This window comes from Bufo bufo, chromosome 1 (assembly GCF_905171765.1).
Source record: "Bufo bufo chromosome 1, aBufBuf1.1, whole genome shotgun sequence".
Classification (NCBI taxonomy): Eukaryota; Metazoa; Chordata; class Amphibia; order Anura; family Bufonidae; genus Bufo; species Bufo bufo.
The window spans coordinates 636,752,739-636,985,134 of record NC_053389.1 but is presented as its reverse complement, the minus strand read 5'-3'; the positions used below and the strand labels follow the sequence as shown (position 1 = coordinate 636,985,134).

At 44.1% G+C, this 232,396-nt stretch overlaps 3 protein-coding genes across 4 annotated transcripts; all 3 read right to left on the bottom strand.

Moving 5' to 3' along the window:
- Positions 1–27,361: 27,361 nt before the first annotated feature.
- Positions 27,362–79,684, bottom strand: ADAL (adenosine deaminase like). Its single transcript, XM_040415767.1, has 10 exons — positions 79,564–79,684; positions 75,588–75,718; positions 74,426–74,486; positions 69,582–69,666; positions 53,214–53,295; positions 52,294–52,420; positions 43,961–44,041; positions 41,364–41,490; positions 36,305–36,405; positions 27,362–27,760 (listed from the first exon to the last, which is right to left on the bottom strand). The coding sequence occupies exons 1-10, from the start codon at positions 79,609–79,611 to the stop codon at positions 27,560–27,562; spliced, it is 1,044 nt and encodes a 347-aa protein (XP_040271701.1). The 5' UTR covers positions 79,612–79,684; the 3' UTR covers positions 27,362–27,559.
- Positions 79,685–82,455: 2,771 nt separating this feature from the next.
- On the bottom strand, positions 82,456–109,001 carry TM2D3 (TM2 domain containing 3). The gene is made up of 6 exons (XM_040413862.1): positions 108,878–109,001; positions 106,426–106,518; positions 100,874–101,031; positions 98,208–98,388; positions 90,562–90,637; positions 82,456–84,056 (listed from the first exon to the last, which is right to left on the bottom strand). The coding sequence occupies exons 1-6, from the start codon at positions 108,963–108,965 to the stop codon at positions 83,891–83,893; spliced, it is 762 nt and encodes a 253-aa protein (XP_040269796.1). The 5' UTR covers positions 108,966–109,001; the 3' UTR covers positions 82,456–83,890.
- A 9,449-nt stretch (positions 109,002–118,450) lies between these two features.
- LOC120985747 (threonine--tRNA ligase 2, cytoplasmic-like) lies at positions 118,451–203,768 on the bottom strand. Of its 2 annotated transcripts, none has more exons than XM_040413860.1 (25): positions 203,683–203,768; positions 202,052–202,098; positions 201,587–201,931; positions 180,285–180,347; positions 177,885–178,052; positions 177,614–177,790; positions 162,049–162,130; positions 160,607–160,653; positions 155,111–155,301; positions 153,991–154,114; positions 152,872–152,993; positions 150,686–150,803; positions 147,910–147,974; positions 145,896–145,974; positions 143,915–144,061; positions 142,892–142,990; positions 141,892–142,058; positions 139,384–139,546; positions 138,870–139,007; positions 138,711–138,788; positions 138,498–138,598; positions 137,047–137,151; positions 136,476–136,548; positions 133,371–133,485; positions 118,451–118,695 (listed from the first exon to the last, which is right to left on the bottom strand). In XM_040413860.1, the coding sequence occupies exons 3-25, from the start codon at positions 201,857–201,859 to the stop codon at positions 118,547–118,549; spliced, it is 2,844 nt and encodes a 947-aa protein (XP_040269794.1). In that variant the 5' UTR covers positions 201,860–201,931; positions 202,052–202,098; positions 203,683–203,768; the 3' UTR covers positions 118,451–118,546. The 2 variants fall into 2 exon arrangements, with proteins under 2 accessions (XP_040269794.1, XP_040269795.1); XM_040413861.1 differs by having other exon boundaries at positions 202,052–202,140; positions 203,683–203,767.
- Between the last annotated feature and the right edge of the window lie 28,628 nt (positions 203,769–232,396).

The following is a 232,396-nucleotide window of genomic DNA, read 5'->3' as shown; positions in this document are numbered from 1 at the left end:
GTTGTGTCTGATTTAAGATATGGAGCAGGGGACTTAGGAGGTGAAGAGAGCGTTCGTTCCAGCCTCCGGATAAAACAATGGAATCCTTTATTGAGAAAGTCCTAAAATCCAGGTATGCCAAACATAGTACACAGAAAAAAAAACACACCTCCCTTAGGGCTCATGCACACGACAAAAAATACGGATGACATCGTGTGCATTCCGTATTTAGCGGAACAGAACAGCTGGCCCTTCATAGAACTGTACTATCCTAGTCTGTAATGCGGACAATAATAGGACTTGTTCTATTTTGCGGAACGGAAATGGAATGCAAACGGAGTAAAATTTTTAATTTTTTTTTGCAAACAAAACAAAACTGAACTGACACTGAAAGAAAATACGTTCGTGTGCATGAGACCTTAGTCTTAGTCTGTACTATGGGTTTGGCATACCTGGATTTTATGACCATTTCTCAATAAAGGATTCCATTGTTTTTTCCCCTCACCCATGACGGCACCCTGTGCGACTCAGGACCTCCCATCAGGACAGGAAACCTGAGAAGATAAAAAGGACACACCTCCACACAACACCAGTTCAGGTTTCCTGTCCTCCGGATGGGAGATCCTGAGAAGCAGCACTGCTGAAGACGTACCTCCAAGACACCGGAGCTGGGGAAGGTCTGTGGCTGAGTGCCGTGGGAAGTCCTATCCCTGGGGAGCGGTAGTTCTGTGGCCGTGCCGGAAGCCGCTCCCCATAAGTCTGCCTGCGCTTGCCCTCTCTCCGGCCCTGCGGGGAGCCGCTGTGGCCGTGTCCAGGCGGCTCCCCATGCTCTTCCTCGCTCTGCCCAGTTCCAAGATGGCGCCCGCGCGTCCGTGCGCTTATGCGCATGCGCGGGGCCGTCTCCTGGAGATGACGTCGGGGGGGGCGGGGCTTAGCCCGTGCAGGACCCGGAAGTAGAGGCCGGAGCGCGTCCTTTAAAATACAAATACGGCGGCAGGTTCAGGCAGCCAGCTGGGGCACAATTTGGATGTGCCACGTAGCGATCCTGGGCAATCATGTCGGAGCCTACAGAAGGACGCGCTGAACCCCAGGAACCCTTGAGGCCTGCAAGTCCGGTACCGGTCTGAGGATGGGGAAAAAAGGAAAAGCTTCAGGGTGAGAGCGTTCCTTTTTATTCTAATATGGTGTTTCTTATGATTGTTTTTAGATCCCTAAACCACCTAAAAAATCATCTTCTAAGACAAGACACAAGGAATGTGCGGAGTGTAAAGTGCCCCTATCTGCATCTTATCAGAAGGCGTTATGCTCAGCGTGTATAGATAATCTGGTAGCAGAGCAATCCCAGACCCTTACTAAATCCATGAAATCTATTATTAAGGCGTCCTTTAAAGCATTCAGTAAGAGCCGTGCCAGGTCCCCAGATAAACCAGGAAAGGATACAGAGTACGACAGTATTGAGTTGGACTCTTCCGAAGATGGCGGAGAATCCGGACAACTATTGTCTAGTGATTCGGACTCCTCGGATGAAGATTATTCAGGGAGATCCTTCTTTTCCCCAGAGGACACGCAGCCGTTATTAAAAGCGGTCAGAGCAACCATGCAATTAGAAGAAGTTAAGCAGACCAGATCAGTTGCGGACCAGGCCTTTCAGGCATTAGGCCCTAAAAAACATCGGGTCTTCCCTATTCATGATAACATGCAAGCGATCATCAATAGAGAATGGAAGAATCCTGATAGAAAGTTTTTCTTACCCTCCTCGGTGAAAAGGAAATATCCTTATGAAGAGAAAGTTTCCTCCAGCTGGGATAGGGCTCCTACGGTAGATGCTCCAGTCGCTAAGATAGCTAAGAGATCTGCCCTCCCCTTTGATGATCTGGGTTGCCTGTCGGACCCATTAGATAAGAAAGCAGATATATACCTTAAACGGGCATGGGAAACTTCCGCTACTTGTCTTAGACCCGCAGTGGCAGCCACTTGGGTATCCCGGTCCTTAAGATTGTGGATTGAACAGCTAGAGAAACATCTGAGGGAAAAAAAAAGCCCAGGGAGGAAATCTTAGCTTCTCTTCCCACCTTTGCTAAAGCGGCAGATTTTTTAACGGATGCTTCTACGGATGTTATGCGCTTTGCTGCCAAGTCCTCAGCTATGACAAATGCGGCTAGAAGAGCCATTTGGCTTAGGTCATGGAAGGGTGACCAGGGGTCTAAGGCCAGGCTGTGTGCCCTTCCGTGTGAGGGTGATAGATTGTTTGGATCCTCCCTGGATGACATCTTGGAGAAGGCATCTGACAAGAAAAAAGGGTTTCCTGTCCCTCAAAAACCCCCCTTTTTTCGTAAACCCCAGCAGGGCTTTAGAAAACAGAGGGGTAAGCCCTATGATAGGAAGGAAAGGGATAGATTTCCAAGAAAAACTAGCGGTTTCCTGTTTAAATCCCAGGATAACAAACCAAAAGACAAGCAATGACGCCAGACTCCAGGTTGGGGGGAGACTCTCTGCCTTTCTCCCGGCTTGGGCGAACGTCACCCAAAACAAGTGGGTTTTGGGGGGGATAGCGGAGGGATTCAGGTTGGAGTTCCGCTCCTATCCCCAAGTCTTTTTCACCCACACTCCAACTCCAAAGGATCCTCTAAAATCCACAGTTCTGGAGAGAGAGGTTCAGTTATTGTTGGACAAAGGAGTGGTTTGCCAGGTCCCGGGGAGGGAGGAGGGCAGGGGGTTTTACTCCCTGTGAAGGACTTTTATGCAATTGCCTATATGCTTCAGTTTGATTCTCTCCCTGCTATTTTGAGGACTATATTGTTCGGTTCCAAGTGTCAAGAATGAATGTATTCGTGTACTGGACAATGATGTTGAGATTATGTTTGTATGTGGGATAGAAAGTACTTGTGTGAAATTGTTAAGAATTGTAAATGTTCTGGCCAGCAGATAATTGAGCTGTGTGTATTGGTAAAACTCAATTGTCTAGCCTGGCCCAGAGGAGGAGTTTTAGGATAATTGAGCTGTGTGTATTCTTAAAACTCAATTATCTAGCCTGGCCCAGAGGAGGAGTTTTTGCTGCATAAATTGTGAGTTCTGTGTACCAGTAAATCAGTCTTGTTCCAGCATTAAGTTGACTCATGTGTGGATTATTCGGCGATTCCAGGGATATTCCTACTCGTGGAATATTGGGTGATTTTCTTTTATGGGAAGAAGGGAATGCTTGACGAGGATATTTTCTACTACCGTCACAATTGGTTGGCAGCAGCGGGATTTTCCCTTCTACTTTCCTTTACACCAGGATTCCAAGCAGACACTGGGAACAGTGAATGGAAGGCTGGTACACCCTGCTTAAAAGAAATACACTGAAAGAACTACTGGAAGTCCGTGGAAGGATTGCTAGCAACAAAACCAAGCGGGTCATTATAGCAGAAATTAATGGAGCTAGACCAGGAGAACTTGGTTGCAGCAACGCCAGCAGTACAAGAGATGGGGACACCAGTGATTCAGGAGGAGGAATCACCAGCCAACAAGGCAATGAGAGAGAAGCTAGCATGGTTCGGTCCGAACCCAACGGCGGATGTGGTGCTGAAAGTGATGAACCTGTTAGCGGAGGAGGCTAAACAAATAAGAGACGCAGAGCTACAGTTAAAATTGTCAGCAGTCCAACGAGCAGCCGCACATTCTCCAAACAGTGAGTACAGCACAGCAGACACAAGGAAGATTCCGTTTAGCGCTTTTAAAGCTTTTGATGAAAAAGACTGTGACATTGATAATTACCTGGCAGATTTTGAGCGACAATGTAACCTGCACCGAATAGATAGAGGAGAGTGGGTCGCAGTATTGTCAGGCAAACTGTCAGGCAAAGCTTCTGATGCTTTCCGGACCGTGCCAGAGCAGGAGATCCATAGCTACGCCAGGGTTAAAGAAGTGCTCCTGGCTCGTTATGCAGTAACCCCAGAGTCCTACCGACAAAAGTTCAGGGACTCACGCAAAACCACGAAAGACTCTTACGTGGAATGGGCATGCCAGTTATCCCTGTCGGCCTCTAACTGGGTCAACAGCAGCCAGGCCACCTCCGCAGAGGACATTTTACAACTAATGCTCCTGGAACAATTTTACAATCACATCCAGACGGATGTCAAAGACTGGGTGAGAGATCGCAGGCCCATGACTCTACCAGAGGCCGCTAAGTTGGCGGATGAATATGCGGATACTCGCCAGACGAACCCGGTCACACCACGGGTACAACCTCCACGACCAACGGTGCCCTCACACCCACCAGCCGCTAGATACCAACCTCCTAACAGACCGGTGACATCTAGCCCTCGCTATCCACGCCAGGAGGACAATGAACAACGCTGCTTCCGGTGCAAACAGCTGGGTCACTACAAGCAGAATTGCCCCATGGACAACAACACCAGGTCAAATTGGTCTCGACCTGGGTACCGCCCACCAGCAGCAGCCCATTGTGTAGACTCGGCTTGGGATCCCCAGGAACTGGGTCAGGAAGAACCATTGGGCACCCTTTACGAAGCCCTCATGGTACAATCTGTTATTACGGACAACAGGAAACACCATTGTCAGCTGGTCATGGTTAACGGAAAAACCGCCCGGGGATTAAGAGACAGTGGGGCAACCATCACGTTGGTACAAAGACACCTTATTAAGGCATCAGAGAAACCGGGGAAATCAATTGCTGTGAGAGTGGCAGGGGGGGCAGTATACCGTATTCCTACTGCACAGGTACACCTAGACTGGGGTGCGGGAGCTGGCAATGTTCATGTGGGCGTCATGAAAGACTTACCTTCTGAAGTCATCCTGGGCAACGACATTGGCCCCCTGACTTCGGCGTTCGCCTCTACCCCCGCTCAGGAGGCCCACGCAGTAACCACCAGAGCACAAAGTCGCGCTGCCGAGAGCCATCCGCTTCCTACTGAGACCCAGGTAAGCCAACCCAACCTATCCTTGACTGTAGAACCCCTACCCTGGGACACCCCAGAGGATTTTGGGCGGGAGGTGACCGGAGACCCTTCCCTCAGAAAGTATCGAGAGAAAGCCAGGAGGGGCCAAGGGGGGTTAGAGAAGGAGCAATTTATCTGGGAGGAAGGCCGCTTGTACAGGCTCACCGAGACCCGGGGTAATACACCAGGGCCTAAGCAAAAACGCCAGCTGGTAGTTCCCCGGAAATACCGCCAGGAGTTATTGAGGATTGGGCACGACGTACCCTTGGCAGGCCATTTGGGAATACGCAAGACAGGGTATCGGATAACCCAGAACTTCTTCTGGCCTGGGGTGTCCGACGACGTCAGGGCGTATTGTCAAACGTGCGAGGTATGCCAACGTATAGGTAAAAAGGGAGACCACCCAAAGGCTAAACTAGTTTCCATGCCCATTATTGAAGAACCGTTCACAAGGGTAGCCGTGGACATTATAGGGCCCCTGGCCCAACCTAGCCGTTCCGGCAAGCGGTATATACTCACCATAGTAGACTACGCCACCCGTTACCCCGAAGCGGTAGCTCTCTCTAACATACAGGCTGAGACCGTAGCAGAGGCCCTAGTTAAAGTATTTTCCCGAGTAGGCTTTCCCAAGGAGGTTCTGTCCGACCAAGGTACCCAATTTACGGCCGAGGTAACCCAGCAGATATGGAAAACCTGTGGAGTTAAATCCCTGACTAGCTCCCCATACCATCCCCAGACTAACGGCCTGTGCGAGCGCTTCAACGGAACGCTAAAGCAAATGTTGAAGTCGTTCACGGGGGCATACAAGGATTGGGAGCGATTCCTGCCACACCTTCTCTTTGCCTACCGAGAGGTACCGCAGGAATCGACCGGATTCTCACCCTTCGAACTTCTCTATGGGAGGCGGGTGAGGGGGCCCTTAGATCTCATCAAGGATCACTGGGAGGGGCAGACAGAGATTGAGGGGACCCCGGTTGTACCTTATGTCCTGGAGCTGAGGGACCGCATGGAGGAATTAGCCCAGACAGTGCGAGAGAACCTCCGGGCGGCCCAACAGCGCCAGAGGGTATGGTATGACCGACGGGCTAGGCACCGGAGCTTTCAGATAGGCCAAAAGGTCATGGTATTAAGGCCGGTCCGAACAGACAAGCTCCAGGCCGCCTGGCAGGGCCCCTATAAAGTTATAGGACAGATATGCGACACTACCTACACGATAGCCAGCTGCGAGGATGAAGATGTGAAACGAACCTTTCACATCAACATGCTCAAGGCCTATCAGGAACGGGCAGAGGAGGTAGCCGCTATCTGTGCACCAGCAGGAGAAGACACAGAGACCCTACCCCTTCCCGACCTATTGGGCAGTAACGAAGGGATGACCCAGATAAAGAAAGTCCAGCTAGGTGAACAGCTGGAGCCGCAAGAGCGGGATCAAGCTGTCCGCTTACTAGAAACAAAACAGGCCACATTCTCTCAGGAGCCTGGATACACACTCCTAGCCATACACAAGGTAGAGACTCCAGGACAGGCACCCCTGAGACAGCCTCCCTACCGTATCCCCGAAGCAGTCCGGGAAGGGATGCGGAAGGAGATAGATGAGATGCTTCGGCTAGGCGTAATCGAACCCTCAGAAAGTCCTTGGGCCTCGCCGGTAGTCTTAGTGCCAAAGAAGGATGGGACAACCCGCTTCTGTGTAGATTACCGGCGCCTCAATGACAAGACAGTTACAGACGCCTATCCGATGCCACGGATGGACGAGCTGCTTGACCGTATCTCTGCAGGGAAGTATCTGACCACAATAGACCTATGCAAGGGATATTGGCAGATTCCCCTAGCAGAAGATGCCATACCCAAGTCGGCCTTCATCACCCCGTTCGGCCTATACCAATTCCGGGTTATGCCGTTCGGGATGAAGAACGCCCCGGCCACCTTCCAACGGATGGTGGATCAGTTACTTAGGGGTCTCCAGAGCTTTGCATGCGCTTACCTGGATGACATCGCCATCCACAGCGATACCTGGGAAGCGCACCTAGAGCACATAGGGGTAGTATTAGATAGGATCAGGGGGGCCGGGCTGACCCTGAAACCCGACAAATGTCACTTGGGTATGGCGGAGGTACAATATTTGGGCCACCGAGTAGGATGTGGTAAGCAACGGCCGGAGCCGGCTAAGATCGAGGCCGTTGCCAATTGGCCCACTCCCCACACCAAGACACAAGTCATGGCTTTCTTAGGCACAGCCGGCTATTACAGACGCTTTGTACCCGACTATAGTGCCCTGGCCAAACCCCTGACCGACTTGACCAAAAAGAAGCTACCCAGACAAGTCCTGTGGTCCCCGGAATGCGAGGTGGCTTTCCAAGCACTAAAGACTGCTCTGGTTAATGCTCCGGTGTTGGTTACCCCAGATCCTAACAAAAGATTTATTGTCCATACAGACGCTTCAATGTTTGGACTGGGGGCAGTACTAAGCCAGATCGGGGAGGATGGAGGAGAGCACCCGGTGGCATACCTGAGTCGGAAGCTGTTGCCAAGGGAGGTCAGTTATGCCACCATTGAAAAAGAGTGTTTGGCCTTGGTATGGGCACTCAAAAAGCTCACACCTTACCTTTATGGCCGGGCGTTCACTCTCATCACCGATCACAACCCCTTGGTGTGGCTTAACCGGGTTTCAGGGGATAACGCCCGTTTGCTACGCTGGAGCTTGGCCTTACAGCCCTATGACTTTACGATTCATTATCGCCCAGGCAAGCAAAACGGGAATGCCGATGGATTGTCACGCCAAACGGATTTAACCTCGGACTAAAAGCTCTGAACCCGTCAACCCTACTGGACCAGGAAAGGTCCAACCGAGTTGCCGGAGCAGGGAGAAAAAGGGGGGCCATTGTGAAGGACTTTTATGCAATTGCCTATATGCTTCAGTTTGATTCTCTCCCTGCTATTTTGAGGACTATATTGTTCGGTTCCAAGTGTCAAGAATGAATGTATTCGTGTACTGGACAATGATGTTGAGATTATGTTTGTATGTGGGATAGAAAGTACTTGTGTGAAATTGTTAAGAATTGTAAATGTTCTGGCCAGCAGATAATTGAGCTGTGTGTATTGGTAAAACTCAATTGTCTAGCCTGGCCCAGAGGAGGAGTTTTAGGATAATTGAGCTGTGTGTATTCTTAAAACTCAATTATCTAGCCTGGCCCAGAGGAGGAGTTTTTGCTGCATAAATTGTGAGTTCTGTGTACCAGTAAATCAGTCTTGTTCCAGCATTAAGTTGACTCATGTGTGGATTATTCGGCGATTCCAGGGATATTCCTACTCGTGGAATATTGGGTGATTTTCTTTTATGGGAAGAAGGGAATGCTTGACGAGGATATTTTCTACTACCGTCACACTCCCCACTCTTTTTAATAAAGAAACCCAATGGTTCCTTTCGTATGATTCTGAACCTAAAGCGTCTAAACAAATTCCTGAGATACAAAAAATTCCGGATGGAAACTATAAAGACAACTTTAGACCTGTTATACCAGGGTTGCTGGATGGCAAGTATAGACCTAGAGGATGCCTATTATCACGTCCCAATTCACTCTTCCTCCCAAAAGTATTTAAGGACGGCTGTCCAAGTACGGGGCCAACTTCTGCACCTACAATACAGGGCACTGCCGTTTGGGGTCTCTCAAGCCCCGAGAATTTTCACCAAGGTCGTGTCGGAGATGGTGGCATTCCTTCGATCATCTGGGATAGTAGTAGTACCATATCTGGACGACTTTTTGTTCATAGCCCAAACAAGGGAGCAGTTACAAGCAGAGCTCGCCCTGGTGTGCTCTCTGTTGAAGGATCTGGGGTGGAAAATGAATCAAGAAAAATCTTGTCTAACCCCTTCTCAAGTTTGCACCTTTTTAGGAATGCAGCTAGATTCTACGGCTCAGAAGACATTCCTCCCTCAGAAGAAAGTGTCCTCGACAATAGAGCATGTTTGGTTCCTTTTCCGGTCCTTCCAATGTTCCATCAGGGAAGCGATGGCAGTACTGGGGCACCTGACGGCTACAATTCCAGCCGTACCATTCGCTCAGATCCACACGAGACCGTTACAGTCAGATATCTTGAAGATTTGGAATGGTCTTCCACAAACACTAGAGAGAAAATTTCATCTTTCCTCCAGAGCAAGGTACTCCCTTCTGTGGTGGACGTCCGAGAAGAACCTCTCGATAGGAATGCCTTGGTCCTTCATAGAACCCATGCTGATAACGACAGACGCCAGTCCGTGGGGCTGGGGAGCTCATTCAGAAGGAAAATACTGGCAGGGAAGATGGGATTTAAAAACCCGGGTCTGCACGTCAAATTACAAGGAGCTCAAGGCGGTAGAAAGAGTACTAAAGGTGGCAGTTCCAGAGGTCTCCAACAGAAAGTTGGTATTTTACTCGGACAATTCAACAACAGTGGCCTATATAAATCATCAAGGCGGGACAAAAGTACCATCCCTAATCTTCCTCTGCCAGGAAATTTTCAAAATAGCGGAAGACAGGAACCTGGTCTTATCCGCAATACACTTGAAAGGGAAAGAGAACACGGTGGCCGATTTTCTAAGTCGAGTAGAACTCAGGCAGGCAGAGTGGAGTCTGAACGAGGAAGTTTTTTCCCAGATTGTAACAATGTTTGGGACCCCAACTATAGATCTCTTTGCCACCCGGAAGAACAGGAAGACAAAGAGGTTCTTCTCCCTAGATTACACAGAGAATCCTACAGCGGTAGACAGTCTGGCTCAGGATTGGAGCCAGGAACTCGGCTATGCCTTCCCACCTATTTCCCTAATCCCGCAGGTTCTGAAAAAAGTACGGACGGAGGGAGCCACCATAATCATGATAGCCCCAAAGTGGCCCAAGAGAATCTGGTACCCCACCCTCTTAAGTCTAGCCAGGGGCCCTCCCTGGGTGATCCCTCCGAGGGAGGATCTACTCTCCCAGGGGCCTGTATGGCATCCCAATCCGGGGATTCTTCAGTTGGCAGTATGGAGATTGACAGGGACATCTGGTTGAAGAGAGGGCTTTCTAGCAAAGTTGTTTCCACCCTTCTAGGTAGCAAAAAAGCGTCAACAGCTAGGAAGTATAATAGGGTGTGGAATGTCTTTTCTTCCTTTTTGGGTTCTAGCCCTGATCCATTTAGTCCTCCTGAAATCCCTAAGGTTTTGGACTTTCTACAAGCAGGGTTAGACAAAGGGCTCAAGGCCTCCACCTTAAAAGTTCAGGTGTCGGCCTTGAGCTACTTTTTTGACTTCCAATTAGCAAACCACCCGTGGGTCAAGCGTTTCCTTTCTGCCGCTGCCAGAATCTGTCCTTCCGTTAGACCTCTTTCCCCTCCTTGGGACCTAAATAGGGTCTTGACGGCCCTAACCGATAGACCCTTTGAACCCTTACTAGAGGTTCCCATTGACATCTTATCCATTAAGATGGCTTTCCTCCTGGCTATTACCTCGGCTAGGAGGATATCGGAGATCCAGGCCTTCTCGGCATTTCCGCCCTATACGATCATCCAGGATGACCAGATAGTTATTAGGCCCTTGCCTTCTTTTCTTCCCAAGGTTGTCTCCGATTTTCATAGGAGCCAAGACATTGTGTTGCCTTCCTTTTTTCCTAACCCCTCCAATAGCTTGGAGGAAAAGTTTCATTGCTTGGATGTCAAGAGTTGCTTGTTAGTCTACTTAGATGTTACGGCTCCTTGGAGAAAGGACGAGAACCTCCTGATTCAGTTTTTAGGAGGAAATAGGGGGAAAAAAGCATCCCGAGGGGTTATTGCTAGATGGGTGAAGAAGGCCATAGCTAGAGCTTATATTTCCCTGGGTCTCCCCCCCCCCTTCAGGTTTTGGGGCCCATTCTACGAGGGCGGTGTCTACTTCGTGGGCTGAGAAAGCTGATGTATCGTTAGCCCAGATTTGCAGGGCGGCTACCTGGAGCTCCCCGCATACTTTTCTTAAACATTACAGATTACAGCTCCATTCTGATGCTTCCTTTGGAGAGAAAGTCCTTCAGGCTGTGGCCCCCCCCTAGGTTCTACTTATAGTTTATCTCGCACAGGGTGCCGTCATGGGTGAGGGGAAAACAACATTGCTTACCGGTAATCGTTTTTCTCGATACCCATGACGGCACCCGATATTTCCCTTCCCAAGCAGATATATATATATTTGTTGATGGCTTTTTGCCAGGTCTATATGACGTAATATAGATAAAAAAAATAAAAAAAAAGGGGGTTTTTAACCCTTTGTCACTTCTCTCCGGAGAACAATTTATTTCTTCTACTGGTGTTGTGTGGAGGTGTGTCCTTTTTATCTTCTCAGGTTTCCTGTCCTGATGGGAGGTCCTGAGTCGCACAGGGTGCCGTCATGGGTATCGAGAAAAACGATTACCGGTAAGCAATGTTGTTATCTGTAGGCTGGAATGAACTTTCTCTTCAGTTTGCATTTGTTGGAGTGCCATGCTTTTCCGTGCCCTGGACCTCTGTATTGGAGCTGGCCGTGATTCTGTTTGCTTAGGAGGTGAGGTGCGGGCCACAGAAGTTGAATTCAGGAGAGCATGTGCAGTCGCTGGCTGGGTACATGAGTACCTGATTCTCACAGCGTTAATTACCACTGACATCTCATTATGTATCCGGCTAGCGGCAGAGAGGAGGACTTGGGTGGCCCCCTAGGCATCGGCCCACCGACAAATTTCCCTGTAGTACCTATAGCCAATCTGCCCCTGGCTGGTGCGATGGCGTTACCTGTGGCTAGCCTTCAGATTCTTGCTGACATTATGTAGTCTCTTCCAAAGTGATAGCTGGAATCCCATTGTCATTGGAAAAATCACTTATCTTGAAACGTGTATATTTTTATTCACCATGATGAATATCTGTTATGGGGAACCTATTTGTACATCCGGTTTGCTTGCTTTGATGTTGGATCTCCCACCAGGATTGTATGAAAAAATCCATACATCAGGCATGGTCCCCTAAAGTTGTCTGTTCTTCTCCCAGGACATAACCGGTTTATTATTGGAGTGTTCTAGCATGTTGGGGTGTGATTACTCTGGGCTGCTTTTTATATGCAGTATTTTAATAGTTTACAGTAATCAATGTTTACAGTAAAAGTAGTCCTAACTTGTGTCCCAATAAATTCACATGAATTTCTGTTATCTCCAGTCCTTGATGGGTCAATATAATTATACCAGAAATGTGCAGAGCCCAGTACTATAAGCATCCCTGGAGATTTAATTCTAGCAAATTCAGGAATGAGGAAAAGTTGTGTTTTTTATTTTTTTACTTTAGCAGAATTTACACCTCCATTCTACAACAAAACCCTGCACGATACACGCAGTGTAAGAAACTTGCACAAATGCACATTTCCAAATCCACAGCAGAACCTGTTTTTATGCAATACAAACTTTAATATTCAAAAGCAGATTTTGGCTGCATGCACACGACCGTTGTGTTTTGCGGCCCGCAAATTGTGTATCCGCAAAACACTGATGGCATCCGTGTGCGTTCCGCAATTTTCAGAACGGCACGGACAGCCATTAATATAACTGCCTATTCTTGTCCGCAAAACGGACCAGAATAGGACAGGTTATTTATTTATTTTTTGCTGTCCGCATCTTTTGCGGTCCCATTGAAGTGAATGGGTCCGCATCCAAGCCGCTAAAACTGCGGCTCAGATGCGGACCAAAACAACGTTCATGTGCATGAGGCCTTTCAGAATAGCTCCGCTCCATGTTTTGTGCTGTTTTTGAATTTTAAACTTGGGTTTATTTTTTATTTTTTTTTGTATAGGTATGTTGGTAAACAGAAAAACGGGGGTTTTTGAAAAGACTCGGCTCTTGATGACCCACCCTCAGGATAGGTCACTATCTGATCAGTGGGGGTATGACACCAGGCACCCCCAACTCTGTGTGCCATGGCGGTTTCCTAGGCATGTGATATTACATCCATTGGTCACATGACCTTAAGGTGAATATGATTGACCTGCTATACCATGCACAGCCACTATATAATGTGTGTTTCTTGGATGAGCTGGTTGGAAAGTCAGACCCCCTCTAGTCTGATATGGAAGGTTTATCCCAGAAAACCCCTAGAACCCCCTAGACACAGATGAGAACTGTATTTGTAAGCAGTATAATTGGAGCGAACTTGATTACTGCAAAAGGTCTTACAATTTAAGAATTAATGAGTCCAATATTTTAATAGTTCTGTGGAAAACGGGCAATCTGAGGACCTGGACTGGCAGCAGTTTTTGTTTTTTTATATCCGTTACGCCACCTAATTTTATTTCTTTGTCTTGGCAATTTTATTTCTTTGTTTTGGCAATTTTTATGTCCCAGCTGCTGCCTTCTCGCTGTGTTCTAGCTTAATTTCCTTCCAATGTCAAGGAAACTTTATGGGAAAATCCCAGGTGTTAACTTCTAGATTAGATCAAAGCTTTCATAGAAACAGAGATTTTGGAGAGAATTTCTATGATTTGGATATAGAAAGTACTATACTATAGGAAGTATAGGCATTCTCAGTATTGCCTTGTAAACTAGGGGCCATGGGCTTGAATCTGACTGGTGCATCATCTGTTTAGTTATGCACTTTTTATGTTTATGCACTTTATTACAGGGGTTTTCCCATCTCAGACAATGGGGGCATATCGCTAGGATATGCCCCCGTTGTCTGATAGGTGCGGGTCCCAGCAATGAGAACGGAGTCGGGAAATGAACGCATGCGCAGCTGCCCTCCATTCATTTCTAAGGGGCTGCCGGAAATAGCTGAGCACTGGCTCGGCTATTGCCGTCTGCCCCATAGAAATGAATGGGAGCGTGCATTGTGCGCTCCCATTCACTTTTATGGGAGCAGTTCTTGGTGGTGGACGGACCCCAGGAAATCCAGGGTCCTCCAGCCACAGCGCTTCGTTCTCGTTGCAGGTGCAGGTCCCATAGGTGGGACCCGCACCTATCGGACAATGGGGGTGATATGCCCCCATTGTCTGAGATGGAAATACCCCTTTAAGTTTAGGACAGTGATCCAAAGCTATATGTATACTGCATTAGTAAGAACCCAGGACTGCTCTAGTGTGAACCTGCAATCGTGGTTTGCAGTTTTTGAATTTGACATTTCTTTCCTCTGCGAATGAGATGTTCATGTTCATATGCAACAGCTTAGGCTGCATTCACATCTGCACTTTTACATTCCTTTTCTTCTGTTCCATTATAGGAGCAGCAGAACAAAAATAACAGAAGTGACAGATTTAGCACTTAACTGATGTGAACAGAGCCTATGAACCCCATTGACTATAATGGGATCCATTAGGTTTCCGTTCAGGAGAAGGTTGTTGTAGCAGAGACAAAAGGCCTGCTTTTTTTCAGAAATGTCTATCCTGTAGCAACTATGTTCTACCTCTGTATATTGAAGATATAACATCTTCCCGATCTAAAGGAGTTTAGATATGTAGTAGGAGTGTACAGTGATTAACTGCAGTTATATAAACCTCCTGACTCACCCTGCATGTCTGTGCTATCTGTGTATTCTGACTCTCCAGTATAGTTCTATGAGATGTAACTTCACACTGGTCTTCCTGCTGCCTCCTGAGCTGATGAGGGAGGGAGAGAGAGATGATGGGACTGAGAGGGGAGACAAGCTGAAGCTGTAGCAGTGTGGGCAGCAGCGGTCACTAATCTGTCATGGCTGACATTACATATAGAGCAGTGCAGTGTGGTGAGACTCCACAAAGCCAGGCATGATGGAAAATGTATTCATTAGGACAACCATATCTGAGGTGAAGACTGAATCAAGATGGCAGACAACCCCCAAATTACGCATCAAATGAAACATGTATACACAAGAGCGTTATCCTAGAATCCCGGAGTGCTATATATATATATATATATATATATACACACAGTTGCAAGAAAAAGTATGTGAACCCTTTGGAATGATATGGATTTCTGCACAAATTGGTCATAAAATGTGATCTGATCTTCATTTAAGTCACAACAATAGACAATCACAGTCTGCTTGAACTAATAACACACAAAGAATTAAATGTTGCCATGTTTTTATTGAACACCATGTAAACATTCACAGTGCAGGTGGAAAAAGTATGTGAACCCCTAGACTAATGACCTCTCCAAGAGCTAATTGGAGTGAGGTGTCAGCCAACTGGAGTCCAACCAATGAGATTGGAGGTGTTGGTTACAGCTGCCCTGCCCTATAAAAAACACACACCAGTTCTGGGTTTGCTTTTCACAAGAAGCATTGCCTGACGTGAATGATGCCTCGCACAAAAGAGCTCTCAGAAGACCTACCATTAAGAATTGTTGACTTGCATAAAGCTGGAAAGGGTTATAAAAGTATCTCCAAAGCCTTGCTGTTCATCAGTCCACGGTAAGACAAATGGTCTATAAATGGAGAAAGTTCAGCACTGCTGCTACTCTCCCTAGGAGTGGCCGTCCTGTAAAGATGACTGCAAGAGCACAGCGCAGACTGCTCAATGAGGTGAAGAAGAATCCTAGAGTGAAAAAAGTCTCCGGCAAATGTAACATCCCTGTTAGCGAATCTACGATACGTAAAACACTAAACAAGAATGGATTTCATGGGAGGATACCACAGAGGAAGCCACTGCGGTCCAAAAAAAACATTGCTGCACGTTTACAGTTTGCACAAGAGCACCTGGATGTTCCACAGCAGTACTGGCAAAATATTCTGTGGACAGATGAAACCAAAGTTGAGTTGTTTGGAAGAAACACACAACACTATGTGTGGAGAAAAAGAGGCACAGCACACCAACCTCAAAACCTCATCCCAACTGTGAAGTATGGTGGTGGGGGCATCATGGTTTGGGGCTGCTTTGCTGCGTCAGGGCCTGGACGGATTGCTATCATCGAAGGAAAAATGAATTCCCAAGTTTATCAAGACATTTTTCAGGAGAACTTAAGGCCATCTGTCCACCAGCTGAAGCTCAACAAAAGATGGGTGTTGCAACAAGACAACGACCCAAAGCATAGAAGTAAAACAACAACAGAATGGCTTAAACAGAAGAAAATATGCCTTCTGGAGTGGCCCAGTCAGAGTCCTGACCTCAACCCAATTGAGATGCTGTGGCATGACCTCAAGAAACCGATTCACACCAGACATCCCAAGAATATTGCTGAACTGAAACAGTTCTGTAAAGAGGAATGGTCAAGAATTACTCCTGACCGTTGTGCACGTCTGATCTGCAACTACAGGAAACGTTTGGTTGAAGTTATTGCTGCCAAAGGAGGTTCAACCAGTTATTAAATCCAAGGGTTCACATACTTTTTCCACCTGCACTGTGAATGTTTACATGGTGTGTTCAATAAAAACATGGTAACATTTAATTCTTTGTGTTTTATTAGTTTAAGCAGACTGTGATTGTCTATTGTTGTGACTTAGATGAAGATCAGATCACATTTTATGACCAATTTGTGCAGAAATCCATTTCATTCCAAAGGGTTCACATACTTTTTCTTGCAACTTTTTCTTGCAACTGTATATATGTGTGTGTGTGTGTGTGTAATCCATAGAGAGATCCAGTAACACCCCCCCCCCCCCCCAGCTGTTCCTGTAGAACACATATCTATCTCACTTATTGTAGGATTGCGTGTTTCAGTGATATGTTCTCCCATATTTCAGATACCAATAAAAATCAACTAAATTTTGTATGTAAAAATCAGATCCATACTCTCAGGCTATGTTGACTTATGAGGAGAAAATGAGCCATAACATGGCTTTCAATAGGGTAAACCAGCAACTTGAAGGGAAAAAACGGAACAGAAGGGCATCTTGTGGTTTTTACGGTAAATATGGCGGATTATCCAGAATTCTGCAATGTGTGAAGGGGAATTTTTAAAATCCTGTCCTCTACAGTCTAAGGCTGGTTTCAGACGAGCGGGTGTCACGCTCCGGACTCGCAGCGCAGCTCAAGTCCTGAACAGCACTGCCGGGGTCGCAAAGCATTGATGCTATGACAGTTCTGGAATGTATTGAATAACACTGACATAATGCTGTCAGTTTCATCTAATACATTTCAAAACTGTAAATCAAAATAATGCTATGCAACCCTGGCAGTGCTGGAAGTTTAGGAAGGGAGCTGCGCTGCGAGTCTGGAGCGTGATACTCGCTCGTGTGAAACCAACCTAAGGCTACATTCACACAACAGTGAAAAAAACATCCCTTAAAATCTGCAAAACAGTCCTTTTTTTTCACTGCCTTTCTGAGAAACGGATGTTAAAAACTGTTTCCTTCAATTGTATGAGGGCTGTCATTATTCATAGGCTGTCAAAAAGGCAGCCATCTGAATAACCCTGTAGACTACCATTGTTCTTAAAACGGCCATGTAAATGTAGCCTGAATGCAGTCAGTTTTGCAAATGGACAGCATTTGGACTGAACCCTAAACCCATTCAATTCAATGGGTACATGCACACAGTGGCAGTCCTTACCACCATGCAATTGCATGGGGCTGCCTGACCGGTGAGTCGGACTGTGCTAAATCACGCCTGAGTAGTAGTGTTGAGCAAACTTGTTTTTTAAGTTCTGCGTGTAAAGTTCGGGTTATCGAAGAATCCCGTTATGGATTCCAAATTCCGTTATGGTCTGTGGTAGCGGAATCCATAACGGGATTCTTCGATAACCCGAACTTTACACGCAGAACTTAAAACACAAGTTTGTTCAACACTACTCAGGAGGGATGTGGCCCTGCCATTCACTCTCATAGACCTGAAGCCTGTGAGGCAGTATAATGACACAGGCGGTCAATGCAACCTCCTGTGTCAGGTCTTACATGGAGCTATGGCCTCATTATGTCTGCCTGCACCCCAGCACAGACTGACATGAGAATGTCATTGCGCTGCTGAGACTCTGCATAGGAAACTGCAACGACATTGTGACACCTGCACGAGTCACCAGGGGACTCAGACAACAGGCCTGCATTGCATTGTAATACAGGGAGCATTACTGGTGGACATTAAACATACTAGGGGCACTACTGGAGCATTATAAATAATAGAGGCCATTATAAATATTGGAGGCATGAAGTACTGGGGACACTACTTTGGGGGGCATTAACCACCTCAGCTCCCCTAGCTTAAACCCCCTTAATGACCAGACCACTTTTTACAACTGCACTACACTACTTTCACTGATTATTGCTTGGTCATACAACTTACCACCCAAATTAATTTTACCTCCTTTTCTTCTCACTAATAGAGCTTTCATTTGGTGGTATTTCATTGCTGCTGACATTTTAACTTTTTTTGTTATTAATCAAAATTGACCACGTTTTTTGCAAAAAAAATGAAATTTTTCACTTTCAGATGTAAAATTTTTCAAATAAGACTACATTTTTATATAAATTTTTCTCTAAATTTATTGTTCTACATGTCTTTGATAAAAAAAAATGCAATAAGTGTATATTTATTGGTTTGCGCAAAAGTTATAGCGTTTACAAACTATGGTACAAAAATGTGAATTTCCGCATTTTGAAGCAGCTCTGACTTTCTGAGCACCTGTCATGTTTCCTGAGGTTCTACAATGCCCAGACAGTAAAAAGACCCCACAAATGACCCCATTTCGGAAAGTAGACACCCTAAGGTATTCGCTGATGGGCATAGTGAGTTCATAGAAGTTTTTATTTTTTGTCACAAGTTAGCGGAAAATGATGATTTTTAATTTATTTTTTTCTTACAAAGTCTCATATTCTACTAACTTGTGACAAAAAATAAAAACTTCCATGAACTCACTATGTCCATAACGAAATACCTTGGGGTGTCTTCTTTCCAAAATGGGGTCACTTGTGGGGTATTTATACTGCCCTGGCATTTTAGGGGACCTAAAGCTTGAGAAGAAGTCTGGAATCCAAATGCCTAAAAAATGCCCTGTGAAATCCTAAAGGTGCTCTTTAGAATTTGGGCCCCTAGGCTGCACAAGTGTCACACATGTGGTATCGCCGTACTCAGAAGAAGTAGGGCAATGTGTTTTGGGGTGTATTTTTACATATACCCATGCTGGGTGAGAGAAATATCTCTCTAAAAGTCAACTTTTCCAAATTTTTTATACAAAGTTGTCATTTTAGAGAGATATTTCTCTCACCCAGCATGGGTATATGTAAAAAGACACCCCAAAACACATTGGCCAACTTCTCCTGAGTACGGCGATACCACATGTGTGACACTTTATTGCAGCCTAGGTGCGCAAAGCGGCCCAAATTCTAAAGAGCACCTTTAGGATTTCACAGGGCATTTTTTACGCATTTGGATTCCAAATTACTTCTCACGCTTTAGGTCCCCTAAAATGCCAGGGCAGTATAAATACCCCACAAGTGACCCCATTTTGGAAAGAAGACACCCAAAGGTATTCCGTGAGGGGCATGGCGAGTTCCTAGAATATTTTTTTTTGGGCACAAGTTAGCGGAAAACGATTATTTATTTTTTTCTTACAAAGTCTCATATTCCAGTAACTTGTGACAAAAAATAAAATTTTACATGAACTCACCATACCCCTCACGGAATACCTTGGGGTGTCTTCTTTATAAAATGGGGTCACTTGTGGGGTATTTATACTGCCCTGGCATTTTAGGGGACCTAAAGCGTGAGAAGTAATTTGGAATCCAAATGCGTAAAAAATGCCCTGTGAAATCGGAAAGATACTCTTTGGAATTTGGGCACCTTTGCGCACCTAGGCTGCAAAAAAGTGTCACACATGTGGTATCGCCGTACTTAGGAGAAGTAGGGCAATGTGTTTTGGGGTGTATTTTTACATATACCCATGCTGGGTGAGATAAATATCTCTGTAAAAGACAACTTTTCCCATTTCTTTATACAAAGTTGTAATTTTACAGAGATATTTCTCTCACCCAGCATGGGTATATGTAAAAAGACACCCCAAAACACATTGCCCTACTTCTCCTGAGTACGGCGATACCACGTGTGACACTTTTTTGCAGCCTAGGTGCGCAAAGGGGCCCAAATTCCAATGAGAATCTTTTAGGAGGGCATTTGGATTCCAGACTTCTTCTCACGCTTTAGGTCCCCTAAAATGCCAGGGCAGTATAAATACCCCACAAGTGACCCCATTTTGGAAAGAAGACACCCCAAGGTATTCCGTGAGGGGCATGGCGAGTTCCTAGAATATTTTTTTTTTTAGCACAAGTTAGCGGAAAATGATTTTTTATTATTTTTTTTTCTCTTACAAAGTCTCATATTCCAGTAACTTGTGACAAAAAATTAAATTTTACATGAACTCGCCATGCCCCTCACGAAATACCTTAGGGTGTCTTCTTTCCAAAATGGGGTCACATGTGGGGTATTTATACTGCCCTGGCATTTTAGGGGCCCTAAAGCGTGAGAAGAAGTCTGGAATATAAATGTCTAAAAAATGTTACGCATTTGGATTCCGTGAGGGGTATGGTGAGTTCATGTGAGATTTTATTTTTTTGTCACAAGTTAGTGGAATATGAGACTTTGTAAGAAAAAACAAAAATCTTCTATGAACTCGCCATGCCCCTCAAAAATGATCTTTTTATAGCGCCGCAGCGATTTTACGGTGTTTTTGCAGTGATCAGAAAAAAAAATATTCGGTCACAGCGGTGGGGTGGACTGAACGCAAGTGTGCGCACAAGATCAGGCCTGATCGGGCGTACACTGCATTTTTTGTAGAGCCTATAGAACATGTCCTATTCTTGTCCGCAATTGCGGACAAGAAAAGGCATTTTCTATATAGTTCTGGCAATGTGCGGATCCGCAAAATGCGGAAAGCACATTGCCGGTTCGCAAAACGCATACGGAGGTCTGAATTGAGCCTTACAGGGGGGTGATCAGGGAGTCTATATGGGGTGATCACCCCCTTGTAAGGCTCCATTCAGACGTCCGTATGTGTTTTGCGGATCTGTGGATCCGCAAAACACATACGGACGTCTGAATGGAGCTTTACAGGGGGGTGATCAATGACAGGGGGGTAATCAGGGAGTCTATATGGGGTGATCACCCCCCTGTAATTGATCACCCCCCTGTAAGGCTCCATTTAGACGTCCGTATGTGTTTTACGGATCTGCAAACCACATACGGATGTCTGAATGGAGCCTTACAGGGGGGTGATCAATGACAGGGGGGTGATCAGGGAGTCTATATGGATTGATCAGGGGTTAATAAGTGACAGGGGGGGGGGGTGTAGTGTAGTGGTGTTTGGTGCTACTTACAGAACTGCCTGTGTCCTCTGGTGGTCGATCCAAGCAAAAGGGACCATCAGAGGACCAGGTAGCAGGTATATTCGACGCTGTTAACAAAACAGCGTCTAATATACCTTTTTGGGGTTAAAAAAAAATCGCATCCACAGCTTGCCAGCGAATGATCGCCGCTGGCAGGCTGTAGATCCACTCGTTTACCTCCGGTTCTCACGAGACGACGCATCGGCGCGTCCAGGAGGAATAACAGGGCCGCCGCCAGGACGCAATCCTGCGTTCGGCGGTCCTGAGGTGGTTAAACATACTTGGGGCACTACTGGGAGCATTAAACATCCAGGGGGCTATTATAAATAATGGGGGCACTACTTGGGCCTTTTAAAAATACAGGGGGCAATATAACTGGATTATTACTACTGGGGGTTTGGTGTGGGCTTTATTATTATTATTATTATTAGGCATTAAGGGCATTATTACTAATGGGCGCACTCTCGAGAAGCAGTAGCACTGTAATTAATAATGAGGGTACTTTGGGAGAGAATTATTACAATTGGTGAGACTTTTGGCACTATTAGTAGGACACTGTTATTTCATAAGTATAGTATTTAGGGGCATTGGGAAGCACATTGTACACAGTGTTGGGAGTAGCAGGAGGAGGTAAAAGTGAAGAATCTAAGATGTCCATATGCCAAACTGCAGAGAGGAGACGTGGCTGAAATATTTGTCATGGCGGTCTGGTCAGAATGAAGAAGATGAGAAAAGAGACCATCTACAGAGGAGACATCACTGGATGTAAGAGGTATTTAGTACTATTTGTAATGTTTAATTCAAATATGCCTTTAGCAGCAGTGCTGGAAGGAGGGGATGGATTGAAAGTTTGGCATGGTTGTGGGTACCATTTCAATTTTCACCTCAGGGACCAGAAATCTAGACTCTGCCTTGGCCACAACTTTCAACTGTGTCTGCTTTCTAAGGACACAGATGCAGTTGTGGACAAATGGAACTGCTGCTGAGGAAAACAAAAAAACAAGGACTGTCTGGTCTTCACTGATGGTTGTTAGGACATGTTGAGTGTTACTGCATCCACATGGAAGAAAATGTGACAGATATGCAGAAAACACTAAGCAAACTGAGGGATAAAGGTCAATTTGTCACTGACAGAACTCTGAGTTCCGTATAGCTGGCCTGACCACAGGTTCAAAAACCCAAGCTTACAGCAGTGTAGATCCCTATGATATTTAGATCAGCAGGTTCACGCCAGGCCCGGATTTGCAGCTGTAATACAGACACTAAAATGTGCCCACGTTTTTTTATGTGGCATTACAACACCACAAATATAAAATGCACAAGTACATGACAGTTTGGCTAATTCTATGTAAAACCTTTTTTATTCCAATTTTATGCTTGAAATAAAGCAATAAAAATATGAATATATGAACACAGTTATAATATACTGTGTGTGTGTGTATATATATATACATACACACACACACACACACTGGAGATCAATATGGAAAACAACATACAATTTCCTAAATGTCATAGTCACTGCTGAGCCCTATTTGAAATTATCCATCCAGTATTTTAAGCATGTTTCATGTGTTACATATATTCTAAAGCACTGTATAAAAAAAAAAAACTTATTGGTGTTAATCTGGCAACCTGGTGCTAATTTCCTTAAAGTGTTTTATTTAATTTTTTTGCTAATGTGTAGGGACAGTGACGGGGAACATTTTTGTAATATACTTTATTTAGGGAAAACATTTATTTGTGGTAGAAAACGGGCTGAAATATCCCTTAGGACTCATGCACACGACCGTATGCCCTCCGAGAGTGGGCCATATGTCCCGGATTGGCATACATCGTGCGCACGGGAACGCACAGCATCATAGGTTACTATGATGCTGTGCGCATCGGGCCACCCGCAGGAATATTGTCCCGCACTCATAAGATCATATGAGTGCAGGACAATAGCCCTGCGGGTGGCCCGATGCGCACAGCATCATAGTAACCTACGATGCTGTGCGCTCCATGTATGCCGCTCCGGGACATATGGCCCCCTCACGGACCGTATGACTCGGAGGGCATACGGTTGTGTGCATGAGCCCTTAGCAGTGCTCTCTCAAATGAGCGTTGCTAAGGGCCATCAGTCTTCTATTAGCATAGGAGAGACTGGCTGTGCTGGGAGCTGCGGGCCTCTGCCTGCCCTGCTCCCTCACCGCCTGGTGGGCACAGGAGCCTTATGTGTTACATATACATTACATTTCCCCTTGTATTAAATGGAATCTTCTACAGTATGTATATGCTTACTGACCAGTATGGCCAGCGCTGTCAGTGAGCTGCTTCCCCCCTGCACTCCTGGCTGACTAATGAACCAGCCGCCAGGAGCAATGCCTGTGTGAGCAGTAAGCGCTCACTACAGTGAGGCAGGGGGAAGCTGCTATACAGTGTATAAGGACAGTTATGTTCCTACATACAGTAAAATAGCTTCCCCCTGCCTCCTTGCACTGCCTGTAGTGAGCGCTTACCGTTCGGTCAGGCATCGCGCCCAGCGGCTGCTTCATTAGTCAGCCGGGAGTGCAGGGGGAAAGCAGCTCACTGACAGCGCTGGTCAGTGAGCATATACAATAGTGCAGAAGTTCATATTTTATAAAAAGGGGTAATGTGTATATATACTTTTTAAACACATAAGGCTGCGAGGGAGCAGGGCAGGCAGAGGCCCGCAGCTCCCAGCTGATAGAAGACAGATGGCCCTTAGCAACGCTCATTGGAGAGAGCACTGCTAAGGGACATTTCAGCCCCAGTTTTCTACCACAAATAAACATTTTCCCTAAATAAAGTATATTACGAAAATGTTCCCCGTCACTGTCCCTACACATCAGCAAAAAAAATGAAACGGCAGTTACGCTTTAATTATCTGACAACCGCTATTTAACTGGCAGCCTAACGTTCCAGTTTTCACTGACTTTCCAAGACGGTGAGCCATGGTGACTGGAACCCTCCAGCAGTATATGGTCCAGACGAAGGCCATGACTCTATAAGCCATAGCAAGAGAAGTCTGTTGTTCCAAATCTGTGATTTCTAGAATACTTCATCTTTACTATGTCACAAACTCATTCAAGGCCCCCAAGAAGGCTGGTCATCCACGAAACACAAATGCAAGAGAGGATAGGATAATGCGGAGAATCCCAATCTCAATGCTGCAGCTGGAATTGCTCGCCAGTTCAGCACTGAACAGGGTAAGGATCTGTCTCGTCATACAGGGTCTCAACGTTTAAGAGCATTTGGGCTGAAAGACCACTCTGCAATGACCAAACCTCTCATTAGCAAAAGGCTAGACTGACCTTTGGTGGGGAGCATGTTGTGTGGACAGAGGAGAAATTTTCCTAAGTTTACTTGAGTAATGAAAAAAAGTTTCATTTTTTGGGGTCCGGTAGGAAATATTATGGGTAGGGATGAGCGAATCGACTTCGGATGAAACATCCAAAGTCAATTTGCATAAAACTTTGTTTCAATACTGTACAGAGCGAGCGGATCCATTCACTTGAATGGGGTCTGCGATCCACATTGCAAAAAAGTAGTGCATGCACTACTTCTTTACGGTGCGGAGGCACTGACAGAAAACTCATGGAAGCACTCCGTAGTGCTTCCAATCCATGCCTCTATTCTGCAATGCACAGTCTCATCTGGATTGCGGACCAATTCAAGTGAATGGGTCTGCATCCGTGATACTGTGCGCCCGTATATTATGGACCCGCTGTTTGGGTGCCGCAGTACAGCCACGGCCGTATGCATTGGGCCTAAACTGTGTAAAGAAGTTAGTAAAAGTGTGGGGGGAGTGTCATGGTTTGTGGAATGTTTTTGGCGTTGGTCCTCATACAGCTACATGGCAGAGTTAATGCAAATGTTTATCGGAACCTTCCTAAACAACACGCGGTTCCTTACCTGCGTTCATCAATAAGCCAGCCATTTTCATGCAGGACAATGCCCCCTGTCACACAGCACAGCAGGTAAAACAGTTCCTTGAAACTGTAAACATTAAAATAATGAAATGTCCAGGCCATAGTCCTGATCTAAACCCAATAGGAAACCTCTAGAAAATCCTTGGCGACAAAGTTATGGCCAAGAAACCCACTACAGTCACTGAACGGTAGAAGAGACTGGAAGAAGAGTGGACCAGAATCCCAGAAGAGCAGTGTGAGACTAGTGATGTCCTGTGGTTGCAGATGTGCTGGAGTCATTCAAAGAAAAGGCCTGTACACTTCCTACTAATTGTTAACAGTAGTAACCTTCAGAAAATGTACTTGTAGTCTTTCTCTGTGCTACAGTCATTGATGTTCTCTTAATTTAGTTAATTGTGTTTTCTGCAAAATAAAAGGTTCTTTGTTGAAGTGCCTTGGTTATTTTGTAAAACATTGTTCGAGTAGCATAACCACAAGAAAAATTCATTCAACTGTTGAGCAATTAAGATTACATTATTTCTGAAAAAAATCAAGTGTTCATAAATTGTTCTCTAATTTTGATCTTCAGTATGTAGTTTTCAAGAAATTTTGTGCACCTTAGGTTTTTACACAGCGCCCCCTGCTGGATATACCTCATCATAACTTATGTACTTACTGCTCAAAACTAATTATGCATTTCAGTATTTGTAAGGCAAAACCAGGAATGGAACCAGCTCGGTCATGTTCTAGCCCCCTCCTTAGAAATACTGATGCAGTATACTAACCTTTGTGTTTGTAGGGATGACCAATTGTTGCAGGAAGGCAGATGGATGAATGAAAGATAGGACTGTTGGATTGCAACATGTCCAGTTCTTCTGGTTTTATGGCAGAGGTGTCTGTCTGATCGTGGCCTTCTCCGATTTTCTCACACAGAATACACGAACGGTTGGTCAAGCAGCACACATATGGAGTCAGGAGCAACAGTTGTTGGCTGACAGTGATCTATAGTATATGGCCAGCCTTACAGGCAGGTAGGTGTACTCCATTATACTTGTGTTAGCCTGTCACAAATTAATACAGTAAAGTGTCACTCGTCTGCAGGCCATGGAGGTTGATGATGCGTCGTGTTGCAGGTACTGCTTACTCCGCGAGCAGAATAGCAACTGTGAATATATGGATACCTTATTTTTATCATATTACAGCTTCTAAAAAATTTGCACGGTGCACAATGGAGCATATGTCCGTAGCAGCTGATCAAATTCCGGATATCCTCTCCCAACCTGCCCTGGAAAGGTATAATCTGATCACTGTGGATCTACATTTTGTCTGCAGTAGATAAATGGGGTTCTGGGATGGAAAAGCATAAAGCAAAATGTAGTGTAGTGTATGCATTTCACACACCTCTATAGCTATGGAGAAGAACGGTCGTGTCTGTTTTGTGATGTGGGTACAGTTCTTATTGTTAGTAGACGGATATCTTGTTAAAAAAACTTTTATGGAGAAAGGCTCATGTATGAGCCGAAACGTCGCTCTTTGCCACTTCATGGGTGAATAAAACATATTGTCTTATTGAAGATTTCTCTGGAGTGCAGTCCGATTTTTATTCTATACAAGAGGGTAAGCACCTGTTGCCATACTTGGACATTGCACCCGCCTTTTTTCCCCTTTTTCTTTGGATGGTGCTGCCGGTGGTTTTTTCTATTATTTATATATATCTACTGTATATCTGTGTGTATATCTATATATACACACACACACGTGAAACTCAAAATTTGAATATCGTGCAAAAGTCCATTTATTTCAGTAATGCAAATTATAAGGAATTGCATTAATGCAGCTTAAAATTAGAATTTTGTGAAAAGGTTCAATATTCTAGGCTCAAAGTGTCACACTCTAATCAGCTAATTAATCCATACCCCCTGAGCAAAGGGGACCTGAGATTGTGACTTTGGGGTTTTATAAGCTGTAAGCCATAATCATCCAAATTATATCAAATAAAGGCTTGAATTATCTCGCTTTGCATTTAATGAGTCTATCTCATCTGTTAGTTTATCTTTTAAGTTGCATTACTGAAATAAATGAACTTTGCACGATATTCAAATTTTTCGAGTTTCACCTGTATATGGCATCCATAAAGGTGACAGGTGGAGACAAAAGCAGGATCTTTGGGATAACCAGCCATTCAGTGCATTCTGTTCGCCCTGCTTTAGTAGACCATAAGTGTTTTTTGAGGTTGCCCTGAATACTACACATTACCAGATAGCCTTATGTGAGCCACATGCATACACAGACAAGGACCAGACCAACTCACTAAAACAGTTATATATTACTTACAGAGGGATTCTTTGAAAAGAACTGCAGCCACTGAACTGTATACAATGGGTAAAAAATAACATGTGCATTGTAGTAGCTAGTCTGTAAACCAGTAGAGGAGGACGCAGTCTCACTTCAGGGAGAACTACCTTCCAGTCCCTGAGGTTGGAGGCTGGTCAGTGCCATCATCAGCGGATATTACTGTACACATCTGAAAACCTCTGGTTTCATCTGTGTCCACTTCTCCTTTAAGTTTGATTTGACATGTTCTGGAGCAAAGATGTAATCGATGGCTCGGTTTGACAGATCCCATATTTGATGTGGGGTCAAGTTAAATGCATTAGCAGCAATTTCATACTCCAAGGAAAGATCTGTAGCGAAGACGCCTTTATCGTCAGTCTAAAAAAAAAACAAAAAAAAAAAAACACATTCCCTTTAAAGCTGACCGCATAGCTACCGCATACAGAAAAACTAACAAAGTGCATATTCTCATTATTCTCATGTTCAAGTTTTTTATAGTGGGGGTCCAGATGCAGTTAATTGTCTACAACGAAGAGGCAGAAGTGCTCAGCCGTACACAGTCTTTCCTTACAAGGAGAGATAGCGGTCAGCTGAGGGCTTCTGTCCCTACGTTTTAGCGACTGATCTCAGCATCCAGACCTTCACTGATCAAAACTTCTGACATGACTCCGTCATGTGAAAATGCAGTTACTCTCTGATGCAGTTTTCGGGAACACTTTTTGCGTTAGAATTCTGGTGATTTTTGCTTAGTGAAGCTCCTCCTTGGTGGCACAGTTAAGATTGGACATTAGGCAATAGCGAGGTTCACAAGTTATTTATAAACTGCTCGTGGTGGGTAACAACTAGAACACATAGGATAGACTCATTCGATAGGGATAATGGTATGGCATAACTGCATTGAAAACAATTGCATTCAGCACTCTCGTGAAGCTCCTGTCTACCACTTTTCATAACACATAGTACCTCAATATAGGTTTGTGTAAAACCTTTCAAGAAAGAAGTGATGGCGAACAAGGGCAGGTAACACCTCGAGTTGTTCAGAAATGTGCTTCATACTCCCAAAAGTGCAGTGTACATGCCAAATATTACAACATTTCTCCAGTTACATGCTCAATAAAGTTAAAATATAAAAACAACAAAAAAAAACATACATACACTCAAAAATTTGGACACACCTTTCCATTCCATTAGTTTTCTTCTATTTCATATTTCATACATTGTAGACTCATAATGAAGACATGAAAACGAACAAGGGACACATGGAATTAAAAGGTCACTGTGCTTTCAGAAAACTTCTGATCTGTCAAAGGGACATAACATGCTGAGACCTCCACCGATCTCTGGAATGAGCGGAGAGAAGTGCTAGAACATACTCTCTCCTCGATTCAGGACAGTAAGCCAGACAGACGCAATAGAAAGTTTATGGGCTATGTTCTATTACTGTTCTAATCCATATTATGGTACCAACCAACTAAGTGACAGTCTGTCATTACTTTAAGACATGAAGGTCAGTCAATCCAGAAAATTTCAGAATTTTGAAGGTATCTGCAAGTGCAGTCATGAAAACCATCAAACTCTATGATGAAACTGACTTATGGAGGAAATGAAGACCAAGTGTTACCTCTGCCGCAGAGGATACGTTCATTACCTGCCTCAGAAACTACAAATTAACCACCTCAGCCCCCAGTGCTTAAACACCCTGAAAGACCAGGCCACTTTTTACACTTCTGCACTACACTACTTTCACCGTTTATTGCTCGGTCATGCAACTTACCACCCAAATGAATTTTACCTCCTTTTCTTCTCACTAATAGAGCTTTCATTTGGTGGTATTTCATTGCTGCTGACATTTTTACTTTTTTTGTTATTAATCGAAATTTAACGATTTTTTTGCAAAAAAATAACATTTTTCACTTTCAGTTGTAAAATTTTGCAAAAAAAAACGAGATCCATATATAAATTTTGCTCTAAATTTATTGTTCTACATGTCTTTGATAAAAAAAAATGTTTGGGTAAAAAAAAAATGGTTTGGGTAAAAGTTATAGCGTTTACAAACTATGGTACAAAAATGTGAATTTCCGCTTTTTGAAGCAGCTCTGACTTTCTGAGCACCTGTCATGTTTCCTGAGGTTCTACAATGCCCAGACAGTACAAACACCCCACAAATGACCCCATTTCTGAAAGTAGACACCCTAAGGTATTCGCTGATGGGCATAGTGAGTTCATAGAACTTTTTATTTTTTGTCACAAGTTAGCGGAAAATGATGATTTTTTTTTTTTTTTCTTACAAAGTCTCATATTCCACTAACTTGTGACAAAAAATAAAAACTTCTATGAACTCACTATGCCCATCACGAAATACCTTGGGGTCTCTTCTTTCCAAAATGGGGTCACTTGTGGGGTAGTTATACTGCCCTGGCATTCTAGGGGCCCAAATGTGTGGTAAGGAGTTTGAAATCAAATTCTGTAAAAAATGACGAGTGAAATCCGAAAGGTGCTCTTTGGAATATGGGCCCCTTTGCCCACCTAGGTTACAAAAAAGTGTCACACATCTGGTATCTCCGTATTCAGTAGAAGTTGGGGAATGTGTTTTGGGGTGTCTTTTTACATATACCCATGCTGGGTGAGATAAATATCTTGGTCAAATGCCAACTTTGTATAAAAAAATGGGAAAAGTTGTCTTTTGCCAAGATATTTCTCTCACCCAGCATGGGTATATGTAAAATGACACCCCAAAACACATTCCCCAACTTCTACTGAATACGGAGATACCAGATGTGTGACACTTTTTTGCAGCCTAGGTGGGCAAAGGGGCCCATATTCCAAAGAGCACCTTTCGGATTTCACTCGTCATTTTTTACAGAATTTGATTTCAAACTCCTTACCACACATTTGGGCCCCTAGAATGCCAGGGCAGTATAACTACCCCACAAGTGACCCCATTTTGGAAAGAAGAGACCCCATGGTATTCGCTGATGGGCATAGTGAGTTCATGGAAGTTTTTATTTTTTGTCACAAGTTAGTGGAATATGAGACTTTGTATGAAAAAAAAAAAAAAAAAAAAAAAATCATCATTTTCCACTAACTTGTGAAAAAAAATAAAAAATTCTAGGAACTCGCCATGCCCCTCACGGAATACCTTGGGGTGTCTTCTTTCCAAAATGGGGTCACTTGTGGGGTAGTTATACTGCCCTGGCATTTTCCAGGGGCCCTAATGTGTGGTAAGTAGGTAAATGACCTGTGAAATCCGAAAGGTGCTCTTTGGAATATGGGCCCCTTTGCCCACCTAGGCTGCAAAAAAGTGTCACACATGTGGTATCTCCGTATTCAGGAGACGTTGGGGAATGTGTTTTGGGGTGTCATTTTACATATACTCATGCTGGGTGAGAGAAATATCTTGGCAAAAGACAACTTTTCCCATTTTTTGATACAAAGTTGGCATTTGACCAAGATATTTCTCTCACCCAGCATGGGTATATGTAAAATGACACCCCAAAACACATTCACCAACTTCTCCTGAATACGGAGATACCACATGTGTGACACTTTTTTGCAGCCTAGGTGGGCAAAGGTGCCCAAATTCCTTTTAGGAGGGCATTTTTAGACATTTGGATACCAGACTTCTTCTCACGCTTTGGGGCCCCTAAAATGGCAGGGCAGTATAAATACCCCACATGTGACCCCATTTTGGAAAGAAGACACCCCAAGGTATTCAATGAGGGGCATGGCGAGTTCATATAAAAAAAAAAAATTTGGCACAAGTTAGCGGAAATTGATTTATTATTTTTTTTCTCACAAAGTCTCCCTTTCCGCTAACTTGGGACAAAAATTTCAATCTTTCATGGACTCTATAAGCCCCTCAGCAAATACCTTGGGGTGTCTTCTTTCCAAATTGGGGTCATTTGTGGGGTGTTTGTACTGCCCTGGCATTTGAGGGTCTCCGCAATCATTACATGTATGCCCAGCATTAGGAGTTTCTGCTATTCTCCTTATATTGAGCATACGGGTAATGAGATTTTTTTTTTCCGTTCAGCCTCTGGGCTGAAAGAAAAAAATGAACGGCACAGATTTTTTTCATTCGCATCGATCAATGTGGATGAAAAAATCTCTGCCAAAAAAAGAAAAAGGAGGGGAAAGGCGTCTGCCAGGACATAGGAGCTCCGCCCAACATCCATACCCACTTAGCTCGTATGCCCTGGCAAACCCGATTTCTCCATTCACATCAATCGATGTGGATGAATAAATCATTGCCGGGATTTTTTTTTTTTATTATATATATATATATACAAAGTGTTTGCCAAAGTATATGAACACCGCCACCTCCTCAGCTCATATGCCTCGGCAAACGTATCTTTTACTGCAGAGGAGAAATCTCGTCTTGCAGCGCCGCATACACCGACTTGCGTGTAATCTGACAGCAGCGCAATGCTTCTGTCCGAATGCACATCAGTGCTGCAGCTAGTCGATCGGTTGGTCCACCTGAAAGGTAAAAAAAAAAAAAAAAAAAAAAAAGAAAAAACCAGGCCGCAAAGCAATAACTTTATTAACTTTAGAACAGAACATATTAACTTTTTTTTTACTTTTTTTACTTTTTTACTTACCGGTAATTTTTTTTTTGTTTAGTTTTTTTACCTTTATAGAACAAACCTCTCCTTCCCCATGGGACAATGTGCAAAGCGCAAATCGCCCAAAGATGTGGCAAAGTACGTTATGCACTTTATCCCAGGTGAAAGGAGAGGTTTGCAGCAGCTGTGAGTAAAAGGGCCCTAATAGCCCTGTGTGCCTGTCCTGTGAGATGCAATCCCTATGCTAAGTGTACCTGTGTGTGGTACTTCCGGAAACACTCTCCATAGCATAGGGCAGGGTGGTCAGGACAGTCAGGACAGAAATAGCGGGTGTCACGCCTTATTCCACTCCTGCTACAGACACGACATCTTTTTCGGGGTGACGGTTGGGTTGAGGTACCAGCAACGACACTGGGGAAATGTCGCTCGTGTAGACGGCTAACTACACTGGTGGATGGGGCCACGGAACCTCCTGGGTAAAGGAGGTTCTCGATGATCTCTTCCTGGAATTTGAGGAAAGATCTTGTTCTCCCAGCCTTACTGTAGAGAACAAAACTATTGTACAGCGCCAATTGAATTAAATATACAGACACCTTCTTATACCAGCGTCTAGTTCTGCGGGAAACTAAATACGGAGACAACATCTGGTCATTGAAGTCCACCCCTCCCATGAGCGCATTATAGTCGTGGACACAGAGGGGCTTTTCAATGACACGGGTTGCTTGCTCAATTTGGATTGTCGTGTCTGCGTGAATGGAGGAGAGCATGTAAACGTCACGCTTGTCTCTCCATTTCACCGCGAGCAGTTCTTCGTTACACAAGGCAGCCCTCTCCCCCCTTGCAAGACGGGTGGTTACAAGCCGTTGGGGGAAGCCCACGCGACTAGTTCGCGCGGTGCCACAGGCGCAAATCCGTTCTAGAAACAAATGCCTAAAGAGGGCCACACTTGTGTAGAAATTGTCCACATAAAGATGGTACCCCTTGCCGAATAAGGGTGACACCAAGTCCCAGACTGTCTTCCCACTGCTCCCCAGGTAGTCAGGGCAACCGACCGGCTCCAGGGTCTGATCTTTTCCCTCATAGTCCGAAATTTGTGGGTATAGCCTGTGGCCCTTTCACAGAGCTTCTACAATTTGACCCCATACCGGGCACGCTTGCTTGGGATGTATGGTTTGAAGCCAAGGCGCCCGGTAAAATGTATTAGGGACTCGTCTACGCAGATGTTTTGCTCAGGGGTATACAAATCTGCAAATTTCTGGTTGAAATGGTCTATGAGGGGCCGAATTTTGTGGAGCCGGTCAAAAGCAGGGTGGCCTCTGGGACGGGAGGTGGTGTTGTCGCTAAAATGCAGAAAACGCAGGATGGTCTCAAATCGTGTCCTGGACATAGCAGCAGAGAACATGGGCATGTGATGAATCGGGTGCGTGGACCAATATGACCGCAATTCATGCTTTTTTGTCAGGCCCATGTTGAGGAGAAGGCCCAGAAAAATTTTAAGTTCGGAAACTTGGACTGGTTTCCACCGGAAAGGCTGGGCATAATAGCTTCCCGGGTTTGCAGTTATAAATTGTGTGGCATACCGGTTTGTCTCTGCCACGACTAAGTCCAAGAGCTCCGCAGTCAAGAACAGCTCAAAAAATCCCAGGGCCGAACAGATTTGAGCCGTCTCAACCCGAACTCCAGACTGGGCGGTGAAAGGGGGAACTACTGGTGCGGCTGAAGTTGGTGACTGCCAATCAGGGTTTGCCAGCACCTCAGGGATTCTAGGGGCTCTACGGGCCTGTCTGTGCGGTGGCTGCGACGGGGTAACTATTGCACGTGCCACTGTACCAGCTTCAACTGCCCTTCTGGTGCTCGCTACTTCACCATGTTGTACGGCAGTGCTGGTACTAGGTCCAGGAAGGGCTGCGCTGCTGGTGTATGCCTCACCACGTGATCCGGCAGCGACAGCCCCACTCTGCTGCTCTTGAAGCGGATCCTGCGCAACCTGTGGTCTAGCGACATGGGGCCGGGTACGCCTGGTGCTGCCAGGGACCTCCACCTCCTCGTCCGAACTTTGGGTCAGAGAGCCACTGCTTTCCACAGGTTCATATTCTGACCCGCTAGATTCGTCAGATGAGGGTTCCCACTCCTCATCCGACTGGGTCAGAATCCTGTAGGCCTCTTCAGAAGAATACCCCCTGTTTGACATTTTGGACTACTAAATTTAGGGGTATTCCCTGAGACTACCCAAGAAAAAAAGCAAACCTGTCTTACAAAGGGGAGGCTAGCGAAGTACCGGAGGCCGCTGCGGTTGATAAAAAATATCAAAACTGATTTTTTTATCGCCGCAGTGCGTGTAAAGTGAATGTGCAGTGATCAAAAAAAAATATTTTTTTGTCACTGCGGTGGGGCGGGCGTGGGTGAACGCACGTGTGGGCGACCGATCAGGCCTGATCGGGCAAACACTGCGTTTTGGGTGGAGGGCGAGCTAAGGTGACACTAATACTATTATAGATCTGACCGTGATCAGTTTTGATCACTTACAGATACTATAAAAGTACAAATGCTGATTAGCGATACGCTAATCAGTGAATAAAAGTGACTGCAGTGCGGTGGGGTGGGCGCTAACTGACGCTAACTACCTAACCAAGGGGCCTAAACTATCCCTAAAACCTAACAGCCAATACTAGTGAAAAAAAAAAGGGACAGTTTACACTGATCACTTTTTGTCTTTCACTAAGTGATTGACAGGGGGCGATCAAAGGGGTGATCAAAGGGTTAATTGGGGTGCAGGGGGGTGATCAGGGGCTACAGTGAAGTGTTTGGTGCTACTCACAGTTCAGTCTGCTTCTCTGCTGGATCCAACCGACGAAAAGGACCAGCAGAGAAGCCATATAACAGATCATATTTACTAATATGATCTGTTATATGGCCAGTGATTGGATTTTTTAAAAATCGCCAGCCTGCCAGCCAATGATCGTTGCTGGCAGGCTGGTGACGAACTTCTTCTTTAACTTTTGCCGGCCCGCGATGCGCATGCGCGGGACGGCTTTGAGCGAAATCTCGCGTCTCGCGAGATGACGCGTATATGCGTGACTCTGCGCAGCGCTGCCACCTCCGGAATACGATCCTGCGTTAGGCGGTCCGGAGGTGGTTAAAGAAGCACTCCCATCATTTTTTTTTCTTTCTGCTTTTCCTGTGCTGGTCTGCCATCTTTATCTGCATTTTCTCTCTACTATATTCATTAAAACTGTCTGCTGCTCTTTTCAACTTCTTTCTATATTGCTGCAGTCTTGCCTACAAGTCCCAGAATACTGCTGTCGGAGGGGGACAGTGTAAATGAGGGTGAGCGTTTTCTCCATAATGTTGTTTCCACCCGCTGACTCTCCTCCTGGCAGTCTGTATTCTCATCGTCTTGACAGGACCTTATGATGACACTTGGTCATGTGATTATTAGATTAAATTATTACGTTTCATTTTCTAATATAAAGGGGCTTTCCTTCTAGATTGCGCTTAATGGGACTATCATTTGTTTTTCAACAGGACAATGACCCCCAAACACACCTCCAGGCTATGTAAGGGCTATTTGACCAAGAATGAGAGTGAGGGAGTGCTGTGTCAGATGACATGGCCTCCACAATCACCCGACCTTAACCTAATTGAGATGGTTTGGGATGAGTTGGATTACAGGGTGAAGGAAAAACAGCCAACAGGTGTGCAGAACCTCTTGGAACTCCTTTAAGACCATTCCAGGTGATTACCTCATGAAGCTGACTGAGAGAATGCCAAGAGTGTGCAAAACTGTCCTCAAAGCAAAAGTGGGATTCTTTGAAGAATCTAAAACATATAACATATTCTGGTTTTATACTTTTTGTTTACTACTTAATTCCATATGTGTTCCTTCATCGTGTGCATGTCTTCAGAATCTACAATTTAGATAATAAAAAAACAAAACCATAGAATGGAAAGATGTGTTCAAACTTTAGGCTAAATCAAATTAGGCTCCTTTCACATCTGCTTCTGAAGCTACTTTCGGGGCTTCCATCACAGAAATTGTCAAAAGTAGCGGAGAGAAAAAACCTGCATGCAGGACTTTTTTCTCAGCTAAAAATGTTCTCCCAAATGAATCCCATTATAGTAATGTTCCTTTTGTGTCATTTATGTGCTGAATATGGCACTTCCGTTATTTTTGTTCCTCTGCTCCTATAACGGAGCAAAAGAACATAATTAAGAAGTGCTGATGTGAAAGCAGCCTTACCTCCTACTCAATGCAGTCATTTTCCATGATACAGTGTCAGAAATCCCACATATCTAATTGTGCATGCATTCTGTTCTACACAAGTTTTAAACCGGTAACAAATATTAATAGACTTACACATAAGACAGTTGGATGATCCAGGTTGTACCAGAATCCAAAATGATGCTTGTCATATGAAGGAACAGACTGTCCTTTAACATTTGAGGTCAAGCAGAGTTCTAGGCAGAGTAGTGATCACATTATTAGATTTTAGTAATTTTTATATTTTTCATACTGATATTAAACACCTAGCTAGCCACAAGGTCAATGAAACTGAATAAATCTAAATAAAAACGGAGTACAGAACTAAATGTTACGGTTTAAAAATGCCAAGCAGGGCAGACTCATTATGTAACTTTTATAATACATACTTAAATGAGGGTTTGATATTTAGCACTGCTAACTACCACATGGTTAGTCATGACTGTCTCTAATAGAAATGATTTGGCATTTGAGTCACTGCTTCAGATGCCAGCAAGGCTGACTCATTTATGAAGATCATTTCAGGACAAATCTACCTTTAGTATACCTATATATATTTTTAGGTATAAAATAACGGAGGTCATTTATCAAGACCGGCATTTTGACGCTGGTCTTCATATATCCCTGCGCATTCCTCCACCATTCCGTGTGCTTAGAGTGAAATCTTCTCCATCTCGTAGCTGGCGTACATTTCAGTCACCATTTACGCCAGTAACGTGATGTAAATTGTGGTATATGTGGCGGGGCTGGGAACCTGACCATAACCCCTGCCACATACCCCTTTTTGGAAAGTAGAGAGGGCAACGTAAAAAAGCGACTTATACTTAAAGGGAACCTGTCATGTGGATATTTGATTATAATCTAACTAATTATATACAATCATTAACTACTAAAAAGTGCCTTAGATGTATTCACTTACTGGTGTGACAGATGGTTACCTCATAATATACACACAAAGATGCCACATGCCGCATGCTAATGAGCTGATTTGAGTCCAGCGTGATGTCATTGAGTCCAGCGTTTTTTTAAATTCAGAGCTATAGCCACTCCCCTGCCCACCTGCTGCTGATTCATATGGAAAATAACTGTCAATCAGCAGCAGGTAGGCGGGGAGAGTCAGGAGCTCATGAATATTCAGGACTCATCATTATCAGATGGAGCTTTTCAATACAAGATGTTGGTAGATTGACTGGGTCAATTAAAGAAAGTGACCCAGCATTTTGCTACGAGAATCAGTCACTTATTTATGTTGCCCTTAGTTAGGACACCATAAAACTGGTGACAGGTTCCCTTTAAGCACAATGGCATTTAAAAAAAAAAAAAAAAGTTATGCCAAAAATCTGGCTTAGGGCCATTGTAAATGGCCCCACTTATATGGATATTCAAGGCTTACAACAGACTAACTGTAGAACTTAAACCATTAGTGCAATAAACTTGGTAATATTTTACAAAGGCACTATATGTACTATACTGTACATGAAAAGTGTAATATGCTACATTTACACCGATATTAAATCACTTGAAGTTTGTGGCTCAAATCCTGAGCTGCACTACTCAAGAGTTTTTGATGACATCATGTTCTCTTCTGATTCCTTTTTGCAGTGTTGTCTTGGGGACCTTGTGTGGACAAAAATCACCACATACAACAATTTCGACTTCCTAACTGGCTTGAATAGTGAGATGTGTAGACATGGCTGTATCACAACAGTAAGGCCCCTTTCACACGAGCGAGTATTCCGCGCAGATGCGATGCGGGAGGTGAACGCATTGCACCCGCACTGAATACCGACCCATTCATTTCTTTGAGGCTGTGCACACGAGCAGTGATTTTCACGCATCACTTTTGTGTTGCGTGAAAATCGCAGCATGCTCCCCTTTGTGCGTTTTTCACGTAACGCAGGCCCCATAGAAATGAATGGGGTTGCGTGAAAATCGCAAGCATCCGCAAGCAAGTGCGGATGCGGTGCGATTTTCACGCACGGTTGCTAGGAGACGATCGGGATGGAGACCCGATCATTATTATTTTCCCTTATAACATGGTTATAAGGGAAAATAATAGCATTCTGAATAAAAGATCATGTCACGTACCATGTGATGACCGGAGTGACGTCATCACAGGTCCTTGAACTATAATTAATGCTCACCACAGGTCCTATTCAGTAAAGGGGACAGACGGAGATGCCGGGCTACGCGATCAAGTGGATTAAGGTGAGTTAAATGATTTTTTATTTTTTTTTAACCCCTCCAGCGCTTTTTTACTATGCATTCTGTATTCAGAATGCTATTATTTTCCCTTATAACCATGTTATAAGGGAAAATAATACAATCTACAGAACACCGATCCCAAGCCCGAACGTCTGTGAAGAAGTTCGGGTTTGGGTACCAAACATGTGCGATTTTTCTCACGCGAGTGCAAAACGCATTACAATGTTTTGCACTCGCGCGGAAAAATCGCGGGTGTTCCCGCAACGCACCCGCACATTTTCCCGCAACGCCCGTGTGAAAGGGGCCTAAATGTTTTCTTCTGCATCTGACAGTACTGCAGTGTTAGGCTTCAGGTATGCCATTTTAGTTCATATGTCAGCATTAAGATAGAGTCATGAAACACAAAAGGTGAACACATCATTTTTGTAAGCAGTTTTTCGGTGTACAAAGTCGCAATTTTTCGGGAGTTGGCAGGAGGAGGCCCACTCAAACTTGTGCACATTGGACCAGAAATCTATGCCATCTAGTGTTGAGTGAACGTCTGTTTTCAAGTTCGGCATATAAGGTGTGGGTTATCTAAGAATTCCGTTATAGTCCGTGGTAGTGGAATCCATAACGGAATTCTTAAATAACCCGAACCTTGTACACCGAACTTGAAAACAGAAGTTAGCTCATCACTAATGCCACCTCAATTGCTGGTATAGATTTTTTTTCTGGTGCATAAAACTCCCTACAATGCACCAGGATGATTGATTACCTCTTAATAATTCTGGCATCATAAACCACTTCGGTTTGTTATTAAAACTGGAACAAAAAATGCCAATCTACAGTGGGGGAAATAATTATTTGACCACTCACTGATTTTGTAAGTTTGTCCAATGACAAAGAAATGAAAAGTCTCAGAACAGTATCATTTCAATGGTAGGTTTATTGTAACAGTGGCAGATAGCACATCAAAAGGAAAATCGAAAAAATAACTTTAAATAAAAGATAGCAACTGATTTGCATTTCATTGAGTGAAATAAGTATTTGAACCCCTACCAACCATTAAGAGTTCTGGCTCCCACAGAGTGGTTAGACACTTCTACTCAATTAGTCACCCTCATTAAGGACACCTGTCTTAACTAGTCACCTGTATAAAAGACACCTGTCCACAGAATCAATCAATCAAGCAGACTCCAAACTCTCCAACATGGGAAAGACCAAAGAGCTGTCCAAGGATGTCAGAGACAAAATTGTAGACCTGCACAAGGCTGGAATGGGCTACAAAACCATTAGCAAGAAGCTGGGAGAGAAGGTGACAACTGTTGGTGCGATTGTTCGAAAATGGAAGGAGCACAAAATGACCATCAATCGACCTCGCTCTGGGGCTCCACGCAAGATCTCACCTCGTGGGGTGTCAATGGTTCTGAGAAAGGTGAAAAAGCATCCTAGAACTACACGGGAGGAGTTAGTTAATGACCTCAAATTAGCAGGGACCACAGTCACCAAGAAAACCATTGGAAACACATTACACCGCAATGGATTAAAATCCTGCAGGGCTCGCAAGGTCCCCCTGCTCAGGAAGGCACATGTGCAGGCCCGTCTGAAGTTTGCCAATGAACACCTGAATGATTCAGAGAGTGACTGGGAGAAGGTGCTGTGGTCTGATGAGACCAAAATAGAGCTCTTTGGCATTAACTCAACTCGCTGTGTTTGGAGGAAGAAAAATGCTGCCTATGACCCCCAAAACACCGTCCCCACCGTCAAGCATGGGGGTGGAAACATTTTGCTTTGGGGGTGTTTTTCTGCTAAGGGCACAGGACAACTTATTCGCATAAACGGGAAAATGGACGGAGCCATGTATCGTGAAATCCTGAGCGACAACCTCCTTCCCTCTGCCAGGAAACTGAAAATGGGTCGTGGATGGGTGTTCCAGCACGACAATGACCCAAAACATACAGCAAAGGCAACAAAGGAGTGGCTCAAGAAGAAGCACATTAAGGTCATGGAGTGGCCTAGTCAGTCTCCGGACCTTAATCCAATCGAAAACCTATGGAGGGAGCTCAAGCTCAGAGTTGCACAGAGACAGCCTCGAAACCTTAGGGATTTAGAGATGATCTGCAAAGAGGAGTGGACCAACATTCCTCCTAAAATGTGCGCAAACTTGGTCATCAATTACAAGAAACGTTTGACCTCTGTGCTTGCAAACAAGGGTTTTTCCACCAAGTATTAAGTCTTTTTTTGTTAGAGGGTTCAAATACTTATTTCACTCAATGAAATGCAAATCAGTTGCTATCTTTTATTTAAAGTTATTTTTTCGATTTTCCTTTTGATGTGCTATCTGCCACTGTTACAATAAACCTACCATTGAAATGATACTGTTCTGAGACTTTTCATTTCTTTGTCATTGGACAAACTTACAAAATCAGTGAGGGGTCAAATAATTATTTCCCCCACTGTATATACATTTCCTCTATGGTCTTCATGACTACAGTTTTAGGGCTCATGCACACGACTGTTGCCTGTTTTGTGGTCCGCAAATTGTGGATCCGCAAAACACGGATACCGGCCGTGTGCAGTCTGCATTTTGCGGAACGGCTGGGCTGTAACAGAACAGCCCTATCCTTGTCCGTGGTGCGGACAAGATTAGGACATGTTCTATATTTTTGTGGATGCCATGGAAAAGACATATGGATGTGGACAACACACGATGTGCTGTCCGCATTTTTTGTGGCCCCATTGAAGTGAATGAGTCCGCATCCGAGCCTTAAAAAATGTGGATCGGGTGCAGATAAAAAATAAATTCCTGTACATGAGCCCTTAATCTCATTTATCATACACTACTACTTGGTCTACACAGCATATCACAAATGTAACTTCAAAGTTTGCTCCTTACATGAGGACCAATGATGTATTTTACCATCATACAATATAGCAGTGTGTGTACAAACAGAAACACAATATCTACCCATGGGTATGCGATGTTCCTTAACCACTTCAACAATTTTTGGAGAGTTACAAAGAAAAGTTCCATGTCCTATTCTGTCTGGTGGAATTCCAACCAGAAGCTCACTCTCCTCTTCTTGACTGGGCACCTATAAAAATCAAATTGATTACATATTGGTAAATCAGCATCAATCATTGTACCTCAGTCTGATGAAAAAACATATATGACGATAATGCAGCGAATACTGTCTTAGATAGAAGACCTTGTTTTTTCATGGTGGCTTGTGCTACATATATTTCTTAAAGGAAATGTGTCACCAAAAAATGACCTATTATTTAAATCAAATTTTTATGTTAAACAAACTTGTAAAGGATTTTTGCTAATGTTATTTTTCATTTTCCAAGTCGCTATTTATTTTATGCACTTATATAGCGCTGCTATATTCTGCAGCACTTTACAGACATTAGCATTAAGCCTCATGCACACGTCCGTGGAACACGGACAGTGTGATACCGGTCTGGATTTTTTCTGAGTGCAGGAGCGTACAGCGTCATTGGTTGCTATGACGTAGTGCGCTTCCTGCTGCCGCCGCAGTGCAGTAATACACTCCATGTGCTGTCCACATCCGTTGCTCTGTTCCGTGGCCCCGCAAAAAAAATATATAACATGTCCTAATCTTGTCCGTGTTTTGCGGAACCGCGATTTGTGAACCGCAAAAAACGGAACGGTCGTGTGCATGTAGCCTAACCCTTTCAGGACCAGGACCTTTACTTTAGCAAAACTTTTGATGTCATGGTGACATATCAAAGACTTTGATCAGTGAGGACCCGAGTGCCGAGACCCACCTTCCCCCTTGCGATCATAAAATAAGGAATAACACTCAGCTGAGCACTGTTTTACCTCGCTGCTGAAGAAGGAAAAAAAGCAGTGAGAAGGGACAGTGCTCATCTCCTCGTTGTAGCAATCGGCAGGGGACTCAGCACTTCATATCGTTATGCGAAGTGCGCATGCGCGGGCCGGCGCACTTCGCTAGAACCTGCCTTGGCCGCCCGATTACAGGCTGTAATCGGGCGGCCAAGGCAGGTTCTAGCGAAGTGCGCTGGCCGGCGCATGCGCACTTCGCATAACGAGGCCGCTGCCAGGAGTGAACGATGAACTGAGGTAGGCAGCTCTAATGGAAGGGAGGGCGGAGATTTCAATTCAGAAGGCGGCGCTGAGCACCGAAAGGAGATGGCTGCAGCCGGGCACCCTGCATCGTGAGACGTCCCCTTGGACACATTTTGACGTGAGTGACAGGTTATATAAACCTGTTTTATATGATTATAGAGCCACAGGCGCATTTGATAAGGTCACTTTAGGATTCTGTGTATTAGTAGGGACCTCGCCATATGTTTAGGTTATAGGCCTAAATTCTGATGACAGAATCCCTTTAAAAACTGTAAAAATGTTTAGTTACACAATAATATTTTCACCACAATAATTCAATTTCTCTCCCATCTATACCACCACCACAAATGTGCAGTTTGCCCAACAAACATTGTTACTAGAAGACCTTTGTAGAAAACAGATCCTCATATTTATTCTAACGTGTCTCCCCACCCTTAAAGGGGTTGTCCGGGTTCACAGTTGACACTGGACATATCCCCATTTTCACCCAGGCAGCCCCCTTCCCCCCCCCCCCCAATATAAATGCTCCGATGCTCTCCTTTACCCTGTGCTGAATTGCGCAGGGCAAAGGCTTTTTTTGGAGATCCGGTGACGTACCGGGCTCTCCAAGGGGAAAATGGCGGAGGCTTTTGCCTAGCAGTGAGCCCGGTGACATCACCGGCACTAATGGGCAGGCTTTAGCGCTGCCCTAGCCTGTAAAACTACTAGGGCAGCGCTGAAGCCTGCCCATCAGTGCAGATGATGCCACCAGAAACATTGCTAGGCGGAACCACTCGCTTAGCAGTGTAAAAACTGCTGTATCGAGCAGGGCAAGGGAGAGCATCGAGTGAAAATGGGGATATGTCCGGGTTCAGAGCTGAACCTTAGCCTCTTTAACTGGTAAATGAGATCCATATAGGGTGCAAAGTACCAGTATGCAAAAAATTTAATTGTAGAAGCACCGTTAAAGCAGATAAGGACGAGGACTGTGAAGACAAAAAGTGACTGCTAATATTTAGTGTTACATATTTAGCATGAAATTGATGCATGGCCGTTAAAACGTTAATGGCACCAACCTCCATACAGAGGAATGATGGGAGGACACAAATCACATCCTCCCAGTATCCTCATTTTCCCCGTCTCAGTCAGAAGACTGCAATGTCCTTACAATCTCACAAGTTTCCACAGCAGAAGCCAGAATACAAAAAGGAAAATTTCTGCTGAACAGAGAACTTACTGTGAGCACCATGATGATCTCAGCTCCCTGTCACCTCAGTGGAGATGGCCATCTCTCTATCATGACTTTGCACAATACAGTTAAGCCTGCAGATGTATGCCTTTACTGTACAGGGCAGTGGCGTTTAGAATGTAGATGTGGGAAGCGGTTAATATGGGACGTTGGTTTAATATACACATTGTTTCATAGGTCCCTAAACACACTCAGATGTGTGATATTCTGAAATAAACCATACCTCTGACAAATGAAGAGCCAGTTTGAGACCAGACCTTCTAGCTTCAGTAAGAGGATCCATGAAGTCTTTTCCATGTCCAATCTGAAATCATTAAACGTTAGTCATACTACAGCCAAGAATAAGGTCATATACACAACACTGGGTATGAATATCTATCCAGGTATTCTAAATGTTATAAAGTGCTGGAAAATCAATAGGATATGCTATCACTTTACGAGGGGGGGTTGGTCAAGCATCTGAGATACCCACTGAATCTGAGAATGAAGGGGCCACTGCGCTGGTTTAGCATTTTGTCCCTTCACAGTTTTTTCAAGTGAATGATGCCAGCTGTAGTTCCCTGCACTGCGGGAGGCAGGGGAGCCGCTGTGCAGAGAATCTATAGAGGAAGATGCACTAAACCAGGTCCCAAAGGTCAGAAGCCCCAGATCATACAGAGATGGCATATCCTAGTGAAATTCACGGGGCTATGTAGTCGAAGCTAGTTTTGTGTGGAGTCGGCGTCAGTAGAAATGTACTGACTCTAAATCCAGCTTAAAAATAATTTTATCTGTTATTATTATTCATACAAAATTAGAAAAGTTTAGAAATGTTAATTATAAATATATTTATGTTCTACCCATCTAGGGTTATGCGAATCGGGTTTTGATTGCTGTATCAGAATCAAATTTGTTTAAAAACATTGTTAATAATATGAGCTCCGTCTTACTGTAAAATGCATGTCCTCCGCGGATTTCTTTCCGAAGTTTCAGCAAATATGCTGAGACTTACTTTGTTTCTCCTCTATCACACGTCAGTTCGTTTATTTGCTTAAATTACTTATCAGAATACTAAGCACAACTAGTCTTTCTGCCTCATTAGCGAACCAAAGTTGTACTTCGTATTTTGATACAGTAATTTATGCCAATAAACGAACTGACATGCGATAGCAGCGAGACTAAGTAAGTCTCAACATATTTAAAGAAACTTCGGAATGACCTCCACGGAGGACATACATTTGAGGGTCCGTTCACATGCAAAATGGGTCCACATCTGTTCTGCAATTTTCCGGAACCATTCATTTTCAATTGGGCCGCAACATATGCGGACAGCACACAGTGTGCTCCCGCATCCGCACTTCCGTCCACGGCTCCGCATAAGAAAGAACATGTCCTATTCTTGTCCACAGCCATGGAAAAGAAAAGGCATTTCTATCATGGTGCCGGCCATGTGCGGTCCGCAAAATATGGAACGCACATGGCCGGTGTCTGTGTTTTGCGGATCCGCAATTTGCAGACGTGTGAATGGACCCTTATAGTAAGACGGAGCCCATATTATTAAGGTAGTTTTTAAAAGAATCAGATTCGGATACAGCAATCCGAACCCGATTAACGCAACACTGAAAATCAAGTGATAAGCAGGGTGTTCCAATGGTGATAGACAATCAGTTCTCACCTCTCCTGTCCCTGATACTAGGCATCTTCATGTTACTCCAAGGCCCTTAGTTACAATACTACTGAGCAAGTGCAGCACAGGTTCAGGCAAAGACCAGAAGAGGAAGTGCACTAGTGGGCATGCCTGCAACCATCTCACAACGGCTAGACAGAACAGGAATACAGGGTTATCTGTTATGATTCTGTGTGCGGCTCACGTGTGCCCATCTTCTGGTCAATCATTTATTTAACTCTTCCGCGGCATGGACATGATCATCCGGCTCCAGCGGTGATATATGTTTTATGGGCATGTCACCTCTGAATCCAGTCATTGGCTGCAGTGGAGAAGATGATAATGTCCATGTCGGGGATGAAGTAAACAAGCCGCGAACCAGAAGATGGACACAGTAGCCAGTGTGCAAGACCAAAGCTGCGGACAGCAGTAGTATGAATCTTTCCATAGCGGAGGAAAGCTGCAAGCACCAGTGAAAAGTGATTTATTCCCAGATAACCCTTTCATAGCAGCACTGAATGCAGCTGCTATACTTTTTAAATGTTTATTTTATTCCCATTTAAATTTGCCCCTGATTATCTGCATTTACAGGACACATTCATAGATTTCTTAAAATAAGTGTATAACAGTATTTTCCATTTATTACGTGCATAGTACATTGCATGTTTACTGATAGGAATTTAAAACATTTCAGAATTTTTATTCCAATAAACATAGTTTCAGTTCCATCTAAGTAGCCAGATTACTTACATGATAGTAAGAAAAAGCCCCATGTTACCATTTTACTACAGTAAATGTGTTATCACTAAAATATTGGCCATTTATGAAGGAGTCCGAGTCCAAGTGTGATAAAATGCAGGAGTCAGAACTTTGGCTTACTGGCTTACAAAATGTCAAAAAACAATTTGATGCTTATTTGCCTAATCTGGATGAAACTCCTTGTGTTTTACGCACATATTCTGAGGCATTTTCGGTAAACTATCTCGCTAACCCTATATTCCAAGAACAGATGGCACATATGAGATAAGGCCACATTTGTCATGCCTCCCTTTGACACTAGGCTGCATAGTCAGGGGCCCCCTCAAGGTTAAGACGTCAGAAAAACATTTTGTCTACGTTCATCAAGAAGACACAACATTTTCTACATGGCCATTTTCAACCGTATTAGTATAAACATCTAAACTCTAACATTACAAAACAAAAAATAAAATATAAAAATTCTTCTATGTTCAGGTCAAAGCCTCAGCAGAAGACATAACACTGTAAGATCCAAATGGTTCCCACTGATCCAAATGACATACAGTATAATGTATGTAATTTATTATTTCCTGCATGACAGGGATAACCCCTTTAAACGGGTTGTGCGAAAATGGGAGGGTTATTGGCAAATGCCCCCCCCCCATTCTGCAAGACCTGCAAAGGGAAGCTTACTTACCTGCTTCCCGGGGCCGGCTCCGTCTTCTCCCAGTTAGCAATGCTACTTGGGGCTCCAGCGATGTCAATATCGGATTTCACATCGCCAGAGCCAAAAACAGGCTGAGGTGGTGTTAGGCTCCCCTGGCATCATGCCAAAAACCCTCCTATTCTTGCACAACCCCTTTAAGTGTATTATGGCTAACTCTTGCAGTCACATACCAGTATCTGTAGCTCAGCTTTTCAGCAACTAAATGTAAAATGTTTCTAGCTATCGACTACAAGGAGAGATCATGAACACTGTTACATATAGATACATAAAGTATACTAGAAAGTTACATAATCAGAAAAAGAAATAAAACACATATAATGGGTATTTAATACCTATCATGAACAAAAGAAATAATGTGATGTTAGAAGTGGAGCGAGCGGTGAATGGGCACATGGAAAGCCTGTGAGTCGATATACCACTCACTCAGCTCTCAGAGAGGCGCTTGGCAGAAACGAAGGGGCTCAGCCCCTTCATTTTAGTGGTTTGTCTCAGCCTCGGACCAACAATGATCAAAACGTCTGACAAGTCAAAAGTATTTTAAAATCATAGCTACTCTTTAAGGCCACTTTCACACTCGTTTTTGGTGCGAATCCGTCATGGATCTGCACAGACAGATCCGTTCAGATAATACAACCGTCTGCATCCGTTCAGAACGGATCCGATTTTTTATTATCTTTAACATTGCCAAGATGAACACCATTGAAAGTCAATGGAGGACAGATCCGTTTTCTATTGTGCCAGATTGTGCTCCAAAGCAGAGTATAAGGTAATTGAGAATCTGGAACGCGATAACAACATCACGATCAAATCCTCCGATAAAGGAGGCAATGTGGTCGTTCTAGATACGCCACGATATAAGAAACTTTGCCTTGATCTTTTGAGTGATAGGGACACGTATGAGAAATTAAAAAGTGATCCCACTGTTCGATATCAAAAAAAAATGAAAATTATTCTCGGTGAGGCCAAATCATCAGGTTTAATCTCTGAGAATGAACTTGATTTTCTTTACAAGAAGTACCCTACTATACCAACCTTTTATAGCCTTCCCAAGGTTCACAAGGGAACTACCCTTCTTAAGGGAAGACCTATAGTGTCCGGGGTGAACAGCATAGGACAAAATGTGGGGATCTATATCGATCACATCTTGGCTCCGTTCGTCAAGACTCTACTTTCCTACATTAGGGACACAGGTGATCTCTTGGGTCGGTTGGAAGGAATCTCCGTGGAAAATGACACCTGGTTGGCCTCCATCGACGTGGAGGCGCTCTACTCCTCAGTCCCACACCATCTAGGATTGAGGGCAGTGGAGACATTTTTGTTAACCAGAGGATGCCATTTCCACGCTCATAACTGTTTAGTACTTAGACTTCTGGAGTTCACGCTCACCTGCAATTACTTTCTCTTTGGCGGCGTCTTTTACCACCAGCTCAGGGGCACGGCGATGGGGAGTCCTTGTGCCCCATCGTATGCTAACCTGTTCCTGGGCTGGTGAGGGGAGACCATTGTCTTCGGTGAGTCTCTGACCCATGTGGCTGCGCAAGTGGTGGCGTGGGTCAGATTCATCGATGATATTTTCCTACTATGGAATGGTGAAGCTGAACAACTACAGCACTTTGTGGGGGTGCTTAACATCAATGATGTGGGGTTGAGATTTACCTCGGAAATTCAAAAGGACAGCCTCCCTTTCCTAGATATAGTCATCATGAGAGGTGATCGGGGGGAACTTCAGACTAAAACGTACAGGAAACCAACATCTACAAACTCTCTATTGAATTGGAACAGTACCTACGTATGAGGAGGAACTGTTCAAAATTGAGTGAGTATAAACAGACCGATGATTTACGTGATAGATTTAGGGAAAAGGGTATCAGAGAGCCCGCTCGAGGAGTCAAACAGAACTTCTCCACCCTAATAAAACACATGTGGTGGATAATCAAATACGCCTGATAGGCACCTTTGATGGTGCTGCAAGAGAAGTGCGTAATGTCATCTCCAAACATTGGAATATTCTACTTTTGGATCCCGATATCAAAGGAATTGTTGCACCAACTGCACAGGTCACATATCGCAGTCTACGAGACCGGTTAGTTTGCAGCCACTTCAGTGAGACCAGCGAACCTGTGGGAATGTGGCTCAAACCACTGGAGGGCTGCTTTCGCTGCAGTGGTTGCGTTGCCTTCCCCTTTATCATCAGGGGTCGTGACTTCTGCAGTAATGTAACAGGCAAGACCTACTCTATCAAGCGTTTTTTGAATTGTAGATCCAGAGGAGTAATCTACAAGGCAACTTGTCACTGTGGCCTTGAATATGTGGGCAAAACCACTTGTGAATTACGAAGAAGGGTGGGGGAACATCTTGATGACATTAGGCATAATAGAGACACCCCACTAGCTAAGCACATAGAACTGAGTCACAACGGAAATTTTAAGGGTATGACTTTTATGGGCATTGAACTGATCCCTCCCCTGAAGAGAGGGGCTAATTGGGACAGGAGGATACTGCAGAGGGAGACATGGTGGATATTCGAGTTAAAGACCTCCCACCCCACTGGTCTCAATGAGCAGCTTTCATTTGGCTGCTACATTGAGGAAACTAGGTCTTCTCGATGACTTCGGGTATCGCCCTGTTCCCTCTGCGGTATCCCCACTGACGATTTGAAAGATGCCCATATTGGTGCTCGATCAATAATAATAAAAAATTCCCCTGAAATCCATTTAACTCATGTACTCGAGGTAAATACCTCTTTCCGGGTACTGTTCATATATTATGTGATCCATTTACGCGTGATGCCTGCGTTATGGCCCATATGTGTGTTATGAACCCCTTTTTTTTACCATAGGGCTCTATAAGAGTGCAATTGCCCCACTACTATACATTTTGTTGTTGGATCTGTCGTTGGACAGGTATCTGACCCTATTAGTTTCAATCTACTTGAAAACACTTATACTCACCTGTGCATTTAATTTGTGTAGTTGTGGGTTTGACTGGCTTAAAAAATATACAATAAGTATTACGTCCATTGATTGTTGTCTCTAACTGATCTGTTACCTGTTGAATCTGCTATGTAGATACCCTGGTAGCGCCTCCCGTCATTGTATGGAAGTGACGCACCTCATTTGGCAATCTTCGCCTGGCTAGATGGTGGTCCGTGTGAACTTGAGTCAGCCCATCTTGATGTTTCCTCATCTCCATCTTAAATCCGCCCCCTCACAGCGCTGGACCTACCTCCTACTGTAGAGGGCTGGCTTCAGCGAATGGGCGGCACTGACATATTGTTGGTGCCGATCCCGATCATGGGATTTTGCGCTGTGACGCGGGCACCCTGTGACCAGTTACGTCATGACCCGCGTGACCGATCATGTGATCCTAGGCGCGGTCTTAGTAAACCCGCGCTGGCTTAAAAAGAACGCCAGTACGAGAAATCGCTCCCCACTGCCATACGCAGGAGAGGAGCGGACCCAGGAATCCCATACACATGGCGAGCTAAGTACTCTCTATTTCACTAAATAGCATTGTTCTTTACTTGCTGGCGCCGGCATATTTGGTAGTGTCTGATGCCGGAGAAGCGCCCACTATGTGTATTTACTGATTTCTTGATATTCATATTCATAGGTCCCCTGATGACCTGGCCCATTGCCAGTGAAACGCGTCGGGACAGTATATATGTTATATGTTTGTTTGTTTGCCCCAGGGTGTGATTGGTCTTTAAACTCTGACGAACCTGGGCAGTCACCATATTGCCTACAAGGGACACCAAGGGACAGACAGAGAGGGGTGTTTTTGTTCATGAGTGAGGATTAAGGGATGTTTTAGGGGAAGAGACCCAGCATCTGTCTCCCTCTTTTATTGTATCCCTTTGTTTCCTACTCACCCTCTGAGTAAGCCAGTGAGCACACCTTGTGGCTGCTTATACTCTCCACCATATCACTCTGGTTGGCAGTAGATGACTATCTTGTGTGATAGTTTTGTTTGATTAATTATTGGGCCTATCATTTTAACATATGATGAATTAAAGATTGTTTTAAGGTTTTCCCATTATTCAATTATTGTTTTTCATAACTTGGTTGCCATATTTATACATTTGGTGTGACCGGCAACGATTCTGGTCAAAGTTATTTATTCAGATTGTGTCTAGATGGATCCGTCCCCACTGACCTACATTGTGTGTCAGAACGGATCCGTTTGGCTCAGTTTCGTCAGACGGACACCAAAGCGGAATGGAGACGGATCGGAGGCAAACTGATGCTTTCTGAGCGGATACTTTTCCGTTCAGAATGCATTAGGGCAAAACCGATCCGTTTTGGACCGCTGGTGAGAGCCCTGAACGGATCTTACAAATGGAAAGCCAAAATGCCAGTGTGAAAGTAGCCTAAACAAGCTTTAAAGGGGTTGCCAGGGAATTGAATGTTTGAAGAGGATGTGGCACTCAGGCAAGCTCTATGGCCTCTTCATTAGGAGGCACAGTGCTGTACATTCTGACTGTTGAAGCTACTACACATAGCTCTATCCCAATCACTTGAATGAGAAGGAGCTGAAGTAAGCTTTATATTAATACCAGATGGGTGGAGGTCCAACTCCGCAGAACTACAGTGAGTGCTATGCCCCCTTCATTACCAGACACAGTGCCATACAGGCTTTAGCAGCAGTTTGTGATACTGCAGCTTACTGAAGCTTCATCCCACTTAGGGCTCATGTACTCAAACATACTTTTCGTCCGTGTCTGTTTAATTTTTTTTGCCCGTATGCGGAACTATTAATTTCAATGGGGCCACAAAAATAATGGAAAAGACTCCGTGTGCATTCCGTATCCGCATGTCCATTCCGCAAAAAAAATAGAACATGTGCTATTCTTGTTTGTTTTGTGGACAAGGACAGGCATTGTTACAATAGATCTGCAAAAAGAAAACAGATGTAACACAGACGTCATCCGTTTTTTTTGCGGATCCGTGTTTTGCAGACTGTAAAATACATACGGTCGTGTGCATAAGCCTTTAAGTGTGAGGAACACAGCTACATGTAGTACAGTCACTGCAGAATGGATGGCACTGTGTCTGGCAATGGAGATGCTGCAGCACTCCTTTGAGTGGCATGGCCCCTTCAAACAACAGATCGATGAAGGTGCCAGGAGTCAGACCCCTGCTGATCTGATATAGATGGTCTACCCCAGTGTTTCCCAACCAGAGTGCCTCCAGCTGTTGCAAAACTACAACTCCCAGCATGCCTGCACAGCCAAAGGCTGTCCGGGCATGCTGGGAGTTGTAGTTTTGCAACAGCTGGAGGCACTCTGGTTGGGAAACACTGGTCTACCCTACAGATATGTCATCAGTTTTAAAATTCTGGACAACCCTTTTAAGTGTGGAGTAATACAGTCTGTAAAACATTTAGCAACATCAACATTAATTAGGATTTACAGGAAATGTGAGCAAACAGAATAAATTGAACTCACAGTTGGGTCACCACTGAGGTCCAGGCCTAGAACAAGGTCATTTGTAGAGTGGAGAAATTCTTCAGCCAGTTTAACAGTTTCTTTTGCCACTGTTGGCCCACCTCTTCTATCAATTGCTAGTAAGAATCTGAAAAATTGGACAACAGAGAAATTAGATGCACATTCATAGATATTCACTGCAATCTTCCATTGGTGAGTTGGGGTGAAATGTATCTTACCTAAACAAACATTGCAACAAAACTTCTATGGACAAAAAGTAGACCATTCTACAGCGGTGACACATTTCCAAACATTCTCCAAGTCACATTTCTTAAAGGGGTTGTCCGGGTTCAGAGCTGAACCCGGACATACCTCCATCTCCCCCCCCCCCCCCCCCCCCGGCAGCCACCCTGACATGAGCATCGGAGCAATTCATGCTTCGATGCTCTCCTTTGGGCAAATGCATTTTTTGGAGATCCGGTGACGTATTGGGGCTCTCTATGTGGCTGCCAGGAACCCCGGTGACGTCACTGGCACTGATGGGCCGGATTTAGCACTGCCCTAGCCAGTAAAACGGCCACCAGTCGTTGTAACAGAGGGAAATAGCTCAGTGAGGCGATGTGCTCCCTTGCTCTGCGCTAAATCGCACAGGGCAAGGTCTCTTTTGTTTTCAATAACACACTGCCGGGGCGAAGGTTTTTGCCCGGCAGTGTGTTATTGAAAACAAAAGAGGCCTTGCAAGGGAGCGCATCGGAGCATGAGATGCTCTGATGCTAGCCTCAGGGGGGCTGCCTGGGTGAAAATAAGGGTATGTCCGGGTTCAGCTCTGAACCCGGACAACCCCATTAACAGGTTTTCTTCATGTAGCACAGCAATGACTCTGGACAGGGAAAATACCCGCCAGTCGTTGTAACAGAGGGAAATAGCTCAGTGAGGCGTACCGAACATCGATGTCCACTTCCTCAGCCTTACACTGCTTAATGCCTTCAAGCACAGTCTCCACGTATGTTCTCTTTGTCATCCCTGTAAGGAAGTTACATGGTGGTGTGAATTTATATACTGACAATCATGTAACATTATTAGCACATAGACCAACTTCTATAGTTTTAATCTTAAAGGGCACCTGTCAACTGTCTTGAAACCCCATAAACCATTATTGCCACAATACAGGGGCTAGGAAGACCTTTTCTAGAAAATCCACAGTGGCTCAGTAGTTAGCACTGGTGCTTTGCAGTGCCGGGGTCTTAGGTTCAAATCCGACCAAGGACAAAATCTGCATGGAGTTTGTATGAAGGTGTGTTTGCGTGGGTTTCCTCCGGGCACTCCAGAAGACATACTGATAGGGGGACTTAGGGCTCATGTACAAGACCATATGTATTTTGCGGTCCGCAAAAAACGGATGACGTCCGTGTGCATTCCATATTTTGCCGAACAGAACAGCTGGCCCCTAATAGAACAGTACTATCCTTTACAGATGGAAATACGGACATACGGAAAGCACACAGAATAAATTCCTTTTTTTTCTTTTTTTTTTGCGGACCCATTGAAATGAATGGTTCCGCATATGGTCTGCAAAAAACCCCAAAAATAAACGGAACGGACACGGAAAGAAAATACGGTCGTGTGCATGAGCCTTTAGATTGTGAGCCCCATTGTGGACAGTGTGATGATAATATCTGTAAAGCGCTGCAGAATATGTCAGCGCTATATAAGTGAGTATAATAATAATAATATAAATAAAATCCACCTTTCTGAGCATATTGACGGCAACCCCTCCAGTGTAGACTTGATTGACGCCTCCTGTGGAATCTACAATCCCCTACAAAGGGATGTCAATGAAGGGGCTGAGATCGCAGCACTCTTGACTGCTGAAGCAGACACTTGCGGATGCAGGACTGTTCAAATTGCATTTTCTAAGATACGCTATATTACTGATGATTACACATACAGTGGCATGCAAAACTTTGGGCACCCCTGGTCAAAATTACTGTTAATGTGAACGGTTAAGCAAGTTGAAGATGAAATGATCTCCAAAAGGCGTAAAGTTAAAGATGACACATTCCCTTTGTATTTTAAGCAAAACAATTTGTTATTTTAATCTTTTACATATTCAAAATAACAAAACAAAAAAGCTAAAGGGCCCAGAGCAAAACTTTGGGCATCCTTCATGGTTAGTACCTAGTAGCAGCCCCTTTGGCAAGTATCACCAGGACTAAGGGTAGGTAGTTGCCTAGGGTGCCACCTCATACCAGCCAAGGGGGGGGGGGGGGGGGGGCACAAAAATGCTCCTAATGAGCGGCCAGTCAGTGCTTCTCTCCTGCCCCGCTGCGCTGCTCCACGCTGCCCGCTCCTTTCCTGTCAGTATCTTCCCTGTGCCCAAAGCTGCAGTGAGATTTGCTTGATCACAGCATGGGTAGACAGCAGGGGAGAAGCGCTCAGCCGGCTCTGGTACTGCTAATCTACAGGGAGTGCAGAATTATTAGGCAAGTTGTATTTTTGAGGATTAATTTTATTATTGAACAACAACCATGTTCTCAATGAACCCAAAAAACTCATTAATATCAAAGCTGAATATTTTTGGAAGTAGTTTTTAGTTTTAGCTATTTTAGGGGGATATCTGTGTGTGCAGGTGACTATTACTGTGCATAATTATTAGGCAACTTAACAAAAAACAAATATATACCCATTTCAATTATTTATTTTTACCAGTGAAACCAATATAACATCTCAACATTCACAAATATACATTTCTGACATTCAAAAACAAAACAAAAACTAATCAGTGACCAATATAGCCACCTTTCTTTGCAAGGACACTTAAAAGCCTGCCATCCATGGATTCTGTCAGTGTTTTGATCTGTTCACCATCAACATTGCGTGCAGCAGCAACCACAGCCTCCCAGACACTGTTCAGAGAGGTGTACTGTTTTCCCTCCTTGTAAATCTCACATTTGATGATGGACCACAGGTTCTCAATGGGGTTCAGATCAGGTGAACAAGGAGGCCATGTCATTAGATTTTCTTCTTTTATACCCTTTCTTGCCAGCCACGCTGTGGAGTACTTGGACGCGTGTGATGGAGCATTGTCCTGCATGAAAATCATGTTTTTCTTGAAGGATGCAGACTTCTTCCTGTACCACTGCTTGAAGAAGGTGTCTTCCAGAAACTGGCAGTAGGACTGGGAGTTGAGCTTGACTCCATCCTCAACCCGAAAAGGCCCCACAAGCTCATCTTTGATGATACCAGCCCAAACCAGTACTCCACCTCCACCTTGCTGGCGTCTGAGTCGGACTGGAGCTCTCTGCCCTTTACCAATCCAGCCACGGGCCCATCCATCTGGCCCATCAAGACTCACTCTCATTTCATCAGTCCATAAAACCTTAGAAAAATCAGTCTTGAGATATTTCTTGGCCCAGTCTTGACGTTTCAGCTTGTGTGTCTTGTTCAGTGGTGGTCGTCTTTCAGCCTTTCTTACCTTGGCCATGTCTCTGAGTATTGCACACCTTGTGCTTTTGGGCACTCCAGTGATGTTGCAGCTCTGAAATATGGCCAAACTGGTGGCAAGTGGCATCTTGGCAGCTGCACGCTTGACTTTTCTCAGTTCATGGGCAGTTATTTTGCGCCTTGGTTTTTCCACACGCTTCTTGCGACCCTGTTGACTATTTTGAATGAAACGCTTGATTGTTCGATGATCACGCTTCAGAAGCTTTGCAATTTTAAGAGTGCTGCATCCCTCTGCAAGATATCTCACTATTTTTGACTTTTCTGAGCCTGTCAAGTCCTTCTTTTGACCCATTTTGCCAAAGGAAAGGAAAGTTGCCTAATAATTATGCACACCTGATATAGGGTGTTGATGTCATTAGACCACACCCCTTCTCATTACAGAGATGCACATCACCTAATATGCTTAATTGGTAGTAGGCTTTCGAGCCTATACAGCTTGGAGTAAGACAACATGCATAAAGAGGATGATGTGGTCAAAATACTCATTTGCCTAATAATTCTGCACACAGTGTATAGCATCATCGCTGGCTAGGGAGCTGGGCAGAGACGGGAAGAAGTGCTGCTGGCAGGCTGCCTGCACAAGATGGCATCATTGTTAGGGTGTAGGACATACGAGTGGGATGGACGAAGCATCGACAGCACAGGGGAGAAGAAAGCTCTGTAATGTGTCCTCCTTATCCTGTGACACTTAGAATCAGAGCTGGCATCACAGCAGGCATCTCCCCATATGCTGCTCTCCTTGTCCCTTCCTTCTGTCCCCTCAGTCAGAGGGCCAGAAGACTGTCTCTTCCCTCTGAGCTCTGTGGAACATGCAGGCAGCTCCTACTTGCATGCAGGCTCCTTGTTTGGATCCTGCATCCCCCTCCTTACTTTACTGTGAACAGGCTGCTGCATAAGTTAGGAGCAGGTAGTCGGGACAGGCAGGAGGAGGATGGAGGCTGCTGAGACTGGAAACTCAATCCTGTCATGGGGAGAGCATTTCCAGACAGCTTCTATGTCCAGCAGCAGCAGTCCTCTTCCTCCTGCCTGTGTTACTGAACCCCCCCCCCTCCTCCTGCTAAGGGGCCCCCTGTTTGAGAACCAAGCTGCTAGCATGCGAGAAGTCCAGATAAAACTGTAAATGATGAGTTTATTTACTGTGTCTATCTATATACACTGCCTGTCCAAAAAAAAAAGTTGCCACCTGGATTTAACTAAGCAAATAGGTATGAGCCTCCTATTGGATAATTACGGCATGGGCGATTATCTTTCAGCTGGCAACAAGTTATTTAACCCCAACTGGTGCAATGAGTTGCTTTTCATTTCTTAAACAACCATGTCGAAAGACACATCTCGTGGTCGTGGAAAAGATGTTAGTCTGTTTGAGAAGGGTCAAATCATTGGCATGCATCAAGCAGAGAAAACATCTAAGGAGATTGCAGAAACTACTAAAATTGGGTTAAGAACTGTCCAACGCTTTATTAAAAACTGGAAGGATAGTGGGGACCCATCGTATTCAAGGAAGAAATGTGGCGAGGAAAAAATCTGGAATGATCGTGATTGGCGTTTGGTGGAATCAAATCGAAGAAAAACAACTGTAGAACTCAGGACTATGTTTAATAGTGAAAGTAAGAGCATTTCCACATGCACAATGCGGAGGGAACTCAAGGGATTGGGACTGAACAGTTGTGTAGCCGTAAAAAAAAACACTAATCAATGAGGCAAACCAGAAAAAAATAACTTATATTTGCTAGGGAGCATAAAGATTGGACTAGGGAGCAATGGAAGAAGGTCATGTGGTCTGATGAGTCCAGATTTACCCTGTTCCAGAGTAATGGGCACATCAGGGTAAGAAGAGAGGCAGATGAAGTGATGCACCCATCATGCCTAGTGCCTACTGTACAAGCCTGTGGGGGCAGTGCTATGATCTGGGGTTTCTGCAGTTGGTCAGGTCTAGGTTCAGCAACAGTATGTGCTCCAAGACTGAGGTCAGCTAACTACCTGAACATACTGAATGACCAGGTTATTCCATCAATGGATTTGTTCTTCCCTGATGGCACGGGCATATTCCAAGATGACAATGCCAGGATTCATCGGGCTCAAATTGTGAAAGAGTGGTTCAGGGAGCATGAGACATCATTGTCAGACATGGATTGGCCACTACAGAGTCCAAACCTTAACCCCATTGAGAATCTTTGGGATGTGCTGGAGAAGACTTTGTGCAGCAGTCAGACTACCATCATCAATGCAAGATCTTGGTGAAAAATTAATGCAACACTGGATGGAAATAAATCTTGTGACATTGCAGAAGCTTATCAAAACAATGCCACAGCGAATGCGTGCCGTAATCAAAGCTAAAGGCGGTCCAACAAAATATTAGAGTGTGTGACCTTTTTTTTTTGAAAAGGCAGTGTATGATCTATTAGACATTTATGTGATATGTGCTATATGAGATAGATAGATAGATATCAGAGATGGCCTTCATGCACATGACTGCGTCAGATTTACAAAATACGGATATCGTCTGTGTGTGTTATGCATATTTCTCACTCCAACAGAATATCCTATTCCTTCCACAATATGGAACAGAATTAAAACATTCTATAATTTGCAGAATGACCACCCACCTCCGCTACTGCAGAACATCATAATACACACCTCTGTTGCTGCAAAGCCCCATTATACACAACTCAGCTGCTGCAGAACCTCATAATACACCTCAACTGTTGCAGAACCTCATAATACACTCCTCAGCTGCTGCAGAACCTCTTAATACATGCCTCAGCAGCTGAACTGAAACACTTTTGTGTCGCTGAACAGGAGAACAATGTACCACAACTCTAGAGTCTGTTAAATATTCTTGATGGTCTTTTGTTGTCAAGAGCGGATTCTGATTTGCCTTGCTCGCAATCCGACCAGCAGCTGTCTGTGTTAAATGCCATTTTGAATTGAGGAAATGTCAACCTGAAAACACTTTGCTATCTTCTTATAGCCTTCTCCTGCTTTTTGTGCATCAATTATTTTTAATTTTCAGAATATTAGGCAGCTGCTTAGAAGAACCCATGGCTGCTGTTTTGGGGGCAAGATTAGAGGAGTCTGGGTATTTATATCTTTGACATTTGCATCACCTGGCCTTTCCTAATGATGATTGTGAACAAGCTATCACTGCAAGAATAATACCTTTTAAAACTTAACAGGGTTTTGCCACTTTAGCAAAGAGCATTTATTATGCAGAGAAGGTTTCCATGGTTACGACCACCCTGCAGTCCAGCAGCGTGGCTGTGCTTGTACACTATAGAAAAAAGTACCAGTCTATGTCAGCTCCCACGGTCCCTGTAACCAGAGGCGCTGGCATTTTCTTCTTATAGTGTGCAAGCACGACCACCGCTGATGGATTGCAGGGTGGTCATAACCATGGAAACGAGCAGTGTATAATTTGATGGAAAAATGAATCCAGCCAGCAAAGGAGGCAATATGGACAATCACAATACATTAGCAAGTGCCTTGTATTAACTTTACCTACATGATAAATAGATGCGGACAGCACACATATAACATTCATATAACATTCATGAATGGGTCCACATTTGATCAATAAAAAATGCAAACTGAAAATAGATTTGTGTGTATACATATGTACATAGCTCTCAGTCACCGATAGTTGACCGGGGGCGGTCTTAAAGAGCTGTCTCACTTTAGCAAGTACTACAAGAAAATTTAGACAAGCACATTAATAGTCACAGGTGCACATCCATAAAGCTAGTGTGCAGAAAGCAAACAAAAAAAGGTATGGCAGCACAACATCTCACATACAAACAATAAAACTGGGAAATAGGGATTATACTAAATTAAAGTGGTATTATACCTACTATAAATGAAAAAAAAAAATCAAAGCTCTTAGCGCACATATTTGATCAAACGTGTGTCAGGCCCATCTACCAGGCGTCAAGGTGGCTTCTGCAGATGGGTCCCTAACACTAACAGAACTGCCTCTCCTGGGCTTGACTAAGCGTACAATATTTAGGGGCAGTGTAGGAACCAGCTACATATATACTCTGCTCCGAAGCCCCAGGCAGCAAGTGGCATTTATCATGTAGAGAAAGTTAATACAAGGCACTTACTAATGTATTGCGATTGTCCATATTGCCTCCTTTGCTGGCTGGATTCATTTTTACATCACATTATACGCTGCTCGTTTCCATGGTTACAACCACCCTGTAATCCAGCAGTAGCGCTCGTGTTTGCAGGCTATAAGAAAAAATGCCAGCCTCTCTGGTCGCCGGGACCGTGGGAGCTCACGTTGGCTGGTACTTTTTTCTATAGTGTACAAGCACAGCCATGCTGCTGGACTGCAGGGTGGTCGTAACCATGAAAACTTTCTCTGCATATTAAATGCTATTTGCTGAAGTGGCAAAACCCCTTTAACTTTTAATATTTATGTTCTAAAATATATAAATCCAAAGCAACCTCAAAAACTGCAGATGTAATTAAAACAGGATACCCCAAGTAAACTTGCTTTGATAAGCTTGTGGACAAAGGGTCTTGTCTAAGGCCACAAAACAACAGATATCATTGAAAATGATCAGATTACTAAATAGTAAATATTTTTTTCTTCACTGGTTTTACTGAGAAAAATAAACTGTCAGATATAATGCAGAATGTAAAAGTAAATTCCCCATAAAAGGTGCTCTGTCTGGCTCTGTCTTAAAAAGATTAAAATAGACAAATTGCCGGTACCAGATGTTATACACCAGCGTATCATAAGAGAATTAAGTAATGTCATAGCCAGAACCTTATTTCAGATATTTAAGGACTCTATACTGACAGGGAATGTTCCACAGGATTGGCGCATGGCAAATGTGGTGCCAATATTCAAAAAGGGTCCAAAAACAGAGCCTGGAAACTATAGGCCGGTAAGTTTAACATCTGTCATGGGTAAACTGTTTGAAGGTTTCCTAAGAGATGCTATCTTTAAGTATATCAATAAAAATAAGCAAATAACGCCATATCAGCATGGCTTCATGAGGGGTCGGTCACATCAAACTAATTTTATCAGTTTCTATGAGGAGGTAAGTTCAAGACTGGACCGTGGTGAATCAATGAATGTCGTATATCTGGACTTCTCCAAAGCATTTGACAGTGTACCACAAAAAAGGTTAGTATATAAAATTAGAATGCTTGGACTGGGAAAAAAAAAATGTCTGTATGCGGGTAAGTAACTGGCTCAGTGAGGGTGGTTATTAATGGTACACACTCAGATCAGGATTCTTTAAGGTAAGAGCAGTGAGACTATGGAACTCTCTGCCTGAGGAGGTGGTGATGGTGAGTTCACTAAAAGAGTTCAAGAGGGGCCTGGATGTATTTCTGGAGTGTAATATTATTACAGGCTATAGCTACTAGAGAGGGGTCGTTGATCCAGGGAGTTATTCTGATTGGAGTCGGGAAGGAATTTTTCCCCCCTTAAGTGGGGGAAATTGGCTTCTACCTCACAGTTTCTTTTTTTTTTTTGCCTTCCTCTGGATCAACTTGCAGGATAACAGGCCGAACTGGATTTATAAATGTCTTTTTTCGGCCTTATAAACTATGTTACTATGTTACAAAGGGTCTTGTCTGCCAATTTTGACCATTCTGTGGCCATTATAGCTGCAAAATAAACAGGTCTGTAGGTCTGTGAAGAGAGGAGCTCACACACAGGCGTCCGCCTTGCTGAGCAGTCAGGCTCCTCCCCCCGCGTCGGAAGTACATTTCACTACGGCACTGGAGAACTATTAGAGTCTTTTAGGTAACAGTATAAGGGCCTAGCCACCGATAAGTGGGGTTGCCCCTTTTCAGGGCAGGTGCTTTGCTTTTAGGCAGGGATAGCCTTAGGGGCTCAACAGGAAAAGCTTTAAACCGATCCCAACATTTAGGTGGCCTCATCTGGACCGTAATTTTATACAGCATAGTAAATGAACTATGCACTTCATATGATAATCTGATTATTTTCAATGATATCTGTTGTGTTGTAGCCTTAGACAAGACCCTTTGTAACATAGTAACATAGTTTATAAGACCGAAAAAAGACATTTGTAAATCCAGTTCGGCCTGTTATCCTGCAAGTTGATCCAGAGGAAGGAAAAAAAAAAAAAGAAACTGTGAGGTAGAAGCCAATTTCCCCCACTTAAGGGGGGGAAATTCCTTCCTGACTCCAATCAGAATAACTCCCTGGATCAACGACCCCTCTCTAGTAGCTATAGCCTGTAATAATATTACACTCCAGAAATACATCCAGGCCCCTCTTGAACTCTTTTAGTGAACTCACCATCACCACCTCCTCAGGCAGAGAGTTCCATAGTCTCACTGCTCTTACCGTAAAGAATCCTCTTCTATGTTTGTGTACAAACCTTCTTTCCTCCAGACGCATAGGATGTCCCCTTGTCACAGTCACAGACTAGTGATTTGTAAAGTGGCAGGACTATGTTCTCATCACGGGCATCTATGCACCTTTTGATGCAACCCATTATCTTATTGGCCTTGGCAGCAGCTGCCTGATACTTGTTTCTACAGCTTAGTTTGCTGTTCAATAAATTCCCTAGGTCCTTTTCCATGTCAGTGTTACACAGTGTTTTACCATTTAGTATGTACAGGTGACTTGCATTATTCCTTCCCATGTGCATAACCTTACATTTGTCAGTGTTAAACATCATCTGCCACTTCTCTGCCCAAGCCTCCAATCTATCCAGATCCCTCTGTAGCAGTATACTGTCCTTTTCCGTGTTAATTACTTTACACAGTTTAGTGTCATCAGCAAAAATTTATATTTTACTGTGCAAGCCTTCTACAAGATCATTAATAAATAAATATATTAAAAAGAATAGGGCCCAATACTGACCCCTGAGGTACTCCAATAGTGACATTAATAACCACCCTCTGTTTTCTATCACTGAGCCAGTTACTTACCCCCATACAGACATTTTCTCCCAGTCCAAGCATTTTCATTTTATATACTAACCTTTCATCCGGTACAGTGTCAAATGCTTTGGAGAAATCCTAATATACGACATCCATTGATTCGCCGCTGTCAAGTCTTGAAGTTATCTCCTCATAGAAACTGATTAAATTAGTTTGACATGACCGATCCCTCATGAAGCCATGCTGATATGGCGTTATTTTCTTATTTTCATTGAGGTACTCCAAGATAGCTTCTCTTAGAAAACCTTCAAACAGTTTACCCACTACAGATGTTAAACTTACCGGCCTATAGTTTCCAGGCTCTGTTTTTGGACCCTTTTTGAATATTGCCACCACATTTGCTATGCGCCAATCCTGTGGAACACTTCCTGTCAGTATAGAGTCCTTAAATATCCGAAATAAGGTTCTGGCTATGACATTACTTAATTCTCTTAGGATACGCTGGTGTATGCCATCTGGTCCTGGCGATTTGTCTATTTTAATCTTTTTAAGACGCCGCTGTACTTCTTCCTGGGTCAGACAGGGCACTTTTAATGGGGAATTTACTTTTACATTCTGCATTTCATCTGACAGTTTATATTTTTCAGTGAATACAGTGGAGAGAAAAAATAGTTAATAGCTTTGCTTTTTCCTCATTGCTCTCTGTAACTCCCCCCTCATCACTCTGTAGAGGGCCGACACCTTCAGATTTATTCTTTTTACCATTTATATAATTGAAGAACATTTTAGAGTTAGTTTTGTTCTCTTTGGTAATTAATCTCTTGGTCTCTAATTTGGCTGCTTTTATTTGTTTTTTACATATTCTATTTTTTTCCTTATAGTTTTCCAGTGCTTCCTCGCTACCCTCCTGTTTTAGTGATTTAAATGCTTTCTTTTTGTCATTTATTGCTTTCTTTACAGTTCTATTTATCCACATTGTTTTTTCTTGTTCCTTAACCTTTTATTTCCATAAGGTATGTACCTCTCACAATTAGATTTTAGGATGCTTTTAAAAATATCCCATTTTGTGGCTGTATTTTTATTTTTGAGGACTTTTTCCCAGTTAGTTAGGCCTATGGCTTCTCTTAGTTGGCTAAATTTAGAAGTTTGGATATTTTTTGAAGCTTGGTATTTTTGTTCCTCCGTGAAGAAACACTCTTTTGAATGACAATTGGAAGGTTATTACTTTATGGTCACTATTTCCCAGGTGTCCCCCAACCTGCACATCTGTTCTGTCAGGTCTATTGGTTAAGGCCTCATGCACACGACCATTGTTGTGTTCCGTTCCGCAAAAAGGGGTTCCGTTGTTCTGTGATCCGTTTTTGTTTCCGTGTGTCTTCCTTTAAAAAAAAAGTCTAAGACAGGTTTGCCATGCAAATGATAGGAATAAAACGGACGCGGAAACGCGGATGACAATCTTGTGTGCCTCCGCGTTTTTTAGCGGTCTCATTGACTTAAATGGGTCCGTGAACCGTTTTCCGCGGACAAGAATAGGACAGGTTATATTTTTTTGACGGACTGGAACCACGGATTACGGACGCAGATGGCAAACGGTGCACTATCCGCATTTTCAACGGCTCCATAGAAATGAATGGGTCCGCATCTGAAACGCTAAAATCGGCGGAACGGACGCGGAGACAAACAACGGTCGTGTGCATGAGGCCTAATACTAAGTCTAGTATGGACGTCCCTCTAGTTGGGCCCTGAACCAGTTGGGAAAGGTAATTGTCTTTGGTCATTGCCAAGAACCTGTTTCCTTTATGAGATATACAAGTTCTTCTAAAAAAATTAGCATATTGTGATAAAGTTCATTATTTTCTGTAATGTACTGATAAACATTAGACTTTCATATATTTTAGATTCATTAAACACAACTGAAGTAGTTCAAGCCTTTTCTTGTTTTAATATTGATGATTTTGGCATACAGCTCATGAAAACCCCAAATTCCTATCTCAAAAAATTAGCATATTTCATCCGACCAATAAAAGAAAAGTGTTTTTAATACAAAAAAAGTCAACCTTCAAATAATTAAGTTCAGTTATGCACTCAATACTTGGTCGGGAATCCTTTTGCAGAAATGACTGCTTCAATGCGGAGTGGCATGGAGGCAATCAGCCTGTGGCACTGCTGAGGTGTAGGCCCAGGATGCTTCGAAAGCGGCCTTAAGCTCATCCAGAGTGTTGGGTCTTGCGTCTCTCAACTTTCTCTTCCCAATATCCCACAGATTCTCTATGGGGTTCAGGTCAGGAGAGTTGGCAGGCCAATTGAGCACAGTAATACCATGGTCAGTAAACCATTTACCAGTGGTTTTGGCACTGTGAGCAGGTGCCAGGTCGTGCTGAAAAATGAAATCTTCATCTCCATAAAGCTTTTCAGCAGATGGAAGCATGGAAGTGCTCCAAAATCTCCTGATAGCTAGCTGCATTGACCCTGCCCTTGATAAAACACAGTGGACCAACACCAGCAGCTGACATGGCACCCCAGACCATCACTGACTGTGGGTACTTGACACTGGACTTCAGGCATTTTGGCATTTCCCTCTCCCCAGTCTTCCTCCAGACTCTGGCACCTTGATTTCCGAATGACATGCAAAATTTGCTTTCATCCGAAAAAAGTACTTTGGACCACTGAGCAACAGTCCAGTGCTGCTTCTCTGTAGCCCAGGTCAGGCGCTTCTGCCGCTGTTTCTGGTTCAAAAGTGGCTTGACCTGGGGAATGCGGCACCTGTAGCCCATTTCCTGAACACGCCTGTACACGGTGGCTCTGGATGTTTCTACTCCAGACTCAGTCCACTGCTTCCGCAGGTCCCCCAAGGTCTGGAATCGGTCCTTCTCCACAATCTTCCTCAGGGTCCGGTCACCTCTTCTCGTTGTGCAGCGTTTTCTGCCACACTTTTTCCTTCCCACAGACTTCCCACTGAGGTGCCTTGATACAGCACTCTGGGAACAGCCTATTCGTTCAGAAATTTCTTTCTGTGTCTTACCCTCTTGCTTGAGGGTGTCAATGATGGCCTTCTGGACAGCAGTCAGGTCGGCAGCCTTACCCATGATTGCGGTTTTGAGTAATGAACCAGGCTGGGAGTTTTTAAAAGCCTTAAGGAATCTTTTGCAGGTGTTTAGAGTTAATTAGTTGATTCAGATGATTAGGTTAATAGCTCGTTTAGAGAACCTTTTCATGATATGCTAATTTTTTGAGATAGGAATTTTGGGTTTTCATGAGCTGTATGCCAAAATCATCAATATTAAAACAAGAAAAGGCTTGAACTACTTCAGTTGTGTGTAATGAATCTAAAATATATGAAAGTCTAATGTTTATCAGTACATTACAGAAAATAATGAACTTTATCACAATATGCTAATCTTTTGAGAAGAACCTGTATAGGTGTTAATTTTTCAGTATAAGAAACATAATATCTTTATTTTCTGGGTCACTACGATTACAGCGATACCAAATAGTTTACTACCAAACAGTTTTACTACTTTTTTTGCAATAAAACCCCCTTTTTTTTTTTTAAAAGAAAAAAATGTTTTTGCATTGCCGTGTCCCAAGACCCATAACTTTTTTATTTTTCTTTCTATGGAGTGGTGTGAGGGCTTGATTTTTGCGGGACGACTTGTATTTTTCATTGGTATCATTTTGGAGTAAATGGCGCTTTTTGATCACTTGTTATAAAAAAAAAATTCGATGGCAACTAAGAATAAATTTGCAATTCTGTCTTCTGACTTTATTTCAGCGGTTTAAAAACCTTCAGTTACAGGAAATGTAGTATAGTTACGCGTTTCAGACAACCTATTTTGGGTCCTTCATCATGACTGGGCCGTCGTAAAAAAGCGTCAGCCCAGCCTAAGGCCCCATAGTGACCGCCGTAAAAAGGCATATGGGTGGTCACTAAGGGGTTAAGGTCTGAGACCTCAACGGGTTCCCGTATTTTTGCAACATACTACCTTCCTTTTTTCACAGTAAGATTGTACAAAACCAAAAAATAATACAGTGATATTGTTTAACCCCTTCCCAACAGCCGCCGTGCGTGTACAGTGCAGCTGAAAGGGACTTCCCAACAGTACCCCACAATAGCAGCACTGAAAATGTCACCTAATCCTGCAAAAAAATGACCCCTACACAGGAGGACTGGCAGAAAAATATGGCAAAATGGCAACAACAAAAACTGCATTTAAAAAAAAAAATGCTTTTGTTGTGTAAGATTGCAAACAAAAAATAAAAAATAGACATATTAGGTATTGCTGGCGTCCATAATGACCTGCTATATAAAAATATCAAATGGTTTACCCTGTCAGATGAATGCTGTAAAAAAATAATTCTAAATTGTGTCAATTTTTGGTGTCACCTTGCCTTTTACAAAAAGCGTAATAACAAAATCAAAAAGTACTATGTGCCCCAAAATGATACCAATGAAAAATGTGAAATCTGCAAAAAAAGTGAAATTTTTAAACTTCGCCTCCATTTTCCTTCAATTCTTGTCATATATGTAAAGAGTAGTGATAAACAAGCATGCTTGGCCAAATACCTGTTCAGCTCGAGCATCGCTACGGCAGAATAATTTGGGTGCTTGAATACAATTTAATACAATGGAAGTCAATGGGAGACAACCAGGCACCCCCTGCTTGGAAGACATTAGGGTGTCTGGTTCATAAAAAAAGGTTAGAAATTGATGGAAGCCCCATCAAAATGGTTTGGCAACAGCATTAAGAGTATAGCTGGATGCATCTTAGACTCCTATTAAGTACAACATACAATAAACAACCACGCAAAGGCTATATGCCAAAAGCCAGGTATGTACAAGCCATCCATCTATCTATCCATGAGACAGATAACAGTCAGCATACCTTACAATGGCAGCCTTGTGCACTATGAGATATTCCAAACCAGCTCTCATCTGACTGAGAACCAATAAACCTCAAAGTTATTTGGCATCTGTTGGATGGCTTGGGTGGACCTGCACACCTAGATCAATATCATTAGGGCGACAAAAAGTTTTCCAATTGTCCTAACATAATATTCAATAACCTTTCTATACAGTTTTGTCATGTAAAAACTCATGCAAATGAGCCGAATCTGCAAATGAGCAGAATCTGCCTTGTTTTTCAGCTGTCATAAGACTATGAAAACCAATAGATGGCGCTATGGAGTTATGAACAGTGACCTCTATTGGTTTTACAGTCTTATGACAAGTCTAATATTCTTGTCAGAAGACTATGAAACCAATAGAGGGCGCTGTTCATAACTCAATAGCGCCCTCTATTGATTTCATAGTCTTCTGACAAGAATATTAGACTGATTCTTATGACAAGCTTTTTAGCCTTTTGCATGGAAAATTCGCGATTAGAATATTTGCGATCTACACTAGGATAATATGTGACACTGGAAAAACTGGGTAATAACTCGCGATCTACACTGAGTTATTACCCAGCTTTTCCAGTGTCAGATATTATCACTGACTTACTACATAATTATTACATGATATTCGCTATATTGCTATATATTCTTTTTTTTTTATATTATAAATATTCTAAAAAATAATATTATGTAATAATTATGTTGTAAGTCAATGATAATATCTGACACTGGAAAAGCTGGGTAATAACTCAGTGTAGATCGCAAGTTATTACCCAGCTTTCCCAGTGTCAGATAGCGAATATTCTAATCGCAAATTCTCCATGCAAAAGGCTACACTAATAAGCTTGTCATAAGAATCAGTCTAATATTCTTGTCAGAAAACTATGAAACCAATAGAGGGCACTACTGAGTTATGAACAGCGCCCCTATTGGTTTCATAGTCTTCTGACAAGAATATTAGACTTGTCATAAGACTGTAAAACCGATAGAGGGCGCTATTCATAACTCCATAGTGCCATCTATTGGTTTTCATAGTCTTAACAAAGCTGAAAAACAAGGCAGATTCTGCTCATTTGCATGTCTTTCCCATATGTCCATGTTTACGCAAATGAGTTTTTACATGACAAAACTGTATAGAAAGGTTATTGAATATTATGTTAGGACAATTGGAAAACTTTTTGTCGCCCTAATGATATTGATCTAGGTGCGCAGGTCCACCCAAGCCATCCAACAGCTGCCAAACAACTTGGAGGTTTATTGGTTCTCAGTCAGATGAGAGCTGGTTTGGAATATCTCATAGTGCACAGGGCTGCCATTGTAAGGTATGCTGATTAAGCCTGTTATCTGTCTCATGGATAGATTGATGGCTTGCACATACCTGGCTTTAGGCATACAGCTTTTGTGTGGTTGTCTATTGTATGCCGTACAGAATAGGAGTCCAAGACATATCCAGCTATCCTCTTAATGCCGTTTCCAAACCATTTTGATGGGGTTTCCATCAATTTCTAACCTTTTATTGTAAAACAGACACCCTCTTCTCTTTCGAGCACGATCGAGCACACGAATATAGCAATGTGTTCAGGCTGAATACTTTGGTGCTCCCTCATCACTAGTAAAGAGTTAACAATGCTTGTAAAATCAATTTTGAATAACTGGGTGGTTTCTACTACATAAGCCCCACAAAGTGACTTTAAACCTGAATTTGTCCTTACAAAATCTCACGGCTTGGATAAGTAAAAGCATTCCAAAGTTATTACCACATAAAGTGACACGTGTCAGAGATGCAAAAAATGACTGTTTCCTGAAGTGGTTAAACGTTAACTTTATGACATTTGGAGATAATTTCATCTTCAGCTTGCTTAACTGTTAAAAGTACCAATAATTTTGACCAGAGATGCCCAAACTTTTACATGCCACTGTAGATATGTTTAGAAAGGTCTTCCTACTCCCTATATAGCAGTTATGGATGGTTCCCTTTAAGGTGTTCAATCCATTCCTAAGAAACCACTTACTGAGACCGATTTCAGAAAGAATGCTTGTACCTGTGGAAGACTCTCTTGGCGTGCTTCGTAACTCTAGGTATTTTACACCATCTGCAGCAAATTCTTTAATAACATCCTTGGTAACCTACATCATAAAATACGTACAGTTAAAATCAGGACATCTTCATTTTAAAAGGGCATCTGTCAGCAGATTTGTACCTATAAAACTGGCTGATCGGTTACATGTGCTCTTGACAGCTGAAGACATCTGTGTTGGTCCCATGCTCATATGTGTCCACATTGTTGAGAATAATTATGTTTTACTATATGCAAATGAGCCTCAAGGAGCAAAGGGGGCGTTGCCATTACACCTAGAGGCTCTTCTCTCTCTGCAACTGCTGCACCCTCTGCACTTTGACAGGGCCAGGCAGTGAAATCGTCATCATGCCTGGCCCTGACTTCTCCAAAAGTCAATCAAAGTGAAGAGGGCTGTTCACCGCCAAACCCCATTGACTGTAATGGGGTTCGGCTAGTTTCTGGCATATGTGTTGGGTTTCGGCCAGAGAAAAACTGGTGCAAACACCAGTTTTTGTCTGGTCCAAACCCAGAGACCGGTCGAATCCCATCACAGTCAATGGGGTCTGGTAGTGAAAGACACATAGGGGCACATTATTTAAGATCAGTGTTTTAGACGCCGGTCTTAATAAGGCCCTGCGCTAGCGGTGGATCTGCCGAAGTTATGTGGAGGCGCCGTTCTCTACATAACTTCGGCGGGTCCACCGTCCACCTAGAAACAGGCTTAGAAAATGGTAACTGGGATGGGCTGGCCTTCCCTGCCCACACTACGCTCAGAGTGAGCGGGAAAAAGTCGCAGATTGTGGCGCAAAGGACATTTGAGCCGCAATCTGCACCAGAAATACGCCTAGTGTAGACATATTTCTGTTTAATAAATTACCCCCATAGTTTTACTGCAGGTGTGGAACTAGTCTTATGTGTATGACCAGCCTCTGTGCAAACTGTACCAGAGCCCTACATTTAAAGTATATCCTGATAAAAGTTCCCTGTGTATACGTCAAACATATCCATTGAGCTCCATTGACCAGACTGAAGCCAAAAGAGGTTCCTTTTGGCCTTGGTTGTCGGGCTGTTATACACTGGCATACATTTTTTCATCAGTGTACCATGCAGTATATTTTATTGCACCTTATGGGCAACGGTCTACATTGGCATATGTTGGAGCCTTCCATCAGAGGTGCAAGTTAGAAAATCCCAAAGTGCACTGAGCCTAAAAGGGAACCTGTCACAGGGATTTTGGGTATAGAGCTGAGGACATGGGTTGCTAGATGGCCGCTAGCACATCCGCAATACCCAGTCCCTATAGCTCTGTGTGCTTTTAACCACTTAAGGACCACAGGTTTATACCCCCTTAGTGACCAGGCCCTTTTTTACAAATCGGCACTCCACAACTTTAGCGGTTTATTGCTCGGTCATGCAACTTACCACCCAAATGAATTTTACCTCCTTTTCTTCTCACTAATAGAGCTTTCATTTGGTGGTATTTCATTGCTGCTGACATTTTTACTTTTTTTGTTATTAATCGAAATTTACCGATTTGTTTGCAAAAAAATGACATTTTTCACTTTCAGTTGTAAAATTTTGCAAAAAAAACGACATCCATATATACATTTTTCTCAAAATTTATTGTTCTACATGTCTTTGATAAAAAAAAAATGTTTGGGTAAAAAAAAAATGGTTTGGGTAAAAGTTATAGCGTTTACAAACTATGGTACAAAAATGTGAATTTCCGCTTTTTGAAGCAGCTCTGACTTTCTGAGCACCTGTCATGTTTCCTGAGGTTCTACAATGCCCAGACAGTACAAACGCCCCACAAATGACCCCATTTCGGAAAGTAGACACCCTAAGGTATTCGCTGATGGGCATAGTGAGTTCATAGAACTTTTTATTTTTTGTCACAAGTTAGCGGAAAATGATAATTGTTTTTGATTTTTTTTTTCTTACAAAGTCTCATATTCCACTAACTTGTGACAAAAAATAAAAACTTCCATGAACTCACTATGCCCATCACGAAATACCTGAAGGTGTCTTCTTTCCAAAATGGGGTCACTTGTGGGGTAGTTATACTGCCCTGGCATTTTAGGGGCCCGAATGCGTGAGAAGTAGTTTGAAATCAAAATCTGTAAAAAATGGCCTGTGAAATCCGAAAGGTGCTCTTTAGAATGTGGGCCCCTTTGCCCACCTAGGCTGCAAAAAAGTGTCACACATGTGGTATCGCCGTACTCAGGAGAAGTTGGGCAATGTGTTTTGGGGTGTCATTTTACATATACCCATGCTGGGTGAGATAAATATCTCGGCAAAAGACAACTTTTCCCATTTTTTTATACAAAGTTGGCATTTGACCGAGATATTTCTCTCACCCAGCATGGGTATATGTAAAATGACACCCCAAAACACATTCCCCAACTTCTCCCGAGTACGGCGATACCAGATGTGTGACACTTTTTTGCAGCCTAGATGCGCAAAGGGGCCCAACATTCCTTTTAGGAGGGCATTTTTTGACATTTGGATCCCAGACTTCTTCTCACGCTTTAGGGCCCCTAAAATGCCAGGGCAGTATAAATACTCCACATGAGACCCCATTTTGGAAAGAAGACACCCCAAGGTATTCAATGAGGGGCACGGCGAGTTCATAGAAATTTTTTGTTTTTGCCACAAGTTAGCGGAAATTGATTTTTTTTGTTTTTTCTCACAAAGTCTCCCTTTCCGCTAACTTGGGACAAAAATTTCAATCTTTCATGGACTCAATATGCCCCTCAGCGAATACCTTGGGGTGTCTACTTTCCGAAATGGGGTCACATGTGGGGTATTTATACTGCCCTGGCATTTTAGGGGCCCTAAAGCGTGAGAAGAAGTCTGGAATATAAATTTCTAAAAAATTTTACGCATTTGGATTCCGTGAGGGGTATGGTGAGTACATGTGAGATTTTATTTTTTGACACGAGTTAGTGGAATATGAGACTTTGTAAGAAAAAAAAAATAATAATTTCCGCTAACTTGGGCCAAAAAAATGTCTGAATGGAGCCTTACAGGGGGTGAGCAATGACAGGGGGGTGATCAATGACAGCGGGGTGATCAGGGAGTCTATATGGGATGATCACCCCCCTGTCATTGATCACCCCCCTGTAAGGCTCCATTCAGACGTCCGTATGTTTTTTACGGATCCACGGATACATGGATCGGATCCGCAAAACACATACGGACATCTGAATGGAGCCTTACAGGGGGGTGATCAATGACAGGGAGGTGATCAGGGAGTCTATATGGGGTGATCACCCCCCTGTCATTGATCACCCCCCTGTAAGGCTCCATTCAGATGTCCATATGTGTTTTGCGGATCCGATCCATGTATCAGTGGATCCGTAAAAATCATACGGACGTCTGAATGGAGCCTTACAGGGGGGTGATCAATGACAGGGGGGTGATAAATGACAGGGGGGTGATCAGGGAGTCTATATGGGGTGATCACCCCGTCATTGATCACCCCCCTGTAAGGCTCCATTCAGACGTCCGTATGTGTTTTGCGGATCCGATCCATGTATCAGTGGATCCGTAAAAATCATACGGACGTCTGAATGGAGCCTTACAGGGGGGTGATCAATGACAGGGGGGTGATCAGGGAGTCTATATGGGGTGATCACCCCCCTGTAAGGCTCCATTCAGACGTCCGTATGTGTTTTGCGGATCCGATCTATGTATCAGTGGATCCGTAAAAATCATACGGACGTCTGAATGGAGCCTTACAGGGGGGTGATCAATGACAGGGGGGTGATCAGGGAGTCTATATGGGGTGATCATCCCCGTCATTGATCACCCCCCTGTAAGGCTCCATTCAGACGTCCGTATGTGTTTTGCGGATCCGATCCATGTATCAGTGGATCCGTAAAAATCATACGGACGTCTGAATGGAGCCTTACAAGGGGGTGATCAATGACAGGGGGGTGATCAATGACAGGTGGTGATCAGGGAGTCTATATGGGGTGATCAGGGGTTAATAAGGGGTTAATAAGTGACAGGGGGGAAGGTGTAGTGTAGTGGTGTTTGGTGCTACTTATTACTGAGCTGCCTGTGTCCTCTGGTGGTCGATCCAAGCAAAGGGGACCACCAGAGGACCAGGTATATTAGACGCTGTTATCAAAACAGCGTCTAATATACCTGTTAGGGGTTAAAAAAATCGCATCTCCAGCCTGCCAGCGAACGATCGCCGCTGGCAGGCTGGAGATCCGCTCGCTTACCTTCCGATCCTGTGAACGCGCGTGCCTGTGTGCGCGCGTTCACAGGAAATCTCGGCTCACGCGAGATGACGCCAATCGGCGTTAGTGTGACCTGGGAGAGCCGCCGCAATGACGCCTTTCGGCGTTAGCGTGGCGGGAAGTGGTTAATGTGTAAAAAAAACGATTTGATACATATGCAAATTAACCTGAGATGAGTCCTGTCCCTGACTCATCTCACGTACAGGAATCCTCTCAGGTTAATTTGCATATGTATCAAATCGGTTTTTTTACACAATAAAAGCACACAGAGCTATGGGGACTGGGTATTGCGGATGTGCTAGCGGCCATCTAGAAACCCATGTCCTCAGCTCTATACCCAAAATCCCTGTGACAGGTTCCCTTTAAGGCTCAGTGCACTTTGGGATTTTCTAACTTGCACCTCTGATGGAAGGCTCCAACATATGCCAATGTAGACCGTTGCCCATAAGGTGCAATAAAATATACCGCTGGCCCTACAAGGCATTAGGTCTGTTTTAACAGTAAATTAGCTGGTGACAGACTCCTTTTAATGCACAGTTTTGGTTATGTCACCTCTTAATGACGGAAGAAACTTACCAGTAATATATCTTCAGCTCTATCTGTGATCTGGTGAATTATTCGGAACATCTGAAAACATCTGGATATAACAGGAGATGAAAGGCAGAAGAAAGGTCGTCACTTGCAGTAACAAATTGTATTAAATACAATAACACCTAAGGATGCAATAATGCAGAACGGAATAATTACCAAAGAAACGGCATCCTTGGAAAAAATGTAGCCTATCCCTAGATTCCACTATGATATGGAGAAGAGGAATATGAGCTGAGGTGTCAGGGACATATACTGTACCATCAAGTAAAGGGGCTTAGAATGCCCTCCACACAAGGCTAGGTTCATCGGTGTTGTTCATTTCCATTGTTCTGCTCTGTCATTTTGATGGCAATGACAGGTCTGTCACATGATGGACGCCAGTGGCTCCTAATGGACCTAATTGATTGTAATGAGGTCCATTGGATTTCCATCATGGTGTCTTTCATTTTCCTAGACATACCTGCTGATCAGCTGTGTGAAGGGGCTGCGATACCAGTGCAAGCACTGCAGCCTCCCTAAATGTCTACCTCGACCCATCTCCTGGCACGCCCTCTACTTAGTAGCAGCAATTCAGTCTATTGCAGCTTTAGCACCCTGACGCAATTCACTCTACACTGACTGTGCAGGTAGAAAGGCCGAGGTTAACAATGAAGAAGCGTATCATACATACCAACATATTAGTTGGTACATTAGGGTATCTACGTCCAAATAAGGAACGCCTACTTATAGGCATGGTTGGCATTGGTTCCACCCATTTTCATCCCAGGACAGACCAAATTTGCCGGGACTGTTCTTGAAAATCAGGGACAATCCTTGCAAATTCGAGACAGTTGGCAACTATGTTGTATGCACTGTAAATCAGAGCCGGGCAGAAGGGTAAAGCAGCACGTCAAGAGGGCAATATGTGGATAGAAGATGGACTGCCCATACAGCTGTCCTATTATGCCCTTTTGGGTAGCAGTCCAGCTACAGAATATAGCATCATACATAGACATCGATGGCAGTAAATGACATTTGCTTGTCACGTGACAATTTCTTTTAAAAGGGCTCCATCATGACACCTGACTTGTACAGTGCAAGGAGTCATCCCCACAACCTATGTGCCAATGTTCATCAAACTTGAAAATAGAAACTGGTCACATCTTACTCTTCTAGAGTCCGCTTCTCTCCTTTCTCTATCATGGTCATTCCATTCTGGATTTGTAGGTGGGGTTTTTGGGCCATGAGCTTTTTCATGGTGGCAGAACTTATTGAGCCATTCAGGTGGGCATGCAGCTCCTACAAGAGACAAGACAATTATTGCATTTTCCGCATTCTAGAAATATCCTTCCGCACATGGTGGGTACTCCAACATACAGGGCTCCCATGTTCACTGACCACAAGTAGACGCACATGTTGCCTTATGCCCTGTTCACATTTGCTGTGCCTTCTGCCAAACCCAATGCATAATGGACACCAGTGGCACCTGACCGGTTGCCTTGGCTTATAATGGGGTCTATTAGGTTCTACCGAGGTGTCCATCATTACGATGGGAAAATTAGCACAGGTATGAATACAGTTTTTATGTGTGCTTTTAGCCAAAATAATAGAGGGTGCAAAAATGCCAAGTTTCAATCGTTATACTTTCCCTTTTATAATTTACTCCTGGGTCCCGGAGTCCTTTGTACCAATGAAGTACTGGTGCACAGATGTGACCATGGCTCCATTCACCACGCATGGGACTACCCAGTACTGGATATCTCGGGCACTTTCACAGAACTGACTGGAGTGGTGGCTATGCTTGAGCACCACCACTCCAGTCAAACCCCCCTATCTACATCTCCAATAATACCATTTGGACTCTCTAAACAGGGCCTGTCAGCAGGATCAACTCTACTAAACCAGGCATACAGTCTGGTAGGGTTTCTCCTGCTGATTAAACTGTTCCTCCACTAGCCATGCCCTCCTTCCCTTGACACAGACACTTGTCTGGCGCTGTAATGCCATGTATGCGTCAGATTCTGTAACTGGCGGAGGTGCAGTATTCTACTTTGGGTTTCCCCGCTGCTGAGATGTACTGTGCACGTGCTGATTAAAGACATGCACAGGATGACAGGACCAAGCAAGGACACAATGAAGATGCCTGGCCCTGTAAGCCAAGGGAATTGGGCGTGGCTCAGTGGGAAAATTGGAGGAGCTGTGGCGCAACGAGGGGCTAGGGCCTGCCCCTTGGTGCACTGAAGCCCTAATTAGCATATTACTTAAAGCTAATATATCTCTACAACCGACCTACAGATTTGAGGTGATAGTTATTGGTTTAATTAGCAGGATCAACTCTATCAGACTGTATGTTTGGTTTAACAGGGTTGACCCTGCTGACAGTGGAGGTCAGATCTGTCAGAAGCCGAGCCAAGTAGCTGCCCTGATATGGCTGTTTAGAGCCTGCAATACAAAATGCAATGTCAAAAATAATAAATTATAGTGATATATTCTTTTAGATTATTAACCAATTGTTTAGGCAGGCAGTCATCAATATCTGAACAGTGGGGGGGTCTCGATTGTGGGGATTGCCGGGTGTCGGACCCCTGAGGATAGGTCATCAATATATACTGCCTGTGTGGAGGCTTATTTCGAACCAACCTATGTGGCCGGCCTCCGTATCAGAGAGAACATTCATGTTATCTGCAGACCATCTGTACTGAGAGTTTAGGTCACGTATGATCTCCAAGGGCAGAGCGTGAAGACCTCACAGTACCCTACGTCATCGACAGGTTTAGGACATATGCACACATCTATGTTGTTAACAGATAACACACTGCTTCATTCCCCATAGTCTGCCAGATCAGCTATACGTGTAAAAGGACCCTTAGGATAACTAGCACAAACTGCACCGCCACAGGGTACGATTTACTATAGGGAAAAATCAAGACTCCCTACAACGGTGTTTGGCATGAAAAAGTCTCACAGCCCTGTTTGGTGACTTTTGAAATGTCTGTGCGCCTAAATTTGGGGTGGTTTCCTGGCGTATATGACAAAGGGGTTGTCCAGGCTTTTATTATTGATGACCAATCCTCAGAATACGTCATTTATACCAGATAAGTGGAGGTCCGACACCCCTGCCGATCAGCTTTATGAAGGGAAGGTGCGCGCAGTGCGCACATGCCGACACCCTCTCTCTTCCTGCTTGTCATAGACACCGCAGCAGGGAGACAGCACGCGCGCACCTTCCCTTCATTCAGCTGATCGTGGGGTGTCGGACACCTGCCGATCTGATCAGGTTAGCTCATCAATATTTAAAGCCTGGAGAACCCCTTTAAAATCTACTCCAGTCAGGGGCTGGAGTAGATTTCAATCCAGGCGCACGGACTGGTAGAGCCATCATGTGAGCACATCCTCCGGCAGTGCAGTGGATTGTTTAGTGATCGCAATTACAGACCCCTGATAGGAAATAACATGGTGACATGGTGTGAAACGGGTTACTGATATGCCTGATGTCTCCACCGTCTATCTGAAAGGATTCTGCAGTGCAATACACATATTGTTTAAATAGGTTGTGTCACTTCAGAAAATGGCATTTATCACGTAGAGAAAGTTAGTACAAGACACTTACTAATGTATTGTGATTGTCCATATTGCCTCCTTAGCTGGCTGGATTCATTTTTCCATCACGTTATACACTGGGTGGGTGGAGGGGTTATGACCACCCTGTATTCCAGCAGTGGTGGTCGTGCTTGCACACTATAGGAAAAAGTGCCGGTCTCTCTGGTGGCCGGGAACCTGGGAGCGCACATAGGCTGGTGCATCTTCCTATACTGTGCAAGCCCGACCACCACTGATAGATTGCAGGGTGGTCAGAAACATGGAAACGAGCAGTGTATAATGTGATGGAAAAAATTAGTCCAGCCAGCAAAGGAAGCAATATGGATAATAACAATACATTAGTAAGTGCCTTGTATTAAAGGGAATCCGTCACCAGTTTATCGTGTCTTTACTAAGGGCAACATAAACTAGTGACAGATCCCCTTACCAAATGCTGGGTCACTTTCTTTGACTGTTAACTGTTTTGCCTAAACAGCTCCAGCGCAATTCCCTTTAAATTTATCTAGATAATAAATGCTATTGCTGACGTGAGACAACCCCTTTAATATCATAAACTAACATCACTAGGACTGCAGAACAATTTTTATGAAATATCTCATCACCGCCATCACTATTAACTCCTATGTTACAGCTTATCAGCAGGTATGAAGCCCCCACTATCTTTAATAATATTGGGGTAATGCCCGAGAATCCCAAGAGTATAAACTGCTGATAATCATAATCCAAAAATCATCCTCAAATCCTGGACCACTGGTTGGATCAGAAGCAAATCTTCTTTTCTATGGTCAGATGGTAGCATCCAATTAACCTTCTGGCTATTCTTAGTAGCTACAGATCAGGGCAATGCCTGGCACAGTACATTAGCACTGGAGAGTACCTGGAGGACAAGTACACGCAGCATTGCCCCCTATGTGCCAGCAATGCCTGGCACAGTACATCAGCACTGGAGAGTACCTGGAGGACAAGTACACGCAGCATTGCCCCCCTATGTGCCAGCAATGCCTGGCACAGTACATCAGCACTGGAGAGTACCTGGAGGACAAGTACAGGCAGCATTGCCCCCCTATGTGCCAGCAATGCCTGGCACAGTACATCAGCACTGGAGAGTACCTGGAGGACAAGTACACGCAGCATTGCCCCCCTATGTGCCAGCAATGCCTGGCACAGTACATCAGCACTGGAGAGTACCTGGAGGACAAGTACACGCAGCATTGCCCCCCTATGTGCCAGCAATGCCTGGCACAGTACATCAGCACTGGAGAGTACCTGGAGGACAAGTACACGCAGCATTGCCCCCCTATGTGCCAGCAATGCCTGGCACAGTACATCAGCACTGGAGAGTACCTGGAGGACAAGTACACGCAGCATTACCCCCTATGTGCCAGCAATGCCTGGCACAGTACATCAGCACCGGAGAGTACCTGGAGGACAAGTACACGCAGCATTGCCCCCCTATGTGCCAGCAATGCCTGGCACAGTACATCAGCATAGCTATTATCCATGCTATAGGCTGGTATCCAGGCAGGCGGCGGGCTAGCTCTCACCACTTTGGGCAGCTGTGTGTAGAAGTCTTGGGCCCCCTCTCCAGACATCGCGCCCCCGTCAGGTGGTGATTAGTGAGCAGGACCCCGGCTTCCTCCTTATACGCCGCATACAAGAGCGCCGCTCATTGGCCCCGGAGCCCGACCTCCTCCTTCTGGGCGGCGGAGTCTCGTCCCCCTCCCCCTCAGCGTCTCGGCAGGGGGTGCTGTGTGCCCGCAGACAGGGTCGTATGTGCCACCATAGTGACTACTCATCACATACACCTGAGGCGACTGTAATCCTTTAGAGCAGGGAGGACGTTCTTCCATATAATACACATCTCGGCTGCTGCAGAACCTCTTTTTAATCACTGCAACATTGCTTAAATAAAATTACCATCTTTCTTTTTAGGATTGTGGGAAGTACCACCACAGTACCCTCATCTGAATAACGCCCACCCCAAGGTACCTCCTTACAAGGGGCAGCCACAGTGCCACCATTTTGCACCCTAAACAGTGGCAACCAAAATGCCCTTTGTAAACTGCCAGCCACAAATAATAGACTCTACCTGGTCACTATGCCCTGTCAGTAAGAGCCGCAGTGACACTGAAACCATAGCTGAAGTGCCACAAGTGCCCACAAAAATGTCACTGTGCCCCGATATAGCATCACCCGCAAATGCCCCCATAGTGACACAGTTCACACAGGAGGCCTTCATGCAGGAAAATACAGTGAGGTTTATGGCATCGGACAAAAGCAGCCTCTGTCCTGAATTCTCTGAGGGTCTCATTTAAAAGGACCTTTACAGGGGCACATGAAACCGGCATGGGTCCTTAGTACAATCGTTCGATAGGCACAGTGTCGACAGCTCATGCGCTGTTTACACAGGGGGTGTACTGCTGACTACTTCGCACTCTCCCTCAGTGCCACCGGCGCCCTGCGGTGAGATCGGAGCGAGCATGTGCACTGCGTCCTCATCTCCAGAGCAACGGGGGGCGGGGAGGACCCTTAGCGTGGCCGGCGTCCTCCGCTCCCATGGTAACAGTGAGGAGTCTGAGCACCAAGCTGCCCGCAGGGGAACGAGTCGTGTGACGCTGGCCATGTCACATGACTCCTTCTCCCCTCTATTTAACAGGCAGCCGGCTGGCCACAGGTGCCTGTGATTAAGGTCCTACACTCGGTGTATCCTCCTCAGTGATATTTGAATCTTGGCTCGTTTTTCATCTTTGCCCTCGCCTGCTCCTTGTGTCCAGTTGCATCTCCTTGTATTGGCTATTGACTTGTCCTCGCTTGCTCCCTGTGTCTAGTCGCTTCTCCTGGTTAGTGTTCTGACTTGGCTTTCGCTTGCTCCCTTGTACCGCTTTGACCTCCTGGTTTTGACTTTGCTTGTTTGACTGCCTTGTGTTCGTCTCTCCCGCACTTACTCCGGTTAGGGACCGCCGCCCAGTTGCTCTCCGTTACCTAGGACGGGTAAGTGCAAGTAGGCAAGGACAGAGGTGTTGGTGGAGTCAGTTGTGCCCCCTTCCCCACCCCCTTCTCATGACATAACCATTGCAGTTGAAAAGAAGATCTATGAAACCGACAAGCAAGCAAACTACTTGCGTTGTTGTTTGCTGGTATTGAGATCCGGCAGAGAATCTTAATACCGGAAAAAAATGTTTCCGTTTAGTCCTCATGCATTCTGAATGGAAAGAGATCCGATCAGGATGTCTTCCGTTCTGGCAGCATTGCATTTTGTGACTGGACACACAACCGCTGCAAGCTATGGTTGTGTGTCCAGTCATAAATACAGAAAAAAAAATGGATCCGGGACTGAAAACAATGCAAGTCAATAGTGACGGATACGTTTTTCAATGTATTTAATGAGGGATCCGTTTCTTTCCATTTCCATTTCAAACACCCGCATCCTAATGGAACGGATGCACCCTGATGTGCAAAATCAAATCCAGTTTAATTCCGGTATTGAGATCCTCTGCCAGATCTAAATACCGGAATGAGCAACTCAAGGGTGAAAATACCCTAAGGCAGATCTAGTAACAGACCTTCCTGATCATCGGCTCCTGTAAAAGGGTCTTAAAGGGGTTATCCCATGACTACTGTAAAAAATAGAAATCAGACATAGTACATGACACTCTAAGGGTCCATTCACATGTCCACAGAATGGGTCCGCATCCATTCCGCAAATTGAGGAACAGGTGCGGACCCATTCATACTCTATGGGGCAGGAATGGATGCGGACAGCACACCGTGTGCTATCCGCATTTCAGAAGCGCGCGGCTCTGGAAAAAAATAGAACATGTCCTATTCTTGTCCGCAATTGCGAACAAGAATAGGCAGTTCTATGGGGGTGCCGGTCAGGTGTATTGCGGATCCGCAATTTGCACTCTTACCACTCAAGGGGACAACTCAAGAGACAGCTGAAGGATGAAACTGAGCATGTGCGGCCATCTCAGTGAGAAATAAGGGGGGGGGACAAACAGCAGGTGGCGCTATACAGATACATTTTATTGAATATCTCAGTGGCTATATTTCATGGGACAACCCGTTTAAAGGGGTATTTCGGTTATGTAAAGTTAGCCCCTATCCACAGTATAGCCCCGTGGAGGCAGCCATTTGAGCATGCGCTCAGCCTCTCCTTTTATTCCTATGAGAAATCCAGAGATAGCAGAGCGCTGAACTTGAAGTGCGCACATGCCCCATCAGCAGCTCCATTCATTTGGGAGACCTCTGTGGGTAGGGTCCCCTTTCTCGGTGGGGGTTCCCACCGATATTACCATGTTAACAATAATAATGAAGGATGTCACCCCATTCCTCCTGCTGAACGTGCCCCCACGGTCTACACTCTGTTGAACTTCTCTAAACTCCATCAGACAAAGGGATTCATGACAAAACACATTTTACAAACAGTTGCTTTATTTGTCACTTTCTTTACATGTTATAACATTTACTTACATGTGTCCTTTGTAAGTACTGAGGGCCTGATTGGCTACAGGGGAGAGTGAATTCATAGAAACTTGTGGTATTGCTGATTAAACCCGTAAAATGGAGCCAATGACAACAGCCCAAACCGCCCCATAAAAGCAAATGCTTGTGATAAATTGTTAACATGATGTTAAGAAGGGCAAAGAATAGGCTTTTAAAAAGGGTTGGCCACCTTATGGCAAACCAACAAAAGGAAGCATGCTTGCCTGCTGTAGACGCTGGGTCCCAGTTCCTTTGCTCCCCAGCCACCTCGCTCCGGTCTACCACTGTCAACATTTGCTTTGACACTGCTGCCGGCAATCGCTGGCCACAGCAGTGACTTGCTTCCCTCGAGTCATGTCAATTGGTCATGTGACGGAAGTCACTGCTGCAGCCAGCGATTGTCTGCAGCAGCAGCATCAAAGCAGGTGTTGACAGCAGGGGACCTGAGCAAGGCAGCAGAGGCAGGGGAGTGAAGGAGCTGGGGAGCAGGTAAGTATGCTTCCCTCTACCGATCTGCCCGGGAGGGCGGTAGCCAACTCCTTTAAGTGTATCCGCCACTAAATAAAAAAAAAAAAAAACACACAAAAAAAGGCAGCATAAATTGTGTAATTGATTCCACATGCACAGTAAAATCACCAGCCATGGTTAACCTAAGGCCTCATTCACCTGTCAGGGATTCACGGACAGAACACGTCCCCATTCATTTGATTGTGTGCATTCACATATCAGTGTTTCAGCATGTTCTGTGGATCCGTGGTTTTAGCACGGAAGCATGCCCCATTTTATGTGTTTACGGATCGACCCTGTCCATTATAGTCTATGGGTCCATCAAAAAACAGACACCTAGACCAAACATGGATCCTTCACGGATCTCATCACGGACATGTAAATGAGGCATAAATAGGAGCCGCACAGATCAGCCCCTAGTGGCGACAGTGGGTAGAACACAATCAATTATTCAGCTCAGCAAAGCATAAGATATTTTACAGTATATAGCACATGTCAGCATAACAAAAAGTACAGCATTTTTCATAGAAAAATAAAAATAAAACCATACAATAAAGATTACAGTTGGGGTTAAATTTGCTTGAGAAAGCCAACCTTAATGAAAAGGCAGAGATAGTACAGATACCGTACATTACAGAAATATACAAGCAGAACAAACAGCAGCTTGAATGTTCTGAGAAGCCAAGGCTTGTTCTCTTTCAGTATGGCCCACGGTGCAGCTAGCCGCATGCGGCCAAGCCACGCCCACACACATTAACCAATGGCTGAGCGACCATGCTGTAAGTGTGCAGCTAGTGGCTGCTGCAGGTGGGTGTAGACTGGCTGCATTCCTTCAACCACACAGTTGGGCTGTACCCCTTTGTTTCCTGCTCCAAACTATCAAATATACAGGGAACCATCTGCAGGTCCTACGTATCCAACGCAAATTAAAAACACATCAATTAAAGTCCAAATTCCCAGTCCTCCAAAACTGAAGAGCTTCCCTAGGCCTTCTCTCCACTGGCCCAAATAAAAACGGTCCGCCCCAAAGCCTCCAAGGATGATGCTAGAAGAAAAGTACACATTTACTTTGGAAATAGAAATAATATCTGTAACATAAAGGTGTTCAGAATGTCATAGAATAAGCTTTTTCAATGGAAATCTAGGTCAGTATGCCACAGAACCTAAAACCAGTTATACAAAAGACAGTGGTAAAAGGATCTAGCAACCAGCGGCCATGACTTTAATAAAAATTGAGCAATTTTGCAATTTTAACATTATTTTGTGGGATTTATTGTTATGACGTTCACTGAGTCTTATAAGTAATATAGCTTTATGCTGCGGGTCACTTTTTACACAATCAGTTTTTGTGTCGCTGCATTCCAAGACATAGCCATATGAGGGCTAATATATTAGATTCCTCTGTAGGGATAATGGTTATCGTTATTTCTGTAGTGTGTAACAGGTATCGCTAGACAAGCAGTCCGCTTATTGTGTGGTAAATATAGAATATGAACAAGAGGAAGAGTGTAAAATGGAAATTTATTGATGTTGGTGTGTGCGGTGTACAAGTGTTTGGTGTGACCTATTTGACACCGTGATTTTGGGGATGGTAATTGTCTGTCTCATGACATCAGCAGATTGCCTAATTTGGCACAGATGGATGATGGGCAAGCACTCATCTTCTCACTCCTTTCCTGGAAGAAGGAAAAAAAAAAAAAAAAAACTCTGTATGCTGTCTGGATGATGGAAGAGAGGGGGATAGGTAACAATCAGAAATCCATGTTAACTTCCCCTTAGGGTCATGAGAGAAGATGTTTTTGTCTCCTACTGCAGGCTGTCAGCTAACCCACTGCCCCTCCCCCTCCAGGCTGGCTAAAATTACAGCCAGCCAGAGGGCTGCTTTAACAGTTTGAATCTTATACTGTAAGAGCTAGAGATGTGGGGCTGGCAATCTCAGCTTTAAAACAAGACCAGAGTTGCAGCATTAGCTCCTCTACATCGGGAGATGTATCCTTTACAAAATCGGGAAGAGAGGTTTCAGCTACTTTCACTCCATATCCAATTTTTTAAAGGTCATAGCTCCCGATGTAGAGGAGCCAATACTGTAATCCTGTCTTGTTTTAAAATATAGATTGTCAGCTTTTAAACAAGACATGAAGGGTTAAAGCAGTGCTCCCCCCTCCCCCTGCTGCCAGAAATCTGCTCTAGTTTAACAGTTAGGTCCTTTTCTTAGGCTAGGGCTACACGACGACATTTGTCACGAGACAATTTTTATAATGAGTCTATGGTGTCGCACTGTCACAAAAAAAATCATTTGAAAGGGATTTCTCTGCGACTGTCGCGTCGCAGTATGTCGCAGTATGTCGCAGTGCGGCACCATAGACTATCATTATAAAAATTGTCGCGTGACATTGGTGCGACATCAATGTCTCGCAACACATGTTACAGTGAAGTTGTGCCCTATTTGTCGCACGACACAGGTCGTCGTGTAGCGCTAGCCCGAGCAGAGCTTGAGCAGAAGTGTTAGGAGTAGTGTTGAGCGAACTTCTGTTTTAAGTTCGGCTTCTGGTTAGCGGAGAATCCCGATATGGATTCCGAATTCCGTTGTGGTCTGTGGTAGCGGAATCAATAATCGGCCATTATTGATTCCTCTACCACGGACCACAACGGAATTCGGAATCCAGATCGGGATTCTCCGCTAACCAGAAGCCGAACTTAAAACAGAAGTTCGCTCCACACTAGTTAGGAGGTTAGGTTAAAGGGGTATTATCAACTCAGACTTTCATGGCAGAGATGAGGATAACTTGAGTAAAACATCTAAGCAGGCTGCACTCCGCTGTTTTTGTAACTCCCACAGCAGTAAATTGCTTTGCTATGCTGTTTGTGTACTTCCCATTCACTGCTATGGAAACAGCAGTGTTCAGCTCGTTTGGCTGTTTCCATAACTCACCCTACCTCCAGCTGGCGCTTATTCACATTACTCCCATCCGGGCCTTGAAAGGCTGAGATGGGAATATAACCCTTTAAATTGACCCTTTCACCATGAAAATGCAGTGTAATATGCGAGGACCAGGTTATTGAACAGGAGGAGCTGAGCAAAATGATATATAGTATTATGGGAAGAGATTCAGTAAAGTTCATTAATGTAATTTCCTGCTCATTTTGGGCTTTTAAGTCAAGGAGGTGGTCCTATCGGCGATTGACAGATATCCCTGTATACACTCTCATGCAGGGAGGGCTGTCAATCACTGGTAGGACTGCCTCCTTGACTTCAAAGCCCAGAATGAGCAGGAACCTAAAAGGTGTTGTCTCACTTTGGCAAATGGCATTTATCGGGTAGAGGAAGTTAATACAAGGCACTTACTAATGTATTGTGATTGTCCATATTGCCTCCTTTGCTGGCATGTCAGGGCATGGGATCGCACAGTAAAATAGAGGGCACCGCGCATGCGCGAGACTTCGGAAAGCAAAGCCGAATTGCGGGCTGTCACTCAAAAGGAAGAGGGGGCGTGGTTAACTTGACTTGAAGCAAGGAAGCCGCTGCCCCCTTGACTTCAAGCTGACATGCAAATTAGCGCAGACGGAGGATAAAAGATCATTTTCTGACCTTATGCAGCATCGGACTGCAGGATGAAAAGTATGATTAGTATCACACTGCGGGCTACCCTGAGGTACTGCTGGCGGCTTTACATGCATTTAGGAGGCGACAGGTTCCCTTTAATTCATTTTTCAATCACATCCAGGGCAGGATAATCCAGCTTCATATCAAACGTGGCAGCTTTATTGATCAAAGTCGTGCATTAAAATCCATACAGACAGTTCATGTCAACGCGTTTCGGATCCCCTTAATGCTGATCCTTAATCATGGTGGTCATGATTAAGGATCAGCATTAACCACCTCCGGACCGCTGTACGCACAGACGCGTCCTGGAGGTGGTTGTCTCATTCCACCTGGACGCGCCGGCGCGTCCTCTCGCGAGACGCGAGATTTCCTGTGAACGCGCGCACACAGGCGCGCGCGCTCACAGGAACGGAAGGTAAGAGAGTTGATCTCCAGCCTGCCAGCGGCGATCGTTCGCTGGCAGGCTGGAGATGTGATTTTTTTAACCCCTAACAGGTATATTAGACGCTGTTTTGATAACAGCGTCTAATATACCTGCTACCTGGTCCTCTGGTGGTCCCCTTTGTTTGGATCGACCACCAGAGGACACAGATAGCTCAGCAATATGTAGCACCAAGCACCACGCACCACACTACACTACACCCCCCCCTATCACTTATTAACCCCTTATTCGCCCCTGATCACCCCATATAGACTCCCTGATCACCCCCCTGTCATTGATTACCCCCCTGTAAAGCTCCATTCAGATGTCCGCATGATTTTTACGGATCCACTGATAGATGGATCGGATCCGCAAAACGCATACGGACGTCTGAATGGAGCCTTACAGGGGCGTGATCAATGACTGTGGTGATCACCCCATATAGACTCCCTGATCACCCCCCTGTCATTGATTACCCCCCTGTCAAGCTCCATTCAGATGTCCGCATGATTTTTACGGATCCACGGATACATGGATCGGATCCGCAAAACACATACGGACATCTGAATGGAGCCTTGGTATATGTAAAATGACACCCCAAAACACATTCCCCAACTTCTCTTGAATACGGAGATACCACATGTGTGACACTTTTTTGCAGCCTAGGTGGGCAAAGGGGCCCACATTCCAAAGAGCACCTTTCGGATTTCACCGGTCATTTTTTTTACAGAATTTGATTTCAAACTCCTTACCACACATTTGGGCCCCTAGAATGCCAGGGCAGTATAACTACCCCACAAGTGACCCCATTTTGGAAAGAAGACACCCCAAGGTATTCGCTGATGGGCATAGTGAGTTCATGGAAGTTTTTATTTTTTGTCACAAGTTAGTGGAATATGAGACTTTGTAAGAAAGAAAATAAATAAAAAAAAATCATCATTTTCCGCTAACTTGTGACAAAAAATAAAAAGTTCTATGAACTCACTATGCCCATCAGCAAAACCTTAGGGTGTCTACTTTCCGAAATGGGGTAATTTGTGGGGTGTTTGTACTGTCTGGGCATTGTAGAACCTCAGGAAACATGACAGGTGCTCAGAAAGTCAGAGCTGCTTCAAAAAGCGGAAATTCACATTTTTGTACCATAGTTTGTAAACGCTATAACTTTTACCCAAACCATTTTTTTTTTACCCAAACATTTTTTTTTAACAAAGACATGTATAACAATAAATTTAGAGCAAAATTTATATATGGATGTCGTTTTTTTTGCAAAATTTTACAACTGAAAGTGAAAAATGTCATTTTTTTGCAAAAAAAAATCGTTAAATTTCGATTAATAACAAAAAAAGTAAAAATGTCAGCAGCAATGAAATACCACCAAATGAAAGCTCTATTAGTGAGAAGAAAAGGAGGTAAAATTCATTTGGGTGGTAAGTTGCATGACCGAGCAATAAACGGTGAAAGTAGTGTAGGTCAGAAGTGTAAAAAGTGGCCTGGTCTTTCAGGGTGTTTAAGCACTGGGGGCTGAGGTGGTTAAGGGGATCCGAAACGCGTTGACATCAACTGTCTGTATGGATTTTAATGCACGACTTTGATCAATAAAGCTGCCATGTTTGATATGAAGCTGGATTATCCTCCCTTTGTTCCATATTGAAAAAGTCTCCGTCTGGTTCCTGACGGCAATCCGTGCTTCGATAACTATACATCAGTAGGTGAGCGCACCCAACCCCCTTCTACTTGGACATCCAGGGCAGGATCTACCGCTCGTGTGCGCCTATTTGCGTTCCCATGGTCCAGGCCACCAGAGAGACCGGCGCTTTTTCCTATAGTGTGTGAGCACGACCACCGCTGCTGGGTGGTCGTAACCATGGAAATGAGCAGCATATAAAGTGATGGAAAAATGAATTAAGCCAGCAAAGGAGACAATATAGACAACCACAATACATTATTAAGTGCTTTATAGTAACTTTCTCTGCATGATAAATGTCAGTTGCTAAAGTAAGACAACCCCTTTAAATAGATAAGATACAGGTTTATACTAGATCTTTTCCTATAAAACTAATATTTTATATAATTAATATATAGCTATCTCTAATATAATATATCTCAGATACCATGTTCAATATGACAAGTTCCATTAAGAAGTCATTTGAGGGCTTGTTTTTTTTTGTATTTAACAGAACTATTCTGGGAGTACTTTTCATAAATTGTATACTTTTTTTTGGTGGGGGGGGGGGGATTTTGGGTAACAAAACAGCAATTCTACCCTTTTTGAGATTTTGCTTATGTTTATTGTGTGGTATAAGGGACATGGCAACTTTGTTCTGCGGGTTCTTAGGATTACACCAATACCAAATTTCGTTTTGTGCAAGTTACGGGAAAAACAGACATAATGCCTTTTAGGCCTTGCCAAAGGTTGGTCTAATGGGAATTGCTACATGGGAGGCCTTGGGTCCATTGTCAGGCCTCAGGTTACCATAAAAGCCCTCCTCGACCCATATTGGTGAGAGCAGGGCAACAGGGTAAGAGAGGGAACCCCTTCAATCTCTCTAACCACTCAAATGCTGAGGCATCTAAGAGGTTAAACTGCCTGGATTAAGGTTGTTTGCTGATCAAGTAAATCCATTTTAAAGGGCATCTGTCAGCAGATTTGTACCTATGAAGCTGATTGACCTGTTACATGTGCGCTTGACATCTGAAGCTGCTCTGTGTTGGTCCCATGTTCATATATGTCCGCATTGCTGAGAAAAATGAAGTTTTATTATACTCAAATGAGCCTCTAGGAGCAACGGGGGCGTTGCCGTTACACCTAGAGGCTCCACTTTCTCTGCAACTGCGGTTCCCCCTGCACTTTGTTTGACATGATGACGTTTACATTGCCTGGCTGTCAAAAAGCAGAGGGCGCAGCAGTTGCAGAGAGAACTCAGCCTTTAGGTGTAATGGCAACGCCCCCATTGCTCCTAGAGGTTCATTTGCATATATTTTTAAAAAAATCCCCGCAATGCGGGCACATATGAATATGGGAACAACACAGATGGCAACGCGGTTTCTTATTACCTTTGCAGAGATCCATCCTGTTTTTGGCAAAAAAATGTATAGAGATGACACAGCACATGGGATTTACATGTATGTTTATGTCTAATGCTATTCTAACACTAGCTGAATTTGAAGTGCAGCCCTCAGATGGAGGCCCCATAATACAGCAGGTTGACCATCACCGATTTGAAAAGCAGAATAACAAATAGTTGGTCTCACTGAAAACGGAAACTGGGGGCATGGGAACTCAGGAGCACGAGACAAAACATCCACATCGTAATGTCCTTGGAGAGATCTATTTGCTCAGTCTCAGTGATATACGTGTCCTTGTCTACTCTCTTATTTTTGTTTCCCTGCCTACATATATCAGATACAAACTGCAATCCCAAACACCGCATTTCTGCCTCATTACTTTAGTTAAAGCTCCTTTATCTACGTCTCTCATCATAAGCCGCAGAGATGAAACCGACCTGAACATGCGGCAGATATTACCTGAGAGTAAGGGCCGTGGACCACTTGTAGCCTCCTGTCCAGTTACAGTACACCTTCTTAAGAAATATGCGGTTACCTGCAAAAGAAACATTTCCCAATAGGTCTGCCAACAGTTCCAGAGCAAATTGCCTGCACATATACACCCCTTACTTATTCTTTATATAGTATTTAGCTGCTTCTTTGCTTTTCTACATGGGAATTGCACTAATTCAGTTACAATGCTCATATGGGAGATAAAGCTTTTCAGTCCCTGCAATGATTGACACTTGTGTTTTTTCTGCTGTAATAACCAGAATAGTAAGGCTCAATGATATATTTCAGGTGTTTTTAGTGAGGGAAGGTATTAAAGGGGTTCTCCCATTACTAATGTAAAATATGACATCATACAGTACATGACAACATCTTTCTAAGAAACCTAGAACCAGCCCTGTACCTCCCATGGATCCAGAGATCTCCCCATTCAATGCTCTGCTAGATTAATATCAAGCTGACAGATCAAGGGGAGTGTCTGTTCTGCTGCAGCTCAGGGGGCGTGTCTCAGCTCTCCCTATCACAACTCTGGAGGCAGATGAAGGATGAAACTGAGCATGTGCGGCCTTCTCAGTGAGCAGGTCAAAGAAATAAAAAAATAAAATAAATGCAGGTGGCGCTATACAGATACATTATATTGAATAACTCGATGGCTATGCTAAATTTTTAATTACATGCAAATTCAAAAGTATTCAGATCCAGGTGCTGGTTTGAAAATTGGAGATTATTTTTTGTGGGACAACCCCTTTAATGGCATACTTTCAGTGAAAATGATAAATTGGACCCACGCCTGGTTTCAGCTAAAATATGCTACATGTGTGATTGTAGCCTCAGATCCTCCTCTGTAAACCCTCGACCCATTGTTCTACATACCTAATTCACAAACAGGAAGCTGTTTGCATTGTCTGCCATGCTACATATCCAGTAGAGCTGCAGTCTGGTCATGGTCACTGACTACAAGTTTTCTAGCTCATATTACACTCCCCCCCCCCCCCCCCATCCCCATCCTTTAAAGGGGTTGTCCAGGTTCAGAGCCGACCCAAACATATCCCCTTCTTCCCCCCAGATGTCCCCCCTGATATAACATTTCATGCTCCGATGCTCTCCCTTTCCCTGAGCTGCACTGCGCAGGGCAAGGGCTGTTTTGTTTATGTTTTTACATTGCTAGGCAGAGGCTTCCACCTAGCAGTGTTCCTGGTGACGTCTCCGGCACTAATGGGCAGACTTTAGCGCTATCCTAAGTGGGTTTACAGGCTAGGATAGCGCTAAAGCCTGCCCATTAGTGCCGGTGATGTCACCAGGCTCACTGGTTAGGTGGAAGCCTCCACCTAGCATTCCCATGGTGAGACCCGGTACGTCACCGGATCTGCTGAAAAAGTCTTTGCCCTGCGCGATTCAGCGCAGGGCAAGGTAGAGCATTGGAGCAAAATTCCAATTACCCAACAACATAAACACAAAAAAGGGAAATTTGTAGAGGCGGTGCAGTGTAGTTAGAACTGCTTGTCCCATTCAAGTGAACCTGACGAGCAGATGCAATTACACAGTACTGCCACTGCAAAGGAGACGGCATGCAGGTAATTTTATATCAAGACACGGAGGCTCATATTTGCTTAACTCTTTCTTTACTGTACATATAGCAGCAAAGATAACTAAAGAAAAAACATCAGTGTAACCATGGCAATAACTCCACCCCCATAGCCCCTATATAAGGCGCATCACCACATGAACACTTCCTCTTTCTTTGCTGCTTCAGCTCAGATAAGTAGTCAATTTTCACGCTGTTTTTGCTTACTTAAGATTATATATATATATATATATATATATATATATATATATATATATATATATATATATATATATACATACACACATACACACATACACACATTTTGGTAATTTTCTAGGGGGAATTTGGTGGATATTCTTTTTATTGATTGTATTCTACTCTGACCCCTTGCTGAGGGGTCTTCTATCTTTCCATAGATTTTGTCCACTATCTTTTCAGTTTTCCTTTCATTTTTCCTCCGGTAGGGTTAATCTCCTACGGTTCTATTGTCTGGCTTACTGCGCCGTTCGCGCATGTTTAAGCTCCCATTCCGGTGACCCGTTTTTCGGTTCGTTTCCCTGTGGGTCTTGTGGCCATTTTCTTTATTCCCCTCCCCCCCCCTTCCTTCTTCATTACCTTATCTTGGTTCCCGCTCCGTTTTCCCGGGCTTTTACTTCACAGATCTTTTCAGGCGCCGAGATCTCGCGCTACTGAGCGAGATTCTCGGGCGCCATCTTGGTTCTCCCAGCACCATATTGGACGCTTAGGGTGTAGTGGGAGGAGTCTTGTCCCTGCTTCTCCCCGCTCGGCTCCGTTCATTCACTGTGGTCTCCGGATCTGCTTGTAATTCACTGTTGTTCTCTGCACCGATTGTATTTCTATCCTCAGCGCCGATTATTCCTATCTGTTGGGGTGCCTAACTCCTCCAGGTTTTTTCCTTCATCATGTCCAACGTCCCTGTGTCCCCAGCCAGCTCTATTCAGGTGAGACACTCTGGCCAGATTTCACCATCCCCTCCTCATAGAGTTAATGAAGCCTCTGCTCAAGAGCTACAGGCTGCTAGTTTACAGCAGTCTATTTCTGATGCTATAGTAGCAGCTATGGGTTCTGTGTCAGTATCGTTATCTCATTCTATTTCCCAAGCCCTGAGGGCTCAACCTATCACTGACATGCCCCCTCCTGCCTCCAGAACACTTGTGAATGTGGGCTCTGTCCCATCTAATGAATGCGCGATCAAGTCGCGTAAAAGAGCTAATCCGCACCCGGCAGAAAGGGTGCGATCATGGAAAACCGCCCGGTCTCAGCCGGAGCCGGTTTCAGATTCAGATTGAGGAGGCTTATGATGATGGATCCCATCAATCTGGTGAGGATGATTTGGTTGATGTGGCAGTTGATCCTGCTATTGAGGATGACCCGTCTAATGTAACGGGAATGGGTTTAAACCCTCTGGAGTCTGACAAAGACGCAATACTAGATCCCATGGGTGACGCTCTTTTCAACCCTGACCAATTGCATCACCCGAGATCCTTAGAGTGGCTTCCGGCCACTCATGTGGCTCAGTACCTGGAAGCAAGGATCCGTACTCCTCTCTCCAAAGAGGCGCGCAGTAAGCTACGGGCGGAATGCCCGCGACCTCTGATTCCCCACAGGATATGTGAAACCCCCAGCGTGGACCCTAAAGTGGTTCAATTTCTTGCTAAGACAGGGTTCAATCCACGCAAGGGGTTGGACTCAGCTCTGAAGGCTTGCCAGGACAAGCTGCTTGATTTGACTGGCCCTCTAGCCAAAATCTTTGACCTTGCTGAATCCGCTAGAGCAGCTGGCACACAAGTTGACCCCGAGGCCCTCAGTGGCTGGGCCCAAAGGGCTATTTGTATGACGGGCAATGTGAACACTTCAATTGCCATAGAAAGGAGGAAGGCCATTTTAATGAAGATTGAGCCCAAATTGGCCAATTTATCCCTATCAGAATCTGGCAAAGAGGCGCAAGGCCTTCTTTTTGGTGACCCATTCATAAAAGAATTGGGGAAATATGTGGGTGCTTTTACGGCCCTTGATAAGGCGCAAAGCTCCATGCGCCGCGTTTTCCAAACACGTTTTTCCTCCAGGGCCGGCAGTCTTAGGGGCCGTCTGTCCGGCCGATCCAATTTCCAGCCCAGAGGTACGGGCCGTGGCTCCTTTAATTACCGCCAGTCGCTGCAGGACTCCAAGTACCAACCTACTTTCTTCCCGTCCCGCGGAGGTCCTTCTCGCATTAGAGGGTTCCGAGGCGCTTCGGGATCAAGACGCCCATATGGTAAGTCGTCTTTGTGTGTCGTCTCTGATTCCCCAGAGAGTTGGGGGAAGACTCCGTCTCTTTTCCCATGTGTGGTCAAGCATCACCTCAGACCAGTGGGTGCTTTCTACGGTCCGGGGTTTCACCATCGAACTGATATCTACCCCACAGGACCTTCCCACTATTCTATGGGGTCCAGTGTCAGACCAAACGCTCCTGCATTCAGAACTCTCATCCCTTCTATTCAAAGGGGCCATAGAATTGTCTCCCGACCCCCACCTGGGGGTACTGAGCAGTATCTTCCTGGTACAGAAGAAAGGTGGCCAATTCCGTCCAGTCATAAATCTCAAACATTTGAATGTCTTCGTTACAGACATTTCAAAATGGAGGGCATTCATCTTCTGAGAGATATGCTTCTTCCAGGAGACTTGTTCGTCAAGTTAGATCTGAAGGATGCGTACCTTACAGTCCCAGTAGCTCTTTCGTCTCGAAATCTCCTTCAGTTTTTATGGAACGGCCAGACATGGCGGTTTACCTGCCTCCCATTTGGCCTATCTTCCGCCCCATGGTGTTTTACAAAACTCATGAAACCGGTGGTGGCTTGGCTCAGAGAGAGAGGAGTACGTATAATCATCTATTTAGACGACATCCTGATCATGGCCCAGAATCCTCCTCTTCTGTTGAATCATTTGGAGATGGCCAAATCCCTTCTTCAGGGGTTAGGTTTTATTCTCAATCTCGAGAAGTCTTGCCTCGTACCAGCTACCACTGTAGAGTTCCTAGGTTTTGCCATAAACTCGTTGGATCAATCTCTCAGTCTCCCCTTATCCAAAGTCAAGACGATCCGCAAGGAGATTCATCATGCGTTATTGCTCCCACACTTATCTCTCCGTCACCTGGCTCGCCTGATCGGTCTTCTCACTTCTTCCATTCAGGCGATATTCCCGGCTCCCCTCCATTATCGTGCTCTGCAGAGACTAAAAATTGCTCACCTGAGAACGGGAGCCTCATACTCAGATACATTAGTCCTGGATTCGGAGACCAGAGACGAATTAGTGTGGTGGATACACAATTTGTCGGTATGGAATGGCCGGGCTATATTCGGCCCACAGCCAGATATGGTTATCGAGTCTGACGCCAGTCTGTGGGGGTGGGGAGCGCACTGTCAGGGAATCTCCACGGGTGGAGCGTGGTCTCCGGAGGAGTCTCATCTTCACATCAATGCCCTCGAGCTCTTAGCGGGTTCTTTTGCGATCCGCAGTTTCGCTCAGGGTTCAGTTCGGGCGTGTATTCGCCTGCGTATGGACAATGTCTCTGCTGTCCGGTACGTGAACTGCCTGGGGGGAACTCGGTCCAGGGTTTTGTCTTCTCTGGCCAAGGATTTTTGTCTTTCCAACAGAATTTCGGTGGTGGCGGAATACATTCCAGGCCTCCACAACACCTTAGCCGACTGGAGTTCTCGTAACATTTCGGACTCCAGCGACTGGAGGTTGGATCCGAGGGTCTTCCGAGATATTTTATCTCTTTGGGGCCCGTTTTGCATCGATTTGTTCGCATCACGCCTGAACACACAACTACCCAGGTACTTCAGTTGGCGCCCGGATCCGCAAGCGGAGGCCGTAGATGCCTTCCTCCAGAACTGGGGCAACTCTCTCCACTATGCGTTTCCCCCATTCGCACTTATTCCTCGGGTACTCGCTCAGGTTCGTCGCCAGCAGGCGCAGTTAGTACTTTTGGTACCCTTCTGGCAGACACAGTCGTGGTTTCCTCAGTTACTAAATCTTCTCACAGAAGTTCCTCGTCTTCTACCGTTTTTTCCGCAGCTGTTACTCGACCCTTATGGTTGCCAACATCCACTCCTGCTGGACGGATCTCTGCAGATCCTAGCTTGCCGAGTTTCAGGGGTTCCTGGGATACCTCTGAATTTTCGGCAGCAACCAGGCAGCTGTTGGAGTCAGCTTGGGCTCCAGGCACTAGACAAGCCTATCAATCTGCGTGGGACGTCTGGGTTCTTTGGTGCGATTCACGGGACTTGGATTCCATTCATGCCCCTGTAGCCGCTATTCTTCAGTTCCTCACTTCACTATTTGAGGCGGGTAAGGCCTACCGTACCTTAAACGTATACCGATCTGCTATTTCATCTAGACATTCCGGTTTTGACGGTTGTCCCGCCGGTCAACACCCTTTGGCTTGTAGGTTGTTACGTGGGTCTCGTTTGTCGCACCCTCCTAGACCTTGTTTCTCTACCACTTGGGATGTCGCTACAGTTCTTCGATTTCTGGAGGGCTGGCCCATCAACTCTCTTCTGTCTCTTCGGCAGCTTTCAGCCAAGTTAGTGACCCTTCTTTGTTTAGTGTCTTGTAAACGCGTCTCGGACGTCCGAGCTTTAGACATTGACGCGCGTTGTTCAACATTTCTCGGCGCACTAAAACGGGTATTAAGTCGGTTACCTTTCCGTCGTTTCCTTCTTCCCTGCAACTGTGCCCCGTTGCTTGCTTGAGGGAATACGAGTCTCGCACCCTATCTGTTCGCTCTGGGAATTCCCAGCAGTTGTTCATTTCCTTTCGGTGCCCATTTGCTCCGGTAACCAGTGTTACACTTTCCCGGTGGGTGAAGTGGATTCTCTCTCTCTCTGGAGTTGACACTTCCATTTTTACCGCGCATTCTGTGCGTGGAGCAGCGGCTACCTCATTAACGGTGGCCGGTGCTCGTTTGGAGGATGTCATGAAGTTGGCAGATTGGTCCCGGGTCTCTACCTTTCGGGAATTCTATTTCAGACCTGATCCTCACGTTTTTACCTCAGTCATTGCTCAGCTTTAAACTTGCAAATATGAGCCTCCGTGTCTTGATATAAAATTGAGGATTTTACTAATATATGACGTAAAGTCATGATTTTATGAAAGACACGGAGGCGAGTATTTCCCACCCTTTGTTTTATGCCCACCCATCTGGTCTGTGGGGTCTCTTGACCTTTTGGAATGTTATTTATTTATTTATTGAATGCCTTATTGTTATTTATTTATTGAATGCCTTATTTATTTATTGAATGCCTTATTCGCAGGGAATGAGTCCGGGTATGGTTTTGCCACACTCGGATAGTTAGTATCCATATTACCATGATGTCTTATTTTCTCTTCAGGTTGATCGCCCCCTGTCAGCTGCTTTCAGGTGTTCACCTTGCTGCAATCCACTGTTGTCGTTCACAGTCGAAGTTCGGGCTGTTTGTTGACTGTTCCAAGTTCAAGGTTCTCGTCAGTTGAAGTCCACAAAGAAAGAGGAAGTGTTCATGTGGTGATGCGCCTTATATAGGGGCTATGGGGGTGGAGTTATTGCCATGGTTACACTGATGTTTTTTCTTCAGTTATCTTTGCTGCTATATGTACAGTAAAGAAAGAGTTAAGCAAATACTCGCCTCCGTGTCTTTCATAAAATCATGACTTTACGTCATATATTAGTAAAATCCTCAATTTTGAAGAGGAAGCAGTGCTCACACACTTCTTCAAATGGCTGATTGGCAGGTGTGTCGGGAGACAGACCCCACCAATGTGGTACTGATCACCTATCCTGAGGATAGGTCATCACAATTGTAGCACTGCACAGGTGAATGTCAACTTCCTTATCGGGGTAAAATTTTTGCAAGCCTCTTGTGTGAATAATAAAGTTGGTGCATTTTTTCCATTTTTAGGCTTATAAATTGGAAACAAAAAGCTTTTCACATTTCAGCAGTTTTTTTCCTGTTAATGTGATCTTGGCGTAGCTACTTAAAAAATAATGTATCGCAATGCAGAAACATACCTAAACAGTGGACGTGATCCTTTACTGTGCATGTCGCATTGTAACGCTGCCGCCGACAGGATACAGTCATGCAGATACTAGAATTGGATTTACTACACTCATACTCCGATGGAGGGAGTTGCCAGCAAAATTGACAAGTCATGTTCATAGTGAAATTTTCTTGTCTTTGATGGTTGTCATCCTGTGTATAAAACAAAACGTGAGCAGCGGACAAAGAAAACCAACACTTGAGGTCACTTTACATGGCCCCATGTGGCAAGTGATTGTTGAGAAGGAAGCGTTCCTTCATAACAATCGCCTGCTCGTCAGTGAAGGAGACCGCTGCAATTACATGCAGCGATCTCCTCCACAGTATGAGGAGTCATCACTGATGCCATTGCTAGCCCTCATACAGAATCATTTTTGCCTACAGCCTGATCTGCTGCCAGCAAACGATGATTTAGGTGCCAGCACGAAAGATCTTATTACCCAATGAATGAGCGCTTCACTCGTTCATGGGGTAGTCGACCGCACGAACGAATGCTCATTAGTGATAATCTACCCTCATATCGGGTGGGCCCTTAATTGTTAATCCAAACACAAAAGATAACGTCTATGGCACTAAACCGGTCAGTTCTCAATGGGATCACAAAAAACACATACATCAATGTTAGGCTACTTTCACACTCGTATTTGATGCAGATCCGTCTTGTATCTGCACAGACTGATCAGCACCGATAAAGCAAACGCTTGTATCCGTTCAGAACGGATCCGTTTGCATTATTCTTTAAAAATAAAGTCTAAGTCAAAACAGATCCGTCCTGACTTACATTGAAAGTCAATGGGGGGACGGATCCGTTTTCAATTGCACCATATTGTGTCAGTGAAAACGGATCCGTCCCCATTGACTTACATTTTAAGTCAGGACGGATCCGTTTGGCTCCGCATCGTCATGCGCCTCAAAAGTGGAACGGATACCAAACACAGGCAACCTTATGCATTCTGAACGGATCCTTATCCATTCAGAATGCATTGGGGCTGAACTGATCCGTTTTGGGCCGCTTGTGAGAGCCCTGAAACGGATCTCACAAGCGGACCCAGAAACGTCAGTGTGAAAGTAGCCTTACCTGAACACAGCGGGCACCACTTTCTATTAAAAACACATTACTGAACTGCATTACTCAGTACACAATGCTGTGTATGTAATAGAGTCAGAAGTAGATAAGGCATCTGTGACAAACTGCCATTGCCACTGGGCATTGTAGAAAACTTATGGCTAGCCTAATGCCCTACGACTATGGCCCCGGGACATATTACCCTTCAAGAACAGTGTAACAGAACTATGCCGCATGTCTGGACTGTTAATAGGACCGAACGCGGTCAGCGGTGTATACTAAAGATTCTGTGGAACTAAAATCGGATGCGCAAATACACGAACACCGCTGACCCTTACCTTCTTCCATACTGAACTTTCAGCTCCAGAGACTAAGTCCCGTTCAAAGATGGGACTTAGTCGTTTTTCTGCATGAAATTGACCGGCCGCACAGCCCAAATCTATGGAACTGTTTTGGGCAGGAAATTATGCTTGCGGTCGGTCATAAAGGACTTCCACTTAACTTTTGATCCGCTGGAGGGATTTGTGTGATTTTTGGAAGTGTTTATGTTTGATGTATGCTGAGTTTAAATATGTAATTTTTATGGAGATGGAATGTATGGTTTTAAAGTTAGAGTGTATGTTTAAAAACTGTATTTTTACTGTCTGTGATAGTTATGTTAATCCATAATTATATCACAGACAGAAGGGAGGATTTTGTGTATTTGGGTGGCGATTCCTGCCCTGTTGTTCCCACATGTGTATTGGTGATTTCCCTTTGTCCTGAGAGATAATTGAATTGCTCTTCGGGTGTCTCCAGGACCGAGAGGAGGAAACCATGATGCATTGTGGGGATGTGTTGTATCCCGAGTGCTATGTGTCTGTCCTGTATCACAGTCCTCCTTCTGGTCCCCTAGGGGCGTGTACACCAGATGGGGACCTGCATAAATACGGGCGGGTAGCCCTCAATAACCCTTCAAAACGGAGCCTCGTCTCGTTATTGGAGGGAATTGCTGTATCACGCTGGGGATTGCTATGCTCTGCATATTCCCTGGAGGAGAGATCTTTCCCACACGGTCCTGAATGCTGGAGGTTCATTCAGGGTGGAAGGAAGACGGCACGGCTCCAGTTAAGCTACGGCGGTTGTGGAATCTGCGGTGGTTGTGGTGTCCAGTGCGGTGCTTGTGGTCCTCGGCGCAAGCTAGGAAGCGTCCATTAACGGAAGGGGATCCGTTACAGCATCTAATATGGCAGCATAGAAATCCATATTCAAAGTAAATGTACTTAAAGGGGTTTCCCCACAAACACTTATCCCCGTTCAAATCTTATTGGCGAGGGTCCATCTGCTGGTACCCCCACAGATCATGAGAATGGGCTCCTGCGTTTCCCTCATCTGACTGGAGTGGTAGTCACAAATATCCACTTTCACACCATTAGACTATGGGACTGCTGGAGATAGTCAAGTGCAGTGCTCGTGATCTGGCGCCACCAATCAGACAATCATCCTCTATACTGTGGAGAGGGGGATAGTTGTGGTTTGTAGGAAAGCCCATTTTAGATCTGGCAGGAGTGTAGATGAATTCCATTCACTTACCACACACATAACCTGAGGTTTGGCTTTACAGTCAAAAGTGACAGACTTGCCGTAGATACAAGAGTAATTTGTATTACAAGTCATACAATCTGCTGGCAATTTGCTGCAAAGTCCATTACTTGGACATCTGAAGAGGTAATCCGGAATGGCTGTCGTTTCTGAAATAGAAATGATATATCTTAGAACAGGTCCGGACTGGGACATGCCCCCCCCCCCCCCCCAGCCCAAATACAATAATAAAAGATAAAGCTTTATCCTTGGTTATTGCTCCCTTAAAGGGGTATTCTGGTTATAACAAGTTATGCTCTATCCACAGGAGAGGGGATAACTATCAGATTGGCGAAGATCCTAGTGGTAGGAACCCCATCAATCAGGAGAATGGGGGCCCCGTACCCTGTGGAGCCCCCCTGAAACGGACAGAGCGGCTGGTCAGAAATGAGCACCGCTGCTCCATTCATTTCTATGGGAAACCATACAGGCACCAAGATATCCAAATATACTGCCATACAGTGACCACGGAACGGCCACAGGCACTGCAGAGTACAGAGAGCATGCGACATTATTAACCGTGCACAAAGACACGTGACACTCTCCTGACATACTTGTATTACCCACAATATAACAATTCTGGAGCATCTTTATGTTTTTTATAACTCACCATTGTGTTGTTCCTTCTGGAAATCTATGACATTTACAACTGTGTGTTACCCCTCTCCGTGCCCCTAAATACTGAGTGTCCAGTCATCGCTGACCGTATCAGACTGGGTCGGGACACATCTCATTTATCGGGATGAGTGTCTGTATAAATGTTCCTTCCCGATATTTGGCCTGTGTAAAAGGTGCCAGGGATCACGCGATGAACAAGTAAACGCACATTCAATGGGTGATTGTGTTCTTCTGCTGGCACCAAAGATCATTGTTCCTGAGGAGCAGATCGTCTTGAGAAACCAGTGGTTTGCTGCGCTGGATTAATGGTTTTCTATGGGGACAAGCAATCACTGTAGCAAATACAGCGGCGGTCATTGCTGTATGTAGATGTACCCCTCACCTCCGCTGACAGGCAATTTTTGGGAACATCTGGACCCTTCACTATAATTGCTTTACACATTGTGTAATAAGACCCTAACACTCCATTGTCAATTAGGCAAGGGCTACACCGAAAGTGGCAGCACTTTCAATTGATTTTAATCAAGTGGTAGTTGCAGCGCACAAGACTGCATACAACTTGTGAATTGCTGTGTACTGTGGAAGCTCCATAGTTAAACAGTCTTTGTGTAGGCCAGGCATTATTCCTACATTTCCAGGAGCAATAACACAAGCACATCATAGAACAGAGTACATGCCCCACAATTATCGCCACATACAGTGTACCCAGGCCACTTCAAAGGCAATTCAAGCAAACCATTCCATACACAAGCCACATACAAGGGGCGCACACACCAGACACACCAGAGATAAGGTGACAAAAAAAAAAAAGGCGAATCGCAGGTTTCATTTGTTTTTCTGTTACAGCATTCACCGCATAGGAGATATATTTTAATATTTTAATAGTTTTAACTTTTTCGGACATGGCGATACCAAATATGTTTACTTTTTTATTGTTTATATATTTTTATATGGAAAATTAGGAAAGGGGGCGATTTAAACACACACATACATATATATTAGATATATATATATTTTTTATTCTTTTACTTTTTATTTAAAAATGATTAGCCACCTTAGCCGAGGACAGTACGCCAAGTCACACACACTAGACATGCTGTATACACGGCACGCACATTTGAAACATGCAGCACACGCCTAGACACATGCCACACACACTCCACACATGCCATATACACAGCGCACAGGCACATGCTATATACACGCTACTTACACATTAGGCACATGCAGCTTACATGAACTGACACATTAGACACATGCCATTGATTGGAAACATGTCACACACATAGTAATGGAAGTGAGAAATATGGGGAATGTACACGGAAGGCGTCTGTATTTTGCAGATCAGTGGTTTGCAGATTGTAACACGGACATGTGCATTAGGCCCTACTGTACCAAATGACCATGGGATCCAGCAGTTGGCCTGCTGCCTTGAGCAGAAGAAAGGACACATGTTCTTCAGCTCAAGCAAGAGAAGCAAGGTGAGGAGCCAGGACTCGCGTGGCTGAAAGGCAGCACAGAGGTCCACTCAGGGCTTTAGCGCTGCACAAACAGGCTGGATTCACATGTCCGTGTGATACCGGCCTGGATTTCTTCTGAGTGCAGGAGCGCACGGCGTCATAGCAACCAATGACGCCGTGCGCTCCTGCACTCAGAATAAATCCAGGCCGGTATCACACGGACCGTGTTGCACGGACGTGTGAATCCAGCCATAAGTGGATTTAACAGGTGGGTGGGTTGACCTGTATGAGCGGCCCACTAACTGGCCCACCAGAATTCTGCCTGGGCCGGTCTTAAAATAAATGTACAATATATCAATTACTGTAGAGCATCACCTGAATAAAAAAGTTTTAGATAAGGCTACTTTCACACTCGCGTTTGGTGCGGATCTGTCATGGATCTGCACAGACGGATCCACACCGATAATACAACCGCATGCATCCGTTCATAATGGATCAGTTTGTATTATCTTTAACATAGCCAAGACGGATCCGTCTTGAACACCATTGAAAGTCAATGGAGGACAGATCCGTTTTCTATTGTGCCAGATTGTGTCATTGACTTACATTGTGTGCCAGGACGGATCAGTTTGGCTCAGTTTCATCAGACGGACACGAAAACACTGCAGGCAGTGTTTTGGTGTCCGCCTCAAGAGCAGAATAGAGACGGAACGGAGGCAAACTCATGCATTCTGAGCGGATCCTTATCCATTCAGAAATTTCAGAATGCATTAGGGCAAAACTGATCCACTCACTGAGGGATCAGGTAACATTTGGCCCATAAAAGTCTATGGAGACTGCAGGGGAGGAGGCAGTGCGAGTAGCTAAAGGGAGACAGAAGCAGACGCTGCTGAAGGTTTAAGTAAGTTTTGTGTCTCTCCCCAGTGCTGGATTCAAAGATACACTACTCTGTACCATTGGTATAATCTTTCATGGTGCTGCTGCTTATAAGGATGTGCTACAGAGAGAGGGGAGTGTATGGGAAACATGATAACCCGCTATTGTGCTAAAAAGTACAACGTAGCCTTAGGGCTTGTGCACATAAGAAATTTTCATGTGTAAGTGCCGTCAGTGTTCATGCCAATGGACACATCTCTGTCTGTTCTGTCAGTGAAAAAAATCTGATGTTTCAGTGTGCTTCAGCAAAGTTCAGTTTTTGTTCACTGACTCAATGACGAATGGGCAAGTTCTGTGTGAAAAACAAAATATAAGGTAGGCTGCATTTTGTCACACAGAGCAATAAAGTCTGAGAAAAGAAACCCATGTGCATTAACGCAATGACTTCAATGGATCAGTTTTCACTGGGGGTGCTTGCGTTTTTAGGGTCCATGCACACAAATGCGTGACTTTCACTCTCAGGTGCGCTCCGTGGTTAAAACTGCAAGCACCAGAAGTGAAATGGGCACTGCATGGTGGGATTACGCACTACAGAGTAGTATTTGTTCGCCGGTAAGCCATGGCATCACCACAGACTGGTTAGTGAGCCCAAATACAAAATGTTTGAGAAGCTCTAACCTAGGCCACCAGAGTAAGTGATATTAACCCCTCCACTATATGAGAACACTAGGAAAGCTTTCATTAGTATAGTTGCCCTTGTATATATGTCCTCATAGTGGCAAAAAAAAAAAAACACCCTTAACCACTTACCTGCACAGGTACACTCGCTATCCCTGACCAGGATCAGGCTCTCTCAGTGTCGTGATGTCCAGGCTGTGCGAGTCAAGTTCCTCCAGTGAGGAGCAAGTGTCCCTACTCAAGCAAGTGGTTGAGGTGTAACTTATTTTTTAGTTTTTTTTATTTCAACTCCTGAATGGCTTTTTTTGCAGTGCAACCATTTTTAATGGCCGTTAGATAGGAGTACACCTGTCTAACGGCCGTTAAAAATTGGGCCATGATTTCAATGGGCTCCGTCTGGCCGTGAAACGGCTAAAAATAGGACATTTACAATTTTTGGACTTTCAGTGACCATTAAAAAAAACGGCCATGTGAACAGCTCCATTAATATTAATTGGCTCAGAAAACATCAGTTTTTTCACTATTGTGTAAATGTAGCCTTATAACCGTGGCTGGATGAGAAATGTGGTACAGGTATAGACACTTTTGTCTAACTTTATGCTGACTATTGGTTGGCTTAATTTGAGACAGAAAAACAATATACGGTAAATTACACAATATGTCCAAGGCGCACCAGTCTATGGACTGGAGCACGGCCCACCAACTACCTATTAATGTTGTAATATATAATACAGAAAAGAGAGAATAGCCGACTTAGTCAATTGGCATACACTTTACTAAATTAATACATATACATTACATTCTAATAAAAATGATAATCATAAAAACAATATTTCCATTATAAAGTTATTCAAAACACATTCTCGATCCCTTTCACGCATAAAACCTTTAACCTCCGCGTGAGCTCTGCATTATACACTGACAAAAAATATAAACGCACTACACTTTCGGTTTTGCTCCCATTTTGCATGAGCTAAACTCAAATATGGATGTACTGCCAAATTCTCTGAAACGCCTTTGGAGACGGCTTATGGTAGAGAAATGAACATTCATTGCACGGGCAACGGCTCTGGTAGACATTCCTGCAGTCAGCATGCCAATTGCACGCTCCCTCAAACGTTGTAACATCTGTGGCATTGTGCTGTGTGATCAAACTGCACATTTCAGAGTGGCCTTTTATTGTGGGCAGTCTAAGGCACACCTGTGCAATATTCATGCTGTCTAATCAGCACCTTGATATGCCACACCTGTGAGGTGGGATGGATTATCTTGGTAAAGGAGAAGTGCTCACAAACACAGATTTAGACAGATTTGTGAACAATATTTGAGAGTAATGGGTCTTTTGTGTATGTACAAAATGTTTCAGATCTTTGAGTTCAGCTCATGCAAAATGGGAGCAAAGTCGAAAGTGTTGCGTTTATATTTTTGGTCAGTGTAAATACCTAAAGGGACCGAGAATGTGTTTTGAATAACTTTATAATGGAGATAATAATGATAAAAATCATAAAAACTATCAGAATGTATATGCATTAATTTAGTAAAGTGTATGCAAATTGACTGTGAGCCGGCTATTCTCTGTTTTCTGTATTCATTTGAGACAGGATTTTATGCCAGAATTGTTGCATCTTAGGCCACAACTCCTTTCAATGAAACTCTGCCCAAGTTCTCACTAAGCCCTGTCCCCTCTTCAAACAAGTCGGAACAGAAGTGTAGAAATCCTAGTTACACCAATGCGCCACTTTTTAGACAGATTTTAGGCACCGAGGTATTAAATCTAGTTCTCTTTTTTGCTCATTTGTGTTGTCTACACCTACGGTAGCTAGGTCCTGTAGTCAGGTGTGTGTAATAGTAGAGTAGCATAAAAATAATTACCAAGTACTCTGATGCTCTGGACCATGGTGGAAGAGGAAGGCTGGTCTTTTACAGCTTGTGCCATTGCTTGAGGGTGCTCAAAACTCAAGGATCCTGGCAAAAAATAAAAATAAATTAGAAATTGAATGTCAAGATAGGAAAGCAAATTCAATACAATCATATTTTACTGTGAAACAGAAAAAGGGAAGGCGTAGCTGTTTACACCAAAACCTATTCCCTAACGTTTAAAGGGGTTGTCCACTTTTCACTATTGATGACCTATCGTCAGGCTAGGTCATCAATATCAGACTGGAGGGGGTCCGACTCCTAGCAACCCCGCCGATCAGCTGTTTGAAGAGAAAGCAGCGCTCGTACAAGTGCTGCTTTCTCTGCTCTATTTACCTGCTTGCTGTCTACATGACACGGCAGCTGTGGGGATAAGCAGGGGGCTCACTGGTCTACATGACACGGCAGCTGTGGGGATAACCAGGGGGCTCACCGGTCTACATGACATAGCAGCTGTGGGGATAACTAGGGGGCTCACCGGTCTACATGACACGGCAGCTGTGGGGATAACCAGGGGGCTCACAGGTCTACATGGCATGGCAGCTGTGGGATAACCAGCCTCTAGGGGCTCACCGCCTACATGACATGGCAGCTGTGGGGATAACCAGCCTCTGGGGGCTCACTAGTCTACATGGCCCGGCAGCTGTGGGGATAACTAGGGGGCTCACCGGTCTACATGACACGGCAGCTGTGGGGATAACTAGGGGGCTCACCAGTATACATCACACGGCAGCTGTGGGGATAACCAGTCTCTGGGGGGCTCACCGGTCTATATGACACAGCAGCTGTGGGGATAACCAGCCTCTGGGGGGCTCACCGGTCTATATGACACAGCAGCTGTGGGGATAACCAGCCTCTGGGGGGCTCACCGGTCTATATGACACAGCAGCTGTGGGGATAACCAGCCTCTGGGGGGCTCACCGGTCTATATGACACAGCAGCTGTGGGGATAACCAGCCTCTGGGGGGCTCACCGGTCTATATGACACAGCAGCTGTGGGGATAACCAGCCTCTGGGGGGCTCACCGGTCTATATGACACAGCAGCTGTGGGGATAACCAGCCTCTGGGGGGCTCACCGGTCTATATGACACAGCAGCTGTGGGGATAACCAGCCTCTGGGGGGCTCACCGGTCTATATGACACAGCAGCTGTGGGGATAACCAGTCTCTGGGGGGCTCACCGGTCTATATGACACAGCAGCTGTGGGGATAACCAGCCTCTGGGGGGCTCACCGGTCTATATGACACAGCAGCTGTGGGGATAACCAGTCTCTGGGGGGCTCACCGGTCTATATGACACAGCAGCTGTGGGGATAACCAGCCTCTGGGGGGCTCACCGGTCTACATGACACAGCAGCTGTAGGGATAACCAGCCTCTGGGGGGCTCACTGGTCTACATGACACGGCAGCTGTGGGGATAACCAGTCTCTGGGGGGCTCACCGGTCTACATGACATGGCAGCTGTGAGGATAACCAGCCTCTGGGGGGGCTCACCGGTCTATATGACACGGCAGCTGTGGGGATAACCAGTCTCTGGGGGGCTCACCGGTCTACATGACATGGCAGCTGTGGGGATAACCAGCCTCTGGGGGGCTCACCAGTCTACATGACACGGCAGCTGTGGGGATAACCAGGGGGCTCACCGGTCTACATGACATAGCAGCTGTGGGGATAACTAGGGGGCTCACCGGTCTACATGACATGGCAGCTGTGGGGATAACCAGCCTCTGGGGGGGCTCACCGGTCTATATGACACGGCAGCTGTGGGGATAACCAGGGGGCTCACCGGTCTACATGGCATGGCAGCTGTGGGGATAACCAGGGGGCTCACTGGTCTACATGACACGGCAGCTGTGGAGATAACAGCCTCTGGGGGGCTCACCGGTCTACATGGCACGGCAGCTGTGGGGATAACCAGGGGGCTCACCGGTCTACATGACATGGCAGCTGTGGGGATAACCAGGGGGCTCACCGGTCTACATGACACGGCAGCTGTGGGGATAACCAGGGGGCTCACCGGTCTACATGACATGGCAGCTGTGGGGATAACCAGGGGGCTCACCGGTCTACATGACATGGCAGCTGTGAGGATAACCAGCCTCCGGGGGAGCTCACCTGTCTACATGACATGGCAGCTGTGGGGATAACCAGCCTCCGGGGGGCGCTCACCGTCTACATGGCACAGCAGCACATCGCTTTCAGGGTGACTACTTCCCCTTTATCTAAGACATCTATTACGGCTGCATTTCCTGGGGACTCACGTACACTGCACTAGTAATAGACCAGCACACTGACACTACAACCCTCCCTGTATAACTCTCATAGTGACAGCTGCACCGCCCTTACTGCACATAGTGGAGAACAGACAAGCGGATGACCGGAGGCAGCTGTCTGCCCTGACACTCACCACGACCGGAGAAAACATACAGCTGCGACAGGAACAGGACTACACGAAACAGCCTCTTCAGCACAGTTAAGGTCGCCATGTTGCTCATCCTCCTCTGTATTGCGCAGCCGCAGCCAAGGGCAGACTCGCCACCCTGCGTTCCAAGTCTCGCAGTCATTTTTAGCTCCGCCCACACATTGTGTTTCGTGTTGTGATTGGACGAGCTGGCGAGCAGCTGGAAGAACAGCACTGTTACCGCTAGTACCTGTTGTATCTGGCAGAGGTCGTGGCCTCTCATCATCCGCAGCAGGGCGTCAGGGGTTCTGTTAGAAAAAAGCTTGGTATTTGTAAGGAAAGATTGGCACAATACATTAATACGCCTGCCATATGCCTCCTTACTGCCCTCACACAGTAGGTATGCCTCCTTAGTACCCCCACCCAGTAGTTATGCCCCCTTAGTCCACCCTCACAGTAGTTATGCCCCCTTAAAAGGGTTGTCCGGGTTCAGAGCAGAACCCGGACATACCTCCATTTTCACCCAGGCAGCCCCCCTGACTTGAGCATCCGATGCTCTCCTTTGCCCTGCGCTAAATCGCTGCCAGGAACCACGGTGAGGGGGGATTTAGAGCTGCCCTAGCCAGTAAAACGGCTAGGGCAGCGCTAAAGCCCGCCCATCAGAGCCGGTGACGTCACCGAACACACTGCTGGGCGGAAGTTTCCACCCGGCAGTGTGTTATTGAAAACAAAAGAGCCTGTGCCCTGCGCGATTTAGCGCAGGGCAAGGGAGCGCATCGGACCATGAGATGCTCCCAGGCTAGCCTCAGGGGGGGCTGCCTGGGTGAAAATAAGGGTATGTCCGGGTTCAGCTATGAACCCGAACAACCCATTTAAAAAGTGTGTTGTAAATAAGAATTAAAAAATCAGTTATACTCATCTAGCCCCATTCCCTGATGAATGGAGAACATCCCACTCTCCCGGCAGGCGCAATGCAGTGATGTAACTTCACTTGCTGGGATGAGTAGATGAGGACAGGCCAGGGATGATCCTCAGCCCATGCGCTCTTCTACTCAGTCCAGCAGACAGGATGGATCCTTTCCCACCACTTCTCTCCACTGGTGAGCAGCACCCCTGGACTGATCACATGATCGACGTCATCACAGGTCCTTCAGCTCTTGCAGTATAGCAGATACAGAGCCGTTGTGCCTAAATTCCATACACCGTAAGGATTCATGTCACAGGGTCACGTTACATGTTAAAGTCACATGGGCTTGAAGCAGCAGGATAATATCTACATCCCATACGCTGTGGTAATAAAGATTGATATAGAAATTAGTACTAACCCTATGGGTGCATTCACACGACTGTATCCGTTTTGCGGACCGCAAATCGCAGATCTGCAAAATACAGCTGGTCACTTTGATTGTCATTAGAGATGAGCGAATTTCATATTTTGAAATTCGTTCACACTTTGTTTGGTGGCGAAAGGTGAATTGCGTTATGGATTCCGTTACCATGGACCATAGCGCATTTCTATGACGGAATGGCTTTAGAGGCATTCCGTTATTCATTCCGTCATAATAGAAGTCTATGGGCTGCAAAACGGATCCGTCCCGTTTCTGTTGTGCAGGGGAGTACTTTCCTGCATAACGGAAACGGGACGGATCCGTTTTGCAGCCCATAGACTTCTACTGTGACGAAATGAAAAACGGAATGCCTCCGTGGTAACGGAATCCATAACGCAATTCACCTTTTACCACCAAACGAAGTGTTAATAAATTTCATAAGCGGAAATTCGCTCATCTCTAATGGTCATGTGAGATCACAAGGTCCTTACTGCGCATGGAGCTTAGACCCTATTGATACAGAGCAGGTCCTGGTCGGTAGTCACTGCTGTCATGTCTGGAGCTCTTATGCTGTGTCTGTTATCAGCCATTAGCAGAGCACTCTATACAGAGAATATATCTCTACATGCAGGGGAGAGGAGGCCCGGGCCCCATAGCAGCCTGCTTTCTTTTTGCAGTTTGTAGTAGAGTTTTTGTACGCCCTCTATAAATCAGTATGAGTAAGACCTCATGCACACGACCGTTGTTGTGTTCCGTTCCGCAAAATGGGGTTCCGTTGTTCCGTGATCCGTTTCCGTGTGTCTTCCTTTTTTTTTTTTAGGAGGACCACCAGAAATAAAGGAAGGTAAAAAAAAATGTAAGACAGGTTTGCCATGCAAATGATAAGAATAAAACGGACGCGGATGACACTCGGGTGTGCCTCCGCATTTTTTTTTGCGGTCCCATTGACTTGAATGGGTCCGCGAAACGTTTTTCACAGACAAGAATAGGACAGGTTATATTTTTTTGACGGACTGAAACCACGGACGCGGATGGCAAATGGTGGACTATCCGCATTTTCGACGGCTCCATAGATATGAATGGGTCCGCATCTGAAACGCTAAAATCGGTGGAACGGACGCGGAAACAAACAACGGTCGTGTGCATGAGGCCTAAATGCTATTTTAAAAAATGCTAAATACACAGCTGCATGTGTTTTCTTTTTGTCACCTACATTTCTTTCTATTCTTTTTTTTTTTTGCAAAGAATGTTTAACTCCTATAGTGAAAGTGATGTGAGAAAGCCTGAAAAAACTAAAAAACAAAAGTTCCAGCATGGTGCAATTTAGAAAAGAAGCCAGAAAGACAAAAAAACACCACCAAATTAACAAAAAAAAAAAAGCTGGTGTGTCCTGTATTTCATATTTCCCATAGGCCTTTAGCTAACATCTGGAGCTATTTTTTTTTTTTTACAGCAAAAAAAAAAAAAAATGCCACAGACTTTTTTTCAAGCAGGGCCAAAAACACAATAGATGTCTATGGGACAAACACACAATTGCTTAAAAAAAAAAAAGACGACTGTAGCCAAAATCAGGAGTGGAGGCTTTACAGATATAGGGCTCATGCACCTGAACGTATATATATATATATTTTTTTTTATTGTGACCTATATGCGGAACCGTTCACTTCAATGGGGCTGCAGAAGAAACGGAAATGACTCTGTGTGCATCACGTGTCCGTATGTCCGTTCTGCAAAAAAATATAACATGTCCTATTATTGTCCACATTACTGTTCTATTTGGGGCCGGCCGTTCCATTCTGCAAAATGCACAGAGACAGTATCCGTGTTTTGCAGATCCGCAATTTGCAGATCGCAAAACATCCAACGGTCATGTGCATGAGCCCATAAGCCGTAATGGAAAGATTTGCTTCTGTTCTGAGCTTTTGACCTGCACTTGGTTGAGGCTCACAATCACTGAGCAAACACTGGGGGACATTTATTAAGACAGCTTTTCACACCGGTCTTAGTTGTCCTCCCTGCGCTGCCGCAGTATACGGCTCCTCATCGTCAGTTAGGTGCATATATATGGCAGTTCACTACTCCAGCGCCTGACAAAATATTGTCACACAGGTGTTATAATGCCCTTTGCAACTATTTTTACGCCAGATGACCTTAATAAATGACCCCCCTGCCTGTGTGAAGGTGGCCTAATGTTGATTTACCATTATGTATGCTCCCGATTTTAGATCTCAGGATACTTTTCTGCCCTCCGCTGGGCTTTCTGTTGGTCTTTTTATTTGGTTGGACAGAATAGTGTAGTATAATCGTCTACTGCACTATTCCGTGTGGCAAAAAGACAGACAAACCAACACAAAGCAGGACAAACAGATTCCAAAGTGGATCTGTAGAGGTCTGAACACCGCTTCCAAGGTGTACCCTAACAGAAAGCCCAGCCAAGGACAGACACACGGGAGGCAGTGGTTGATTATAATAAAGTTTTTTTTTTCCGCATCCACCATGAGGCTCTAGGGGGCCAACGACTGCCAAATAAATCATGGCATTGTCTATCCCCGTCTCCTCCAGACGAAGAGGTACAGCAGACGTTGAGTCCTGATTAACTACACTGCAGTGGTCCCCTGCCTCCCTCATCTATTGCGGTGGTGTCGTCTTCTTACGGGTTTATCGGCGGTGCCTCTGCGGTGATTGAGCAGGAACTACAGAAATCCTGAAGTCCAGATCTTTAGAGACAAGTGTGTAGTGTGTAGCAGCGTTGCTGTGCTTGACGACACTGAGGATAGATGAAACGAGGATTTATTGACTGCAGGGCCCCTTCATCAGGTTCAACACTATTAACATAATACACACAGCACAGATTTAAAAACCTAAAATTGGTGTGCAAAAAAAAAAAAAACAGCAGAAGGAGCATCTGAAAGCAACTGCCTATGCATCATGGTAGACAAATGGCATCAGTCAGCTAGGAGGTACTGGATTCCAGTAATCCACCTGTAATGAATACGAGTTTTTCCCCAGCTTTCCCAGGTGCAGATAAAAAAAGCATCAACTGTTTTACAAGCTAGGAATACAATAAATTTAAAATCAGATGACCCTGTCTGGTATATGAATAAAATATTGGGCTTTAGGCCCCTTTCACATGGGCGAGAATTTCACGCGGATGCAATGCGTGAGGTGAACGCATTGCACCCGCACTGAATCCGGACCCAATCACTTGGTGAATGGGGCTGTGCACATGAGCTGTGATTTTCACGTATTACTTGTGTGTTGCGTGAAAATCGCAGCATGCTCTATAGTGTGCGTTTTTCATGCAACGCAGGCCCCATAGAAGTAAATGGGGCTGCGTGAAAATCGCAAGCAAGTGCGGATGCAGTGCGATTTTCACGCACGGTTGCTAGGTGACGATCAGGATGGGGACCCGATCTTTATTATTTTCCCTTATAACATGGTTATAAGGGAAAATAATAGCATTCTTAATGCAGAATTCTAAGTAAATTAGGGATGGAGGGGTTAAAAAAAAAAATAATAATAATTAAACTCACCTCATCCACTTGTACACGCAGTCCGGTGAGGAAAAGGACCTTTGGTGACGTCACTGCGCTCATCACATGGTCCATCACCACGGTGATGGACCATGTGATGAGCACAGTGATGTCACCTCCCAGGTCCTCAAAGAAGAAGAAAGAAGACAAGCTGGGCTGCGCGTACAAGTGGATGAGGTGAGTTTAATTTATTTATTTATTTTTTTAACCCCTCCATCCCTAATTTACTTAGCATTCTGTATTAAGAATGCTATTATTTTCCCTTATAACCATGTTATAAGGAAAAATAATAAAATCTACACAACCCCGAACTTCTGTGAAGTCCGGGCTCGGGTCTGGGTACCAAACATGCCGATTTTTCTCACGTGCGTGCAAAACGCATTAAAACACTTTACACTCTTGCGTAAAAATTGTGCATTTTCCCGCAAAGCACCCGCATCTTTTCCCGCAACGCCAGTGTGAAAGAGGCCTTACGGTTAGGATTTTCTGTTATTGGCTGCAGTACTAGGGATTGGTCACCAGAGGTCAGTATGTTCCCTAAAGTGCCAGAGGTGGATTAGTGAAGGTCTTCTCTATACTGATACAGTGTATTACATTTATCTACTCATAGGGCAACTAATTAGAAATCGATTGTTTTCACCCATAGGAACAAGCTTCTCATCAGATTCACACATTTCAAGAAGGTTGACAGCCGCAGTTGCCTCCTTGCCTTACTTTTCTAGCCATCATTACAAAAATGGTAATTCAACATGCAATTTATATGGAAAAACTGTACGGATAACGATCCCTGCTGCTTACAGGCAAACATACTGAAGTTGTTCCTGGAAAAACGTAATAGAAATTGCCTGCAAGAAAAGAAGCTCCCTTACTCAGCTACAATGCCTACAGCCACAAACCAAGAATAGGGAAGCAGAAGAGCGCCACTGGAGAAGAAGACTACACACACTGCCCATCTATACGTCTTATCAGGCCTGATGGAGGACCTGAGATTGGGCAAGCTGCAGCAAAATAAGCACACCAGACGAGCACCCCAGCAGCACCCTAGGTTTTGGTATCATATGGTCATGCTCATATTTGGCTTCTTTTCTATTCTATGTATTAAAGTCCAGACCTTGGTCAGTGGCTGCTCCCGCTCCCATGTGATGAACCCTGCTGTGGCCCCTGCCTCCTTGATTGCCTGGAGCTGCAGGCACCTATAGTCTGGATGCAGCCAGGAGTAGTAAGGTCCATCATCCCAGTCCTATTGGTGACTTCTGAGGTTTAGCTGTGGTCTCTTGGCAAAACCAAGCATTATTTGAAGGCCATCCACACAGAGCCTCTACAGCTCCATGTGGAGGTAATATATAGCCTGGCGCATGCCATATGTACTGAGCTAGCATTGCATTTAAGTATTGCTTATGGAGGTGACTAGCTCAGTATACATGGTGCCTAATAGATCGTGGCACAGTATTCTTTCTATAAATGTAAAGACCCCCACACAATAAAATAAGACCTCTATTAAAGTTAGAAAACATGACGTGTAGTGCACTGAGTGTATGAGGCTTTAGGGTCCGTATATTCTAAGTGCAATTCTATACAGATTTGGACCCACTGTATGGCAGGGCACATAAGATTACAGAGCCTGATGGCTTTGTGATGGGAGTTCCAGAAATAGCCAAATGTTGTACTCTGCTGTCTCCGGAACTCCCTAAGGGTACTTTCACACTAGCGTTAGAAGAATCCGGAACTGCCTGCCGGATCAGGAAATCCGTATGCATTGAAACACCAGATCCGTCTTTCCGGTATCATCCAGAATAACGGATCTGGTATTTAATATTTTCAAAGCTAGAAAGAACTGGGCATGCGGAGACTGGAAAACCGGATTCGGCGATGTAGCAGTTTCCAGAACACTTGGTACCAGATCCGGCATTAATACATTTTAATGGAAATTAATGCCGGATCCGGCAAGTGCGGTAGTGTTCTGGGATTTTGTCCAGAAAAAAAATATTGCAGCATGCTGCGGTATTTTGACCGGTCAAATACCGTACAAGGGAAGACATCCTGATGCATACTGAACGGATTGCTTTCCATTCAGAATGCATTGGGACACAACTGATGCGTTTTTTTCCGGTATTGAGACCCTTTACCAGATTTCAATACTGGAAAAGAATAACGCTAGTGTGAAAGTACCCTTAGAGATGAATGGTACGGCAGTGTGCGTGCTTGACTGGCCATTTTGTTCACCTTGGGGGGAGCTCCGAGAGGTACCCGTTCTCATAATCGGTCAAGGTCCCAGCGGTGCATACTGCACTGTAAGGAGAGCTGAGCTGCACTACCCAGCATGGCTCCTACACAGTGAACAGAACTTCGTACTTCCAGCTCCACACACGGTTTAGTTTTTGGTGCCAGCAGCTGCCTGAAACAGCTGATCGTGGGGGTGCCGGATCCTCACCGATATGACATTGATGACCTATCCTGAGGATACTCCGATCTGACATTGAAGATCTATGCTGAAGAAAGGCCACCAATATCCAAGTATCAGAAAACTCCTTTCATTTCTTAAGGACCTGGTAATGTTGTGCTGAAGAACTATACAAATGTTTATTTTTTTTGTCTTGGCATTCCCGATTAACATTATTATTACATTGCAGTAATATTGCTTTCCATGGATACCATATTGGACTATGTATAAGTTAGTGTTTTTACATTACCCCCTTTACCTAAAAGAAGTGTATACATTTAAAGAAGATGCCCTACTTATTATAATTTCCCCCAAGCTAATAATGGTCATAAAATAACAAGAAGTGTATACTCCTACTTATTTCACCCCCTGCAGCTTCCAACACTGCAAACTCCAATCCTCCCCAGCCAGGCTTTCTTTGTTTGGCTGCCGTTATGAGGTGCCCATATACGCCATATGACCACTGCAGCCAATCACTGGCCTCAGCAGTCTCATGAAATTTATTGTTGAGTCTAGTGACTGACTGCACAAGTTATACGGGCAAATCATCGCTACAGCTAAGTAGATAACATCATGGCTGCAGAGGCAGGATAACCCATCAACAGAGCTGTGCAAGTTTTTTTTTTTTGTGGTGTAGTTGATGTTTTCATTGGTTTTATTCTAGGTTACATACAATATTTTTAAACATTTTATTCCTCTTATATGCCATGGTCTCTATTGTCTGTAGAATCTAAGGGGTTAAACAGTTCTCAGTTACTGCTAGGCTCCTGTGGCAGCCTGTAAACAAAGGAACAGTAAAAAAAAAAAAAAAAAAAAACACACTTGTTGGATCCAAGGTCTCTCTCACATAACACTTTTTTTTTTTTTTTTATCCTGGTGGCATTTTCTATTTAGTTAGATTTCCTACCTGGGTTTTTCCCTAGCATTTTTGAAGTACTATAGACCAGTCTATGAAAAAAACAGCAGATAAAATTCCACAGCCAATGCATGCTGTATTTTGATATCATGACCCCCAAAACTTAAACACTATGTCATAAACAAATTTATATTTTATTGTTAATTTTATATATTACAGTATTTTCCTGTAGACTTTAAAATTAAATCCCGGCTGTTGCGTTTTATAAAAAAAAAAAAAAAAGGCACAAAGAAACCACACAGTGTGTGATTGCCTTTAGGGGTCATGCACACGGCCGTTGCCCCGTGTCACGCTTCGGTGTGGGAGGGAAACACTACACCGAGCATAAGAGGGAAGGGGGGAACTAGGGAAGGAAGATGGACACCTCCTAGTAAAACCCTAACCAAAATCCTGACTGACTACCAATATGAACAGACCCCAGAGGTAGGTGTGTTCATACACAGGAATACCTAGAATCCTATCTAGCCCTATATGACCCTGGTACTAACGGCAGGGTCGAGACTACCTGTTCCTCCAAATGGAAAGAAGAACAGGAGTCTCCTTAAGGCCTAATACAAACAATAGGGAAATGCAACACACAGAACCCAAACAAAATACAAAAAGGGAATGGAAAGACTTAACTTCAAAGGGGCTATGGAAGCACCAGGAACTCAGCCGAGATCCACACACCAGCTATCCACAACTGAAACTGAAGGTATAAACCGCACAGTATAGTGTGAAAAGGAACTATAAATAAGGAAGGTTAAATGACCCCATTAGCAACACCTGAGGCAAGGGGTGTGGCCATTACCAGAAACAACACAGACGCCTATTGATTCACAGGGAAAACCTGTCAGATCAAACCACGTATTGCCAGTCTCAACGATCTCCTGCCACCTGTCGCTGGAACGTCCGTGACACGGTGCCCGTATTGCAGCCCGCAAACAGCGCGTCCGCAATATGTGGGCACCGGCCGTGTGCGCACTATATGACGGATGCAGACCCATTCACTTGAATGGGTCTGCAAACCGGAAGGTCGGTGCGAAACGGAGGCACGGAACCCCACTGAAGCACAACGGAGTGCTTCCGTGTGGTTTCTCTCTGTGCCTCCGCCTCACAAAAAAAATAAAAAATAATAGACCATGTTAAATTTTTTTGCGGTGCGGACGCATCACAGACCCATTCAAGTTGAATGGGTCTGGATACGCTTGCCGAATCCACAAGGATGTTGCCCGAATGGTTACAGGTCATGAGTGTTCTGGTGCCCCAGGCGATCAGGGCGATCAAATTTCCAGTGATGATGCATTCATTAATGTTTGTCATGGCGACATCCCTTTAAGCCTCCATAGCCGTAAATTGGGTACGGTAATAAAACATCCATGATTAATAAATTAACAAATATCAGTTTATTAGCAGTGTGTTTTCTTTCACAGTGACAAAAACATCTGTCCATTTTCAGAGTTGGCAGATTATTTTTCTTCAGAAGTCTTCTTCAGCGTTTTTGCTGTGCACCTTTTTTAATGTGAGAAGTTTTTCTACAGCTGAGGCTATAGACACTTCCCCATGGACCTTGTTGTCTCGTGTCCGCACATTGACTGCATTGTTTGCCTTCTCTTTCTCACCAACCACTAGAAGAACATAAAGTTTCCTTGTTAACAAGATGTCCATGCAACACACAAACAAGCAGAAACAATGTGACTACACTACATTAACCCTTTCAGTACCGGTCCACTTTTCACCTTAAATCTGTCACTTTATGTGGTAATAACTTTGGAAAGCTTTTACTTATACAAGCCATTCTGAGACTGTTTTCTCGTGACACATTGTACGTCATGACAGTGGTAAATTTGAGTTGATATATTTCACCTTTATTTATAAAATAATCCAAAATTTACCAAAAATTTAGAAAAATTCACAATTTTCTTAATTAGAATTTTTCTACTTTTAAGACAGATAGTAAGACCTCATAAAATGGTTATCAATCAACATTCCCCATATGTCCGATTTATGTTGGGATAATTTTGTTAATGTCATTTTATTTTTTTTAGGACGTTAGAAGGCTTAGAAAAAGCTATTTTTCAAATTTTCAACAAAATTTTCGAAACCATTTTTTTAAACACCAATTCAGTTATAAAGTGATTTTGAGGGGCTTACGTAATGTAAACCACCTATAAATTACCCCATTTTAGAAACGACATCTCTCAAATTATTCAAAACTGATGTTACAAACTTTGTTAACCCTTGAGGTGTTCTACAAGAATTAAAGGAAAATGGAGGTGAAATTTAAAAATTTAGAGAATGCCAAGAGTGTGCAAAGCAGTAATCAAAGCAAAAGTTGGCTACTTTGAAGAACCTAGAATATGACATATTTTCAGTTGTTTCACACTTGTTTGTTATGTATATAATTCCACATGTGTTAATTCATAGTTTTGATGCCTTCATAGTCATGAAAATAAAGAAAACTCTTTGAATGAGAAGGTGTGTCCAAACTTTTGGTCTGTACTGTATATTACTCTGATTCTGCAGTTTACAGAAATACCAAAAATGTGGCGGTAAACTGCTCTATGGGCACGTGGCAGTGGTCAGAAGGAAAGGAGCGCGATATGGATTTTGGAGGCAGATTTCGCTACAATGGTTTTGAAGCACCATTTTGTATTTGAAAAGACTCTGATGTACCCCTACAGTGGAAACCCTCAAAAAGTGACCCCATTTTGGAAACTACACCCCTTAAAGAATATATTAAGGAGGGTACTGAGCACTTTGACCCCCTAAGCGTTTTACGGAATTTGGAAACACTTGGCTGTAAAAATGAAAAGTTTTGTTTCTTCCAATAAAATGTTGCTTTAGCCTCAAAACTCTTCATCTTCACAAGGGTTAACAGGATAAAAAGCACCCCATAATTTGTTAACCATTTCTCCTGAATACGGCAACACCCAATATGTGGTGGTGAACTGCTGTGGGGGCACATGGCAGGACTCAGAAAGGAAGGAGCGCCATATTGGCTTTTGTAGCGCAGATTTTGATGGATAGGTTTATGGGTGCCATTGGTTTTTATTTTTTTTAAATGATTGTGATTTAGGGGCTAATCTTTTGCGGGATGAGGTGATTGGTACCATTTTGGGGTACATAAGACTTTTTGAACGCTTGGTATTAAACTTTTTGTGAGGCAAGGTGAAGCAGGGTATTACAGACGCGGTAATAGCTAATATGTCTATAATTTTTAGATATATTTTTATCAAGTTTTACACAGTGAAATCATTTTTGAACAGAAGAAAATTTTGCTTTTGTGTTGCCATTTTCTGAGAGCCCTATTTTTTATTTATTTTTTGGGCAATTGTCTTAGGTAGGGGCTGATTGTTTTGCAGGATGAGATGACTGTTTGATTGGTACCATTTTGGGGTACATAAGACCTTCTGATCACTTGGTATTACACCTTGTGAGGCAAGGTGACCAGAAAATGGCTTTTATTTACCGCGTTCACCTGATCATGTGATATTTTAATTGAATCAGAAGTGAATGGGCACTCTTATAACTGGACCACAGATCTAGTATAATAACACTATTTTTAATTGTAAATAATAAGATATTAGTACACGGTAGGTAAAATAGTATGCAAATCCGAATCAGAATTCTATATGAGTATCCATGCTAATATGCATTAAAGGGTTTCTGTCAGCCCACTAAACAGTTTTATATTTTTTTTGTTTAATAATAACCCCTACACTGCGATCTCTGCATACATAAGTAAAATAATAATTTTCGTTCAGTAGAATTTGATAAAACGCTATTTTTATAATATGTAAATTACCTTGCTACCAGCAAGTAGGGCGGCTACTTGCTGGTAGCAGCCGCATCCTCCGATCCTAATGACGCCCCCTCCGCATTGTGATTGACAGGGCCAGGGAACGGAGTCATTCTCTGCTGGCCCTGCCTGTTTTCATTCAATATCTGGCGCCTGCGCCGCGGCCGTACCCATCTTCAATCTGCGCAGGCGCACTGAGAGGCGGCCACTCACTCGGCCGCTCCATCCTCAATGCGCCTGCGCCGATGACGTGACATCTACACCCGGCGCAGGCGACTTGAGGAGCGAGCGGCCGCCTCTCAGTGCGCCTGCGCAGATTGAAGACAGGTACGGCCGCGGCCCAGGCGCCAGATATTGAATGAAAACAGGCAGGGCCAGCAGAGAATGATTCCGTTCCCTCGCCCTGTCAATCACAATGCGGAGGGGGCGTCATTAGGATCGGAGGATGCGGCTGCTACCAGCAAGTAGCCGCCCTACTTGCTGGTAGCAAGGTAATTTACATATTATAAAAATAGCGTTTTATCAAATTCTACTGAACGAAAATTATTATTTTACTTATGTATGCAGAGATCGCAGTGTAGGGATTATTATTAAACAAAACAAAAAAAACGGTTTAGTGGGCTGACAGAAGCCCTTTAAGATAAAACATCCTAAATAAAAATGCAGGCCTGTAAATACACAATAAAATACAGTACAATAAAATATTAATTCACTAATATAGCTGCTGAAAATATACAATCAGTTCCAATCCTAATGGTGGCGGATTAGATAGACTAGCTTCTAAGGGCCTGATGTCCCGGCCAAATAGATATTACAGGTGGGTCAAGTCCGTCCAGTCCCCAGATTGGAGAGGTGGACTGGCAAACCCACTGCACTACGATAATTGCGGCAGTGACTGATTAAAGGTGAGTCCCTGTGAGTAAAGAAAATCAAATCCAAGGTGCTATTGAAACAGTGCTAATAAAAAAGTGCCGATAATAAAACAGTCCAAGTCCATCCATCTGTTCAGATACTAAAAATAGGTGTGCAACAAATCCAATAGTGCAGAGTGTATAACGTGTCACTGTGCTCAAATTAATATAATATACAGTCACAATAGTAGATCATATATTGTCCTTTAGTCTGAAGGGGCTCGGCAATATTGATATAAAGGCTGGATTGCACTGATTGCCGTTTTCCTGGAAATGAGACTTTTTGCTACAATGTTGCAAGTTTCCTAGGAATAGAACTTATACTCAAATGTTGCAATCCAGAGGGTTTAGATTCAACACCATAAATGCAACAAAGTTTTGCAGCGATAAATATCAAAGGTTCAGCAGTGTTAAAGGGCTTCTGTCACCCCATTAAACCGTTTATTTTTTTTTTCTTTACTAATAATCCCTACACTGCGATCTCATCATACATAAGCTAATTAATGATTTTCGTTCAGTAGAATTTGTTAAAAATCGATTTTTATAATATGTAAATTACCTTGCTACCAGCAAGTAGGGCGGCTACTTGCTGATAGCAGCCGCATCCTCCGATGGTAATGACGCCCCCTCTGCTTGTTGATTGACAGGGCCAGGGAACCGAATCCTTCTCTGCTGGCCCTGCCTGTTTTGATTCAATATCTGGCGCCTGCGCCGCGGCCGTACCTCTCTTCAATCTGCGCAGGCGCACTGAGAGGCGGCCACTCACTTGGCCGCTCGCTCCTCAATGCGCCTGCGCCGGGTGTAGATGTGACGTCATCGGCGCAGGCGCATTGAGGATGGAGCGGCCGAGTGAGTGGCCGCCTCTCAGTGCGCCTGCGCAGATTGAAGAGAGGTACGGCTGCGGCGCAGGCGCCAGATATTGAATCAAAACAGGCAGGGCCAGCAGAGAAGGATTCGGTTCCCTGGCCCTGTCAATCAACAAACAGAGGGGGCGTCATTACCATCGGAGGATGCGGCTGCTACCAGCAAGTAGCCGCCCTACTTGCTGGTAGCAAGGTAATTTACATATTATAAAAATCGATTTTTAACAAATTCTACTGAACGAAAATCATTAATTAGCTTATGTATGATGAGATCGCAGTGTAGGGATTATTAGTAAAGAAAGAAAAAAAAACGGTTTAATGGGGTGACAGAAGCCATTTAATTTAGTACTCATGCACGATACTGTTGTTCACTCCGTGGCGACTGTCGAAACGGACGCGGCAATACCTAATATTTCTACTTTTCTTTTTTTCCCTATTTTTACACATTTTATTTGGGGAAAAAGAGGCTTTTTTGCAAAAACTTTATTTTTTTAACTTCCTTTTTCACTTTATTTTTTGTACTATTCTTGGACATTTAACTTTTGGGGGTCTGATCCCCTTTACAATGCATTACAATACTTCTGTATTGTAATGCATTGGCTGTACGTGTATTACACACTGTAATGCACTTACAGCTTCTTGCCTGTGAGATCCAGGGGGCTGGATCTCACAGGCTCTCATGGAAGGCAGCCACGATGCCTAAGGAAGGCATCGGGTTGCCTTCCCAGCTATCGGGTCCCTGTCACAGCAGCGTGGGGACCTGATGGACACCCCGCACCCGGCAGGATACTGCACATGCCGCAGTCAGCGCTGACAGTGGCAGTGCAAGGGTTAATGCGCTGACATCTGTGTTTTCACCGATGCCAGCGCATACAGCAGGGGTCCGGCTATCAGTCACTGCCGGACCCCTGCAGCTGGTGCAGGAGCGCCGTAGCTGTACGGCGCTGGGATTTCTGTCCCATTTTCCACGTACGGCGCTGGTATCCTACGGGTTAAAATACTCTAAAGTATGGTTTTCCCTTATTTGTCATAATATCTAGAGTTGTTCCACTGGAAATTACAATCCTCAGCATTGAAATTGCAACACCAAGAAGAACAAGCTGTAAGGTTATGCAAATCGAGGAAGTAGCAGGTGTCACCAAGATCTGTGAACAATATACTTTTTAAGCACCTAGTTCCAATCTGTGGCATGTCAGAGGGGCATAAAAGCCAGATTGAAAGCAAAATCTTTTAGCCACATGAAACCTCAAAGTCATTTGGGATGACTACGTGATGGCTTCTGTTCGTAAACATGCCAGTTATCACCACTTGTCGAAAACTGAGAGGGACAGATTCCTTCAACTGAGAGACTTTGGCTTATCACTCTGGCAGATCACTAAGCGCCAAGGTCGAGATGTCAGCACTGTTCAACATTGCGTGTCCCAGTGGAAGGGGGAACTAAGATGAACTGTAATGACAGCAAGAGGTGTTGGTCCATCCTCTTCAACAACGAGTCACACTTTTGTCCCGGATACCATGATAGCCGGAGATTGGTCTGGAGGCAACTTGGGCAACACCATGAAGAGACCTTCACAAGGGAATGTCACACCGGTACATAATGTACGGTAGCTGGACCCCTCTAGTCTTTATCTCATGTACACTAACAGCTTGGCATTACATTAATTAAGTCATGGAGCCAGTGGTACAGCCATTTCTCCAAAAAGTCATTTCTCCTTTTTCAGCAGGCCAATGCCAGGCCACATGATGCTCATGCTACTATGAGCAGCTTGTGTGGCCTAAATGTGTTACAGTGGCCTGCAGCCTCTTCAGACTGTTATGCCTTTTCAGAAGTATAAACAGTTATATTTACTTATTCTAGTTATAATGGATATTCATTGCCTTTAAGAGCAATGTTGGTTTATATTCACTATTTTGTATCGATTCTTAATATAGGCCGAAGTAAGACCATGGGAAGAGTACTACGCCATTCAAAGGAACTAATGTTATTGTACAAATCAATTATACATTAGACGGTTAGAAGATACACAACACCTGCAGAAGTAGATGCTTCAGTGTATTTCTTACCTGAACATGAATTCCACAGTGTGAGAATTGTCTAGATGTTCCTCAAAGTATATATTCATGTATCAAAGTTCGTCCCTCAGCTCTGAGATAAGGCCTCCTGATGTCAGAGGTGTGTTAGTATTTAAGATGTCAGGCATGTATGAGTTAAGAGATTTCGTAAACTGCAGAACCAGGGGTGTTGTGTATCTATGTCAGTGCACATGTCCGATGGACTATGTTGGTAAAACATTTAGAGAGCTGCGCCGTCGGATATGTGAGCATATTAATGATATAGAAAAAAGAAAAGATACTCCGATCGCAAACCACATGGTGGAAGTGCACGGCGGCAACCCGGAATCCCTCAGGTTCTCGGCGTTAGAGGTCATATATGAATCAGAGAGGAGGGGTGACTGGGACCGACGGATTCTCCAAAGGGAGACAGAATGGATTTATCGTTTACGGTCCCAGTCCCCCAATGGCCTCAATGAGAGATTGACATTTTCATGTTTCCTATGAGACCCTGTCCCTGGTGTAGTGACGATGAGGACCTGGGTTTATTCTTATAATAAACCTTTTTCTGTGCTTTGACTCCTAATAAGGTTTTTTTTGGGGGAGTATTTGAATCAACACGGGAAGTGTCTTTATATGTACAGGGTGGGCCATTTATATGGATACACCTTAATAAAATGGGAAAGGTTGGTGATATTAACTTCCTGTTTGTGGCACATTAGTATATGTGAGGGGGGAAACTTTTCAAGATGGGTGGTGACCATGGAGGCCATTTTGAAGTCGGCCATTTTGAATCCAACTTATGTTTTTTCAATAGGAAGAGGGTCATGTGACACATCAAACTTATTGGGTATTTTAACAAGAAAAACAATGGTGTGCTTGGTTATAACGTAACTTTATTCTTTTATGAGTTATTTACAAGTTTCTCTTTGTTTACAGCCATTGACATGTCTCCGAGGTTAACACGTGAGGAGAGGATAGAAATTGTGTTGATGTCTGGTGAACGCAGTAACCGGGTCATTGCAGCAGATTTCAATGCAAGACACCCTACGAGACCACCTATCTCCCATGCTACAGTTAGCAAACTGCTTGCTAAGTTTCGTGAAACTGGTTCAGTGTTGGATTTGCCAAAATGTGGACGCATGAAATCTGTCTCTAATGAAGAAACATCAGTGGCTGTCCTAGCTTCATTCAGCAAGAGCCCACAGAGTAGCACTCACTGGAGAGTGGCATTAGTCGAACATCCCTTCGGCGGATATTAGCTACTCACAAATGGCACCCTTACAAACTCCAGCTACTGCAGCATCTCAATGAGGATGACCCAGATCGGCGCACTGAATTTGCAGAATGGGCAAAACAAAAATTGGAACAGGACCCTCAGTTTACGCAGAAGATTTTGTTCAGTGATGAGGCAAACTTTTATGTGAATGGTGAAGTTAACAAACAAAACCACCGCTATTGGTCTGACACTAACCCACATTGGATAGATCCCTCCAAGACTGTTGGAACAAAAAAATTGATGGTATGGTGTGGTATATGGGGTACAAAGATAGTGGGGCCATTCTTCATCAATGGAAACCTCAAGGACACTGGATATGCAAAATTGCTACATGATGATGTGTTTCCCTCTTTATGCACTGAAGCTGGCACGTTCCCTGAGTTTTTCCAGCAAGATGGTGCACCACCACATTATGGGTGTCAGGTCCGAGCATTCCTAGATGAACAGTTTCCTGGAAAGTGGATTGGTCGTCGTGGGCCAGTTGAATGGCCCCCAAGGTCTCCCGCTCTGACCCCCTTAGACTTTTATCTTTGGGGTCATCTGAAGGCAATCGTCTATGCTGTGAAGATACGAGATGTGCAGCACCTGAAACTACGGATACTGGAAGCCTGTGCTAGCATTTCTCCTGCGGTGTTGCTATCAGTGTGTGAAGAGTGGGAGAAGAGGGTTGCATTGACAATCCAACACAATGGGCAGCACATTGAACACATTTTATAAGTGGTCAGAAACTTGTAAATAACTCATGAAAGAATAAAGTTACGTTAAAACCAAGCACACCATTGTTTTTCGTGTGAAATTCCCAATAAGTTTGATGTGTCACATGACCCTCTTCCTATTGAAAAAACAAAAGTTGGATTCAAAATGGCCAACTTCAAAATGGCCGCCATGCTCACCACCCATCTTGAAAAGTTTCCCCCCTCACATATACTAATGTGCCACAAACAGGAAGTTAATATCACCAACCATTCCCATTTTATTAAGGTGTATCCATATAAATGGCCCACCCTGTATAATCATAATTAATATATAATTTCATTCTAGTGGAGGCTTTATATGAATCATACAGCCTACAATTGTATAATGAATTATTTTTGTTTAATCTAATTGGTCCACCTTATAATGCCAAATAGTATGATCATAACTTTAATCATGTCACCTTAATATACAGGATCGCCCCCTCTATACTCCAAACTCTAATCTTGTCATCTAACTACTTAATGTTATCTATAGATCGCCCCCTGGGACTTTAGGTAGTATTGTTACAGGGCCAAGATGTCTAAACATACAATCATCCACCTCCCTGACTCACCATGTCATCGGAAGCGCTGTGGAACGCATGTTGCGTTCCATTGGCAGGAAGTCGGCGTCAGGTGGAACGCAGGATGCGTTCCAACTACCGGAAGTGAAGCTGAGGCTTCACAGAAAGGAAAAGCCAGCAGTGACGCACACAGGTGTATTTAGAGTGCGTTCCACTGACCAGATATGGGCCATTAAACAAGTAAGGAAAGCATTAAACAATTAAACAAGCTATAAAAAGGAGTGTATGTCCCTGCCTCAGTAGCAATCTTGCTCCCAGGACGTCAGGCTTGGTACCAGGCTCCCCCTACCAGCAGTGGCCATGCAGTCAATGCATCACCTCCTCATCCAGAGATAAGTAATAGGTCCCTTGGACTGATATGTTATCTATGTTTAAACCAAATTCACTGAGGTATATTCCTTGGTTGGCAATAGTAGCAGGACCTATCTGAGGCATTTTTTGTGTATTAGAACTTGTGCTGCTAAGGAGATTGGCTTTCCTAGTTTTATGGATTGAGATGTCTGAGAAGTATGGTTCACGGCACATAAGGTTTATCATTACATACAGTACAGACCAAAAGTTTGGACACACCTTCTCATTCAAAGAGTTTTCTTTATTTTCATGACTATGAAAATTGTAGATTCACACTGAAGGCATCAAAACTATGAATTAACACATGTGGAATTATATACATAACAAACAAGTGTGAAACAACTGAAAATATGTCATATTCTAGGTTCTTCAAAGTAGCCACCTTTTGCTTTGATTACTGCTTTGCACACTCTTGGCATTCTCTTGATGAGCTTCAAGAGGTAGTCCCCTGAAATGGTTTTCACTTCACAGGTGTGCCCTGTCAGGTTTAATAAGTGGGATTTTTTGCCTTATAAATGGGGTTGGGACCATCAGTTGCGTTGAGGAGAAGTCAGGTGGATACACAGCTGATAGTCCTACTGAATAGACTGTTAGAATTGGTATTATGGCAAGAAAAAAAGAAGCTAAGTAAAGAAAAACGAGTGGCCATCATTACTTTAAGAAATGAAGGTCAGTCAGTCAGCCGAAAAATTGGGAAAACTTTGAAAGTAAGGGCTATTTGACCATGAAGAAGAGTGATGGGGTGCTGCGCCAGATGACCTGGCCTCCACAGTCACCGGACCTGAACCCAATCGAGATGGTTTGGGGTGAGCTGGACCGCAGAGTGAAGGCAAAAGGGCCAACAAGTGCTAAGCATCTCTGGGAACTCCTTCAACACTGTTGGAAGACCATTTCAGGGGACTACCTCTTGAAGCTCATCAAGAGAATGCCAAAAGTGTGCAAAGCAGTAATCAAAGCAAAAGGTGGCTACTTTGAAGAACCTAGAATATGACATATTTTCAGTTGCTTCACACTTGTTTGTTATGTATATAATTCCACATGTGTTAATTCATAGTTTTGATGCCTTCATAGTCATGAAAATAAAGAAAACTCTTTGAATGAGAAGGTGTGTCCAAACTTTTGGTCTGTACTGTATGTGTGCTTTCTTGATACGGCTCATAATATATGTCATCATTAATCCTATATCTGTAATTGTGGGAACGGACATTTGAGCGATTATTAATTGACGTCTTTGTATTTATATGCCTTTGTACCTAGCCCTTTCTATGTGGGGGGACCTTTTGGAGTTATTATATCAGTGTACATTTTTCTTAAATATAGTATTGGGCGACATTGGTGCCATAGGCCATTGACTAGCTATCTAATGGTCTGTGATTAAGAAAAAGTTGTGTACCCGGCATTGGGTGTTTTTTTACATATGATATATATATGTTTATTGTGTGTCCTTATATGTTTCTTCACCCATTATCTCTCCCCTGATGAACCTTCTTTAGGGGAAACGTGTTGGGAGGTCTTAGTGTCTTTTTAGGGAGAGTTAGGATAGGTACGGGACCACAGGCCATCCACCATCAGGGTGTTCCTGTGGGATGAGGTGATAGCGAGGGTTCCCATAGGGTTAGTGGGGTCCTTCGCGTTTGTCCTCTCCCTTATTCTGTCTTTCCCCATTATTTCTTGTATATGTTTGTCCGTATTGTAGTCGTCTTCACAGGTGGATTATTATTATTTATTAAAAATTAAGAATAAAAGTTATGTTTTATTCATGCTTACTGTGATCCCATGTATGAGTTAACCCTTAATGGTATGATGCTTATAGCTTATACAACAGTGTCACCTAGGTATGAGTAGGTAACACTACAACAGTAGCAAAAGTACATTCTGGGTAGTGTTATGACATCACATTCCTTATCAATGTACACGCCTATCCAACAATGATTGGAAAGTTCCAAACTAGGAAGATGTGCTCATCTGATAAGTTTTGGTTAAGAAACCACATGCCAAAAAGGTGGGGGGGGGCCACAAGAAGAAAAAAACAAACAAAGAAATAGAGCCAGGAGAAGGATCTTGATTATCAGGACATTTTGGAGAGCTGACTTCCCTTAGACTCTGCACATGTTTTAACCCTTGGGTAATGTATATTACTAACACTGTATATTACCAACACTATACGTCCGCTTATTGCGGACGTATAGTGTTAGTACTACATTAATATTGGTGGCAGTGAAAATGCATATCACTGAAAACAAGATCTGATATTGATAACAAGAGAGCTTCTCTGTTGGGAATCTTTATATTCCCTAGTTTGATATCAAGCTGATAATTTATAAGTTTTATTGCAATACTACCGTTATCCGAGATCGGTCATAGTTAGCAGAGCAGGGGCTCGTATCTGTCATTTTCTTGATTGAGTTTCTGTGCATAATCAATTGATTTTATATCTCTCACAATTTTAAAGCAGTATTGCATAATATTCTTGTGTTGGTTGAGTAGTGTTTTGTTGGCACCATATAGTGGTGAATTCTGGGTACTGTATATCATTGAAATTTACATTGATACATTTATGATTGTATTCTAAATGATTGTATAATAAATCATTTATATTTTTGCATAGACGCTTGTACCCTGTTCTTACTGATTGCACAAAATAATTAGGTTCTCGATCGAACTCTTTTTGAGGTGTCTATATGTCCACCTCATGGATCAATATCATTTGCATTTGCTTTATATCCCCGACAAGACCTGTGTCCCATCGTGCACATCTAGGATGTCATTGGTCGGCAATTGCAAAGGGAGATGACAGCAGCAGATCTTGACTATTTGAGTACTCAAGTACACCCAGCGTGGCAGAACATTCCTCAGACAACCATTAATAACCTTATTGATAGCATGCCTAAGTGTGTAAGTGTGTGTGGCGCTCATACTTGATGCTGGATAAATCGAGATGTTTTGTTTCCATTTTTTATCATTTGCATATAATTAGAGGTGTTTTTTTTTTTACTGATGATCTATGCAATCAATAGATCAGTATCTGGTGGGGGGTCAGACACCTGGGAACCCTGCCGATCAGCTGTTTGAGAAGGCACCAGTGGTCGCAGTAGAACTGCAGCCTTCTCTCTGATCACCAAGCACAGCACCGTACATTGTATAGCGGCTGTGCTTGGTATTGCAGCTCAGCTCCAGTCACTTCAATGGGGCTGAGCTACTGCTAGGCTATGTGACCAATAAACGTGACACCACATGGCCTAGGAAAAGCTGAGAAGGCACCAGCACACGCAGTAGCCCTGCAGTCTTCTCCAAACAGCTGATCAACAAGGGTGCTTCTTGGTGTCAGTATTTCAAAGATGAGCTATATAAACATTAAGGGTATGGCCACAGGGGAGGGATTTTTCCGTTGCAGAATTGTGGGTAGAATGTCTGCAGCGTTTTAAAATCTCATCCACATGCTGCAAAAAACAATCTGTTCTGAAACAAACCTGTGGTGCAGATTTTAAATCCACAGGATGTCAATGTATGCAGCACATTTCCACTATGGATTTAACCCTTTGCAATGCATAGGGTGAGATCTGCGGCAAATCAGCATGTATTTTCCGCTACAGTCCCGTTAGGTCACACCCATGAATGTGCATCATCGATTTTGCCGGTCTCCCCAACCTAGTCTTGTATTATGTATTCTGTCCTACTAGAATCAGAAATTCTTCAGCAAATAAAATTATCTGAGATATTAATTTTACTCAAGTTTTAAAATTCCTGCTCAGCCATTTCTCACAAATAAAATTCCCTCTGTTCCAAAAGTGGCAACAGGAAAAGGCAGCCAACACAGCTCATATAGGGGTTTACACTACCGACAGATGCTGTAGTGACAGCAATTTCAGGAAGTAATTTTTGGAAAGCACAGGGAAGGTAATTATAACTAAAGCTTGTCATATACATTAGATGAATGTTGGCCAAACTTGCCAATTATTGTGGGCTAGCCAACTGGCCATCTAGTGTGTATGGGGGTGTCCTAGAATTTTAACATACCTGACTGACCCTTTGTTCTCAAAGCAGGTGTGTGAGGTGGGCGAGGAGGAACAACTGTCGGCCAAGGGTTAAACGAACGTGAATGGCGGTGCAAGTGGCTGATCAGATTTTTTTTTTAAACTGTTTGTTTTGTTACATCAGGTAAAGAATGCAAATGCCTTTAGCATTTTGGCATTAAACATTGTTTTTCTATCATCATACTTGCTATGCTACCGACTGTCAACAGCTTCTGGAAACCTTCTTAAGATAAAATCCTGCTGTGTGGTTTGAAGTTCCAGCTATGCACATTATGGAAGCGGTCATTAGCATGCGGGAGGCACAGGAAGGTGCGGGAGGCACAGCACTGGCTGCATTCACCTTTCCTGGTCTTCTTCCAGGCCCCGCTCTGTGTCCTGACACGTACAGTGTCAGGACGTAGTGCACGTAGACGCGCACTACTGTGCACTGTCAGTTCATAGTACAGCACGGCAGGAAGAAGACCAAGGAGGGTAAGTGAATCTGTCAAGTGGCAGCACCATCCGGAGCTGGAGAGGTACGTTTATTTTTTTATTTATTGATCTGAGGCTAGGGGAGCTGATCTGAGGCTGGGGGGGCTGATCTGAGGCTGGGGGCCTATTGGGGGTCTGATCTGAGGCTAGGGAGGGTCTGATCTGAGGTTGGGAGTTCTGATGTGGGTGTGATCTGAGGCTGGGGGGTCTGATGGGGGTGTAATCTGAAGCTGGGGGGTCTGATCTGAGGTTCGGAGGTCTGATCTGAGGTTGGGAGTTCTGATGGGGGTGTGATCTGAGGCTGGGAGGTCTGATCTGAGGTTTGGAGGTCTGATGGGGTCTGATCTGAGGTTGGGAGGTCTGATGGGGGTGTAATCTGAAGCTGGGGGGTCTGATGGGGGCTGGTCTGAGGCTAGGGAGGGTCTGATCTGAAGCTGGGGGGTCTGATGGGGGCTGGTCTGAGGCTAGGGAAGGTCTGATCTGAGGTTCGGAGGTCTGATTGGAGCTGATCTGAGGCTGGGGGGGGGGGCTGATCTGAGGCTGAGAAAGGGACAAAGGTAGGGACAGTTGCGAAGAAAGAGGAACAGACAGTGGCAGAGAGAGTGAAAGCTGGGTGAACCCCTCTCTGGGTTTAGCTTGGCTGTCATTAATGCCAAATAAAGAACTAAATATATAACATTCTCAACTTAAATATTAGACTGCTATATGTGGTCCAAAAGGCGCATGTACTATTTGTAATATATATAGTGCAGGCGCCATTTGGTGCTGCAAAAATACAGCGCTCTAGATTTTTTTAATTGAAGCGCAATTTCTGTAACTTGCCCCTAAGTCAGTTATGTTTGACCAAATATAGCTGTCAAATTTTTAAGTTGAGAATTTTGTATGGTCCCCGAATGATGTTACAAATATCCAAATGGCCCTCGGCAGCAAACAGGTTCCCCACCCCTGGTGTAGGTAAACGCCCCTAACTGGTAACATCCAGTTGTCAAATAATCCATAAACTTCTAATAGAAATAACAGAGGAATGGCAACACAAAGTTTAAAGAAATAATGCCCCTGAATTGCTATTTCACGAGTAATACGGTACAAGTATTTACCATACAAGACATGTCAGGGGAGGTGACAGGTTCTCTATAAGATGATAATATTTGGCTGTTAAAAGGCTACTTTGTCTTATAACTGAGTGTATACAGCTCTAGTATGGTTAATGTTCTATAGTTACCAAAAATAAAGTTGTACTGAGCCAGTTGTGCATTTCGTATCTTCTTATTCAGTGTGCAACTATGATCCAAGTCTACATCAGCCATGAATCCTGCAACAAAAAATTCTTTGCACACCTAAAATTACAGTCAAGAGAATGCAATCAGTATTAATGGGTACAAATATTCATAAAGAGCTTGTATTAGACTCGCACATAGTCGGCCAGATCATTGCTAACAAGTGTTTGTAGTAATGCTTGTTAGCGATGATCTGGCAGTGTAATACTGCCGCCGATTAGCCAATCCAGATTTTTAAACTGAATTAAAACTCATTGTTTGCCGGCGGCAGATTGTTCTGTCTAATCACGACCTGCTGCCGGCAAACAGCTAGTTTGTATGGGGATGAGCCATGGCATTAGCGATCACTCCTCCTCGTACTGTGAAAGAGATCACTGCATGTAATAGCAGCGGTCTCCTCCACTAACGAGCAAGTGATAGCCAGGAAGGAACACTTCCTTCCCAACAATCGCCTGCAAAATCTGCATGGCTAAGATGGAGAGATCAGATGCACATTCCAATATTTCTCATTCGAACAGATGCAGGCAAATGACTGTACACAACCTCAGGAGAAAGAATGATTTATTTATTTTTCCTCTGGCTTAGCAATAAGTTCTATATACTATACATAGTCAAAGCACAAGCAGTATCAGTCTGCCATCGCAAACACTGCCAAAAAAAAAAGGGTCCCTGAAGTGGTTAAAGCACTCCACCTGAATGGTTCACACTGCATTTTAGCCCCATGCTTGGGTTTCCATTGAGTATATACATCTGAAATGGCATACTGCTACGGTAAACCATGACAGATGCATTCATCTTTGGACTGTATGATCTGCTTTGCATTATGTTTCTACCTTTTTTCCCCAGATAATATAGTGTAGTCTACCACGCTATTCTATCTGGGGAGGGAAGCAGAAAAGAATGTTTGTCCCATTGAATTGAATGGATCAGTCGCAGTATATATTTAAAGTATAACTGCCATTCTTTTTTTTTTGTAATGTATAGGGACAATTATACTGACAGTTTTTGTAATCTACTTTAATTACTGAAATTGTACATTTCTATTAGAAAAATAGCATTAGGCTGGGTTCACACGAGCGTGTCCGGATTAGGTCCGGATGCGTCCCGGTGTGTTGCGGCAAAACCGTGCGAGTAGGAATGCAATTGCAGTCAGTTTTGACTGCAATTGCGTTCCGATGTTCAGTTTTTATCGCGCGGGTGCAATGTTTTTTGCACGCGCGTGATAAAAAACTGACACTGGTACCCAGACCCGAACTTCTTCACAGAAGTTCAGGTTTGGGTTAGTTGTAGTGTAGATTGTATTACTTTCCCTTATAACATGGTTATAAGGGAAAATAATAGCATTCTGAATACAGAATGCATAGTACAATAGGGCTGGAGGGGTTTAAAAAAATAAACTCATTAACTCACCTTCTCCTCTTGATCTCGAAGTTCCCGGTCTCTTCTTTACTTGAGTTGTGGGCTAAAGGACCTTTGAGTTGAGTTTACTGATGAGTTGTGGGCTAAAGGACCTTTGGTGACGTCAGATCTCATGCTCCAATCACATGGTCCATCACCGTGGTGATGTACCATGTGATTGGAGCATGAGATCTGACGTCACCAAAGGTCCTTTAGCCCACAACTCATCAGTAAACTCAACTCAAAGGTCCTTTAGCCCACAACTCAAGTAAAGAAGAGACCGGGAACTTCGAGATCAAGAGGAGAAGGTGAGTTAATGAGTTTATTTTTTTAAACCCCTCCAGCCCTATTGTACTATGCATTCTGTATTCAGAATGCTATTATTTTCCCTTATAACCATGTTATAAGGGAAAGTAATACAGTGAATAGACTGTCACCTAGCAACCATGCGTGAAAATTGCACCGCATCCGCACTTGCTTGCGGATGCTTGCGATTTTCAGGCAACCCCATTCACTTCTATGGGGCCTGCGTTGCGTGAAAAACGCAGAATATAGAGCATGCTGCGATTTTCACGCAACGCATAAGTGATGCGTGAAAATCATCGCTCATCTGAACAGCCCCATAGAAATGAATGGGTCCAGATTCAGTGCGGGTGCAATGCGTTCACCTACCGCATTGCACCCGCGCGGAAATCTCGCCCGTGTGAACGCAGCCTTAAAGTGGCCCATTTTGAGCCTTAGCAAAGCTCCTCTGTCTTCTGTTTACATAACAGTGGAGACTTGCTCAACACTGACTGTGTTATGTAAAAAAGACAGAGGAGCGTTGTCAAGGCTCAAAATGGACCACTTTAGCGCTATTTTTCTAATAGAAATGTACGATTTCAGTAATAATAGTATATTAAAAAAATGGTCAGTATCACTGCCTCTATACGTTACAAAAAAAAAACAGTTACACTTTAAATACTGTTTTTGGATATTCAAATGTATATCCTAGAAGGAAAGTCTAAAACACTGTGTAAACCCAGACTAAAACAGCTTTAATTGTATATAATTCCATACATTCAGTGTCAAATAGTTAGTAATTTCTTGTTTCATATTACATATGAATAATAGGTACTAAGAAACTTTTCTAACAGTTATTAACTGAAGGGACAGATTTCCATTGTTTGAAAATATTTTTTATGTTGCCAAAAACAATTATTGCAACATGCACCAATCATAAGCCAAACTATCCAACCATCAATTCCCATTTTATGCAATTAGGTTATTCACTAGTAATTCATTATTGAAGTGATTTTAGGAAGAAGACATATTTAGAGCTAGGATAGGTGATGAACGTTATATTAGTGGGGATCTGACCCTTCTGGATCTGTAAAATGAAAGAACCCTAAGCTTCATTCCCACCAGTATGTCCTCAGTGGGAAGGAGTTGGTGCCTGAGAATGTATACAGACACTCCATACAGCACTATGGGAGGGAGGTACACAGCCAGGTTCAAGAACAGTTCGATCTCTAAAGTAGCCTTTGTGTATACTGCCAGATAACATTTTTTATAGTACACCAGAAACATCTGTGATCTTGTTTTGCCAATCTAGGTTTTGAGCAATAAGCTGCGCAATCGTAACTTGTTCATATCAATATATAGATAGATACCTGTTGGGCATAGTCTTCACAGCTTGGTCCAACTGGGACTACCATGACTTGTCGAGGTGAAAGCCAAAATGGCCTAATAAAAAAACAAAAACAAAAAAGATATATATTATATAATGTGTTTCATGCATGTAACTTCAAAAGTGCAAAATGTTACATTATAATAGAACACTAATAGTGTTATAGAAGCAGTAGGCCAATCAGGTTGTGTAGAGAAACAAAGCAAAATTATTAGATATTCTAGTTTGTGCAGGTGTTAAAGGGAGCCTGTCATCATGAAACTGCAAATTCATCTGCAAGAGGCATATAGCAGGAGGAGCTGGGCAGAATTATATATAAAATTTATGGGAAAAGATTAAGTATAGGTTGTATTTTGTTAGTTCCTGCTCAGTGTGTCCTCAAATCTGTGCACATATTTTACGCTGGTTGTGAATGGTCTTTTGTACTGTAAATCTGAGCATAAAGAAGTATCTAACCCATAGGTGAGAAGACAAACTATGAAAACGCAAAAAAGATTATATAAATAAATGCTCAAAAAGTAACAATTTTTAATCAGGTTTTTTCTTTATCATACCACTTTCCACCATAATTTTCACAAAGAATTGCTATCATCCGTTCCACTGATCCCAAGATGGCACGATGTATGATGACTGGTCTGTTCTTATCATCCCCATCTTTTCTGCGGAGTAAGAAGGGCAGAACTCAAAACACAGAAAACCAGAAATATTCTGTCGCATACTTAAATTGAGTCTGTCAGCAGTTTTAACCATGCTAAACTGCTGATAGCACAATGTAGGAGCTAGGGAGAGCAGTACAAACATGTGGAACTTTTATCATCAGCAGTAGTGTGAATATGACATTTTATTCTGCTGCTGCAAGTGCCCAGGGCTTCACTATGAAGTGCTTTCTGCAATTAGCTGCTTCATAGTCCCTCCCCTCTGCTCCGAGTGACACCCTTATTGGTCTCCTGTTGGACTCTACAGCTGTCAAGCAGAGGGGGACTGTGGAGAGGCTCAATGAAGAAAGTACATCAGAGCAAAGTCCCGCCCTGAGCACTTGCAAGAACAGAACCTGGCAGAATAAAAATGTCATATTCACACTACTCCTGACAATAAAAGCTCCACAAAAAGTATGTTTGTGCTGCCTACCTAGTGCAGTCTTGCAAGGGCAGATCTGCTAACCAATTCTGGTCTTTAAATAGGGCGTCCTTCCCCTAGGGGGACTCAAAATAAGTCTAAACAGAAGTGAAAAAGGTTTTTAAAAATATAAAAGTAAAAAGAAATAAAAATTCTAATCAAGCCCCTTTCTCCATTTAAAAAATAAAAGTAAGTAATATGAACAAAAAAAATCTAAATGGGCAATTTGCCCCCTTTTTTTTTTGGTCACTTCACCTTCCCTCATAAAATTGAATATAAAGTGATAAAAAAAAGGCACAAACTGCAAAATTGTAACAATGAAAAATACAGATCGTCCTACAAAAAATGAGTCCTCATACAGATGTAACTATAATTAAAAAATTATGTAGGTCAGAATGTGGAGATGCAAAGAATTTTTTTTTCAAAGTACTAAAATACAAGAAAAAAAAAAAATATATAAAAATCTGGTATTGCTGTGATCGTACTGACCTACAGAATGAAGTTTAACATGCCATTTTTTACCTCATTGGAAACACCATAAAAACAAAACCCAATAAACGATGGCAGAATTTGCTTTTTTTTTTTTTTAATTCCACCCCTTTTAGAATTGTTTTTCCAGATTCTCACTACATCGTTTGCAATATTAAATAGTGCTATTAGAAAGCAAAACTTGTTCCACAAAAAAACTAAAAAAAAAAAAAAAACAAGCCTTTGTATGGTTATACGTATGGTTTAAAAAAAAAAAAAAAGTTACGGCTTCTGGAAGGCCAGGCATAAAAATGAAAAAAACTAAAATAAAAATGGAAAATCGCTGTGTCAGGAAGGGGTTAAAGCATCACTTATGGCATTGACATGACCAGTAATCAGTATATAAAGAAGTTACTCTTACCCTACATAAGTTAAGTTAAACCGAATTGGAAGTTGGAAATCAAGCTGTATTGTTGCACACTGGTGGTATCTTCCAATGGCATCTCTGATTGTAATATCAATCTGCAATAAAGGATACAATTTGTCATGTGTTTTAGAAGGTTCTCAAACATGTTTCTAAGATTTAATGAAAAAATATATGAAACTGAGAAGAAGCTGCTGGCTTGATACTGACCTTGGGGCCATAGAAAGCACCATCTCCTGGATTCAGTTTCCAGGGTTGTCCAAAATCATTCAGGCTGTTCTCCAGTTGCTAGAAATGGGAAGAAAAGAAAGAATACAGCACTTACAGCGTTTCCCTTTACTGCACTAGCAGTGTCAATGGCAATCATACCTTTTCAGCATCATTCCACATCTCGATTTCTCCAAGATAGTTGTCAGGTCTGGTAGAAAGGTGGAGTTGGAAAGTAAAGCCAAACACCTCATATATCGACTGCAGGAACTGTAGGCATCCCTTCATCTCTTCTTCTATCTAGGGCACAAAGTATTAGGGTCAAAGTGTACCTACTAGTAAAGGTCTGATTGCTGGGGTCCCACTGCTGGGCCCTAAGATCACTGGAATGGGGTCCTGTGCCTCCCTCGTTCCTCCTCACTGCAGTTGAGTTTGAACAGAACAGAAGACAAGCATGCTGTACTTAACTATCTTTTCAAACCCAAAAGACAAATGGTGCCGCAGGGCACACGCTCGAGTGGCACTACATTCATACATTCATTACTGCTGTTGCGTGGTGAGAATGACCCCTGATCCAGTGATTGATGGGTGTCCCAGCTACCAGAAATGTATCCCTTGTCCATTAGAGGACAACCCTTTAAATATTGTGAAAATGACAGTCCGATTTCACCTTTACCTTTTCTATAGTGCAAAAAATATGTGCATCATCTTGCTGAAAGCGCCTAACTCTGGTCAGGCCACTTAATGTCCCAGATAACTCATTACGATGTAGAACACCGAAGTCTGCAAAGCGCAGGGGCAATTCTCTCCAAGAGCGAGGACGATGACCAAACATGAGGCTGCAAAAGCAAAAAACATCACATGAAAGATACCACCATAACTGATAAGTGACTACTTCTGTTACAGCTCCAACATCCTAGTCCTATGGAGATATTGTCATCACTTATACCAGTTAATATCCCCAGTGAGGCTGACAATTTACTTCCCCATCTCAAACATACTGTTACAAGCAATGGTTGTGGAACCACTGTGCCAACTAACCAGTTTGATTTGGGGCTAGACCCAAGAGCATTATCTTGGCATTTCCCTGGTAGTCACCCTTTAACCCCTATACAGGGATCTGGAATTCATTCCTAGAGGAGTCACTAGGCTGCTACCTCTTGGAATAGTCCCACTGTGGTTGGCTGCTGACCCACAGGGATCAGAGACACTGAGCAATACACTTTGTCAGGGCAGGCAGAGTAAATGTGAATCCGTGGAACAATCCAAAAGTCAGGGCAGTCAGCACAGGATCAGTACGTTGAACCAGCACAGGTCAGGAACCAGGCAGACAAATGGATAATAGCTCTTTACAGGCTTCAGCAAGGTAGAAAGAGACCTAGCAATAAGTTTTAAGGTCATCTGTCAGGAGATTTGTACCTATGTAACTGGCTGACCCGTTACATGTGCGCTTGGCAGCGGAAGGTATCTGTGTTGGTCCCATGTTCATATGTGTCCACATTGCTGAGAAAAATGAAGTTTTAATATATGAAAATCAGCCTCTGGGAGCAACGGGGGAGTTGCTGTTACACCTAGAGGCTCAGATCTCTCTACCACTGCCCCATCCTCTGTACTGTGATTGACAGGGATAGGCAGTGTAAACATCACCACACCTGGCCCTGTCAATCAAAGTGGAGAGGATGCGGCAGTGGCAGAGGGAGCAGAGCCTCTAGGTGTAACGGTAACGCCCCCGTTGCTCCTAGAGGCTCATTTGCATTTTTTTTTAACTTAATTCTTCTCAGCAGTGCGGACACATATGAGCATGGGACCAACACAGAGGCCTTCAGCTGCCAAGCGTACATGTAACAGGTCAGTCAGTTTCATAGGTACAGATCTGCTGACAGATGCCCTTTAATTAATGCAAGCCCTAATTCACACATTGGAAGCCAGTGCCTGTAAACATAGGACAACGGAGGCTCTCAACCACCATTGTAAAATAGACACGGAGCAGCTCCATAGGAAGCTAATTAACCTTCTACGTTTTTCTGGGCGTGGGAGATTTCCACACACCCAATTGTTTAGTTCAATGGGGAGAAGTATCAGCTCATATCCAAGGCAAATAAACACGATTTGACCGAATGCAAAAAATGACTTCATACCACCGATCAGGGTAAGCGAGTGCGAGTTACATAAGTTGACAGGATATTAATTCCCTCAGCAGTTATCCCAGCTTATGTCGGCACACACTAAATGGTCCACGTTTAATAAAATCAGTCTACCTAGACAGGCTCGGACTGGCCCACAGGGGTACAGGGGAATCCCCCGGTGGGCCCCTGAGCAAGGTGGGCCCCTAGTCTCCCACCCCCAGCACAAGTGGCACATAACACAGTAGATTTACTGCACTAAATACATATATTCCATGTACAGGACCTCAATCAGCCGATGTTTATATAAAAAACTTGTTAGATTATTTATTATATTTAAATGTATCCGTATAGTGGCCCCCCAAAATAAATTTTACTGGTGGGCCCTAGGTGCCCCAGTCCGACACTGTACCTAGACCTCGTTGTAAATGGTGCCACAGTTATTGCATAAAATTATACTGCAAACTAAGCCAACCAATAGTTGGTAAAACATTAGACAAGTGTCTATCCCTGCACCACATTTATCTTCAAGCCTGAGCCACTGTGATACATTTGGTGAAGGTCGGGTTACACTGACCTATCTTGGGGTAGGACAAGCACAGGTCAACAATAAAAGCGTTGATCGGAGCTCATTTGCACCAGCCTGTGACACAGACCAAGGCACAGCATAAGGGGAGGAAGAACTGCTCCCACGAACGTTCCTCCCCTGTTCAGTTCCCATTCATCCTTACACAAGGAGATGTGCTGCTGATATCAGACAGTTTTCCTTCTGAATCGGGGATTCAATCAGCCTACAAACAAGTATTTGCTCATTTGCCGACTCCGTTATACTATGAACTCTTGTTCCTGGTAATAGGGGCTGAAGGTTATGCCATCTACAGAATTCATAAGTCTGCCCCAATGTGTTTAAAGGGGTTATGACATTTTCCTGTATGCCTTACAAATCATTTCACATCAGTTGTGGATCTGAAATCATGCACATTATACAACATCCACTAAATGCTACGTGATAAAACAGACAAGTTGGATAAAGTGATGTAAAACTGGAAGACTCAACTTACCAGTGTCCAGGACAGTTCATAGGTTTAAGTGCAAAAGTTTCTTTTTCAACTTCAAAGGAGAACATGTTCTCACTGTAATGCTGCCAGTGACCGGATGCTTCCCACAACTTGCTATTGTAGATGTTAGGGGTTGCTACCTCTGTAAAATTCCTCAACTGGTATTCCTCCTGAAACAAGACAGCATTAGGGCTCATTCACATGACCGTGGTTTGGTTCCACATCAGAGACGCATTTTTTGCAAAAGATGCAAAATAGCACTCCGTGTGCTGTCCGCATCCGTTGCTCCGTTCAGTGGCCCGCAAAAATTATGAGTCATGTCCTATTCTTGTCAGTTTTGCGGATAAGAGAAGGCATTTCTATAAAGGGCCGTCCGTTCCGTAAATTGCGGAAGGCACACGGGGGCATCAGTGTTTTGCGGATCCGCAATTTGCAGACCTGAGAAAACGGCACGTTCGTGTGAACAAGCCCTTACTTTGTGTTAGGAGCTATGCACAGTATCTGTAGACCCTCTTTTGGTCTCTTTCACAGGAGTGATACGGATGGTGTCGGGATCTGTTCAGGAAAAAAATGATGGTTTTGCACACAAGTTCGGTCAGTTTTATCTGCGATTGTGTTCAGTTTTTCCATGTAGATGCAATCAGTTTTAGGGTCCATTGACACGTCCGTAGTGTATTGCAGATCTGCAATACACCCGGTCGGCACCCCCTATAGAACTACCAATTCTTGCGGACAAGAATAGGACATGTTCTATTTTTTTGCGGAGCCGCGGCCCGGAAGTTTGGGGACGAAGCCCGGAAGTTCGGGTCCGCACTGCGGAAATGCGGATGCGGAGAGCACATAGTGGAACCGGAAAAACACATCGCTAGTTTTCCCATCAAACACAATGTACTTTTTTGCCGGACGGATGCGAACACAGCCTTGAACTGTTATACGATACATTTAGTCTACAATGTGATTTTCAGAATACAGAACTTAATATAGCCCCAAATGCTGCTCTAACCTTGATGAAGTCTATCAGAATGTTATATATGTGAGCTCCCCGAGGCAAGAAGAAACAACTCCCTGGGCTCAGATCATGGAAGAAGAAGAGCTCTTGATCCTAAAACAAAATTTAATGCCGCATTAGATGATAATACATTTAATATCCAAAACTGATCTTATATTAATAAGTATAATAAGAATAGCTATGTTAATTGGTATACTAGGGAATACTACTTTAAGATATGTCTAATATTCCAATAATACCCTTTAGAAACAATTTTAGGCTACTTTCACACTAGCGTTTTCCCTTTCCAGTATTGAGATCAGTCATAGGATCTCAATACCGGGGGGGGGGGGGGGCTTGTTGAACGCTTCCGTTTTGTCCCCATTCATTGTCAGAGGGGACAAAACTGAGCTGAAGTGAACGGAGCGCACCAGAATGCATTCCGTTCCGTTTCCTTGCCTTCCCATGACACACAAGTGCTGCAAGCAGCGTCCTGGGATGCGGAGTAAGATGGATCCGTCATGACTCACAATGTAAGTCAATGGAGACTGATCCGTTTTCACTGACACAAAAGAAAACTGATCTGTCTCCCACTGACTTACAATGGTTTTAGTGATAGATCAGTCATTGCTAGAATACAACCAGATCTTTTCATAGCAGATGCAGACGGTGGTATTATCATGATGGAAGCGTTTTTGCTGATCCATGACGGATCCAACAAAAATGCAGATGTGAAAGTAGCCTTATAATACACCTGTGTGTCCTGAGCTTGTGCTCTGCTGCTTCAATAAACTCTATTGGACTGTAGGAGATACCTTCACCAGTCCCATAGAGATGAATGGAGGGGCAGTGCTCCATTCTCATGATCCATGAGGGTCCCAGCAGTCAGACTCCCAACAATTAGACACATCTTGGCAAACCCCTATAACTGTTTAGTTGCTGCATTTTTTTTTTTAAGCACTCAATGACTGTATTTTTCCTCATCCACTTAAACAGTTATTACTGCTGTCCCCTGTATAATATACGAGTAACACAAACCTTTCCAATCTTTCTATGATCTCTGTTTTTAGCTTCTTCCTGGAATTTCTCCCACTCCTTCATTAGCTTATTATCAGGAAAAGAAATGCCATATATTCTCTGCAATGTTTCCATGTCAGCTTTCCCTTCCCAATACGTGGAAGAATTCTATAATATAATAGTCGCAAGATTATTACAGAATATTAGTTGACGATACAGAATTATGTCATAGAATATTCTGTTTTCAGTCAAAAATGTACTACACGTTCTACAGTCTTTGCTTTTAGATTTAAAAATAAATAGTGTTAGCGCCACTATTGATACTAACATATGAATGATCTTAGAGTAATAGGCTATGTACCACCTTTGAGACAATTTTTTTATTGCATTTGCTGTGTTGGCTATGACTTAAGCATAATACTGTCCTAAATGCATGAGAGTTAGGCTACATGCACACGACCGTATGTGTTTTGCGGTCCGCAAAAAAAAAAAAAAACTGATGACATCCGTATGCCATCCGTTTTTTTTGAGTTGATCCATTGTAACAATGCCTAAAACGGACAAGAATAGGACATGTTATATTTTTTTGGCGGAGCTACAGAATGGACATACGGATAGCACACAGTGTGCTATCCGCATTTTTTGCGGACCCATTGAAATGAAAGGGTCCGCATCCTATCTGCAAAAAAAAATGGAACGGACACGGAAACAAAATACGTTCGTGTGCATGAGGCCTTATAGTCTCATAGGCAATTTGCTGGACACGTTTTTAAATGTTCTAAAAACTTGGAACTTCGCAAGAGAGCTGGAGAAATCGTTTTATTTCATGTTTATCAAGTACTCCCTCTGCATTAATCCATGCACCTTAGAAGATCCTATCCTGAGAGTCGAGAGGGATATTATGTTTTGTGTGGATTTGCTGTGTTCATCGGATAAAACTGTATTTACAAATGTTTTTTTATTTTTTTTTAAGTTTGCGTCAATTGCTTTCTATTCTTTTACATTGTAGGTTTCTGACAACTTTACAACACAATAAAAGGGATGGTAGCTTCATGAGCATTCAGAAGACAAGAGAGGGGTTACAGACCAAGCGATTAAGTGGATTTTACACTGAATGGGACCGAGTAGCCTGCAACGTAAGAGAATACATGCAGGCTGGAAATGACAAGCCGAGCAAAAGGTTTAAAAAAAACTGGATACATTTTTTTTTTATCCCATAATACAGCCAACGCAATAAACATCAAGAATGTACAAAATGTAAAAAACAGTATGTAGGCTCAACTACTAAGGCCTTAAGAACGTGAATCTCAAAACATTTTGGAGATACTGCAAAATCTGGAACCTGCAGTTTGTCCGTGACTTCCCAACTTCCTTTTACATGAACATACTGCAGACATGACACACCTACAAGTTGTCAAAAAACCAAAGAGAGGAAGAGATGGGACTCACAAGGTCCAGATGAGAGTTTAGTTGAATCTTACAACTGGACACCAGGCACCCTAATGGTTTAAACTTTAGGATCAGATATTATGTGTTTAGTGAAGTTTAGATACAAATGAACAACTATAACACGTTTGGGAAAATTTAAAACTGAGTAGAAAAAGCTCATGTAATAGGCGCAGCTTATATCTCATCATGTGATTTGATTTAAACTGAAAGTGTGTTATACCATTTATGCCATGAATAAGGACAGCACAAGACTGTCCGAAATGCATAGGAGTTGAAATGCATTTTTCTACGGACTGTATCTTTTTTACTTTTTGCTTTTAAGATGATCCAATAAATACTATAAGGATTTGCTGGAATAATCACTTTTTGGATTATCAAGTGCATTCCACATAGTCGCCCCCGAATCTGCAGTTCAGGGGAGGGGTTGCATAATTTTTATACTGAATTACTACAAGTAGATGATAAACCAGTAAAGGCAGTAACGCCAACAAATGATATTTCTGTATGGAAGAAGAAAGATCTGCAAGTACAAGGTAGAAAACCCATCACTTACCTTATAAATTGTAAAGGCTTTAATCTTCCCAGTGTGCCTCACATGGGGACCTCTACACAGGTCAATAAGAGGTCCACACCTAACCGAGAACACAGGGAGTTAGAGAGTTCCTACACAGTAATAGAACATGAAAGCAAAGCAAACTGTTACCGTTCCTGAGCGGACAATGTGCACTATAGAAACTTCCTCTTGTATAAAAAATAAATAAATAAAAAGGCACAAAAGGCATTAACTTGGGGGTGTAGTAATTTATTCATAATTGAAATAAAACCTTAGGATTAATAAGGAATTAAAGGGAACCTGTCATCAACTTTATGCTATCTATAATAATGGCAGCATAAAGCAGAGACAGGTGAGTTGATTTCAGCGGTCTGTCATTTATAAGTAAGTGGTTGCTGAGAACCAACATCACAATCATTGCAGACTGGGCCTGGAAAAGAGTCCCGACCTCCTGAGAAGAGTCCTGGTTATTCATGAATTCCTGCTCTCCTGCCCACCTGCTGATGACCGACAGGCTTCTACCTAGTTTACTCCCTTTCTCCCTATAAGAGAACTGCTAATCAGCAGCAGATGGTCGGGGAGTGTATTAGATTATGTATAACCATATAAGGCTGAGTTCACACGGGCGAGATTTCCACGCGGGTGCAATGCGGGAGGTGACCCATTCATTTCTATGGGGCTGTGCACATGAGCTGTGATTTTCACGCATCACTTGTGCGTTGCGTGAAAATCGCAGCATGCTCTATATTGTGCGTTTATTACACAACACAGGCCCCATAGAAGTGAATGGGGCTGAGTGAAAATCGCAAGCATCCGCAAGCAAGTGCGGATGCGGTGAGATTTTCACGCACGGTTGCTAGGAGACGATCTGGATGGAGACCCGATCATTATTACTTTCCCTTATAACATGGTTATAAGGGAAAATAATAGCATTCTTAATACAGAATGCATAGTATAATAGTGCTGGAGGGGGTTAAAAAAATAAAATAATTTAACTCGCCTTAATCTACTTGCTCACGCAGCCAGCATCGCTTCTGTCTTCTTCTTTGCTGTGTACAGGAAAAGGACCTGTGGTGACCTCACTCCGGTCATCACATGGTCCATCACATGATCTTTTACCATGGTGATGGATCATGTGATGGACCATGTGATGACCGGAGTGAGGTCACCACAGGTCCTTTTCCTGTACACAGCAAAGAAGAAGACAGAAGAGATTCCGGCTGCGCGAGCAAGTGGATTAAGGAGAGTTAAATTTTTTTTTTATTTTTTTTTTTAACCCCTCCAGCACTATTGTACTATGCATTCTGTATTTAAGAATGCCATTTTCCCTTATAACCATGTTATAAGGGAAAATAATACAATCTATACAACCCCGATCCCAAACCTGAACTTCTGTGAAGAAGTTCGGGTTTGGGTACCAAACATGCCAATTTTTCTCACGCGCGTGCAAAACGCATTACAATGTTTTGCACTCGCGCGGAAAAATCGTGCATGTTCCCGCAACGCACCCGCACCTTTTCCCGCAACGCCAGTGTGAACCCAGCCTAACTCTTCTCAAGTAGATTTGACTCTTTTCAAGGCCCCAATGATTATGATGCTGGTTCTCAGCAACCACTTACTTTTAGCTGAAATCAGCATTTCTGTCACTAATTTATGCTGCCATCAGTGAGGTCAGCATAAAGTTGATGACAGGTTCCCTTTAAATAAATAAAGTTCACTAAAGGATCTCAAAGATTTGATCATGACATCCGGTGTCAGCATTTAAACCTAGTAAAAGTCTATTTATCAAGTTAAAAAACTGAGTGTCAAGCCTCATGCACTTTTATGTATTTAGCTGATCCGCAAAATGCAAGTACAGGCCGTGTGCATCCCACAACTTCCATTGGTCCCACTGACAAGAATAGGACTTGTTCTATTTTTCTTATAACTAGCCCATTGCAGTGCTTCTGGCAGCTGCAAGCTCTGTAGACCCAGTGAACAAGAAACAGATTTTGCAGAATTGTGTTTCAGTTACCTGTATACTGTTGTGGTTGGTGTATCAACTTTTTCATTTAAGATCCGGCATTTAAATTTGTTGTACTAGAAAGAAAAAAAAAAAAACATATACATATATATATATATATATATATATATAAACTGTTCAATATCTGACATTAAATACAATGTCCTACAGGTAAAAAAAATAAAACTAGATTGAGGTGCTCTCCATTTCATCCAATTAGATTCCAACTGTCATATTTCTACTGTAGGTCAAAAAAAGTCACCCGTTGCTTTGGGTAACTGCAGCACTTTTTGTCTGCACTATTTTTTTAATCTAGATTAAGAAAACTAGAAAATTGTGCTAAAATGCTAAAATGAGAGATGTTATAAGACATACTGCTATTCGGTCCCAAATAGGGGTTGTTTCAGCTCACTAGACCAGTGTGTGCAAGTCCCGACGATCCTTATTTACTTTAACCAGAGGCTAAAGAAACCCTTTTTGTGACCTCGATATTAAAACTTAGGCTACTTTCACACTCGCGTTTGGTGCGGATCCGTCATGGGCCTGCACAGACAGATCCGTTCAGATAATACAACCGTCTGCATCCGTTCAGAACGGATCCGTTTGTATCATCTTTAACATAGCCAAGACGGATCCATCTTGAACACCATTGAAAGTCAATAGAAGACGGATCCGTTTTTTATTGTGTCATAGAAAACGGATCCGTCCCTATTGACTTACATTGTGTGTCAAAACTGATCCGTTTGGCTCAGTTTCGTCAGACGGACACCAAAACGCTGCAAGCAGCGTTTTGGTGTCCACCTCCAAAGCAGAATGGAGACTGATCGGAGGCAAACTGATGCATTCTGAGCGGATCCTTTTCCATTCAGAATGCATTAGGGCGTTGTGGACCGCTTGTGAGAGCCTTGAACGGATCTCACAAACCGAAAGCCAAAACGCCAGTGTGAAAGTAGCCTTAACTGTTATTTGACCAGAAGTAAGAAAATTCCTAAAATAGCTATAGCGCAGATTGTCCATGATTATAAAGCACGATACCGCTAGATAACTCTGTGGGATAACACACTCTAGACATTATTTAGTATTCCTGCCTTGGCCTTCAGCTGCTGTGCTCCTGCAGTGCGTCACCACCAGCCAGCATTGTCACTATGGGAAGATTGAATTTTAACATAATTAGCAACAAAGCTCCCCATGTTTCGGCGTGTCATGTCTTCATCAGGGGCAGTGACAATGATGGCTAGTGGTGTCGCACTGCAGGAGGACCACATCTGAAGGCCAAGGCAGGAATACAATAATATCTACAGTGTGATATCCCACAGAGCTGTCTAGCGGTATCATGTTTTATTATCATGGACCATCTGCACTATAGATATACATCTTAATACTAAGTAGTATAAGCGCATCAGTACTCGTATAGGCAGGGTTCATTCACACTGCTAGCCTAGAAACTATTTGGTACGCTATAGTTCCTGTGGTGGTGCTCCACAAAGTGACAGAATTAGGAAGGTATTGTCCTAGTTTTAATAGGGATTTAGGGGAATTTTCTTAACTCTTGTCAAATTAGTTAAATAATTAAAGAGGTTGGTGCAGCGATTTATATTGATGACCCTTCCTAAGGGTGGGCCATCAATATCTGATCCGATCAGCTGTATGAAGAGGAGGTGGCGCTCTTTGCGAGCACCACTTCCTGCTAGCCTAGAAACTATTTGGTACGCTATAGTTCCTGTGGTGGTGCTCCACAAAGTGACAGAATTAGGAAGGTATTGTCCTAGTTTTAATAGGGATTTAGGGGAATTTTCTTAACTCTTGTCAAATTAGTTAAATAATTAAAGGGGTTGGTGCAGCGATTTATATTGATGACCCTTCCTAAGGGTGGGCCATCAATATCTGATCCGATCAGCTGTATGAAGAGGAGGTGGCGCTCTTTTCGAGCACCACTTCCTGTTCACTACACTGCACTCATTCACTTGAATGTAGTGAGTATTTGTAATTACACTACACTGCTGCTCCACAGGAGACGATGCATATAGTAAAGACCAGCTTGTCAAACAGCTGACCGCCAGGGTTGCCGGGTGTTGGACCCCAGCCGATCAGATATTGATGTTCTATCCTATTCTGGCTTATTGTAGGGTGCCCGTCACGGTTCTGTTCCTGACTCCACATCAGGATCCACACCTGTAATATATGCAGATAGACAGCACTCCAAATGGTAGATATGCAAATTTGTGTATTTATTCAGCCGGACATGGTGGTACACAATAATACAACATTTCGGGCTAAAGGAGAGCCCTTCATCAGGCTAAATGTGTGACCAAGGTAAGGGAAGGCCGGACGTTGTATTATTGTGTACCACCATGTCCGGCTGAATAAATACACTAATTTGCATATCTACCATTTGGAGTGCTGTCTATCTGCATATACTATCCTGAGGATAGGTCATCAATATAAAGTTGTTGCACAACCCTTTTAATTAATATCGAGATCACTAACAGTGGGCTTTTTTAGCATCTGGCCTATTGCGCAGTATACACCTTGGACTGTCCCGGAGGTTAAGTTTTGTTAATTTTGTCCACAGTTCACTCCACATCGGAATCGGGTCCAAAAAGACAGTTAAAAACTCCAGTGATGTATAAAAAATAAATAATAATATGGCACCACAAGGAGTGCCTATGTCTCTAACAAAATGGAACCATATGGACAATGTCAGCCACTACATATGGTAATTGCGCACAGTAATTTGGCATGTACAAATGAAGTTGCTAACCATCGATAATTTTCCTGTTTTCTTTACCTTAAACATTTCCAGGAGAAGTTCTTTTCTGACTTCCAGCCTTTGAAATGGCTGTTTCTCCTTAATGATGGTTTTACACATATTCTCCAAGACAGGGAACTCATTGCTGGACACCCCTCTAGAGAAGTCACATATAATACAGCATTAGTCTTGGCAAACACAATAAAATACCTAGATTCTTAAAGACTCATATGTATTTTCGCACAATTTAATTTAACAGAGAATTGTGAAATTAGCATCTTTCTAAATCACTTAATTTAAAAAAATAAAGCTGCATCAGGCCTCATGCACACGGCCGTTGTTTTGGTCCGCATTCGAGCCGCAGTTTTTGCGGCTCGGATGCGGACCCATTCACTTCAATGGGGCAGCAAAAGATGCGGACAGCACTCAGTGTGCTGTCCACATCCGTTGTCCGTTCTGTGGCCCCGCAAAAAAAAAACATAACCTGTCCTATTCTTGTCCGATTTGCGGACAAGAATAGGCAGTTATATCAATGGCTGTCCGACGCCATCCGTGTTTTGCGGATCCGCAATTTGCATAAGTGCATAAAATCAGGGATACTAGGGGTCTCACTTCCACCTAAATTGCTATCTACTGCCTGCTGTCAGGAAAGATCAGTCCCTAGTAAGGCTTATTGCACACAACCGTATGACTGTTTCAGTATTTTGCGGTCCGCAAACAACGGATCCGCAAAAAATACGGATGAAGTCTGTGTGCATTCGGTTTTTTGCGGGACAGAACAGCTAGCCCCTGATAGAACAGTACTATCCTTGTCAGTTATGCGGACAATAATAGGACATGTTCTATCTTTGAATGGAGCGGAAAATGGAAATATGGAAACGTAAGGCATACGGAATACCTTCCTTTTTTTTCCGGATCCATTGAAATAAATGGTTCCGTATACGGTCAGTATACGGAAAACAAAAAACAGAACGTAAACGGAAGGCCTAACAGAGGCAGAAGATGCCTCACAGGAAATGGGGGCATGTCAGAGCTAGCTCAGATCCTGAGCCTGATAAAATAAATGCTTCTTCACAGCTTTTGAAGATTATATGAGCTTTCTGTATGTCTGTAAGGGCTCATGCAAACGACCGTTGTTGTTTTGCAGTCCATTTTTCACAGATCTGTTCCGCATCAAAAAAAGAATTTCCTCTGATTTAAGTCCTCTTCCGTTCAGTTATTGCACAAAACATATCCGTATGGTTTCCGTATTTGATTCGTTTTTTGCGGATCAGAAACGGAAACAGTAACTTATTAATTACCAAACACATGAGCAATATGGGCTGGGCATAGCATTTCTACAGTATGGATCCGCAAAACACGGATGACATACGGACCCATTGACTTGAATGGGGCCTCGGACCGTGATTTGCGGACAATAATCGGAAATGCACTACTTTTTTGCTTAACGGAAATACGGGAACGGATTGCACACGGAGTACCTTCTGTTGTTTTTGCGGACCCATTAAAGTGAATGGTTTCGCATACGGTCCACAAAAAAACCTGAACGGAAGCTGAAAGAAAATACGTTTGTGTGCATGAGCCCTAAGAGTGATTTCCCTCTCCTTAGCTGTTCTGCGACCTCTGGAGCTGAAAACAAACATAGTGGGAAATAAGAGAAAAGACGTCACAGCAGTACAGTGCTGGAAGATTTCATAGAAGCCTTTTGCTTGTGAGAGAAATGCATCTAGCTGTGCATCAAACTGAATAATATGGCTGAAAAAGACTTTAGGGAAGCCCATAAAAACCTGTTCCATTAAGTTATGATTGTACAAAGCCAGTATGCAAATTTTTTTGGGGGGGGGAACTCAGGTATGATCTAAGGATTCTTAAGTCCATTAAAATAAGTGCTTGTTCTGTAGAAGCGCTCATTTCTAATAAAGTATAAAGAATATAATTTTTCTTGCACTGAACTTTCCAAGGGAAAAATGAGTGCACAAGCAAAAACAACTTTGTACTGTATGGAACCTAACATCTATTAATAGTGAAAGGAAGATATTGGGGCTTAACAAATCCTCATGTGTTATTATGGCACACAGATATTCTAATTTATTAATTTAATTCAACAATTTACAGTAAACATACAGCAATTTTTACATGCTATGCTGTAAAAGGCTTGAAGATACACTAACAGTGTGTAAGACAATCATCTTCCATAGATTGTACAACTGAAGAGAAATGGTTACCTTTCTTCTAAATACATATCATAATAGAAGCCATTTTCAATAGGCGGGCCATAGCACAAGCAGCCTCCATAGTAATTCTCCATGGTCTCCCCAAGAATATGGGCGCTAGAATGCCAGTAAACCTACAGGGATGCAAATATTTCCAATAGTGAGCAGTATTTAAAAAGACAATTTACTTACTTTTAATATTAAGACCCTCACAGAGTTCTAAATTCACAATCTAGATATTTCCTTGCATACAGTGAGTAAATCAACAAAAAAGCATCACATACAGGGCATGCTGCAGATCTGAAAAATCGGTGTGCACTTCTCTGCAGCACGTGAATGGGGACTTGGATAATTGTATTCATATGCATTTTACTGGAATTTTTCTTTTTTTGGATTTTCATTGTGTAAAGCCTTAGGCTACATGCACACGACCGTGCCGTTTTTTGCGGCCTGCAAAAAACGGAAGCCGCCCGTGTGCCTTCCGCAATTTGCAGAACGGAACGGGCAGCCCATTGTAGACATGCCTATTCTTGTCTTCAAAACGGACAAGAATAGGACATGCTATATTTTTTTTGCGGGGCCACGGAGCGGTGCAACGGATGCGGACAGCACACGGAGTGCTGTCCGCATCTTTTGCGGCCCCATTGAACTGAATGGGTCCGCATCTGAGCCGCAAAAACGGCGGCTCGGATGCGGACCCAAACAACGGCCGTGTGCATGAGGCCTTAGTCACACGTCAGTGTTTTGGTCAGTGATTTCCATCAGCGATGGCTAAGAGCAGGATTGGAGTCTCCACAGACACAAGGTATAAGGGAAAGATTTGGACCAGTTCTTTGTTTAGAGATGCACCTGGTTTGGCTCAAAATTACTAATGAAAAACACTGACCGAACACGGACTGTGTGAATAAGGTTTAATTACACACTGAATATCTGCAGATAATAAGTCACATGTGAACTAAAGACAAACACACAAAGAAGAAGTTCAATGACTACACTGTGCCAACATTGGTGCTGTTGCTGAGTGTCCAGAGGACAAAGAAAAAGGAAAGTCTATGATAGACTACGGACGATTACACAAACCTGCAATAATTTAGCATAAATATAAATTTATTACAACAGTCAATAACTTACAGCTTGAGCTTCTTCGTTGTCAAATGTCAGCAGTTCTAAAGTGCAGTCGTCTTCTAGTGGTCGGTCAAGATCCCAAAGCTCGGCATTCACCTTGGCTATAACAGTGCTATCTGCCAATCCACGACTGCAAAAGACGTCCATAGTTCACTAGCTTACATCTTACTTAACTTTGCGCATTTACTATTAAGTGAGCAAGCATTACAGCTTTTATTCACCAACTTCCCATGCTACTTCTGTTCGTGCTATCAAAACCAAATGTAAAAGCAGATGACATTTATGATCCATAGCACACTACAATGGAAACTTTTTATGCAGTAATAAGTTCTTTTTTTCAACGACTTCAATAATAATTTCCGTTTATAGACACTTTAAAGGGTTTGTCAGAGTTAAAAATATGGTCAAAGGCAGGGAAGATATTAAAATAATAAAAGTCATACTCCCCATTTCAAACCCCAGCAACGACACTGGAGCAGAGGCGGTTTGAACTGGTGAGTAAAACTTTTTTCATTATTTTAACACCTTCCCTACCATAGATAAATTTTTGTCTCCTGAACAATCCCTGTAAAGAGTTTGTCTCATCATGGACAATGGGGGGCATATCGCTAGGATATGCCCCCATTGTCTTATAGGTGCGGGTCCCACGGCTGGGACCCGCACCTATATCAAGAACGAAGCCCCGCAAGGTGCTGGCTGGAGGACTCTGGTCCAGCCACCACCAAGCCAGCTCCCCATAGAAGTGAATGGGAGCGTACCGTGCATGCGCGGCCCCCGCTCCTATTCATTTATATGGGGCAGACTGAAATAGCAAAGTCAGCGCTCGGCTATTTTCGCCGGCCCCATAGAAAATGAATAAAGGGCGGCTGCGCATGCGCAGTGCGCCCTCCTTCACTTGCGGGGCTCTGTTCTCGAAATAGGTGCAGGTCCCAGTGGTGGGACCCGCACTTATAAGACAATGGAGGCATATCCTAGCGATATGCCCCCATTGTCCATGATGAGACAACCCCTTTAAGGCAAGTGATGTAAACAGCTACTAACAGATCTTCTGCGGCAGTCAACTGAAATCATCTTAAAATCAAGGAAAATTTAAGTACTTAAAAATCACCAGTAGAAGACACCATACCTAATGCCAGCAGCTACTTCATATGGGGTTGTTCTCCAGGACTGTCCATCAATGGCCTTTCCATCAGGTAAAAAGATTTTAATAGTTTTGCTTTGTTTTGCCGCTCTCTCTGCCATTAAAGTATCATGTTCCCTTTTCAGAGTTTCATAGAGTTGAAGTCTGCTCTTGATAAATGTTGGAGATGGAAGACTCTGTAATAAACATCCATAGATCAGCATATATACACTGCTCAAAAAAATAAAGGGAACACAAAAATAACACATCCTAGATCTGAATTACGGTAATTAAATATTCTTCTGAAATACTTTGTTCTTTACATAGTTGAATGTGCTGACAACAAAATCACACAAAAGAAAAAAAAATGGAAATCAAATTTTTCAACCCATGGAGGTCTTGATTTGGAGTCACACTCCAAATTAAAGTGGAAAAACACACTACAGGCTGATCCAACTTTGATGTAATGTCCTTAAAACAAGTCAAAATGAGGCTCAGTAGTGTGTGTGACCTCCACGTGCCTGTATGATCTCCCTACAACGCCTGTGCATGCTCCTGATGAGGTGGCGGACGGTCTCCTGAGGGATCTCTTCCCAGACCTGGACTAAAGCATCTGCCAACTCCTGGACAGTCTGTGGTGCAACGTGACGTTGGTGGATAGAGCGAGACATGATGTCCCAGATGTGCTCAATTGGATTCAGGTCTCGGGAACGGGCGGGCCAGTCCATAGCATCAATGCCTTCGTCTTGCAGGAACTGCTGACACACTCCAGCCACATGAGGTCTAGCATTGTCTTGCATTAGGAGGAACCCAGGGCCAACCGCACCAGCATATGGTCTCACAAGGGGTCTGAGGATCTCATCTCGGTACCTAATGGCAGTCAGGCTACCTCTGGCGAGCACATGGAGGGCTGTGCGGCCCTCCAAAGAAATGCCACCCCACACCATTACTGACCCAATGCCAAACCGGTCATGCTGGAGGATGTTGCAGGCAGCAGAACGTTCTCCACGGCGTCTCAAGACTCTGTCACGTCTGTCACATGTGCTCAGTGTGAACCTGCTTTCATCTGTGAAGAGCACAGGGCGCCAGTGGCGAATTCGCCAATATTGGTGTTCTCTGGAAAATGCCAAACGTCCTGCACGGTGTTGGGCTGTAAGCACAACCCCCACCTGTGGACGTCGGGCCCTCATATCACCCTTATGGAGTCTGTTTCTGACCGTTTGAGCAGACACATGCACATTTGTGGCCTGCTGGAGGTCATTTTGCAGGGCTCTGGCAGTGCTCCTCCTGTTCCTCCTTGCACAAAGGCAGAGGTAGCGGTCCTGCTGCTGGGTTGTTGCCCTCCTACGGCCTCCTCCACATCTCCTGATGTACTGGCCTGTCTCCTGGTAGCGCCTCCATGCTCTGGACACTACGCTGACAGACACAGCAAACCTTCTTGCCACAGCTCGCATTGATGTGCCATCCTGGATAAGCTGCACTACCTGAGCCACTTGTGTGGGTTGTAGACTCCGTCTCATGCTACCACTAGAGTGAAAGCACCGCCAGCATTCAAAAGTGACCAAAACATCAGCCAGGAAGCATAGGAACTGAGAAGTGATCTGTGGTCACCACCTGCAGAACCACTCCTTTATTGGGGGTGTCTTGCTAATTGCCTATAATTTCCACCTGTTGTCTATCCCATTTGCACAACAGCATGTGAAATTGATTGTCACTCAGTGTTGCTTCCTAAGTGGACAGTTTGATTTCACAGAAGTGTGATTGACTTGGAGTTACATTGTGTTGTTTAAGTGTTCCCTTTATTTTTTTGAGCAGTGTATATTATATATATAGATTTTACTACTCCAACAGGATCCAAAGATCTGTTCCCATCAGCGTTGTGGCTTTCTTTTATCATGGAAGCAACAATTCTACGCCCTGATTTTTCACAAAATGGGCCGATAATGGTGTCCATCAAGGTCTCTATAATTTTGACAGAAAGAAAATAACATTTTGTCAAACTAGTAGAACTGGTGCTAGATGATCCAAATGCAGCCTCTGACGCTGATGTGAACGCAACCTAAGAAGATAATGACATAAACAGCACTATTCATACAGAAGAACGGCAAGAGAAACATTATTACTTCAGTTACTATAAACATGGAAACAAAGTAATGGAAAGAACTCGTGTAAAGAATCATAAAGCTGCAGCTACATGGCGACGTGTCAAGCGACATGAAGATTGCGATTTTGCATTGCGACATTGGATCTAATGATTGTCAATGGGGGATGTGATGCAACACTGCTGGATTTTTGGCTGCCAGTTGCATGTGCCTTTGCCATTACAGACCACAATGCAAGTCGCAAGCAACTTAGATCTGCCTGTGATTTGGCAGCGATCTGACAGACAAGTAACAGCTTTAAAATAGCCACAGGACAATCTGCACATCTGGATTGTGGCTTTGGTTTAGGACAGATCCATTGCACCCCAGCTGCACCCGTCAGCCCCCACTTGACTTATCTCAGGGCTTGTTGGATTGTACTGAGGCGTCCATGCAGCTCTATTTTCCTGTCAGACTTCTAACTAACCTGTGATGTGAATAGAGTCTTAAACAACCTCACAGCAACAACACCATGCGCATGCAAAATCAAGACTCTAAATCAAGACCTTGGTGATGACCACCATAAGGAATTTGTTGCACAGTAACTGGACAGACAGGCTTGCTCAACTTGATTGACAGATCTGTTGATTAAGCTAGGCAAGGCAGGGAGGAGCTGGAGGAGAGCCACCCAGCGGACATTTCACTCTGTGCCCAACTCCAAGTTTTCTCTGAAACACTGCAGTGTTCTTTGTAGGGTGTCGGTATTTTGAGTTGAGGATTACAACACAGAACATTAAAGGGGTTATCCAGGAATTTCATATCGATGGCATCACTATCAGATTGGCAGGGGTCCCGGGAGTTGACCCCCTTCAATCGGATGTTTGAAGAGGCTGCTGCGATCACCTGAGCTCCAGTGAGCGCTGTGGTGTCGTCACAGCTTAACAAGCACAGCACTGTACATGGCATAGTGTCTGTGCTTGGTATTGCAGATCAGCCCCATTAACTTGAATTGGACTGAGCTGCACCTAGGCCACGTGACCAAAGAATAGGTCATCAATATCAAAATACCAGATTCAGTGGACCTGATAAATGGTTTATGGATTGTCCAGTCATTTATCAATGACATGATGATGTCATAGCTTATACACAACCCTCATCTTCTATTAAGCCTTTATGTTATCATACCTTGACGTGGACGGGAAAATGACATCTGGGCAGCCAATGCAATCAGGATTATTCTGACATTAATAGTTAAGTGCAGCATGGCACCAAAAATGCTCAAACCTACATCTCTAATATAATATAAAACCTAAATACACATTTACAAAGACAAAAATATGTGATCTACTCTTTAAGGTTAAGATGTCCCTGTGTAAGCAAGAAAAAAAACACAGCTAACCATAGTCGGTTACCCACAGTTAACCTAATCCCGCAGTTTATTCCGCAGTGCTTTACAGACATTAGCATAACGCTGTTCCCAATGGGGCTCACAATCTAAGTTCCCTATGAGTAGGTCTATGGAGTGTGGGAGGAAACCCATACAAACACAGGGAGAACATACAAACTACAAGCAGATGTTGTCCTTGGTCAGACTGGAACCTAGGACCTCAGCGCTGCAATGCACCAGTGCTGCTAATCACAGAGTGTATGTTCTACTCGCCTTCTATGCACTCTGACAACAGGAATGTTCCAGAATTGTTACATAGAGTCAATGGAGGCTGAAATACTGGAGCATAAATTGGTATTTCTGCATCTACTGTCTATATACACAGAAATTCTAGAAAACTCACACTGGTGAATTGCTCAGAAATAAAAAAGTAAGAAAAATTGCTCTGGAGCTCTGCTGATTAGTGTTATCTCTAATGAGATAACGAGAGGGATATTTACTAGGGGCGTAAAAAAGTCGCAAATTATGGAGCACACCATAGATGCACCATATCTGCATCTTTTTAAGCTTCCCAGCGCCCACCAGATTTACTATAACTTCTGCGAGAAAGTGGCTTAAAGGGGTATCCCCATCTCGGACTTTGGGGGCATATTGCTAAGATATTTTCCCAATGTCTGATAAATTCGGGTCCCACCTCTGAGATCCGCACCTATACTTGTAGGATGACAGGCCGAACTGGATGGACAAATGTCTTTTTTCGGCCTTATGTACTATGTTACTATGTTACTTAGAATGGAGGCCGCAAAGTGCCGTAGGCCGCATTGCATAGGCACGGCTGCCGTCCATTCATTTCTATGGGACTGACGAAAATAGCCAGCTGTTTCTGTAAGCCCCATAGAAGTGAATAGAGCGGTGGCCGCGGTGGCACTTTGCAGGCTCCATTCTAAGTATAGGTGCGGGTCTCTGAGGTGGGACCCACACCTATCAAACATTGGGGGCATATCCTAGCGATATGCCCCCAATGTCCAAGATGGAAATAATCCTTTAAGTTATAGCTCAAAACAGTATGAAAAACAGCTCTGTGGAGCCAACATAAATATGTAAGATTATTAAACATGAGAATGAAGAGGACACATCAATAGTTTCTGAACGTTTAATAGTATGATGCATAGCCGCATAATGCACATAGGACACTAAGAAGGACATCAATACAATAACATACATGACATATTTAAAAGTTTATTGTGGATGTTTATAAAAAGTATACATCATTTTTAGCACCGATTTTATGAAACCACTTTAAGTTTTACTGCATGTGAGGGAAAAAAATAAATAAAAAAATACAATGATGCACAGAGCACACTATAATTAAAAGAAAGAAAAAAAAACTAATCCAAGGCTGAGGCTTCTGAGACTTTCTAGCAATGACCTGCTCTCTGTAGGAGAAAACTAGATCACTGAGGTGTAGAGGGCTCACATAGTGACATACCACAGGGCATCATGACCCTTCTAAAAGGGGGTATTCCCATCTTATAAAATGATGGCATATGACTAGGATATGCCATCACTTTGGGGGTTTGAGCTCTGGGATCACAACATATCATGAGAATGAAGTGCCGATTTAGGGCTGGACCCTCTTCTAGGGTCACCCCACACTGTGGATATCCAGGCATGCAGGGAATACAGCACAAAAACCACCCTTTCCTTTCTTAGGACTGATGGGAGTTGCAGAGGTCGGACCCCCAGTTTTTATAAAGGGATGGTCTATGTTGTCAATATGCCATCACTTTATAACATAGGAATACTCCTTTAATTTGGGAAGAGGTAGGGATCCAAATTTATGGACCCCAAACAAAAGCATGTTTCTGTTACACATCAGATTCATGAAAACTACGTTCCCCTGTGTTCTACTCAAAAATATACAAGTTTTACTAGCAAACAAAGGAATTTCTCCAATGTGTAAAGGGATGAAACATGTCTCGCTAAAACCAATGAAGGGTTTGAGAACAGAAAGTTCCAATAAAGATTACTCACTTCCAATTTCCCTTTCTTCCGTTCAGTTGGATCCTTTGTCAAGGGACCTTGAAGACCGAGCAACAGAGAAACATTTTGGTGAAGGTATGAAATGTTACAGATCACTTGTTACACTGGAGGACTAGATGGCGTCACTCATGGCAGCAATGAGAATGAAACATAAAAACTCCACAGCTTTCTCCAAGAAATAATTGATTAAATGATAACTGGCTGATACCGTTAAACATTTCATATTGTTATAGCGCGTGCTGCTAACTAAACATATTACTGTTAGCCCATAAGGAAGGCTTTCAGCCTCTTAGCATAAACATGAACATTTTTATTCTCAGACAGCAAGCAGTGATCTCAAAATAGCAGATAATAATATTTTACTATACAATAGAAATGAACATTCCCTCTGCAAGCTGATATTATGTAGACTAAGTGCTGGATCATTGGATTTACACTAGAAATATTTTAATACACCCTGTTGGAAACTCTTGGAGGGGGGAGTTCAAAATAACGCTCTCCACCCCCAAAGTGCGCAGTAACATGGACCAAGTTTCCAATCACAGCAAAGTATTTCTGATTGTACAAGTTACAGAGGAGCAGATCTCAATGAAGCCAAGGAGGCTGGAAGATCAAAGTTGAATGTACACTAAACTAATTTGCATGCAGCGTGTTACAGAGCTGGAGGAGTTGTGTAAATTCATCTATAGATCTATGGGAAAATCATTCAGGGCTTAGGAGTCCAGTGGGCAGTCCTAGTCAATGATGGACAACATCCCCTGTAAATGTGTACAGACATAGGAGCTCAGTCACTGACAGGACAGCCTAGTGGGCTCCTAAACCCCAAACCAGAGATTTAGATAAATAAATGTCAAGTTACAGTTAGGGGGAGATATATATTGTCCCCCTATGCATTGTTTTGGTTTTAAAAAGTTGCACATTTAATCACAACTGGTGTTTTTACACCGCCATCGCCAGTTATAAAAAAGCAAAGGGGACATGACAAAGCTCCCGGCACCATCTCATTTATCATCGGTTATGTCATAAAACTGGTGTAAATGAGGACGGAAATCTACACCAGCTACGATCTAGAGTATATTTCAGTCAGGCAGAGGGACTGCCGGAAGATGCATTTAATTCACAACAAGGCCTTCACGTTGTCATAAATTAAGTACATCTTCCAGCGACCCAGAACCTATTAAGACAGGAGTAGCCTCAATCTTTTCTCATAAAAAATATATAAACTCACTTAGATCTTCCTGCTCTATAACATTCTACCAGCAGATTAGACTACATTTTCTGTGGGACAGTTTCCCTTTAAGGTGGACAAGTAACAGACAACACTGGCACACATCACATGGCGAAAAGTAGTGGACAGGAAACATGTGTCCCGTCAGATCTCATCTTCATTACCACTATAATATTTGAAAGTCATGAGGAGTCTTGTGACTTACCTACTGGATGGAATTTTCTTTTTTGCTCTTTTGAGTTACCTTGTGACCTTCTCTTCAGTAATAGTAAATAGGTGTCTGGCGACTATAAAACATTAAAAATATTGTATATGAAATACACCTGTAATGCAGCTGACATCTACTATATAACAGGCATACAAAAGTACTTCTAAACCGTTAACTGTGACCGCATTCTATATATTAGTGATTCACACAAAACGTTTCTTCATTTGACTTTGAATCCAGAGGGAAAAAAAAAGCAGGCTGGTTGGAGAGCTTCATTTATACAAGCAGGCAAATAATGCGAGTTTGTGAGCGTTCACGTGTTTGATTTCCAGTGTGTGTTTGTATTAAGTGTGTGACTTTAGATTACGGGACTTCAGATTCAGGGACTTTAGGAGGGGACTACAGTAAGTTAGATTCTTATCACTGCATTATATTGTATTTTTGTCTTTTCTTGCGTAATCCCCATTTAGTATGTGTTCCATTATTGACAGCGCAGTCCAGTGCACATCTTGTCTAATGTATGCAGTCCTAGAACAGCCATTTGAGCGTGCATATCTTTGTTCAAAATGTGAGCAAATTGCCCGTTTGGAATCGCACATCGAGTATGTAACCGGGCGAATTTCAACACTGAGAAGCATTGACAATTTGGAAAAGAGTTTGCTGCTCACTGAGCAAGCACTCTATGGGGTAGATGTGGGGGAGTAGCGAGGAGGCTCAGGAAAGTGAGGTAGCTAGCTCCATAACAGAAAGCAGGGTAGAGGGAAGAGTGCCAGGGAGGCTAGCCCTGATCTGATACACCCCAACAAGTTTGCACGGTTGGCTGATGAGGGGGATGTTAGTTCAGGGAGAACACTGCTGCAGCCTGACACTTCCTCTGCCAGTCAGGGGAATGTCAGCTCCAGTAAGCAGGGAACCAGGTGAGCAGGGCAGGCCAGACAGGTGCTGGTAGTAGGAGACTCAATTAGGGGTACAGATAGGGCGATCTGTCACAAAGACCGGGATTGTAGAACGGTGTGTTGTTTTCTGGCGCTCAAGTTCGACACATCGTGGATCGGGTTGACAGATTACTGGGAGGGGCTGGAGAAGATCCAGGAGTTATGGTCCATATCGGAACCAATTACAAAGTTAGAGGTAGGTGGAGCGTCCTTAAAAATGATTTTAGGGATTTAGGTCAAAAGCTTAGGGCAAGGACCTCAAAAAGTAGTATTTTCCAAAATACTACCGGGACAACGAGCCACACAAGAAAGGCAGCGGGAGATTAGGGAGGTTAACAAGTGGTTCAAAAACTGGTGTAGGAAGGAGGGGTTTGGGTTCCTGGAGAACTGGGACGACTTCTCACTAGGCTACAGGCTCTATCGTAGGGATGGGCTGCACCTCAATGGGGAAGGGGCAGCTGTGTTGGGGGGAAACATGGCTAGAAGGTTGGAGAAGTATTTAAACTTGGGGCTGGGGGAGGGTAATTATATTATGGGATGGGAAGAAAGTGCAGATAGAAACCGGGGGCAAGGCAATGGGACTGGGGGAATGGAAGGAGGGACTAGAACAGCTCAGAAGGAAAAGTGTAGGGTAAAAAAATCTACATAAACCTCTTAAATGTATGTACACTAATGCCAGAAGCCTGACTAATAAAACTGGGGAACTGGAATTAGTGATGTGAGAGGAGGACTTTGACATAGAAGGAATAACCGAGTCATGGCTGGATGATAGCTATGCCTGGGCGGTTAATGTACAGGGTTACAGTCTATTTAGAAAGGATCGCCAAAACCGGAGAGGGGGAGGGGTCTGCCTTTATGTAAAGTCCTGTCTAAAGCCCACAGTCCGAGAAGATATGAGGGACAATAACATGTGGATTCACTGTGGGTAGAAATACATTGAGGCAAAAACAATAATAAAATACTAATAGGAGTTTATTATAAAACACCTAATATACCAGAGTCCACAGAAAATCTACTACTAAACGAGATAGACGAGGCATCAAATCATGATGAGGGACTTCAACTACCCAGATATAGACTGAGAAACTAAAAAACTCATATATCTCATAAAGGAAACCGGTTCTTGGCAATAACCAAAGACAATTACCTTTTTCCAACTGGTTTAGGACCCGACAAGAGGGACAGCCATACTGGACTTAGTATTAATCAATATAACTGACAGAACAACAGATGTGCAGGTTGGGGGACACCTGGGAAATAATGACCATAAAGTAATAACCTTCCAATTATCATTTAAAAGAGTGTTTCTTCAGGGAGGAACAAAAATACCAAACTTAAAATTTAGCCAGTTAGTTAGGCCTATGGCCTCTCTTAGTTGGCTAAATTTTAAGTTTGGTATTTTTGTTCCTCCCTGAAGAAACACTCTTTTAAATGATAATGCCCTCAAAAATTAAAATACAGCCACAAAATTGGATATTTTTAAAAGCATCCTAAAATCTAATTGTGAGAGGTACATGCCTTATGGGAATGAAAGGTTAAGGAACAAGAAATAAAACCAATGTGAATAAATAGAACTGTAAAGAAAGCAATAAATAACAAAAAGAAAGCATTTAAAAATCACTAAAACAGGAGGGTAGTGAGTAAGCACTGAAAAACTATAAGGAAAAAAAAAATAGAATATGTAAAAAACAAATAAAAGCAGCCAAACTAGAGACCGAGAGATTAATTGCCAAAGAGAGCAAAATTAACCCTAAAATGTTTTTCAATTATATAAATGGTAAAAATATAAATCTGAAGGTGTCGGCCCTCTACAGAGTAATGAGGGGGGAGTTGCAGAGAGCGATGAGGAGAAAGCAAAGCTATTAAATATTTTTTTCTCCACTGTATTCACTGAAGAAAATAAACTGTCAGATAAAATGCAGCATGCTAAATTAAATTCCCCATTAAAAGTGCCCTGTCTGACCCAGGAAGAAGTACAGCGGCGTCTTAAAAAGATTAAAATAGACAAATCGCCAGGACCAGATGGCATACACCCCCGTATCCTAAGAGAATTAAGTAATGTCATAGCCAGACCCTTATTTCTGATATTTAAAGGACTCTATACTGACAGGGAGTGTTCCACAGGATTGGCGCATAGCAAATGTAGTGCCAATATAAAAAAAAAAAAGGGTCCAAATACAGAGCCTGGAAACTATAGGCCGATAAGTTTAACATCTGTCGTGGGTAAACTGTTTGAAGGTTTTCTAAGAAATGCTATCTTGGAGTACCTCAATGAAAATAAGCAAATAACGCCATATCAGCATGGCTTCATGAGGGAAGTTTCTATGAGGAGGTATGTTCTAGACTTGACAGTGGCGAATCAATGGATGTTGTATATCTGGACTTCTCCAAAGCATTTGACCCTGTACCACTTAAAAGGTTAGTATATAAAATGAGAATGCTTGGACTGGGAGAAAATGTCTGTATGTGGGTAAGTAACTGGCTCAGTGATAGAAAACAGAGGGTGTTTTATTAATGGTACACACTCAGATTGGGTCACTGTCACTAGTGGAGTACCTCAGGGGTCAGTATTGGGCCCTATTCTCTTCAATATATTTATTAATGATCTTGTAGAAGGCTTGCACAGTAAAATATAAATTTTTGCAGATGACACCAAACTGTGTAAAGTAATTGACACGGAAGAGGACAGTATACTGCTACAGAAAGATCTGGATAGATTGGAGGCTTGGGCAGATAAGTGGCAGATGACGTCCCGGAAGATTGGAAATTGGCAAATGTCGTGCCCATTCACAAGAAAGGTAGTAGGGAGGAATCGAGCAACTATAGACCAGTGAGTCTGACATCAATAGTAGGCAAATTAATGGAAACCCTATTAAAGGATAGGATTGTGGAACATCTAAAATCCCATGGTTTGCAAGATGAAAAACAACATGGGTTTACTTCAGGGAGATCATGTCAAACAAATTTTATAGATTTTTTTGACTGGGTGAATAAAATAATAGACGGTGGAGGTGCAGTAGACATCGCATATCTAGATTTTAGTAAGGCTTTTGACACTGTCCCACATAGAAGACTTATCAATAAACTGCAGTCATTGAGCATGGACTCCCATATTGTTGAGTGGATTAGGCAGTGGCTGAGTGACAGACAACAGAGGGTTGTAGTCAATGGAGAACATTCAAAACAAGGTAATGTTACCAGTGGGGTTCCACAGGGATCTGTACTGGGACCGATTTTGTTTAATATCTTCATAAGTGATATTGCAAAAGGCCTCGCTGGTAAGGTTTGTCTTTTTGCTGATGACACAAAGATATGTAACAGGGTTGATGTTCCTGGAGGGAAACGCCAAATGGAAAAGGATTTAGGAAAACTAGAAGAATGGTCAGAACTCTGGAAACTGAAATTTAATGTGGATAAGTGCAAGATAATGCACCTGGGGCGTAAAAACCCAAGGGCAGAATATAGAATATTTGACACCGTCCTGACCTCAGTATCTGAGGAAAGGGATTTAGGAGTAATTATTTCAGAAGATTTAAAGGTGGGAAGACAATGTAATAGAGCAGCACGAAATGCCAGCAGAATGCTTGGATGTATAGGGAGAGGTATAAGCAGTAGAAAGAGTGAAGTGCTTATGCCGCTGTACAGAACACTGGTGAGACCTCACTTGGAGTATTGTGCGCAGTACTGGAGGCCATATCTCCAGAAGGATATAGATACTCTAGAGAGAGTTCAGAGAAGAGCTACTAAACTAGTACATGGATTGCAGGATAAAACTTACCAGGAAAGGTTAAAGGACCTTAATATGTATAGCTTGGAAGAAAGAAGAGACAGAGGGGATATGATAGAAACTTTTAAATACATAAAGGGAATCAACTCGGTAAAGGAAGAGAGCATATTTAAAAGAAGAAAAACTACCACAAGAGGACACAGTTTTAAATTAGAGGGGCAAAGGTTTAAAAGTAATATAAGGAAGTATTACTTTACTGAGAGAGTAGTGGATGCATGGAATAGCCTTCCTGCAGAAGTGGTAGCTGCAAATACAGTGAAGGGGTTTAAGCATGCATGGGATAGGCATAAGGCCATCCTTCATATAAGATATGGCCGGGGGCTATCCATAGTATTCAGTATATTGGGCAGACTAGATGGGCCAAATGGTTCTTATCTGCCGACACATTCTATGTTTCTATGTTTCTATGTTTAACACTAACAAATGTAAGGTTATGCACATTGGAAGGAATAATGCAAGTCACCCGTACTTACTAAATGGTAAAACACTGGATAACACTGACATGGAAAAGGACCTAGGAATTTTAGTGACCAGCAAAGTAAGCTGGAAAAACCAGTGGCAGGCAGCTGCTGCCAAGGCCAATAAGATAATGGGTTGCATCAAAAGGGACATAGCTGCCCGTGATGAGAACATAATCCTACCACTTTACAAATCACTAGTCAGACACACACATGGAGTACTGTGTACAGTTCTGGGCTCCTGTGAACAAGGCAGACATAGAGCTGGAGAGGGTCCAGAGGAGGGTAACTAAAGTAATAACTGGAATGGGGGGGGGGGGGACTACAGTACCCTGAAAGATAATCAACATTCGGGTTATTCACTTTAGAAAAAAGACGACTGACGGGAGATCTAATTACTATGTATAAATATATCAGGGGTCAGTACAGGGATCTCTCCCATCATCTTTTTATCCCCAGGACTGTGACTGTGACGAGGGGACATCCTCTGCTTCTGGAGGAAAGAAGGTTTGTACACAAACATAGAAGAGGATTCTTTACGGTAAGAGCAGTGAGACTATGGAACTCTCTGCCTGAGGAGGTGGTGATGGTGCGTTCACTAAAAGAATTCAAGAGGGGCCTGGATGTATTTCTGGAGTGTAATAATATTACAGGCTATAGCTACTAGAGAGGGGTCGTTGATCCAGGGAGTTATTCTGATTGCCTGATTGGAGTTGGGAAGAAATTATTTTCCCCTAAAATTAGGAAAATTGGCTTCTACCTCAGTTTGTTTTTTTGCCTTCCTCTGGATCAACTTGCAGGATAACAGGCCGAACTGGATGGACAAATGTATTTTTTTACTATGACACAGGAAGTCAGGAGTTCTAAATAAGACTCAAATAAGAGCCATCTCAGATATTGATTGCATATCGCTACGATATGCCATCAATGTCAGATAGGTGCAGGTCCCACCTCTTGCTCAGCCACTTTCACAACTCCCATGCCTGTAAATTGAAAGCACACCAGGCATGCTCGTGTGATCTCCTTCACTTCGGGGGCCTCATTCTGGAGATAGTCGCCAGTTCTACCTCAGGGAACTGCTCCTATCTGGCACTGATGGCTTAGCCTAGCAACATGCCATCAATGTCCGTGATGGGCAAACCCCTTTAACTCACATCAAATTTTTTTTAAATGTTTGGTATATGCTCTGGTTTTATGCTCAATGCATACATAGGACCTAATGCACCAAGTGTTTGCCAAAAGAGTGTCCTTTCAGCATGAACAAGTCCAATACGCATCAGCATATTTAATTGTACAATGGCATGTACACAAATAGTATACAGTCTGGTATTTATTTACAATGGGAATTGAAGGAAACGTCGGCACGGTATACCTATAAAGTGTCAAGTGTGGGGGGCGTGGCCTGACCGCTGATGGCGCTGGCTGTGTGAAGCGTGAGCTTCCTCTGAGGAACCTAACTTAAGCGGCTGAAAGCGACTACTCTGACTGGAATCAGTGCGGGCTAGAGGCCCAATTACGATGCCAAGTGGTAAAGTGGTTAAGCGGGGCCCCCTTCTAAACTCACCGAGATTTTTGCCAAAGGGCCTTCTCCTGCTCCGGACCTGGGACGCCTGTCGCCACGTGTGCAGGCCTCTTCCTCTCCACCTTCATGCGGAGACCGTGCAGAGCAATTTCCTGAGACACCGGAGGGTGAGTTGCCGGAGTGCTCCCTCACTAGACAAACTATGCAATCCATGCTGAACTCTTCGTGCCCCTCCCTGTTAGTGTGGACTAACTATCTGAGGAGAAACTATCTACCTTAAATGCCCTGTTCTCTCGACAAGAAATTATTCAGGTTATTAAAACACTCCCCCCCCCCCCCCCCCCCCCAACATAAAACTCCTCGACCTGATGGTCTTTCCTAGTGACTATTACAAATTATTCTCTACTCAACTAACTCAATGTTACTTGTTGCAGCTCTCAGACCTGGCAAGTGGCAGGTACTATTGCCCCGGACCATCTGTCCGCGACAATAACTACCTTACCCAAATCGGGCAAACCCCCTACCAAACCTGAAAACTTTAGACCTATAGCTGTCCTAAATTGTGACCTCAAGCTATACGCCAAGTTGATAGCATCTCGCCTTTAAAAAGTCGTACCAGATTTGGTGAACGCAGATCAAGTAGGCTTTGTATCTGGTAGGCAGACAGATGGAACGAGACTGTTGGTGAATTTACTGTAGGTTATGCAGCTCTCCAGGACCCCTGGTGCATTTCTCTCCTTAGATGCTAAAACAGCCTTTGACAGGGTGCACTGGGGGTATCTGGAGGCCGTTCTTAATAAATATGGATTCACTGGCTCTATACTGCAATCTATCCTGGCTTTATATTCCAACCCTACGGCCAGGTTGCTAGCCTCAGGGTTTTTGTCTTCTGCATTCCAAATTAGCAATGGGACAAGACAGGGCTGCCCTCTATCACCGGTCATCTTTGCTCTGGTAATGGAGCCTCTGGCGGAAGCCATGAGAGCTCACCCTAATATTATGGGGATTTAGGTGGGAGACACTAGTTATATACTATAGGCTTGTACGCAAATTATGTTATTGTCACATGCACAAAACCAGATACCTCCTTCCCTACCCTTATGAATGTCCTTACTCACTTTTCCCAAGTGTCCTACTATAAGCTCAACTTCTCCAAGTCTCTGGTGCTTCCAATACTATCAGAGACTCATCCTCTATCCAACGCCTGTCCATCAAGTACCCATTTGTGTGGTCTCCAGACGGTATTCCTTATTTAGGCATCACATTCTGTTTTCCGTTCGCAGCAGTGGCGTCTCATAACATCCGACTCTTGCTCAGTATCCTTAAACCTGAACTTAGCAGGATCTCACGCCTAGAGCTTTCTTGGGTGGCTCGTATCCATATAGGCAAAATTATATTTTTGCAGAAGATATTATATATACTCCGATGTATACCCCTTCCAGTGGGTAAGCCTCTGCTTACTGAAATGCAGAACCTTTTGCTGCAATTTATTTGGGGGGATAAACGCCTTAGGGTAGCCCGAAAAGTGTTATACTACTCTTTTTTAGATGGAGGCATGAGTGTACCCAATTGAAAGGGATTTTTCATAATTTTACTATTCTATATAGAGATCATGGATTGTCCCTTGCTTTAATTATACAAGGCCTACAGACCTAATTTCCTGTGGAATGCAGTACTCCAAATTACAAGCACATCTCACACCCTGTTGGTGACACCACAGACGGGGGCAGACAAGTATCACTTGGAACACAATAGCACGTCCCTCCAGTAACAAAAGGCTATTTAAAATCACATCTCACATACAATGACAGCAAACTATGACAAGTCATTCAACTTGTTAGCATTTAGATCAACCTTGGCCAATATGTTAAATAGCCCTTTCATGTATTGTATATAGCAGATACCGGTATTGTTTAACGAAGTTTCAAATGCAACATGTCACGCACTCCAGTAATTTTGATGTTCCCACCCCCAATGTCCTATAAATATGTGCTGTGGAATAAAGACTTCAGATATTGACTACCTAAGTTCAGTCTGGGTAGTTGATTTCTCCTGGCCAGTGCAAATAGGATATTGACTGCAAAAGGAAATATTCACGGGTTGGAGGTCTGATGCCTCATCATATAACCATCATAAACCGCCCTGGAGAAGGAAATGCTAACACCAATATCTTCGTATATTACAAGGCGGCCATTCTTGACGCCATGAGAGAATGGTTTAAACCATCTTCGACTCACAAATTGGTTCAGATTGAGACTGCTTTAACTAGGGGAACCTCTCTTAGATTGCTAGCAGAGGATATGTATCTCCGCCCTGTGCAGATCCCATGCCCTTTAGCCACAGTCTCTCACTCTTAATCTAAGAAAATGACTATACCCTTTAAATCATTACCCATTAGATGCCTGGAACCTCATATACCAGGTCTATCTCTGGTGGGGTGGGAAGATAGAGGATTTAATACGTTACATTTACTTTAGGAGGAGGGAATCACTCTTGAACTTTGAAAAACGTAGATCTTTCTCTCACTCCATTTTTACCAATATTTACAGATTAGACACTTCTCAACTACTGGCTCTATTAAAATGGCTGGCCGCCGCAGACCAGACGCTATACAAAGCCTTTTATGCCACAGAACAAGTTCTCCAAGGCCTTTCCCCAATATATTGCTTCATTAATCAGCCAAATTGGTAAGAAAACCTCCCCTTTAAGCAAGATCTTCAGGCCGGATTTACAACAGAGCAATGTAAGCAGCCTTTAAATGGTCCACTTGTACCTCTCTGTGTGTTAACCATATTGCGCAAATTAAGAAGGTTTAATTACGATGGTACCTCACCCCAGATTAGCTCACTGAATATCTGGTTACTCAAACTCGTGCTGAAAACAGTGCCCTGGGATTGGCACCCTATTGCATACCTGGTGGTCGTGCCCCAAGGTTCTTCCCTTCTGGAGGAAAATCTTCCAACTACTTTCCCACATTACACAAGGCCAACTAACCCCCTACATATAGGATTATCTGATATCTCTCACCAGTTTAGATGGTTAGTAGCACATGTCCTTACTGCCGCAAGAATGTGCATAGCTTTGAGGTGGAAGTCCACTGACCCCCTACACTGAGAGATGTTACCACTAGGGTGGATCTACATAGGCAATATGAAGTCACTGTGGCGCAATCTGCTAAACACCGAACTGCCCTGAGAGGTGGCTCCCCTGGACATTGTATAGAGGTGCTTCTGCCTGCACTCTTCAAAATGATGGCAGTTAATATATCTGCATGTTTTTTAGGTCATCATTGTTATCCAAATCTGGAGTGTATTTGAGGGGATTCTGTCTGCTGTGTACAAACAGTTCAAAAAGCAAGGCAGCTCTCACCTGCAAGCTTGTAAAGAGCAAGGAAACAGCCTGGACGTGGCCGTGGATATATAAAAAAAAAAATTAAGGATGATAATTCCAGCTCTGTAAAACGAACAATCCTTTATTTCTTGCGGTTTAAAAACAAAACAAAAAAACACACACATAGTAACGATCTACGCGTTTCAGACCATCACGTCGGTCCTTACTCATACTTGTTACACAAATGCCATTACTTATATACCCCTGTTACACCAATCTCAGAGGAAATAGGTGTCACATGACACATAGTATAGAGGGTTAAAAAAAAAATGAACAAGACATTCTCTTATAATTAAAAACATGAAAGGATAACACTACAGAAGAAACAAGTTACGGCAGGAAGTTTAACAAACAAATTAATTAATGATATTGCAGGATCAAGTCATGCTTTTTGTTTAAACCAGCAGGACTGAAGGTTTCTAACTGAAACATCCAGTAAGCCTCCCGATTAAGTAACTTTCTTTTATGATCACCACCTCTCGTTGAAGGGGTAACCCTCTCAATTATATCAATGGTCCAGCAAAATAAGCAAACCCTTAAAATCATTAACTTTATTTAATCTGTATTAAAAAACGGGAATAAAGTCCCGGTTATCAATTAATCTATTGGCCAATAATGTGATACAATTACACGCCTTACAATTACTGCTGTTTTAAGTGGTACATAATGACTACAGACCAACCTGTCCCTCAGGCTTCTACCTTTTCGATATGTTATGCTAGGATGGTCTGTTACAACTTCCGAGACGTCCGAGTCCATGGACAAGATTGGCCAATTTGTCGTCCCTGGGCTGAGGGTCTAGACAGGGTAAATGAAGGGCCAGTCAGGTCTCCCCCCCCCCCCCCCCCCCCTGTCTGTTCCTGGTAGGTCCCCTAATATTTGTGTATGTCTGGTCTTCAATTGTATCACATTATTGGCCAATAGATTAATTGATAACCGGGACTCTATTAAAGTTATTGATTTTAAGGGTTTGCTTATTTTGCTGGACCATTGATATTTTTGTTTCAAGGAACTCGATTATATCAATTGCATCATATTGCTGGACTTGTTGTAACCCTCTTAATGCCCTGCACTATTAGCGCTGTTGCGTCGCCTCCATGTACAATGGCAAAATGAAGGCTAACCGCCGAAACATTAAGAGATTCGTAATGGGGAATGTCTGAAATGTGCTTCCATACTCGTTTTAATTTGATTGGTAGTACAGCCTACATATTGTATAGAACAAATTCTACATGTGATAAGATAGATGGCAAATTTTGTATCACAGTTTACATAAGATTTACTGTATTTTTCGCTTTATAAGACGCACCCCAGATTTTAGAGTAGGAAAATGAGAAAAAAAAAAAATTTCACCAGACCTCAGATTAGCCCATCAGTACCCCCAGACCTCAGATTAGCCCATCAGTACCCCCAGACCTCAGATTAGCCCATCAGTACCCCCAGACCTCAGATTAGCCCATCAGTACCCCCAGACCTCAGATTAGCCCATCAGTACCCCCAGACCTCAGATTAGCCCATCAGTACCCCCAGACCTCAGATCAGCCCATCAGTACTGTTAACCTACACAAAGGCTGCTCTGTCAAACTAGACAGCTACAATTACCACTTGTACAACATCCGGAATAGACTAAAACAAACAAGTGGAAGTAATGTATCAAAATATCATTTATTATATAAAATATATAAGGTATGGAGAAACAACAGCATGGTATACAGAGTACGGAGAAGCACAGGGCCAATAACACCAAAAAACTACCAGTAAATCTGTGCAGTGTAGAGCACAGGTAGGTACGACCAAAAAAATCAGGGCGTAAAGCTCAAGGATGACCAGGATAGTAAGACACATAAGGGTCACCCCCAATAAGGCTATGTACACAAGGTACAAAGGACCATATCTGGTGAACCATGAGCCATTACACACATACACCAAAGTACATAGGCGCCGAGACAGACCAATATGATAGTAAATCCAAAAATAGGAATCAATGTCTAGATCTCAAGGATAACATGCACCTAGATACGAAGGGACTCACTATGGATATATACAGGGGTGCCCTATAGGAAGTGTAGAGCTGTGCTAGTGACAGGACGTACCGGAAGACATGGTAGCAAAGTGGATGTCAGACCCTGAGCGCGAGACCTCGACGCGCGTTTCACCTCAGCGGCTTCGTCAGGAGGTGACTCATCAGTACCCCCATCAGACTAAAATAAAAAGTCATCTTACCTGTCCTGCGCTGCGGCTCCTCTTCAGCTGTTGCGCTCCCATCTTCCCGGCCTGCGCTGCACTGTCACATGACTGCGTGCAGCGTCAGGTCATAGTGCGGGCACTACGTCCTGACGCTGTACGAGGTCAGGACAGTGCAGCAGAAGATGGGAGCGCGACAGCTGAAGAGGAGACGCGGCGCAGACCAGGGAGGGCAAGTATTACCTGCGCTTGCGGCGCTTTGCTCCCCGCTCCTAATAAATACTAGTGAGCGCTTCCATAATGGAAGCACTCATTAGTATTCGTTTTATAAGACGCATGGACATTTTCCCCCCAGTGAAAAAGCAAAAAATACGGTAATATTATAACTTTTGCCATTGGACATGGATTTTAAGGTCTTATTAAACACTCATAAGGCTGCAACAAATGCATATCGAGCTACCACATTTGTAGCTCCCTTTATATTGCAGCCATGTGGGCTTAGTATTTGGGCGATCTGAAAATAAACTTGGACTGATTGTTTGTCCCAAGGTGGGCGCTTTCCGGGCTACACATCTAATACCATTAGTTACCAGGTTATGCCATTCTTTATCATAGCTTAATACTGGAAGAAGTTTTATAATTTTACAGATTTTTGTGTATTCTTCACTGTATTTAGTAATAAAAGTAGCAGCATTATTATGTGTAGAAAAAGCACTTTTCTTGTGTACGGTGTGTGAGGCTGTATATTTGGGGAAAATTTATGTTTCCCTATTTAATGATGAGGCCATATTTTTTGCTCCCTGTAATGCATGTGGAGCATATAATCTTTTACGCAATCTTGTTCTGATGTTATCTGCCTCTTGTACAAAAGCAATTTCATCAGAACAATTATGTCTGGCTCTTATCATTTCTCCTTTAGGGATATACCAAAGATGGTATGTGCGCTACATCTCCCGAACAAACAGGTCGTCGATGTAGCGCCCATACCATCGAATATCCTGATGAAAGGGGTGAAAATCAATAAGGAGGAAGCTTCTCTCCCAACATGCCATAAAAATATTGGCTATGGAGGGGGGGAAGAACTTGGCTCCCATCGACACCCCTGCCACCTGTAAATAGTATTGATTGTTAAACATAAAAAAAAAAAATTATGCCCAAGCAGGAAATCCACCACCAATATAACATTCTTGGAGTGAGGAAGTATAATTACTATTGTTTTTCAAAAACCACTCCAAAGACGACAGTGCTATTATGAGGTATATTGGTGTACAAAGACACCACATCTGCCGTAATCCAGTAATAGCTGGCATTCCACTTGAAATCTGCAAATGATTGTAGAACTGATCTAGTATCCCTACCGTAATATATCCCGGGATAAAAGGAACCAAGGGTTGAAGGAGGGAATTGACCCACTCGAACAATCTTTCCGAATAAGAGCCTATCCCTGCTACAATGGGTCTCATTGGGGGTGGAAATGCCCCCTTATGCACTTTAGGTAGAGCATGGAAAATGGAGATTATAGGGTGTTCTCAATACATATAAATCTGTCTCTTTTTTTACTCAGTATTCCAAGCTCTATCCTTTTTGTAGAATCTGTAACATGGAAGTCTTTGATAACTAAATCAGTGCCCTAAATTCCTTGGACAACATATTACGCTTTTTATGAGGGATTTCATCCATCTGATGTATTTTCTCCTGTATTGATTCTTTCTTAACCCTGTTATACAGAAGACACAGATTTCTTCTGTGGTATTATCCTTTCAGGTTTTTAATTATAAGAGAGTGTCTTGTTCATTTTTTGACCCTCTATACTCTATGTGTCATGTGACACCTATTTCCTCTGAGATTGGTGTAACAGGGGTATATACATAAGTAATGGAGTTTGTGTATCATGAGTAAGGACCGACATGTGATGGTAGATCACGTAGATCGTTACGGTGTGTGTTTTTTGGAGTTTTTAAACCGCAAGAAATAAAGCATCGTTCGTTTTACAGAGCTGGAATTATCATCTTTTTTTCCTCTGCTGTGTACGTATTTAATGACTGACACTAAAATGTACCATGATTGGAGCTACTTTTCTGACCTGCGTGTCAGATTTAGGTTATAAAATGTTGATGTTTATGTATCTGTATGTGGAATATTCAACTTAACTGACAATAAAAATCTAATGTTCAAAAACAAACAAAAAAAAAAAAAAACACTGTCACAGCCTCCAGCTACATATACAGTACAGACCAAAAGTTTGGACACACCTTCTCATTCAAAGAGTTTTCTTTATTTTCATGACTAAAAAGGCATCAAAACTATGAATTAACACATGTGGAATTATATACATAACAAACAAGTGTGAAACAACTGAAAATATGTCATATTCTAGGTTCTTCAAAGTAGCCACCTTTTGCTTTGATTACTGCTTTGCACACTCTTGGCATTCTCTTGATGAGCTTCAAGAGGTAGTCCCCTGAAATGGTCTTCCAACAGTCTTGAAGGAGTTCCCAGAGATGCTTAGCACTTGTTGACCCTTTTGCCTTCACTCTGCGGTCCAGTTCACCCCAAACCATCTCGATTGGGTTCAGGTCCGGTGACTGTGGAGGCCAGGTCATCTGGCGCAGCACCCCATCACTCTCCTTCATGGTCAAATAGAACTTACTTTCAAAGTTTTCCCAATTTTTCAGCTGACTGACTGACCTTCATTTCTTAAAGTAATGATGGCCACTCGTTTTTCTTTATTTAGCTGCTTTTTTCTTGCCATAATACAAATTCTATCAGTCTATTCAGTAGGACTATCAGCTGTGTATCCACCTGACTTCTCCTCAACGCAACTGATGGTCCCAACCCCATTTATAAGGCAAGAAGTCCCACTTATTAAACCTGACAGGGCACACCTGTGAAGTGAAAACCATTTCAGGGGACTACCTCTTGAAGCTCATCAAGAGAATGCCAAGAGTGTGCAAAGCAGTAATCAAAGCAAAAACTGGCTACTTTGAAGAACCTAGAATATGACATATTTTCAGTTGTTTCACACTTGTTTGTTATGTATATAATTCCACATGTGTTAATTCATAGTTTTGATGCCTTCAGTGTGAATCTACAATTTACATAGTCATGAAAATAAAGAAAACTCTTTGAATGAGGTGTGTCCAAACTTTTGGTCTGTACTGTATGTTTGTCAAGGAATACTTCTGACAAAAAAAATTGAACTAGGAAATAGGAATCCAGTCCGGTTAGTTACAGATAATAACTCACCCATGACTTAGTATACAAGGTAATACTACAGTATACTCACTGGGTCTTGGAATAAGACAGTCCATGTGGTCTCTGATGACCTGAACTTGCTTTCCTCACATTGTTCCAGCCATGTGGGTAAATTGTGGTCGCTGACTGATTGGTCCTGGACAGTAGGTTCCCTTATATTCTGCAGCCTCTTTAATATAATGGTTGAAGCGGGTTCCTTTAGATCTTCCTGAGTTGACAACAGTATAACTGAATAAATTATACAGTAAATAAGACAAAAAACATATATCACACAAGAATATGCATTCACAACCAGCCCATACCTCAAATGGGAAGATGACTTTCCAAGGTCTTTGCATAGTGTCCAAATATTCCCTTTGTTGAACGCGTTGGAAGGAGCCGGGCCCCCCACTTTTTGTACTTGAGAAAGAGGTAGATGCTGTATTGTCATGCCTGCGTGGTCCCTCTTCATGGCCATTTCTCATCTTTTCCTGATTCAGAGTTGCGGTGCAAAAGAGCAAAAGTCGTTGTGGAGCATTCTCCATTATAGGTAGGTATTTTTTTTTTGTGTGTGTTTTTTTTTATTTTTAACAATTATCAATCTATTAATGGAGAGAATTCTACTTAAAGTGGGTATATCCCGAAATATGCATGATAGCAAAATAATATAGCAATTACAAACTTTCTAGCATCAAATCTTAAAATACTACATACAATATGATGCTGTTATGGGTGTTTGTTTTTAAAGTCAACTTAAAAAAAAAAGCAAGCTGCCTTTAAAAATGATAAAATTAAAATATATTTTTCCTTAAAAATACCAGAAGCAGATGTAAGAGTCTGCCGTCATGGCTTCTGGCTTCTTCAGCCACCCCAGAGTAGAATAATATATACAATGCATTCGGAAAGTCTTCAGACCCTTTACTTTTTCACATTTTGTTATGTTGTGGCCTTGTGCTAAAATATAAAAAAAAAGTAAAAAAATAAATAAATAAAAGTTCTTTCCCAAACATCCTGCACTCAATACCCCATAATGACAAAGTGAAAACAGAATGTTCAAACTATTTGCTAATATATTGAAAAGGAAAAACTAAGATTGCATTGACATAAGTAGACAGATCCTTTAGTCAGAACTTTGTTGTAGCCTCTGTGTCAGCAATTTCCTTAAGCCACTCCTGTGTTGTTGTGGTTGTGTGCTTAGGGTCTATGTATTTTTGTTTGTTGAACCTTGAGGTCCACAGAACTATGGATCAGGTCTTCATTAAGAATATCTCTGTACCTTCTTCCATTCAGCTTTCTCTCAACCCTGACCAGTCTCCCTGTCCCAGCCACTAAAATACACTCCACAGCATGATGCTGCCTCCACCACCATACTTCATTGTAGGGATCGTACGCTTAGAATTGAGGCCAAAAAGTTCAATATTGGTTTCACCAGGCTGGAGAATCTTGTTTCTCACAGTCCGAGAGAGTCTTTCAGGTGCATTTTTGCAAACGCATGTGTCAGAGTGCTGCAGTGATGGTTGACCTTCTGGAAGTTTCTCCCATCTGAACACATAGTCTTTGGAGCTCAGCCAGAGTGACCATTGCATTCTTGGTCACCAATCTTGCCGAGGTCCTTCTCCCACCGATTACTTGGTTTGGTGGGTCTGCAAACTCTAGGAAGAGTCCTAGTTGTTCCAAACTTCTTCCATTTTAGAATTATGGAAACCAATGTGCTCTTGGGAACCTTCAGTGAAGCAAAATTTTAGTATTTTTTTTAAATCAAATTTCAAGTTTTAAGTTTCTCATTATGGAGTATTAAGCACAGACTGATGGGGGAAACTTGATTTTTTATTTTTAGCAACATAAAATCAGTGAAAGGATCTGAAGACTTTTTGAATGCACTGTATAATATAATAAAATTAACCTTTCAAACCTCCACCATTCCAGTGCCAATCTTTACTTTCTATTTACTTACAGTGCTGCTGTGAGGACATGTTACGGCAGCCAATAACTGGCCACAGCAGTGACATGTGAACCTTCCTGACGTCACCACTGCTGCCAGTAATTGGCTGCGGTGGTTACATTTCGAGAAGATACATCATTGCGTCATTGATATAAAGAAGGATAATCTGATTTGAATGGCGAGTACACATTTTTTAATCCATACAACCGAATATGTTTTAATTCTGTACAATTTTTGCTTAACCATAATGACTGAAGGTGATCATACACATTAGATGAATGTAGGCCAAATCCCACTGAATGCATACGTCCAGACTCTTTCCTGAACTTTTTGTTCTCAAAGTAGATAAGCCACTGCCACAGTTGTCTAGCACTGGCTGACTCCCCTCTCAGCCCAAGAGCTTGCATGTGTATGGGGGAAAGGGGAATGGTCTGTGTATGTATCATTCTGAAAAAGTTGTACAAAAGAGTACAAAATATACAGTAAGTGACAAAACCCTTTCCATAAAGTAGCAAAGACCATACAAAAGGTAACAATCTTTATACGGTATATATAGATACTGCATATCTCTTGTCTATAGTGTCTGAATTTAATTCAGAGCTTTATAAATTAAAATTATCAGATTAGAAAGACACACATGTACACTTAAAAGGAAATTAAAATCACAAGCATCAGTGCACAGCATGCAAAAATGATCACTCCAACCGTCAAGCTTGCCATGCAAGTACCATAAACACACGTCATCTAGTCCTAGGACAAAATGCTTGAAGAACATACAAACCTGCTTCTGTCCTGCACGCTCTTTACTGGCCTTCTGGGAAACTGCTTGCTGCTTTACATTTTTCTGTAATAAACATATAAATGGTTAAACCAATGATAAATTAAGACATTTAAAGCTGTATGATGACGACAAGAGAATACATGCACTTGGATAAGTTCATACACACATGTCCACATAGGAGCAGGAAAGAGAGGACCGTGCCTGTAAGAGCTTACAATCTACTATATTAATAGTTTCTCGTATATTGTATTTTTATATTATGTATGTGTAGCCCCCTTTTGATGTACAGCGGCATGGGACTAATGGCGCTGTCAAATAAATAATAATAGATAATGAGAAAAGAAGAAAGTGTGGGGAACAGATGAAAACTAGCACAAGTGTAATGAATGCATCGGGAGAATGAGGTTAAGTCTGCAGTATTGTCAAACATTGAGGCATTTGGGTTTGGTCTAATTCCTTTTGTGATGAGACTGTTGACAGTGTAAAGAAGACGGGCCTTCCCAAGTGTCTCCACTAAGACATCTGATAGCCATTGTCATGGTATTATTCAACCTTTGCCTTATATTAAAAAGAGTTTTTTTCAAAAGATCCTCATACAACCAAATAAGAGTAAGATTCATATACATTGCCTGTCCAAAAAAAAAGTTGTCACCTGGACTTAACTAAGCAAATAGTTATGAGCCTCCTATTGGATAATTACTGCATGGGCCATTATATTTCAGCTGGCAACAAGTTATTTAACCCAAACTGGTGCAATGAGTTGCTTCTCATTTCTTAAACAACCATGTCGAAAGACACATCTCGTGGTCGTGGGAAAGATGTTGGTCTGTTTGAGAAGGGTCAAATCATTGGCATGCATCAAGCAGAGAAAACATCTAAGGAGATTGCAGAAACTACTAAAATTGGGTTAAGAACTGTCCAACGCTTTATTAAAAACTGGAAGAATAGTGGGGACCCATCGTATTCCCGGAAGAAATGTGCCGGGAAACAAATCCTGAATGATCGTGATCGGCGATCACTTAAACGTTTGGTGAAATCAAATCGGAGAAAAGCAACAGTAGAACTCATGGCTATGTTTAATAGTTAAAGTAAAAGCATTTCCACATGCACAATGTGAAGGGAACTCAAGGGATTGGGACTGAACAGCTGTGTAGCCGTAAGAAAACCACTATTCAGTGAGGCAACCCAAAAAAAAGGCTTCAATTTGCTAGGGAGCATAAAGATTGGACTCTGGAGCAATGGAAGAAGGTCATGTGGTCTGATGAGTCAAGATTTTCCCTGTTCCAGAGTGATGGGCGCATCAGGGTAAGAAGAGAGACAGATGAAGTGATGCACCCATAATGCCTAGTGCCTACTGTACAAGCCTGTGGGGGCAGTGCTATGATCTGGGGTTGCTGCAGTTGGTCAGGTCTTGTGCTCCAAGAATGAGGTCAGCTGACTACCTGAACATACTGAATGACCAGGTTATTCCATCAATGGATTTGTTCTTCCCTGATGGCACGGGCATATTCCAAGATGACAATGCCAGGATTCATCGGGCTCAAATTGTGAAAGAGTGGTTCAGGGAGCATGAGACAATATTTTCACACATGGATTGGCCACCACAGAGTCCAGACCTTAACCCCATTGAGAATCTTTGGGATGTGCTGGAGAAGGCTTTGCGCAGCAGTCAGACTCTACCATCATCAATGCAAGATCTTGGTGAAAAATGTATGCAACACTGGATGGAATAAATCTTGTGAAATTGCAGAAGCTTATCAAAACAATGCCACAGCGAATGCGTGCCGTAATCAAAGCTAAAGGCGGCCCAACGAAATATTAGAGTGTGTGATATATTTTTTTTTTTTGGTGGCGACTTTTTTTTTGGACAGGCAGTGTATAATCTGCAGTGGGTCTGAATGCAGCCAATCTGCAACAAAATTCACACGCAATGTATAGGTTGAACCCTGCATCCAAACCTGCATGTAATACAAGTGAATTCTGAAGTGGACAGAAAAACTTGCCAACTTAGATTCTTTCAATTCTTTTGTTACCTCCCATTTCATTCTTTAAGGAGAACTGTCAATGCGCAGTGCAATCTGCAGGCAGCATGTTCTAAAGCAGGAGACGCTGAGCAGATTGATATGTAGTGATTAACAGCTAACTCTGTATGACCACATGACTCCTCCGCACAGAAAGAGCAGAGCTTTAAATAAATAAATTATAAGATTTAAGGGTACTTTCACACTTGCGGCAGAGGATTCCGGCAGGCCCGTCACCGGAACTGCCTGCCGGTTCCGTCAAAACGCATGCAAACTGATGCCATTTGTCATACGGATCATGATCCTGATCCGTATGACAAATGCATTAAATTGCCGGATCCGTCTCTCCGGTGTCATCCGGAAAAACTGATCCGGCATTTATTTTTAGCACATTTTTTGCGGTCTGAGCATGCGCAGACCGCAATGCTGGATCCGTTTTGCCCGAACACTCGGGCTTACACTGTAGGGGGCGGGGGCCGCAAGGAGACATCGTTACACTGTAGGGGGCGGGGGCCGCCAAGGAGACATCGTTACACTGTAGGGGGCGGGGGCCGCCAAGGAGACATCGTTACACTGTAGGGGGCGGGGGCCGCCAAGGAGACATCGTTACACTGTAGGGGGCGGGGGCCGCCAAGGAGACATCGTTACACTGTAGGGGGCGGGGGCCGCCAAGGAGACATCGTTACACTGTAGGGGGCGGGGGCCCACAAGGAGACGTTACACTGTAGGGGGCGGGGGCCCACAAGGAGACGTTACACTGTAGGGGGCGGGGGCCCACAAGGAGACGTTACACTGTAGGGGGCCCACAAGGAGACGTTACACTGTAGGGGGCCCACAAGGAGACGTTACACTGTAGGGGGCCCACAAGGAGACGTTACACTGTAGGGGGCCCACAAGGAGACGTTACACTGTAGGGGGCCCACAAGGAGACGTTACACTGTAGGGGGCCCACAAGGAGACGTTACACTGTAGGGGGCCCACAAGGAGACGTTACACTGTAGGGGGCGGGGGCCCGCAAGGAGACGTTACACTGTAGGGGGCGGGGGCCCACAAGGAGACGTTACACTGTAGGGGGCGGGGGCCACAAGGAGACGCTACACTGTAGGGGGCGGGGGCCCACAAGGAGACGTTATACTGTATGGGGCGGGGGCCACAAGGAGACGCTACACTGTAGGCGGCGGGGGCCCACAAGGAGACGTTACACTGTAGGGGGCGGGGGCCCACAAGGAGACGTTATACTGTAGGGGGCGGGGGCCCACAAGGAGACACTACACTGTAGGGGGCGGGGGCCACAAGGAGACGTTACACTGTAGGGGGCCCACAAGGAGACGTAACACTGTAGGGGGCGGGGGCCACAAGGAGACGCTACACTGTAGGGGGCGGAGGCCCACAAGGAGACGTTATACTGTAGGGGGCGGGGGCCACAAGGAGACGCTACACTGTAGGGGGCGGGGGCCACAAGGAGACGCTACACTGTAGGGGGCGGGGGCCCACAAGGAGACGCTACACTGTAGGGGGCGGAGGCCCACAAGGAGACGTTATACTGTAGGGGGCGGGGGCCACAAGGAGACGCTACACTGTAGGGGGCGGGGGCCACAAGGAGACGCTACACTGTAGGGGGCGGGGGCCCACAAGGAGACGTTACACTGTAGGGGGCGGGGGCCCACAAGGAGACGTTACACTGTAGGGGGCGGGGGCCCACAAGGAGACGTTACACTGTAGGGGGCGGGGGCCCACAAGGAGACGTTACACTGTAGGGGGCGGGGGCCACAAGGAGATGTTATAATAAAGTCTTGTGGCCACCATACATACAATAATACTTTACGATATACTTTTCCCGCGGCTGCCTCGCTTGTGTGCTCCGATTCTGACATCAGATGTCGGTGGGCGGAGATTTGAATATGGGAGCAAGGAGGAGGGAGAGCCGAAAGCTGTGGGAAGTAGTAAGTTTGTAATTTTGTTATCAGAGCACACTAGCGAGGCAGCCGCAGAGACACCCAGTACTCACACAGAGTTCGCCACATAGAACCGGCACGGGTGGGTGACGGACGGTGATCTCAGATGGTGGGTGGAGTCTGGAGACTTGACTAAGGGAGGCGGAGCAAGGAGGAGCCAGGAGCAAGTGGAAGTAAGGTGCAGGGGCGGGCGGAGGCAGATTTAGAAGCGGTCAGCGCACATGACCGCTTTTATGACATCACAAAATACCGCGGTAATTAGGAAACAGCGATATCGCCATATCACTGGGTTTTTTATACCGCGGTATATCGTGATACCGGTATATCGCCCAACCCTACTTCTGGCACCCACTGATCAGCTCTTTATAAAGCCAACATCGCTCCGATGAGCACCACAGCCTCTTCCTAGGTCTGTGACGTCATGTTCATTGGTCACATAACCTAGGCACAGCTTACTCCCATTCAATTGAATGGGGTTGAGCTGCAATACCACGCCCAGCCACTATGAGATGGACAGCAATGTGGCTGGGGTGATCACAGGAGCGGAGTGGCTTCCTCAAACAGCAGATTGTTTGGGTTCTGGGAGTCCGATCCCCACCGATCTGATATTGAGGTCTATTGGATAGGTCCTCAGAGAAGAGCCGGAAAACCCAAATCAGACAAGCAATGTTCACATGTTCTGATATCCAGATAGCCAACCTGTTCAGGTTATGAGATCTAAGGCTAAATTCACACACAGTTTTATGCTGTCAAAGTGGCTTAAATTTTTGATGAAGTCTGCATGAGTCACATACAGATTTAGATACGGATTTGCACGTGGATTTTAACCACTGCATTCAAATGGGTGAAATCCTCAATGTATCCACAAGTGGATTAAAAATAGAAAAATAAAATTTGACAAGATTTACTGAGTATCATTTTACTGACTACACATGTGATCAGAAACTGCCAGCACCCAGCTGCTCTGAAACTACAACTCCCAGAATCCTCCTTTCACGTCTATGGGAGTTAGGCTACTTTGACACTAGCGGCAGGACGGATCAGACAGGCTGTTCACCATGTCGGATCCGTCCTGCCGCTATTTCGCCGTGCCGCTGGAGCGCCGCTCTGTCCATATTGACTATAATGGGGACAGGGGCGGAACTCCGGCGCAGCACGGCGAGAGGCCGCCGGACTAAAAGTACTGCATGTCCGACTTTTTAGTCCGGCCTGCGCCGGAGCTCCGCCCCTGTCCCCATTATAGTCAAAGGGGACGGAGCGGCGGCACGGCGAAATAGCGGCAGGACGGATTTGACATGGTGAACAGCCTGTCGGATCCGTCCTGCTGCTAGTGTGAAAGTACCCTTACAAGAATAGCCAAGTAAGTGTGCATGCTGGGGATTGTAGTTTTACAGCAGCTGGAGTGATGAAGGTTGCTGATCCCTGGACTACACATCTGCAGCCTGGTTTCTCTGGTCAGGCCTTTAAGAAATCTGTGCGCACTATTGATGTATTTTAGAGAGTATGTTACTAGATGTTGTATATACTGCTGTATACTTGTATATCTACAAACACTGAGGATACAGAAATTGCTGACGTTGATAAAAGTTTGCTGCAAAATCTTTAAAGGGGTTTTTCGGGAGTAAAATATTGATGACCTATCCCCATATCTCATCAGTTGAGGTCTGACACTCGGCACCGATCATCTGGCTCTGGTGAGCGCTGCGACCTCCTGACTGCATACCAAGCACATCGCCGTACGTTGTATAGTGGTTGTCCTTGGTATTGCAGCCCATGCCCATTCACTTCACCAATCAGAACAAAGTATACTAAAACCCAACAAGTCAGACTGTCGACAAGATTCACCGACAAGTCTAATGGGTATGTGCCGATCATGGGCTCGTTCAGACCTGCTCACATTCTACCTCCAGTGCATGTGAACTGGAGGCCCGACCGCCATGAGTACAGTTCAGCAGACTCACGATCAGAAACTCGCAGCATCATAAATCGTTACGATGCCGAGTTCGGATCAGAGGAGCAGTGTTTGGTCAGGAAATGCTACCACCACACATGCGTGTTTCCTGGACTGAACATGCATGTGTGAAACTGGCCTAAGGCTAGGTTCTGTTAGGGGCCACCATCACACTGTTATTTTTTCTGGTAAAATGCTGGATGCCCTGATGGAACCTGTTATTGTCAATGAGCTCCATTGGATGACATTTATTTCCGTCATATGATGGATCCCCATGCTGCCGTTTTTTTGTTTTTCTGTTCCTGGATTAGAAACAGTGGCAGATTGGCCATGAACCCTACAGGGAAATTTCATGGTGGGCTGATGCCTAGGGGGCCGCCCAAGCCCTCCTCATGGTCGCCAGCCAGGTACATAAAGATCTTATGCTTTCAGCATTAATTAATGTAGGAGCATCAGGCACTTATGCACCTGGCCAGCGGCCGCAGGTGCCCCCTGCATTTAACTGCATTGCCGTCCTCGGGATGACGATACAGTTTCATACTGTGGAGCAGGCAGCAGTATTTTGTGCTGCACTGTGGTATTTGGTGCTGCTGGGGCGGTATTTTGTTCTGCACTACAGTATTAGGGTCCATTCAGACGTCCGTAGAATGGGTGCGGAACGGGTGCGGACCCATTCATTTTCATTGGGGCCAGAAAAGATGCGGATAGCACACGGATAGCGGATAGCACACGGATAGCGGTCCGTGGCTCCGCCAAAAAATAGAGCATGTCCTATTCTGCGGACAAGACTAGGAATCCTGCATTGGTGTTCCGGCGATGTGCGGCGTCAGTATTTTGCAGTCCGCAAAACACTACGGACATCTGAATGGACCCTTACTGGCTATTTCTGTCAGTTTGGACTTTAACTTTTTTTCCAAGGCCACTTTAAGTTCCCAATGCGCTCCTGATTGGAAAGGTGTAGATGTTACAGCAACATGACCGCCATCCGTGTGCTCTGGTCTCTGTGGGAGTCACTGAGCAATCAGTGCATGCATTTGGGTAAAGTAATGTGGGCACAGAAAGTACCGCCACCCTGTCTCTACTTGGAACGTTGCAGGTGCCTACCGCACTGCTCCCCTTTTTCTCTTTCATGGAGGTACAGATAATAATGAAGGCACTGCCCTCTCTGGGTAGTCATGCTGCCGACCTGACAACTGCAGCATGTTACAATACATACGAGCAGGGGATCAGCAACTGGCAGAATTAGCAGGAAGACTGGAGTTTTCACATTAGTATTGGGGCTCATACACATGGCCATAGTTTCATATTTTGCAGATCAGATGTGGACCCATTCATTTCAATGGGGCAAAAAAGATGCACTTCCGTTCCGCGGCCCTACCCAAAAAAATGTCCATTTGCGGACAAGGATAGGACATTTCTGTGGGGTAAAAAATAAAAATAGGTCAGCCTGCACTCGGCCAGGTATGCAGTTTGCAGACCGCAAAAACGGATACACTCATGTGCAGGAGGCTCCATTCCTTATCCCATTTTCTTACAATAAGTTAAGCTTGTGAGGTGTAGAGTTCCAGTCATGACCTATAATAAACTTGTGTGCTCCAGCACTAACATGGCACACTCCTTGTGACATTCAGCATGTAATCTCATCCCTGGCGAGAGCTGCCAGACAGTTGCTGGTGCATTTTGCACATGGCTGTATTACCCGTAGTAAGGAGCAAATGGCATCCAGGAACTGCTCATTTATGATGAGTCAATCGCTCTTACCTAGTGCGAGATTAGCGGGGCGTGCACCCAATATTCGGCTGTCAAGGCACAGACACAAACCAGTAGCCTTGAAAACCTGTATATGAGTGTAGGTCTTCGGCGTCAGGCAGCGCGGTCTTAGACACATCCAGCCACCATAGTGTAGACTATTCTATTCCAGAGAGTATATATCATTATCCATATGGCTGGCGGCAGTGATGCGATCCATCCACGTCACCGCTTTCTGTGTTATCCCTGGATGGATTCTCTTCTGCGCACGTGCTGAACAGTAAAAGAACATTTTCAGTGCAAGAACAGAAGAGGATAGGTCCAAGGTCAGTACAGAAAGCGGAGACATGGCTGAATCACGTCGCCACTGCCATCTTGGGCCTTATGGATGCAGCACTGGAGTATTGTAGGCGTTGACACAGTTTGGGACCAGGAGGCCTTCTGCAGCACGGGTAAGTTATTATGTGACATACAGATGGATGTAACAGCAACAACAACCGATTAGGAGCGTTTGAAAAACTGTTTTAGAAATGGCCCCCACCTTTAATCACTTAGTAATTTATTAAAGGAAGTTTTCAGAGATTGACCTAGGACATCAATAGGAGTTCAACTCCCAGGACCCCTGACACAGCGCTCTGTGAGCCCTTAAGCCTCTTCTTAGGCCATGTGACGTCACGTTCATTGGTCACATGGCCTAGGCCCAGCTAAGTCCCATTCAAGAGAATGGGGCTGAGCTGCAATACCAAGCACAGCCACTATCAAATGACAGGCGCTGTGCTTTGTAAGGTGCAAAGAGGCGACACTGCTCACCAGAGCTCCGCTGATTGCGCGGGGGAAAGGTCGGGGGATTAGGGAGTCAGACCCCTGCCGATCTGATACCAATGACCTATCCTGGGGGCAGGTCACCAATATGTAAGTGGAAAACTGCCTGGGATATCTTCGGTTCTCTCTCACCTAAGCTGTTACAGCACTAAGCGTGGTGATGGCTGTATACGGGTGCATTCACAGATATGGGTGCACAAATTTCTGCAACTGAAAATAAATTCTATTCATTTGAATGGTGCTTGTAGACTGGACATTATGGCCCCTTTCACACGGGCGAGTATTCCGCGCGGGTGCAATGCGCGAGTTGAACGCATTGCACCCGCACTGAATCCTGACCCATTCATTTCTATGGGGCTGTGCACATGAGCTGTGATTTTCACGCATCACTTTTTTCACGCAGCAAGCTCTATATTCTGCGTTTTTCACGCAACGCAGGCCCCATAGAAGTGAATGGGGCCGCGTGAAAATCGCAAGCATCCGCAAGCAAGTGCGGATGCGGTGCGATTTTCACGCATGGTTGCTAGGTGACGATCGGGTTGGGGACCCGATCTGTATTATATTCCCTTATAACATGGTTATAAGAGAAAATAATAGCATTCTGAATACAGAATGCAAAGTAAAATAGTGATGGACGGGTTAAAAATAAAAAAAAATTAACTCACTGAGTCCACTTGATCAAGTAGTTGCGGATCTCTGTCTTCTTCTGTAATGTTGAGCTGCCGGCTAAGGACCTGTGGTAACGTCACATCACATGGTCCAATCACATGGTCCCTCACTATGGCGATGAACCATGTGATGAGCACAGTGACGTCATCAAAGATCCTATTCCTGTGCACAGCAAAGAAGAAGACAGAAGAGATGCCGGCTGCGCGATCAAGTGGATTAAGGATTATTTTTTTAACCCCTCCAGCCCTATTGTACTATGCATTCTGTATTAAGAATGCTATTATTTTCCCTTATAACCATGTTATAAGGGAAAATAATACAATCTACAGAACACCTAACCCAAATCTGAATTTCTGTGAAGAAGTTCGGGTTTGGGTACCGATTTTTCTCACGCGCGTGCAAAACGCATTACAACGCACCCGCATCTTATCCGGGCAAAAAACATGACGCCCGTGTGAAAGAGGCCTATAACCTGCACAAAATTAATATTTAAAAGGTGTTCCTGAAAAATAAATAAAAATAAAACCCATGTTAACCATATCAGTGGAAAAGTACCTTATGAAGCTACTGCTTCTCAGACTAAGGCCTCTTTCACACTACCGTTTTTTTTTTCCGTTTTGCGGTCCGTTTTTTGCGTTCCGTATACGGAACCATTCATTTCAATGGTTCAGCAAAAAAAACGGAATGTGTTCCGTATGCATTCCGTTTCCGTATTTCCGTTCCGTTGAAAGATAGAACATGTCCTATATTTGGCCGCAAATCACGTTCCGTGGCTCCATTAAAGTCAATGGGTCCGCAAAAAAAAACGGAACACATACGGAAATGCATCCGTATGTCTTCCATATCCGTTCCGTTTTTTCTGAACCATCTATTGAAAATGTTATGCCCAGCCCAATTTTTTCTATGTAATTACTGTATACTGTATATGCCATACGGAAAAACGGACCGGAAAAATGGAACTAAAACGGAAACACAACGGAAACAAAAAAACGGAAAAAACGGATCCGTGAAAAACGGAACGCAAAACACTGAAATCGACATACTGTAGTGTGAAAGAGGCCTAAATAAAACCCTGTGCTTTACCAAAATTATTATTTAATTTTTTTTTTTTTTTCACTACCTTTGGTTGTTTTTAGGCTGGCAGCACTGTGGGGATTTCAATTATATGACATTGATGGTCTCGCCTTAAGATAGGCCATTTCTGAGTGACATGCTATTGGGCCAAATGATGGGACCCCAATGATCAGCAGAACAGAAGGGGCAGCGCACTTGTTGGGGTGGTGGGCATTCCGGAGTTCAAACCCACCATGAGAAAACACTGTGTGGCCAGTGTGATCCATTAAGATGTCCATATGATCAGCCATACTTTAAGGGGTATTCTGACTTCACAATATTGATCCTCCATCTTCAGAATGGGCCATCAATATCAGATTGGTGGGGGTCTGCCGATCAGTTTGAAGGGGCCTGACGCTTGTGGGAGTACTGCCGCCTCTTCAGTGTGTACCCGCATGCTGTCTACAGGGCTCAGGATAATGACGCGTCATGGCGTAAAGAGAATGGGACAAAGGTGTAATTACCCTGCACCGCAACTCATTTAGTAAGTAAAGGAAATATACTGCATTATTCAGAAATGTACAGAGAAATTCCATAGAAGTAAATCTCCTATATTAATACAATCGCTGGCACATACCTGTATATCTACAGAGGAGAGAGTCAATCACCACTTCATAGGAAGAAAACTCATGCCATCTTTATTGAGTCCATACACGCAAAGGTGAAAAATAAGTTGTGCAAAGTATGGTGGCGGCATCACTGGGAGGGGAAATTACTGCTTTGTCCATTCACGTCAACAGGACGAAGCTGCAATGCCCTGCACCACTACTGCTACGTACACGGAAGAGGCTGCACTACTGGCATGAGGGCTGAGACCGCTTCAAACAGAGCATGCGGGTACCCCCACTGATCTGATACTGAGGGCTTATCGGGAACATAGGTCTTCAATATAAAGTTGGAATATCCCATTGATATTCTCCATTGTGATATATTCTCACCAGATATTATATCTAATCACCCGTATAAGGCCAGCATACAGGGTCCTTACAGGCACAAATTCGCACTGGCATGTTATTTTGGGGGCTGTAAAAAAAAAGTCTAAATGATCATATGCGATTTTTCTGGCCATCTGCATTTTTGCTGTGTTTTTTGTGGTGCATTTTACAAACCATGGGGTAATTTACTAACCTGAAATACGCCTATATTTGGGGTATTTCAGGCGCAGATTGCAGTTGCACCGCAATCTGTGACTTTTCTAAAACGCCGGTCTTGATAAATGACGCCCCATGCGTTTTTTTGATTTATTCTGTATTTGTCCCCTATAGAGAACAGGATGTGAAAAGACCTAAAAAAATCATCACCTAATGAACAAAAATGCCAGCAGCAAAAAAATAAAATAAAATATTTCTCATAGACCTTCACCTGGAGCTGGCATTTTTACTGTAAAAACAGCACTAAAATTGTAAAAGTGAAAAAACCGGAATTAGTCTTACCGGTAATTCTGTTTCCATGAGATCATCACGACGGCATACAAGGAGATTGACCCCTGACCTCTGTAGGGGCAGGAACAGAGAAAGGTTAAATACCCTCCTCCCACCACCAACACCAGTGTTTCCAAAATCACACAGAGCAACCCGGTGGTGGAAAATAGTGAAACAAAAGGTATTACTTCATACCTTCTAGAGACCTACTAGGTCAAAAACGATTTAAATCATAGGGAGGGAATAACGTGCCGTCGTGATGATCTCATGGAAACAGAATTACCGGTAAGACTAATTCCGGTTTTTCCATAGCATCATCACGACGGCATACAAGGAGATATAAAAAATATATCAGTTAAGGGGGGGCTACAGCCTGGAGGACTTTCCGCCCGAAGGACAGATCAGAAGATCTGGAAAGATCCAGGCGATAGTGCTTTATAAATGTATGAATGCTGGACCAAGTGGCAGCACGACAGATTTCCTCCAGAGAAGCCCCAGCTCTCTCCGCCTGAGAGGAAGACATGGCCCGAGTGGAATGGGCCCTAATGTTGACTGGACATGTAAGGTTTTGTATTTGGTAACAAAGACTAATGGCTTCTTTGAGCCATCTAGCTATAGAGGACCGGGAGGCTTTTTGGCCCTTAAATCTTCCTCCAAACAGGACTAGAAGATTGTCAGATTTCCTAAACTTCCCCGTCACCGTGATATAGTTTAGGACTGCCCGTCTAACGTCCAGAGAGTGAAACGCTGATTCTTTATTATTAGAGGGGTGCTGGCAAAAAGAAGGTAGGGTAACCTCCTGGCTCCGATGAAAATTGGATACGACTTTGGGGAGAAATCCAGGATCCAAACGGAGAATAATTCTATCATCTAGAATACGGAGGTAGGGTTCCCTGATTGATAGGGCTTGTAATTCCCCTACTCTGCGGGCCGAAGTTATCGCAATTAAGAAGGCCGTTTTCAAGGACCATAATTTTATTGGACAGTCAGACATGGGTTCAAAGGGTGGTAAAGTAAGGCCTGTAAGAACGACGTTTAGATCCCAGGAAGGGACACGGGCGGTGATCGTTGGGCGGAGCCTCGTCGCCGCCTTAATGAATCTTTTGATCCAACGATGGCCGGCTATATCTTGGTCAAAGAAACAACCTAGGGCTGAGATTTGGACCTTCAAGGTAGAGGGTCTAAGTCCCAGGTCCAGACCTTGCTGTAGGAAATCCAGTATTCTTTGGATGTTGGGTTTACGCAAATGTGGCGATTCGTCCCCACTCCAGGAACAAAAACGTTTCCAGATCTTAAGGTAAATTGCTGACGTTACCTTCTTTCTGGAGGCTTTCAAAGTAGAAATAACTTCGTCTGACAGGCCCTGAAGCTTCAGGGTTTGGGACTCAGGATCCAAGCCGCCAATTTCAGAAACTGCGGGTTTGGGTGTAGAACTGGACCCTGCTGGAGTAGATCCCCCCGCACAGGAAGGAGCCATGGATCTTGTAGGGAAAATTTTTGGAGGGATGAGAACCAGCTTCTCTTTGGCCATAGGGGAGCGATCACAATCACCGTGGCCTTGTCTTGAAGAATTTTTTGTACCACCTTCGGAATTAGAGGAAGTGGAGGGAAGGCATAGCACAGATTCCAATGCCAACGAATGGCGAAGGCGTCTAAGGCATGAGGTCTGTCCCTGGGGTTTAGGGAACAGAATGTTTCCACCTTTGAGTTTGCCCTGGTGGCAAATAGATCCACGTCGGGCATCCCCCATTTCCTTACTACTAGCCCGAATATTTCTGGACTTAGAGACCATTCTGTATGGTCGATTCTGTGGCGACTGAGAAAATCCGCTTCCTGATTTAGTATTCCCTTCAGATGAACTGCCGATATCGAGGCCACATTCTGTTCTGCCCAAGCAAAGATTTTTGTTGACAGTGCTTGTAGGGTTACGGACCGCGTTCCCCCTTGATGGGAAAGGTAGGCAATGGCCGTAGTGTTGTCCGACAGCACTTTTATGTGATGATGACACAACATCTCCTCTGCTACCTTTAACACCTCCCAGACTGCTCTCAGTTCCCTGAAGTTCGATGACTGGGATCTGATCGAATCTGGCCAAGTGCCCTGGAACATACGATCCCCCACCTTTGCACCCCAGCCGGACAGACTTGCGTCTGTTATTACCTGGACCTGGGGAGTCTTCTGCCACGGATTTCCCCGTGATAAGTTTCCGTGGTCTTTCCACCAATTTAGGGACTGCAGAATCTGAGTTGGTGGACTTACTTGATGATCTAGAGAGGATTGGCACCTGTTCCAGACACTCAGGATCCAGGACTGTAGGGGTCTGAAGTGTATTTGACACCAGGGAACTGCCTGAATACAGGATGTTAGCAGGCCCAGCAGACTCATCGCCTCTCTGATAGAGCAGGATCTTCTTTTTTGAAAGGACCTGATCTTTTGTTGGAGAACTGATATTTTGTCTCGAGGTAGGAATACCGCTTGCCTTCGGGAGTCTAGGATCATCCCTAAGAAACGAACTTCCCTTGAGGGGGTGAGGACGGACTTTCCTTTGTTCACGATCCACCCCAGATCGTCTAGGATGGAGAGAAAAAGCTTCAGGTTCGAACTGATTTGGCTGAGACTTTCGCTGACTAGAAGGAAATCGTCCAAATAAGGGATTATCATAAGTCCCTGTCTTCGGGCAAAGGCGACCATCTCTACCACTACTTTGGTAAATATTCTTGGCGCAGATGAAATCCCGAAGGGAAGGGCCCTGAACTGGTAGTGATGGACGTTCCCTGATATATCCTGGATTGCAAACCGGAGAAACTTCTGTGAGTCGGTGTGAATGGGAATGTGGTAATAAGCGTCTTGTAGGTCTATTGTGCACATGAAGACGTCTTTGCTTAGCAGAGGGATTGTAGATGCTAGGGTCTCCATCCTGAATTTTTGATAACGGATGAATCTGTTTAGTGGTTTCAGGTTTATGATAGTCCGAAAAGTGCCTTCTTTCTTCCTGATTAGAAATAGGGTAGAATAGAAACCCCTGCCTCTTTCTGGAGGCGGGACCGGTGAGATTACATTCATTAAGTGAAGTTTCTGGACTCCTTGCCAAAGGTTCATTTGGAACCGTGTCAGTGAAAATTTGTTTGGGGGTCTTGAAGACCACTCTATTTGGTAGCCTGCCCCGACTACCTTGGAAATCCAGGGGTTCTGGGAGATGGATTCCCATGACCCCAGGAATCTTGAGAGTCTTCCCCCCACCCCGACGTCATTGCTTATCGGAGGATTTTGGGTGGGAGAAGGATTGGCCTCTTCCTCTTCCTCCTTTTGGATAGCTCCAACGTCCTGATTTCCCTTTCCCCCTGTAGTTTTTTTCTTGACCCGAGGAGGGGCGAAAAGGATACCGGCGTCTGGAGGGGCGATCTTCCGGAAACCCCTTCTTTCTGTCCGCGGCCTTCTCTAGAATCTTATCTAGCACCGGGCCAAACACATATTCTCCAGAAAAGGGTATGGAACAGAGCTTCAATTTAGACGTCTTGTCCCCCGACCAGCACTTCATCCAGAGGGCTCTTCTGGCTGCATTGGAAAGTGCCGCGTCTCTGGCGGAGAATCGGACTGATTCGGCAGAGGCATCCGCCAGGAAGGCCGTGGCGGATTTTAAAAGAGGGAGAGAACTAAGAATTTGTTCCCTAGATGTTCTATCCTTAATATGAGTTTCCAATTCTCCCAACCAAAGATACATGGATCGGGCGACTGAGGTAGCCGCAATATTGGTTTTAATATTGAACATGGACGCCTCCCAGGATTTCATGAGAAGACTGTCCGCTTTACGATCCATTGAATCTTTAAGTTGGGAGGTATCTTCAAATGGGAGAGATGTTTTCTTGTTCACTTTGGCCACCTGTACATCGATCTTGGGAATTTCATTGAAAATTTTAGATTCCTCTGGATCAAAAAGCAACCTATTTTTGAACGCAGCCGGGACTCCCAGACGTCTTTCTGGATCTGCCCACTCATCAAGGACCATATCCCTAATACTCTCGTTAATGGGGAACACACGAGTTTTCTTGACCCTTAGGCCCCCAAACATTTCTTCTTGTACTGAATGGGTACGTTGCACTTCCTCCACGCCCATGGTCGACCTTACTGCCTTTAATAGGTCGGACATTTCTTCTGTAGAAAAGTAATATCTACGACTGTCATCCACTGAGTCTGTATCAGAGACTCTCTCCCCCTCTTCCCATGACTTAACGGAGTGGGCACTTTCATCCGCCATAACTTCTAGGTCCGGAGGGGACGGAGACCTAGCCCGCTTCCTCTTAGGTTGCGGCAAGTCGGGGGGATTAGTGGACAGGTGGGCCAGGGATGAACGGATCTCTTCCTGAATCATAGTTTTCAATTCCTCTTTTAAGGAGGGTGCTTCATCCCGTACAATATTAGAAATACAAGACTTGCACAACTTTTTAGGGTAGTAGTCAGGAAGTCTGCTATTGCAGGAGATACATTTGAGTGTTTTTTTGATTTTTTTCGGGGCTTCTTTAGCCTAAAAGAGAGGAGAAGGCAGGGCATCAGGGTATGACCACTAGAGGGAGAGAGAGAGAGCAAGAGGGGGTCAGCAGAAGCGAGCTAGCTGCCCCTGGAAATAACTTCCTCTCTCTCTTTTTTCCCCCTTCCACCTATTACAGCAGGAGAGGGGGATCAACAGACTCCCTGACCTGCACAAACAATACCCCCGAAGGGGACTCACAGTTGGTAGCAGCGTCGGTGGCTCAGCTCTGGGGGATCGCTCAGATGCCGACATCGTCCTCTCTGCAGGCAAGGGTTCCGCACCAGTGGGGACCGATCCTGGGAGCGTTTTGACACGGGCGGTAACCAGCGTTTATGCCTCGGTTTTAAACTGGGCTCCACGCTGCCGCCGCGACGTCACTTCCGGGTCGCCGGCCGTGACGTCATAAACATGCGCTCCATGCGGCGGCGCGCACCCAGCTATCGCCCAAGTAGGCTAGGAGGGAGTCTGCGCCAGGGAACAGGCCCCGGAATGACCAGGACGAGATAGGCCCTGAACCCCCTGCCCAGCGTTAGTCTTGGACCGCGGGAGGGCAGGGGGACGCCATGCTGGATGCCGGCGTTTTCCCAAAGGTAACGGAAAAATAAAAAATAAACAGGTTCCATTTCCTTAGCTTCATCTCCCTGCATACAGGGAGACCTTTCTCTGCCCTGTCCTCTGTAGGGACAGGAAACACTGGTGTTGGTGGTGGGAGGAGGGTATTTAACCTTTCTCTGTTCCTGCCCCTACAGAGGTCAGGGGTCAATCTCCTTGTATGCCGTCGTGATGATGCTATGGAAAAAACAGCTAGCAAAAACCTGTGCGTGAACCCACCCTTACAAAACTTAGGCTACTTTCACACTGGCGCTGCTGGCATTTTTGTTTGTGAGATCCGTTCATTTTGGCCCTAATGCATTCTGAATGGAAAAGGATCCGCTTAGAATGCATCAGTTTGCCTCCGTTCCGTCTCCATTCCGCTTTGAAGGCGGACACCAAAACGCTGCTAGCCAAACGGATCCGTTCTGACACACAATGTAAGTCAATGGGGACGGATCCGTTTTCTATGACACAATGACTTTCAATGGTGTTCAAGACGGATCCGTCTTGGCTATGTTCTGAACGGATGCAGACGTTTATATTATCTGAACGGATCCGTCTGTGTAGATCCATGACGGATCCGCACCAAATGCGAGTGTGAAAGTAGCCTTAGGCTCATGCACATGACCGTATTTTTTGTTCGACTCAAATCCACTTTTTTTTTTTGTGGATCGGATGCAGGTCCATTCATTTCAACGAGGTTGCAAAAAAGGCGGATGGCATGCGTACTGTATGTCTGTGCTGCAAAAAGAACAGAACATGTCCTATACTTGTCCATTTTGCAGACAAGGATAGGACATTTCTACAGATGGGAGAAAGAAAATGGCGGCATGCACACAGTCAACATCCGTGTTTTGTGGACTGCAAAACACATACAGTTGTGTGCAAGAGGCCTTAAAGGGAACCTGTCATCAACTTTATGCTGCCCTCTCTCAGAGCAGCATAAAGTAGTGACAGAAATGCTGATTTCAGCGGTGTATCACTCATGAGCTAAAAGTAAGGGTCCATTCACACATCCGTTGTTTCTTTCCTGATCTGTTCCGTTTTTTGCGGAACAGATCTGGACCAGATCTGGACCCATTCATTTTCAATGGGTCCTGAAAAAAAACGGACAGCTCAATGTCAGATTTTTTTTCAGGACCCATTGAAAATGAATTTGTCCAGATCTGGTCCAGATCTGTTCCGCAAAAAACGGAACAGATCAGGAAAGAAACAATGGACGTGTGAATGGACCCTAAGTGGTTGCCGAGAACCAGCATCATAATCATTGCAGCCCAGGCCTTGTAAAGAGTCAGATCTACCTAAGAAGAGTCAGTTATTTATAATCTCCTGCTCTCCCGCCCATCTGCTGATGATTGGCAGTTCTCCTATAGGGAGAAAAGTAAGGAGAACACTGTCAATCATCAGCAGATGGGTGAGAGAGCAGGAGCTTATGAATAACTGACTCTTCTCAGGTAGATTTGACTCTTTTCAAGGCCTGGAGGGCCCAACTCTGGCACCCCCACTGATCAGCTCGTGACAACACTGTGTAACGCCCCAGAGGTGCATTACCACCTTTTACATCTCCTCGCTATCTCATATAGTTAATATAATGTCATCTATGCACTTTTTTCCAGATCCTGCAGAATGTGCATATTTATTTCCATGTAACTGTTATGTGTGATGCAATGTGCCTGGTTCACCAGCAGATGGCGGCAGTAATGGCAGAGCTAGTTTACCTGGAATGGAGCCTTTCCTTCCATTCTAGCCCTCTCTAGAGAGGGAGGAGTTTAGTTAGAGAAGGTCAGTGTGGAGTCTACCCCCTGCCAATGGAGGTTGTGCTGCAGGAGCTCGGCCCTGCTGGGCGAGCCCTGCCTAAGCCTGCAGAGCACCATTTAGCTCTGTTGGACCTGGAGGCCCAAGCTACAAGCCTCAAGAACCAGGGAGAGACAGCTCCTCTGGATAAAGCAAGCTAGATACAGACCAGATAATCAAGTTAAGTTGCAGCATACAGCAAAGGAAGAGTTCCTATTTAAGCCCGTTAGCACAGCAGAGTCAAAGTAGCAGATGTAGCAGAGCAGAGTGTGTTTGCCTGCAAGAATTCATGCCAAAGCCTGATGGTGACCAAGATAAAGTTGGAAGATTGTTGCCTAATGCAAGTTTATTCAAGTAAAGCTGTTTCCAAGTTCATCGCAAAGTCTGGACTCAAATTTATTTCATCATCCTCTTCACCAACCTCCCCTTTTGCTGCAGCGGGCTGTCCACGCCTGGAGTACCTGTGTATCCAGGTAGAAGCACCGTGACAAGTGCAACGCCACTAAAAGACATTAGGCCACCCTACACCACTCTGGCATTTCTACCCAGGGTACCACCATATCACTAAAACAGGGCCCTGTGCCCTCATTGCTGCAATGCAACTGGCGTCACAACAAACTATTACAACACCTTTAAGGGACCTCTTGCGGACCGTGTGTCCTTGCTGCAACTGCATGCTCCTCAATGCTTACCTGCTGGGCGCTGTGTACATTGTAGCGGCAGTGCTGTGTAATTACAGTTGTTCGTACCATTCAAGTGAATGAGAAGGAGGAGTTGCAATTACACTGCTCGCTGCTGCAATGTCGACGAAGAGCGGGTAAACAGCAAAGAGAAGGCAGCGCTCATAGGTGGCTGTGTTCGCTTCAAAAGCTGATCAGTGGGGGTGCTGAGAGTTGCTCCCCCTCCAATCTGATATTGATGACGGATCCGGAGGAGGAGGGGTCATCAATATTAAACCAGACATCCCTTTAAGACCTTATGCATATGACAGTTGCCCGGCCGTGCCCGTATTGCAGCCCCGCAATCCAACAATGGGTCTGCAATCCGGAGCTGCGGTGCGGAACGGAGGCACGGAACCCCACATAAGCACTACAGAGTGCTTCCGTGTGGTTTCTCTCTGTGCCTCCGCACTGCAAAAAAATAGAACTTGTTCTATTTTTGGGCGGTGCGGACAGATCACAGACCCATTCAAGTTAATTGGGTCTGGATCCGTCTGTGAAAACTGCAAATAGCCGTCTCCAATGGACGGAAAGCGGCTGGGCAACGGCCGTGTGCATGAGCCCTAAAACAGAAAATCACAAGTGATCATTTTAGCAATCTCATAACCAGACACCGTACTGGAGGACCACTATCTCGGCAGGTGAGCTTACAATCTAAAAGCATATAGAGATACAATATAGTGAGTGAACGTGCAAGGTGACAAACTGTGTGATGTAAATCACATTCTGGGGTTGATGTGATGGAGGACAGTTCTGTATGGGGAATGGGTTTAGAAAGAGCATTAGAGGGTTCTTGGTGGTGAGGAAGACATTTCCAGAGAATGGATGCAGCATGAGAGAAGCGATCAAAGAGGAAGACAGAAGAGGATCATGTGCTGGAAGGAGCCTCCACAGGAGAGAAAACCTAAAGATTTGGGAAGAGATGTAAGATTGTGCAGCATAAGACACAGATGAAGAAGAGAGGAAAGGTGGAAAGTGTGAGGAACTCAAGATTGTAACAGAGCAGTGGGAGGACAATGTGGAGCACATGCACCAGTAGTGTTAATAGAGGCACACCTGAGCGAGGAGAAGCCGCAGGAGAAATCTTTGTGGCAAGCAGTTACTGACCCCAAGTCTGACAGGTTAGTGCTGTAAATGATGCACACAGGTCCTCGCTGAATTTGAGGTGTGGGACAAAGGCCAGATATACTATAAATGTGGGAAGATGAAGGGGGCCATTTATTAAAGCTCGCCTGGCGTAAAAATAGTCGCAGAGGGCATTTTAACACCAAGTACGAATTATGGGCATGATGGGGGCGTGTGAAATCACAGCTAATTTACTAGTCGAAAAACTACACAAGCCAGGGACTGCTGGGACAGGGCATGGACTGCCATATATGCGCCTAATGTATGACAAGGTGTATGTCTCATCATAAATTAGTCATATACCACAGTAGGACAGGAGGGACAACTAAAACCAAAGTAAAAAGCCATCCTAGTAAATGTCCCCCAAAATGTTTAGGGTAAAGGTATAAGAAGAGAATATACGTATTACGATGGCGCTTCAATAACAATTCCTTAGAGGAGCATTCAGGATCCCCATCATTGTCCCATGAGCAGACTATACGCTACAGCCGGGAGCAGCAACCTCCAGCCATGGCGAAACTACAACTCCCAGTATGCACACTTGCTTGGCTGTTCTCAGTGCTCCCATAGAAGTGAATGGAGCATGCTGGGAGTTACAATTTCACCACAGCTGGAGGCTATGTAATGGAGACCCTGCTGGGAGCCCTGGCACCTCCAGTAGGGTATACGTAAATGCCAGCATGGTGTGTGCCTGGAGCACACATGGCTAGCAGGCAGAATCCCTAGCATTATATATGGAGGACAATGGAGGGTAAGCAGTCCCCTCACACACACACACACACACGACTGGCAGGTGGCACCGAGGGCCTCAGCGTTCCCTCAGGCTCCGGGCAGCGCTTACCTCTCCTTCATCCAGGGGCATGTCCATACCCTGCGGCCTAGCCAGGTTCTCGTCCGGCAGCGGCTTCTCCAGTTCCACTCGTAGGCTGCGCTGCAGGTGAGCTAAGCGGTACTTGAGCTTCTCATTCTCGGCCCTCAGCTGCTCCAGCTCCGGGCTCGGGTTCTCCTGCACGGTTCCCTGCGTGCCGAGGTCCAGGAGGCGGCCGATCTCATCGTTCAGCTGGCGGATCTCCAGCTCCTGTACAGTCAGGCGGTCTGCGATCTGGGTGGTCATGATACCTTGTGGACGGAGAGCGACGGGGACAGCTGCAGGTCTGACACACGCCGGTTGGATCGGAGCAATGCTCTGCAGAGATTGGAATGATGCTCTGACTAATCCATATTTGCGGATGCAAATAGGAGGGGACATGGTGTTATGAACCCACTATTTACATGCGCAAGTATTACAGTTATTTCTATTACTCACCTGGATTCAGATGGGGATGGTACTGGCAGAAGACACCACTGGAGAAACTTTAATGAAGGAGACAGCAACGGATGATCACGTGAATGTATCTATAAAAGAAGAGAAAAGACCGTTACTGCGCACTTAAGTAAGTGGCAGTGAAGAAACATAACCTGGAAGATTTACTACGACAATTAATATTATTTTTTTTTTACATTTAACATCTTTATTACTATACAAAACAGTACACAAAATACAATTAGAAATTAGTATGCATTTTTCAACCCCCTTTTTTTTTTTCCCCCATCTCTTTTCCCCCCCCTAGCATATGATGCGTGCACCCCAGCCCCCCTTGAAAGAAATAAGGAGAAGGGAGGAGAGAAGAGGGAACAAAAAAAAAAAAAAAGGGAAAGAAAAATAATTAAGATAAATTAAATTGTGCAGTCCTATCAGAGTTACCAGCCGTCCTATATCTTAACCTATTTCTCAGTTCCACCCCTCTGCTTATAGAGAATCCGTTCGTAATTTTTCACCTTATTAACCAGATTTATCCATTTATTTACTTCTGGGGCCTGACGTGCAAACCAGCTCCGACTGATCAGGACCCTGGCCAATAGTAATATTCTGCCCAGTAGAATCTTTTGGGGTTTATGACTAGTTAGTATCGAGAGGTCATTCAGTAAAAGCAATTGTGGCTCAAGAGGAATCCATGTTTTAAGTTTATAAATAAGGAACTTATTAGGGTACTTTCACACTTGCGGCAGGACGGATCCGACATGCTGTTCACCATGTCGGATCCGTCCTGCGGCTATTTCACCGTGCCTCCGGACCGCCGCTCTGTCCCCATTGACTATAATGGGGACGGGGGCGGAGCTCCGGCGCAGCACGGCGGTGCACGGCGAAAGGCCGCCGGACTAAAATTACTGCATGTCAGGTTTTTTAGTCCGGCGGCTTTCGCCGTGCACCGCCGTGCTGCGCCGGAGCTCCGCCCACGTCCCCATTATAGTCAATGGGGACGGAGCGGCGGTCCGGAGGCACGGCGAAATAGCCGCAGGACGGATCCGACATGGTGAACAGCCTGTCGGATCCGTCCTGCCGCTAGTGTGAAACTAGCCTTAATACCACTCCAATATGCCCCGAGTTCTGGGCATGCCCAGATCATATGTATGTAATCCGGACCGGCAGTATCACATCGAGGACAGTTGGAGGAATCTCTTATTCAACACTTGTTAAGCCGAGTAGGGGTAACATATAATCCATGATAAATATTGAACTGTATTAGGACGTGATTAAAGTTGTGGGAAAGTACATCTGGGTTAGTAAAAATACTCCCCCACCCTACACTTTGTATATTTGGGCAATCCCTCTCCCAGGCTTTTTGCCCTGGTGATTGTTTCTCAAAAAACCGTGAGTTAATTAATAATTTATACATATTTGAAATCTTCATTCTTACTGGTGCCTTCCCAAACCTCTCATTTAACGGGGAGGAATTATCTATTTCTAACAGTGATTTATCATCCAAACTAAAAAGTGCCAAACGAAGCTGAAAATACCTAAACCATGACAGATTCTCTACACTATGTGATAGTTCCACAAACGACTTAATTTCTCCGTTTTTACTACGACAATTAATTAAAAAGGCAGAAACTTACGGTGGGGAACAGTGGCTCTGCAGCTGTCTTCAGCAGGGACAATCCAGACTCTGAGCCTGCTCTGCAATCAACTAATCCGGTCTGCGCACCAGCCTTATGCGGGAGCACAGAGCCTGACACAGAGGATGACATCATCGCTGTGCTTGCACCGCTCTCTCCCCTGCCAGCAAAAAGAGCTAGGATGGAAAAAAGGAGCCACTCACCTCCTCTAGATTCAGCAAAACGCAGGATACAAAGTTATTCTAGCACGAGGAACAGTTTCAGGAATTCATCTTCTCTTCACCAACAGACCCCAGCTTCAACTGCCAGGAATGCACGTGCTTCCAACCGTGACAGGACCACAAATAATCCACAGGGAGATTACATACACTACACCCACGGATCATAGTGACTGCAGTTTTATTAATGACACTTCTTTTAATATAGATACCTTATCTGCTGATAAGGTACATTTATTTAAAGAATTCATTTCATTCATGTCCAACAAAGATATCAAAAATCCTATTCCTGTCTGGTCTTCCCCAGGCAGACAATCGCAGGGATCTCAAGTCTCCCGGACGTTCAGGGAGTCTCCCGCCATTAGATAGCGACTCCCTGACGCCCGCATGTGAAACAATATATCCCGGAAAGGTTTACTCGCAGTAAACCTTTCCGGCAACCTGTAGCAGTGTCCCCTTCTCGGCGCGTGCGCACAGTGCAAGAAGAAGCCGATTGCCAGCAGTCTGCAACGGCGCATCAGGCTGAGCCTGTGTGCACGCGCGGGATCTAAAAGCGGGAGGAGGGGAAGGGAGGGAGAGGGAGAGGCGGCACTGAGGAGTAGAAGGGCTGGGCACGAACGGCGATGCGTGCGGCCGGGCACCATGCATCCACAGACCTCCCCTGCTTGGGCACCTTAATTCAATGATTGACATTTTAGTAAAACCTGTTTTTCCTCAGAATAAAGCCACAAATAGCTTTTATAAGGCCACCTTAGAAATCAAAATGCTACCCTGGACATGAGCATATGTTTAGCTCACAGGGCTTATAGGTGGTGACAGAATCCCTTTAATCATATACATAAATATGATAATTTGGGGCAGGGTAATGTGTGCAGATAGGGAAGCGTTGCAAGTCCCTGCCTGCCCTACCTTCTACCTCATATATCATATCAGAGACAACTTAAAGAGGACCTTTCACCGATTATGACAATGTGAACTAAGTATACAGACATGGAGAGCGGCGCCCGGGGATCTCAGTGCACTTACTATTATCCCTGGGCGCCGCTCCGTTCTCCTGCTATGCCCTCTGGTATCTTCGGTCACAAAGTTATGGTAGGCGGAGTCTACCCTTGTTCTGCTGTAGCGCTGGCCAATCGCATTGCAGAGCTCACAGCCTGGGAGAAAATAACCTCCCAGGCTGTGAGCTCTGCGCTGCGATTGGCCATTGCTACAGCAGAACAAGGGCAGACTCCGCCTACCATAACTTAGTGACTGAAATCTCTGCCTACTATAACTTACTGAGCGAAGATACCGGAGGGCATAACGGGAGAACGGAGCGGCGCCCGGGGATAATAGTAAGTGCAGTGAGATCCCCGGGCGCCGCTCTCCATGTCTGTATAGTTAGTTCAAATTGTCATAATCGGTGAAAGGTCCTCTTTAAGATTGCCAAAAGAGAGAGTGTGACGATCACTCAGCACCATGGCAGAATGTGCAAGTAAAAAAAAGAAGTACAAAACGCACTTCACCCCTGACTACACTAAAGTGTACCCTTGTCTAATAGGGGTAAAAAATAATGAAAGTGTAGCTCGCTGCACTGTTTGCAGCAGTGATTTTTCAATTTCCCATGGTGGGTTAAATGACTGTAAGAGACATGTTGAGGTGAGTTTAATATGTGTGACACTTTACAGTTAACCCCTTAATTACCAAGGACTCTTTTTCCTTTTTTGCACCCATGTTATAATCCATTTTAGGCCTGAAAATTAGTTCAAACCCCAAAACATTGTATATTTTCTGAAAGCCAAGACCCTTTAGGATAAAATAGTGGCAGTTGCAAATTTGTATGTTGCACGATATTAGCGCAACGTATTATCAAACCCAAAACGTTTGTGAAAAATGCACTTAAGTTAAATGTAGTGCCCAACTCACCATAAAATACCAATTGTTTTTACAAGATATAAAAGATGAGGTTATAATGAGTAAATAGATACCCAACATGCACAGGTTAAAAATTGTGTGCGTCCGTGAAACTGCGACAAAATTCAATACCCCCAAAAAGTCCATTACATAACACAATATAAAAAGGGTACACCTTATGCTTTTATTTCTTTTAGGGACTTCAGCCTATTAGGAAGGCTAAGCACAGGGAAGGCTGCTCAAGTATTTCACAGTTCTTTTCAGCAGAAAACCAAAGTCTGACAGAGAAGGTCACTAGAGCTGAGGTATACTTTACATCTTTCGTTGTTGAGCATAACCTGCCATTCCAGGTGTGTAAGCACACAGGCAAGCTATTCAGGAAAATGTTTCCTGATTCAGAAATGGCAAAAAAACTATGCCTGTTCATCAACAAAGACAGCAGCTATCGTGAACATGGCACTGGAACCTGAATGTTCAGAGGAACTGTACAAGTTCATTAGGATAGAAAAAAGACCATATAGTATTTTGGTTGACGAAAGCAATGATATCATGTGTGAGAAGGAATGTGCCATTTTAGTCAGGTACTACAATGAAACACAGGATAAGGTAACAGTTGGATTTGTAGACATGCCAGTGTGCAATGATGCCACAGCTGCAAATATATTCATTGCATCATCCATGCATGACAAAGGCCTTGAATGGTCTAATTGTGTAGCATTTAGCAGTGATAACTGCAATGTTATGATTGGCAAAAATAACTCTGTATTGTCAAGAGTGAAAGCACAGGCCCCTCATATTTACAGTGTTGGCTGTCCAAGTCACCTGGTCAACATTTGTGCCAAAACTGCGGCTAAGGAGCTTTCAATGTCACCTGAAGAACTGCTCATTGACATCTATTACTACTTTGAGAAAAGTTCTAAGAGAAGAGAAGACCTAAAACAGTTTCAAGAGTTCTGCAATGTTGCCCTGCAGAGAGTACAAAAGCATTGTCCTACACGCTGGCTTTCTTTAGGAAAAGGTTTGGACCATCTGCTCCACCAATGGCCAGCTTTTCTATCATATTTTGAATCAAAAAGTGAGAATCTGAAGTCATCTAAGGCCTCATGCACACGACCGTATTTTTTTGCGGTCCGCAAAACGGGGTTCCGTTTTCCCGTGATCCGTGACCGTTTTTTCGTCCGTGGGTCTTCCTTGATTTTTGGAGGATCCACGGACATGAAAAAAAAGTCGTTTTGGTGTCCGCCTGGCCGTGCGGAGCCAAACGGATCCGTCCTGAATTACAATGCAAGTCAATGGGGACGGATCCGTTTGACGTTGACACAATATGGTGCCATTTCAAACGGATCCGTCCCCATTGACTTTCAATGTAAAGTCTGGAGTCCCTTTTATACCATCGGATCGGAGTTTTCTCCAATCCGATGGTATATTTTAACTTGAAGCGTCCCCATCACCATGGGAACGCCTCTATGTTAGAATATACTGTCGGATATGAGTTAGATCGTGAAACCTCATTTCCGACAGTATATTCTAACACAGAGGCGTTCCCATGGTGATGGGGACGCTTCTAGTTAGAATATACTACAAACTGTGTACATGACTGCCCCCTGCTGTCTAGCAGCATCCGATCTCTTACAGGGGGCCGTGATCAGCACAATTAACCCCTCAGGTGCCGCACCTGAAGGGGTTAATTGTACTATCATATCCCCCTGTAAGAGATCAGGGCTGCCAGGCAGCAGGGGGCAGACCCCCCCCCCCTCCCCAGTTTGAATATCATTGGTGGCCAGTGCGGCCCCCCCTTCCTCCCTCTATTGTAATAATTCGTTGGTGGCACAGTGTGCCCCCCCCGCCCCCCCCCCCTTCCTCTATTGTAATAATTCGTTGGTGGCACAGTGTGCCCCCCCCGCCCCCCCTTCCTCCCTTTATTGTAATAATTCGTTGGTGGCACAGTGTGCGCCCCCCCCCCTTCCTCCCTCTATTGTAATAAATCGTTGGTGGCACAGTGTGCGCCCCCCATCGGCCCCCCCTCCCTCTATAGCATTAACAACATTGGTGGCCAGTGTGCGGCCTCCCATCTACCCCCCCCCCCCCCGATCATTGGTGGCAGCGGGTTACTAGCAATAGTACAATAGTAAAAGATTCATACTTACCTGGGAGCTGCGATGTCTGTGACCGGCCGGGAGCTCCTCCTACTGGTAAGTGACAGTTCATTTAGCAATGCGCCGCACAGACCTGTCATTTACCAGTAGGTGAAGCTCCCGGCCGGACACGAACATCGCAGCAGCCGGTAAGTATGAATCTTCTACTATTGTACTATTGCTAAGTAACCATGGCAACCAGGACTGTAGTAGCGTCCTGGTTGCCATGGTTACCGATCGGAGCCCCAGCGATTAAACTGGGACTCCGATCGGAACTCCGCTGCCACCAATGATGGGGGGGGGGGAGATGGGAGGCCGCACACTGGCCACCAATGTTGTTAATGCTATAGAGGGAGGGGGGCCGATGGGGGGCGCACACTGTGCCACCAATGAATTATTACAATAGAGGGAGGGAGGGGGGGAGCGCACACTGTGCCACCAACGAATTATTACAATAGAGGGAGGGAGGGGGGGGGGCGCACACTGTGCCACCAACAAATTATTACAATAGAGGGAGGGGGGGGGCCGCACTGGCCACCAACCTATTATTACAATAGAGGGGGGGGCCGCACTGGCCACCAATGATATTCAAACTGGGGAGGGGGGGGAGGGTCTGCTGCCTGGCAGCCCTGATCTCTTACAGGGGGCCGTGATCAGCACAATTAACCCCTTCAGGTGCCGCACCTGAAGGGGTTAATTGTGCTGATCACGGCCCCCTGTAAGAGATCGGGTGCTGCCAGGCAGCAGGGGGCAGTCTTGTACACAGTTTGTAGTGTATTCTAACTAGAAGCGTCCCCATCACCATGGGAACGCTTCTGTGTTAGAATATACTGTCGGTTCTGAGTTTTCACGAAGTGAAAACTCAGCTTTGAAAAAGCTTTTATGCAGACGGATCTTCGGATCCGTCTGTATAAAAACTAACCTACGGCCACGGATCACGGACACGGATGCCAATCTTGTGTGCATCCGTGTTCTTTCACGGACCCATTGACTTGAATGGGTCCGTGAACCGTTGGCCGTGAAAGAAATAGGACAGGTCATATTTTTTTCACGGCCAGGAAACACGGATCACGGATGCGGCTGCAAAACGGTGCATTTTCCGATTTTTCCACGGACCCATTGAAAGTCAATGGGTCCGCGAAAAAAAATGGAAAACGGCACAACGGCCACGGATGCACACAACGGTCGTGTGCATGAGGCCTAATATTCTGAAAAGGCTGAAAGATCCCCAAATGAAACTATATGCATGCTTTTTACATAATGTCACACAGTGCTTTGACAAATTCAATTTGATATTTCAAAATAAGGCACCTATCCTCTTCAAGTTGAATCAGAGCGTACAAGAGCTCCTGCATGACATGGCAAGCAGATTTATTAGGTCGAAGGTATTGAGAGAAAACAAAATTCGGGAAATAGATGTAAGCAACACTGAAATGTACCTTCCAGGTGAAGAGCTATTTGTTGGGTACCTGGCCAGGATGCAGTTGCTAAGTGAGGAAGGACAGGAGATGCCCCCTTACAAGACAAAGCAGTTCTTTAAAGATGTCAGAGCATTCTATGTCAGGAGCATTAAAAAAATCTTGGAGAAGTTCCCAATGGGAGACCAAGTCTTGAAGAATCTGTCACTGGTTAATATGGAAAACCAAGATGAGGTGAAACCAGAGCAAATTTTGATTTTGGCAGAGAGATTTCCAAATGTGATCAAGGCAGATGCCAGAGAACATCTCCACTTGGAAGTCCTGGATTATGTCTCAACAAATCTTGAGGGACTGGTGCCAAACTACAAAAGTTTACCAGTAGATGAATTCTGGGGGAAGCTGTCCAAAGTAAAATCTGTGAGCACAGGGCAGTTGAGGTTTAAAGAGCTCTGCCAGCTGATGAAGTTGCTTTTGGTGCTGCCAAATTCTAATTGTGATGTGGAAAGGGCATTCAGCATTGTGCGTCACATTAAGACGGAATTCAGAAGTCAGCTGTCTCACAAAACTCTTGTGAATCTGATGTCTTGCAAAATTAACAAATTTATTGACACAGACTGCTACGAGGTTGAGACTTCCAGCAAAATGCTGAAATCTGCCAAACAAGCTACTACACAGTACAATGAAAGTTTGCAAAAAAATTAGAAAAGCTATTTCTTCCTGTGTCGTAACTGGATTTTGTAGATTGTTATAACACATGGCCAGACCTGGTGCGGTGTAATCTACACCTTGAGATGTTACTGTTCTTGTGTCTTTTTGGTCATACACTATATAATGTTATATATATGTTTGGAAAATGTAATAAAAAGTTCGTGAAAAAACAAAAAAGAAAACCTCCCTGAAATGAGAAGTGCACCTCCCTGAAACTAGTTTTTGCAGGTTGGGATGTCTGCCAGTCAATATTGGCACAAAACCTTCAGGCTTCTGCTAGAAAGCTGAACATGAAGAGGAACTTCATCTTTCAGCATGACAACGACCCAAAGCATACATCCGAATCCACAAAGGAATGGCTTCACCAGAAGAAGATTAAAGTTTTGGAATGGCCTAGCCAGAGCCCAGACCTGAATCCGATTGAAAATCTGTGGGGTGATCTGAAGAGGGCTGTGCACAGGAGATGCCCTCGCAATCTGACAGATTTGGAGTGTTTTTGCAAATATAAGTGGACAAATCTTGCCAAGTCAAAATGTGCCATGCTGACAGACTCATACCCAAAAAGACTGAGTGCTGAAATAAAATCAAAAGGTGCTTAAACAAAGTATTAGTTTAAGGGTGTGCACACTTATGCAACCATATTATTTTATTTTTATATTTTTTCTTCCCTCTACCTAAAAGATTTCAGTTTGTTTTTCAATTGAGTTGTACAGTTTATAGGTCACATTAAAGGTGGAAAAAGTTCTGAAATGATTTATCTTTGTCTCATTTTTTTTACATCCCAGAAACCTGACATTTTAACAGGGGTGTGTAGACTTTTTATATCCACTGTAGATGACAATGATGACGAAAAACGTTCCTCCTCAGGGATACCAGACGTATCTGAACCAGAAAATGTGCCAAACTGCTGGTGAAACCCATATGCCCCAAAAAACGGCCACTTACCAGTGGACTCCTGTCTACGATTGTTTATGGCAAACTCTGCCAAAGACAAAAACGAGGACCACTCCTCCTTGTTCTCAGAGACAAAACATCTTAAAGGATAACTGTCACATTTAGACCCCAATTTCAATTTTCATATATGTAGTTACTAATAACATGATATTCTAGAATCAGTTACTATTAGACTGACTTACCCCATATTAAATAAGATTCAGTCCTTAGCAACCAGTCTGCATAAAACTGCAATTTCACTATTCAGTTAAGATGGCCGCCACTGCCCTCACCCTGAGGCTAATCCCGTCTGCCCTCACTAGCCAGTAACAATAGCCCCCCAAAAGTGTCAGTAACCAGAGCCCTCCCCCCTAAAGGGTTAATCTCCTGCAGCACAAAGGGGTCCTCTTACCACATGTTGCTTTCATTTATACACTGAGCAGATGGCAGATCTCCCTTCCCTGGTCTGCGCTGCACCAACTCTGCATTCTCCAAGTCTGCTGAGTGAGGGAGTGTCTGCCAAGCGCAGGTACAGGGAGAAGTGCACACAGCTCAGGCACTGTTATCAGCTGCTGGGGAGGACCTGGCTTTAAGCATTTACTTACAGTCCCTGGCTGTCAGTAATGTGAGCCTGCACGCAGCCTGCACTCAGCCTGATCCGTCTATCAACAGATAGACGGACCATGCCTAGCAACCCTATTTTAAGCACAGGTAAAAGTAGGCAATACAGGGAACAAAAATGTGGAAATAAGGGGTAATTGAATACACAGTGAAAAGTTGAAATAGGGCCACCAAGGTAAAATCACCACAATCCAATACAAAAAAATAAAAAATATATGACAGTTATCCTTTAAGTAAGTCTCCAGACTCTGATTAGTGTGCTCCATCCATCCGTTCGACTGAGGATGAAAAGCTGAAGAAAAGGACAGTTGTACCCCCATTCGAGTACAGAATGCCTTCCAGAATCTGGACACAAACTGAGCCAGGTTTTTGTGATCTGTGAACACCGTGATCGGATGATTCGCCCCTTCCAACCAATGACGCCATTCCTCAAAAGCCAACTTAATGGCCAGTAACTCTCTACCTACATCATAATTTCTCTCTGCGAAAAACCGCATTAAAAACCGCATAAGAGCCTTCAGATTTTCGGGTCAATCCGAGTCCAATACAGCACAGACTTTCTCTGGATCCATTCAAAAACCCGAAGATGACAGCAGTTAGCCTAAAGACTGCATCCCGTGTACAGCAAAAACACACTTATCTAATTTTGCGTACAATTTATTATCTCTTAGGATCTGTAACACTTGTCTAACATGATCCTGATGTATCTCCACATCTGGAGAATAAATTAGAATGTCATCCAAATACACGACTACAAACCTCCCCACAAGGTGATGAAAAATGTCATTCACAAAATGCTGGAAAACCGCAGGAGCATTGGTCAACCCAAAAGGCATGACCAGGCTCTCAAAGTACCCCTCAGGAGTATTAAAAGCCATCTTCTATTCATCCCCTTCCTTGAGCCTAACCAGATTATATGCCCCCCTTAAGTCCAACTTGGAGAACATCTTGGCACCAACAATCTGGTTAAACAAATCGGGAATCAAAGGAAGAGGGTAAGGATCATGGACAGTAATCCGATTGAGTTCACGGAAATCCAGACATGGCCGAAGACCTCCATCCTTTTTTTAACAAAAAAGAACCCTGCTGCCACTGGAGACTTGGAAGCAGGGCCGGCTCCAGGTTCATGTGGGCCCTTGGGCGATAAATCCCAGTGGGCCCCCATGAGGCATTTTTTTACATTGACATGTCCCCCTGTGGCTCCTACACGGTATAATGACCCCCAGTGGCCCCTATACAGTATAATGACTACTAGTGGCCCTTCACACAGTATAATGAACCCCCAATTCCCCCCCCCACTGTATAATGACCACCTGTGGCCCTGCATTCAGAATAATAACCCCCAGTCGCCCCCATTTAGAATAATGACCCCCAGTAGCCCCCACACTGGGGGAATACTGTATGGAGGGGGCTCTGGGGGTATTTATACTGAATGGAGGGTCATTGGTGATCATTACTAAATGGGGGACACTGGGGGTCATTATACTATGTAAAGGGCCCTCACAGTATAATGACCCCACAGTGGCCCTCCATTCAGAATAATGACCCCCAGTCGCCCCCACACTGGGGGTTATACTGTATAGAGGGGGCACGAGGGGTTATTATATTTAATGGGGGCTCTGGTGGTCATTATGCTAAATGGAGGGTCAATGGGGATCATTATACTAAATGGGGGGCACTGGGAGTCATTATACTGTGTAAGGGACCCTCACAGTGTGATGAATGACCCCCCAGTGGCCCCCTCACATACCTATCATTGCAGGGGAGCTGGTGGTCCTGTCATTCACTAACCGCAGCTCCCAGCTCCCCACATGAACCTGGAGCCGGCCCTGAATGACCCCCAGTAGCCCCCACACGGGGGGAATACTGTATGGAGGGGGCTCTGGGGGTCATTATACTGAATGGAGGGTCATTGGTGATCATTATACTAAATGGGGGACACTGGGGGTCATTATACTATGTAAAGGGCCCTCACAGTATAATGACCCCACAGTGACCCTCCATTCAGAATAATGACCCCCAGTCGCCCCCACACTGGGGGTTATACTGTATGGAGGGGGCACGAGGGGTTATTATATTTAATGGGGGATCTGGTGGTCATTATGCTAAATGGAGGGCCACTGTGGGGTCATTATACTAAATGGGGGGCACTGGGAGTCATTATACTGTGTAAGGGACCCTCACAGTGTGATGAATGACCCCCCAGTGGCCCCCTCACATACCTATCATTGCAGGGGAGCTGGTGGTCCTGTCATTCACTAACCGCAGCTCCCTGCGCTCCTTCTCTCCTCCGGCCCGCTGCAGCAGTGAGCCAGGCCTGGAGGAGAGAAGGAGATGTGCAGTGATGGAGCTAGAACTGACTGGGCCCCACAGCAAAATTTAGTACGCCCCCCTCCCCCCCAATGTGTGTTCACATTACGTTTTTCCTATCGGTTTGATGTATACACATGTGCAGCACTCCACGTTTTTGTATCCTGCAGAGTCAAGTAAAAAATGCATACGTTAACGTATATGTTTTTTTACCATGGAACTGTATGGTGAACGGACGCCACTGTACGGCATCAGTCTGAGGCATCTGTCAATGCATACATTTTCAGTATGCATTAAATGGATGGCAAAAATGTGATGTGAACCCAGCCATAGTGTCAGAATAAGCCCCAGTACACAGCGGAGCAGCATGGAGGAGAGGAGGCTGCCATGTACTGACAGAGCGCTACCTGGTCCTGGTGGTCAGGGATGAGGACTGTGCTTCCCAAGGATCATTTTCTACTGGAAAATACAGGGCACAGTATAATACACTAGAATCTATATAATATAAAGATATTAGCCCCACCCCCCGAATAATCATACGATTAGGGGGTCATTTATTATATAGAAATACGTCTATATTAGGCGTATTTCTGACACAGATGTGGCGCAAAGGTCCTTAACACCGCAATCTGTATCTTTTCCCGCTCATGCCAGGTCTAAAAAAAGTGGTGTGGGCAGAAAGGGATACAGTTATGGCCATCCAGTTATTGGATACCACCGCCATATAGTGATAACACCGCCATATAGTGATAACACCGCCATATAGTGATAACACCGCCATACAAGGATAAAACCACCATACAGTGACCGGATAAAAGGGTATAAGAGGGCATAGTACAGGGAATGACTATGGGCACTGCACAGAGTGTGGTAAGAGGGCACAATGCAGGGTATAAAGGGGCACAGTACGGGGTGGGGGGCACAGTCACATGACCCTGTGATGTTAGAAGGTCCTTATGGTGAATGCGGTTCAGATGCCACCATAATGAGAGGCAGAGGAGTGAGACAGGGGCCCGGGGCCCTGGATGGACAGGAGGGGTGGACACAGCAAGTAGGTTGAAGGGGCTCTGAGGGGGATTCATACAAGTAGTGGCAGGAGGTCTGTGCAGGGCAGCAATAGGAGATAGGAGGGTGGGACAGGAGCCCTGGATACATGAGGGAGGAAAGGAGACAGCAGGGGCTCCATAAGGGTGATATAGGACAGGATATGGGGGGAGGGGGGGCAGGTGTCATGGAGGCAATCAGCTTAATAAAACAGTAACACAACTAAATAGAATGAAGCAGCAGTGTCCCCCCCTTTCCTTCTGTCCCACAGAGAAGAGACAGTCACAGTGCAGACTCACAGACTGTCTCCACACTTCTCTGCTCCAGCTCCAGCCGTGCGGTCTCTCTCCAGTCTCCTCAGGCAGCGTGTGTCCTGTGTAGAAGGGGCGTGTCCTGTGTAGAGGGGGCGTGTCCTGAGTCTCTGCAGCTCAGAGGGCCCACCAGAGGGGTACTGCGTATGTGAAATGACAGCAGTGAGAGCTCCCATCTGTATTGATGGAAGTGCTCATAGCAGCTCAGTGGGCCCCCCCAGGAGCATTGGGCCCCGGCACTTGCCCGGGGATGCCGGGTTATGACGCCGGCCCTGCTTGGAAGGTCTTATGCGTCCATTAGCCAATATACTCTATCATGGCCAGTCTTTCAGGTCCACAAAGGTTATACAATCTAGATTTTGGCAACTTAGCTCCGGGAATAAGGTTGATAGGACAATCATATTCCCGATGCGGAGGTAAATCCTAGCATCCACTCTCAGAAAATACATTGGAAAAATCAGATATAAAAGAGGGTAATGTCTTAGTAGTTAAAACAGAAAGAGATGTATTCAGACAATTGTCAATGCAATAATCACCTCAATCCAGAATCTGTCTAGCTTGCCAATCGATGGTTGGATTGTGCTTGCTTAACCATGGTAAACCTAGAACCACCAGAGCAGGGAGACCGTCCAACACAAAACACAAGATAAATTCTTGATCAAAGTCACCCACTCTTAATCTGATATCATGCACCACTTGAGATAAACACTTCTGAGTTACAGGTGCAGAATCAATAGCAAAAATTGAAATGTTTTTTTTTCTAATGCACTCGGTGACAACCCATGCATACGGACAAAGTGAGCATCAATCAGGTTCACCCCGGCTCCACTGTCGATAAACACCTCAATCCCCACAGTTTTTTACTCTAGTGCCACCTCAGCATTTAGGAGAAATCGGGTACTACCAGTCAAAGACAAAGGCACATTTTCTGACTCTCCTCTCACCCCTCCAAGAGTCAGATGAGAATTAAATGTCCCTGTTTTTTCTTTTTGCCGTTGAATGTATGTACTTACTCTGATAAAATGTGTCTTCTGTTCGCAGAAAAAACACACTCCCTTCCTATTACCAGTATGCTCAAAAGCGGATCCAGGGAGTAGCTCCCCCTAATTGCATGGGTTCGTCCCCAGACATAAACTCAGGAGTAACTTCACACAAAGTGTCAGAGGAGGATGATACATCATGTGATAGTACATCCTGAGAGTGGGGGCCCCTAGATCTCTCTCAGGCGTCTATCAATGCGTATAGCCAGAGACATAGCAGCCTCCAGAGACACTGGGGTTTCATGAAAGGCCAAAGCATCCTATAGCCTCTCTGATAAACCTTGACAAAACTGGCTATGGAGAGCAGGATCGTTCCACTCCGTATCCGTAGCCCACCTCCTAGAGCAATAAATCTCAGTGGAACGATCACCCTGACGAAGGTTGGTTTTGGCTAGAGAGGTCCAATCCGGATCATCGTAGATAAGACCCAAAGCTTCTAAAAATTCATCTACCGACTGGAGAGACTGCGATCCGGTTGGCAGAGAAAATGTCCATGACTGCGCATCCCCCTTAAGCAAGGAAATAACCACACCGACTCAATGTTTCTCATCCCCAGATGAGTGTGGACGTAGCCTAAAATACAGTTTGCACGCCTCCCTAAACAAAATGAAATTATCACGTCCCCCAGAAAATCTGTCTGGGAGGGCAACTTTAGGCTCCAGATAGGCCTGGTCTCCACCACTACCACCAGGACCAACAGCCTGTGAACTCTGCATCTGCATGACGGTTTATAATGTCACGCTTCGGTGTGGGAGGGAAACACCACACCGAGCATAGGAGGGAAGGGGGGGGAGAGGGAATCGGGCCTGAGAACTAGGGAAGGAGAATGGACACCTCCTAGTGAAAACCCTAACCAAAATCCGGACTGACTACCAGTATGAACAGACCCCAAAGGTAGGTGAGTTCATATGCAGGAATACCTAGAATCCTATCTAGCCCTATAGGACTCTGGTACTATCGGCAGGGACGAGACTACCTGTTCCTCCAAAAGGAAGGACGAACAGGAGTCTACTTCATGCCTAATACAAACAATAGGTAAATGCAACACACAGAACCCAAACAAAATACAAAAGGGAATGGAAAGACTTAACTTTAAAGAGGACCTTTCACCAGAATAAAGCATCTAAACTAACTATACAGACATGTAGAGCGGCGCCCAGGGATCCCCCTGCACTTACTGTTATCCCTGGGCGCCGCTCCGTTCTCCCGTTATAGCCTCCGGTATCTTCATAGTTAGGCTCCACCCAGGGGAACCTGCCGGCGTCTCTTTCTCCTATGCTGTAGCGCTGGCCAATCGCAGCGCTCAGCTCATAGCCAGGCTGCGATTGGCCAGCGCTACAGCATAGGAGAAGGAGACCGCGGCCGGTTCCCCTGGGTGGAGCCTAACTATGAAGATACCGGAGGCTATACCGGGCGAACGGAGCGGCGCCCGGGGATAACAGTAAGTGCAGGGAGATACCTGGGCGCTGCTCTACACGTCTGTATAGTTAGTTTAGATGCTTTATTCTGGTGAAAGGTCCTCTTTAAAGAGTCTATTGAAGCACCAGGAACTCAGCTGAGATCCAAACACAAACCATCCACAGGCACAGAAGCTGTAAACCGCACAGCATATTGGGAGAGGCAACTATAAATAAGGAAGGTTAAATGACAACATAAGCAACACCTGGAGGAAAGGGGTGTGGCCAGTACCAGAAACAACACAGACACCTATTGATCCACAAGGAAAACCTGTCAGACGTGTTGCCAGTCTCACAGATCTCCTGCCACTCACTGTCGCCGGGACGTTCCATATGTCTCCGTACATCCGTGACAGGAGCACACTGAATGTTCCATAAATCACTGCAGTCTATGGGAGAAGCAATAACATGTTAAAGTTCCCTAGTGGGACTTAAAATAAGTGTGAAAAAAAGTTTTTAAAAATATATAAAAATTTAAATCACCCCTTTTCCCCATTAAAAAAAACAAACAGTAACATAAAGCTCATTGGTATTGCCTCATCCCAAAATGCCGGAGCTATTAAAATATTTATCCTGTACAGAGAACAGCATAACGCAGCAAAAATCAAAATGTATGATTATCTTTATTTTGGTTGCTTCACCAGCCAAACAAAATAGCCAGATAAACTCCAAAATGGGATCAATTAAAACTACAGATAAACCGACAATAAATGAGCCCTTACCCAGCTCCATAGATGTAACTATAAAAAAAGTTATGGGGGGTCAGAATATGGCGATGCAAAATAAATTAAAAAATTTCAAACTTGATTTTTTTAAGTGTTAAAACACAAGAAAAACTATAAAAATATGGTATCGCTGTAATCCTGCGGACCCAGAGAATAAAGGTAACAGGTCAGTTTTACCACATAGGGAAGAATGAAAAATTAAGCCCATAGAACTATTGCGGAATTGCGTTTTGTTTCCAATTCTACCCAAAGTGGAATTTTTTCCAGCTTCCCACTATATCGAATGCAAAATTATAAGTTGGTGCAAGTAGAAAGTACAACTTGTCCTGCAAAAAACAAGCCCTCATATGGCTATGTGAGTAGAAAAATTAAGAAAAATTGTGGTTCCAGGAAGGCAGGTAGTAAAAAAATGTAAAATTATTTTGTCAGGAAGTGATTAATGACACGTTACTTCTTTATTTTACACTTATTAGTCCCACAAGGGGACTTTAACATAAGTTCCTTTAATCATGCATATAGTACACTGTACAACTTATGTAGTACAGTGTACTGTGCTGTCAGTAAAAGTAAAATATATATATATTTGTACTGTGTTAGACAGTAAATAGAAGATAAGTGAATGAGATTCCTCAGTGGTTGATACCTTTTAATGGCTAACTGAAAAGATGATGACAAAATAGCAAGCTTTCTATAATGTCACATATTTATGTGACTGGCCAGCTCTGTTCTCTTTACACTAGGTGTAACCATATATCATTGGTCAGCCGTAGCTAGATTTACTATATAGGTCAGCATACGGTCAACATAAGAACCCAAAAGAAAAAGGTCAAGTGACATAAAGCTATTATCTTCTTCCACTATACACTGCTGCCATTGCTAGAGTCCGCATTGTGACCAGATGGCATTTAGCGTTAATAAAAACTACAGATGTTTGCTAGACCTGACATCTGTCACGTAAGAGGAGAAATAACATATAGACTATCCCTACTGATGGATTACTAATGGCAGAATAATTCTTGTAGGATTGTAATAATCTCTATTGTTAATCCTGTTTCATTAAGTAGAAGCATTTTAGGGATTTATAGCACCAGGAAAAGAAGTTTCATGAGATGTGCAATTACTAAAATGTACTTAATGCCCTATGGTCAATGCATTAAAATTCAGTGACAACCTGTAAAATGTATATAATGCCTTGTGGTCAATACATTAAAAGCCAGTGACAACCTGTAAAATGCATATAGTGCCTTGTGGTCAATACATTAAAATCCAGTGACAATCTGTAGAATTGGTCCTTATGTTTAGCCCTATTTAGAGCCATAGTATAAGTTTTTCACATGAGAAATAATACTGAAGAAATTAATGTATTTTTCACTATGTGAAAAAATGGTGAATTCAAGATTTCATTAATGTTTATTTGCATTTCCAAATGTATTTTTTATTATATTGAAAATCACTATACACAGCAATACAGTTATAAGTAACAGTTCTTTCTCCCTGTTGCCTCATGGTCACCTACTTACTAATTTCGTTTGGGCAGCTGCTCTGCAACTGCTTTGCATCTAAATCTAGGTTTGGTTATCGTTTAGCTTTACCTAGTTGATTAGGGTGGAGTTGCTGATTGTATAGCCTTTATGTATTCATGTCTAAGGCCTCATGCACACAAACGTTTTTTTTCACGGTCCGCAAAAACAGGGTCCGTAGGTCCGTGATCCGTGACCGTTTTTTCGTCCGTGGGTCTTCCTTGATTTTTGGCGGATCCACGGACATGAAAAAAAAAGTCATTTTGGTGTCCGCCTGGCCGTGCGGAGCCAAACGGATCCGTCCTGAATTACAATGCAAGTCAATGGGGACGGATCCGTTTGACGTTGACACAATATGGTGCCATTTCAAACGGATCCATCCCCATTGACTTTCAATGTAAAGTCCGGAGTCCCTTTTATACCATCAGATCGGAGTTTTCTCCAATCCGATGGTATATTTTAACTTGAAGCGTCCCCATCACCATGGGAACGCCTCTATGTTAGAATATACTGTCGGATATGAGTTAGATCGTGAAACCTCATTTCCGACAGTATATTCTAACACAGAGACGTTCCCATGGTGATGGGGACGCTTCTAGTTATAATATACTACAAACTGTGTACATGACTGCCCCCTGCTGCCTAGCAGCATCCGATCTCTTACAGGGGGCCGTGATCAGCACAATTAACCCCTCAGGTGCCGCACCTGAAGGGGTTAATTGTACTATCATATCCCCCTGTAAGAGATCAGGGCTGCCAGGCAGCAGGGGGCAGACCCCCCCCCTCCCCAGTTTGAATATCATTGGTGGCCAGTGCGCCCCCCCCCTTCCTCCCTCCATTGTAATAAATCGTTGGTGGCACAGTGTGCGCCCCCCCCCCCCTTCCTCCCTCTATTGTAATAATTCGTTGGTGGCACAGTGTGCCCCCCCCCCCCCTTCCTCCCTCTATTGTAATAAATCGTTGGTGGCAATTATTGGCCCCCCTCCCTCTATAGCATTAACAACATTGGTGGCCAGTGTGCGGCCTCCCATCTTGCGCCCCCCCCCCCCGATCATTGGTGGCAGCGGGTTACTAGCAATAGTACAAGATTCATACTTACCTGGGAGCTGTGATGTTCGTGTCCGGCCGGGAGCTCCTCCTACTGGTAAGTGACGGTTCATTTAGCAATGCGCCGCACAGACCTGTCACTGTCACTTACCAGTAGGTGGAGCTCCCGGCCGGACACGAACATCGCAGCAGCAGGTAAGTATGACTCTTCAACTATTGTACTATTGCTAAGTAACCATGGCAACGAGGACTGTAGTAGCGTCCTGGTTGCCATGGTTACCGATCGGAGCCCCAGCGATTAAACTGGGACTCCGATCGGAACTCCGCTGCCACCAATGATGGGGGGGGGGAGATGGGAGGCCGCACACTGGCCACCAACGTTGTTAATGCTATAGAGGGAGGGGGGGGGGGCAATGGGGGGCGCACACTGTGCCACCAACGATTTATTACAATAGAGGGAGGGAGGGGGGGGGGGCGCACACTGTGCCACCAACGAATTATTACAATGGAGGGAGGGAGGGGGGGGGGCGCACACTGTGCCACCAACGAATTATTACAATAGAGGGAGGGGGGGGGGGCCGCACTGGCCACCAATGATATTCAAACTGGGGAGGGGGGGGAGGGTCTGCCCCCTGCTGCCTGGCAGCCCTGATCTCTTACAGGGGGATATGATAGTACAATTAACCCTTTCAGGTGCCGCACCTGAAGGGGTTAATTGTGCTGATCACGGCCCCCTGTAAGAGATCGGGTGCTGCCGGGCAGCAGGGGGCAGTCTTGTACACAGTTTGTAGTGTATTCTAACTAGAAGCGTCCCCATCACCATGGGAACGCTTCTGTGTTAGAATATACTGTCGGTTCTGAGTTTTCACGAAGTGAAAACTCAGCTTTGAAAAAGCTTTATGCAGACGGATCTTCGGATCCGTCTGTATAAAAACTAAACTACGGCCACGGATCACGGACACGGATGCCAATCTTGTGTGCATCCGTGTTCTTTCACGGACCCATTGACTTGAATGGGTCCGTGAACCGTTGGCCGTGAAAAAAATAGGACAGGTCATATTTTTTTCACGGCCAGGAAACACGGATCACGGATGCGGCTGCAAAACGGTGCATTTTCCGATTTTTCCACGGACCCATTGAAAGTCAATGGGTCCGCGAAAAAAAACGGAAAACGGCACAACGGCCACGGGTGCACACAACGGTCGTGTGCATGAGGCCTAACTCCAATCTGATTGTTGGGTATGCTAGGTGAACTATATATGTTGTTTTTGCAACTATCAGGTTGTTGTGCAATTCAACCTTACTGTAAATTCTGAAGGCATCTGATTACCAAGAGCCATCGTTAGGACTTGGAAAAGGTGACTGCTTTAAGTGAATGCCAGTTCTGCAGTCTTGTTCACAACTGGCATGATTACAAATACAAAAGTATTGCAATGTAAAGAAAAAGTAAAAAAATTGTTTAATATAGTTTTTGAAAATAAAAAATACAATAAAAAAATAAAAAATAAAAAAATATATATATATATATATATTAGAAATGAAAAAATAAAAAACTTCCTTCACAATACAAGTTACCTTTTGAAAATGGAGTAACATACACAACATACACCGTTATTTTAACTATTGAACTTCCTTCCTGGGCCCTAAAGCCTGAGGGGTCCCAAAGACCCCCTGTCATATAATATGACATCACTACTATAAATAGCATGATACTACAGATTTTTCACTGTGGCCAACAAGTATTGGGTGTGTGGGGGTGCCATTCTAATCCTATTTGAGAAAAATAAAAATGAAATGTGTTTATGAAGGTTGATCACTCATAAATGAAAAGTTCTACAACGTAAAGTTGTGTTTTTAGGTTCTCACCATTTCCAAGTTAGTTGGGGGAAATTTATCTAAACTGGCGTTTCCCACACCAATCTTGATCTCCTGTGCGCTGGAGTGAGATGCTTCTAAAGCCCGGGCCCCTCACATAGGTTATACTTACCCCGCTCCCCGGTACCCTTGAGTCGTCACTTCTGATCCCCCAGATAAAAAAAAAAACTGGCAACGGGGCAGCCCATAGCAGGCTGAGATGGGGACAAGCCTCGGGAGATACAATGGCAGCCATGCGGGGATCAGAAGTGACGCGGGTGCTGGGGAGTGGGGTAAGTATAACCTATGTGAGGGGCCCGGGCATTTGGGGGGACATTATAGGGATTGAATAACCCCTTTAATTTGTGACTTTTTAATGTCACAAAAGTGGTGTTTTGTGTCAATAAATAAAAAGAATCTTTGCATTTGGAGGCCGCAAACCCTGCAGATCACTAGAGAGAAGATGACACAGTTGTGCTCTAAACAGCTTAGACTCCAGATTGAAACAGGGTAGCAAACTATGGGTACACCCACGTCTGAGGGGTTCTTTGCAGATTTTCAGCAGCATATCTGCCAGAATTTCATTGCAGCGAAATCCAATCTAAATGGTGCTAAGTTGGTTGCAGAATTTATAGTGTTAGTGTATATGCTGTGGCTTTGAGGTATTGGTCTGGATTTAACGTCTGCACCACAGGTCAAGATATGTGCAGATTCCATTTCAGAAATTGTATGCAGCGCGTGGATGACATTTTTTTTTCAGCTGCTACTGTATTGCGTCTTATATTTCCGCAATGTAATCTGCAATGTAATCTGAACGAATGGCTGCAACTGGAGATTTGTGCTACCAATGTATTTACTTTACAGTTATATAGAGCAATGATCTCCAATCCATGGCTGTCCATTTATTCCAAAACTACAACTCCTATCATGCCATTCTTCAGGCTGTCAGGGCATGATGGGAGTTGTTTTGCAAGAGCTAGGGAGCCACAGGATGAGGGACATGATCCTAGACTATATACAAGTGCCCTTCTCAGCAGAAAGCAATATTAGTACTGTACAGATTTACAGTTTACCTCTAAGTATGAACAAGTGCAAGTGCTTTTATGCACTGACAGCAAATATATTGAAAATAAATTCACAGTGTTAGAAATTTGCAGGCCTTTTTAATTATACAGTGGAAGGGTATTCCAATTTTAAAGGGTTGTTCAGGGTTTAAAAAATAATAATCTAACAGTAGGAATGCTACTCTGAGTCGCACAAGCATTAAAGGGGTTGTCTCACTTCAGTAAGTGGCATTTATCATGTAGAGAAAGTTAATACAAGCCACTTCCTAATGTATTGTGATTATCCATATTGCTTCCATTGCTGGCTGGATTCATTTTTCTATCACATGATACACTGCTCGTTTCCATGGTTACAGACCACCCTGCAATCCATCCATGGTGGCCGTGCTTGCACACTGTAGGAAAAAGCATCAGCCTCTCTGGTGGCCGGGACCATGGGAGCTCACATAGGCTGGTGCTTTTTCCTATATTGTGCAAGCACGACCACCCCTGATGGATTGCAGGGTGGTCTGTAACCATGGAATCGAGCAGTGTATAATGCAATAGAAAAATGAATCCAGCCAGCAAAGGAAGCAATATGGACAATCACAATACATTAGGAAGTGGCTTGTATTAACTTTCTCTACATGATAAAAGCCACTTACTGAAGTGAGACAACCCCTTTAAGTTATGAGTAAGGACCCAGTTGTGGTCTGAAAAGCGTCAACTGACATTTGATTTTTCTGTCTGCCTCTAGACACTGTCTCAATATCCTGTCATAGATTATGAAATATTGCATGGTGATTTTAAATTGGACAATACATTTTGGATTTTACTTGCTGAACCCTCCTTGCTACCCGTTACCTTGGCATGGTAGATGGGCACAAATGATTTTGATCAAAATATATTTTAGAAGTTCCTCATATTCCTTTATATAGTGAATACAGTATTAGTTCATATAGTCGGTGTACACATGTCATCAGGGCTGGCCTTAGGTGTTCAGGCGCCCTGTGCGAGCTAATCTTGTTCTTTTATATAGTGGCTATGGGTGACACTGGGTATGATTAAGGGGGGCAGGGGACTGGGTAAAGGTGACAGGGTATGATTAAGGTAGGCAGGGGACTGGCTATGGGTGACACTGGGTATGATTAAGGGCCTTAATCATACCCAGTGTCACCCATAGCCAGTCTCCTGCCCCCCTTAATCATACCCTGTCACCTTTACCCAGTCCCCTGCCTCCCTTAATCATACCCAGTGTCAACCAAAGCCAGTCCCCTGCCCCCTTAATCATACCCAGTGTCTGTCACCCTTATCCAGTCCCCTGCCCCCCTTAAGTAGACCCTGCCCCATTTAATGAAAGATATTTGGTAAAAAATAAATAAATAAAAAAACAATAAGAACAGGTACTCACTATTTGAAGTCTTCTGCTCCCTCCCTGTCTGCAGATCACCAGCCACCGCCCTCACACATTGAGCTGATCCTTCGGCGGCTCTCTGTGAAGGCGCAGCACTTGGACACTGCGCCTGCGCCCCTAAGCTCCTCCTCCACGCTCCGGAACCTGACCTGGCAGCTGCAGTGGCTCATCTCGCCAGGCTCGCCTCACACAGGAAGGTCTGTGCATCACAGACAGCGGGGGTGAGGTGGGTATTATTATTATTATTTTTTTTATTATGTTGATTTTTATGTACTACTGGGGGAACTAGGACTACTGGGGTATTATTGGGGCAATAAGAACTACTGGGGCGATAAGAACCACTTGAACACTACAAGCTACTGGAGGCATTACTGGGGCAATACGAACTACTGGGGGCTACTAGGGCAAAAATTATTACTGGGGGCACTACTGTGGCAATAAGAACTACTGTGGGCACTACTGGGAGAAATAAGAACTACCGTGGCACTACTAGGGAAATTATAACTACTGGTGCGTTACTGGGGGCACATAAGTACTGGAGGCTATAGGAGTATTATAACTTCTGGGGTACTGTAGGAGACATTATTACTACTGTGGCCACTGTTGAGGAACTTTATTACTACTGGGGGCACTATAGGAGTGGAGGGGTTATTACTACTTGTGGTACTTTAGGGGCTTTATCTACTGGGGCACAATGTGTGCATCATTACTGCTGGGGGAACTGTGAGGGGGACATTATTATTAATGGCCACAATATGGAGGGCACTATTACTATTGAGGGAACACTGGGAGAGAATTATTACTATTGGTGAGACTTTTGGGAGCAATATTACTCTGCGGGGACTATCTGTATGGCATCATTTCTTCAGTATAGTATTTGAGGGCATTGAGGAGCACAGCTGACACAGTGTGGGGTTAAGCAGCATAATGATACTGTTGGGTCACAAGGAGGGGGAAAATGATGAAAAAGTGAGGAAACCATGATGTCTGTGTGGCTAACTCTACAGAGATGAGACGTGGCTAAAAGATGTCATCATTGGTCAGCTCCCAATGGATAAGATGAGGAAGAGGAACAGGTATAATCAGAGGGACATCATTGGATATAATAGGTATGTAGTCCTGTATTCTCCCTATATTTGGTAGCGCTGTATGTAATGTTCATCTAAATATGTCTTTAGCACTAGGCTTGGGGAGGGTGGTATACTCTGTGTGCAGTATCCCTTTTTTTATTTGTAGGACCTATATTTGAGGAACAGCCATTTCATCTGTCTTGGGCCACTTAATCTGCACCTGAGGAGCGTCTGTCATGTTGTACAGACAATAGGCTAATGTGTATGTGGTCCTTAAACCTAAAGTCTATCTTACCTATATTTGGTTTGTAGTTGAATGTAATCTTTTCTTTAGGAACCAAATTCAGGTGGAATAAGAAACTAATGTTTTCCAATGGGATGGCTGGTAAGAAGTCCATAAACTTAATCACTGCTTTACCTGATATACAGTACTGCATCTCCAGCTCTGAAAACTTCCGGAAACTTACCGTATATACAAATACATATGAGGGATATTAACAGCTCTTTATATGAAATGTAGCTTTAGTGCTTGAAGAGAAATGTGACTCCATCTTGTCTTCTCTTGTCTAACTGTGAGTTAGGTTTTCTTATCTGTCCCAGGACAGATTCTGGGAACATCCTAGAACTAGAACAAACGTTCTTGTCTCATTCAGGGTCATTCAGCACAACTGCGTACATTCTTATATGTGATGTACGGTATTACATTCCATAAAAGGATGTTCCGGTAGTATGTGTGTGAGCACCAATGTTTATCTTTATGATTGGTTTAATGCTGTTGTTATGCAAACTTTTCTACTGCCTATATAAGGCCAAGCTATAGCATAATAAAGTTAGAGTGTTTCTCAGTAATACTTGTGTGTGTGTCTATTATTGCCAACTGAGAAACATCTCTCCTGACGTCAGTGACATCAAACCAAGGTGGTCGTAGAGGTCCAGAAAGGTCCAAATCCTTTCAGTTCTCCATTAATATAGCTCCTTTAAGACTAAATACACATTTTGGAACAGATTTATATTTATTAAGTTGGGATAGTTAATGTTTCAATCATTTCAAGAATAGTTCTATTGTCCTTTACTAGTAAAGCCCCATTCTGTTCTTTAATCTATGCTTGTTTACCAGTCATGTAAAAGTGTTTTGCCTTATGGTTCAGAAGACGTTAGCATTTGTAAAGGACTTATTAGTGTCAAGTAATCCTCTTAAGTAACTGCACGCAGTAAACCGATGTGCATCTTGGTGTGGAGACGGCCTTCATTGTGGCAGGAGAATTACATTAATTACAAGAACAGAATGCAATTACGTTCCTTCTTCTTCCATTATGTGCATATTACATTATGAGGATTCCTGCTTGGAACATGCAGCATTGGAATGCCACATCTTCCTGTACAAACTCAAGATGCTGGGCAGGTCTGCAAAGTCTTGGATTCAGAACCTTGCATGCCCAGGAAAAAGAAGGAATGAAGATGGAAAGAAATGGCCTTCTGTCATTCTGAACAATCACAGAGAGAAGATACTCGGGGAGTTGGATGTTAATAAGGTTCTTTCCTATCTTGTTTATGAAAAAGTTTTCTCTTTAGATGAGTATAGAGACGTTCTTTCTTGTGAAAACAGTAAGAAAGGGGCTGAAGTTTTCCTTGATAAACTTGCAGCCAAAGGTCCTTGTGCATTTTGTGCATTTTGTTCAATTTTGGAGAAGATTTCACCTCATTTGTTACCAGGATTAATCCCAGACTGTAAAGGTAAGAATGGGAATTAACTTCTGCCAATGTACTGTTAAAGTATGCATATAAAAAACAAGTAATTACCTCTAATAGCAACATATTTATTGATGTTTAGAAGGTTTTTAGATTGAGATTTGGGTAGCAATGAGGTGATCTAAGAAGCTAAATGTGCCACAATTCTGTCTCAGTCTGTGCCAAAAGTTCACAGTACAGTACACGCTGCCCTATGCATTAAGCCTGAATGTGCCCCATTTACATCAACAGCTATCGCCATGATTTGGTAATTTTTGAGCAGTTGTAATGATAATTGGTCAGTGTTAGCATAGAAGAAGATCAAGAATAAAGCTTGTTAATCATCAATTATGATGCTGTAAAAATTAATGTTATTGGTGCCACGATTAATAAATGTTAATTCCGCTCATAGTGATATTTAGACAAGTCATTGCAGACTAGGGCTGTATAGAAAGGTTATCCATACCCCAAATGATAATAAAAACAGTGACCGGATAACACCACCATGCCATGACTGGATAATACCACCATACAGTAACTAGATAGCACCACCATACAATGACTGGATAACACCACCATACTAGGACTAGATAACACCACCATACCAGGACTGAATAACACTACCATACCATGACTGGATAACACCACCATATCGTGACTGAATAACACCACCATATCGTGACTGAATAACACCACTATATTGTGACTGGATAACACCACCATACAGTGACTGGGTAACATTACCATAAGGTAGCTGAATATCATCACCATACACTAACTGGATAACATCATCTTACAGTGACTGGATAACACCATCATGTAGTGACTAAATAACACCACCATACAGTGACTGAATAACACCACCATACAATAACTGGATAAGACCACCATACCAAGAATTACTCGATAACACTGATAACACCACCATACCGTGACTGGATAAAACTACCATACAGTGACTGGATAACACCACCATTCAGTAACTGGATAACACCACCATAAAGTGACTTGATAAGACCACCATACAGTGACTGGATAACACCACCATACTGTGACTGGGTAACACCACCATAAAGTGACTTGATAAGACCACCATACAGTGACTGGATAACACCACCATACTTTGACTGGGTAACACCCCCATACAGTAACTGGATAACACCACCATACTGTGACTTGATTACACCACCATACTGTGACTGGGTAACACCACCATACAGTAACTGGATAACAAACACCACCATACTGTGACTGGATTACACCACCATACTGTGACTAGGTAACATTACCATACAGTAGCTGAATATCATCACCATACACTAACTGGATAACATCATCTTACAGTGACTGGATAACACCATCATGTAGTGACTAAATAACACCACCATACAGTGACTGAATAACACAACCATACAATAACTAGATAAGACCACCATACCATGAATGACTGGATAACACTGATAACACCACCATACCGTGACTGGATAAAACTACCATACCATGACTGGATAGCACCACCATTCAGTAACTGGATAACACCACCATAAAGTTACTTGATAAGACCACCATACAGTGACTGGGTAACACCACCATACTGTGACTGGATTACACCACCATACTGTGACTGGATTACACCACCATACTGTGACTGGGTAACACCACCATACCGTGACTGGATAAAACTACCATACCATGACTGGATAGCACCACCATTCAGTAACTGGATAACACCACCATAAAGTTACTTGATAAGACCACCATACAGTGAGTGGGTAACACCACCATAATGTGACTGGATAACACCACCATACTGTGACTGGGTAACACCACCATAATGTGACTGGATAATACCACCATACAGTGACTGCTATTGAATGTGTGTGCCCGCCCTTAGAGCACTATAGATCGCTATTAGCTCCTATTTCTGTTTGTGATAAATGTCATTTGTAATTAGCTTTTGCAAGGCACAGGGCCCCATTTACAACAAGGCAAAAGAGGGCAGGTGCCTAGGGTGTCATAAATTAAAAGAAGTGTCAGTTCACAGAGAAAATAACTGATTTAGGGCTTGTTCACACAACCGTGTGAAGCCCGTTCCCGTGCTGTGGACCGCAAATTGAGGTCCGCAATGCACGGGCACCGATCGTGGCCCAGCCGCATGGGAATCGCGGGCCCATTCACTTGAATGGGTCCGTGAACCGTCTGTTTCGCAAAAAGATAGAGCAAGTTCTATCTTTTTGCGGTGCGAAGGCATGGAATGGAACCCCAGGAAGCACTCCTTAGTGCTTCCATAGTGTTCCGTTCCATGCTTCCGTTCCGCATCTCCGGATTTGCGGACCCATTGAAGTGAATGGGTCCGCATCCGTGTAGCGGAATGCACACGAAACGGTGCCCGTGTATTGCGGATCCGCAAATGCGGTCCGCAATGCGGCAGCGGGCAGCACACGTTCGTGTTAATGAGCCCTTATGTTGATTCTTTCACCTTAGTGCTGCTGCCAGATAACTGCTTGAAGATCTGGCAGCATTGGGGAAGGAAGAGGGACGGGTCATTGGCAGACAAGTGTCTGTCACACACAGAAACAGAAGTACAGTTATAAGAGACCTAGCTACTGTTACAGGATGGCTCAGCAATTGTTGTGATGTTAGCTTCAATATCCTGATGGTATCTTAGCCTGATGCAGAGTCTGATCTTAGTGCAGCAGTAGAAAAGCACTGCGAAGTCTTTCGAGACTTCGGGTAATAATTAAAAATAAAAATTCTACTGTTAAAAACCTTTTACTGAACTCAGTTTCAGTTCCAAGTGGTATCTTGGAACTGAATCCGAGTTCGGTAAAAAGTTTTTTACAGTAGAAATGAATTTCTGAACTATTACCCGAAGTCCCGCTAGACTTCGCAAAGTAATAACTTTGGCTCATAGGAGCCAATACATTCTAATACTGTACGGAACGCTCGCTCCGCACAGTATTCTAACAAAGTTTTATGCTAATCGACTTCGGATGTTTCATCTGAAGTCGATTTGCTCATCCCTAGTTATTTTAGATGGAAGAAAAAGTCCTACACAAAGGATTTTTTTTCTGTCACAGACGGAAATGGCTAAAACGAATGCAAAATGTGCAAACTGATCACAACAGATGCTTAAAATACAGGATCTCTTTTTTGTGCACTGCTGGCATTGTCGCCTGTGTTGTAGGACATTTCTGTTGTGATTGGTAGATTAGCCCTGGGCACAGACTACACCTGGATGAGACCCCTTGGTCTCCTGCTCCTTCACTTTGATAGTATCCAGGGCTGTGGTGCTATTCTACTGCTGCACTAAGATCAGACTCTGCATCAGGCTAAGATACCATCGGATATTAAAGCTAACGTCACAACAATTGCTGAGCCATCCTGTAACAGTAGCTAGGTCTATTATAACTGTACTTCTGTTTCTGTGTGTGACAGACACTTGTCTGCCAATGGCCTGTCCCTCTTCCTTCCCCAATGCTGCCAGATCTTCGAGCAGTTATCCGGCAGCAGCAAGGGGAAAGAATCAACATAAGGTCTCATGCACACGTCAGTGTTTTTTCACTGTCAGTGATTTGGCTTCAGTGGTCCGTGTCCTATTTTGCTTCAGTTGTGTTTCCTTGTGCCTTCCTTTTTTTTGTCTGACAGGGGGAAATAAAGGAAGGTTAATGAAAAGTGTAATTTTATTGCACCAAGGTCTTGTAGAAAAAAACGGACGCGGACACGGATGACATACCAGTTGTGCATCCGTTTTTTTTGACGGACCCATTGACTTGAATGGGTCCATCCTCCGTTTTCCACTGACAAGAATAGGACAGGTTATATTTTTTGGACGGACTGGAATCACTGATCACGGAGGTCTATCAGTTTTTTTTCACAGCTCCATAGAAATGAATGGGACCTCTGCTAAACTGTGAAAAATTACGGAACGGACGCGGATGCACACAATGGTCGTGTGCATGAGGCCTAAATCAGTTATTTTCTCTGTGAACTGCCACTCCTCTCATTTCTGACACCCTAGGCACCTGCCCTCTTGTGCCTTGTTGTAAATGCGGCCCTGTGCCTTGTTGTAAATGCGGCCCTGTGCCTTGTTGTAAATGCGGCCCTGTGCCTTGTTGTAAATGCGGCCCTGTGCCTTGTTGTAAATGCGGCCCTGTGCCTTGTTGTAAATGCGGCCCTGTGCCTTGTTGTAAATGCGGCCCTGTGCCTTGTTGTAAATGCGGCC

Excerpts from the sequence above, each read along its gene's own strand:
- ADAL (XM_040415767.1), bottom strand. The coding sequence starts at position 79,611 with ATGTCTGGAGAGGGGGCCCAAGACTTCTACACACAGCTGCCCAAAGTG. Across the intron at positions 74,487-75,587 it reads GAGAAGCGGACTCTAGAAGA|ATGTTTTCAGATGTTCCGAA; the intron begins GTAAGATGTGAC and ends TGTTATATCCAG. Across the intron at positions 27,761-36,304 it reads ATCATCCAACTGTCTTATGT|ACTGACGATAAAGGCGTCTT; the intron begins GTAAGTCTATTA and ends TTTTTTTTTTAG.
- TM2D3 (XM_040413862.1), bottom strand. The coding sequence starts at position 108,965 with ATGAGCAACATGGCGACCTTAACTGTGCTGAAGAGGCTGTTTCGTGTA. Across the intron at positions 101,032-106,425 it reads CCAGAGCATCAGAGTACTTG|AAACGACAGCCATTCCGGAT; the intron begins GTAATTATTTTT and ends TTTCTATTTCAG. Across the intron at positions 98,389-100,873 it reads AACCTCAGGTTATGTGTGTG|GATGACAACCATCAAAGACA; the intron begins GTAAGTGAATGG and ends TTTTATACACAG.
- LOC120985747 (XM_040413860.1), bottom strand. The coding sequence starts at position 201,859 with ATGACCACCCAGATCGCAGACCGCCTGACTGTACAGGAGCTGGAGATC. Across the intron at positions 160,654-162,048 it reads AAGAAAATTCCATCCAGTAG|GTCCCTTGACAAAGGATCCA; the intron begins GTAAGTCACAAG and ends TCGGTCTTCAAG. Across the intron at positions 145,975-147,909 it reads CCAACCACAACAGTATACAG|GTGTGGACCTCTTATTGACC; the intron begins GTAACTGAAACA and ends GTTCTCGGTTAG.